This window comes from Myxocyprinus asiaticus, chromosome 38 (genome assembly GCF_019703515.2).
Source record: "Myxocyprinus asiaticus isolate MX2 ecotype Aquarium Trade chromosome 38, UBuf_Myxa_2, whole genome shotgun sequence".
In the NCBI taxonomy this organism is placed as follows: Eukaryota; Metazoa; Chordata; class Actinopteri; order Cypriniformes; family Catostomidae; genus Myxocyprinus; species Myxocyprinus asiaticus.
In genome coordinates this window covers 5,525,868-5,814,225 of record NC_059381.1, presented here as the reverse complement: position 1 = coordinate 5,814,225, position 288,358 = coordinate 5,525,868, and the positions used below count along the sequence as shown (strand labels likewise).

Genomic DNA, 288,358 nt, shown 5'->3' with positions numbered 1-288,358 from the left:
AAGCTAAATCTTTTATCCAGTGGCTTAAGCTTAGCTTAGTCTAAAGGGTTTCATATGACAGATAGAGAGAAATGGGACCTGTGGTGATTCATTGAGATCATTTTCTCCCAGCATTACCATTTCCACATCAGCACACAAAAATAAAACTGTTGAGAGCACACACACACAAAAAAACATGAAACAGAGAGAGAGGAAAAACACTGAAAATGAGAGCAGTAATTGGTTGGAAAGTCAAAACAAATCCATTAGTGTGCTTTTGCCATCTGAAACTACACACATTTCCTGGACTATGTCACTAATCTCATTACCCAAAATGCAATGGTCTCTTATGAGTTTCAAAGTCTACCTGAAAAGAGATAGAGAAGCTCAATAAAACATCAAGTGTGTGTGTGTGTGTGTGTGTGTGCGTGCGTGCGTGTGTGTTTGTAAAGGAGAAATGGGCTGTTAGATTGCAAAAGCGTCTCTGTTAGATTGAGTTAAAGGGAGCCTATTTCAGCCATCATCAACTAATACATGAATGTTAGAGGTAGAGTGTGTATGTATGTGTGGCCTACCGCTTTGCACTGATGCACTACACTAATAGATCACACTTCAGGAGCTCTGGAGAGAGAGAGAGAGAGAGAGAGAGATTTGGCACATTCGCCCATCCCTAATGAGGGCTGTTTCATCACTAGCCTTGTTTAATCAAACCTAGAAAATGAATAAGAGTGATTACAATATTGGCAGCCATGTGTGAAGGAGAAAGATGAAAAAGAGAATATTTCATTATGATTCTCATAATAAAGCTTGCATATTTTATATATTTAAAATATGAAGGCTATAAACAGTAATATATATATAATATACAGTATATGCATATTTTATTTGATATAAAGCCATGAGAATTGTTGTTCTGGTGTATGTCTGTGTTTGTATGTAGTGCAATGTGTGTTATTAAGTGTGTGTACATTCACAGACATACACACAATAAATTGTCTTACCAGTGAGACAGATTATGTAATATGTTGTGTTAGTCTCGTACACATTTTTTCATCCTTGCACACAAACACACATTTTTATGTGTTTGCGATGTCTGTTTTTTATTCTTCTTCTCTACAATTTTCAGCCAGTAATTTAGCTTGAAATGCATAAGGCAATGTCAAGTCATTCTGGTTCCGGCAGACCTAACTAAAGCAACTTAATTGTGAGTTGAAGGATAAATTAGGTGTATGCCTGACTAAATAGATGAGTCTTTAGTCTAGACTTAAACTGAGTGAGTGTGTCTACATCCCGATCAATGTTAGTGAGACTATTCCATAGTTTATGAGCCAAATATGAAAAGAATCTACCTCCTTTTGTGAATTTTGATAATCTTGGAATTATTAACAAGCCGGAATTTTGTGATCGTAACGAACGTGACAGAATATAGCATGTCAGAAGTTCACTTAAGTACTGTGGAGCTAGACCATTCAAAGTTTTGTACGCAGTTAACAGATTTTTAAATGAATACGAAATTTAACAGGTAGCCAATGTAACAATGATAAAATGGGGCTAATACGATCATATTTCTTGGTTCTAGTCAGCACTTTGGCAGCTGCATTTTGAACCAATTAAAGTTTATTTATTAAACTTTCTGGACATCCTCCCAGTAATGCATTACAATAATCTAGTCTTGAGGTCATGAACACATGAATTAATTTTTCGGCATCATCAACAGAGAGCATGTATCGTAATTTAGCAATATTTCTACAAACATTGGAGATTTGATTTTCAAAGGACAGATTGGTATCAAATATAACACCTAAGTTCTTTGCTGTAGAAGATGATGTAACAGAGTTTTTTGTCCAATCATTTGTACCTCTGTTATGTCGGAATTGAGTAGAAGGAAATTTCTGGCCATCCAGTCTTTGATTTCATTGATACACTCTGCTAATGTGGAGAATTGTGAATTTTCATTGGGTTTAGATGAAATATAAAGTTGGGATAACAGTGGAAACTTATTCCATGATTCCTGATCATATCTCCCAGGGGAAGCATATATAAGAAGAAAAGCAGAGGTCCTAAAACTGGTCCCTGTGGCACTCCATACTTAAATTTTGTTTGATTTGACAATTCCTCATTTACGCATCCAAAGTGGTAGCGGTCTGATGAATAGGACCTAAACCGTGCTAATGCAAGTCCGCCAATGCAAACATAATTCTCTAGCCTATTCAAGAAATTGTCGTGATCTATCGTGTCAAAGGCAGCACTAGAAGAGAAATGCAGCCGTGATCAGATGATAAGAGCAAGTCATTTGTAACTCTGATAAGTGAGGTCTCTGTACTGTGATGGGGCATGACTGAAATTGTTCATATATTCTATTTCTCTGTAGAAATGAACATATTTGGGAAGATACTACCTTTTCTAGTATTTTCAACATAAATGGTAGATTTGAAATCGGTCTGTAATTAGCCAATTATCAAGCTGTGGCTTCTTAATAAGCAGTTTGATAACTGCCATTTTAAAGTTTCTTGGGACATGTCCTAAGGATAGCGAGGAGTTCATAATATTAAGAAGAGGTTCTGAGATTACAAGGGATACCTCTTTTGAGAGCTTAGTTGATATTGTATCTAATATACATGTTGTGGTTTTTGATTTTTTTCTAAGTTTTGTTAGCTCTTCATGACCTATGACAGCGAAGGATTGAAGTTGCTCATGAGCAAAATTATGAGACACTGGATTCTGAGGTGCTGTGACAGTTGATTGCAGAGTCCCAATTTTATTTCTGATTATTTCAATTTTATCAGTAAAGAAATTCATGATGTCATTACTATTGTGCTGCTACAGTTAGCCACAGTACTGAATAAACACCTAGGATTGTTGTGGTTATTTTCTATGAGTTTGCTAAAATATGCTGACCTGGCAGCTTTTAGTGCCTGTCTGTAGCTACAGACACTATCCTTCCATGCATCGTGAAATACCTCCAATTTTGTATTCTTCCACTTGCGCTCCATTTTCCGAGCTGCTCTCTTGAGAGCATGAGTGTGATCATTGTACCAAGGTGCAAGGCTTTTTTCTTTCATTTTCTTTAATTGAAGGGAGGCGACACTATCAGGAGTGCTAGAGAAGACTGTATTTATATTTTCTGTTATTTCATCAAGTTCTTATAATCTTTTTGGCTTACTGAGTATGTGAGACAATTCTGGAAGATTATTAGTGAAGCTATCTTTAGTGGTCGAAAGAATAGTTCTAGCTGATTGCAACAAACGGGAGATGAGATAATGATCTGAGATGTCATCGCTCTGCAATAAAATTTCTATAGTATCAACATCAACTCCATATGACAGAATTAAATATAGCATATGATTATGGCAATGAGTTGGTCCTGTCACATTTTGTCTGACTCCAAGAGAGTTGAGAATATTGATAAATGCTAATTCCGGTGTGTCATTTTCATTATCTATGTAAATGTTGAAGTCACCAACAATTAAAGCTCTATCTACATTAACTACTAGATCTGATAGAAAATTAGCAAATTCACCAAGGAAACCAGAGTAAGGCCTGGGTGATCTATATACTGTAGCAAAGGCAAAAGACGACAGAGATATTTTATTTATATCTGACGGTGTCATATTAAGCATTATTAGTTCAACTTCAAAAGACTTAAACTTATATCCTGTCCTCTGAGTAACACTAAAAACTTCACTATAAATTGTAGCAACACCTCCAGGTTTAGTAGGTTAAGATCAATTGACAGCATTTTTGGCATTATGTTGATTAACACAGAAAATATTTTCGACTGGTCCCTTGTTTATTTTTGAAAAAATCAAAAATTGATGGTACAGTAATGCACTTACAATGGAAGTGAATGGGGCCAATCCATAAACATTTAAATACACATAAGTATAGCTATCAAGTATAGTAAACAGTATATGTGTTAACATGATTTTAGTGTGATATAATCTCTTTTCTAGATGCTTTTAGTGTGATAAAAGTGGTTTCCTGGCATTGTGTCTGCATGGCAATGAAGTGATAATATTGGATGTAACTTTACACAGATAAGGTTAGTAAGCAATTTTATCACACTAAAACCATGTTAACACATAAAATGTTTACATCTTTTGGCTATACTTTTGAAACTGTGTGTATTTTTAATGTTTATGGACTGGCCCCATTCATTTCTATTTTAAGTGCCTTACCTGAACCATGATTATTTTCTTCTTCTTCTTTTTTAAAATAAACGAGAGATGAGTTCAGTGTTTTCTGTGGTAATCAACATTATGCTACAAATGCTTTCATTTGAGCTTGTATTGAACCCGGAACATTCCTTTAACATACAGATCTTGTTTCAATTTATGTTTTATAAACTAAACACTTTTTAAGAAATGTTACATTATCCTCCTGAGACTCAAGCGTGACTGCTGTGTGCATTTTCCATTTCCCTTTTTAATTTGAAACTAGTAGCACCTAATAAACATGCAAAAAAATTTAATAAAAATCTAGAGCAAAAAGGTTTCCTAAAAATATATGGCAACCTATGGGGACAGCGGGACTAAGTTGTGAGATTTTAAATAATACCAAGCTTTAGAAAGTCTGATTTTTTTTTATTGTTTATTATGTTTCCAGGAATGTTTTTGAGATGTTACATACATTACATCAGCAATTAGCATCATCAGCATCATCCTATATATATATATATATATATATATATATATACATACACACACACACACACACACACACACACACATTATAAGTTCTGAATCTATGTACTGATTACCATTGTCCCATGTTTGCCAAACATGTTGAGTGATCCAAACATCATCTGCAGCCAGAAACTGAACTTTTGGTCGGATTTTAGGAGTGAATGCACTTAGCTGCATAGAGAAATATACAACGCTCCCTTGCTCCCTGTTTAGTGAATCACTTAACCTCCAGTGTGCTGTCTATCTGCACTGGTCTCAGAACAGTTCAAAATGCACCTACTTTTCATCCTAACTCCAGAGAAAGCCTCTGAAAGCAACATTTTTCAGCTTTTGGATGAACCTATTGATTCTCAATGTGATAATGCACAGTGAATAAAGGATTTCTAAGGAAAAGATGCGCTAAAGTTCACATTTGTGTACATTGTGTTTTGCTGTGTGGCGTTTCGTGAATAAATCCCTAAAAAAATTTAAATAGCATATTGGATGAAACTAGAGACTCTAATCTTTTTACTCAAACAGGCTTCAATGTAAACGCTTACCTAGGTTTCTTACCAGATGTAGTTTTGTTGGCATTTTTTAAAAAGACAAACTCTGCTGTGATCGGCACCATGCTGTTTTGTCACATAACTCAAAATGTCGAAAGTTTAACCCTTTAATTATAGCACAGAGTCTCCTGAACTGAGATCAGTCAGTTTAAATGAGTTTAAATTATGTGTTGCGTATAGAAAATTACACATCCATGCATGTGTACGCGGGGTCACACGAGGTTAAAGTTTGAAAAACTCCCATTGATATTCAAACAAATTGTGCTACAGTAATTATGGTAATTCCACTCTCATTCTGGAAATCTTTGTCTGTTTGTCTAAATACAAATTCCAGCTGCAGTCTCAAATTCTTTCAAGTGACTGCCAAAAACAACCAGCAGCAATCTCATTTTCTCTGTTGAGTGAGGTGAAATGTTACAGATTTGTAGCTGTGTTTTCGAAGTGTGTGTACTGAAGCAATCACACATAGAATAAGCTGTGGTTCATTATGGTTCATTTAATCATAACACAACACCTGCTGGCCAGTATATACTCGAGAGGAAACCACCTGTACAGTATTAAAATTTACTTAGTTTATGTGAAGCCATGGGAGCGTTTAGAATGGCCTGATACCATAGTACCATAACAATTTATACTGGTATACTGTAAGAATGAAATACTCTGATGACCTACTAAATTTGTCAAAATGCACTGTATACAATCCAAGAACACTGTGTTGAATACTGTATCCTACACTGCAGTGCACTCAACTTGATCTTCCTTTTCCAGTGATGAATGAACTGGAAGCTAAATCAGCTGCAGTGTGTTTTATTATTATTATCATTTGATTTGATCTGAAAGCCAAACAACATTTTTGACACATTTGACTGCAGAATGCAGCAACTGACTAATCAAAATCATTTATTTCAGATAGCCATGTTGTATTTATTTGGTGACACTAACAAACACTGCTATTTGAAAAGTTTACCATTAGACAATGCATACTGTTTCACAATTTATTTTGAAATAGTATAGCATAGTAGGCCTATATACTGGTATAGTGTGCACATGTAGCAGTAAGTAGGCTAGCATTCTATTTTGAATATTTTGCCTTTTGATTTTTTTATTTATTTATTTATTTATTTATTTTTAAATTTTAATGTAAAAATAACACATTCCTTCTCTTTTTCCCTTTCCATGTCTATAAAAGTTAATGAAAAGCCAGAGGGAACATACTTTTATGGAATTGGTCTTAGATTAATCTGCTCTCATCTTCTCTCCTCTCCTCCCGACAATTAAGCAGCACGACAGATCTACTTTAATAGTTTCCAGTGTTACAAGCCAGCAATGGCTGTTTAGTCAGTACAATGGTGATTTCCAAACCACGATACAGTGAGTGAGATGCCAATAAACTAAGAGCTCCATTACATCAAACAAAAGAGAAGGGAGAAAAAAGAGGGAGCAAACAAGGGACCAGGGAGGGAGACGAGGGAAGCCAGGGCTCTATATATATATATATATATAAATTTTTTTATTTTATTTTTTTGTTTTATATATATATATATAGTAGTCTTAAACTTCTGGTCCCCACAGTATGTTTGTTTGTTGTATGCTGGTGCACTATGGATTTATATTTGTCCACCGATATCATAAGATCACAAAATAGACCTTATCATTTTGTGTCTTAATTATACATTCATTATAGTAGGCATAAATATTGCACTTAAGTATGTGTGTTGCATAACCCAGAGTTATTACTCTGATGTTCTTAATTAAATTTTGATGGCAGTTTGGAGCATCAGAGCCATTTTTAAATGTCACTGTACACACACACAGTTTCTTCTCATCCCATTAGTCTGCATTAAACAGCGACCTGACTGTAAGTTAAAGAGGTGAGACAGTTATTAGAGCTCAGATTATCTAAACGCTGACAGAAATGCCAAGAAAAGAATGAAGAAGAGTCTGGATGGTTAAAGGGATAGTTTACCTAAAAAATTTAAGTTCTATAAAATATTTTCTCAGCCTCATGCCGCTCCAAATCCATATGACTTTTGTTTCTTGATTGAAATAATTACTATATATATATATATATATATTTGATTTGGGCACTGTGTACGGAAGTTGATCAATGATTTGATTTGAGAGTGAATAGCAACATTCAGTCTGATCGTCACATAGTGATCATATGTCCTCAGAATATAGTGAGTAAGTAATAATGATTACTTTTATTTTGGTTCTATGGTGTTATTTACTTCATTATATGGCAAAAAAGTGTTGGTTTCGACATTAAGATGAGTAAATAATTCCAATATTCATTTTTGGGTGCATTATTCCTTTAAATACAAAAGAGGATACATCAGCCCTAATTAAAGACCAAAATAATATATGGACCCACTTTATATTAGGTGTCTTTAACTACTATGTTTTAACATTAAAATACATACAATACAATGTATTTATTGTGTAACTACATGTTGATCTGAAAAATTCTTACAAGATTCACATTTGCTGCTACTGAGGGTAATTAAATGCAGGTACTTTAGGGTTAGGTTAATGGTTAGGGTTGGGGTAAGGTTAGGTTTAGGGGTTAAGGTTAACAGTGTGACTGCAGATGTAATTAAATGCAGGTACTTTAGGGTTAGGGTTAGTTAGGTTTAGATATTGTAAGTACAATTCAACAAAACGTATGTACGTAATAAGTACGTTGTACCAAATGCTTAACTGCATAGTAGTTAAAGAAACCAAATATAAAGTGGGTCCCAATATGTTTGTTACACTGTTCACTGATTAGTTTCATTTCCCTATCAGATATGTGGCACATATCAGATCTTTTTGCATGTGTGTAAACGGTAAAATCTACAATATTGTGTTGTTATTTTTTTTTTCTTTATTGATTTTTCTATTTATTTTTATGTATCTGATTTAACAGAATATTATAGGATGGGAACTTCATACCAGAATGGCACCAAATCTGAATGCGATATTGCTAAAACAATGCTTAAATAGCTATTTGGGTTTTGGTCCACATTGTCCAATAACCTGCTCAGTCTAAGTGATGTCAGCAGAACAGGGAAGTCATTTTAGAGGAAGAGCAAGTAAAAGATTCAGTTTATTTATTTATTTATTTTTAATATTTGGAATAATGTGCACCAATTAATCGTTCACAACAAGACCTGGAACATACAGTACATCAAGGAGGAAAGAAGGGTTCATGTTGATTTCACGTTGACTGTAAACATCAGACATGTTCTGATCATTTTGTCACTTTGGCTTTTAGTGATGGTAGAAAATGACTTGTCACTTTGTACCTGGTTAGGACTCTTTGTCCTTGTCCGCATTTAAAACTTAGATAGTATATCATATTTCTGTCAGACAGTGCCGGTTCTCCCTATAGGCAAATTAAGCAAGTTACTTAGGGCCCCCGATCTTCCAGGGGGCCCCCACACTATCAAAAACATTATAAGTAGTGTTACAAACATACTGATGGTGGCCCCCAAACAAATTTTTTGCTTAGGGCCCCCAAAAGGCTAGGACTGCTGTCAGATAGCTCTTCTTTTCTCTGCCAGTTGCGTAACAATGTGTTTGTAAAGACATGTCTGAGAGCAAGAGAGAGACCGAGAAAGAGAATAATTATTCAAATCACATTTTTCTAAAGGGCTGACCTGCTACCTCTGACAGCTGCACATTCATGAAACAGAGGGATAAATAAAGAAAGATAGAAATTGATTTATGAAGTTGTTTCATGCCTGAGATGTCCCTGGTGCATCTGTCAAATTAAAACCTTGAGAAATGGCATTAACTCACTCCTTATGCTGTGATTGGGCGACTTCTGACCGTTGAGAGAAAATTAGTTTGATTGAAGTCCACAGTCAATGATTAGAGTGAGAATAAATTCAGCAGGACAGCTAATTTGTTAATTCCACTGATTAAATTTGTATTGGTGGCGTAATGTTTTTGTACAAACCAAATCATAAACATGCCACCTCCCCCCACCCCCCCATATTGGAACCATCAGCAAGGAAAGCATAACATTTGGCAAAATATCCAAGGAAAGGAGACTCCTGATATGAAGAGGGCTGCTGCTTAGAAGATCTGGTCATGACAGCTGTCACTTGGAACATAAAGCAACAAACAGAAGAGTGAACAGAAACTAGGCCGGCTAAAGCTATAAACCACAAACAATGGAGACTAATGCATATGGAAGGTAGCTGCGGAGGAAGTGGGTTGTTGTCAGGTGCTTGGCTAGGCTGGCAAGAATGCTGTGTTGAATATATATAGGCCATCCTTGTTAGATAGACAACTGTGATTGGAGGAAATAGGTCAGCTGGGTGTCAGCTGATGCTGATCTTGCCTCTAGTGGCTTGACTGAACTAATGCTTGCACTCGATTTTTGTTCATTTCTGTTTGTCTCTTGTATTCATTCTAATTTAACACTTATACATCTTCATCCAGCTTTCCTTTTATTTCTCTCTCTCTCACTCTGGTCTTTTGTTATCTTTTATCATCAAAATTCTGTTATCATTTAGTCACCTAAATGTCATTCCAAACCTCCGTATGGCTTTCTTTTTTCTGTGGAACACATTATTTAGCAGAATGTCACATTCTGTAAGTGAAAGTGTAGATTTATAATAAAAAAGGACTTAAATATAGATTTGCTTCTCACCCACACCTATCATATTCTGAAGACATGGATTTAACCACTGGAGTCTTATGGATTACTTTTATGCTGACTTTATGTTCTTTTTGGAGCCTCAAATTTCTGATAACCATTCACATTCATTTTAAGCACATGCAGAGCGGACATATTCTTCTAAAAATCTTTGTTTATGTTCAATAGAAGGAAAAAAGTCATACATATCTGGGATGGCATGAGGGAGAGTAAATGATGAGAGAATTTTCATTTTTGGGTGAACTATCCTTTTAACAGCTGTGGTCACCATTCACTTTCATTGTATGGAAAAGAGCAGCTTGAACTTTCTGCTATAAATAACTCCTTTTGTGTTCCACAGAAGAAAGAAAGTCATGCACTTTTAAAAGACACGAGGGTGCATAAATAATGAGAGAATTTTCAATTTTGAGTGAACTATTGCTTTAAGTTGTGTAAAAATGGCAGAGATATTGTAAATGTATTCAAAAACTTTTAAACATTTGTACGATAAGACATTTTAGGGCTAGTTTTGTTAATACAGACAAAGATTAAGTCAATATATTTAAATTAGGAATAACATACTCTAGCCCTAACATTTCCTCATGGCCTAATCCAAGCTAGATATTTAGCTTTCCTAGAATGTTTTTTATTTTTTTTATTTCAGTGCTATCTGGGGAAGGGTGGGATGCTCGAAACGTCACTTATGAATTAAAATATTCTCCATGGAAGTTTTCCAGGTATGCATTTCCTTTTTTGTACTCAATCATTGGATTGGTATTTTTTGGATTCTGTACTATATTCTCGCTTGTTTTGGATGTGCATGCCTTTTTTGTACTCTTTTGGCTCACAGTGCTTAGCCATAATTCCTTTTTGCCTCCTGATTTCACTGCCTGCTAAAAGATCATGGCTCAGGGCACAATAAAGTGACTTCCTGCTTAAATTCAATTTGTTTTAGCAAAGAGAGAAAGTGAGAGAGCAACTATTAAAAAAATGTCCAACTGTGTATTAGAAAATGCTTTGGTTCCACTGAAGCCTTATCCAGAAGGGAAGGAATTATTGGTTGCACTTTATTTTATAGTACATGTACTTTCAGTAAAACTTACTGTGTGCTTACCTAAGACAGTACTGAGTAATATTAGGTAACTACAAGTAATTAATATGGGTTAAGGATAGGGTTAGGGTTAGGTTAAGGGTAAATTACCTTGTAATTACTATAGTATGTAAATGTACGTACAGCAGTACTGTAAAAATAAAATGCAACCAAATTATTTCTCAAAAGTTGGTTATTTAAATCTCCGGAGACTCAACAGAACTCTTGGTTATGTTGAATTTGAGTATCAACTTTGTCTCAGTTATTTCTGCAATAAAAATATAAACATACAGCAAAAGTGTAGAGCTATAAAAATTTATGTGGACAGTATACTATAGCTTATATTATTTGGTCTTGGAAGAATTTAATGAGAAATGTTTGAGCCCATATTTAAATCTCTGAATTTTGCAGACATTAGTATCTAGGCGAATCTGAACACACTTTGAGACACTGTTGAGATCTCTTCTGAAACTTTAGAGGAGCACATGTGAGATTACTGGGGTCTTTATATAAGAAGAAACATCTGGGAAGCATAAGACTTAAAAAGTCTCAAATCGCTCTCCATTTAATCTCAAATGGTTGAGATATCAAAGAGATCAAATTCCTTTTTTTAAAGGTAGGCATGCAAAATGTCATTAGATGAGCTACATTTACATGGAGCTATTTAGCAGACACTTTTATCCACTTATGAATTACAATACTCTCCATGGGAGATTTCCAGGTGTGCATTTCCTTTATTGTACTCTATTTTTTTTATTTTTTATTTTTTATTTTTATTTTTTTGATTCTGCACCATATTCTCGCTTGTTTCGGATGTGCATGTCTTTTTAATACTCATTTTTTGGCTTTCAGTGCTTAGCCACTGTTCATTATAATATAATGCATGCATCAACTGAGACTTAAGAGTGGGTGACACATGCTGATGTATTGCAGTATATTTTTAGAGTTTACTAATTATAATTGCATATGCAATGCAATGTCAGATATTTTTACAACTCATTAGACAACCAGACAGAGGAGCCGAACATTACGCCTGCCATAATTAAACAACTTACTTAATCAATTAACATGTCTAGTCTCTGCCATTGAACTTGAAACATGTCAGTCATTTAATATTTTTTTTTTTTTCAGTCAAGTGTGACTAAATACACTTCATTTTAGTGTGCATCTGTGATACGGTTGTTATTATTATTTTTTTTTAATCACCCGGAGCACCTTGGCAAATGCATAGCAATGCCCTGGCAACTACTCACTCACCTTAGGCATTGTGGCAGCAAGAGTTTGCACAGGCATGCACATACTCTAGTTGTCTGTGTTGTCAAGGCACTTTCTGTTGTTGATGTATTTTTTTCCTTTGTTAAAGTGATTTTTGATTTGTCAATCAGACTCTTCAACAGGATGTTGAGTGCTGTGCTGGCTCAAGTTTGGCCAGATAAACTCTCTCTCCTGCTCTCGGTCTGAACGAATGAGGGATCAGATTCTGTTTTTCTGTCTCCTCTGAGACTCCATCCATTTGCTAGCCAGAATGCTGCACTTGATGAATTTTTAGTAGCACCTCTGTCCATCTCCACTTATATTCTAGAGCTAAGCTTGCCACTTTAGCTTGCCAGAATCATCTGTCACTGTAAGAAATAGCCAGCAGGAACAACAAATGAATATAAAGTATCAGTTAACACCTGCAAATGCTACATATTCACTATGACATCATACTTCCGTCTTATGCTTTATAAGAAAATTGTAAATTGTCGGAATTACCATGGGCATTTCTTCAACTTTGTGCACTTTTAGCACTGTGGACTTCTAATAAGTTAAGTTTTGTTAAAAAAAAATTCACACACTCACTAATTTTTATAATTGGTCTATTAACAATGTCCAAGAGTGTATGTACTGTACATTTTGGCACACTGACACCTAGCGGCTTGGATGCAGCATCATTTAAAATCAATAGTTTTCAGTTTCAGATGCCATTGTAGAAATGTAGTATTCACAGTCAGCCATGATTACTTTAATCAATGAGTGAAAGTGTCCAATAACAGGATGGTTACTGAGATTAAGCAAGTAGTATTCGGCTGATCATGTGATCCTAACATGGCAGCCCCCATGTGCGAACCCTCGCCATGCAGAATAAAAGAGTTTTTATAAGGTAACTGATATGACTGGAGTCTTCATTTTAATGTGAGTGCTCATGATTTCCTACATATATACCAAAATTACAATTCATGTCTTTAGGAGTTTTTTAATGAGGAAAAAATTACTGAGTGCACCTTTAAATTAGAACAGTGCTAAATAGAAACATTTTCACAAGTGGACGTCTTGCCACAGTCGCCTTTGGCTTGCTCACTAAAGCATTAAAGCATGATTTTTAATCACATTTTTCCATTCAAACTGCTAAATGAAGACTTCAAGACATTACATCATAATTTTCTGTTACAGCATAATTTTCTGTAAAGCTGCTTTGAAACAATGTGTGTTGGGAAAAGTGTTATACAAATAATAAAAAAGAAGAAGAAGAAGAAGAAGAAGAAGTAGAAGAAGAAGAAGAAGAAGAAGAAGAAAAAAGTCTCAGATTTTGAATCTTATTTTTGTTCGATGTTCCATTTTATTATATCTGGAGGGCTTTCTTTGTTCTTAAATATTTTGCAAGTGCATATGTAGTTTAATTTTTTTGTAGCGAGATTAAAATTTTCGCCAAAGTCTTTTTAGCAAGTCAGTCCACTAGCGTCCATCTTTGGAATGCTCTCGGGCAGCTATTTTTCTATGTAAACAAGCGGCATATACGCAGCTCCTATCTACTTGAATGGGGAAAGACAGAAATCTCCAAAGCAGTGGGTCAAGATTACGATCAAAGAACATATTTCAAATCAACCGTAAAATCTGACAACACTGTATCATACATTGTGCTGCTTTACCTGAGAGTATGCTAAAAAACGTGATTTTCCCGGCTTATATAGTTAAAGCGTATGCGCATTCTCAAGTTACTTGACAGGTGAGGTCTGTATCTAAAAGGTGATTAGCTCTTTTACCTGTAAGGCGGGACTTTCTTCATCCATTGACTGTTGGACGTTCCAATTTCTCCCATGGCTCATCTCTGCTAAATACTCTTTGTTTTTTCCTTCAACAGCTAAACCACATATGGATCTGTTTTGGTCTTATGAACATTGCCATAGAAGTTAATGATTTCTGAGGACATGAGAGCTTTGAATCTCTTAAGTACAATAAATCCAACATTACGAGAACCCTGCAGTTGTTCAAAGAGAGTTTTTGCTACTAAATACAGACTAAATCTCTCTTTAATCTGACCCATATTCGTAAATTCTCTCCTGCTGTTATTTCAGCAAGGAGTGACATTCTGAAGCCAATGTGGGTTTTACATCCTTATTGGTTTAGGGATTGTTTATGATTCTCCTGATTGGCTGTTTTAGTGAAATGAGGCCTTTTGACTGGTCCATTGTGGGTTTGGCCCAGGATATACCGGATTATGTACACTCTCCACAAATCTACAATGCCCACCTGGATCTGTTAATTTCATTTGGGAAAAAAGAAAAGCAGTGCTGATCTACATCTACAGTATCCACTAAAGGACCATGATGCCACTGCATCTGAGAGCTTTGATTTTTTCTAGTTGTATCTCATTAAAGAACTGTCTCTGTGCTCCACTGATGCTCCCAGTTTTAACCCATTTTCATGTCTATAACATCCATCATAATTAATGCTAGCTTTCATCACTAGTAGCCTACTATGGCTCATGCGCAGGAGCTTTTCAAAATTCGTCCTGCTTCGTTTGTGCTTTGGACATGAATGATCCCTCAAAATATACAGTTTATTGAGGACAGGTGTGCTTAACATTTTAAAGCAATCACACTTACGATAATCGTCTGATAGACATTAAAACGTGTGAAAAATATCACAGACTTGCATTGAAGGTGGGACCCGACCCATATCTAGAGAACAGAATATCATAGAGACTTGGGCCAGTAAAAAACCACACCCAGACCATCCTAGAAACTATATAGCAACACCTATAAACCACCTAGAACACCTTAGCAACTACACAGAAACACCCTGTCAACACACACAACACCCTTTGTGCCATGTGGAGAAAAGTACCACTCATGTTTTCTTCATAAAATGTAAATGTCTTATTTGAACAAAGCTGTTTGAGTGATGGCAAACTAGACAGACCAATATTATAGCAATGTACAGTATAGATGCTTAGGATTAGGATTACATTCAGTACACATCACTTGCAAACTTGTGGTTTATTCTTCACAACAACAACAAAAAAACTTCTTTCATGGAAAACTTATTTTGATTAATGACTTGTTCTGTCTTGTATTAGTTCAAGAAAAATGTTTAGAAATGTAGTAATGAATGATTTATTGATTTTTCTTGTTTCAAAATGACCAAATGCTGAGTTGGTCATGCAGCAGTTTGTGATTTATTCTTGTAAGTAAGAGTGTTTGCATATTAATGAGGATGCAAATAAATAATTTCATATGCTCCGCCTCACCTTTGATTAGACTTCTAATGGCTTTTCAAGTTCATTGAACAAGCAGAATTAAGAAACATAAGACATTACTTGCACAACATAGCTTTAATTTAGAAGCACAACATAGATAAAAGATCCATTAAAAGATAAAAAAAAAAATAATAATAATTGAATTATCCCACTATTGGTGTCAAGAAAGATTTAAAGTGATATCAAAATTAGTTTAGCTGCATTTTGTCCATATCTACTGTATTAGCTTTAAGGTCTTCTATATGCATACTTCTAAACATTTACAAAAAAATTTCTGCAGTCTTTCTCTTCCTGCAAAAAAAAAAAAAAAAAAACAGGCAAAACCATAATGTCACATAGAACCTGAGAAACTTTGTCCAATCAAACACTTTCTAGAATGAAAATGCACCCTCCCGCTACATCTGTTCAGCACACATGTGTTCTCAACTATGCTGATGATGCCTTCACAGGGCACTTTGAAGGGAGCACAATCCATGCACAATCCACAATCCGAGCACAAACAGTAGACTGTTGCTCAAACTTTTTTTGTCTCCGAGCAAAAAGAAGAAAAACTTCGCCGTGAGTATACAAATTACTTTGGAAGTCAGTTCTGAATGACCGTTATCACCTTTCAGCCCTGTAAAGCTCTCACAGTGGACAGTAATTGTCCTCGAAGGGAATAGGACATAGGGATGATCACTTCTGAGTGGAACGTGCCAACACACAATATTTCTGAGGTTTCTTGGGATGTACAGCATGAGTAAGTGTTCTTTGTTCTTTATGTTTAGTATATTATGATTCAAAACATTTATAAATTGCGATCTTTTACTAGCTTGTTTCTCATGCATCTGTATTGGACTTGTACAACTGCTCCAGCCTTGTCGTAAGCAAAGACTGATGTGCTGTGTTTGTTTGTCAACTGGTTATATAGTAACGTTGTCAGTTAGATCATTGTTCTGTTCTCAGGTCAGTAGAAAAATGGTCGGACTTGCACCAGGTTTGAAGTCACTGATATCAAACATCATTGTTTCTTGCATGTCTTGTGATCAGTTGTCATTGAGGTCAAACCTGGTGTGATGCTGCATAGACAAATACTTTTATGGTGCTTTAGTCATTTTTGGAGCTTGACAGCCCTGGTCCTCATTAATTTTCATTCTATGGAAAGTGCTGCTTGCCTCCTATTGAAAGTGCTGTCTACTGTTGGATGAATAATTCCTATAAATTAGTCCTAGGTTGTGAATTCTGCTACTATTGGTGCCATAACTGTCAACAAAGATGTAATATTTCATGACCAACAAAAACACATGACACCATGTGACACAAAAGCACTAACATATCACTAACAATACAGACAATCCAGTGCAAAGCACTTTATCATGAATAAGATAGAGAGAAATCTAAGAAAAGAGAACAGAGAGAGCTGGGGGAGAGTATGCATCAAATATTGATGCTCTTTTTTATGGTACCATCTGCATGGCGTGTACATTAAATATTAAAATGCAGCGAGAGAGAACCCCCGGAAGGAGAGAAAGAAAGTGAGACAGCAGAAAGACACTTTTACTCAGTTGTGGTGTGTACTGTCTCACCTCCTCACTGTCAAAGATGACATCAAACAGGTCTGACTAAATGGGAACCAGCAAGAACAGCCAAGGAAGGAAGTTCTGGAGATAAAGGTTTCAACACATTGTTGACCGAGGGCCAGAGTTGAAGATCTCAGGAGTGATTTTAAGATGTGGTTTCACACCTGAGATAAGTCACTCTTAACAAAACGTTTGTCAAATACAGTAGACGCCATGGGAACTCTGGGATCACACCATTATCTCTGGCCCCAGTTAAGCATGCTGCTGTTTTTTTGTTTTAGGGAGGCTCTTTGTATTTGCATGGCCTGTCTTTGCAATCTATATTTTTGCCCCAAGAGATTGTGGAATTCAGGTACATAAGGGATGCATGTGGTACAGTACGTACAAGCCCAGACCAAATGAACTTCCTTTGGGAACGAAAAGCAGGAACGCTTTAGTACAACCATCACTGTGAAGAAACAGAGGAACAGCTACAAACAATCTTAGGAAACTTCACACTGGTATATGACCTAGATTTGGTGTCCATGCACACACTAAGTAAAAAGTTAAAGGTTATTTTGTATTTTTGGCTTTATACAAGTGTTGTTGTATTGAAAGCAGATTGTGTTCCCCACAAATCCTAGGAAGGGCTTTACTCAAGGGCTCAGTAGTGTTTTGGTCTGATCAGGGAGAGCAATAATTCCCTAGATCCACATAGATTTAGACCTAAAACCTTTAGGATTATTCTAGATCTTCAGACTTTGCTGGTGGGAAAAGTAGAGATTTGTGAGATTGCTCAACACAACACTGAATATACATCTTTCCAAAATATTTCCAGAGGACAAAACCAAAAAATTAAATGTTACTTAAGACCTTAAGTGCAACATATTGAATTGACTGTAACTCTATCTCTTGGAGCCTCATTTTTATTTGCATAAAAAATTAAATATGCTGTAGCTCTGGTAGAATATGGAGCTAGCAACTCCAAAGGACATGGGTTTGATTCCCAGGGAACATGCATACTGATAAAATATACAGTATAGCTTCAATGCACTATAAGTCGTTTGGGTAAAAGCAGCTGCTATGCATAAATGGAATGTAAATGTCTACCCTAACTATAGTCCATTCCTTACAATCAAATGTATGTTTTTGATTAACATACTGAAGTTTAACTCTACATACGGTGCTAATTAATCCAAGCACAAACTCTCGGGGAGGACAGAGAAATCTGAATTAATCATGTGGAACTCCACTCAACTTCATTAATACAGACGTTCAAACTCTCTGATCACATACTTGCACTATTCCCCTTAGACAGCAGCAGTTCAAAGAGGACAAAAGAAAACATCTTCTAAAACTGGAAGATTTTCCTTCATCTTTCAGTTTCTCTCTCTTTCTGCCTCCAAGTTCCTCCTCTTCATGACACCCACCTTCCCTGCATCTTTCCTTCCTGTTTTCCTCTACTCCTGTCTCTCTGCAATCTCCACGTTCTCCCCCTCTTTTCCACCAGACCAAGAGAGACGTTTCTAATAGAGTCGAGCCTAGACCCACCAAGACCCAGACCGATAGGCAGACACCCAAAGACCCTGACCGAGACTACACCCTCGAGGCTGAGATCCAGATCCAGAGTGCTGTCAAGACCAGCCTCTCCAAGACCCAGACCAATACCAGACCCCCTAAGCCCTACACCAAGATCACAGTCCAGACCACATAAGACCTAATTCCAGACCAAAAGACAGACCCCTACGGACCCAGACCAAGACTAGACCCTTCAGGCTGAGATCTAAAGTAAGAGATCAGTTTCTAGCAAAGTTTTGTCAAAACCAGGCCTCCAAGACCAATACTAGACCCTTTAAGACCCAGACCAAGACCACTTACAGACCAAAAGCCAGACCCCCTGATCAAGACTTAGACCCCTTGATGTTGAGATCCAAACTATGAGATCAGTTTTCAGAAGAGTGGTGTCAAGACCAGACCCCTAAAACCCAGACCAACAGATAGATCTCCTTAAGACTCAGAGCAACAGCTATCCAGACCAAGACTAGACCCCTTGATGCTGAGATCCAAACTAAGAGATTCATTTCAAGCAGAGTCGTGTCAAGACCAGACCCTTCCAGACTAAACCCCTCAAGGCTGAAAATCCAGATTAAGAGAACCCTTTCTAACATAGTTGGAGTCAAATGCAGACCCTCTAAGACTCAGACCTTGACTAGACCTCTCAAGGCTGAGACCCAAACTATGAGAGCTGTGTCCAGCAGAGATGTAGTCAAGACCAGACCCTCCAAGAATGCAGACTAATACCAGACTCCCTAAGACCCGGGTAAATAGTCAAACCCCCAAAGACCCAATCCAAGGCTAGACCCCTTGAGGCTAAAACCATACCAGATCTGTTACCAATACACCCCATTTCCCTCCATCCTTCCTTCCTGTTTGTCTATGCTCCTGTTTCTCCTGTTTCTCCTTATTCTCCCCTCCTTCCCCCTCCCCCTCTCTGCCACTCTGTTCCATCTCCCTAATGATCAGTCGAGTAGTGTCGCTAAATTATTTCATGATCATGGGAGGAATTTTTTATTCTCTCTCACTTCAGTCTTAATCTTGGAACCCTCTCTCTCTCTCTCGCTCTCTCTCTCTCTCGCTCTCTCTTTCTCTCTTAAATATCCTATCATAAATCACTCGACACAAGGAGGAAATATTTTAATGAATAAACCATTTGCTCATTTCGCTCATGTTCGTATTTCATGACAGGGCCAATTTGACGATGTTCTCTTCCCCTCAGTCATTCTGAAACAGAAAGAGAGTGACTGTGAACGTTAATATTTTTCCATGAGCAAGAAAGGAGAGATGGATGAATCCATCATTCCCCCGTGATCTTGTTTGATCTGATTTGGAGATGCACAGGGATAGAGATTGCTCAAGGGATATGTGTGTGTGTGTGCGTGTGTGCGTGGGCGTGCGTGCGTGTGTTAGTCTTTTAATGTGAATTGCATTTGGTTTCTTCTGGTATTCTGTTTACATATTTTCCAAAATGCAAACAGGCAATCATGCAAAGGCTAAGACGTGCAGAACCACATAAACAAAAAGCAACTGAAATGTATTTGATATTTCTTCAAAATGTATTGTTTATTTGTTTCAGAGTGACATTTCTGAGAGAAACCCACGTGACTGAAATGCCTCTTTACTGAAAATCTGGCAAAGATGACATAAGCCTCTCTCTCTCGCACAGACCCAAACAATAGAATGAATATAAATGTTAGTCCTGCAATACCTTTGGCCCATCCATCTCTGAGTGTGTTATACACCAACACACTAAATCTCCTTACAGAAATGTACCATGGTATTACCTTAAAACATCCCAATAATACCATGTTATTAGACAATATTAATGATAGTAATACCATTTTTCAATGTTCCTTGACGTAAGCTATCGTTCTAGCTATCTAGCTGTCATTCTAGCTATCTTTCTATCTATCTAGCTATCGTTCTAGCTATCTATCATTCTGTCTCGCTATTGTTCCAGCTATCAAAGCTAAAACAATAATGTAGCTAGCTAGCTATCATTGTAGCTATCATTTTTGGTATCTAGCTATCATTCTAGCTATCCCACTATTGTTCTAGCTATCTAAGCTAGAACAATAATGTAGCTAGCTAGCTATCATTCTAGATATCATTTTCACTGTCTAGCTATAATTCTAGCTTTGTTTCTATCTATCTTCAGTAGCTATCATTCTAGCTATCTAGCTATCTATCATTCTAGTTATCTCGCAATTGATAGCTATCTACAGTAGCTAGCTAGCTATCATTCTAGCTATCTACTTTGCTGTCTATCATTCTAGCTAGCTTTTGTTCTATCTATTTAACTATGCATCTAGCAATTGTTCTATCTGTCATCCTATTGTTCAAGCTATCATATTATCATTCTCTCTATTCTTCTGTCTGTCATTCTTTCTATCATTCTATCTACCTGTCCTTCTCTTTCTTAAATTTCTTTTCCTCATGCACATAGATTTAGCAAAAGCTGATTATTATTAGATGTAAAGCATATGCCCTGCATTTGGAAACATGACCCACATTAAGATAGTGGGTTTTACTCTTGCAGACTTCAGGAGGATCATTATCAGAGAAAATTAGTTATGGCTTTCACAGAATATAATGTGGAATGGTCTCCATCAATCCTTTCATCTAAATCCAGCTTTATCTTTCCTAGTCTGGGCAAAGAGTCTCATGTAAACGGATCTGAGAAAATGTAATTACTCACGGCTAATTTAGAAACTTATCTGAGTCTCAGAGTTTTGAAAATGAATATACAGTGGGGTAAAGCAGTGGGAGAGAGATAATGAGCTATGTAAAACACAAACACACACACACACACACATACTAATTACACAATCAGCCCATTTCTCACCCTCCTCCCCTGTTATATTCTCCCATCAGGCTTTTTCTTATTTTCTCACAATAACATATCCTGAATGAACCCTGCATGTATGAATCGAGGGTCATTAAAAGCTCATGTGCCAAACCACACAGGAAAAAAGAAAATGAAAGGGCAAAAGCTCTGAACTAAAACTTATTGAGCTGCCTACCTAGACAGCATTTTTAGGATCCATAGGTGTGCTTCCAAAGACTCTATTGGAATAAGGTGTTAGCATATTTTCTTGCACTCTTCATGTTAGAAGTGCTATTTGTGCTGTTAGTGAGGGACTTTTAATGAGTTATTGTGCATAAAGTTTCAAACCAGTCACTTACAAGGTTCCTGTTGAGTTAGGATGCTACCTGAGAAGGTTGCAAGCTATGTAGGTGGCAATGTAGCTCACCTGGTTTTAAAACAGGACTGGATAAAGTTTCTACTCTTAGGCGTCTCCATTTGACTGTCTTCGCCAGCAATACAATTCTCTGAGAACTAGTATAAGCGAGAGATAGATATGTAGAGAGATTTAGAGGTGTATTGGAGCATAGCACAGTAAAAGATGGATGGACTGGAGGTGCTAGCGGAGGAAGACATTTATATTAATTCCATTTTTATGTGTCTGTGTGTGAATTGAAGAGAATGGATATGTGGGCAGTGTCTTTGCATTCTGTGAAGGTTGTTCTTTATGGCTTTCGCAAAATAATGATTAATCTGCTTTATAAGCATGTGTAAAAGCCCTGCATTGTTTAGGGTTGTGTTTACAACTAATGAATGTCATAAATCTGTAATAAACTGCAAAAAAACAAAAAACAAAACAATCTGTGCTTCAACAGGGTGCCCTTCTAAGACCTCTGCTTTGGCTGGAGAGGTCAAGCTGGACTTGGGCCTTATTCACACCTGGTATTAAGATGCATACTAAGGCTTCTAAATGTTTTGTGATCGGATTACTCACACATCTTTTGGAGGTAGTATGACCGACATGCTTATTGTATTTTTATTATAAGGGTGCTGAGACATTAGGATAGGATTGTATATAAAATATAGGAATAGAAAATGAAGACTGCTACTTAGGCTTAAAATGTATCCAAAAAGAATCATGAGGAGAGGTGCTCATTGCCACATGGGGTTATTGTCAAAACATCAAAAGCCAGTTGATGGCAAAAGAGCAAGGCACTTAATGCAGAGTGTTTATTTCATAGGCAACAAAACATTAAAGTCAGCACGTATCAGCACACTAGCTACCTTCATCATACATACATAAGTTCCTTATTTAAGTGATACTCAATTGGCAACAGCCAATGAGCTTCAGTCATTGATCAATCATTACGTGCTGCAATGTTTCCGGGTAAAAATGGTGAATTGGATTTAACTCCCTTTTTATGAGTTATTTAGGATTTACCAAGGTTAACTGAAAATTCAGTGGACTCAATCCCTCTTCATATTGTGCATGTTCTATCATCTGGGGTAATTATCAATTTAGACAAACAAAATTTGAGGTGTGTAAATAGCATAGTTTTTTGGAGTTTTTGTAAATGTATATTGTTGTCGATTGATCATTGCATTATGTGGATATTGATATACTCACTGTTTTTCGACTAATTGTACTAATTTGAATGATTGATCAGTGACTGAAGCTCATTGGCCGTTACCAATTGAGTATCACTTAAATAAGGAACTGGTGTATGTGCATTCTCATGCCCTGATGAAGGTAGCTATGGTGCGTTCCATTTACCTCGGAAGGAGGATGACGGAGCTGGGAATGACGTCACACCCGAGTTGACCGCGTTCCAGTACACAGGTCGGAAAAAACCAATATGGATGCATCCAGGCAAACCTTTGTTGTGCTTGCTCTTCGGATTACAAACAACTACAGAACAAATATGAAGTCCACCTAAAAAACATCATGGAAGATGTATCATGTTCACAGATAGAGGTTGGATAGTACTGTGTGCACCACTGAGTTTATTGAGACACAGACAAACAGAAGTGCTAATAAACAATATATTACTACTGTTTCACTTACTGTTGATGCGCTGAGCAGCCATTTTGGATTCTGAAGTCGGGGTTGTTGCGGTTCCTCCGAGTTTTTGGAACTCCAACTTGAGGGGGCGTTCCAATTAAAAGTTCCTACTGGGAACTCGGAATTTCCAAATTCCGAGTACAAATGGAACGCACCACTAGTCTGCTGATACGCATTGACTTTTTCATGTTTTGTTGCCTATGAAATAAACACTCTGCACTGGAGATTGAGTGCCTTGCTCTTTTGCCATCAACTGGCATTTGATTTTTTCATAAAATCTATTTTGATTTTGTGGAAAGAGCCGCATCTGTTCAAAATCAAGCGGGAATATAGCAATTTGGATTTCCAAATGCAATTTCAAATATAACTGAGATAAAAAGTGTGCCGTATTTTTTGTTCTTAACAGTGATGAGATGTATATAGTCAAAAAATCAGACGCTCTCCTCTCAACAATATCTGATCACAAGTGGTCACAGCAGATGCATTTGAAATGCTTATGAAAACCGTGTATAAACAGAACCTTACAGACTTCAGTTCATGGCAGTTTTCAACAGTCTTGTCTGTTCTTTTCCCCCATTTTCCTTCGGTTTTCTGGACTGTCATTGTGATCTTCCTTTCTGACCCTCTACACTTGTGTCACCGCGACCACGCTTACTGCTCCACAACTTATTAAAAATCTGAGACAGAACAGAAAGCTCAGATTTTATATATCCTTAGTACAGCAGTCATAAGACCTCAGGATCATAGGATTTTCTGCTGACTCATTTTCATTGTCTTTTATTCCTTCTTGCCCTCTCTTATATTTCTATTACTTTTTTTCCAGTGCTAATATTACAAAGCAATACCTTTTGTACTTAAGAATGAGAAAAAGAAAGAAATAGAAACTTTTATTCCGTTATCTCTCAGAGCAAGAACTTTTGTGAAGAGAAGAAGATGGATTGTAGATTTAATAGTGACAGAACACCAACGTTCTGACATTAAGGGCACTAGAGTTATCTCCTGTTGATACAGCAACACAATGAAACAGGTTTAACTAAAATCACTCACTGTCCAGATTGTATTTCAAAAATCCATTTGTTCAGTTTTGTCTTGCATTTAACCAGATTTGAATATGCATTCCAATAGCAATGTGTAAGATGTTTTGGTGTTTATTAATAGTTTGTTATTGCATAATGTGTACTGTTTCACATGCTATTTAAAAAAGATGGCAGGCAGTATTCAGTATGTATACATATTATAGTTGTCGAAATTAACACATGCAATTAATTTAGAATGTTATTGCTCATTTTTCTTAATCGCGATTAATGCATTTACCAATTTTCACATTAGATTCTGGCATTTTACTCAGCTCCGTGTGAGTGCTGAACACTGGTTGGAATAGGGTGGAAATTTTGTGATGTGTCCGGGGTCATTACACTGATGTACACACCACAAACAGACACATAACAGCGATTCCATGTCAATGATCAAGTGATGGAGAAAAGACCTCTTAACCGTATTTTTTTTGTACAAAAAATACCCAGATGGGAGTTGTGATAAGCCGCATTCACATGACCCTCTGGAGTGAAGCATCAGCATTTCCCCGGTGTTGCATTCCAGACAATTATTCGGATGATGTATCATTAGGTGAAAAGTGCCAGCGCTTAAAAACAAAACAAGACTTTTTCTGCAAACGCTTTTCATGTGGAGTTCAAAGCGGCAAATAATGTATATGAGGCTTCACGATTGCTGTAGCAAAGTGGATATACACAATTTATATTGTGGATGTTGAGGGTTTAAGAGATTTAATGCCCATTGCAATAAAAACACAAACTATGCGAACTAGATATTTTAATTAGTTAACCTCCCACCTAGACTTTGGGAAACATTTAATGTTACTTGAATTGGTGATTTATTTATTTTTTTAGTGCATTTCTATCTTTATACTGTGGAATGCTTTGTTTGGAAAATGTTAATTAAACATAATTGTTACATTTTTTTTGTTCTGTTTTCTAAGAATGAACTAAATGCATTTTAACAAGAAAATAAGTATATGTAATGTCAAATTTCATTACTTTCAAAATCTGCGATTAACCACGATTAACTAAACAAAGCATGGGAATAATCATGATTAAATATTTTAATCGACTGACAGTGTGCTTGCTGCGGCAGCTCATATGCTAAAATTGGAATGATAAAGAGAAGATTAGCATGGCCCTGCATATCCGTGAAGCGCTCCATATTTTTTTGGGGCCTGGGTATCTCAGCGAGTATTGACGCTGACTACCACCCTGGAGTCGCGAGTTCGAATCCATGGAGTGCTGAGTGACTCCAGCCAGGTCTCTAAGCAACCAAATTGTCCCGGTTTCTAGGGAGGGTAGAGTCACATGGGGTAACCTCATCATGGTCGCAATTAGTGGTTCTCGCTCTCAATGGGGCGTGTGGTAAGTTGCGCGTGGATCGTGGAGAGTAGCATGAGCCTCCACATGCTGTGAGTCTCGGCAGTGTCATGCACAACGAGCCATGTGATAAGATAAGACTATCTCAGAAGTGGAGGCAACTGAGACTTGTCCTCCGCCACCCGGATTGAGGTGAGTAACTACACCACCACGAGGACCTACTAAGTAGTGGGAATTGGGCATTACAAATTGGGGAGAAAAGGGGAAAAAAATAAAAAAAATCGACTGACAGCAATAATATACAGTATATATACTGTATATATATAATCTGCCAACAACTTTGAAAAACTCTGCACAAGTTTACTTATGTTAAATGGTGCTGTTTTTAAGGCATTGGGTGGTTGGATCAAATATTGATTTCATTTTTTTCTATCTTTCCTGCACTTTATATTAAGCTAATTGATCAAAATAAAAATAAAAATATTCCTGGCATTATTTTTGAAAACATCCTGATTAACATCCTGAAATCTTAACTGACTAAAAATGTGCACAGTACTGTATACTGTATAAATACTGTGCGTGTGTGTATATACTATATTACTGTGCAAATGTTTTAAAAACAAGTGATATTTTAAAAAAAAATTAAGTTTAGAATGCTCCAAAGAGCATCTTGTGTGCAAGGAGATCTGTCACTTCTTTGTATTCTTTTTTATTTAAATATCATTTTAAATTCCTGATTTTCAGTGTAGTCTCAGACTTTCGGACCCCACTGAATTCTTAATACATATTTCAGGGCATACACACAAAGTTATTAAACTTAAGCAATGTTATGATAGAAAAAGAGCAAATAAAAAGACAACAAATTAAACAAGATGTAGAATTAGAAAAAGAGCCATGTATATCACTGAAGAAACTGAAGGTACAAACAAAAGGAGAAAATGAGACTAACAGGTACTAAAGATAACAAAAAGAGAATGAAGAAAATGACAGAATGTGAAGAAAGATGAACTGATAATGGCGTGTAAACCGTTACTTTAGATAGACACCCAGAGGGTTTTATCTAAAACCACAGGTACCTGTGTGCCTGCATGAGGTAAATGCATATGTGTGTGTTTGTGATTTATTTATTTATATATGGCTCATATTTTTGGACTTCCTCTCTCTGGTTCACGTTTGTTAAGACACCTGTCCAGGCAGACAGCCAGACCGCTGCATGCTACGAATTTGCCAGTGCCACAGTGCATGTTGAGCCAGGCATGACCTCCTGCAGTGAGCTCAGGGAGAACAGCAGCTACCTGGAACAGAGCAGACAGAGGTTTAAGGTTATGATGGAATAAATAGACATTGTTGGAAGAGCACAGCAGAGGAAAAGAGGAAGGAGGGGGAGATGGCATTGAACCAGTGTGCGAAAACGTTTTTAGAAATGGAACACTGTAAGTGCTCAAAACACTTAAGGTAGTGCATAACTTGTAAGGTGATACATTTTACCATTTGCTTTATATAATTGCATGGTAGCTCAACAGATAGAGTGTTGCACTTGCAATGCAGAGGATCGGGGTCCAGAGTCCCGAAGAGCACGCAAGTCAACACGTGAGTCGAAACTTTCTTAGAAGCACCACAAAATGACACGGTGGCTTCAGCAATTGCGTTTTTCATCTCACACTCGCTTTTTATGACACTATCGGTAAGATTTAGCTTTAAGATTTAATATTTAACTCGCTTTTAGTGCCACAAATGTCACCACTGTGACCTAACTTTTGTGAGATCAGGCTCTGCAATACAGAATTCCATATTCTGACAGTAAACCAGAAGAGTACCATAGACTAGAAGTGAAATTTGCAACATATAATGATCTGTGAAGGTAGGACTCAAGCCAGCGAAGTGCCAGATACAATAAAGTCTGGTCCAGTTTGCAGCTTATTATGGCCAAATACCACCCACTTAGGATCCTTGCAAGAGACAAGGTTTTCTCTTTGAAATGTCCATTTTTCAGTTTGTATAAATGACTTTTCTGTATGATTACACCCACATGCTCAGGAATCATAATGATCTGTCAGTGTCTTCCAGCTTAAGTGATGTGTGTCTTTATTAACATTGTCTTTGTTGATCAGATCTGTTTAAAGATCACAGTGTATATCAACCCTTCCAGCTTACACACACACATTTTGCTTTCAGCTCTGGTTAGTGTCAAGGAAAACACTACATCATAGACTTAAGTTTTTATTTTAAGCTAATTAGAAATACAACTCAAACCCTGCAAAAACCTTGCTGGAAAAAACAAAAAACAAAAAAACAGTTTAAACCAGCTTAAGGTGGTTTTCTGGTCTTAGCAGGTTTAAGATAGTGAAGCTGGTCTCCCAGCCTGACCAGCTGAAAAGTAAGGTTGGGTATCCATACAGATTTCCCAATTTGATTTGTTTAGATTTCGATTCATTAGCTCTCGATTTGATGTTGATATGATTTAATCTGATTCTGATTCATTTGGGTATATTTTAGTTATATTTTCCATTTTGCTTACATATGAAAGAGATTCTCTCTTAGCTAATGATGTAAATTATTGAGGGAACCTTTTAACTTGGTACATTGCAAAAATATTAATTTAAGAAATTAATCGATGCAAATCGATGCAGTTCTATTGCAATATATTTAACAGATATAACAATGAATACAACCAAACCTTAAGGAAACTTTAAAGTAAAATATTGATCTTTGTATTTGAAAGGAATATTGCTATACAAGTGAACTCATATAACTGAATTTGTGGCATACGATGGAACTGAATGGAGCCAATTTTTTAAAATAATAATAATAATAATAATAATAATAATAATAATAATTTGTATGTTTAAATCGTTTTTCCAATTGAAGATGTCCCTGAATGTCCCCCAAGGGAGGTTTTGTCAGATTTAGCTCACTTCTGGAGACAAATTTTTCCCCAAAGTATAACAATGTAAGCCCTTTCAACACACACACAATCTGTAGGGTTGAGAGTTCACATGCACACACAAACAAACATTATCACACTAGACATGTTGCATATGAAAATAAGGAGAAAATGTTTGCCGCCTCTGAAGCTTAATAAGCCCATTTGCAGGAAATGGAAATTTAGATTCACATCAATTAATGTTGTCAGCTTGTCTTTTTGACTAATAGAGTAGCTTCGACAAGGATATGGCCTACAACACAACCACACACACACGCACCTGTATAGAGAAATGTAGACATTCTCACCTCATTATGTAAGGTGTGTGAGTGTTCGCTCTGTTCCTCAGGTCTCATATGAACAGATGGAGTTCATTGATTATTCATAGCCACGGATGGATGCATCTGTCACATTAAGGGGAGAGAAAAAAATTGTGTGTGTGAAACCATTATTAGAAAGAAAGAAAGAGTGAATTTATAGACACACAGAAAGAAAAAGATGAAGATATATTCTAAATAAGATAAAACGTACATTTTTATTTTTAAAACAATTAAGCTATCAATATGATAAACCAATTCAAAAGATGATTTCTCTGTTGCAATAGGATGTTTTTAATCTATTTTAAATCTAATCTGACTCTTTAAAGTACAATTTAAAGGGATAGTTCACCAAAAAGTTTAACTTCTGTCATCATTAATTTAAACATTCACTCACAGAAGATTTACAAACATTCTAAATCATAAATGTCTCACAGACATCTTCTGAATGTCTTTTTGACATCCGAGAGGAAATGTGTTATAGACATATTGCAGATAAGCAAACAACCTAAAAATATGTCTTCCAGATGTAAACAATCTGTCATTGTAAGTCTATGGGATTTTTTCATGGTCTGTACAGGAAAACCAAAAAAAATTTTAAAAAAATGATATAGCACATGATATAGGATATTGGATTAAACTATCCAACTTAAAATCTGAACAGATTTTAAAATGCTAGGCATCACACACTTACCGACTTTAAAAATCGCTACAGACAAAAACTATGATTACTCATGTATGATGTAAACAAACATGGATACGGGAGCTGCTGTTGTTGTTGCTGTTACTTTGTGTTCCGAGACTGGAAAGACCAAATGCATTTGGGTGCGGTCTTTGGTGGGAAGACGCGGGTAGTATGGCATCTAGAGTCTGCAACACGAGGTGAGTGGCGTTAAAAGTTAAACTCTACTTGCTTGTTCACCATCTCCATTTCTTGAGCTCCGTAGCCCCTTGTGCTTGATCTCCATTGGCTCACCTTATGACTTCAGAGTAGAGTTGTGGAGCATCATACACTAGTGTATCTGTAGTAGTGAATAATCGGCACAAAAATATCAAACATGTTTGATATCCTCCCACTAGATGGAATCATAGTCTGAGGGTAAGTAATCAGAGTTGGTACTCAATATATACTACGTGATTTTCTGGAGCCAACTAGCGTCAACTAGCACTGACGTCCTTGGCATGCCTGAACATCAGTTTAAAGTTGTGTAGTGTCATCCAGCCTTAAAATAAATATTCTGGGTTCAATACAAGTTAAGAATAATTGACAGCATTTGTGGCATAATGTTGATTACCACAAAAATACATTTCAACTTTTTTTTTTTGTGACAGCAAAAATCTGTGTAACAGCGAGTCACTGTGGGACTAATCTGTAAATGTTAAAATTCGCACTGTTTCAAATGTATAGCTACAACATGCAAACAATATGCGTGTTAACATTATTTTAGTGTGATAAAATTGCTTACAAACCTTTTCTGTGTAAAGGTATATTTAATTTTCATTGCCATGATGATGTAACGTCTTAGTCCCTAAAACGACCATAAAATGTTGACTTTACAGTTAAAATAATGCAAGTTTTAACAGATGAATTAAAGTAAGTGCATTTGTGAAATTATAAGCTTCAAATTACTGCTTTTAAACTCTCCAAAAACTGGCCCATTCACTTTCCTTTTTTCTTTTTTTTTCTTTTTTTTTTTTTACAGAAAAGGAGAGACTAGTCAAAATAATTATTTGTGGTTATCAACATTATGCCACAAATGCTGCCGACTGAGCTTAACTTGTTTTAAACTGAAATATTCCTAGAACAGTCTGACGGCTTGAAAGCTGAAGGAGTTTTGTTTAATAATTTTGTTTAGGGATTTTGACAAACCCCTAAAAAGTCAAAAGTGTAAAACAATATGATGGCTGTCCAGCCAACATAATTTGGATAGCGTAGATAGTTTGATCTTGTAAGAATGTGATGAAAAATGTTTGAGTTCATGCTGACATATCTGACTTTTGTTTGCAGACCTTGGCATCTTTGTAAATTTGAGACATTGTTGAGATCTCTTCTGGAACCTTTGACTAACAGAATTTCCATTCAATCTCCACTGAATTTCTTCGCTCTATATATTCAGATGGTATGCAGTAAAGGTTATCGTACAGGGATGACAGGTGTGTGTGTGTGTGTGTGTGTGTGTGTGTGTGTTGTTCAGTGTCATCTCAGGTCATGTCTTTAATCCTGATGTGGCATCAACATCCTCCATATTTCAGCTGCTCTCATCTGCTCACTGCTGTGAGCCAGAAATCCCTCTCAACAGGTGCATGAGGAGACTCAATCTGGAAAGCCGTTGAATAATGAGAAGACCAGGTGTTACTCAGGCAGCAGTCTGGCAAAAATCATCATGCCAAGATTAACATGCCTGACATCACGCTCGGAAATCTGGCGACCTGACTGTTTGTGTGTGTGTGCCACCAGGGCTGAATCCCAGTTCACACCGATCCATAGTACTAGAAAAGTATGTTCTGCACTAGCAATGCTAAAGTATATACAGTACGCTAGGGTGAATAAATGAAGTCACAATTTTCATTTTTGGGTGAACTATCCCTTTAACATAAAGTAAATTCTGGGCAATAAGAGAGATGCAAAGAAGTAAGTACTGTAAGAGAGTAAGTGATTAATAAAGACACTGGAGCTGACAGATGTAAAGAGAGTGACATATGAAGTGGAAAGGAAAAGCAGATTCTTTGCCCTCTTTAGGATGCAGATTAATTCAATCCAAATGACTGCAGCACATTGTTTCACATGCAGAGCGCCTGTTCTTTCACTCTGCATTGTTCAATCTTTCTCTCAGACTGAGTTTCTCTGAATATAGAAACAATCATTTATACATTGATTGAAACATCAAATGAGAGAGAGAAAGGGAGGGGAGAGGAGCAAGAGGAGATGTCAGGATGAACAGCTTGCAGGGGGAAAAAGAGATGGAAAGAGATGGAGAGAGATGGGGGGATGGGGTTTAGGAAACAAGAGGATTTGAAAGAGAAAGGGGAATGGATGAAATTAGCAGATTGAAGATTTATCATTCTTCTTTTGAGATAGACTTAAAAGATCCATATGAGACAGATAAGAGCTATCTAAATAGGAAACGCAGGGCAGAGAGAGAGAGAGAGAGAGAGAGAGAGAGAGAGAGAGAGAGAGAGAGAGACTTGACTTTTCAGAGCCCATTCCTGAAAGAGAGAAAGAGATGAAGGTTTTCATATTCAGAATGCAGAATGCTTTTTGACCAAATCCCATCATATTTTCATCAGGGTAGAGGGGTTATTAGTCTTGTGTAGACAGACTTTTGACTATCCTCAGAAGGGCTGGTCCACTTTACAGCTTATTCTGGCCAAAAATGGCCCACTTAAACATAAAGAGATTGTCTTACTGACATGTTAAATGACCAACCACATGTCGCTTTGTTTTTACATGCTGTTTAGGGGAAGGTGAATATGAAATCTGAGACACAATTATAAAATTAGTGTGGTGAAAAAACGTGTTCAAATAATTGCACAAAAGTGCCAGTATTCAAACGGCTAGAGAGAATGCACCAAAGAAATCGGTGGACTTTTGTAAAAAAAAATTAAAAATTAAAAATTAAATTCTACATTTCTGTCTGTCCAAATGTATTAAATACTGATAATTTCACAGATATAACTAAGAAAATAAAGTGTAACACACAATTACTTTCTGCTCGTGAGGTGCTTGTTAGTGCTGGTTTGATGGTGGTATAGCTGGTATACCAGCAAAACTGGCTGTTGATGCTGGTCAACCAGTATGATTTTGTTTGGTAAAACTGTTTGACCAAAACTGTCTTGCCGGTTTTTTAAACAGCCTGTTGGAGACAAACCTGCACACCAACAACCCACACTAGTGACTACTGTTTGCTGATGACACGACGGTGGTAGGTCTGATCACTGACAATGATGAAACAGCCTACAGAGAGGAGGTGCACACTCTGACACACTAGTGTCAGGAGCACAACCTCTCCCTCAACGTCAGTAAGACCAAGGAGCTTGTGGTGGACTTCAGAAGAAAAGACAGAGAACACAGTCCATCACCATCAATGGAGCACCAGTGGAGAGAGTCAGCAGCTTCAAGTTCCTGGGTGTCCACATCACTGAGGAACTCACATGGTCCATCCACACTGAAGTCGTTGTGAAGAAGGCTCATCAGCGCCTCTGCCTCCTGAGATGGCTGAGGATGTTTGGAATGAACCGCCACATCCTCACACGGTTCTACACCTGCACTGTGGAGAGCATCCTGACTGGCTGCATCTCCGCCTGGTACGGCAATAGCACCGCCCACAACCGCAAAACCCTGCAAAGGGTGGTGCGAACTGCCAGACACATCATCGGAGGTGAGCTTCCCTCCCTCCAGGAAATATATACAAGGCGGTGTGTGAAAAATCTCGGAGGATCATCAGAGACTCCAGCCACCCGAGCCATGGGCTGTTCTCACTGCTACCATCAGGTAGGCGGTATCACAGCATCAGGACCCGCACCAGCCGACTCCATGATAGCTTCTTCCCCCAAGCAATCAGACTTCTGAACTCTTGATCTCTCATGATCAATATACATCAGCACTGCACTTTATTACTCTTACTCTTATATCTCACACCGGACTGTCATAAATTATATTATTATTATATTATGTCTCTCTTAACAACTGACTATCAACCGACAGCCTGAATGTCAATACAGTACAATACTGTACATTCTATATATATATATATATATATATATATATATATATATATATATATATATATATATATACTTTTTATATATATATATATATATATATATATATTAATTTTTAATTTTATTGAATAATGTGTATCTATATAGTAAAAAACAAAAAAACAAAAAACAAAAACAAAAACAGCGTATTGTATACTGTACAGTGTATGTTATTATTTGTATATTGTTGAGTGTAATTATGTGTAGATCAGATGTTTAAATTGTGTTGTGTTAATTTGGTGTTATTGTAAATTGGTATATGTCTCATCACTGTCATGACTGCTATGTTGATCGGAACTGCACCCAAGAATTTCACACACCACTGCACTTGTGTATATGGCTATGTGACAATAAAGTGATTTGATTTGATTTGATTTGATACTGTCCAATTCTGCTGAAAAAACAAAACAAACAACTTTGGCTAGATTTCTGGTCTCTGGTTGTTCTTCAGCCTGGTCAGGATGGTCTGGTTTGTTGGATTTAGATAGATTTGTGGGTTTAGAGGGGTTTTCCAGCATGTTGACCAGCTAAAACAGCTGAAGATCAGTTTGGCCAGACTGGGAGACCAGTTATTAAGACCAACACTGGAGACCAGTGTGCAACTCTGCTGAAAAAAACAAAACAAACAAAAAAAAGAAAACATTTCAAACCATCCTAAGATGGTTTTCTTGTCTCAGCAGGTATCCCAGCCTTGTCAGTCTAGTCTGGTTTGCTGGTTTTAGTGGGGATTTTTTTAGAGAGAGGTTATCTAAACCAGGCTGGGAGATTAGCCAGAGCATCTTAAACCATCTAAGACCAGCAGCCCATACTGGAGACCAGTGCCCAACCTTTCAACAACAACTTCAAAAAACGAGCGTAAGCTGGTTTTCTGGTCTCATCTTGTCTCCAAGCCTGATCAGCTGGTCTGGTTTACTTGGAGACCAGTTTGCCACCCTGCTGAAAAAAAAAAAAAAAAAAAAAAAAAACATTTTAAACCAGTCTAAGATGTTTATCTGGTCTTCGCTGGTATCCCAGCCAGGTCATTGTACTCTGGTTTTAATGGGGATTTTGGGGAGGTTTTAGAGAGGTTTGCCAGCTTGGTGACCAACTAAACCCTCTGAAGACCAATTTGGCCAGGCTGGGAGACCAGCCGGAGCAGCTTAAACCATCTAAGACCAGCAACTCATACTGGAGATCAGTTCCCAACCTTGCAAAAAAAAAAAAAAAAAAAAAACACCAGCCTAAGCTGGCTTTCTGGTCTCATCTCATCTCCAAGCCTGGTCAGTGTGGTCTGGTTTACTGGTTTTAGAGGACTTTGGGGGGTTAAGAGAGGTTTTCAAGCTTGTTGACTGGCTAAACTAGCTGAAGACCTGCTTGGCCAAGCTGGGAGACTAACTGGACCAGCTTGAACCATCTAAGACCAGGAAACAATACTGGAGACCACTGCACAACCCTGCAGAAAAAAACAGCTTAAACCAGCCTAAACTGGTTTTATGGTCTAAGCTTGCCTAAGTGCCTGGTCAGGCTGGTCTGGTTTGCTGCTTTTAGGGGGATTTAGAGGGGTTAACCAGCTTGTTCATCAATTGACCAGCTGAAGACTAATTTGGCCTGGCTGGGTGGCCAGCTAGCTTAAACCATCTAAGACTAGCAACACATAGTGAAGACCAGTGTCCAACCCTGCTTAAACCAGCCTAAACTGCTTTTCTGATCTTAACTTGCCTCAGAGCCTGGTCAGCCTGATCTGATTTGCTGTTTTTAGAGGGGTTTGGGGGATTTAGTGGGGTTTTCCAGCTTGCTTACCAGCTAAACCAGCTGAAAACCAGCTTGGCCAGGCTGGGAGACCACCTGGACCTGCTTAAACCATCTAAGACTAGCAAAGCATCTTAGTCTGATTCAAGATGTTTATGTCTGTTTGTCAGCAGGGATGATTTGTGCAAGAAACCTTTGGGCAGAACATACACTCAAAGACCAATCCCAAGTAATGACATCAGGATATAGATCCCCGTTTTATTGGTAAGAATCAATGTATTGCAGATACAACACACATCCAGCTAAGCGCAAAAAGAATGAAGGCTAATATTAGCTTTATAAGATAGTATGAGCCTTGATATAATGCCTACAATACATATCAGACTTCTCAAGGATCTTTTAATATAGTTTAATATTCATATTTTAGACATATTCTATACTGTCTTGAGACATTTTACATTCTGAAATCGTAAATTTTTTGTGAGAAAAATATGGCTTCCTAACACCATCAAATAAAAACAAAGACACTGAAGCATCACCCAAGCAGATAGTACAATATTACAAAAAAAAAAAAAAAAAAAAAAAAACAAACAAAACTAACTATAAATTTACAAAATCAAGAATGGGAGTTAAGAAACAAGCCACTCAAAACAAAACAAGCATCTTTTTTTTAAATACCCATGTTTAACCACCCAACCCGCAAACTCCTTCCTACGATATGTGCCATATACAACCCCCACCACCCAACCCTGGTCCGATACCTGTCAGATGTACTGCATTGTACAGGTAAACATTCCTTTGAGCACACTTGCACAGGTAGAAACTGTTCATGCAATAAGAAAAAAACATTTCATAAAAAATCACCAGCACAGACACAAATTCAGCGCAAGATTTGACCTGAACCATTTGTTATTAACATCTCGCACATCTGTTGCAGACATGGTGTACCGTAGCAACCATGATGCCGATGTATGTATATTTGCAAACACATTAAGTGTGTATCATTAGCTTGAAGGGTGATATTCTCACCAGAGTATGTTTAAAGTCAACATGAATCAGCATTCACAACCCTTTTTCCATTTTTTAGAGTGAAACCGGATATTAAATGAGAAAAATATAGGGCTGGACTTGATTTTATATATCACAAATTGATTTGATAGAGAAAATGGGAGACATTCCAAAGATGAGATAAGTGGATGAAAAAGTAAAAGGGCCATTTCAGAGTTATTTTAAGAAGACAGAAATTTCTTTCTTTGGAATAGAATACACATATTTGCACACAATAAGACTTGGAATGTACATTGAAAGAAAGTAAAAAGGGGCAATTTTGATTTCATGTTGACTTTAAAGGCTCATTTAAACTGCCCCAACAAACGCCAACTTAATGAACATACTGATCAAACAAAACCCAACAACCATTGGAAGTTGGTGCTTGTTAGGGCAGTGTGGACTATCCAACATAGTCGCATGACAACTCTTAATATTGTTTGGGATTATCCCCTAAAGGGATAGTTCAGTTATCTTTATGTTGCCATATGAATTTCTTCCAGGGAACACATAAGGAGATTTACGGTAGAATGTATGTCTCAGTTCACTTGCAATATATGGAGAAAATATGCAAAGTAAATGGCGATTGAAACGAACATACTGCCTAACATCTCCTTTTGTGTTCCACAGAAGAAAAAATGTCATATGGTTTTAGAACAACATGATGGTAAATAAATGATGAAAGAATTTACATTTTTGGGTAAACTATCCCTTTAATAGCATGCTTTTGTCTGATCTCAGATGCTACAATAATTGATATTAAATATCATGATATGGTGTGACCATGTCTAGAGAAGTTAACTGCAGAGAAGTTCAAGTAAAATCTCACTAGAATTCTTTGAACAACATCAGAGCTTTCAACAGTCAGTGCCTTCAGCCAATCACGTTTTTAAATTTGATTATCATTATCGAAAGAAATTAGCTCTGCAAAGCACACACAAATTGGGCTTATGATATTGCACAGACTGTGGTAGATGTCTGCGTGAGTTTGCCGAGTAAAGCACCAACGATTTTCCTGCACACGCTTGGTTAATGAGGAATGGGTTGAATATTCCTAGTCCATAACTTACAGTATTTCCCATCCCCCACTTCAATACGCAGAAAGCATGTACAAATGTCTTTTTAGTGCTACTGTAAAACATCAGAATGGACAATCATCTACAAAGAAAAGTTCTTATGTATAAAAGAAAGGCGTGGCTTTGTTTATCTGTTTTTTTTTTTTTTTTTTGGCATTCTGTTCATTATTTTGATATTTTTTCTTTCATTCTCATGTCTATAGTTCCAGGAATGATTTAGCTTTTCCATTCAGCATAACATTTTTATAACAATCTGTTGAAGAACATTCCCAAGGATTGTCTTTGTGTTCAGTTTTTCACTCCTCTTTGAGAGACTCCAAACTGCTTTCCAACCCATCTGTCAATGCTAGTTCTTGGACGTTTCCCATCATTTCAGTCCGTTCTCCATGGTTACAGCTGCTCGGAGCGGATGACATGGAAAAGAGTGACGTTGTAGAGCACCTGGTGTCCATTGTTCCAGGCATATAGTGCACGATCTCGTGGATTGTAGTCCAGCATCGAGATATGCGAGTATTTGTTTTGGAGAACAATATCAATGTACTCATACATCGAGGAGTTGGTGTGGTAGGCATAGTAGACTTTTGTCCCTCCTGAGTAGCCGTTAGTCACGTACAATGTCCCGCAAATCATAAACGACTCCCCAGCGCTGCGTCTTGGGTGATTGGTCATCCAGGTCTGAATGATGTGTAGGGTTATCGGGTGGAGTTTGCTGATGACAATGTTACCCGCGTTCTGATTGGTGGCGTACACAGCCCAGAGTCCGCCCTCGTCCACCATGAGGTCGATGTCCGAGTGTCCACCCCAGGCGTAGTGATAGGTGTTGCTGTAGCCGGCGTTGTCCAGACGCTGAGACTTGCTGATGGTGGATGTCTTGAAGTCAAATTTAATGATCATGTTACTCTGGAATTTGTTGAAATAGATGGAGCCGTTGTAGACCACCTGACCGGTTCCAGACCAGGGGTGTGGCAGCCGATGAGACGTGAAATTATCAGACATCATGAAGTCTGCCATGGACTTGTACTCCCTCACAAAGCGGTTGTTATGGTAGCCGTCCATGTACCACACCTAGATAAATGGAGAGGGTAAGCAATTAATTTATATAAATGACTGAAAAAGAAACAAAAAAGAAACATTCCTGATAGCACCTGATGAGGTCTGTTGGACGTTAGTATGGCATTCAGTAAATGTTTTCGAGATGTTTACGATTTCAAATTTACTGTTTGTTAATCTGAAAGTTTTATATGATTATTTTTTGGGTACAATGCTTACTGTATATATATATAGATATATAGATAGATAGATAGATAGATATGTATAGATATACCCTTCATATAGAAATAGCTACCTTCTTAACATGTGACCCATATTTCAACCATTGAAAACTGGTATAATGGAGCCACACTGTGAGCCCTGTATCTCTATGATTTAACCATATAGGGCCTTAAAAATATAAAAAATTAAATTTTGTTCTGATGTCTTTAACACTACTGGAGTTATATGCACTACAACTAGGAAAAAGAACATACACAATTTTTTCCCATTTTTTGGACTCACACCATTGGTATAATGCAACAAGGGGTGCTAAGGTCAACTGATTTTAGTAATAGACCTACCTATCTCTGTGTATATATGAATTAACAATGCCACCACCTTTCCAAGGTAATTGTTTTGACCTGTAATTCTCTAAAATCATAAGCGAAAATTTAAATTCTACAAAATAATGGATTTCTCAGTAAATATTGATCCATAGCATTTAATATTTTGGTTTTCATCATTATTTATGTTTATCTTTCTTCAGAAAAATTCAAAATCAAGTTTCTGAAATTTGGTTGATTTGATATGGAATAACCATATAAGAATACAGAATTGAATGCTCAATCAAAGTAGGTCAAGTTGCTATTTATTTTCCCCATGCTTGCATCTGAAATGTTGTCTTTTGGCATTTATGTTTGGTAAACTGCAGCTCAGAGTCAGTGAGATCTTAATTAAATTTGACTCTGGAGATGCACATCCTGCCCTAACTGTGGCAGAACACAGTCTGTGAAAATTGACTGCTGAGATGTTGCCTTGTGCCAGGCATTATGTACCCTGTAGGGATAATTCCAGATCATTCCGGATAAAAGCCGACTCTCTGTGGAGAATTCCCAGCATGGCTGGGTCTTCTGTCTTTCAATGAGGGAGGGGTAAAGAGAAAATGGAAGGGGAGTAGCCACGCTCACAGAATTTTCCAGAGCGTTTCGTCCCAGTGGGATATCTTTGTGGTCTCTATAGGAGGCACACAGCAGTACACAATATCTACTGTATACCAACATATCCACACTTACACACTTCTACCTCTTCTGCAATTTCGAACATGTTGTACACAATTTAGATCTTTTTGAAGCCCACAATTGTGGCATGTTGGTGTAACCATTTGTTCACAGTACGACTAGAGCAATTAAATGCAATATAATCAGTTTTATAATTTCAGCATTTCTTTAACAATACAAATAGTTCCAAAGCAGCTTCACAGAATACAATGCCATACCCTAGTTAGCCGATTATGCTTAAAAAGCCAACAATGTATAAGGTCATGTAAACACCTTAAACAGTTTTCTTTTTGGGGTAAGATCATAAATGGTTTAAGCTAAAAATGACTGTGTAGATTTTTACCCATTGCGCCGATTTTGTATTGCATGCAAACCTCTTACCTGTTTACATTTTGATGTCAAAAGCAAAAAAAGCAAAAAAAAAAACAAACAAAAAAAAAAAAAAAAAGATTATTTCAAATTTCAAGTAAATGCAATTTACTTGCATTGTCAATTTTTGCCTAACCCTAACCCTCATTTTTGGCAGGTATCAGAGTATTGGTGCACAAGTGAACACAGTCATTGGCAAGGAAGAAGGCCCTGAGATGGTAAGGGTACATGGAGTTGAAACCTTGGAAGGATTCAAGACCCTACTGTGGGAACCCTTTGTCCTCTGGTCAACACTATGACCAAATGGCAAAATAGCACCACAAAAGTAAGATTTTTAAAAGTAATTCAAAATTATATTGTTACATTCTCAGGTATAAGGTGTTCAGGGCAAGCTATAAGGTCTGTCTCTGAACATAGAGGTCAGCTACTCTGGAAACATTCTTAAGGATAAAATCCTTCTTAATTCTATTTAAACTTAAGAAAAAATGTATGAATATTTTGTTTTCCCAAAAAGACTTCTTAACAATATTCTTATCTTTTGTCTGTAGATACCTCCTAACAAACTCCATCTAATTAATCCTAAGATCTCAATTCTTTTTTTTTCCCTTCTCAAGAAGGTTTTAGTGAATCACGCCCCAGATTCTGTTCAGTTTTTTATGTCCAAATTCAGGTTTACGTTGGGTTCAGGTTTGTGATTAAAGTTGATGTGTGTACTTTTTTCAGTGTTAAAATTCTTTCCTTGAATCCCAGCTTAATATGCAGAGTCAAATATAAGTAAATCATTTGTAGGTTGATTTAATCATGTAGTGTAACACTGTGACTCTGTGGCACCAGCAAAACATTGCTTTGTTTGCATGACCCATTCAGACCAAGACAGCAACACTGGCTCAACCAATGGCGTGAGTTTGGGCTGGGACTATCTGTACAACCAGTGTATGATGTGAATTTTCTGGAATCTGTTTAAAAAAACAGTATGTTTACATGCACTTTAATTTTAGTCAGACTAAATCTTGTTTTAAAATGTCATGTAAATGCTTTAGTACAGCTGAAATCGTATCAGTCCAATTTTTGCATAGTCGGACTAACAGACCTAAATAATGAGAACCTCGGTTTCATCCAGCATGTACAGTATAGCCTAAAGACCATAGTATACTTCGGTTTTACATGTTGTTGATTGGAAAGCGCACAGTATTTGTGATGCAAATTTTGTCATCAGCACAGTCTGAGCGGTCTGTCCGCATGCAAGCCAGATTTTCTTGACAAGTGTACAATCCTCGTCTGTGTGCGTCGTCGGCACATGCGCCTGTTGTTGACTGTACTAAAAGGGTATTACAAAACAGTCGTACAGCGTATGCGGCAAACGCGTTCGCATTCACTCGCAGACAAAGGAGTATACTTTGAAAGGCAATGCGGTCGACCAGGCGTGATCCAATACAGAACGGAGAAAAACAAAGTATACCCAGGCCTTAAATGTTAATCGGACCATAACTGACCTTGGTCTCTGCTTTCACCAAATGACAGAGGCGATGTGCAACTTGCATTTGCGTATTTGACATCCTTCCAGGAAATATTCGATTACACATTGTGTCGTATACTTGGACAGACATATGATGACTGCAGCTCGATTACACAAAAACCTGCTGTGGCTTGATTATAACTGCGCATTTAAATGTACTGACTGATTATTTTTGCAAATTTCTGTTTGGTGATGCTAGTGGCACAGAAATTACACACTTCAGCTTTAAAATTGGACAACACTGATTTGGTCAAGTTAGGGCTTCAACTTTACGCTAATGCAGATCTTCAATGAGTTGATGCTCTGACAGTAACACGACACTCTGCCAAAGCTGGTTATCTTTCAGAGCCAAAAACCACTGTGAGATATTTCTCATTGTGCTCTCCCACACATACACAACATACACGCACACACATTCTCTATCTCCACACTCTGTCTGTCTCGCACATACAGCCTACGGTCTCATCAATCTTTTAGAACAAGAGCCTCCAACCCAAAGTGTGAGAAAAACACATCGAGAGGGAGGGGAACTCTGCGTTAAAACTGGGTCTGTGGGTGTGGAGGAACGGTGATATATTCACTAGCTAGATTTATAACTGCTGTATAATTTTTATGGTTTTTTTTGTGTGTTGACTAGCTTGTTGAAGGCATAATTTTAATGGCTAGATTGAGTTGCAGTGTTCGTTTAGTTTGTTTAGTGTGAGTGTTCGTAATGGATTAATTTGTAGTTGTATTGGAGTATTTTTTTCGGTGGTGTTGTTATGTGGTCTTTTCACATTCAAGTAGATAGGAGCTGTACTTGCATAACTGGAAATAGCTGTCCGGGGATGTTGCAAATATGGCCACCGAGCGTCTATACTTGCCTTAAAGGGACTTTGACACACCACCCACTTGGTGAAGCTGCTCTATTTCAACTAAGGAAATTCTGCTTGCTCAGAAACTTCTCGCAGCACTACCGAAAGCATATGCAGCATGCAGGGCTGGGATGCCAACTGCTAATTAGTAATTTGTCATTTAGCAGACACTTAAATCCAAAACAACTTGCAGTACATTTATTACAGGAACATTTCCAAGAACAAAGTGCTATGCTCAAGGGTGCAATGGTGATGAATCAAAATTCATGAATTAATCCTTGTGGGGTTTGAACCTACAACCTTTCAGTTAACAACCTAGATCTTTAACACCACACCACCATATAAAACCATTTCAAGGTCAATAGGCTCAATCCTCTTGGGTATCTTTCGTTAACCTGTTTGTAGGAGACCAAATAACATCATCAAAGACCCTACAACCACAATTCACACTCTTCACACTCTCACAAACTTCTGCTAAATGATACCAGAAAGTGCAATCAACGACTAAACTAAGAAACTGCTTTACCCTCAGGCTATCAGTCCAGGGAACATTACCTCATTACCAACTCTCCCGTTTATCCACTGCCGTCTGCAGAGTTGTAACCTATAACCGTTTATCAGATCGCCTTTCCGCCCTCCATTACGAGCCCCACTGGAGCACTACATGTCTGGAAAAGTGGGAAATTATTTGGTCTTGCTTATTTCTCCCTAGTGCAGGTTTTAACAGCCTTCTGAAGTGGGACCACAGTTCTAGGTGGAGGAACTTCCAGTAATGAATTACCACAGACTGTGTATGACAAGAGGGGTCACTGAAGAAGCCTTTAATTTGGTCACACATCATACATACATTTTTTGCATATATACAGTGAAATTTATTTGTTTTTCACATATCCCTGCTAAGCTGGGGTCAGAGTGCAGGGTCAGCCATGATACAGTGCCCCTGGAACAGATAGGGTCAAGAGCCTTGCTCAAGGGCCCAACAGTGGCATCTTGGCAGTGCTGGGGCTTGAACCCCCAACCTTCTGATCAGTAACCCAGAGCCTTAACCACTGAGCCACCACAACACAGACACATCTTGCTATGCAAGCTCGATTTCACGCGTCGTTGCATTGTGAAATGTATCAGGGCGCAATTCATAACCTAACGCAAGTACGCGCTGTATTCTCAGCGTTGCCGCAAGGGGCGCTAAATCGGATTTTCTTTTTTCAATCAAAACTGTTATGGCGGAGCAGCAATTTGAGGAGAGTCTTGCCGAACAAGTTAGATTATACAAACATATTTTTCTGTCGTCTTTTTAGCAAATACAAAAGCACACTCCTCAACTGTCAACATGTTGACTCTACCACATCCGGTTTTGTGGTGCCAAAAAAAAAATCTTTCAACCCCTTGTGGTTCAAGGTTGTAACCACCAGAGATGTGTGTACAATGGGAACACATGTTGGCCATGCGTTGGCGAAGCGCTTGCATCTGCGTACTGCGTGAAGTATGTTTTGGCCCTAAATATGGCGAGTGTAGGAATGGAAGTGCTGCATTACAGTTAAAACAGCCAATCGTCTTTTTGATAGATGATGATAGTCAGTTTACTACGAATATTTTAGCGTGATCTGAGCTATAAAAAAAAAGCACAATTTATAATACAATTTTAGTCCGATTTTATTGCTGACTTAAAATATGTTAATTGCTTGTAATCTTGACCAGCTGTTTTAAAGATTTCGGTCTTTCCCTATTCAAATAGTCGTTCCAAACCCGTATGACTTTCTGTCTTCTTTAGAGCACAAAGGAGATGTAAGGTAGAATGTTAGCCTCAGTCACCATTCATTGCATTCTTTTCCCATCCAATGAAAGTGAATGGTGACTAAGACTTTCGGCATAAAATCCCCTTTTGTGATTGCCATGTGACGGGTGAAGGTGAGTAAATGAGTTTAAATTTTTTTGGTGAACTATCCTGAATATGTTATTTTTTTAATTTTATTTATTGTTATTATTATTTATTCTAGTATTTGTTTTGTTATGGTGAAAATAACCAAAATATTTCTTTAATATGTAATGTAAGATTCTGTTGACAGATTTGTACTTGTCCCACTTAAACTGCAACATCTACATTTTTGGTATATTTTTAGATCTTTACATCCCTTATTTTCTCAAATGGTATCAGAAGGAAGCGCAAACATTTTCATTTTACAGTGCAATGAAAGTGTGTATATTTTTGCATTTGTTTATGACAGCTCGGCCTTGAGGTTTGTTTTTCAGTGTTATTTGTTTCTTTATTGCAATGTGTTTATAAAGCAGTTGCCTGCAGCTATGTGCTTGCGGGTTTAACTGCAGGCATAAAATGGACTATATTCCTCTTTCTGCATGTAGATGAGCTTCCTGCATATTTGTGTCCTACAGCAGGAAGTTACTCTATAGAGTTTATCCAGAACCAGTATTTTAGAGACCAGACACAACTTAACACAACACATCCACTAATTAAGGAATATTTCAAAAGCAATACATTAATCAGTGGTTGAAATCATGAGAAATCAAAAGAACACTCTTTAAAACTAAGGTTCTTCAGTAGTACTTAGGTTCAACAAAGAACCCTCTACTTATCAAGTACCATTTTTTGCTATATACAGTAGGGTTCTTGAGTTGACTATATGGTTCTTTGGAGATTTAAAAAAGCTCTTGTTACATTATTAGTTCTTCAGGTCAGCATATTGGTTTCTAGGTTCTTTAGAGCACCATTACATTGATGGTTTTCTGAAGAACTAGAGAATAAAAAGATCATTGTGGTACTTAAGAGTGTGCATCAATACAGTGGGATGTACATAGAAATTCTGTTATTCAGAATCAAATCCTGGATATAAGCAGAAAGTGTTAGGATTTTGAAGAAAAAATAATAATAAGAAAAGTTATACCATAACATGAATTAGAAATATTCATGATTCTGCACTATTTCTAAGTCATTAATCAAGTAAGCAAAGTTTAAACTCACCCTAGTGTCTCCCTCAGGAGCGAGTGGATCGGTCATCCAGGATCCGAACCGTGACCCGGATGTTTTAATAGTGATTGCATCACTGATGCCCGTCAGCTTCCCACATGCTGCAGAACACAAAAAACACATTTAAATACACACACACACACACACTGATATGCCTACTGTGTTCCCATAAGCCCATTGTCGTATTCACACACACACACACACACACACAACTTAATAAGTTCAGTGATTTAATGCTGTAATGTTATGATGAGCCTGAATAGTCTTAATTACTATGTTAATTTTATATTTTGTAATGAAGGTTCTGCTTAAATGATTTTAATTGAGTCACACTGAGCTTCATTAATGACGGGGAGAGAGATAATCCGTAACATTGTTTTTGTTATTGTTTCATCAGTCTCTCTTTCTCATCTCCAGTTTTCATCTGTCAAATTCAACACAAAAGGGCGTTCGTTTGAAACCCATATTAGTTAGAAAAATTTAATGTACGATTAAGACTTAATTTTATCCATCAAGAGTTGATGATGAATTGATCACCATAAGACCAGGAATGTGTATTAAGAAAGTAAATAGTTTTGATTTAAATGAATGAATGAATGAATAAATGAATGAATGAATTTGGAATTAATTGGTAACACTTTACAATAATATTCCATTTGTTAACATTAGTTAACAACATTAGTTAACATGAACTAACAATGAACATTTCTTTTACAGCATTTACTAATCTTGGTTAATGTTAGATTTAACATACTGTATACTAATACATTTTTAAAATCAAAAGATGTATTAGTTAACATTAGCTAATGCACTATGAACTAACAATGAACAATTGTATTTGTATTAACTAACATTAACTAAGATTAATAAATGCTGTAAAAAATATATTCTTCATTGTTAGTTCATGATAACTAATACATTAACTAATGTTAACTAATGGAACCTTATTGCAAAGTGTTACCAACTATTTTTACACTTATATTGTGCTTTTCTGACACTGCACTCAAAGCACTTTACATAGAGATTTTATGTTGATTTAACACAAATGGGTCAATCTAGTGAATGTAGCTAGCTTTATTTATAATATATGAACATACAGTATATGAGCTTTACTTAAGAGTGTGAGAGATAGAAAATATGATATACGAATACAGCGTTAAATAAATGTCAGAACTGATGACATTTGACGTTCCAAGGTATTTGATAGCGAGAGCAATAAAACTGTAGTGTGTTGTTTTTTTCTGTGCTTCCCTCCCAAAATAAAACACACACACACACACACACACACACACACACACACACACTAAGATTAACACACTCAGCTATAATCTGGACTCTGGAGGGAGATGCAGGACTAAATTATTACGGTCCTATCTTTAGACTTAAACCCTGTTTCACACATTCTGCAGACACCAGTCACATGTCTGTTGCAAAATACATAACAAAACCATAACAGAAAAAATGACAATTTATCTCATGTGATTAGAGATTATTGTTGTTATACGAAAAAAACAAAAAACACCATGAATTTAACAATGTGAGCATGATGAATACATGGGTTTATTTTTCGTTTAATCTTGCGTGAGCACATGAAAATAGCATTTGAGGCATCACACTTGCACATGTAAAACCATGTCATCACATGTGAAATGTTCCAAAATTTAAATACTTGTTTTGAAGAAAATGTGAGTGGTGCTTGCCCATGCAAAACACTCCCAAAATGCTAGTATGTTCTGGGTGGTTGCCAAAGTGTTGCTATACTGTTGCTAGAGTGTTCTGGGTGGTTGCTAGGGAGTTCTAGTCAAAAGAGTTTGGATCGTCCTGGTTACTTTCGTAACCTCCATTCCCTGATGGAGGGAACGAGACGTTGTGTCGATGTAGTGACACTAGGAGTCACTCTTGGGAGCCCCAATCACCTCTGCTTTTTTTTAAAAAGGCCAATGATAATTGGCGAGTGGAATTTGCATTCCACTCCCCCGGACATACGGATATAAAAGGAGCTGGTATGCAACCACTCATTCAGGTTTTGTGCTGAGGAGCCGAGACCAGGTCCCAGCCATTTCAGCGGGTAGTTCAGCATTGTGGCAAGAGGGACACAACTTCTCGTTCCCTCCATCAGGGAACGGAGGTTACGAAAGTAACCAGGATGTTCCCTATCTGTCACTCACTCGATATTGTGTCGATGTAGTGACACTAGGGGTCCCTATACAAAATGTCACAACTAGCTGAACTGTGTTACGTGAACTGGCATTGTGTGATGGACAGACTGCTGTGTGCCTTGTAGCCAGTGCACAAGGCCGTTACATAACCTCCCCCAACGCTCTTATGGGCGTCAAACGGTCCATCAGGAACAAGTCGACTGCCCAACTACAGGGACATGCTAGCCCAGCCGAGGCCTCTTTTCCCTCTCTTTTCTCCCAAAAAAGAGTGGAATTTGTTAACTGACTGGGAGCCATAATTGTCTGCGTCGTGGGGTGTCCCTCCCAAGGGGAAGACTCCGCGGAGACCACACCCCGCCCAAAAAAAGGAGGGGGGGGGGGAGGTATTTTGAGTGGAATACGTCACATGGTTTTACCGAGCCTTGTCGGAAGTATGTCATGTGGAGAGGTCCCATGTTAGGTCCTACCCAAAGGGGGAGGAGTTTCTACAGAGCATGGCGACCGGGTGCAGAGGGACCTCTGACCAAGGAAGATGCAGTTTGCCGTCAGGGAAACAATTTTGTGGAAGATATCACATGGGGTCGTCTTCGGCGAACCAGCACAGGTTGAGCACCTACCTCAGTACAGGGGCTCATTAGCGCACGTAATGGGCCGGTCAGCGAGTTTCTCTGCAAACTTCACTGCCAGAGGACTAAGGAGGAAAGTCATCCAGGGATCACAGTGGGAGTCAAGAGCGCAGGGAAAGGCGCTATGCGCAAGCGGTACACCCGGCTAGCTGTCCCGGAACTTACCTGCTCGTGCCTGCCAATACACGGGATGAGACTGGCTCAACCCGGAGATTGTAGAACCTCGCAATGGTGTTGGGTGTTGCCCAGCCTGCTGCTCTGCAGATGTCTGCCAAAGAGGCGCCACTGGCCAGGGCCCAGGAGAAAAGCAAGCCGCGACCGCAACGTTGCCATGGTCATGTTCTCGCAATGAGGACATGACTCATCCACGAACGATGTCTCCGCGTGGGCAGTGCCCAGACATGTTAAGACAGTGATCGTGGCCGTCAGAAGCAGAGAGATATCGACTGCAACCAGGAATAACACACAAACGGAAAGGAATCATTAAAAAGACGTTCCGTGTGTGCCGCTCTTTTAGAAAGAAAATATACTTTTTTTAGAATATACTCTTTTAGTTGTTTCTGCTGAAGCGCTCCAGGGGCTTTCTCTGCACTCCACGGATGCAGAGGGGGAGAAGCCGCTGAAATGCGCCGTAGAATCCAGTAGATGTGGTGAATGAACTTCGCGGATGAATTCAGCTACAATGAATAGAACTGCTCGGCTTCGAAGATTAAATCTGAATGAGTGGTTGCATACCAGCTCCTTTTATACCCGTATGTCCGGGAGAGTGGCATGCAAATTCCACTCGCCAATTCTCATTGGCCTTTTTTCAAAAAAGCAGAGGTGTTTGGGGCTCCCAAGAGTGATCCTTAGTGTCACTACATCAACACAATGTCGAGTGAGTGACAGATAGGGAACTCTTTTTTTTTTTTATAAATCTATGGAATTTTTTCACCCATAGGCAAAAATGGTAAATCAGACCAGCTAGAAAAGTAAAAGCACACCTCACTTCAACAAATCGCACAATTTGAGATATAATTCAGTCTTTGAAGTTGATGTTTAATATTTAAGGTTAAGCATGAGCAATAATAATAGTGCCTTAGGTGAAGGTACTTTTCCGTAAATGTAGATTTATATTTATCAGATAAGATACACACGTGTGTATGTGTGTGTGGGCATGTTTAAGTGGTATATGAGGACTTTTTTTAGGGTACAAACTGGTAATTACAAGGGTATTATGCTATAAATGTGGTTTATGAGGACATTTCTAGTGTCCCCATAATTTAAATCGCTTAAAAATTTCATTGAAAATTTAAAAATGCAGAAAGTTTTTTGTGAGGGTTAGGTTTAGGGGTAGGGTTAAGGTTAGGGGATAGAATCTATAGTTCATACAGTATAAAAATCATTATGTCTATGGAGAGTCCTCATAATGATAGCTGCACCAACACGTGTGTGTGTGTGTGTGTGTGTGTGTGTGTGTGTGTGTGTGTGTGTGTGTGTGTGTGTGTTTGAAACAAATAGATAAATCAAGCCATTTTAAAAGCCATATTGATTGTACAGTAAAGCTGGCACAGATTTCTCTTGCAGAAACTCAGGGTGAAGGAGACAGAAAGATGATGCACACGAGAAAAAAAGCTGTGTGTGTGTGTGTGAGAGAGAGAGAGAGAGAGAGTTGGAGGAGCAACAGATAGTCCCAGAAGACATTTTTAATTGCTTAGAGGTTTCTCTTTCACAGCTCAGGAGACTTAAGGTGCTTCTCAGTTATGTCCCATTTAACTGTGACATATGTGTTATTTCTATGTTAAAATACTTTCTTCTATCCCAGCTTAATATGCAGAGAGTAGTAGCCCATTTCCTCAAAGTGTAAACACTGTGACTGTATAAAAAAATTGCTGTTTAAGCTTCCCATCCAGCCCAACATAGTTTGGGGCAAACTGTTTTCTGACCAATGGTAAACGGAACAATAATATTTAAACAAATGAGACCTACATTAAAGGTGCATTCAGTAACTTTTGTCTTTGTGTCCACCACTGACACCTAGTGGCTTGGATGCAGCATAATTTAAAATCAGTAGTTTTCAATTTCAGTCATGATTACTTTAATCAGTAAGAGAAAGTGTCAAATAACAGGACGGTTACTGAGATTAAGTGAGTAGTATTCAGCTGATCGTGTGATCCTAACATGGCAGCCCCCATGTGCGGACCCTCTCCATGTAGAATAAAACAGCTTTTATAAGGTTACCAATATGACTGGAGTCTTCATTTTAATGTGAGTGCTCATGATTTCCTACATACTGTATATTACAAAATTACAGTTTATGTCTTTAGGAGTTATTGGTATCTTGGCAAATCTGAGCACATTTTGAGACATTCTTGAGATCTTTTCTGAAACTTTAGAGGTTATTTGGTCTCCATTAAATCCCACTGCTGTCTAGGAGAAACAATTAAATAGATGATTTAAGAGATGTCAGTTGACAGTGTGTATAAGTAAAACAGAGGGAGAAATCAGAGAGGGTGAGTTTGTTTTGGATTTTTAATACCCATGCACTTATTTGTTCCACCACTTTTGAAATCATTCTTATGCCCATTTTTACTGGAAATAATTAACACTTGATAATTAGAGTGTGTGGATGATGCAGGCCGGCTCATACCTATTGTTTGATGCTGCTGATTTTTAGACAGTCCAGCGTCAGTTTGCATACTTGTATAGTTATCTGGGTGTGTAGCTAAATCTGACAAAGCCTCCTTTTGCCAATGTCCTTTTGTAGACAGAAAAGTGGTCATAAATTAAGTACATAAAGTCTTTTTTTCTTATAACTATTTTAAAAATTAAAATGTTTTCTTTATTGTGCTAGGGTTAGGATTTGTCAATATTAAGCTGTACATTATGCTAAATATTTATTTTATTATTTAAGTAGGGTTTATTTGATGTATTTTCTATTTATTTTTTTGTCTATCCATTTAGTTTTTTGTAGTGTGAACAGGAAAAAAATAAAAACACATGAAATTCGTGGTTTATCTGATTTAAAAATCTGAACAGTCAGATAAGATTTTGTGTTTTTTCATCATTCATTTTGTGATGTGTTGTTATGTCAGGTGTTGCGACAAAACATACTCTATTTCATTGCATATGCCACCCTTTGCCATTTTTTAGCACTATTGTTTGCAATGAATGTGTTCAGATTTTCAAAAACGACTGCAGAAAAGAAATCTGGGGCCGTATTCCCGAAAAAGAAAGTTCTTAGGATAAATTATGAGAATGTTCTTAAATGCAATTAATAAGAACATTCTTAAAGGGACAGTTCACCCAAAAATATTAATTCTCTCATCATTTACTCACCCTCATGCCATCCCAGATGTGTATGACTTTATTTCTTCAACAGAAAACAAACGTAGAATTTTAGAAGAATATCTCAGCTCTACAGGTCCTTACAATGCAAGTGAATGATGATCATACCTTTGTAGCTCCAAAAATCACATAAAGGAAACAAAAAAGTAATCCACATGACTCCAGTTTTTAAATCTGTATCTTAAGTGATATGCTAGATGTGGGTAAGAAACTTTAAGCCCTTTTTTTACGCTAAATCTCCACTTTCACTTTTACATCTAAAAGCCACATGTGGTGCCTGTTTACTTTCACTTTAACATCTGAAAGTGAAAGTGGAGATTCAGAGTAAAAAAAAGGACTTACATTTTAAACAGTTTCTCACCCACATCTAACATACCGCTTCTGAGTCATATGGATTACTTTTATTTATTTATTTATTTATTTGACAAGGACGGTGCTCATTAATCAACAGAAAAATTACTGTAAATGAGCCAGAATTAGCCGTATAGGCTAATTTTCATCTGTTGTCCCTTATGTTTCTTTTATTTGACTTCTGGAACTACAAAGGACTGATCACCATTCACTTGCATTGTTTGGACCTACAGAGCTGACATATTTTTATAAAAAATCTTTGCTTGTGTTCTGCTGAAGAATTCATAGAAGTCGTACAAATCTGGGATGACATGAGGGTGAGTAAATAATGAGAGAATTTTCATTTTTGGGTGAGCTATTCCTCTACCCTATAGAATACAAAATACTAGTAACTTCTTAAGTTTTAATTTTATTCTAAAGAATAATTTGTGAATCTGACCCCAGATCTGGCCAGTGACCACATTACAGTATATCTTGCAGCTTGAACAGTCAGTGCAAATCGGATTTTCCCTGCAGTGTGAACAAAGCCTTTGATAATGGGACAACATTCCAATGAACCAGATTTAAGATTTTAGCAATTGGCTTAGCGATAAGGTTGGGCTAAGTTTGTTTGATAGAAAAGTTGTTCCAAAACCAACAAAGGTTTTTGATCTACTGTAGGAACATGTCCTTTGTGGGTATATCACGTCTTGCATGTGATAGCTAGGATAACGTGTATGTTTACTAATTTACGCTGCACTCTTGATAATCCATCACATTTAGAGTGTGTATGATGCAGGCCAGTTCCTTCACATTGATGTGTTGGCATGTTTAGGAAGTCCAGCGGCAACTGCCATTCTTGGGTAGTGATCTCTGCTATGCATGTTTACTGTGCTTGTATCTAAATCTGACAAAGCCCTCTTTTGGCGATGCCCTCAAAGAGAAAAGTGGTTTGTAATAATTTTTTTTTTTTTATCTAAAAATGCATAAAGTCTTCTTTTAGGTGTCCCTTTTGGGGTTTTAGTTATTTTTTTGAACAAAGTCGATGGTAAATGTGTGTGTGTCGTACCAAGTTTCTGCATGCATGCACGTAGCCTTTCCTCTAGGCTGACCACACGGGAGTGGAGGTCGTCGTAGTCGTACGCTCCCATCTCCTGTTGAAGGAGGCCCAGGCTGGCCGTCAAGTTCTGCACTTCCTCTTTAAACTGCTGAACCAGCCGAGCATCGGCTTTGTACTCTTCGAGAACGGGGATCAGCGGACGCAGCTCCGCCATTTTTGCCTTTATGGCCTGAAAATGCGCAATAAAGTATGCTCAGATGCAAATTAGGCCTCCCGGAATGGTGGAAATGTTGGAATGACAAAGTGCCATCTAGCCTGTCTGAGCCTTGCTGTCTACACTAAATTGTACAGTCTTGGTTTTGTCTACTGTTGTATGTGAGGGTGCATGCATCAGTGTTTGTGTTTGTTGATCTGTACACTCTTTATAATAAAGGTTCTACAAAGGGCTTTAGAGCCTGATGACATTGGATAACATTTTAAAAGGTGTTCATTGGGGTTTAGGTCTAGGCTTTGTGTACAACTGTCAAGTCCATTCACACCAACCTCGGTAAACCATTTCTTTATGGACATGCCTCTGTGCACATTGGCAATGTCATGCTGGAGAAACTTTGTCACATTCTACTGAAAATGTTTGTCTGCTAAGACTGCATGCCTGTATGCTTGATTTTATGCACGTGGTAATAATGGATGTACTTGAAATAGCCAAAGCGGTTAATTAGAAGGTGATGTCCTCATACTTTTGGTCATATTTGGCTGGCGTTTCAAAAAACCCTGTAGGGCTTCACTTTCCCTCTGTTAACAGATGATACCTTAAACAAATACAATACGAAGAACTTTTATTCTTCTATAAGAACTATATAGCCAAATGGAAAATGGTTTGTGATTTGAAGGTTCTTGATTTGCTGAACCAAAGAACCATTGAAGAACCTTTATTTTTAAAGTGTATGTTGAATGTAAGTGCATGGTATGTGTGCTTGTAGAGCCAGTGAGAGACCAGAGGCCAAACTGCAGTAAATCTACTGAGATTCGTATATAAATTATAAATCTACATTCATTTATCGACGAAATGAAGCGCTCTGAACACGGTCAACAATTGGGAAAAGACTTTATTATTATCTTTTAGAATGCAACAGGACACATGCTAAAATTACAAATCACACACAACAATGTGGTATTAAGATTTAATTGTTTCCTTCAAACGCATATATCTCCAATAATCAAAAGATTCATATTGACAAATAATAATAAAAATTTTAAAAACTCAAGCAATGCTGGCAAGGATGATAATATTAATGCTAATAATAAAAATAATAATAGCATTTTCAATGTATAATAATACAACTAAATAATAATGTAGATAATATAAATAAAACGTAACAATTCTTTAAAGTAGCATGCAGGAGGGGATCTGATTGGTGGTTGGATAAGGAAGGGGGAGGAGTGTTTCTTACAGCTAATGTCGAATAGAATATGAGAATCGTGACATAAACAGCGTGACTGACGCCCACTTCAGCCAATCGTGGGTTAGACCTGCATCTTCTGGCCTCTGGTTCTCCTATCATGTCTTTATATTTAGCCCTGCAAGCAAGAAACAACACACTCAGCACAGAGAGCTAACTCACTAACCTATCTAACACATTCACTTTCTGTCACAAACTCACACACACAGTCTTACATGCACACTGAAGTGTTACAAAATGCAAACTATATTACATTCCATGCATGTGTAAGGTAATACGCAAAGTGTGAGCGATGGGGTGTTTCAATAGTGACCAAATTTGTACAATACATTATAGAAACCGAAATGTGCAGATCCTTATTTTATTAGGGGTACTTTTTCAAACTCGTCCAAGACCGTTTGTCCAATTCACACGAAACTTGGCATACATAATCTACAGAGCCTCCTGACAAATGTTATCGAAAGAATTTTGATTTGACAAAGCACTTTGAAGTTACAATCCAATAAATTCTTTGGGCATGGCCCTTATTTACATATTGACCCAAATGTAATAAATTTAAGATGCTAGGGGGCGCTATAACTTAAGAAAATCCTAATTGTGCAACTGCGAGTTGAAAAAAACAACTGTTTCCACAGGATCTATTCTTTCAAATTTGACTATTTTGGTCATGTTTTCTACACGTTCTTGGACCTCAAAATTGCCACTTGCAGTTATTTTTGTATTGTTGTTTGTTTTTTTATTTATTGTTTAGTTTTACCTTTGTTTTAGCTTTAATTTTCATAATATATTTGATGGCAGAGTCCAAAAGAAATGTTTTTTTAATATACTTTTTTTTTTTTCAATATTGCACTCGAACAAATCTTTACATTACATTATTATGATTTAAATAAACATTCAGATTGAATGGAGCAGGTCTGCACATTTCGAAACAGGTATGCATGCATGAAATCTACCGAGTGTGTGAGTTTGCAAGTGAGTGTGTGTTTGTGTCTGGCCACATGAACTGTTTTTGGACTGTTTTTCTGTTGCATCTTTACAAAAATTTTAATTTTGTCAAGAATGCAATCATGCAAAATGTAAGTATGTGTTTAAAATGTGTAGGTATAGTTTGTGGAGGTACCTTGTATTGCTTGGCAATGTTTTGTTTGTGGTTTTCTTCCACCTGCCTGAATTTGGTCTCCAGGCCGCGGAGCTGATCTTCCATCTTCACCACATACTGCAGGTCCCTCTGGGTCCGCTGGTCCAATACTTGGATTGATTGCGTCATGTTCTGCACCTATAAAAGAGACAAAAACACACATATGCCAGAGATATAAACGGGTGTAAATATTCAGTGCACTGAAACTATCTTGAAGTAAAACATGTTGTTAAGTGAATGTAGTGGCTTTTAGAAGACTTGTGAGATTGTGAGATCATCTACAGATATTTCACGTCTACTAATGATTGTTTGCCTTGATGCCAACTATGTTCCAGAGGAACTCATTAATTGTGGTTAGGCTCATCCCTCCAGGTCACTTTGATGTCCTGGAGGAAATCCGTTGTCATAGATTCGGCATCTATGGCAATGTTACATTAAAAGACAATGTGTTGCTCAAGGGCGACCGAGTAGAGTGTGATGAGTCAAGAAATACATGGTCACTGGTTACTATGATTCAGGAGCAGTCATCTCGGTTACCTTCTCCAGTAGCTGGCGGAGTTGTTTGGTGCGGGCGTCTCGCGAGCACATGGTCTGCTGAGGTGCGACGACCGTACACACACACCTGCCCTCGCTGTCCTGAGCTGAGCTGTACACCTGCCAGGACTCCTCTGGGTTAGCGGGTAACACCTGTCGAAGAGGAGAGAGAGAGAATAGAAAGACAAAGAAAGAATAGATCTGGTCAGAGACAGACTATTTGTAGTATGGCTGCACAATTATGACAAAAATCATAATTGACGATTATTTTCCTTGCTATTGTAATAGAGCGCCACGGCCTTCCGGATGTAAAAATCCCATAACTTTTTTCCATAGGCGAATACATTTTTAAAGATAACTTATAAAGCTTTAAAGACAGACCTACAGAGAGCTCCAAGGTTGTTAATTGATTCTGTTGAAGCCATAAGTCCAAGTTATTTCAACGTAATTTTTTAGTAATCATGTTTAATAGCGGAATTCCTGGTGAAGAACTACACTACCCATGAGTCCTAAAGAGAAATGCTCCACGAATCAGAGAAAACCAGTCAACAAAGTGTGCCAAAAGAGCTCTGCAGCGACCGACCACTCCCATGATGCACTATGAATGATGCAATAGAGGTCGATCTACCTACACTCTCAAACTATTTAGATATTTGTACATATCTGAATATTTTGCAATAGAATTAAAATATAGTGTTTCTGTACTAATGATCAATAACTTTAAATTAATAGTTTTATTTTTTCCATTGTTTTTAGACGTTCCGCACAGCCTTGTACCTTTTGTCTTTTTGTCCGATTTTCAAATACTTTTGCTTCAAATCAAAGTTTGTAATGGTGTGATTCACCTCAGAGTTGGTGACTTAGAACTCTTTATGAAGGATTTTATGAACTCCCAAAGGAAGAAATGAATGGGAACATTGAAATTGAAAGGAAAAATACTTCCAGAAACAAAACGGCTGAAAAAGTGGGCTCATACTCATTGACATAACAAACAATGACGCAAGATTAAACCCCATCTGCTTGTGCCTTGTCAGGCCACGCCACACTTCCCACTGGCCAATCAAAATGCAGCACCATTACATCTACTACCATTTTTGACACGAAGACAAATGTCAGTCATCCACACACACTCACACACACACATACGTGAATACAATGAAACACACATGTTGGACAGATTTAATTGTGCAGGTCTGGAAAGTCACGAATCATTTAAACAAAATCAAAATGTCTATATCTATCTATCTATCTAGACATCTAGACATATGCCATAGCCATCAAACCATAATTTCATCTTTCAAAACAATCAGATTCTAATTTAAATCAACAACTATATTACTTGACAAGATTGGTTTATTGCTATCCAAAAAAGAATAAGGTCAGATTTCACCTACTCTTACACATGGTTATTTTGTCCTGCTGTATTTGGCTATTTTTCTGTCTCACAGTGATTATTTCACACTTTTCCACACCGCCCTTTGTGACTTCCTTTTATCAAACGAATTAAAGAGGGTGACACTAAATGATAGCATCTGTGTCATGTTGAGTCAATGTAGCACATAGAAGTAGCTACTATATTTATATGTAAATATAAATATATTTAGTAACAATACAAACAATGCATATTTTCAAGCAGCTCTACAAAACAAGTTATTAATTTTGAACAACACTGTATTTAACACGAGTGACCAAAGAACCTCACATATGTAAGGGGGCGTTCACCCAGGACACGTTTTTGCGTTCCTTTCACGCTATACCCCTCTTTGACGTTGCGTCGCGTCTCTCTTCCTGCGCGTTGCGTTTTCAAGACGGCGTGTCAAAACATTTTAACTTCCCGTCTCATTCTATTTGCGCTCAGTTTTTAAACGCAAAAACGTGTCTTGAGTGAACACTACAAGCGATAAAAAGCTAGACGGAGTGCAACGGAATGGAACAGAACGGGAATTAATGGATCTTCTGCTAAAATCAATTGTATTCCTTTTAGCTCTTTTTGAACGCGTCGTGTGTGAACGCCTCGTTAGGGACTGTTCGGACCAAATGCGTTCTTGCACAAACAAAAAAAAAAAAAAAAAAAAAAAGAAAAAAAAGCTAGATGCAGCGCAAAGAATTAAACTGAACCCAGGTGTCTCGAGACGCATTTAGCGCATGTTTACACTAGGAAACAATTGAAAAAAGGCGTTCTGTGCGAACGACCCCTTATAATGTAGAAAAACGCGTGGAGTTGCATTGCTAAGATACGCACAAAAGGAAAAATAATATTACATATTAAATACTGAATATCTGAACTTTTCATCTGAATTTGAGTTGGTAAATAACCCGACACTTACTCCTATACTCCGGTCCGGATAGCCGCCCTGCGCCGCAGTTAGTTTAGTGGTGTTGAGCCCCACCAGTGATGGCAGAGTCTGGGACATCCAGTTGGTGATCATGGCCATGGTGCTGAGCACCACACCGATCTTCAGCAAAGGCACCGACATCTCTGCTCTCTGCGTTTGACCCCAACTTTCATTATTCTACACGCACCACCGGGGAACCGTAACGGTGGGCATCGCTGCCCGTGAGCGCCTCGTGAATCACTATCATCTTCATTAACATTATCTCCTCTAACGGTCCCGGTTCGGACGGTCTCAAGGTGCTCATCCTGACGTTTGTTGGATGCTGAATACAGAGAGACCTGTGTGGTAACAGTGATTAAAACCAAGCCAGAAACCGAGATTGTCTGCGCGCGCTGGACACGTCTGGCTTTTTTCCCGTTATCCTGCCGCTTTTGTGTGCGTCCACGCCCTTACTGGTCCGCCTTCCACGCGCAAGGGAATTACTCGGGACGGGATACAACCGAGCACACCGACTTCTCCGTGGATGAGAAAGAAGGCGGCGCCACGCGCCCCTATTTAAAGGCACGCGTGATATCAAGACCCCCTCTGCTCACGAGACCCCCCTCACGCGCCATCGGGGACCTGCACTTAGTTAGCAACGAATCGCTTTAACCCTTGTGCGACCTTCGGGACATTTTTGTGTTTTGGAAATGTATTGCCAACGGCATAAATACTGCCAAATATGTGTATTTTGGGGGGAATTTGGATATTTCAACCTCAGTTCCTATAATACATCTATAATACACTGTGTACACAAAATAGTTACACCTAGGACCTTAAGGACAAAAATGTCCCCATTGAAACCCATTAACATGGCAATATTTGATCCCAGTGCCATTAAAGTTTAAAATCATTTATCATCAGAATTATATGATATTATGCTTTCATTATGGAGCCCTGGCTTCAAAATGTAATTTAAAAAAAAAATATTTTCCACCAGATGGCGCCATTTTTCTCATGTTTAGCCTATGGAGCAAATACATGCTTTTTTCCTATTTTGTGTTTGCTGTATTATAGAGGACTGCAGGCCAATGAATAAATGATGCAGCTAAAATTGTGTGGGCATGTTGGTATGAATGTCAGAGTGTGTTTTGTATGTGCGTATTGAGCAATTGTGTGTGTGTGTGTGTGTGTGTGTGTGTGTGAAAAACAACAGTGGCATTATATAAACAAATTGGCATATAAAGGGTAAAATCTTGAAAATTAAGGAATATTTGGTAGTTATGATCAGGACTGATGTTGGTTAAAAAACTTTAACTCGTTGAAATGGAAAATAATATAAATATATAATATTTTTATGGCAGTTTTTTGACACTGACATTTTGGTCCTCTAAGGTCCTGAGTATGTTTTTCTTTTTTTTTTTTTTTTTTTAATCTGACACTACACAAAAAATAATAATGCATCAAAATCAATGTTGTTGCTAATCCTTGACATATCCCAGACTGATAATCCCCCCCAAAAAATATTCCCCTTAGCATTTAGTATATGGAAAATTATTTTGTGTTTTTTTTTTTTTCATAAAAAAACACAACAGTGGAATATTTAAACAAACTGGCTTTTAAAGGGTTAAAATCCTGAAAATGAATGAATATTTGGTAGTTATGATCAGGATTGATGTTGGTTAAAAAAATGTACTCATTGAAAGTGGAAAATAATATTAATATATAATATTATTATGCCAGTTTTTTGATGCGGACATTTGAGTAATTTTTTTTTATTGACCCACAAGGGTTAATGGGCCGATATCATCACAGCCACTCACCCAGGAGGGTTGTAAAACGAAACACACCAATGTCACACCCCACTCCATATCAACAATACCTTAGTGTTAACTTAAGCTCCTTTTCATCATGTTAGGTCACTTTCATTGGAAAAGTACCATTCATGAACTCCGTTAAGACATTAGTGGGCATGCATCACCATGTCATAAAGGGCTGAGGGAAAAAGGACACCATAAAGGTCATATTTAGTATAAAAGATTTTTTAATATTTGCATATATTTAATATATGGGTTATTCCTGTTATGAAGTACCTTCAGAACCATGTAAAATAAAATTGAATTTATGGAAGTATTAGTAAAAGGGTGCAAAGAGGAACTTTATTAATTATAGTTTTTATTTACACAATGGCATAGGGAAATAAATTAACCTAACTGCATAGAAATGAAGGAAAATCTGCATAGATTTTCACCTTATATAGCCATCTTTTGGATTTTGATATAATCATATTGATTTCTGTAATGTTATCTAACAGTGCAGAATGTTTTAGAAGTGAGAAAAACCAATACCACAAAACATAACAAAATTCATAACATATATTTCTGCTTACTGATGTGTCTGCTGTTGTTTCCCACTAAAATGATGTCACTTCCCAGAGGATGATGTCATTGAGGAACTGGTTATCAAAGTAATTTAATATATAGAGAGAGAGAGAGAGAGAGAGAGAGAGAGAGAGAGAGAGAGAGAGAGAGTACCTGGGAACATTATTACAAATTTACTTGTGATAAAATATTAACAATAAACAAACAAAATAAATAAATGAAAAGATTGCGTTAATAAAATAATCAGAGTTTATTTATTTATTTTCAATGTATGAAGACATATGGGGACATACTGCATAGCCTAGTAGAAATGGCACATGAGCTCCGAATATCAAATACAGACTTTTTAAGCAATGTCTATTATATTACTTATATGTTAAGTTTCTTATATGTGCTTTTTAGGGAACAGATATACTTAGTAACAGAAAGGAAACGCCCTGTGTGAGCGCAGACATTCAGAACGTGTCTATGCACAAGTCTGCCATGTTAAGAATGACTCGAGCGCCCCCGTATTGCAGCCAGTGGTACTGTCATGCGTTTACACCGACCACTAAACAGGTTCTGTAACGTAATCCGGCACTGGCAGTATAACAGAATGAGTAGTGTATTGTCTCGTGCATTACTGGTTTACACCTCTTATTCACACACTCAGACAGACGTGTTTGTGGATAGAATCGTGACACAAAAAGAGGTGCAATATTCGTCATGAGTAGACATGCATGCATCAATATAAAAAAATAACCTTGTCAGTTGTCACATATTTACTTTAATTTCTCATAGTAGTAAATCAATTTCAGTACAACCTGGTTCCACTGAAATCTGTTATTGTCCAGGGGGAATGTGTGTGTAAATTTAATATAATAATTTAAATAATTATATGAATATATAATTTTTCAAATAATAATAATAATAATAATAATTATATATATACATATATATATATATATATATATATATATATATATATATATATATATATATATATATATACAATTTAGATAATTATATGAAATAATATTATTAATATTATTATTATTACATTGGTGTAGCAATCAGAGAGGAACATGTCCCTCCACTTCTGTGTTTTTTTAAAAATTATTTATATATATATATATATATATATATATATATATATATATATATATATATATATATATATATATATATATATGTATTATTTTTTTATTTTTATTATTTATTTATTTATTTATTTTTTGTAAATATAGCTAAAAGTGTAACTTGATTAAAGGGCAGAAGCTTTCCGGTTGTTTCATAAATAAACCAATTTAGTCCAAAATAAACTGCTACTTCGAATGAAAACACAAATATGTCAAAGGTATGGTTCTTTACACACACTGACCTTTGAGAGAGGCTGAGAGAGAGACAGAGAGTGAGGCAGACATATAAAGTGCATGTCAGGCATCCAGCTGTGTCTCTGTCAGCATATCTAACCTCACTTTAATAAAACATCATACAGAAAACATCTAAAACACTGAATCTAGGGCATATATTCTTTCCGGCCTGTCACTGCTTATTACACACACAACTGTTGTTTGGTTGTGGAAGTACACACCCACAAAGATCTAATCTTTCTGTACTGGCTTTAAATATCTTGGTAGGAAGTTCTGGATGGGACATAGTCCACCTTATGGGTAACATCAGGCTATCACACTACACTATATGTATCGATGCATTTTGTGTGTAAAGAGAGAAGGGCATAAAAGAGAGAGAGAGTGGATGAATGATAGAGCAATAGACATAGAAGGTCACTTTAGCACAAATCACCCTGGGTTAGAGCGCGTTTGGCCTTGAGATATCTGTTTGTGTATGTGTGCAATGAGCAATGCAACTTGAATCATAAAGGCTGCTTGTTTTTATTTCGAGAGATTAACGAGCATGTCAGAGCAGATTGTAGAATGATGTTTTGCATAAAAATAGCATGTGGTCCATTACAGGTCCATTATAAAATTGTTTGTGTGTGTATGATTTTGTACTGACCTTTAATTACATATTTACTTTAGCTTATCTTAACTCATTGTTCTTGATAAAATCATAAAAAATTTCGTTACGAAACTGAGATTCAGTAAAGCAATGTTTTTGGTCAATGAATAAGCAATCAAGCTTAGTGCCAATTGTGTCAATGCAACACCAGGAATTTATTATTGGGGTTTATTAACTATTTCTCCATTATATGCATAATATAGAGTCAGATTGAGGAGGAGATTTACAGTAAATAATATTTTAAATTCCAGACTGTTCCTCAAACATCTGACTTTAGACAACTTGGAATATAATGCACAGGTCATTTAGACTGTTTAATGGCGCTTTTTGTTTTTGTAATATTTTGAGTTAGACAGCCCGTCACCTCTAACTTTCATAGTATGAAAAAGAGAGCCCAGAAAGGCATACGAGTAATGGAGTAAATAATGACAGTATTTTATTTTTGGGTAAATTATTACTCTATATAATCTATACAGCGTGATCTCATGAAAATTATGTGACGTGGCAACATTTTTTGCAAAATGATATACAGTATACTCGTATCATGGCAATTCCAAGGTGAAATGTTTTTAAGTTTTAAATAAAGAAAACCTACCTCCCTACCCTAAACCTAAACAGGGCTCCAGACAAAAAAATGACTTGAACTGAAACATTAAGGAGCCAAATGTCTGTTTTTAATTGCCAAATCACAGAATTGCTCAATTTAGATTGCTGTTCAGAAACAAAATAGAAAGGGGGCCTGGGTAGCTCAGCAAGTAAAGACGCTGACTACCACACCTGGAGTCGCAATATCAAATGCAGGGCATGCTGAGTGACTCCAGTCATGCTTCCTAAGCAACCAATTGGCCAGGTTGCTAGGGAGGGTAGAGTCACATGGGGTAACCTCCTCGTGGTCTCTATAATGTGGTTCTCGCTCTCAGTGGGGAGTGTGGTGAGTTGTGTGTAGATGCTGTGGAGAATAACGTGAGCCTCCACACGCGCTAAGTCTAACTGTAATGCGCAAAACAAGCCACATGATAAGATGCAAGGATTGACGGTCTCAGATGCGGAGGCAACTGAGATTCGTCCTCTGCCACTTGGATTGAGGTGAGTCACTATGGCACCACGAGGACTTAGAGTGCATTGGGAATTGGGCATGCCAAAAAAAAAAAAAAAAAAAAAAGAAACAAGACAGAAAGCCGAAGAAAAGGAAGACAGCTGAAAACCATTAATAACAAGTTTAATACAGTATATACAGTTGAGAAGATAAGTTTGCATCCCCTTTTGTCTCATAAATGTTCACGCCCCTTTCATATTTTATACAAATATAAGAGATAAAAAAATTTTTTATTTAGTACTGCTCTTCAGAATCTACATTAGCTATTGCCTTAGTCTTTCTTTACTGTGACTAGATGGCCCAGACACAGAGACTACAAGAGTGCAAATTGAATGAAATCCCAGATGCAGTTTATTGTGCTACTCCAATCCCAATCAATAATTACCAGTAGAAGAAAACACTGGTACGTGACTTTTAATTATAAAGAACTCTTATTTTGAAATGTCTGCACTCCCAGTTCACTGATGGCTGATTCACTGAGAAAGTGAATCTGATTCAAACTGCTAACCTGAGCTCTTCAGTTCAAACCCTCTTTTCTTTTCGGGTGATTCATGAAAAAGAACCGGTTCAAAAGATTCATTTGTTCACGACTCTCTCGTGCCGGGTTTTTTGTTGCGTGCGGTACAGCAAGCTCGTCAGATACAGAATGGGTGAAAAGCAGTATGAGACACACTGGTGGTGCATGCTCTAAAGATGTATTCATTAACTCACAAGATGATATCTGACGAAACCGCGTATGAACGCACCCAACCTGACTGTCGCCAATTATTGTCGCAATCAATTATTTTTAGTCACATTTGCGACCATTTTAGTCGCAGTCTGGAGCCCTGCTAAACCACATGAAATTTACGTGACCATTGCAATATTTTTGCAAACCAAAATTACATGCTGTAATACACATTTGGCTGCAGACTCCCATTGAAATGTCCAGCGGGGGGCGCAAAAAAAAACAAGTGAAGTTATGTTGTTATCAGACGAGGTTTGTAAAGTGAATTTTAGATTATAATTTTTTAATAATAATAATTTATAATTATATTTATTTATCACACATTTTGCACATATACAGTGAAATTCTTTTTTTCACATATCCCAGCTAAGCTGGGGTCAGAGTGCAGGGTCAGCCATGATACAGTACCCCTGGAGCAGACAGGGTCAAGGGCCCTGCTCAAGGGCCCAACAGTGGCAACTTGGCAGTGCTGGGGCTTGAACCCCTGACCTTCTGATCAGTAACCTAGAGCCTTAACTGCTGAGCCACCACTGCCCCCAGATGGATGTTTTAATGAGTAAAACATACCTCCCTAACCTAAAAATTTAGCCTAAACCTAACCCATAGTGTTTTAAAAGCAAATTTGACATGAAAAGCAAATTTCTGATGTTTTTGGAGTAACCCCATCATTTCGTGTCACTTTTATGACACTTTCATTTTACTTTCACTTTCAGAGTTTCCTTGGCTGGTCTTGAACCATATGGTCTTCCGAGTCTAAAGTCCAACACTCTATAAAGTGAGCTACCACGGAAGCTAACCATGTTGGAATAAGTGTGTAAATGTAGTTGGTTCTGTAAAACAAGCATTACATTTTATTTTATTTTTTTCAAATAATGCATTAGAGTAAAAGTGTTTTGATATCATAACATAGCAGTGTGTGTGTAATAGAGCAAAAACAAGAATCAGAATCAGAATGAGCTTTATTGCTGTGTTCTCACATACATAAGGAATTTATTTTGGTGATAGGAGAAACAAGTGCACACAGAACATTACAGTGAGTCACAGAATATACAAAAAGGTAAGAGTATAAATAGACATACAAATAATAGGACATAGAATGGCGTATGTACATGTGCAAATGGTAATGTATGTGCAAGGAAGGGATATGTACAGTTATTGAATTAAATATGTGAATTTACATCTGTACATGAGATATGTATTTACATTATTGCACTATGGGGGAGTCCTGAGGCAGTTTAATTGTTCATTAGGAAAATGGCCTAAGGGTAAAAACTGTTCTTGTGCCTGAACTTCCTGGTACTCAGTGCTCTGTAGCACTGGCCAGAGGGCAACAGTTCAAAGAGGGAGTGGGCAGGGTGTGTGGGGTCAGGATTTCTCCTGAAGTCCACTACCATCTCCACTGTTTTGAGCGTGTTCAGCTCAAGGTTGTTGTGACCGAACTAGGCAGCCAGTTGATCAACCTCCCATCTGTATGCAGCCTGGTCACCGTCATGGATCAGGCCGATGAACGTGGTGTCATCTGCAAACTTCAGGAGCTTGACAGTGGGGTCTTTTGCAGTGCAGTCATTCGTGTACAGGGAGAAGAGCAGTGGAGAGAGAACGCATCCCTGAGGAGCACCAGTGCTAATAGTGAGGATCCTGGATGTGAGTTTCCCCAGTCTCACTAGCTGCTGCCAGTCAGAAAGCTGGTGATCCATCGACAGATTGAGGTGGGCATGGAGAACTGAAGTCAACAAATAGGATCCTTGCATAAGTCCCAGGTCTGTCGAAGTGTTGCAGGATATAATGCAGTCCCATATTGACAACATCATCCACAGACCTGTTTGCTCGGTAAGCAAACTGAAGGGGGTCCAGCAGAGGCCCAGTGATGTCCTTCAGGTAGGCCAAAACCAGTCTCTCAAACGACTTCATAGCCACAGTCGTGAGAGCGACAGGTCTGTAGTCATTACGTCCTGTGATTTTGGGTTTTCTGGGGACCGGAATAATGGTGGAGCATTTGAAGCAGCAGGGAACTTCACACTGCTCCAGTGATCTAGTGAAGATCTTTGTGAAGATGGGGTCTAGTTGGTCAGCACAGACTTTCAGACAGGCAGGTGAAACATCATCTGGGCCTGAAGCTTTCCTAGTCTTTTGTTTCTGAAAGTCCTGGCACACATCCTCCTCACAGATCATAAGTGCAGATTGAGTAGCAGGAGGGGGGAGGAGGGAGGTTACAGGAGGTGTTGGTGTGTGTGAAATGAAGATCAGAGTGGGGGAGGGGTGTGAGACTGGACTTTTCAAACCTGCAGTAAAACACATTCAGTTCATCAGCTATTAGTTGACTCCCTGCAGAGTGAGGGGGAGGTGTCTTGTACACCGGTCCTCTGCTTCACAAGAGCAAAACACTATCAGTTGAGCTACCGTGCAATTTGATCCTGCACGAACAAGTTTGACAATGTAGTTGGTTATGTAATGCAAACAATGAACTTACAAGTCATGCGTTATAGTAAAAGTGTTAAGATGTCATAACATAGAAGGAACAGTAAGTGCTTATAAACTGATAATCTGCCATTTTACTTGTGATTTTTGTGAAAGGTAATTATTATACCAGGAAACTGCAAAAATGTAGGTATAGTAACGTGATTCTATGAGACCAGGTTCAATCTACAGTATATGTTCAACACAGATGCACAATCGTTTTACAGACCATCTGTTGTGTCAGGTGCTCACATAGCTTCTGCTATTAATTACAAAGCAAGATTTGCAGTAAATGGCTGATATGAATGTTTTATAGCTTCATTCTCTACGGCAACAGTGATCAATTTTACTTTCATCAATGAGAGTACAGCAAAACTGAAGTCTCAAGCCAGGATCCTTTTAACACTGTTCTTTTTTTTCTTTTTCTTCTTCTTCTTTTTATCATGTTTAATAATTAATTTATAGGCTGTGCAATTCTTGCAGCCCCTAGCAAAATGATAATATCCTGGAGACTACGAGCACTGGATGGTGATGTTTTGTTCAGAATGTACCAGCAGAAACCATCTGAGCTCTCTGACAGAATTGTGGCAGCATTAACTCATCTGTAATGGTCTACAGTAAAGCTTTCAGCTTCAGGCTGTGTATGAAAACCTCCAACACGATATGAGTGATTTATCAAGCACTCTGATAAAGAACACGGAAGACTTCTTGACTAACAGTTCTTCAGTGTGGACGGTCTGTAGAGGAGGAATAGTCCATGTTTTTAGAAGTTTTTTGGCAGAAACTTCAAACGATCTACCTGACTTTGTGCCCTGGTGCTCGTAGTGTGCTGCAATCATGTTTGGAAAAAACCCTGCTGTTCAAACATTTACTCTTGCCTACCCCTGTGTTTCCTCTGTTTTTCACCAGCAGACTGATACCTGCTGTGTTCACTGGTGCACAGCTGAAATATTGCACCATCAAAACAGGGATTTACTAGGCAATTCTGTGGTTTTGGAATTTTGCTTTGTGCCTCAGTAAAAGTATGGTAATGTGAAACTAGATTTTTACACGTTCTGAAGAAAATAGGTGCTTGTCTGCACAAAGATAGCTAGCACGATGCTAGGGGATTTGTATGCATATGAAACTTAAAATATACTATATTGAGTGTGTTTACATGCTCAGCAATATACTTATAACTATAAAAAATCAGCTTTTACAAAAAACGACAACCCGCATTTACATGAAATGTATTATTCTCTGACGTAAACATCCAAATGTAAACAGACATGTGCACACTGGATAAGCCAGTACGAACGCTTGTAACAGTGTTTACATGCAGAGCGAAATCTGGGTAATGGGCAAAAATGTAATGTGTCGATCTGAATTTGCTTAAATAATTAATGACGTTATGCTGATAAAGGAAAGCCATTTAAGGCATTTACATGACCTTACGTGTTGTTGCTTTATTAAGAATAAACAGTGTAAAAACATGGATGTAAATGCCTTTGTAAATGCATGTAAATTGTTTTTATATGTAACCCTTCTATTGCGTACAGAATCTGCATACACCTTTTGCATTTGCGGGTCAATTTTGACCCGGTGGAATTCAAGCTTATAAATTATTCATAACCCAATGGTTTTCATCTAAAACTATATTCTAAGTCATTAATAGGTTCTTAACTAATCATACATGTAAAAAGATTGATATTTTTGGCATGTTAACTGACAAATATAAAAGTTATTAAATAATATGCCTTTCTGTTTAAATAATAAAATGCAGAAATTCTTTGAGATTTCAAAATATACATTAACTACAGCAAAACCAGTGTGATATATGTGAAGACATCTTTTTTTTATCAAGATTTCTGTGAAATTCTATCAAAAAATAACATAATATACAATTTATATTAACATCTAATGTGAGAATTACTAGTAATTTGAATGAATTTCCTATTACTTATAATTGCTAAAAGGTTATGAAACCAATATATTCTTTTTCAACTAAACATCATCAGAACAACTGTACAACTCAAGTTTACAACATTTATACTTCTTTACTATGTTTTTATGAAAAATCCATTCTATTTACTTGCATGAACTGCCGAATGTTGATGCGTGAGTATGTTGTAAGCTGGTTCTGCATCAGATGGCTGCAGAGTAAAATGTGGACAATTTCCTCTTTGAAGCCCTATTATAGACAAATGTGTGCATGAACATTTGCTCTCGCCACACACCCTTTAGACAGTAGTACCTTTGATTTAGTTTATTTGTTATGTTTGCTACATCTGTCATGTCTGTTTTGTACAGGAATGTGTATGACTGTGTGTGACTGTTTGTAATCAAGATGCAGTCGCAGTGAGAGACAAAAAAAGTGAGAGTGTATGGGAGAGGCAAAATGTAAGTGAAGTGTTATTAAGTACAAATTGAATTCATAGATGTACAAAAAAATCTACATAATATTATGTGTAAAGCCACAATTGATGCCCGGATAAAAATTGACCCACAAACACAAAAGACACAATTTTTTCTTCTCTGAAACTTCTCTTCTCTTAAACAATTTTATTAAATAATCTTTAAAAAAAACAATATATATTATATATATTATTTGTATTTTGATAGTCTTGACAAAGTCCCAAAGTTTGGTTCCCATACTAAAAACTATGATGTATTTAAAAATTATTATCTACTGTACCTCTCCCGTGTCAAAAATTACTTGAGCGCAAGGAGGGTTAAAATCCATGCCTAGAAGTGGTTTATATTGTACCACCGTTTTTGAATATTAATTATGTCATTTGCAGTGCTTCATGGGTAGTTTCTCTCCTTAAAGAATTCTAATTGCTTTAATGTGTTCAAGTCATGTCGGAATGATCATATTTACAGTACGAGTTCAGCGCACATGAATGCCATCACAAAGTCATAATTACCAGTGGGAATTTCTGGATTTTCTTTGAGCCCAGACTTTCCAAGTTAGGGCCATGTCGATTTAAGAATCAGGGCAGAAGCAAATTGTTATTGTTATTGGATTTTGACTGTACTGTTTAGTTTGAATGCATTTTTGGTACTGTTAATGAAGAATAACTATGAAGTTTTCCAGAAAATAAGACTCATATAGCAACAGGCTTGTGCAATAAAAGTCAATTTCCCATCATTATAACTTATGTGGCCGCACGAGACTGATAAAATAGATACATAAAGCATTAATTACACACCTAATGTGCAGTTTTGCTTTTCATTTTGTTGCTTTGGTGCTAAATGTTATTCTTTGCCAGGAAATGATAAAGAGAGAAAAAAATATGAAATTGGTCCGTTCTTTCCAACTAAAATCACTTGCATGCACATAGCATTGTATTTACGATCTCCAACCTCATAAGTACAAACTTTCCAGGAGGATTTAAACACACCACTAGATCTGGCTGGAGTCCCTCTTTCAATTCCCCCCCACCCACACGTTTTTTATTGTCTGTCAGGCACAAATTGCAAGTCTGGTTAGAAAAGTAATAACACACCTCTCCTCAACAAGCCACATGATTTAAGTTATAATTTTTAATACAAACTGTCCATGACAATTTACATGCTGAAGTTTAATAAAATCCCTAACCCTAAAGTATGATCAATAGTAATAGAGATGCTTGCTTTAGCAAACACCATTAATGACAGTTTATCTCTGTGTCATCATATGCACCTGTTCTCTATCCCTCTTTCATGCTGTCTCAATCCCAATACAATAAACACACACACGCACTTGCTTTTACACAGTTTAGATGCAGCAGGATAATATGATGGACAACACAAGTATAAAGATTCTGTGTGCGTGCCGATGATAGATCTGTCTTGCAAAATATTGGAGATTTCAAAAAAACGTGTTTGTGTGATTTATGGATTATGTTACAGAAAAACAATAAGTGTAATGGGATGGTAAAATGCCATCATATAAACAACAACTTGTCCCTTATATACACACACACACACACACACACACACAGTCTTTCTCTTTCTTCATCTCCCTGTCATACACAAAATTAGACACCATCGATTAAATGCACAGCATTACTAATATGATAACTCTTTTCCACAGGCTAGATTATTCTCTTGTGCGAGACTCCGTTCATGACCTTTATCTCCATGAAGGTGATAAGACCATAGAAGACATGTATCTGCACTGTGGTAATCAGGAGTAATCTCATTCATTCTGTAGCTTCAGGAGCCAACCATTTAGAATGTTGAAACATTATCTATTTCCCTCTCTCTCCCTCTCTCTTTCTATCTATCTCTCGCTCACTCATTCTCTCATTAATGGATGTTTGAATGGATTCAACATTTGGACTTGGGCTACATTCTGAAATATGATTAGAACATTAACACAATTGAAAAGACAGTAAGCGCACTGCTGGGACCACAAGTGATGATACTCATCTCCTCTTTGAAACAAGGGGCTGTTGTCTGCACATGCCTGAAAATGTCAAACAAACTCACCACCTTCTTTAAATCAATTGTGTTTTGCATTATAATCACAAGTCAGCTCAGGGAAAATTTGTTACTCGATACTTTATATGGTATAATTTTAGATATGAAAGGCCCTCCAGACACAATACTGTTTGGATAGATTTGAATCCAATAGCTGGTTGAAGCATAGCTGGTGTTCTAACTTACATTCTGGCCTAAATTATGTTTCTGCCTTATTAAAATAAGAACAATCTTAGAACGTGAACATTTCAATGCAAGTTTAACTGTGTAGGTGTTCTGAAAGTTCTGTTTATATGTTCTATTTAACAGCTTTTCTGTGTGGTGTGCTGGTGGTGTTTTTATATGACATGTTTTTTATGAGATGTAGTGTGAGTGGTCCTCAGTTAATGGTGTTTAGGAGGTGTTTTGTGGGTGATGTTGAGGTGTAGGTGGTGTTTAGGAAGAGTTCAGTGGGTGGCATTTAGACGTAATGTGAATGGTGTTTAGAAGGTGTTCTGTCAGTAGCATTTGGATATTGGCAGTGCTCAGGGAAATGTGTTTAGATGGTGTTCTGTTAGTGGTGTTTATTTGATGTTTTACAGACTGAGTTTAGGAGGTGTTCTGTAAGTGGTGTTTCAATATCGGAGATGCTCGGTGAAAAGTGTTTAGATGATGTTCTGTAAGTAGTGTTTTTTTTTAACTAAGTTTAGGTAGTGTTCTGTATGTGGTGTATAGGCATAGGAGATATTTGGTAAGTGGTGTTTATGTATAGGAGGTGTTTAGTAAGTGTTTTTAGATGGTGTTCTGTGAACCGAGTTTAGGTGGTGTTCTGTAAGTGGTGTTTTGATATCGCAGGTGTTCAGTAAGTGGTGTTTAGGTATAGGTGTTCAGTAAGCGGTCTTTAGGTGGTGTTTTGTGAATTGAGTTTAGGTGGTGTTCTGTAAGTGCTGTTTATGTAAAGGAGGTGTTTAATAAGTGGTGTTTAGGTAATGTTTTGTGGACTAAGTTTAAGAGGCTTTCTGTGAGTGGTGTTTAGATTATGTTCTGTAAGTAGTGTTTTGTGAACTAAGTTTATGTGGTGTTCTGTAAGTGGTGTATAGATATTGGAGGTGTTCAGAAAGTGCTGTTTAGGTGGTGTTTTGTAAACTGAGTTTAGGTGTTTTTTAAGTGGTGTTTAGATATCAGAGGTGCTCAGTGAAAAATGTTTAGAAGGTGTTTTGGAAATGGTGATTTGTGAACTGAGTTTAGATGTTTTCTGTAAGTGGTGTTCATGTATAGGAGGTGTTTAGTAAGTGGTGTTAAGGTGGTGTTTTGTGAACTGAGTTTAGGTGGTGTTCTGTAAGTGGTGTTTTGGTATTGCAGGTGTTCAGTAAGTGGAGTTTATGTATAGGAGGTGTTCAGTAAGTAGTCTTTAGGTGGTGTTTTGTGAATTGAGTTTAAGTGGTGTTGTGTAAGTGGTGTTTATGTATAGGAGGTGTTTAGTAAGTGGTGTTTAAGAAATGTTTTGTGAACTAAATTTAAGAAGGCTTTCTGTGAGTGGTGTTTAGATGATGTTCTGTAAATAGTGTTTTGTCAACCAAGTTTAGGTGGTGTTCTGTAAGTGGTGTTTAGATTTTGGAGGTGTTCAGTAAGTGGTATTTTGGTGTTTTGTAAACTGAGCTTAGGAGGTGTTTCTTAAGTGGTGTTTAGATATTGGGGGTGCTCAGTGAAAAGTGTTTAGAAGGTGTTTTGGAAGTAGTGCTTTGTGAACTGAGTTTAGATGGTTTTCTAAGTGGTAAGTGGTGTTTAGGTATAGGAGGTGTTTGGTAATTGGTGTTTTGTAAACTGAGTAGGTGGTGTTGTGTAAGTGGTGTTCATGTAAGAAGGTGTTTAATAAGTGTTGTTAAGGTGGTGTTTTGTGAACTGAGTTTAAGTATTCTGTAAGTGATATTTAGATTTCAGAGGTGCTCAGTGAAGTGTTTAGATGGTGTTCTGTAAGTAGAGTTTAAGGCCCCAATATACTTCCGAGGAAGTTCTTCTTTGTTCTTCGTTCAGGGGTAAAAGGAAATTCTAAACAGCTGAGCAGCAGTATAGTATTTGCGAACATTCGGACACCCACCACACCGCTGTGGGAGGCATTTAGAGGAGCATTTAAATATGAGGACGCCATATGTAAAACCTTAAAAATGTGTTTTCGATGACTTCATTCTATGAGTAGAAATCCACATGAGGTCAGTAAAAGAAGCTGCTTTAACCACTCAATGATGATTTAAAGTAATATATATGCAGTAGGAAATGTTTAATTTGTATTGTTTAGATTCTGAATTTATGACGCTAATGTGCTAACATGCTATACGCGGCCATAATATGTGGCGATGACACTCTGTTATTGTAAATTATGATGACACTGGTACTACTGCAAAGATGGATGTATAAAAGTGTGTTAATGTTCATAATACAGACAAAAGAATGGTGACAGAGGCATATATTACTTTGGGCAGATGTGTGAATGGCTTTTGCTGCAGATGGCACATGAGTGAATAAGCACTTGAGAGTATTTGAGTAGATTTGATTCCTTTTGTAGACTAATTAAACAAAAAAGAATCACATGACATGGTGTGGCACGGCGGTGTGTTCATGTTGAATACTGACTGAAAAACTTAAACAAAGTAGTAGGTGGAGTTTCAGGTCACACCTACCAATGACGTGGACCAATGGCAGCAAGAAGGTGTTTAGCAGCCAGTTAGAAGTTTTCCTAAATGTTTGCCCAGGCAAGCTGTTCCAAACCACCAAAACAAACACAAAACACCTTATTTTTTGGCCAGATTTTGTTCTAAATGACGTCATACCCGTTCATTCTTCAGTTTCATAAGAAATATATCAGGGCCTTTAGGTGGTGTTCTGTAAATGGTGTTTAGGTATAAGAAGTGTGCAATAAGTGGTGTTCAGGTGCTGTTTTGTGAACTGAGTATGGGGTGTTCTGTAAGTGGTGTTTAGGAGGTGTTAGTAAGTGTTTAGGTGTAGGACATGTTCCGTAAGTTGTGTTTTGGTAGTGTTCAGCGAATGGTGTTAGGTGTTTTATCTGTGATATGTTCTAGTGAAGCAGGTCTCACCCATGTATCTTTGGTTGAGTGATTGTGGTGGCCATTATGCCCATCTCAAACCATTGCATACACACAAAAAACACACCGCTGCATGCCACAAGTAAACAAATTGAAACCCAACTCAATTTACACACCTGAATTACCAAAAAAATAGCAATTTTCTCAAAGTTTGTGAGGTGGAATCTAGAGTGCTTCATTAGAAACCAGATCACTACATTTTTCAGAGATGTGCTTTTTACTTTGTTTTGGAATGTATTTGAAAAAAAAACTCCTAAGGATTTTCGTGTTTATTTAACTTGATAGAAAAAAAATATGTTTATGCATAATATGCTTTAATAAATTTACAATCACCAATATTTGTATGTGATCATTGTTTATAAGATATGTGTCATTTCACTGAATCTCAGAAGACTTATTCATTATGTGTGTGTGGGAGTGTATGTGTTTTGTGTGCGAGTTTGAAAGCTTTATTGTCTCTTATTGTTATAAAATGGCAGTGTTTATTTTAATGTGTCAGTGTTTACAGCCTCATTATGCAAGTCTTCCTCTAACCCGGGTAAAGTTGAGCAAAATGCCAGATTGTCACAGATTCAATAGGCTGTAAATCTCAGAGATGAGAAGATGAACAGAGCCACACAAAGTAAATTATGTGTTTGGCAGAGTCAGTTTGAGATTTACTTGCGCGCACGTCGAGTAAGCATACTGCCCCACTGCAAGCCTAATGCAACATTTGTACACAGGCTGTACGGTTCAAATGCTCATACTTTCCAATACATGCTACACAGAGATGCTGGTTAAAGTAATAACTGATGCATGAAGAGTGCAGTTTGCATATCTAGCAGCCAAGAACACTGTACTGGGTATTGTTAGTAAGAATGGCCAAACGGTCATGTTTTCTCCAGAGTAAAGCTCCAGTTTGTTCTCAAGATGTTCCTTTTGGTAACACTTTACATTACAGCGGCCTTGTAACCAGGAGCAAAGTAACCCACCCCATTTAGTTTTAGTAATGTGTCTTTTCTCATGTGCAATTGCTGCTCCGCAGAATAATTGCACACAAAGTACATGAGGTGCTTTAGTATTACTTAGCACATAGTGGGCTAGGTGTCACACTTTTTTGTATAGTAAGTAATTCTCACGTGGGATATTTTATGAAAATCCATTTCTGTATAGACACATACTTTACCTTAAAGTCTTGCCTAAAAAAAGCCATTTAAAAATGTCCACTATATGATATAGTTTATTTAACACACTTTGACCTTTGCAGGACTGTCCAGGGATGCAAACTCATGAGCAGTGAAAAAGGTGAGAAAGTCATAGCAGGTGTTCCAGATGTATAATTTCTGTTGATTTGTTGTATTTAAAGCTTTTTTTCAGTGTTTAAGCATAAAGTAACCCTTTCAAGTGATTTTAATAAGGAAAATGTCGAAAATTTCCCCAAGAAAAGGTGACTTTTTGTAGTTTTAACATGTTGTCACACGATATGGGGCAAGTTGTCACATTGGGAATCAGTCATTAAATAACATGTTATAGACTATTTCAGTAAAAAAAAAAAAAAAATTATGAAACAGAATAACTCATGAGATAGTGAAAAAAGGCAACATTTAAAAATAACATTGTTTTGGCAAACATAAATTATAATTAATACATTTGTATAAAATTACAACATAAAAACCACATGTGAAAATTTGCACCTTTTTGTTAAATCTGCCCTTATCGTATAGGTGACCATTGTCTTAATGTATCCCAGTTCAGTTTTATTATGTTCACTTATTCACCCAACAGCTATTCCAAAAATATTATTATATTGGAATTGTAGTTTGAATATATATACAGTGTATATATATACATTTAAGACGGTTTTGAACTAGATGTTTGAAATCATCATACTAAACCACTGCTATAGAAAACAACAATTTGTGTAATGTATTTTACTTCCCTGTGTGACAACCAGCCCCGGTCTTCCTTACTTATGTAATAAACTGTAATGTGAAAGTGATGTGTGACCTGCCTTTTTGAATCTATATATTCAATGCACGGGGTCTGTATTGCTAGGAATATGTAAATCATGGGCTTTGCCTGCAACTTGGGAGCGTACAGATTGTTTCGCTTGTTTTTGCCTGCTGTCATGATGCTTAACAGTGGGCTCTCCATATCACTGAGTTTGTAATCCCATCCATTAATCTCTTTAAAAGAATTTCGCTAATTCACCGCAGCCTAATCTGTGTGTGTGTGTGTGTGTGTGAGAGAGAGAGAGGGAGAGAGAGAGAGAGAGAGAGAGAGAGAGAGAGCGAGAGAAAGATGGCGCTAGACCTACTTGCGTGAGTTCCGTGCCCATCAGCACAAGCACGATGAGACTCAAGAGCTTGTTCACGCGCTGCATCTCGCGCCTACGCTCGCTCGGGCTCGCTCTCGCATGCAGGTCCGGTCCGGTGCCTCGTTAAGACCCGCTCGTTGCTCCTCTCTCTCCTCTGTCCCCGGTCTTCCCGGTTTGTTGCGGTCTCTCGCTTCGCTCGCTCGCTCTCTCTTCTCAGCAACGGAATGACAGAGAAACACAAATCGGTCTCGCGCAGCCGTCTCTGGGCATCTCGCGCGCGGAGCGTCTCGTGCCTCCCGTTTTCTCCGTATTTATGTGTCGTACTGCCTCCTAACGATTCCAGTCTAGAGGCGAGGCGTCACACTGGGAGGTACGATAGCTCAAAACACCCAAAGTTTGTGTGTATCTCTCTCCGTGTGAGGCGGAAATGTTGGGCGAGCGCGAGCTGGAGCTGTCCAAGGTACTGAAACCGGATATGACATGACGCGCGTGGGAAATTCAACACACGGACGGATGCGCGAGAAGAGAAACCTGCGCGAGGCGTGAAAATAACCATGTTTGTGAGGATATTTTATCTTCCTACTACGTTTAAAACACAATATTCAAAAAATTTGTGTCCGCAACCCTAGATTTTTACATTTTCTGAGGAAAAAAAATGCGAGAGGAAAATGTAGGGAGTTTTAGCTCATTGCTATGCGGTTGCTAAGGTGATATGGGTGATTGCTAGGGCTTACTGGCCCAAATCAAAAGAGTCCACTTCTAAGTTTCTTTGATATTCTGGTCTATAGTTATGGATAGGGTCCCTCTTTCAATGTAAGTCTTATTTTTTGCCCATTTTTATCGTCAAACGAGTGAAAATATGTTTTGCTAGATTTATAATTATATAACAATTCATTTACTGTTCAAAATGAAGATGAAAAGTATTTGGGCACTTTTGGGGGGTCAGACATTTGTGGAACATGTCCATAGTGTGAACATGATTAGAACTGACTTTATACATCCACTAAAATGACACCAATTGGTTATGGTAATTGCAAAAAAATAGTTAGGTCTTGCATAATTGATTTGCAGATGCCACTTGGTTAAATGTTTTGTTTTCTAATACATTTACATTCATACATTTTGTAATGTGGCCCAAGCATACAATTATGTTTTAGGCCACTATGTGTGTACATATGGAGAGAGTAAGTTAAGAGTTGGTGCAATTTAATAAATTAATTAAAATGATCAGTAGCAGCATTATTCCCACCCTATGCATTATTAATCAGTGTGTGGGAGCCATTATGGCAAATTTTCACAGCAGAAACCATGAGTAATATTTTCAGCCCTCATCTGAAATTCAGACTAACAGCAGATACATATTATAAGCACAAAGCTCAGTGTAATTATCAGTGGGCTATGTTTTAAGATTTCAGTACAAACAATGAAGATTGGATTTAGAATTTGTGTCACGCCTTTTTAATGCAATCACTGTTTAACAACAATTTATTTTTCTTTAGACAGTTGGTGCGTTTCTAACGGGCTTTGAAGATGGAAGACTTTGTCTGGCTAAATAAACTTATGTCTTTGTGAGCGGAGATCTGCGTAAGGTAAATATTTTATGTGAAGAAAAAACATCTACCTATCTGTCTGTATATCGTATTTACATGCAAAATTCGAAACCACAGCATATTTTGTAGCATAGGATGCTCCATGTTATTTAGCACTCATCAGTTTATTTTGCCACTTCTCAGTGGATGATATATGATAAAATTACATTTCATAAAACTGCATTTGACAGGAAGTGTAATTATTAGATTGTACATTTACAATATAATATGGACCGCTTTCTCAATAAGGGGCAAAACTGTTGGTTTAAAGTTCTCTAAACACTTGAATGATTAGACAAGCCTTGTCATCGATCTTCCCTGAGGTAGCTTGTTTCCTGCCAAAAATGTTGGGTGTTGCCATTTAATCATTTGGCAGTATATTACTTTAATTAATTCTAAATTTATTGCGGGTTCTGTTGCTGAGCAGCACGTCTGCTCAGTGGATCAACTATTGATATTGGTTGTACAAAGATCAACCCAAAGTTAACTTTTAATTAATTCCCAGTGAAGAATCAGTAAATTCAAGGTAAATACAGTATGGCAATGTTTAACATAGTGGTTAATAACAACCTTGTGACCCGTAGAAGACCCTGTAAACTGTAGAGGACCTGCAAGTTACCCTGCTGAAATTTCCTGTGGTGTACTTTAAAGTCATTTTGGTAATGAAATCAGGAAATACCAGCAGGGAAACAGGTCTTCTACAGGTCACAAGATTGTTAATAACCAGTATGTGATGTCAAACATTGACATATTCACCTTGAATTTACTGATTCTTCACTGGGTATGAATTAAAAGTAAATTTTGGGTAGATGTTTGATGGCTATCATTCTTTCACCTGTTTTGACTCGATTTTTTACTCTTATGAGGGGAAACTTTATTGATCTCTTTCTGAGACTCCAAATTATTTACTAAAACCGTTTTTTTTCCCCTGCAGAAATATCAACATGAGCTCTCTTTGTACAAACAATCTCAGATCTTGTTTGTTCTGTTTTGGCCGTGTACTAGACACAGGGAATAGGACTTGTCTCAGTGCTATTATATTTATATGACTCCCTGTATATGTGGCAATCTCCTGGGTGGGGATGTTTCTCGTGGGAACAGAACCTAATTGGTTTCATCTCAGTAGGCTGTTTCATGAACATTAATGATCATAAAGTATCTTTATGTGTTTGTGTTATTGTACTTTGCGTTAGAAGCATTGATCAAGCTGAGAAACTGCAAATAGGATTCTTTAATGTAATGAATAAGGGAGGATGAATTTCACTTCTCTAGTGCACATATGCAGTCTGTTTTTCCTTACATTCATGTGTGTGTATTTATGTGTCCATTGGTCTGTTCTGAAACCTACCTCGCTGCCTGGAGCTTCTAAGACAGCAACCTAACCGTCACTGAAACCTAATAAGTGACTAATTTGAAATGTTCTACACAGGCAGAAACTTGGATATAACACAATACATCTGAGACTCCATTTGCAATTGATTTAATTAGAGTTAAACATAAGCATGTTGCTAAGCAAGAAAATCGATACTTTAATAAGCATAACAACAAACAGCACAAATCAGTGTTGATGTTGAAACTGTAGATTCCCAATCTATAAGCTTCTCATAAGCTATAAGCTACTCATAGTTAAACTACAGTCAAGCTGCTCTTTTAATCAGAATCAGAATGAGCTTTATTGCCAAGGAATTTTTTGGGTGATAGGAGAAACAAGTGCACACTGAACATTACAGTGAGACACAGAATATACAGCAAGGTAAGAGTATAAATAGACATACAAATAATAGGACATATAACAGAATGGCGTATGTACATGTGCAAATGGTAATGTATGGCATTTTTCCTTAAGTCCACTAGTTACACTAGTTAGAAACGGTCTGGCCATTCTCTGTTGACCTCTCTCATCAACAAGGCATTTCCGTCCGCAGAACTGCCGCTCACTGGATGTTTTTGTTTTTGGAAACATTCTGAGTAAATTCTAGAGACTGTTGTGCGTGAAAATCCCAGGAGATCAGCAGTTACAGAAATACTCAAACCAGCCCATCTGGCACCAACAATCATCCATGTGATTACAGCAAATTGTGTGGCATTACACTAAATATTTTGTTTAAAAAAGGCTAAGTCATTTTAAGGATACGTGGGGCTCAAGTGAATCATTTATGTGAATTGTTCATTTACATGAACTGTCTGAAGGAACTGATTCACTTAATTGATTTGCTTTTCACAGTGCTACATGAGAGAGGGAGGACGGTTTAGGTGAGCATGTTTGATTAATCCCTCAGCTCCATTTCTGCATTTACAATGCAATGTGACAAATGAAGCATTTTGTGACGCTACAGCGCTACCCACTGACAAATGTTATGCTACTGAACAATGTTATGTCAGTAGCGTCACGACTTTAAATTAACTACTTCCCAACACTGGCACAAACAAACACTAAATGGGTAAAATGGTCCATTTTAATAACATGGAAAAATTATTCTTTTCTGAATTTAATGAAATGTATGTTTATTTATAATATATTTCTTCTTGCCTCCACCATCTTGGAAACATTTCATCACAGTGCATCCTGGAATTGCCTTTCTGTAAAGAAAACATACAATACTGCCTTAGAATTTGGCCAAAACAATGTATGTTAGGAGGCAACATAATTTGGAACAGCTTTCATGTTGGGAGTATGTCGATGATGCCTAAAAATGCTGCCTCTTTAAGCAGCTCACTAGGTTTTGGAACTGAGCACCAGAGGTGGGTAGAGTAGCCAAAAACATTATTCAAGTAAAAGTCAATTACTTCAAAAAAAATAATTACTCAAGTAGAAGTAAAAGTACTCATGTTAATAATTACTTGAGTAAGAGTAAGAAAGTATCCAATTGAAAGAATACTCAAGTAGCGAGTAACTAGTTACTTCCACAAATAACATAATAGACGTTTACTCTTCAATATTCCATTACATAATAACATTTAACATGTTACATAATAATAATTATTACTATTATAATAATTAAAATAATTATTATTATTATATTGTAAATTCTGTCATCATTCACCATCATGTTGTTCCAAACCATATGGCTTTCTTCCATGCACCACAATTACCCGGGAGATGTTAGACAGAATGTTAGTCTTAGTCACCATTTACTTTCACTGCATGTTTTTTTCTGCATGTTTTTTTCCCTCCATATTTTAAAAGGGAATGGTGATTGAGACTGTCAGTCTCTAACATTCTGTCTAACATCTTCCGGGTTCCACAAAATAAAGAAAGTCACACAGGTTTGGAACAACACAAAGGTGGGAAAATGATGACAGAATATTAATTTATGGCTAAACTATCACTTTAAGAACGCTTGTCAGATTTCAATTAGAAGGAAAGTTTGGAAACCTTTCTAGTATTCATTACGGTGAAAAAACTTGAACAATGTTCCCCTGACCCAATTATTTATAATGCTGAATAAAACGAAGCAAGATCATACTTTATTAATGCCTACTGTTGCTACTTCACAGCTTTTTAAGGTCCTGCATGGATTCTTTGTTCTGGGTAGTTACAGAATTTCGTCGAAATAATTTAGATCATTAGTTCTGTACACTGAGGGTAAACTGCACCTTATCTCTGTGTTTGGAAGTGTTTTTGGCTTATTTAAATTATTTAAGCTGCTTCTGTCAAATGTAGAAATGCTGTGCACCCTCAGAAATGCTGTCTGCATGTGATGAGCAGAGCAAAAGGCATTTACACTTAACGCGAATGTTACATAGATACAGACTCAGATGTATTGCAGCACTGATATAAAAATTTATATTTATAAACTGAGGTCCTAAGAGCCCATAGGTACAGAATCACCCTGAAAATGACCATCACTATGACACAGACAAGCTCATGTTATCACAAAATCACCAAAACGTACCGCAACATGCTTTCTTAAATTGGAGCTGTAAATTTAATCTTGAAATATCCGCTTGTCATGGTGTAAAATAAAGGCATTGCGTGACTAAAGAAAGTGCTTGTTTTGATGACTTGCTGCAGGACTCAGGAGTGATGAGCTTGACACGAGTGGCAGAGTGCCGCTGCAAGTTCCGCTCTCGTAAAAGTCCCATTCAAAAAACTCTCAATAAATTATGCATTTAATAACACTCATTAAATTAAATCCAGTAATGTAATGACAGGAAAGTCACCCATTTTAACAAAGTAAAAGTAATTTTTTTTCTTTAGAAATTTACTTAGAGTAAAAAGTATCCACAATAAAACATACTCATAAAAGTCATTTTTTCCCAAAAAGTTACTCAAGTAAATGTAACAAAGTAAATATATCGCATTACTACCCGCCTCTGCTGAGCACATCTGTGCCAGTAAATGCTTTATGTAACATCATTAAATGACAGTGTGTATGTATGTGTGCATGCATGCGTGCAGGCGTGTTATTGTTAGTGTGTGTGTGTGTGTGTGTGTGTGTGTGTGTTTGTGTGTCCTTGCGGGATGCAGTGTATTCTCTATTTCCCATTTTGTGTTTATACTTTTCTGAAGTCGTCTGTTTCATCTCGCCCTCTCTCCCTTTTCTTATTCTGTCTCTTTAATTTACTTTGACTGTTACTGCCAGACATTATGTAACAAGAAATTCTTTGATGCTGTTATAAAGTGTGTCACTCTCCTTCTTCTAAATGACATTTGAAGATTCATTTTCTTCTGTTTAGCCAGAGTCAAAGAGGGAGAGATTGCATTCAGAACGAGTATTCTCTCTGGAACACTGGTCAAGTATGGAAAGACATTTCAATTTCATTGTGTCGTTAGCAACTAAACTGACAGAGGCCTATTGAAAGTAGAAAACTGTATACATACTCTTGCACTATGTGAATTTTCTAATCAAACAAATTTCAGAAAACTGACCAGTTGAAATTGTTTATTTTGTTAATATTTTTTGTGAAGAAAGATAAACATAAATGATGATGAAAGCCAAAACATTAAATGCCATTGATCCGTATTTACTGAGTAATGTACATTGTTAAATACATTGTTGAATAACAATGTATTCATAGAGCCACATAGAAAGCCCAATATCTCTGGGATTTAATCATACAGGGCCTTTAATATGAAGATACCAAAAGAAAGGTTGTTTTGAACCAAAATATAGAAAATTAAGATATAGAAAATACTTCTGCAGTTATAGACACTATAGAGTTTTTCAAGGTTTTGACTCACACTATTGGCATATAATGCAGCAATGGTGGAGTTTAGTAATAGACCTACTTACCTATTTGTAAAAATTAAATATTGATGCTGCCACCTTTCTGAGGTTATTTTGTTTACCTTTAGTTTTGCTTTAAAATCATAAGTGAAAATTGTCATTTTGACCCCCCTCTACAAAATAATGGATGACTCAGTAAATATTGATCCATAGCATTTATTATTTTAGCTTTGATTATCATTTATGTATTTCTTTCACCAGTAAAAAATGATCAAAAACAAAATTTTGGGGGACATGGTTGAGTTGACACGGAATGTCCCTGAAGCCTGTAGGTTACCAGCTAGCAACCACCTAGCAATGCTCTAAAAACCACCCAGAATACCCTAGCAGCCACATAGCAATATGCTAACAATTACTCATTACTTCTTAGTTACCACTTAGTTAACCTTGGCAACCACTCAAAATACCCTAACATTGTGGCGGCGAGTTTTGCACAGGCAAGCACCATTCACATTTTCTTGAGAAAATCTTGTTACTGAGCATGTTGTTGGTTTCTAGTATGTGTTGATGATTTGAGAGGGTATATATAACTGAGGCATCATTGAGGGAATGGCAGAGGTCCTTGCATAAATACGTCTAGAGATCAAATGATTTTTGCACCTGTGGGAAATGTTTTCCCTGAAGAAATCCATTACAAATTCATATGTGGCTTTCAGGGGCTTAATTTACCACTTTAGGTTTAAAAATATATCTTATTATGGTTTGACAGACATCATGAGACAGGGGTGACCTAGTTAGTGTTAACATAAACTCATTTAAAACAGGCAACAGCAGTTTTGAAGAGCTGGACAGAATGGGGAACAGAAGAAAATGCAGCTGTTGTATATGTCAATTTGTAGGTCATTTGTTCATACCAAAAAAATTCAAATTTTGAAACTGTTTTTGTTAAATAAAAATAAAAAAAATCCTAAATTGCTACAAGGACTACTACGGTTGTTCAATTTGCAAAGCAAGTAAAGTATTTGTGGTCCTAATTTTGAAACTTGTTAGCAACGTACGATTTTTGTTGTCAAATTGTGTAATGTTAACCACAGACCTTATTTTAATCATAATTTGAAAACTGCTATTCTAAAACCCATAGGAAATTCCCAAAGGAACCAATGGCTTGAAAATGCCAATTCTCTTCCTGGTTTTAGAACTTCAAAATGAACAGTTTGGTAGACATTGTGTAAAATAACACAATATTTCATCGCTCTCAAAACTAGAGAGCAAGTCATTAATTTCGCCAGTGCTCTCTGTTTTGAGCCTTGACCTTTTAGAGAGTATCAGTCCTGCCTTTTAAAATATAATCTCAGTGCTCACCTCACTCTACACACACACACACACACACACACACACATACACACACACACTACACATACAAATACAAATACCAACACCAACATAGCATTTCACCCACACACCAGAGCTTATCACTCTCAATAAACAGATCAATAAGGAGATCAATATACAAACATTTGCACACAAGTGCGCAAACACTCACAGGACAAAGTCTGGACAACCAACAAAAACTCAAATATCAGCCAACTCAGGCCTAGTATTAAACAACAAGCACACCCACACACGCTTACTTACCTATCTAAATGAGAACCAGTGTTGCCAAGGTTGCTGTCTTCACATCCAATTGACGCCCAGTTACATCAAGTCAAGTTAAAACTATTAATACTCTACTGTACATTGTCACGTGACCATTCACATGACCTTTCTATGTTGGATGTTTAATTCTGCAAGTGGCCTGTAATACCTTAGTCCAGGAACAGTTCATCCCTCCACCAGAGGGAGCCGTCACCTGAGTTTTAGTGGCACTTCCTGTTGGTATTCTCACTTCCTGTTTGTAGCTTTATAAGCCATGTGCTTCACTGAACACATTGTGAAGTATTGCCAGTTGACACTGTCTCGCCGAGTGTTTTTCCATTGCCATTGTTTCTTGATTCATGTTATGACCATTGCCTGTTTTTCTGGATTTACTGCTTTTTGGATTACCCTTTGTTTTGTTTGCTTGGTTGGACTGTCTATTTGGTTTATTGGATTTATCTACTTGCTTTACGACTACGTCTCTTGCCTGCTATTTTGGATTGTTTGCTTGTGTCTCTTTTAATAAACTTCCTGCACATGGATCCTAACACCGTCTCCATGGCCAGTACGTTACATGGCCCCGCTTATTAGCTCAAATAGTTAGGGTTAATTTTTTGTTGTTTTTTAACCAATTTTGTGTCAAAATGCCTTTCTCTGACACAGTTTGGCAGTTCAGTCAAATAATGAGTTAAGTTAAATTTTAAAAATTACGATATATATAGCCTCCAATTCAATAGTCACACTAAAAATTGAAATTCAAAAAATTGAATATAAGTCATACAGCATTCCATGTAATGTGATATGCTCTATACTGCACATTTTGGCAAATGTAGTAGGTCATATGGGTATTCCATGCATGCAGAAAATTAACATACTGTGCATGTTTAAGTATACATACTGCAAAAATAGTATTAGTAATATGATAGTATGTCATTGTGAACAGTGCTAAAAAACGAGTGATTGGACACTTAAAATTTTGGGCTATTTTTAGCTTTTTTTAAAGTGGGTTTTAAGCTCTAACTTTATAATAAAATTGTATTTATTTTTAGAATTAAAACCATAACAATATTTGTTTTGTTTGAGTCCATTTTCCAATTGAGAATGTCCCCTAAATGTTTCAAAAACTGAGGTTTTGTCACACCTAGCTCACTTTTGTGGACAATTTTCTGTGATTTCAAGTTGTTAAAAAAAAAAAGTGTTTAACAAATTCCCAGGAACTAACTACATTATCACAATCTTTAAGTGAAATCCACCAATCTGAGAAGCTGCTGTTACCACGGAAACAGTTATTGCAACAAAATCCCTGTTCAGTAGTGACATCCGCTCCCATAAAGCATTGCGTATAACCTAATCTTATAAGTATTTCCACTCTCTCAAGCAACTTACTGTATATTATTTTATATATATTTGAATATTTTGCAATAAACTTCATACTGTATACATTTTCAATTTATAACTATTGATAAGTCATTGATTGTACTGTCTTTTGTCTTTTTTGTTTAATTAAAGGAATGTTTAATGTTTTGATTCATTTCAGAACTGGGTGGTTTGGTTCAAGTCTTAGAACCCTTATCGAATGTTTTTTTTTTTCAATGCCTATGAAGATAATTAATTTGGGCCCTTGTCCGTTCAACAGAAAGACTGAAACTGTTCTCACACTTGCAGTACGAGTCCTGATACCCTTCTGCCAAATCCAGTGATAGATGAAGCTGTAGATACTGATTTAAAAGTTGGTTTGCTTTGAACTTAAAAACTACTTAGAAAGCTTTTCAGCTTTACAAGCTGTCAGAGTCCGTTGATCATTTTAATCGTTTAATGCAGGCTTCCTTCTGGCTTCCAAGATACTCGTTATTTTATTGCTACTCAGGTAGGAATGCAGGTGCTGGTGCTTTCAACAAATAGCGTACAATTTCCACAAATTTGGTGTCCATTATCTAAAATAAATTAACATTTATTTATTATGTATGTGAGGGATAATGTACAGTTAGCCAGTTGTTATCGCACAATAAACCCCGATCAGGACCCCAACGAGAAGCAGAATAACAAAATCAAACAAATCAGATTTTTACATTTCCAGACATTTTGGTAAATGGGTTGAAAAAATTAATATAATTTAAATACAAAATTAAACAGCTGATATAATATTTATTTTGACCTCCTGAGGATGATGAACAACATTTTCTGAAGTTTAAGCACCCCCTTGCACTGACCCCTGTTTTATACAATTTGCCCTATTTTGCACTCTATTTGTGTAAAGTGCCTGCTATTAGATCAGACACCTCTGGATCTGTCAAAGACCTAGCCAGTGGGCATAACTGTGTTGTAGGGTGGTCATCAGTGGCCTTCAGAGCTGTCAATCATCGGCAGACATAACATGTTCTGGGCATGGTATACTTGGTGATTACAAGAGGCTTCACCTGCCTCAGGAGAGCATAATACACTGCCTGGCCAAAAAACAATGTCGCCATTTGGATTTAAATAAGCAGATACTGAATAGCCTATGATTGGATCATTATTTCAGTGATTAACATGTTTCAGCTGGCAACAATTCTTTTAACCCTATCTGATGCAGTGTGTAGCTTCTCATTTCTCTTAAAAAAAACCATGTCGGAAGACGTATCTCGTGGTTGTGGAAAAGATGTTACTGTGTTTCAGAAGGGGCAAATTATTGGCCTGCATCAAGCAAATAAAACATCTAAGGAGATTGTGGAAATCACTGGAATCGGGTTAAGAACTGTCCAATGCATTATTAAAACCTGGAAGGATAGTGGTGAACCGTCAGCTTCGCGAAAGTAATGGGGTCGTAAAAATTCTTGAATGATCGTGATCGGAAATCACTAAAACGCACAGTGAAGTCACATCGTAAAAAATCGACAGTAGAACTCATGGCTATGTTTAATAGTGAAAGTAAGAGCATTTCCACACTCACAATCTCATGAGAACTTACAGGATTGGGACTAAACAGCTGTGTGGCCACAAGAAAGCCACTTGTTAGTGAGACTAATCAGAAAAAAAATGACTTCAATTTGCTAGGGAGCATAAAGATTGGACTGTGGAGCAATAAAAAAAGGCCAAGTGGTCTGATGAGTCCAGATTTACCCTATTCCAAAGCGATGGGCGCGTCAGGGTAAGAAGGGAAGTGCATGAAGCGGTGTACCCGTTATGCATAGTGCCCACTGTACAAGCCTCTCGAGGCAGTGTTATGATCTGAGGTTGCTTCAATTGGTCAGGTCTAGGCTCAGCAACATTATGTGGCAATAAAATGAAGTCAGCTGAGTAACTGAATGTACTGATTGACCAGGTTATCCCATCAATGGATTTTTTCTTCCCTGAAGGCACGGGCATATTCCAGGATGACAATGCTAAGATTCATCTGGCTCAAATTGTGAAAGAGTGGTTCAGGGAGCATGAGGAATCATTTTCACACATAAATGGCCACCACAGAGTCCTGACCTTAACCCCATTGAAAGTCTTTGGGATGTGCTAGAGAAGACTTTACGGAGTGGATCAACACTTCCATCATCAATACAAGATCTCGGCCAAAAACGAATACAACTCTGGACGGAAATCAATGTTGTGACGTTGCATAAGGTTGTCGAAACAATGCCACGATGAATGCACGCCATAATCAAAGCTAAAGGCAGTCTAACGAAATATTAGAGTATGCAACTTTTTTTTTGGCCAGGCAGTATATCTTAAAGAGGCCATTCGCCTTGTCAGATTTCTGGTAATATAAACCCTGACAGCACTGAGAATAACACACATTCACACACACACACACACACAGACACACACACACACACACACACACACACACACACACACACACACACACACACACACACACACAACTAGACTCCCAATCAGTAAGATATATTATTTTTTGTAAGAAATGGACTTTGTGCTGATACCAGCACTCTACTGTCATGTGGCCCTCATACACCCGTAGATTAATGTTCTGCGTCTATTTTTGCCACCAGTACCTTCAACTCTCGGTGTCACCCCCTCATCAACTACATATATAGCTGAAGGATTCAGTACAAAATATCCATGCAAAATTATACATCTCAGTTTCTAAACAAAATACAGTAATAAATCTGGTATGCAATAAACAATAAATATAATTTTAAAGCATTTACGACTTACGATATACTCAAAATACGATTTGAATGCACTATATGATTTCAGAATCTGGGATCTGGATTTATCTCTCCGGAATCTCATTTTCATTTGTCAATCTTGCCCTACATACGACACTCTCTTCCTTTGTCTTGCACTATTTTTAGCTGTTCTGTCTCTCTCTCGTGTTACTTCTCTCTCACACTTTCTACACTCCCAGTTTTTCCTCCCCATCTTTCACCGGTTCTCCCTCCTCCAGAATTTCTACTTCATATTTGCTTCCTTCTAGTTATTCTCCTATATTTAGGTTTCTCCTCCATATTTTCTTTCATTTTTTCTTTCTTTTCTTTTCCCTTTCTTTTTTCTTGTTCTTCCTTTTTTCTTTCTTTTCTTTTCCCTTTCTTTTTTCTTGTTCTTTCTTTTTTCTTTTTTTCCTTTTTTTCTTTCTTTTTCCTTTCTTCCTTCCAAAATAAATAAATTGCAAGTTATTTCAGAACAAAAACCATGATTGCGCTTTTTTTTTTGTTTGGGATCTTTAGTGCTTTATATTAGACTGCAGCAACTACAATATAATAACCCTCTGATGACTTCAAATGTATAACTACATAAGCCTTTTATAACTTCAAAAAGCATTGATTTTAAAGTGCTTGACTGCAGTGCGAATGTTCTCACACACTGCAGTTTTCTCTTATGTAACATTTCAAGTTTAATGTCAGAGGCTTTTATTTTAATCTAGATCTTTACATCTGACAAGAAAATGCTGGAATATTGCCACAATGCTGGAATATTGTGAGTGGTAGCCAGGGAGTTGCTTAACGGTTGCTAAGGTGTCCTGAGTGGTTTTTAGCATTGTTATTTGTTGGGTTTCTAGGGTGTACTGTGTGGTTGCTAGGATGTTGCTTGGTGGTTGCTTACTGCCCCAAGTCTCTATGATATTCTTGTCTCTATATATGGCTCGGGTCCCCTCCTGTAATGTTAGTGCATGGGATTTGTTTGCCTATTTTGTCATTCGCCAGATTAAAATTCTGCAGTTCTGATTGCTTAGAAAAGTAATAACATGCCTCTCCTCAACAAGCTACATGATTTGTTTAATATTTAGGGTTATAAACTTGATTTAATCCCTGACCCCAAGTACGAGAAATATTAATGGTGATGATTGCCTAAGCAAACACTACTAAGGCAAAAACAAAAGCGGCTTTGCTGAGGGGCATTAGCCCTGACCCCCTGGTGAACTTATTTGACTTGTTTATTTGTGCTGGAAAGAAGTGGGGATTGCCCTTGGCCATGGCCTAAAATATCCTGTTGAAATTTACTTGGTTTTGGTGTTCAATAGCCATTAAAGAAAACTAATTTAGGGATCTCTAGCAAGTATGGATCTGAGATTGTGGCTGATCTCATCTCTATTTCACAGCACCAGGGGCCGAGAGGGGAGTCTGGAAAAGAGTAAATTGCTAGTTTTTTAGATTAAAACAGAGAAGTGAAGCTGTGATATTTTTTTTCTGTCGCTCAACAGTATGCCTCAATCTCCCATAGGAAAGAAAAATCTAAATCACAGACTGAAATTGAAATGATTTCTCCTGAACAACACTGATATTAAATGGAAAGCAAAAGGAGTATTTTGCTTTTAGGGACAGTTTACCCCAAAAATGAAAATTCAGTCATCATTTACTCTGCTCTAGAGTTCCAGAAGAGATCTAAATAATGTCTTAAACTGTGCTCAAGTTTCCAATCAAAAGTCAGTGATTTAAATGTGAACTCCAACATCTTTCATTATATTCAAGGTCAGATTATATGAGCTAGGCTATATACATTTATTTTATAGCTCAATAAAAAAAATATCTGAGACAAAGTAGATACTTTTTGTAAATTAAACTCCATTAAGTCTCTTGAGCTATAGAGCAGCATCTGAGCAATAAAATTTTCCTCTTGCCTAAACCATATCAGCACTTGCATAACACATTATGTTTGTATGTGTGTGTGTGTGTGTGTGTGTGTGTGTGTGTGTGTGTGTGTGTGTGTGTGTGTGTTTGGGTGGTTTATGAGGACATTTTTTAGGTTACAAACTGGTAATTACAAGGGTATTATGCTATTAATGTGGTTTATGATGACATTTCTAGTGTCCCCATAATTCAAATCACTTAAAAAACATACTAAACAATGTTTTATTGAAAATGTAAAAATGCAGAAAATGTTTTGTGATGGTTAGGGTTAGGGGATAGAATCTATAGTTTGTACAGTATAAAAATCTTTATGTCTATGGAGAGTCCTCATAATGATAGCTGCACCAACATGTGTGTGTGTGTGTGTGTGTTATACATTCAGAATCAGGCTGCTACATGCAGTTTTGATGCCTAGGGTGTATGTAGGTCACTGATGGTTTTCGAGTGATGGAGAGAGTGAGAGATCGTGAAAAAATAAAATACCATAGTGTGAAGCATGATCAAACCTTAAGAACAGGAAGTGGATGGATTGAGGGGAATACTGTGTGCTTATGCTGTGGATATGTGTGTGTGTGTATGTGTGTGTGTACACTGTGTGTGTAGCATGTTTGATTGTAAAGAAAATAAGACACCTTTCTCTGCTCAGGGGGCTTCAGATGCTTGGGTTGCCAGATCTTCACTCATCTCTTAATTACACCCTCAGAGAGCCATGCTGACAGGTTGCCAGATTGTTTTTAGGGTGAAAGCAATCAGGCCCAGGGAGAGTTTGTGTGAATGAGTTGCCATGTTGAGATATCAGAAAGTGTCTGCAGGGATTCTCAGGTACAGAGAGTCTTATGATAAAAGAAACTCGTGAGCACAGTGTGTGTTTGTGTGTGTGTGTCTATAATGCAAGAGATGCAACACGTAACAGTGCGAAAAGACCAGGGCTGCTTTCCCGATAACGATGGATCTTAGCTCTTAATAGTGTTCTCTGTGTGCAAGGTTACAGAGTCCTGCACGGGTCCTGTTTTGTAAACCTGCACCTGCCCCGCACCCACAGTACTTAACAGAACACCCGACCCGTTATCCGACAGCAGCACTGGAATTATGGTAATTTGTAATCAGCATTTACTGTGGAAAAAGTAACTTAGTGCACCTTTAAAAGTGTTTCATATAAATTTGACGTAAATATCAAAGAGATGTGACTAACGAGCCGTTGCAGTCGAAAGTTCCAGAAGTTTCAAAATGTTGGATGGTTGTTTATAATCTCACTGGAGCTGTAAAAATGTGTTTTGTGTCAAATGGAGCGTCGGACAGTTAATCTCTTAGCCATGATGCATTCATACTGCTTTATATTGACTTGTTTTGGACAGTTAGAAACACACACACACACACACACACACACATACACACACACACTAACACACTGAGTGAGTAATGGGTAAACTCGATACTAGTTAATTCATTCTGTCTGCAAGGAAACAGATCAATAAAGCACATAACATATTACACCTGTGGAGCGGGAAACACACGCACACACACACACACACACACACACATCCCTAACTCTGTATGAATTCTTAACTCTTAGTTCCTTTATAAATATCATGGTCAGATCTGGTTTTACTATTCATTAAGGTACATTTTAAAAAAGTAATCCCCATTAGGATTGCAAAAACTGCCCACACTTACCTAGTTTACACCCAGATACCATTATTAATGCAGTTACTAATTTAAAATCAAAATAACTTGATCCCTTTCAATTAGTTTCAGAAGCATTCATAATCTCTCTGTCATTTAATTTATTTATTTTTATAACAGTGGTGACTAATACCGTATTACCACAATAAAATTAACTGTTTCCACTGTGGTATTTTGGCTGAAACTATGGTATTTTATTTATTTATTTTTTTGTGTAAGGGGCCTTGCATATCTCTAAAAAATATGTACCTTTGTTTTTTTATTTGTAACTAGTAGCATCTAATAAACATGCAAAAAACAATCTAGAGCAAATAGTTTTCCTAAACATTTATGTCCACATATGTGGACAGTGGGACTAAATTGTGAAATTCCAGGAGTGTTGGGTATTCATATTTTTGAGATGTTATGGACATTACATCAGAAATGAGCATAATTAATTCTGATTCTAAGTAATGGCCAGAATCATCCAATCACTGCCAACCATGTTAAAATAAAATTATACATTATAAATTCTGAATCTATGTACTAATTACCATTGTCCTGTGTCTGCCAAATACAACCTGGTCTCATAGTGAAAACGTGATTCTATATAAATTTTTGCAAAACTTGTTATACTTGTCTCCAGGTACAATTCCCTGCAGTTTCCAGGTGAAATGAACACTAGAGGCGCTACAACAACTGTGTGTTTTATTCACTTTCACTCATCAATGGCTGATTATGACTTTATAAACACGTATTTCTCTATTACTCAGACCTTGCTATGTTCAAAACCAGACAAGAACTCAAGCTGACACGTGACACGACAGAGACAAAGAAGCAACACAAATTGACATGCTTGCTTCAGAAAATGTGCTTTTCATTTCGCTTCTGCATTTTCAAAAACTATTAGTTAAGGATGTCTGTTTTGTTAAACTCTCATTTCTCTTTTCGGACACTATTGGTTAAGTTTAGGGTAAAGTTTTAGGTTAGGGAGGTACGTTTTATTAAAACCTCCATCTAAAATTCACCTTAAAAACCTTGTCTGATTACAACCTCATTTCGCTCGGTTTTGGCGCACCCTGCTGGACATTTCACTTGAAAAGTGCAGCCAAATGTGTTATGAAGCACGTAATTTCAGTTTTGCGAAAACGTTGCAATGCACACGTAAATTTCATGAGACCAGGTTGGCCAAACATGTTGAGAGGTCCAAACATCATCTGTAGTCTGAAACAACTTTTGATAGGAAGTTTGGATTGAATGCTGCATAGAGAGCTATAGGATGCTCCCCTGCACCCTTGCTCCTTATTTAGTGAATGACTCAACCGCCAGTGTGCTGTCTGTCTGCACTGGTCTCAGATATGTTCGAAATGCACCTTATTTTCATCCTAACTGCATAATAATGCACTAATAATGCAATAATGCACCATAAATATAGGATATTTATGGGAAAAAATGTGCTAAAGTACACATTAGTGTACATTAAATAAATAAATCAAATTTAAAAATTTAAAAAATGGCATATCCGATGAAACTAGAGACTAATCTTTTTACTCAAAAAGGTTTCAATGTAAAAACTTAATGAGGTTTCTTACCAGATATAGTTTTGTTTCTGTTTCTCCCAAAGACATACTGCGCTGTGATCAGCACCATGTTGTTTTGTCACATGACTCTGTAGTCTATACATCGAATTTTAAACCTTTATTGACAGCCCAGAGTCTTCTGAACTGAGATCAGTAAGTTTAAATGAATTTTAATTATGCGTTGCATATAGCGAGCCAAAATACAATGTCCCCACATGTGTACGCGTGGTCGCACAAGGATAGTACATTACCTGCCAAAATACTATAGCATCAACTCAACCAGAGGTCCCGGGTCAAAATGTTGTTTTTGATATATATATATATATATATATATATATATATATATATATATATATATATATTTTTTTTTTTTTTTTTTTTTACTTGTGAAAGAAATACATTTGATTAAAGACAGAATATTCAATGCCATGGATCAATATTTACTGAGTAATCCAATATTTGTAGAGGGGGTCAAAATTATTGCCTATGATTTTCAAGCGAAACTACGGATAAAAAAAAAAAATAACCTTAGGAAAGTGACAGCAAAATTATTTAATTTTTACACAGTGATGGATTGACTTCAGCACCCCTTGTTGTATTATATGCTAATGGTGTGAGTCCAAAAATGGGAAAATGTAAATAAACAAAATGTTTATTACATATTGTTAGAGGGTTTGAAAGTTTCTTACACTGTTTGAAAGAGAACTCATATTATTTCATTATTATTTTACATTAGTAACAATAACTGTAGTACCTATGGTATTTTGATGGCCCGGTGAAGGAATACTGATTGATTTGGAGTAATTAAATCGCTTTGTGCATCTTGTTCAAAAATGTTGAAATTGTTTTAAATATACTGTACATTTGCCCTAATGTATCAAATCTGACTCTGATGCAGCTACAGCGATCCAATACATCACCTCAAAACTGTTGTGTGAAAGGTGTGAACCGTGAATATTCCTTCAGTCTGTTTTCTCTGCGCTCCGCTGGGATTTAACTCTGTTAGGAAATAAGTGTGACACTATCTCTGTCACACACACAGCAGTCCTTAAGAGCTTATAGTGTAACTCTGTGTGATGTGTTGTTCGTCTCCTTAAATGTTTGAAATAATTCAAATCTCTCAGACTAAACATGGGCAGCTTAAAACTCACTGTTATAACACAAACACAGATACTCTAATGAGGCCTGTCTAAAACCAGTTGCAGAACACACAGCCACCTACACACAAACACACAATCTAACAAGCCCTAACATACACACACTCACACATACACAATCTCTAAAGAGTGTCTTAGAACTGTCACCCTGTCCTCTGAGACAGAAACAGAGAAATCGTTGCAAAGAGGCACGAACCATTTTAACTCTGGTTTATTTCATGGCACATTTAGTTTTCTTTTTTGTTTGAGTATAAAGTGTTTCGGTTTCTAGTTTTCTGTCCATGGATCTACATGGCTTTATCCACACAGCTGTGCTGATATTCAGTTCAACGGCACTCTTGCTTGTGTAATATTTCATATTTAAAATACATTGTCATATTTAAAAAACAGAAACTTAATTTTGTTTTTTAAATGGTTTGTGTGGTGGAGGTGGGGGTAGTCTTATGAGTTAAGTTCCCTAAAGGAAAATATTTTGCTCTTTGAGTTTGCTCTTTCATAACTCATGTCAATGAGGTGACACTCATTTTATTTATTTATTTATTTTTTCCTGGATCTATGAAGTTATTCCATAATGCATAAAAAATATAATTCATGCTAAAACAATTACTTGAATACACCTCTACTATGATTTTAAGTTCAAAGTCATTTTGATATTTTTTCTGGGTCTTAAAGTAAAAAATGTCTAAGTGGTGTAACCGTCCAAGACAGTAAAATAAATAAATAAAGTTCTCATTACAATCTAAAAAGGTTTGAAAAACGAAATGTTGGCCAAAGTAGTTTTGAATAATCTTTTATCATTATTGCTTACATTTGTTTTTTTGTTATATAATAAAAATAGACACAAATGAGACAGTTGCTGACTTTAGTTAAGATAGTTTGGTCTTGGATGAATTTGATGTGACATGTTAATTTCATATGCAACCCATATTGAATTCTCAGACTTTTTAGTGTAGACTTTGGTACCTTGGTAAATCTAAGCACAGTTTATGAGAAGCAAGATACTTCAGCAAATGTGTCAGTTTGTTATTTTAAGCTGAAAGCCATCTAAGAGATCTCATTTGTCATCTTTCTTTCTTATGGGTTAAAAGTTCTCGGGGGAATCAGGGTTAAAGTGACTAGTGCATTTAAGGTATACATTTTTTCACGGTGTGTTTCCTGTGAATCAAACCCATGACTTTGGTGTTGCTTGTGCAATTATCTACATTTTTATGGTCCTACAGGGTAGGATCACGGTTTGGGTATCACTCCACAAACCCTTTCAGCTTTAGTCTGTTGGCTTTAAGCATTTCACAGTAATGAGCTGATCTCAGAGCTACATCCTTGTTTTTGTTTACTTCAAAATATACCCCAAAAATATTTATTCTACATTTTTACATGAAACATATGATGCTTTCACAATGTATCTCTTTTTAAAGTACACCAAACAAAGAGAGAGAAACAGAAGTGCAACGGACAAGAGTGTTTCACTTTTAAAGTTTTCTATAGTTTTGTGCCAATTCGGCTGAGACTATTTTCAACAGCATTCTTTTATCATTTCACAGGCTTATATGACTGAACAAACAGCGAGAAGTGATGAAGAGAGGAAACACATAAAAAACTAAAGAAATTACTGAGAGAATGACACTCCGAAAGGTACTGTAAGTATTATATCTGACTGAGGATGAGAGGGGCGTAAAGATTGTGTTAATGAGGTTTTAGAAAGAGAGAGATAGGTGAAGGTGATGGAGAGATTGTTTTTGGAGGAGTGCAGGTGTAATTGCGTTATTGGAAGGGAAAATGCTATGGAGTGTTGATCGTGACTGTCAGGAGGGTTTCGTAAATGCATGAGTGTATGTGTGTGGGGGAGTCGTGCTCATTAGTACTGAGGCTTAAGTTTAAACCTGTCAGTACAGGCACGGTGATGGCAAACTCACCCACCTGCCAACAATCAGACAAAAAGAAAGAGAGAAACTGTCTGTTATATGAAGAGAAATGAACGTATTAAAAGGAGAAGAGAGATGGATGGAAGGAAAAATTTGGAGGATAAAATAGTAGGAGTTTGCATGGAGGAATAATTACTTATGGAGAGAAGAAATAATTTCCATAAAATAAATCTTTTTTTAGAAGATTTTTCTCTTCTGCACTCATACCCTGTATTGACAGGTCCACGTTGATCATTATAATTTTTAAGGGATTTTATAAGCATCTTATACTGTGTATATAATAATCTTTGCACTAGCAAGTAAAGAATTAATACCTGTTTGCAGTATTGTCTTTAGGTTGTCATTACTAGGTGTGCTCAGAATTTTTCATCCACAAAATTCCACAGAATGTTTAGCAGATTTCCACAGAATCCAAATAGCTGTAATTCACAAAGTTTGACAAACTTGCTTATCCCTTGGAGGCTTATTTATTAAATATTTGGGATAATCTGATCATTCATTCAGCTATTGAGTATTTTACGCTCAATTTCTTTTAACATATTTTACATTTAAAGTTAGTATGAAATCAAAATGATCTGATTTACCTTATAAATACACATTTGTTGCATGTTATGCATCAGTGCAATACATTCACAATTATTTTTTAATCAAAAGAATTCAATTGCATGCCCATTAATTAATCAAATTAATTACAGTTAATCACATATATCAATATTTGCTGAGTAAGGCCCTCAAATCAAGATATTTCAATATAAATAATACATAATAATTCAAAGAATTATAAATATAATGCATAATAAATATAATACTTCTTTTCGAAATACACTCACCGACCACTTTATTAGGTACACCTGTACACCTACTTATTCATATGATTATATAATCAGCCAATCATGTGGCAGCAGAGCTTCAGTTAATGTTCACATCAACCATCAGAATGGGGACAAAATGTGGCATGATTGTTGGTGCCAGACGTTCTGGTTTGAGTGTTTCTGTAACTGCTGATCTCCTGGGATTTCCATGCACAACAGTCTCTAGAGTTTACTCAGAACTGTGACAAAAACAAAAATATCCGGTGAGCGGCAGTTCTGAAGACGGATACACCTTGTTGATTATAGAGTTCAACGTAGAATGGCCAGACTGGTTCGAGCTGACAGAAAGGCTATGGTAACTCAGATAACCACTCAATGTACAATTGTAGTGTGCAGAATAGCATTTTAGAATGAACAACATGTCGAACCTTGAGGCGAATGGGCTACAACAGCAGAAGACCACGTTGGGTTCCACCCTACATTCAATCGGAAATACATCACATTACAGAAGTAAAATGGGTTGCAAATGTAATTTTATTTTGACTTTAAATCCATTTAGCAAATGTTCCTCCATAATCATCACTGAATGTGCAGAAATTCAGATTCCATGGTGGTCTCGACATCATTAAAAATAAATAAAGGTCGGTTCTTTCAGTGTCTATTACGGTTTCGGTCACAAAGAAACATGGTTTTCACATTTGGTGACACCAAGCTGTTCAAATCCCTCTAACAATATGTAAACAGTCTGTTTTTACTTTAATCAACAGAGACAGAAAAAGAGAGAGATGTAAAATGAAGGTTTGTATAAGGCACATAACAGGCACATTAAAAGATCGTTTTCTTTGTCTTTCCTCCCTATTATTCTTTCCTTTAAAGCTAGTGTGTCTTATTCCAGGCGCTCAACTGCAATAAAGATCCATTTAATCCCTCTGTCTCTTTCTCTCCATCTTTTCCTCTCCTCGTGTTGAAGTAGAAAACACAGTCAGCATCACCATCTGTGTGTGCTGAAGATCAGGTGGCTGTTTGCTCGATTAAACAACTACTAATCTTCCAGCTTCTCTTCTCAGAGCAAACAAACAGAGAAAGAGAGCAGGAGAGGGAAGGTTCGAATACAAATGGTTATTTTGAATCAGTTCCTTTTGACTGATTGGCTGAACCGATTTGCAAATCAAACTCATGAGCTGTTTAGGTAGGCGCACACAAAATTTGGTTGTGTGGCCATGGCTCCAGATTCTTCAACCTGATTGACCTTTATACTTTCACTCGCTTGTCAGCAGCTTTAGAAAACAAAACCGGGGGCCTGGGTAGCTCAGCGAATATTGACACTGACTACCACCCCTGGAGTCGCAAGTTCGAATCCAGGGTGTGCTGAGTGACTCCAGCCACACCAGCCATGGGGTAACCTCCTCGTGGTCGCGATTAGTGGTTCTTGCTCTCAATGGGGTGCATGGTAAGTTGTGCATGGATCGCGGAGAGTAGCATGAGCCTCCACATGCTGGGAGTCTCCGCGGTGTCATGCACAACGAGCCACGTGATAAGATGCGTGGATTGACTGTCTCAGAAGCAGAGTGAGGTGCGTAACCGCGCCACCACAAGAACCTACTAAGTAGTGGGAATTGGGCATTCCAAATTGGGGAGAAAAGGGGATAAAAATTATAGGGGAAAAAAGAAAAGAAAAAACAAACAAAAAACAAAACCGCTGCACCACCCCACCATTTTTGGTCGAAAGTTTTCCGCTGTGATTAAGAAAACCTTCATCTTTGCTCTTGTCTTTTTATGATGCAGTTTTGCCAAGACACAAAGAGCCTTCGGTTTTCATCATGAGATCTTTCACTCTGTTAAGAGCACTTGTTGGACGACATGGCAGAAACAGGAGAAGGAAGAAAGGTTGACCACAAATAAATTATTAAAAACAGATTGATCAAAGTGGGGCCTAATGCATCCTTCTTTCATTAATGCCATATTTCGCTTCTGTAATAATTAGTCTTTTGTTCTCTGGCTCTGTAACATGGACACTGAGATTGTTGCTCCAGGGCTCATCAGGATGTCGTGTTAGGATCCTTAAAAGCTGCTTGATTCCCATGACAACAGCTAGATCACACACTCCACTTCATCTAAGTTTTTTTTTTTTTTTTGCCTTCGTTGGCTTTGACTTTCAAAGAGTTCAAAACTGCAGCCTCAAGATTATCAGCCCATCAATTTTCTGATTGGTTCAATTACTCCATTGTGGAGTGTATGGAAGCAGTTTGAATAAGTGTGTGGGTCAGTGTACGAGAAGTGGATTGAGAAGTGTGTGTATATGCACATTTAAAGCTGTTTGTGAGTCATAGGGAAGAAATCCTCACAAGCTTGGTAAAACCTGACAAATGGATCTTTTGGGGCGTTTGTCATAATTTGCCACCAAGCAAACAGCTTCATTAAAGCTGTACTAAATAACTTTGTGCTCTCTAGTGACATCTGTGGTTGAAACTTAAAATTGCAAGCAATTTGCAAAAGAACACTTTACATCAATCGTGTTTTGGCACTGCTCTGCTGGCGGATGAATCTCAAGATTTGAGTTTACCTGGACGATATATTCAGAGCCAGAGTCATAACGTACTATTTTCATGTTGACATTATTTTTAAAAGATAAAAAATACACTTATTTACATATTTTGAATGAATGAATATTGCACTTATAGAGCTTTTCTGACACTACACTCAAAGCGCTTTTTCATAGGGAACAGGGGACTCAATCATCTTAATCACCACCAGTTACCAGCAGGGGCATAGATTCCCCCCCACCATTACTTATACCATGATCAATGGAAACATATGATAAATACTTAACACTGCAACCCCTCCAATGTTCAAGCAAAATCTTCACCACCAGTATATTTTAATATGATTATTAAAATGTTTTATCTACTATTAATGTTTTATTGTACTACACTTTTCAGTTTAAGAGGTGAAACTCATGATTTGGCTGATACAAGTTCAAGAAGACTTTATTATTTTTATATTGTACAGCCTCAGTTGTTAATGCAAGTGAACCGTAATATTACAATAGTATGTCTATACAATGCACACAATAAACTAAGAACACAAAACGAAGATTCAATAATTATGGGGATAAAATATACTTTATTAAACATGAAAATAATATGCTTAAATGTGCAATATAACAATTACAATAAGTCAGTTTCAGAAGTCATAAATATTAGTAAACATGTTCAGTAAGTTCCCCCGACAACTTCGCGATTGGATTAAACACGAGCAATGTTCGATTCATGCAAGCATGACAAGCAATATTAGCTTCAACAACCCTACCAGACAACATATACAAGCATTAAAGCAGGTAAACAACTTCGCCAAACGGATAACAGATGAACATCCATCCAGACTGCAGCGATGCTGTCCTGAACTGCATGAGTGTGACTGACTGAACTGAACGTAGTTTCTTCAGATGGTATATGAGACAGCCGGTACTTCTTTCCTGTGTTTACAGACATAATATAATGACACAAAGGTGAACGTCATAAGCCAGCGATTTCGCAACAAATCCGACCTGACAGCTGAAAATACAAATAATAGTGAATAGTGAAGGCTTACCGTAGTGAATCGGTAAGGAAAATTTTTTTTATGTACTCAATCAATAATGGCAATTTGTTCATATTTAACCAAATCTTATATAGTACAGCTTTAAGGTACTAAGTAATGACTTTATACCTTTAGTAACAAAGCTGTTTTTGTTTTTTTGTTTTCGGCGAAGAAAGGTTAGGATTACGCTGTGTTCTGAACAGGTGTGACTAAAGCAACAAATGAAAAAGATTTAAAATAAATTTCTCATGTAAATCTTGAGTTTTTGTTCTAACCACACATGGCCGTGACAAGCATTTCATGGGTGTCGAGCATCTCAAGCATGATCTTCACTGACACTTTTGTCGACACTGTTAAAAAGTACACTAATTAAAAAAATTACAAAAATGATTAAGGGCAAAATTGTTTGGTGTGATGGAAATGACGCCACAACTGTGTGGCAGTCGTAATTTGTAAAAAATTGCTAGAAATTATTTTCACACTATAAATATTGAAATTGAAATTGTTGAAATAGTTTTTTTTTTAGTTTTAAAATGGACTTCCGTAGATTAATATTGAAAGTCTGGGTCTGGGACAAGTCTAAAAAATAAAATCTGTACATAAATAAAAGGTATTTGAAAAGTACCAAAAATAAATGACAATGTCCTGGTAAGAAGTTTTAAATTTAATTTAAATGTGACTTTCAAATAACAAAATGAAAATGAACCCCTGGGACATAAAAGTTCCTGAAGTTTGTTCTGAATGTTCTGATTGGTAGAGACTGTATCACATTGTGCAGAAGTTTCAGGTGAAGTCTGGACTAATAAAGTGTTAGTTGCTTGCTGGAAACTTACATTACGCTTACAATGGGGAAGTCTCCACAAAAATATGAATATAAATAGGGTTAGGGATTAGATTTAGTGTTATAGTTGTAGAGCAAGGAATGGGTTTATTCTCGCTACTTGCAGCCAAAAATACCTCTACCCCGCAGTAATGAAATAACATTACCATATGTTCATCCTTATGGTGCTATAACCAGTGCAGATAATTAAATTATACACCCTATTACATATTACACAAACACACACGTCAGTATTAGTTGAGGTGTGATTAACACATTTTCTGAATCAAACCTGAACTTTGGTTTGCTGTTTGTACAGTATTTGTAAGTCTCACAGCTGACAGTTTAATTATTTCACACTTCTGTCTGTCAGACAGACAGACCGACAGTCAGACAGACAGACAGACAGACAGATAGATAGTAACTGAATGTGGTTTGATTCTACATTAGACTCAGATCAATGTTTATTCACCTAAATCCCCAGAGAGTAACTTCACACGGATGAATTTACACATCAGACACCAATCTCTCCTGTGCATCTTGTCCTCTTTAAGCAGGAGTCAATCCCTCCATCCACAGGCTGTGATAGAGAAATGCTGCTGGCCACTCGTAATAAAAGCATATTTCTCTCAAAGCACTTTCAAATGTACTCCTACATGTAAAATTGTCAAAGGTGCACTTACCATTTCAAAGCTTTTGAAACTCTCTCTAGTCGAGTGATGGCGCCCCAGTGTCTCACCATGTGGGCTTATTTCAAACACTCCTAAAGGCCATGTTTGTTGTTACATCTTTATTCCTTCTCTTATCTGGTACATAAATTATGGCAATCTTTATATCTTCAATCTGGAAACTTCAACAGGTGACACAGTTGTCCTTGATGTTGTCCTCTCTGTTTAGTTGCTACAGTATAGATGTCATTGGTGGGCATCTAATAATTACTGAGAATTAAGTATTTCAGCTGTATACAAGAGAAAATAAAAAGTGTCTTCTATTCGGATGGGATTACTTTTACAAACTATGTGAGAGTTACAGTTATTTACATGGGACGTCCACAGGGACCACCAACTGTTATTTTGCGCCAAAGTAGGCAAAAAGGACTCAATCCATAATGAATTTGTACCTGTGCAACAAAACATTTAGCTTTTTACGAAGTTCAAAACAAAGAAGCAACATTAATAAATAATAGACATCAATCACAGATATTCCTACTGTTTTTGGATGGGATTAGATTTCTTCCTCGAAGTCCCCTGAGTTAGCAAAAAAAGAAAAAAACAGTAGGTAATTTGTGCCATAATTTTTTACTGAGGTTGTGTGAGGAAAACAGACATGTTTGATTCATACGGGAATAAATCGCAAAGTACATCAGTGAAACTACATTTTTTCTAACGTCCTCAGGAAAAACTAGTCCCATCCGAACAGGGCTGATGTTCAAAATTAAATATTTGATTTCTACTTGCTGTATACTGCACAGTAAGCATAATGCCAACTATGTTTATTGTGTATGTGAAACAGCATGCAGTATGCAAACAGTATTTTGCTGTATTCACAACATGGCCTCAATAATTTGCATGTTTAAATTAATGAGGGCTGTCCAGTTGTTATTTTTTATTATATTTAATTAAGGGCCAAGCAACGAAGGTGCTATGGCACTTATTGTATTCGTATTATTATTATTCTTCCTCCACAGTGGGAGTCAATGGCAGCTCATAGAACCGTTTGTAGGAAAATTATATGAAATTTGGCACACTGATAGGGGTGGACATGAATAGTCCCATGAATAGTAAATTTGGGACCTTTAGGACAAACTCCATAGCACCACCACCAGTCCAAAAATTTACTTTTCTTTTGTGTGTATCTTTTAAACCATTTGTCCTAGAGACATCATTATTTTTTTTTGTCTGATTACTCTCTTCTTGATGATTCAAATGGGCCCCTTACATTACAAATCTGCCATTTACAGTGGCCGCCATCTTGGATTATAATGTTTACAGTTTAAAAGCTTCATGTCCTTCAAACTTTATCCTATTTGTCCAACCAATGTCTTGAAATATTCTCCAGACCATGCCGCACAGAAATGATGATTCAGATTTTTTTGTACAGACTTTATTTAATACGGCCTTTGTTTAAAAGTTATGGCGTTGCAAAGTTAACGAGGTCAAAGTGGATACTTTGTCCTATAGAAACTAAACTTGGTTTGCTTCATGGGGACCATAGTCTGAGGGCACATGCAGAGTTTTGAAACAGCGCCACCTATAGGTCAAGAATAGTAAAAAATTACTGTTTTTGCCCTTAACTTTTGAACTATACGCCCTAAAATCACGGGGTTGGTATCTGTGAATTCCTGAGGTCATGTAGTTTTTCCCATATCAACCATACTGTCTCTCTGCCATATTTAATTTTATTAAAAAGTGATATATCTTTTAAAAGGATTTTCAGATTTTAAAAAAATCGGAATGCGTCATCTACATCATGTCCTGAGGATACCTGAGCAGTTTTGAGACAGCACCACCTATAGTTTAAAAGATAATCCACATAATAGAGTGCTGACTCTAACCTTGCCATATCTCTTTCCAATCAGCCAGACATGTCAACTGAGTGGCACTGTTTGAGAATGTCTGGTTAAAGATCTGAGGTCGTGGGTTAAAATCCCCATTTTGACAAATTATGCAGTTCAAATTACTGTTGTAACAGAGATCTTTGCATCGTGCTTATGTAACCAGTCCTGCTCAACCCATTCTGAGTGGGATTCGAACCGGCGTCAGCCGGCACGGGAGGCAGGCATGCTTATGAAGTGGCTAAAGGCTACAGCTAGTTGCTAGTGTGCCTCTTGAGGCCAGGGGAGTGAGGTTTACACATACCGCACAGCTATCACTTACCAGTTGGCTCCCATTACACTCACCCCCCCAAACCTCACTCCCATCCTGGTCATGGCACCACTGTAACTGGTCCTGCTCAACCTGTCCGAGCGGGATTCGAACCGGCGTCAGCCGGCATGGGAGGCGGGTGTGCTAATGAGGATGCTGAAACCCTAGTACATGCAATGATCCCATCACGCTTGGATTATTGAAATGCTCTGCTTGTTGGCTTAACCAAAAAAAGCATTGCTAGGCTACAATATGTTCAAAATTCTGCAGCAAGAGTCCTCACCTTCACATTACACCTCTTCTGCATGATCTCCACTGGCTGCCTGTTGCATCTCGCATTTAAGACAAAATACTCCTTCTAACATTTAAGGCTTTGAATGGTCTTGCCCCAACTTATTTTTCTGATTTACTTTACCCATATCTCCCATCTCGGTCTCTCAGATCCTCTGAACTTGGTCTTTTGTCAGTTCCTAGATTTAAACTGGCCACAGTGGGTGGTAGGTCATTCTGTGTTGTTGCTCCTAAACTGTGAAACTCACTACCTCTTAATCTTTGCAATATCTCCTCTTTAACTGCTTTCAAGTGTCAACTAAAAATATATATTTTTTTCTACTCATTTTGACTTACCATCTCAGATGTAACAGATACTTGATGTTGATGTCTTGATACTTTGTGTGTGTGTGTGTGTGTGTGTGTGTGTATCAATATAATTGTATCAATGAAATATGCTAATTGTAAAGCGACCTTGAGCTTGGGAAAGGAGCTATATAAAATAAACTGCTAATTCTTCTTCTCTAAGCTTGGTATATCCCTTTTTTTTACATATGAATGTCGTGGCAGTGTGGTGCAGTGGATGGCACACTGACCTGTGGAATGGAAAGGTGTAGGTTCTTAAACATCCTGAGGTGTATGAGGTCCATTTGAATCATCAAGAGGAAAGTATATATATCTCTTAAATGCATTGCTGAATTCAATAGAAAATTGTTATGCGTCATCAACATTATGTCTCGAGGATATCTGAGCAGTTTGGAGACAGTGCCTAATAGTGGTTAAAATGCTTATTCAATTCTAACAAAACTTTTTATGTACAGCATCATTGCTTCCTTAGTCTAAGTCTTTAGAAAATGGTGGAGAGAAATTTTTCTCTGTTTTTTATTTATTTATTTTTTTTATGTATAATTTTTGGCAAAGTGGTCAGTGTGCCATGCCTGTGCACTGTGGAGATCAAAAGGTTGCTGGTTCGAAACCAGCTTGGGGCAACTTGAAAAACGTTGAATATTTGCAAAAAATATCATGACCGGTCTGTTCTTTCTTCCTGCTGTGTTTGATATCAGCCATATCGGCAATCCACCATTTTGAATACTTTTTTTATTCAAAACCTACTGATTCTCAGCTTGGTATGTCTCTTTAGCACCTGTGAAACTTTTCTGTTTCTGTCACGTTTTTGGTGATTTGCGAAGCAGTATGGGGTTGCTTTGTGTGTCACATTCGTGCAATGTGTTGTGCATGCTATGATGTAATACTTGCCATTTCAGTGCTTGGCCCCATAATTGCTGCTTGAAGCTATATTTATATTTTTTTATTCTTTCTTTCTTTTTGACAATGACTTCATAAATAATAATACATAAAAAAAGTAGGATGGTGTAATATGCCACTCCAAACATACCCAGTGATTTAAGAATGAAGACCTTGTCTGTGTGTATTTGAGTTATATAATGAAAAAAATAATAATAATAATTAATAATAATAATAATATTTAGTTTTTTGTTCTTTGCTTGTTTCGCTACTAATGTAGTTTGTTTGCCCAGTTTATTTTATTTTATTTCTTTGTTGGCTTGCTTTGCATGTTAGCCTTTAGATATTTCAAAGAATAATTATGTGAGGTATAAACACTTAATCTGCATTTGAATCTTGAATCATGCAATACTACAACAGTATGAAATTTTGTCCCAAAAAATAACACTTTGGACATTTTCATCAAAAATAAAACTGTACACAAGATTCATCTGAGCATAAAATCAGATTAGATTAGATTAGAATTTTCCTTATTTAAAATTCTAGTGATGTTAAACTCTTTACAAGTTCTAAGGGAAGTCTTTCACAGCTGTTCTTTTCCAACTGAGACGGGCGACTCTCTGAATGATATGTTAATACTCCCCGCTCCAGTGCTCGGTACTGCAGTCCGGGGTGTTTTAAATGGATCTAGGCCAGTGACACAGGGCTCTTGTGTAAAAGGCTCCAGTCACTGAGAAGAGTTATTAAAGCTGTCTGTGTGCGCTTTTCCCACCTTTCCTTATTGTGAAAGGTTTTTTGAATTATATTTAATATTGTATTTTAAAGACTGTATAAATCAAATCCCAGGCAAATCTCATTTTCATATTTACGTTTGGACAAGCTGCTTTGTTTACATCAAATCACATATTCATGTGCTTTTTGAATATCTTTAAATATGTTCAATCTTAACCATGCAGTGTAGGTGAAAAATTAATAAAGCAATAAGCTACGAGAGAAAATGCTTTAAAGTGATTTTACCATGGGTAAGGGGTGTTTTTAGGCACGCTGTAAACTCCCATAACTATGGTAAAAATACTTTAATGCAAAGTCTTGAGGGGCTTTTACTTATTAAGATAAGATAACAAAAGTATCATTGACAATAATCTACCACTAATTGATATAGCTCATTACTGTAGGCTGTAACTGTAGGCTGTTTACAGTTGCCATTGCCAAGCATCTTTGCAACTTTCCAATTTAAATCAGATTTATCTTATGTGTGGTCACAGGATATTTTATATCAGCCATTTTATAACTGCTTTATTCCGCGGCCTGATCTCACTTTGGCTGCTATCTGTTTGCATTACAGAAATTGGTCTTTTGTTTTTGGTTGTGTTGGTGCACAGACTACACAACTGGGTGTATCAACTACAGTACACGACCATTCGACCCCAACTGAAGACCTGTTTACACGGTGTATTAAGATGCATTTTGGGTGATCTGATCACAAGTGGACCGCACTTGTGTTCGAATTTTGAGGGGACAGTCTCTGATTTCATGAACACATATATCAATCATTATGTCAGTGTGTATTGCTAAATGATAGTAAAGCATAAAAGAGTAAAAGAAAAAGGAAGCGCTAATGTCTGATGCACTGTAAGCATAAACTGAGCTTCCGACAAGTGTGCGTCTCATCTGTGTCCCTGCATGTTGATATCAGGCATACTGAAGAAGTTCCGTGAAGTTAATTTGCTTGTACATGTATTTGCTTTTTTAAATTTTCTAACTAGACAGTTATTTCCTGTTAAATCTGCACATAACCTGCAAACGGATCAAATTGCCCCCAAAAAATGGATTGCCTAAAATGCATCTTAAAGATAATGTCCCGAAATTAATCCACAAACTCGCAAAAATACTGTAGCACCGGGAGAGTTTATTCCTGATAACATGTCAACAGTGATGTGAAAATATGTATTGTTTTTTCTTTCATACGCCGTAGCCCAGGCGAGCATCAGGGCTATGCCCAGTAAACTGACCAATAAAAATGGATTTTCATATTATGCTACACCGTTTTTTTCTGCCCAAAATGTGACAAAATTAAATAAAGTGCGTCATCATGCCTGGTTGTGGTTAAAGGAATAGTTTACCCAAAAATGGAAATTCTCTCATTATTCACTTACCCTGATGCCATCCCAGATGTGTATGACTGTCTTTCTTCAGCAGAACACAAATGAAGATATTTAGAAGAAGACAGAGCTCTGTCAGTTCCTTCTAATGGAAGTACATGGGTGCCAGCACTTTGACGGTCCAAAAGTCATATTTAGGCAGCATAAAAGTAATCCACACGACTCCAGTAGATCAATGAATGTCTTCTGAAGCAAATTGATATGTTTGTGTAAAAAATTAATAGATAATTAAAACATTATTAACTTTTAAAAAGCGCTTCCTGCCAGCAGCTGACGCGAAGTGTGACATAAGCGTGTCGGCGAGTTCACGTGAGATTTACAACAGAAGAATGAACGTCAGAGTTCGGCCATTTCAAACTACATCAGAGCCCTGGATGGAAGCGCTGATTTTAAAACATTTTAATTACAGTATCTACTTGTTTCTTACATAAACCTATCGATTCGCTTCAGAAGACATTCACTGATCGACTGGAATGCGACCTAAATGCGACTTTTGGACCGTCAAAGTGCTGGCACCCATGTACTTCTATTAGAAGGAACTGACAGAGATCTATCTTCTTCTAAAAATCTTCATTTGTGTTCTACTGAAGAAAGACAGTCATACACATCTGGGATGGCATCAGGGTAAGTGAATAATGAGAGAATTTTCATTTTTGGGTGAACTGTCCCTTTAAGGCAACAGGTGTGAAGAAAGTGACATTTATCCAAATATCAATCAAATCCAAATTACTGAAGGACCTCAGAACTGAAAGACTGAAGGAAATTGAATCTGTTCAATGAAGGAGTGGAGGATGGAGTTGCTCTTCACATGGTAAATTGATTTTAGGTGGAATGGGGCCCAGTCATTTATAACTTCGTCAGTCTGTAGATGGCACTGCATTATTGATTTGCTCGTTTACTATATTGACTAGTGCAGTACATTGGGTTAGTGATCAGAAAGATTAAACACATGGACAATTATAAAAACTATCTTAAGATATCATGAAGAGTTCATCTGTGTAGATGAGCATACTTGTCAGCAAAAAAAGATATAGCAAAACCTGCAATCGTTTGGTTTGATCAATCAATATTGATTTGCATGTCAGCCTCCCCGGGAAAATACCCTCACAGACCGTCACTATTGTATTTCTTTCAATCTCTGTTTCTTACATTTTCCTAACTATCTTTTGCTTGATTTTGTTCCATTTTTTAGCAGGGTAAAAAGGTGTAATATTTGCTGTTTATAGTAGAGGTAGACCGATATATTGGTTTTACAGATTAATCGGTGCCAAAAGTAGCTTTTTGGAACCATCGATTATCGACAAATATCTGTGCCAATAGTTGCCAACAGTTTTTTAATAATTTCAAAATAAGAGTCCCCGGTGTGTTTCAGGGTTGTTTATACTTAAAAGTCCAACGTTATGCACCAAATCTTGCATAATTTGGTTGAACATCTGGGATTTTATTCATTTTTAACTCTTTCTCTTTGCCCGCCATAGTAAAGAAAGAAAAATATATTTTTTTTTACATTTCATAAATTGATTTTAAAAACTGTCGACCGATTAATCTGTTATCGGCCTTTCCCAACACCTTAGTTATCGTATCGGCAAAATCCACTGTCGATCGACTTCTAGTTTATAGGGTCATGCAGATCATTTTGTGCTCCAGACAGTGACAATAGAACACAACCACAATTAGGGTGAAGTGAATGTGTGCCACCCAAGAAATTTTCAATGCCCCCCCTACATACTGTAATTCATCCTGGCGCCAACACTGTGGTAGTATTTTTATATGTTGAATCTATTTGTTTTGTTACAGATTGAATCCACTTGAGGTATTATTTTAAACTATTCCTCATCTGTTGGGAAAACAAGCTTGTTTGGCCAAGCAGTCCTTTATTTCACTGGCTATTCAAAACTAGTGTTTGTACTTCCAAATATGGATGATTGGAACAATTGTTATGTCTTTAATAATTATTTAGAATTTATGAGTTCAAATTAAGGAAAAAAAATAAAAAAATAGGGGGGAGGGATATAATACAACCTTGCAAACAAAATATTGTGGTCACTACATAGAACAGTGCAGTCATCACTGAAACCTGCTGTTTCATCAAAAAATTAAAATGTGATAATAACTGATTAAATTTCTGTTCAATTTCATCAATCATTAACTCTCAAATCACTATGATCCAATGTATGTATTTTACATAGAAAATTTGCATTTAGATTTTGATTCATCTTATTAAACTTTGAAATTGTTAAAATTGTGAGGGGGTATGGAAACAAATTCTTAATAGATAAATATAATCCTTTGTATTATAATGTATTTCTATGTTTCAGTAGTGACATTTTTAAAGTCTAAAAATACAATATGAAAACTGACTGTACTTTTACAAGATATGTTTACCTAAGATATGGTACAATATATATATATATGGACAAAGGAGGAGGAAAAAAAAAACACAAATTTTGTTGAAAAAACAAAGTTTGAACCAGTTTGATAGAAAAGTCCATATATTTTAATGTATAAATTTTTTATTTATATACAGTAAATGTTAGTCTTTGTACTAATATACATATTTTGTTCTAAACACCCAGTCTTAATTTTTTCATTAAAAATTTAGGTTTAGCCTTTTTATAAAATTTATATTCATGAAAAAATATTATATATATATATATATATATATGTGTATATATAATGTTATTGTTTTATACTAATATACCTCTTTTTACCACCTTAAAAATGTTAAATATTTAAAATATTGTAGTTGTTTTTTTTTTCATTTCCTACCTGGCTGTTATAAAGCGCATCAGGTGAGCTGCTACTTTAAGTCATCATTTCTGTATCACTGTATCAAATGACTCTCATGTTAATTATGGCGTGAGTACTGCTGTCCTTCAGCAGAAACACACAATGGAATGATATACCATTTCCTTTTTCTTAAGATATGACATTTTACATGTATATGTTTTTATAGAAAGTCCTGGAAAAAAAGCTTACTCAGACTTGACCTTGTTTACCTCAGACATATACAGTATAACATGAAAAGGTGACTAGTGACATTTCTAAATTTCATCACTTGAGTATATCACATGTGCACATGCATGACCCCCTGCAATGATCAGATATATATATATATATCTGATATCAGATATATATGTATCAGATATATATCAGATATAAAGAACACTACTGGTATCAATTAACATTTATTATTTTTAAATAATACAATAAATATACTACAAAGGAACATCGGCTTTGGTAGAGTTACAACAATCATCGCTCTCTCTCCATTTCACAATGAAGGACAGACCTATTTTCATTGGAGCACTTGAAAAGTAGATTTGAAAACTGGTGATAAAAATGTGGATTGGGAATCAAATTAAACCGGGGGGAAGAAACATCAAGAGAAAGAGCTTAACAATTTCATGCATACAGAAAAGTTTTAATGCTTCAAAAGACATACAAGGGTAGGTGGACACAGTAAACTTGAATTTATTGACACAAACAACCAATATCTCTTCTATCTGCTCGTACACAGGTTTGACAAGACCGCAAAACAAACAAACAAACAATACAAAGACAAAAACAAAACAGAATAAACTTTATTGGCAGCATTACTGCTGGTTTTGAAATGTACAGAAAAAATTGTTGTTGTTGTTTTTATTTTGTATTGATAGAAATGTGTCAACTGGATATTCCATCTGTATTTTGAATCATCTTTAAAGACATAGTTCAAGTCATACTTAAAAATTGGAGAGCAAGATTTTGCAGTATCAGGTGTAGTGGTTTAAAGCTAGATAAAGAGTGCATAAGAAAAAAAATCTAGTGGCAAAAGATGCTGAAAACTAGACAGATGAATAAAGAGATGGCTCTATTGAATTTTGAAAACCTTCAATGTGCAAATGCAATAAAAAAGTATCTAGGAAAATTTTGATCTACAACGTAATTGAATAATCATACAAGGACATTTTGATTCTTGGTCTTAAAGTCATAAATTAAAAACTAAAACTGAGAAATATCTTTCGAAGGACTGCAGAAAATCAGCAGGAAAATTAACTTTTAATTCCTCTGCATAAGCATTTGGTAAGCCTTTGGTTAAATTCCCAGAACCCTCCAAAATATATCTAATTAAAATCCCAAACCAATTTTCAACTGTTAAAAGTTTAAGTATTTTTAAAAGTTTGAGGTGAAACGCTGTTCCACTGCACTCATTTCAGGAAATGTTAAAAAATAAAAATGAAAAATTCAAGCTCTCAGTTCTGTTGTAAATAAACTAGAGTAACACTTTACATTACATAATCCATCTTACACATAATACATGCTATTATGTGTAATTACAATAGCATTAACTATGTAACTATGTGTACAAGCAGCTCCACATAATAATTACAAATTATTCTGTTTATTACAAGTACATTATATAATATGTAATATGAACATTGTAATGTAAAGTGTAAACTAAACACTTTGGCTGACCATTTAAGAACATAAATTATCTCCATATGCAGTATTTACTAATAACATTTAGATTCTGGACAATGTTGAATGTGGTGAAACACTAATCAGAGGAATGATAACAGAAGAAAAAAACATTTTCATCTACAAATGAATATGATTTTACAGCATGCATAAAAATACTTCCCCACTTTGGACATTTTACCCACAGGAAGCAAAGCTAGGACTTTGACAGAAGGTGTGGAATTGCTTAGGCATCACCGCAGAGCCATTTTCAATTAAAACGAACAATAAAAGGAAACAAAGGTATATATTTGTAGCACCACAGACAGAAGGAAATAGCACCTAGTTTACCGATATTGTGTTTCCTCGGTGTGATGTCTCCCATTGTGTTTGTGCTCTCTAGAGGAAAGCAAAGTTTTCATGAATGTAAAAAAAGTCATAATTCCATGATCAGAATCGCCTTGTACACACGGGTCATGTTCACAAGGACCCACGAAAGCCAGCAAATTAATGCTCACATTATGGCTGTGTGCTGTTTTACTTTTATTGTCATTTTGTTGTTTAAATTACAAAAAGACGTTCTTCACATCTGCAGTAAGACACAATTTATTTGTTGCATTTGCGTTTTCTTTGTTCTTTAATAATTTCCTTTATTTTCTTCAGACATGTGGGAAATTTTCTCAGGCTCATCTTTTTAGGGGGAGTTTTTTTTTTTTTATGTTTTTCCAATAACCAGTAGCTCTGTCCTTATCATTCAATGGGTTCACATGCATGTTTTGAAGCCAGAGCCAAAAAAACACTTCACCACAGAAAAATATACAGAAGGTACTTACAAACATAGAAAACATATTTATATATATTTATATATATAATCACCATTCCAGGGAATGGAAGACAAGTATGCACAAACAACAAAGCTTGGAAGTAAGAGTTAAAAGGGGGAGCCACATTAAAAACAAAAAACAAAACAAACAAATGAAACTTTCTCGTACAAGAAATTCTGAACCGTATATTGCGCTACATGAGGAGTCCGTGAACAGGCCTCCCTGCAGAGAGTGGTGGGAAATATAAACATGGATCTAATCTGTCTATACAGCCTGTGGGAGGGGCTTCATGGGGGTGAGGTGAAGAGACAAGCGTTAGGTGTGTGCGGCTGGGAGAAACATAAGCGATGACCTCATCCAGTTTCAAAACTTGCATGTGATGCAGAGGGTACACTGAGGTTAAAAATGTTGCTCTTGTTAAAATAACCCATTGCTTAGACATCCATTCTTTCTTTTCTTCAAATTTTGATATCTGTTGGGTTTTTTTTTTTTTTTTTTGGAAACACAAAACTATACAAATAAGTTGTCCTATTTCTTTCTTGTGTTTTGTTTCTGAGAAAATGAATATGTGTGCTCGGCGAGCAGTCTTAGCCGATGAAGCAGGCCGGTCCGACCTCAAAGCCGAACTTCTGTGTCGCTCCACCAAAATCGTTGAACATAATGTCAACAAATGGTACCTGCTCCACTTTCGGAGTGTTGATCTCAAGAATAGTCTTTTCATAGCCCTTTTTCAACTACAGGAGGAAAAGGTAAAAGAAAGGGTAGGGAGAGAGAAAGAATAGAATAGAAGTTTTACTTGACAGTGTATCGGTGCACAGAAGCAAAAAATAAAGAAATTAAAAAATTACATAAGCAGTCGTTTGTAAATTGCTTAAATTGTTGCAACAATGTGACAATTTACATTGACGTGACAGTTGCAAAAAGTGTAAATTGTTCATAAAAAATATTTGTACCTAAATTGTCACATCAAACTAATTAACACTGTTGCAAAAATTGTTGAATCAGATGCATAAATCCAATTTTTTTTAAATTCTCACAGTATCATATAGAGAATTTACATTGATGTGACAATTGCATAAATTGTAAATCATTAATAAAACCATCAATAGAATTTAAATGAATGTGAAAATTTACGCAAGAATGTTTTTACGAACAATTTATAATGTATGCAATCGATTTGACAATTTATGCAATTATTGCATAGTTTGTTGAATCAAATGTATAAATTGTCACATAAAACCAACTGATGCAAAAATTACATAAATTGTTGAATCAGATGCATAAATTGTAATCATTTGTATAACCAATCTTATTTAAAATCTAAAATTAAGAGAATTCACATGGATATTGATTGCATAATTTCTAAATCATTCATAAAATTATTCTTACGTAAATTGTGACATCAAAAGAATTTACATTGATGTGACAAATGCATTAATATTCTAATTAATTACATAAAATGTAAATTGTCCATAAAAAAATTCTAAAGTAAATTGTCACATCAAACTGATTTACACTGTTGCGACAATTGCATAAATTGTTGAATCAGATGCATATTTGTAAATAAATTATATCAACATTTTTACATAAATTGTCATAGCTAGAGAATTTACAATGATGTGACAACTGATGTGACAAAAACAATAAGAATGTTTTACAAACAATTTACAATTTATTTGACAATTTATGTAGTTATTGCATAATTTGTTGAATTAATTGTATAACTTGTAAATTGTTCGTTAAAAACATACGTAAATTGTCACATTAAACCAATTAACACTGATGTGGCAGTCGCATAAATTGTTGCATCACTGCTTCAGTTGTTGAATCAGATGCATAAATTGTAATCATTCATCTTAAAACTGTAACATCAAAAGAATTTACATGGATATGACACTTGCATAAATTGTACTGTTCGTAAAAACATTCCTACGTAAATTGTTGCATGAAGACAATTTCTATTGATGTAACAATTGCTTAATTTGTTGAACCAATTGCATAAATTGTCATATAAATGCAACTGCAGTATTTACATAAGAATAGATTTACGACGAATTTACACTGAAGTTTGTTCTATGTTTCAGTTAAAAAGCTTACCGCACAGCCGTCAACAGCGGCTCTGATGTACGGGTTGTTATCGTAAGACATCTCTTCATCGTTGGAACCCAGGAAACGAATGGCTTTATCGTGAGAGTCCAGTTCCTGGTCGTGCCAAGCAACGGACTGGTAACAGTTGTAGGTAAGGTTCTGCCGAGCAGTGGCACTGAGTAAACGAAGGAACGTCATCTGGACCACTCCGATCGGGTTGCCCTCTGCATCCACGTATGACAGCTACATTGACAAACAGAAAGCAGTGCGGTCTAGATAGCGGCTAGATAAACTCCCCCTAGAGGATTTGTTGAAAACTACACATCACACCCCTTTGGTCTGGTAGTATTTTATGGTCTGTTTTGGATCTTGATTTGGGCTTATTCATCTATGATAGCTAAAAACATTATTTAGCTTTTTTGGAATTTTTCATATAACATACTTAAAAGTTTTAAATGAAAAATTCAAAGGAAATTTCTCTGTTAAAAACAAGTTACAAGTGCATGCTGTTGATTACCTAATACAAATAATTTTGATTTCTTTCTTCCTGCTGTATATGGCAGAAATAGTTAAAGTAGCATTATACAATACTATACATTTCCGAATTCAGCCTTTCTGTCTTTCTTGTGACCATACCTATATTTCCCATAATTCACCAGTGGCAGCAGTTGTTGTAAACCATGCATCACTGTTTGAGTGCATATGCATATCTATTTGGCTTCTTTGCATATTTGCATATTTATCATTACCAGCTAAAACTCAGAACTTTCATTTCACCCATTACATCAGTGAGCAGTAAGATATGTGTAAAACTGCTTCTCCAAATCAGATCTGCATGTATTTAATACAAAAATTCATTTAACATTCAAACATGGATGATAAACTCATTCTAATCTGTTATCTGCGACTCTAACCACTAAAATATTCAAATCAGATGTATTGTTTTAAATGCAAATTCTCCCCTTGTGGTGTGATGCAACATTTGCATTACGAAAAATATGCAAATGTTTTGTTTTCATTCTTTTATATACCAACCCATGTTTAGAAGAACACTCCACCTCCTCTGATCCACAAACACACACTGATATGACTGACTTGAGAGCACAGCACATGCAGCATGCACACGCATACACCACATTATTACATACTTACGAGTTGCCGCTCCCATCACACACTCATACTGACCTTGCATGCATGCGTTGACCCTTCACACACACACATACATATAAACTTGTATGCAAATACTTGTGAGGACCTCCAACTGACAACTGTTAATTATTCATTAAAGCAGAAAAAAAGAAAACCTTGGCAATACCAACCACAGTATTGTTTGAGATACCTTACAGTACCATTAAAATACCATATATATCTAAACAGTGGTATTACCTTCTGATACCATCACTAAACCATGACACAACATAGTACTTTTTTGTAAGGATAGTGAGGACTGCCCTCATAAGTTGCTTTCAAGAGGTTTTCCTGTATTTGAGGACATTGTCAGAAATGTACCACACAAGTATATAAGCTCTTTTGACATATAATCACATGCAGGATGTGAATGGAAATACTATTATTAAATAGTGCAAATTTTTTATAACAGTTGTTACATTTGCAGTAAAAACATTAATTCTTGGTATAAAAATGTATGTTGTTACTCGCAGAAATACACATTCAAATTCAAAAACGTAATTCTTGATATCTATAACTGCATTTTTACTAGTAGAATTTCACAAAGATCTGCCATCCCTTTCTGTTCAAAACGTGATTTCAGATATCTAAATTAATTTCTTACTAGTTGAAATTCCACATATCAGCAATGTACTTCTTGAATTACAATTTTTCATATCTGTAATTTGGTTTTCTCTAGCGGCAATGGTAATTTCAGATATCTGTAATGTGCTTGTAACTAGTAAGATACTCTTAAGTAGGGCTGTCGATTTATCGTGTTAATTCAGAGTGATTAATTAAAAAAATTAACGCAATTAATCATGTCCCTGGACCATAATAAGGAATATTCCTTATATCTGAGTAATTCAAGCTTGGCGTACCACCTGTTTTCTCCAGGGGGCAGTAAGCGAAACTCATTGTATAGGCAATGCACAGCTTATACAGACAGAGAGCAGACAACTAAAGATGAAAGAACTCGTACTTTTGTTCAAAACATGAAGTTTCAAACTTCATTTAACTTGACACAGTGACCTAAAAACGGTATGTTTATGATGCGACGCAACCGAGATGCTCCAAAAGCGTCAAAATCTGACGCAGGTGTACATTGATGCGTCCTTAAACAAACCCTCATAATAAATGTCAGACTGATTGTCAAATTCAGTTGCAAAATCGATTGCTATGGACTGTAGACCAATGATAGACTTATGTTAAATGATATGGAAATAAACAATATATTGCATTCTAAAGCCACTTTTTATATTGTCTATTTTAATGCTTTACTTGTGTGCCAAAATAATGTAATGCATTTTAATTATCTGTATTATTATTTTTTAATAATATATATATATATATATATATATTTATGTATGTGATTAATTGCGATTAATTCGAGTGATTAATCGGCATATCATTTAATAAATTCGATTAAACAATTTAAACGACTGACAACCCTTTTAAGATATATTTAATTACTCTCCAATTTATTGATATCTGCAATCCATTTCCAGATATCTGAAATACCAAATCTAACATGTTGAAATACATTTACAAATATAAAAAATGTGCATTTTTACTAGTTGTAATTCAGTTGTTGGTATCAGGAATGGACCAATGGCACAGCCATTAACCAGGAAAATAAAAAAAATGGCACTCCATGTTAAAAAGGTTGCCAATCCCTGATATAAAAAAATAAATAAAAAATTTACTAGTAAGAAGTGACATTGCTGACATGTGAAGCTGGAATTTCAATAATTAATTATAGATATCTGTAATTGAGTTTTGAATAAGAATAAATGACATCATTGTGGAATTCTATTAGTAAAAATGCAACTGGAATTGTTTATTACTAGTTGAAATTCCATTTTTGATATAAAGAATATGTATTTCTGCGAGTAATTATGTTATTTGTGCTATCAAGAATTCATGTTTTTACAAGTGCAAATGTAGTAACTGATATAATAAATGAACACTTCTACTAGTAGTAATTCCATTCCTGATATTAAGAATGAGCATTTTTAACGATGAATTATCAACAATTCATATCCTACACATGGTTAAATGTTGAAATTGCTTGCGATACAAGTAAACAGACTGTGTATGTGTGTGCTTTTAACCCACCCACCCCACTTAAACACCTGCCCTCATAATGAACACATTACCTCATGATCACAGCTGCATGTCAAGAGTGGCTGAACCCAGAAGCATAAAAGAGAAGTGACTGAGAGCCAACATGGATACTGAGGGCTTAACACTTCATGCGTCTTAATGTAATGGATTGCTAACCGATTGAGTATGCACATTAATTTACACTTGGCCACATTAATGCGTCTCCGCAAAATATATAAATCTCATCTACAATTCCCACGTTTTATCCAAATCTAACCTCACTTCCGTGATAAGCTAATGCTGGGTTGCAAGTCTTGCTGCATTTTTGGCTCTTAAAAACAACAGGAGGCAGATAAATTTGCATTGACGTTTGACACTTAGTCTTTTCATGATCGGGTAACTATCTGATAAGTGAAAACACATTAAATGACCACTTGTAAATACGCACAAAATTTCCCGTATCTTTCCTGCTCATTATCCAAGGCTGTTTGTGAGTAAATTTAATCTAACCTGGAGGGATATTTAATTTAAAAATGTGAAAAGTTAAACAAATCTAATATCATCTCTATTGAATCTAATATCTGGTCTCAGTCACTTCAAGGTGATTTTCTCAAACATACAGGCACAGAAGACAAGACCGATTCCATCAGTCAGAACTTTGATGATGAGAACTCAAAAAATCTTTCTGAATAGGTAATTTTTTTTATTTGGGTTTACTTGGTGCTACGGCAACAGACTGACTGATGGCTCTGCCTACAGTCCTCAGATAACCAATAAGTCTGAGCAAACACCTTTTGCTGCCATTCTGTTGATGACCATGCTCTGCCACAAAGACATCCAAGAAGCATGCAGAAGCACAGGCCTCCAAGAGACAGAACCGCGGATCCTCTGGACCTGAGAACCACTGAGGAACCATGGAACCACAGAGAACCAGTCCCGTTCTCTCATGCAATCCTACTTACCATTGACCCTCTCTTGTAGCGACTATACCATGTGCCTGGACTGTCTTTGGGCCAGCGAGCCATTTTGCTCTGTAAAATAGGACATGATTTCAGGAGGAGAAGGAAGATGAGTCACTCTTACCAGTTTACCACGTTTGAATTCACTGAACCACGACCCTGGATTCTCCTTCACCCAAGAGGTGAGCCTGGCCTGCATACCACAGCAGGAGAGGGAGAAAGTTAGAGACAATAATGAAGAGAGAGAGAGACAAAGAGATAGAGAGAAAGGCAGACAAAAATTAACAGAGGAAAGAAGAGAAGAGATAAACATTTGCCAGGATATTTCAGCATAGCACAGTTGTTCAAATTAAGATGTGTCTGAGGTTGGGGCCTGGGTAGCTCAGTGGTAAAAAGACGCTGGCTACCACCCCTGGAGTTCACTAGTTCAAATCCCAGAGCGTGCTGAGTGACTCCAGCCAGGTCTCCTAAGCAGCCAAATTGACCTGGTTGCTAGGGAGGGTAGAGTCACATGGGATAACCTCCTCGTGGTCGCTATAATGTGGTTCGTTCAAGGTGGGGCATGTGGTGAGTTGAGCGTGGATGCCACGGTGGATGGCGTGAAGCCTCCATACGCGCTATGCGATAAGATGCGCGAGTTGGCGGTCTCAGACACGGAGGCAACTGGGATTCGTAATCCGCCACCTGGATTGAGGCGAATCACTACGCGACCACGAGGACTTAAAAGCGCATTGGGAATCGGGCATTCCAAATTGGGTGAAAAAGGGAAAAAAAATTCCCCCTCCCAAAAAAAAGATGTGTGTCTGAGGTTAATCTCACAAAAAAAAAATCAAAATCCTTCCCAAAAATCCATGGAAAAAAATATTATTATTAGTATTATTCAGTAATAAAACAGATACTGTCATTATGTATTTTACGATTTCTATAAAACACAGAAGCAATGCAAAAGAGATGCTTTTGCATAATGGTAGAATTTAGAGGGAAAAATGCTTGGTTTTTATATTACATAATAATGTCACATTGCAAAAAATCTAACTATCTCTTAAAAATAGGCTTTATTTTAATTTGACAACTGATAATTATTTAACTGATAACACATTAAAAAATTTAATGCAATTTATTATGCCTCCTGACCCATATGTAAATACAAGCGTCCATCCAACAATTAAAAATAAAATGATATATATATGGTGTGGTAACTGTGTTATAAACGGAATAATTGACTTCGGCTCATTAAAATTATTGAAAAATAATGCACACTCGAGGTGCATTACCACATTCAACAGTCTGTCGTCAATTATCCCATTCATATATACTGTATATACTTATTTGATTTATTATGCATTACTTATATTGAATTATCTTCATTTACGGCCTTTCTAAGCTAATTTTGATATTTGCAATTAGTTGCAATTAATTTGATTAATAAATTGGAATGCCATTTAATTTATTCGATTACAAATTTGTAACTATTGATAGCCCTAATTTTGACAATTCTTTAGATCCACCCAAAGGCTGTTGCACACCAAGAATAATGCAACAAAGTGATGCAAATCGCAGATGAAAATTGGGAGTAAATTTTCAGCTCAACCACCACAAATTCTTATTGCAAATTTAGTGATTAACGACAGTGAAATGCAGTATGGTGATACATATTCTCTAATGCAAAACAACCCATCTGAGAATACACATTTCACTTGCCTTGTTTTGCAGAGAGAAGAATAAAACCTACACGATGAAAAATAAGTACTGTTGCACAGTGAATTCTCTCATTTGGTTTGAAGTAGTACATAAAGATGTATTGTTGTGATTTAAAAGCTAAGATGCAGCTGCTGGTGTGATAGCTGATCCTGGGGAAGGACTGAAATTAGAGCTGTTTCAGATACATAAGGAATTTGAGAATCACCTTCACACCCTGAGTGATTCTCCATCAGTGAAGCTGTCGAGACTAATTAACACTAACACTTGTGTGCAGAATCTATTACAAACTCGGTAAAGAACTATGAAATGAGAACTGTAATTAAATTAAGACTTGATATGACATTTTTTTTATGTTTGTAGTTTTGAGTATAGTTCTGGTTGTTGGTCCAAACTCATAACACATGGTGCAAAGCATTATAGAAGTAGGGTTGTCATGATACTATAATTATACGATACTGTACCAGGTTTTAACAACAAGTAGTATCACAATACCACTTATGTTGTTTGGATAAGTTGTGTTTCATGGAGAGAGAAAAAAGCAAACGGGTTTAGAAGGACAAATGTAAGTAAATAATGACAGAATTTTCATTATTGGGTGAACTTTTCCTTTAAGTCTTGTAATTGCACAATGTGCAAATGCATTGCCATGTAATACTGTGCAAAGATCTCCGTATGTGATTGGCTTGTCTCCTAAACACAGATTAAGCCCAGTTCAGACCTGAAAAGCTCTTTCAATATTCTGGTTTGAAAATCCTTTTTAAACCCAGATCTGGACTTGATGTGTGTCTGGGAAGTCGGCCCAAAGTGTTTTTTGCTGAGTGTCAGGAGAGCATTTCTTACCCCTTCACTCTTTTTATCAGGGAAGATGCAGCTCTCTCCACCAGCTGTGAAGTTACAGTACACTTTAAATGAATCTCTGGAGCAGCCCTGGTTCGGGTCGATCCAGTATTCACCTGAGAGCGAGAGAAAGGAAATCCATAAGAAAATGCATGTTTATGCATTACAGTGATATTTTCAAATGAGATTTGTTTAAAAAAAAAAAAAAAAAAAAAAAGCAGCTCTGTGTGCGAGAGGAAATGTATTTTTCTTATTGGCAATTTTTTGCTTTCTTATATTAAGCATAAACCTCCCTAAACTTTTTCTTGTTTTAAGCATTAATCTATTTGCCAAAAAAACATAATTAAAGATACAGTATATTCTCTGTAAACAAGTCTTAATATCTAGTAAATGTATCTTGTTTAAATGATTTTTGGATATTTTTGTACAAGAAAACAAGACAAAAATGATTAAGAAAGTGTTTTTTTGTCATGTAAATTTTTTAACAAAGAACAAAATCTGGAGCTACTGAGAAGGACATTTATGCATCCACTGCAGAAAAAATAATTTTGAATGGAAAAATCTCACTGAGAAAAAGTCTCAGAAGAAAGTCTCACCAATGTAATGTTGATAGTTTTTATTATTTACTAGATTGTAATTTTTTTTATTTTTTTTTTTATTTGAGTATTATTTATATTATTTTTAATACACTTTTGTACTTTTTCATTTTATTATTATAATGTTTACATCACTAGCACCTTTTGTCTGTCCATGGTTTGTTGTTTTTTTAATAATGCTTTGGCAATATTGTGTGTAATGCTAAAACAACACTTTGAAATGGAAAACTGAAAGACAGAGATTCCCACCATCTGGGAAGTCAGGGTGGCACAGCTGTAGGTCCTTGCAGGTGCGGGCAGGGTTACTCTGTGTGCCCAGCGGGTGTTTCATCTGTTCAATTTCCAGTTTGAGAGAGTTCAGAGAGCCGAAGATCTCTTCCATGCCATCCTCATAGTCTTTATAGTTGGCATCTCCAGCATCGTCCATCAGCTGACTGGCATCAATGTTCCTCTTTGCCCGTTTGGGGCTGGACTGCATGGGCAGTGGGTGGATGACATCACCAGGTGGACCCTAGGAGAGAAAACAAAAGTTCATAAACTCACTGCATCAATATTTGGATGGTTGCTGGTGTAGGGTGATACCTAGTGGTTGTTAGACTGCTAACTACTGTGTCGGAGTTGTGGCCTAGCGGTAAGTACACATGTTCTGACACATAGAGATGTGGTGCTCATGTGGGCAACACAAGTTCAAATCTGGCTAGCAACATTTCCTGATTCCGTTCCCTGCATTGTCTCAATTATCTGTCATTGTTTATATAGTAATTTAAAAAAATAGTGAGTAGACTAAAAATAAAACAGAGTAAATACTCTACTCTACAGTTAAACATCAAAACAATTTGAAACTGTATACTGACATTAACTGAAAACTGGCATTCCTCTCTTTAGCCCTAAACTGTTTTACTCAGGAATTTGTTTAGTTTGTAGATTTGAGAAATCAGTTTTTCTTAAGAAAGCAATATCCACTGAATCTCACAGAGGTATCCCAAAATAGGAACTAGTTTACACCATAATAGACCTAAATTATAGTTACATAACAGCTACTGCAGAATAATCTATTTACACATGCTGTTTTCTCACAGTGGACGTGGGTTTACGTGGTTGGTTTTGTGCTGTTACTTACTGGAGGTCCAGGTGGCCCCGGATGTCCGGCTTCTCCCTTCGGGCCAGTCTGACCCTAAAGAAACAGAAACAGAAACAGAAACAGAACTGGGCTTAGAGTAAGAGTGTAACGTAGATGACAAACACATCAAAGATGATTAACGAATCAGCATAGGGGAAAAAATAATCATCTAGCAAAAGAGAGTATGAAAAGTGCAAGTGAAATGAACAAGAATAACTTACAGATGATCCTTTAGCACCTTTAGGACCAGGGGGACCCTACATAAAATTAAACACACAATATTATTAATCATAATTCTGTAATTATATATATGACAATATACTCTTAACAAAAGTTACAATTAGAATCAAAAAGGGTTGTGCAGTCTGATGCCATACACTGTAAACCCTAAAGTTGTCATTACTGGAAATATCTAGCTGTCTTAAAGGTGCTGTAAGCAATTTTAGCCGTTCTACAATTTCCACTAACTGAGCCATTAGATTAGCCACGGCCCTTATTTCCAAAACCCCACACTCCAAAGATATTAAATTCGCTTTATTGAGACTGACATTGAGCAGAAACAGTTTCAAAGACAACAGCAGCAAAATAGTGCCCTCAACTGACAACTGCTATGAGCAACATGGCATAAAAATGGCATTAAACCTCAATAATAATTCGCTGCAACTACAATACTAAAAGAACGCGCAAAATGATTGACAGGCAGAAAGCGTCAGAGACCGCGCCCCGCAGACACGTTTTTGTTTGCTGTTTACAGAGTCTAGTGCTGAATACCAGTGAGACTAGGGCTGGTATCGCCAGCCACCTCACGATACGATACGTATTGCGATACACATCACGATTCGATATATCACGATATCATGGTTCGATTTCACATTTAATTTCAATTAATTTGGTTATAGTTCAGTTATAATGCCCATTTTGCTTGCATACAGTATAAAAAAAAATTCTCTTTCAGCTAATGCTGTTTTTCATTATACAGGGGACCTTCTAACTTGTGAAATTACTGACATATCAATTTTACAAACAGACTTTTTTTTGTTTTTTGTTTTTGTAGCAAATGGGAACTATTTACGCACATCTGATTGTTGGGGATTGCAGATAGAAAGAAAGATAGAATCTTGGCATTTTAAGAATCGGCATTGGGATTGTACAAATTAAGATTAAGTAGAAAATCAATATTTTTCCCAGACCTAAATTCAAACGCATGAGAGAAGTCCAGCATGTCCGTGAGAGAAACCGTGAATCCATAGAAGTGTCTCTGACTGCACTGAAAATATCACGATATATCACAATACATGGATCTAAGTATTGATACAATATTGTGAGAAAAAGTATTGCGATATATCGATATTTGCTTGTATCAACACAGCCCTAAATGAGACACTCCAAACGCGTCCGTCTGAGGCACCCACATGTAAATATTAAAAATAGCGCAGACAGAACACAAGAACCCATACTGTGAGAACTGGACACATTGAAGAACTCAATGCAAAACAGATTGCTGTCAACTGTAAAGTTGTTCAATGCAGTGAGAATAAAACAAACAATATATTGAGTTCTTAAGCCACTTTTTGTATTGTCTAATCAATGCTTTATTTATCTGCCACAATACTGCAATTCATTTTAAACTGAATTTCAATCCGTGTTATATATTTATTATAGGCCCTACATATTATGTTAATACATATTTGCATTATTTATATGAATTATCTTTATTTGGGGTACTTTCTCAACAAATAATGATGTATGCGATAAATTGCGATTAATTCAATTAATTAATCGGCATGCCATGTAATTAATTAGATTAAAATTTTTAATCGATTGACAGCCCTGTTATTTACATACGTTACTCAATTCAGTTGAGGGAAAGAGTTTATTAAATCAAATGAATAGTCAGCTTATTAGGGTTTTCAGTGTAGAAGAACCATTTTTAGGTTCCATAAATAACTTTGCATATAGCAACTACAGAACCTTACAGAGTGAAAAACTGAACCATTGGAGAAAATTTATTGTTCACAATGTAAAGTATTTAGGAAGAATTGCAAAAATGGTACCGGGAGTCCAGGAGGTCCGATGGGCCCAAGAGGCCCGGATGGTCCAGCAATACCCTAAAGAAAAAGACACAGAGAGAGTTCATAAAGATTGCATTACAAAAAATACAAAATAAATAAGTTTTGAGTGCTCTGGTGTATTCCTTACATTGTCTCCTTTAGGTCCTGAAGATCCTTGTGGACCCGGCAGCCCTCTGTCACCCTTCTCGCCCTGTTCTCCTGGAGGTCCAATCAGTCCAATCAGACCAGGGTGACCCTAAGAAACATCACACATGATTACTAAATTCAGTACAATGACTCATACATAAATTAACTGTCAGATCATATGAATGAATTATTATATCAATACATCAATTAATAATTACTTAGTCCTAACAATCCAAGTCCAGAACAACCCAATTAAGAAATACTTTAGATTAATAAAAAATAACAAACATCCATTTGCTTTCTCACCTTTTCACCTTTAATACCGGTATCTCCCTTCAGACCAGGAAGTCCAGGAGGACCCTGAAAGAAAGAAACAGAGGATTTGTTTAAGCATTTTAAGTCAAAAACAACATTTGCAATCCATTTTACTTTACAATGGATTTGCAATCCATTGGACTTGATTTTATCCATCAGGAACTGGATAGTGAAAAGTGGACGTTCTATAACAAAAATGCAACGCAACTTCACAGTGGATTGTGGAGTATTACTCCCTTCCTGAAATACTGCCACCATTTACTTTTGAGGAGACTTTTTGACATCCAGAGCATCTCCATGTACCCCAATGGTAACATCTCTTTTTCAAATCTAGCGTTTTTTTGCTATTAGTGCAATAACCTTTTACCTGTTAACCGTTAACTATTGGCAAGGCTTTAAAAGGCATTACTTACAAAGGTAGCATTAAACAATGCCTAAATAGCTATCTGGCACATAGTTAACATGACTTCTGGCCTAGGTGATGTCAGCCAAAAAGGAATGGCATTTCATAGCCAGAGCAAATCATTGCATTTCTTTGGAATGCTGTGTTCTGATGAATATTGCACAAGAAGAATTTAATTTAATGTTGACTTTAATACACTTGTTCTGAGATCTGTACCATTGGTCCAGGCGGTCCATCAGGTCCAGGGGTACCAGGCAGTCCTTGTTCTCCCTGTATCAGAAACAAACAGAACCATTAAATCACATAATCAAGGGAATCGCTGCCCAAGACACAACTGTATATAAAACATGGTGTTTTATTTTTGAGACTGATTACATTTAACACATAATATGACTAATCTGGCTCAGATAAAATGATCACTCACAACTGGACCAGGAACTCCTCTCAAACCCTCAGGACCAGGCTTTCCAGGGGCTCCCTGAGGGCCAACTGGACCAGTCTTGCCAGCTGGACCTTCAAGACCAGGTTCACCCTAAGAGAGAGTGAGACAGAGAAACCACTGTGATTAATTCATGAAAGTATTATAACTGTGTGTATATGTTGGTCTGGATTTGACTGCATTGTGGGGATAAATTACCACAGTGAAATCAGAAACACTGGGGACCAGCCAACAGTCCCCAGGAGGAAAACAGCTTAACAGACATAATGAATATGTAAATAATGTCTTAATCTCGTGCGACCCCGCAACCACATGCGTGGAAGATGTATTTTGGCTTCGCTATATGAAACATGTTTTTAAAAATGCATTACTGTTATTACATATTAATAAATAGGTTATAAAATTGTAATAAAAAAATATGTTTTTGTATATTAGGGGCTATTGGTTACAAATCAAAAAGGGAAATGGAAAATGCACACAGCAGTCATGTTTGAGTCTAAGAAGGTTAATGAAAATGTAAAAATGCAGAAAGCTATCTGTGTGGGTTAGGTTTAGGGGTAGGGGATAAAAAAATATATAATTAGGTCAATATAGAATCTATATGGAAAGTCCCCAGCATAAGCAGTGTGCCTGTTTCTATTGGTGTGTAAGTGTGTATGTTACCTTTGCACCCTTCTCTCCCTGTCTTCCTTCAGGTCCAGCAGGTCCATGAGGTCCCTGAAGAAAGAAAATCATAAATCAACAATAATATTGACCTATACATAAATTATGTCTAAAAGTTTTAAATAAATGTTTTCAAGCAAGCATTACTCACTCTCTTTCCTGGAGGACCAGTGGGACCAGTTTCACCAGTAGGCCCAGGGGAACCCTAAAATAATCACGTAAACAAACATACAGCATTATAACATCAGCAATGTATACAGTATACGCAGCTGATACAAGGGATGTTGATTAGTTTGTTTAAAAGTATACATACTGGTTGGCCGGGCTCGCCATCATCGCCCTTGTCACCAGGAGCACCATCTAAACCCTGTGGGAGGAGTAAAAAGTGAGTGATGTCACTTCCTTGACATAACCACCTACTACTAGCTCATTCACTAATTTATTGTTGTAAATAAAATTATACTCACTGTTATTACACATTAATAACCATTATAACATTGTAATAACACTTACCGAAGGCCCAGGCTCACCAGGAGGACCAGGATCACCAGGGAAACCGCTTGGACCCTGAAAATCAAACCAAAACATTTAAACTTCTACATGTTCTCATCAGAAACATGGTCATTTCTTCAAATACTATCTCACATGTGTGTTTTTCCATGATTTAGGCCAAAAATAAATTGGAATTGGCCGATCAGAGTATTGTGTTGTTTAGACAGGACAGATGAACCCGCTTAGAACTTACAGGACTTCCTTTAGGACCATCATCTCCTGGTGGTCCTTTTGGACCAGGAGGACCAGCAGCACCAGCAGGCCCAGCTTCTCCCTTCTCACCTCTCTCTCCTCTTGGACCCTAACACAAAAACACACATATAAGAGTATGGAGACTATAACTTCACAGTGATGTGTTAGAATTCTGAATCTGTGTGTGTTTGTGAGGGTGTGTTTTTGTCTTACAGAAGGGCCGACATCTCCCTGTGGACCTGGTTCTCCTGCTTCACCAGCATCTCCCTACAGAGTGAAAGAGAAAAAGAGAGAGAGAGAGAGAGAATATTAGTAAAACATATTCAGGCTTAGGGCTGGGTGATATCTATAAATCGATTTCTAGAGATGTTTCCCCCTTTCATTGATATCCTTACCCTCATTTATTCTGAAATGACTTAAAGGGTGCTCTCTTTTTTGTTTTGTTTTGTTTTATTAGTGGAACCATAATTTCAACCAAACTGACAATGTAGATTCAACATGTTTAGTAAAATCTTAATCTAGGCATGTTTTCCACCATTTTCTGACTAAATAATGGAAGAATGTTATTTTAATGATATTTACTCATTTTAATTGATGAGTGTTTCTCCAACTTCGGGCAGTTTCATGTCCCTGGGCTTGATTTTTATTCAAACAAACAGATATTTTGGTTATATGAGGATCAAATTTAAACTTTTCATCAGGCCTTAATCATTTATTTTGGGACATTTCAAATGCCTTTTACAGTGGCATGAAAAAGTATGTGAACGCTTTGGAATTAGATGGTTTTCTGACACAAACACAACATGCTTAAGCTAACAACACACAAACAGTTATAATCTTTCCGTATTATAATCGTTTTCCGTATAGTAGACTCATGAACAGAGATATTAACCAGTTCCAATTATCCCTTCAAGTCTTTAGCTGTCACTCTATGGCTCTTTTTTACCACATTGAGCATTCTGCAGTGTGCCCTTTGAGTCATCTTGGCTGGACGGCCACTTCTAGGGAGACTAGCCACAGTACTATACAGTACACAGTAATTCCAAAGGGTTCACATACTTTTTCTTGCCACTGTATATACACTGATCAGCCACAACATTAAAACATCTGACAGGTGAAGTGAATAACATTTATTATCTTGTTATAATGGCGCCTGTCAAGGGGTGGAATATATTAGGCACCATGTGAACAATCAGTTCTTGAATTTCATGTGTTGGAAACAGAAAAAATGGGCAAGCATAAGGATCTGAGCGACTTTGACAAGAGCCAAATTGTGATAGCTAGACGACTGGGTCAGGGCATCTCTAAAATGGCAGGTCTTGTGGGGTGTTCCAGGTATGCAGTGGTTAGCACCAACCAAAAGTGGTCCAAGGAAGGACAACCGGTGAACCGGCAACAGGGTCATGTGCGCCAAAGGCTCACTGATGTGCGTGGGGAGCAAAGGCTAGCCCATCTGGTCCGATCCAACAGAAGAGCTAGTGTAGCAAAAATTGCTGAAAGACTTAATGCTGGCCATGACAGAAAAGTGTCAGACCCCGTCCACCGCTGAAAGTGCCTACAATGGGCACGTGAGCATCAGAACTGGACCATGGAGCAATGGATGAAGGTGGCCTGGTCTGATGAATCACAGGCAGTGGCCTCTTTCAGCACGATAATGCACCCTGACACACTGCACATATTATTCAGGAATGGTTTGAAGAACATGACAAAGAGTTCAAGGTGTTAACTTGGCCTCCAAATTCCCCAGATCTCAATCCAATTGAGCATCTGTGGGATCTGCTGGACCAACAAGTCCGATCCATGGAGGCTCCACCTCGTAACTTACAGGACTTGAAGGATCTGCTGCTAATGTCTTGGTGCCAGATACCACAGGACACCTTCAGAGATCTTGTGGAGTCCATGCCTCGATGGGTCAGAGTGGTTTTGGCAGCACGAGGGGGATCTACATGATATTAGGCAGGTGGTTTTACTGTTGTGGCTGATCAGTGTGTGTGTGTATATATATATTTCTAAAACATACGCAGGGACTTCCTTGAACATTTTTGTGTGATGACAAAAATGAATCGTTCAGTGTCAGTGTTTTGAACCGTTCTCTGAAACTGACAGTTTGAACAAAAAGATTCACAGAAATTAATCTTACTGGCATTTTTGCTGCTGAGGTTTAAATCAGAGACTAAATTATAAGTATATTTCTGTCTAAAAGCTGTGATACTTGAGTCGTGAGAGTAGGAGTGGACTGCAGTCCCCTGATCACATCTCGCTCTCTACATACAGTAGATTTACTGCACTAGATTTACTAAAATGTATGCGTTTTCAAACTAAAACATCAGTGAGGACACCCAAAAAATCATTCTTCTTCCTAAAACATCTAACCAATCTTACTGTCCAATCATGGTGGCTCGTGAATATGTTTACAGGTTATTTTCTGTGCTTTCAAAGAGGTTGTTTAGGAGTTGTGTGTGTGTGCTAGCATAGTGGGTCTGCTGTATTGAGGAATTAACAGATAAACTCAGATGTTCTGGATTGAATCATAATTTGTGTGTTCGTGTCAGGTGGAGGTATCTCTCTCTCTCTCTCTCTCTAGTTGTATAATAGTTGTGACAGAGTGAGTACTGAGGTAAATCCTCCTCAAAAGCCACTAACACCAAACAGCCTCATTTCCAGCTTTCTTTCCATCATGTTTATTTGCTTTCTTTAACTCTCTCCTGGGTTTTTCTGGGTCACTTCTGAGGGCAAAACTCTTCTCTAAGTAAAACTTAAATGGGTCATTGGTTCCGTGACAGAACAAGTGCTGAAGTACACAAACAAACAACACACAATCACACTGAATACACATATAAGGCACACAGTCACTGTGGGATTGTTACCGGCACATTCTCCCTCAGATCATCAAAGCTGTTGGTCTCTAATTAAAATGATGATGAGGAGATAAAGACATGGTGCTTCACCTTCTCGCCCACTGCTCCGGGGTTTCCGATACCTCCTGGTGGGCCCTGTGGTCCATCAGCTCCTGGCGGTCCGGAAGGGCCTCTGGGGCCAGGTGGACCGGGGGGACCCTAAGAACAAGGGAGAAAATTCAGTTTAAATCAAATGTAACAATGAATCAGATTTTACCAACATGATTTAATACATGAACATGTCAAATCATACCATCTGACCAACGTCACCAGTCTCTCCTTTCTCACCGGGAGGTCCAGGCAAGCCCTGCATACAATGACAACCAGTTAAAACCAACCAAACCACATCAACCAGTAATAAGAAAAAGTCAGTATTATAATAAATTTCCATGGCTTTACATTCCTTCCAACATCATATATGTTAACATGATTTGATTGTGATAAAATCACTTACTTAGCTTATCTGTGTAGTTATATCCAATAAACAACTTTGCTGTCATGACTAAAATCATGTTAACATGCATATTGTTTACATCTTGTGGCTATACTTTTGAAACCCTGTGTATTTCACGGATTGGCCCCATTCAATTTCATTGTAAGTGCCTTAATGGAACTCAATTGTTTTGCGTTTTTTGCGGGGGTTTTTTAATAAATGAGAAACGACTCTAAATTATTTTGTTTGTTGTGCCGATTTCTGACTCCCTAGTATGGTTATGGTTAGGGGTAGGTGTAGGTGTAGGGGTGGACTTTAGGAATAGGGACAAATCAGGTAGCTGGAAGTAAAAATCTGGTGGCAAAACAACAGAATATTCCTTTAAGAACCTGTTCAAACCAGCCCAAACTCATGTCAAGGTATCAAAATACAAACAAGCAGACACAAGACCTTGATTTGAAGTCAGCATGTTTGATGTTTCTTAATAAATATTTAATGAATCCCTCTCTATCCATGAATAATTATAGGGTGTCATCTCACCTGAAGGCCGACAGGTCCTGGTGGTCCAGGGAACCCTCGTGACCCCTCATCTCCCTTCTGTCCAAACAACCCCTGCTGACCTCTGGGACCCGGCTCTCCATCTGCACCCTATAAAGGAAGTGACATTACTAACTCTGTTTCCACCACAGGAAGACATAGGACATATGAGAAATGGCACATATAGGAATACTCACAGAAGGACCAGGCTGACCCACGGGACCCTGGGGGCCGTTTGGCCCTGGAGGACCCTGACAAACGACAGAAAGGAAAGCACAGAAGAGAACGAAGAAAGCGCTACATTAGCCACAGCTTTTCATAATAAAGACAATATTTATATTCATAAATCAACAGTGGTAAAAACACAAAATGAATGATAGTCATGAGAGAATCATGTGAGACGAACACAAACAAACAGACAAATCCTAACAGGCATTAATTGAATAAATGTATTCGTTGTGAATTGTAATGTAAATTGCAACATTAAATTCAGAGTGACTCACCTGTTCGCCCTTGTCACCTTTGCTTCCCTTCTGACCTGGCTCGCCAATCTCTCCCTGTCACAATAACACAGCATTTACATATGTAAATATATGCACATGTATAAAATGACAATTTATGTATATATATATATATATATATATATATATATATATATATATATATATATATATATATATTTTACAAAAAGTATTATGGTGGTTCCATGGTACAGTTATGGATCAGAAGGTAAAAACATGGTAATTTGTGAATATCATATTCATATATTCATATTCATGTGGTATTTATAGGGTACTCCACTGAAATTCAAGGAACACCATGGTACTAAAATGGTACATATATGTATTACATGTCCAAAAAAAACAAAACAAGGTATTACATTGGTACATGTCCAAAATCATGGGACTACCATGATAATGGGCAAATTTTCCAAAACTTCCTTTTGTCCTGGCAAATGTAAAAAAAAAAAAAAAAAAAACTTGCTTTTGCCATGGTACATGCCCCCCAAAAAACATGGTATTAACATGGTAAATGTTTAAAAAAAAAACATGGTATTTCTATGGTACATGTCCAAAAAATTTTATTAGCATGGTATATGTAAAAATAAATAAAAAAGCATTGAGATGGTACATGTCCAAATAAAACATCATTTTACCATGGTAAATGTCCAAAAGAAACATTGTATTACCATTGTTAATGTAAAAAAAAAAAAAAAAAGTGGTATTACCATGGTACATTCCCAAAAAAACATGGTACTTCTATGGTACATGTCCAAAAACATGTTATTAGCATGGTATATGTCCCAAAAAAAAAAAAAAAAAAACATGGTAAAAAACCTGTAAACATGGTAAAACATATTTATTTCAGCATACAACCCTCTCTGTGTTAGTCTATCTTTTTCTTTTTATTAAAATAATTTATTTTCCTTCTCTTTCTACCCCTCATGTCTTCTGTACCTTATCACCATCCTCTCCCGGAGGTCCAATGGGTCCAGCCGGGCCTGGAAGTCCAACAGGTCCCTGAATACCATCTCTACCAGCTGGGCCTTGAGGTCCTTTCTCACCCTAAAACAAGAAGGAAGGAGAAACACAGAGGTTCGAGTTAAGCAGGTAGTAGATGTCAATCCAACCTAACAAGGCATGGCGATTTAAAAGTCAACATGAAATAGCATTCAGTCAATTTTGATTTTATGTTGACTTAATTAGGGAAAAGAAGATTGAATGTGTTTGGGTGAGTACTCACAGGTCCACCTTTCTCTCCAGCGGGGCCTGGGGGTCCCTGAGGTCCGGGTCGGCCCGGGAGGCCAGTGGGACCAGCTGGGCCAGCTGCACCCCTTTCACCAGGAGAACCCTGAGAAAGTGAATATAAAACATTAAACATTTCATAACTGATTGTAGCATATCTGATTTACTTGCAACTAACACTTGCAATAATTACTTGACTACCTTTTGTGATTAATCATGTATTCCTTTTGAAAATTCACATGGAGGTGTTGACATCCGGCATGCAAATTAAAAATTTTAACGCAGAAATAAACGTGTTTCGAGCTATTGATTATGTAACTATGCATATCATGACATTATGTAAGATATCTGTAAACCTGAATATTAAAAAACCTGGTGTTAAAACTGCCTGAAGAGAGAGAGAGAGAGAGAGAGAGAGAGAGAGAGAGAGAAGAGAGATCGAATCTTTCAAACATCTATAATAATCAATCATTTTCAGATATACAGTGGAACTAGAAAGCATTTGGACAGTTAAGTCACACTTAAAAAGTCTGAATGTCATTGTATTTAAATGAATATTCTGGTTTCAATACAAGTTAAGCTCAATCGACAGTATTTGTGGTGTAATGTTGATTACCACAAAAAATAACTCATCTTTCCTTTTCTTCACAGCAAAACAGCAATAATCAATGTTACAATGAGGCACTTACAGTTTAAGTGAATGGAGCCAAATTTTGGAGGGTTTAAAGGCAGAAATGTGAAGCTTATAATTTTATAACAGCATTACATTAATTCTTCCATTAAAACTTGTGTATTATTTGAGCTGTAATGTTGTTTAAACCGTCGTTTTAGAGTTTTAGGGTTCACGGCGTTACGTCGTCATGGCAATGAAGTTGTAAAATTGGATATAACTTTACACAGAAAAAGTTAGTAAGAGTTTATCACACTAAAATCATGTTAACATGCACATTGTTTACATCTTAATGCTATACTTTTGAAACAGTGAATATTTTAACGTTTAACGTGACGGGGACACTATACTGTAAAAAGGCACCGTCTTTCGGATGAGATGTTAAACCGAGGTCCTGACTGTCTGTGGTCATTAAAAATCCCAGGACACTCTCGTAAAGAGTAGGGGTGTAACCCCGGTGTCCTGGCCAAATTTCCCCCATTGTCCCTTATCTATCATGGCCTCCTAATAATCCCCAACCATTAATTTGGCTGTATCACTCTACTCTCTCCACTCCACCAATAGCTGGTGTGGCATCGTCCAGGTGGATGCTGCACACTGTTGGTGGTTGAGGAGAGTTCCCCTATACTATGTAAAGCACTTTGAGTGCCTAGAAAAGCGCTATATAAATGCAAGGAATTATTATTATAATGATTATTATTATTATTACAGATTGGCCCCATTCACTTCCAAGTGCCTCACTGACTTTTGCTTTTTTGTTTTTTTAAGAAAAAGAGGGACAAGTCGAAATTCATTTTCGTGGTAATCAACATTCTGACACAATTGCTGTCCATTGAGCTTAACTTGTATTGAACCCGCAATTTTTTATAATAACAAAATATCAAACCAAGTGGCATCTGCCATCAAATGCTGCTTGAACTTTTCTCAGAACTAACTTCACTTTTATGAGCCATTTTTGCGATTACTTTTAATCAAGTGATGTCTAGGTGATTTTTAGTGCATGTATGAAGTCAGTTTTTCACAAGTTCACACATTTGTCCTAGCAGAGTAACCACAGGTGTAGTTCATCGCATTAACAATGAACATGTTCCACTGACATTTGACATCCAGAAATTGTCCAAATATTTTTTTTGTCTTTATTTTAAATAGTATATCTATAACACTTCTATTTGTGAAATGTTTTGCTTGAAAATAGTGCTTTAAAATAAATGCCACTTGGTTTGATATTTTATTATCTAATGCAATGACATTCATACATGTTTAAGGCCACTGTAGTTATAATGTATTTATATCATACATCTTTAAACAGTAAAATCACCATACTCACTGAAAAGCCAGTATGGGGAGCAAAAGGTTAAAAGAGAGAGAAAACAAGATAAAACCAGGTGAATAACACAGCAGTGGGAAGAGAGACATAGACAAAGACAAAGAGAGAGAGAACATGTACTTACAGCAGGCCCTGGTGGTCCAGGAGGCCCTTCATTCCCTTTTAAACCTGCTGAGCCCTGCAAAGAGACACAGAAAACTGCTGAAGTGTACAAACTCACATTCATGTGTTCCTGTACAACACGTTTGATGGTTGAAGGTGACACAGGGGATTTTCTATTTCTATTTAACAACAAAGCAAAAAGCTCAAAGTTAAAGGGATCAATACAATCTCTACCAGCAATGTTTACAACTATTGATAAAATGTTTAACAAAATTTTGGGCAGAAAAACAACCCAGGATTAATCTAACTACATTACAAAATCTATATGAAAGAGGTGGCTTAAATTTACCTCATTTTACATTATACTATCTAGCTTTGTAATATATGGTTTAGGTTCAACTTTCTTGGGTACATATAGAGCAACAAATGATAAAGACTCCTTTAAAAACTATTATTTATATGGAATCCCAAAAAGAAGTAGGCAAATTATTTAATAATCCAATAATTACCCTCTCATATAAGAGTTGGAAGAGATGTAATGAGATGTGTAAATTGGATTCTTTTACAAAAGCTACCCCATTATGGGAAAAAACAAGAATGACACATTTTCCATTAGCTACTATTACAGCCGAATGGCAAAGAAGAGGTGTCTAAAATATATGGTGTTTTAAGTGATGCATTAAGAAGTGATTACTTGCAAAGATCATTTGGGAAAATAAAATACATTGTGAATATACAGAAACTGAATGTTAGTACTAAACATAAATTATTACAGCTCAATATAATAAATTGCACATATTTTACTCCTTATAAAATGTCACTAATTACATCTAATATATCCTCAAAATGCCCTTGATGTCACATGGATAATGCAGAAATATTTCATAAGTTTTGGAAATGGAAATGTGTAAATGTGAAATATTTTGGAAAGGTAGTTCAGCGAGTATTGACGCTGACTACCACCCCTGGAGTTGCGAGTTTGAATCCAGGGCGTGCTGAGTGACTCCATCCAGGTCTCCTAAGCAACCAAATTGGCCCGGTTGCTAGGGAGGGTAGAGTCACATGGGGTAACCTCCTCGCGGTCGCGATTAGTGGTTCTCGCTCTCAATGGGGCATGTGGTAAGTTGCGCGTGGATCGCGGAGAGTAGCATGAGCCTCCACATGCTGTGAGTCTCTGCTGTGTCATGCACAATGAGCCACATGATAAGATGTGCGGATTGACGGTCTCAGAAGCGGAGGCAACTGGGACTTGTCCTCCGCCACCCGGATTGAGGTGAATAACCGCGCCACCAATATATATTTGTAATGGTTTTAAAGAAAAAAATACCAATAGATCCTAGACTAGCATTATTGGGAGATAGATTATTCTGATTTGGAAAAAAGAAGATGGTTTTACTATTTACAACTGCAGCTAAGAAATGTATATTTACAAAACTGGAAAGTGACGAAAGAACCTTCAAATAAACAATGGTGGAATGAGCTATTGTCATATAGTCAACCTGAAAATTCAATGTATAAAGTAAGAGGACAATCTGAGAAATTTGAAAAAATATGGAAGCCAATATTAAGTAAAATATGTCTGGATGATGTTAGTATATGGTGTGTTCTGTTCTTGTAATGCTATGTATATGTAATGTTATTTGATGTGTGTGAATTTGTATAAATAAATTTTTTTTTAGTTATTTATTTTTATCTGTACATTGTATCTGCAAGGTAAATGGATGGGTTTTTTCTGCATGTGATACTACTACTACTAATAATAAAAGTTAAAGGGATAGTTCACCAAAAAATAAAAAACATTTAGTCAAACTTTAGTCACCCTAATGTTGTTCATCAGAGTTTGGAACAATATAAGGGTGAGTAAATGAAGACTGAATTTCACTATATCTTCATGAAAAAATGTTGTTACATCAGTTGTTCTGAACGCATCTTCACTGAATTTGTAACATTCATTTGTTATCCTCACCACAGGGCCTGGTAAACCTCTATCGCCGGGGAAACCTCTCAGTCCTGGGGGTCCGTCTTTACCTGTGGGGCCGGCTGGACCTGGATCTCCCTATGAATATACAGAACCATACATCATGTACACTGCTTCTTCAATATACAAAACAATGGACTAACTAGTGTATTAAATCTCTATCTATATCTGTGCTTATGTACCATTATTGTGTGTAGATATTAAAGTATGTGTGTGCCTGAATTTGTTCACACCTTTGCACCCTCTTTGCCTGCTGCTCCGTTTACTCCCTGATCACCGGGTGGTCCTGGGGGTCCAGGGTGACCTCGCTCTCCCATTGGTCCTGTCTCACCTGTTGGTCCCTGAACAGACAGATGGATTATGGGTATATATAATATATATGGATAGCACTGAAAGGTAAATTTCACAAAAACAATTTAAAAAAACAGAACAAAGAAAATTAAGCTATTTTTTAGACCTATTAATACATTTTTGCATTGCGATATTAATTTCGAGTCCATTTTCACAAAAAATTCTCATTACCATAATGCATTACATTAATTATAATTACAGTAACAATGACTTACTGTAAAAAAATACTGTAACAATGTTTTTTTATTTAAATCAGCATAAATTAAAAACAGTACAAAAAGCAGTGATGTACAAATATATATTTATATATAGAGAGAGAGGGAATTGGGGTGATAATGTGCTTAACTGTCACAAAAAATTATCACATTGCAAAAAAAATAATTTTCTTTAAGCTAAATATAATTTTAATGATGTTTGATGTTTAAATACAGTATATATTTTTTTTAATCATAATAATATCAGATTGCATAAAATAGGCTTCATTTTCTTTAAGCAAAATATAATTCCTATTTTTAAAAATATAAAAATATTTTGGGGGGGGTTGGGGGGGGGGCAACTATGTACCGGACATGTTTTTGACAGGTTTCATGAGATTCACTTTGTAAGCATCTTACATATCACGATTTAATCAATGTTAGCATTTTAAATTGATCACAAAGCAACACAAACAATTCATTATTGATCAGCAGAAATTTCAAACGATACATCGAGAAAACTAATGAAGCAATATACACCTAGTTAGGTCAGAGTGACGAATCATTTAGGCAGTATCAAAGCAATCAAAGTTTGGAACACAGAATGAAAATTCTACAGGTGCTTCAGCAACATTAGTGGATATGTAAATTATGCAACATAAAGAAAAATAATTGCATTATGTTTATCCATTTGCTTCAAACAGGCATTTGTGCTCGAGTATCCATATGTGTGTGTGTGTGTGTTTGTGTGTGGGGGGGGCAGTTTAAACCTGTGCCCATATCAACATTTGCATTAAAAGTAGAATATCATAATTGCTCATGAATTATTCATGACCCACCAAGCGCCAACATCTAACCGCATAAACAAAAGCATGTCAGTAGACAAAGCACTGACAGCTCAACAAACAGCCCTTATGTTGCCTAATGGAACCATTATGATTACCCAATGACAACCTCGGGACACATTTAAGATAATCTAATGAGCGTCTGATGGCTGGTGACTGCCTCATAAATATGCATCATGTGTTTATGGCTTCTGCGGTAGTACTGGTGCAGGAAAAACAGGTGTGTGTTTACTGTGCTGTGCACTGCAACATAAGTGCTTTCAAAGCTTTTATTCCTCTATGGATCATAAATACAGCCCAGAGGCTAGTGCCCCTAATGCCTCTACAGTATTAAAGCTACAACATGGTGTAAAAGCATCTTAAAAATAATTCAATACAGCCAAATTTAGAATAGCAAAGGAAACTAGATTTTTACATTTTCGAAAGTAATTGTGAGTGGTGCATGTCCACGCAAAACTCGCCGCCATGTTGCTACGGCATTGCTAAATGGTTTGAACAAGTCAAAAAAGCTCATCCCCAAGTCTCTGATATGGTGGTCCTTGGGCAAATCTTACTTTGAAATATCTGGATTATTTCACCCCAAAATCATAAGAAAATATTGCATTCTTCATAACAAAAATGAAGGATCACTTAGAATTTTTGCATTGTGACAGTACTTTGATTACAGTTAAGCACCTTTACCCCAAATTCTCACTATAGTAATGTGCAAAAAAAAAATCCTCATTCTCATTACTGTATTACTTAATTTTCCATACAATACTTTTCAGTAATGACAATAAGAAAACAATGTCACAATGTTAAAAAAAAAAAATAAATCTTTATGGTTCTAAAATAGGCTTCATTTTGATTCCAGTTCCTCCTTGAATGTCTTTTTTTTTTCCTTCCTCCGTTTTATAATCCATTTAAAAAAGTATCAGCCTACCTCTTCTTAACAAGCAGCACAATTTGAGATATCATTCAAGTCCGTATAACACAAATGGTGCATACCGAAGTAAATCCTTTATTCAACTCTTGCAATAGCTGTTAATAACACCTATAAGTCAATATTAAATATGGTGACTTACATAACAAGCCTCATAACAAATGACGCGTGTTATTTATCCCGTTAAGCTCGGATGGGCCATGCCGGTGGGTCCGCCGAGAAAAAAATAATTATCAACATATTAATAACTACAGTCTTGACCAACACAAAATAGGTATTGTTTTAAAGCTTAAAAGCTGTACTTTACAATGCATGTAGGCATTATGATCAAAACTGAACAAATGCTTTGAAATTTGCAAAAAAAAGTCAGAAATGTTCCGTTTTGATTTTTTTTAAATGTGCACTGTACATATTTTTGTAATCAGTAAAAACATCAAGCTGATCAAAAAGCCATTCTGTCATATGTCGTTGGAAAGCTCTCAAAGAGTAGAATACAAGCAGCTTATTTGTTTTACTCAAAGACCAAAATATAACGAGTAATAGCTAAATATATGTCTTTGACATACGTTACATATAAACAGGTGATGCTTATAAGCTGCGTTTTCGCTTATAACTTTACAAAAAATAAACAGAACATAAAATATCACATACGATAAAAAAGATGAGGCTATTATCTTTAAAACAAGCCCACACAATGTAATCGGATGCATGAATCATTAGATTATGTGCACACAGCACATAATGTGCTATCCGGCTAAAAACACATTAGCTTTCCTAGATCAGATTATGTTGTATGTTGTAAAGTGTTGGAATGCTAAACCAATCATATTAGAATTCAGATCATTGCAACCAAAGATGGAAGTCATCCAAATATGGGCAGAGAGGATTGTTCACTCTAAAGTACATAGATACACAGACTCAATGATGGCTCAAGTGACACAGAATGGAACTAAATGAGATCTCATACTCATGCCTGCATGCTTTGCAGAGAGAGCATACCTTTAGTCATTGTTGTATTTAAATGTGTAATTAGTTCTTATGTACAATTATTATGTTTTACTTGTTTGGAGAGGCTTTTGGACACTTGGAGACGTTTTTGGACTAGGATAAATTACTTTTGTAATGCTGTAACTTTTGATTGCATTGTCATATCAACACCACATTTTACTCCGTTACTGGTGACATAATTGGAAACAAAACAAAAGCAGTTTTTCGGAACTACCTTATTTAAACCCTGAGATATATAATGTCAAATCAGAAAAATAAGAAAAAAAGTTTATTTTTGTGTGATTTTCAGACGTTTCTTAGGATGAGAGTCTCAGAATGTATCATAATCTATATCATAAATTTTTTTTAAACATTTTCTTTAAAATGATGCCAAACATTTGACGCTGCTTGTTTTTTGTTTTGTTTTTTTGTCGAGTTATAAGCCTTTCATTTTGGGTATGCCACTGAAACAAGAAATCTTAAAAAATAAAAAAAACACCCTCAGAACTTAATATAGCTTTTGAAAATTCCAAACAAATCACAATAAGGGAATGGCATCTGCATCCTGTGTGAAACTCACCTGAGGTCCAACAACACCTGGAGGTCCGGGTGGTCCACTTTTACCTTGGAAACCCTGCGAGAAGACAATATGAGTGAGTTTATTACAGGTGTGAGAATGGAAGTGTGTGTGTGAGGTAATATCAGACAACACTCACAGTGTCTCCTCTCTGTCCAGGGTGTCCAGGCAGTCCATCCTTTCCGGCAGGTCCCTGAAGACCAGAGAGAGAGGGAATCAGGGAAAATTATAGGATGAAGATGATGTAAGTAGGATAGAAATAACTGATTCTGATATGTGAGCTCTCTAGTGTTAATGGCACGTACAGGTGGACCCTTAGGGCCGGGGAATCCAGTTGGTCCCTGGGGTCCCATCAGACCCTGTAAGAAAACACATAAATGTCTGTTTAACATCTTTCTCTGAGCACTATCCAATAATCAATGCTTTGGAAGGATTAAATTATTTTTTATCCGTACCCGTTCACCGGGTGGTCCTGGGGGGCCATCACTTCCTGAGTTACCCTGTGGAGGTGGGGCAGAAAAGCAGTTGGGAGGGGCAAAAGAAAAAGGAAGGAGATCACTTTAATATCGTATTATGTTTGTAATTGCTGTATAAAACATCTCTGTAAATGTGATTCATCATTATTAATAATGTAACAATTATGATGATTGCCCAGGGTAATAGATGCCATTTAAGATTTGTTTTAATGGTTGAGTACAGGCCTATATCAGTAAAATCTCAGATGCATTTGCTCCAGCTGAGTGGTTGTTAAAAATGTTGCTTTTTAAAATGTAATATAGGTAACATTAGCCGCTGTTGAAATGGACGGATGCACTTTTAGTTTTCACAAATGATGACAGAGGTTTAAAATATCCTGAAATTGAAGCTTGAGGTGATTTTCGAGCATTAGTGGAAGGTCTCCTATCTTAGGAGTGGGTGCATTTTTCCTAAATTAATTTTGAAGTGCCAAACCATTGTTCCATGTGTGTGTTATGACAGATTTTTCTTTTTTATTATATGTGTTTATTATTCATATTTTGATTATTATTTTTGTTTATTATGGCAGGGAATCCTTCTCTCATTTATTAGAAGTAAAAAAGCCCTTACAGTGTTTGGAATGGAATACCAGGGCACTGCATACTGCAAAGTATACACTGAATACCGTCTACTAATTTTTTAATAGTATATGAAACTGCAGATTATGCAACATGTAGAAGGTAATCCGTGTATTCAATGCATACAATAAAAAAAATCAAATACTGTGCACAGCATACTGCATACTGCAGAAATACTAAGAGTAGTATGCTAGTATTCAATTGGGAAATGTAGTAGGCCATCCAGATTTTCCATCCATACATAACATTTGCATACTGTCTAAGAATAGTATGGTAGTATGCTATTCTGAACATAGCTACAGTTTTCAAAATAGCTCCCTGAAGAAAAGCACAGGCTCACCTTTGGTCCTGCTTTCCCTGTGGGCCCCCTTGGCCCCCTTTCTCCACGGGGCCCCTACAGAATGAATCACAAGAAGAGAACATCCATGTGAAAGGATCAGAACAAGGGTAGGTATGGTTTGTTTTTGTCAAAATGTTTTCTCCTCTTTGTTTTCTTACCGTCGGTCCTCTCTGTCCCCGAGGGCCGGGCTTCCCTGATGTCCCCTGTGTGTGAGAGAGAATATATGACTTAAATGGAAAATAAAGCATTATTTTTTTAAACTATTTTATTTGCTAGTCACCTGTTGGCAGAGCTTTTTAATATTATTTAAATGCAAACATCTAAGAGAACCCATGAGGTTACTAGTGTGTTCTGGGTGGTTGCTAGGGTGTACCGGGTGGTTGTTTAGTATTAAGTCAAAAGAGTCCAACCCAAAGTCTATATTTTGGTCCTTAGATATGACTAGAGTCACTCCAAGTCAAAGGTGTTCCTTAATGCAGAATAAGGGCTCGTAGCTTTAAAATAACGATGTTTATGTGTACTTCATACACCTTAAGAAGTCATTTATTTATATTTAACTTGGAATCATATAATAAAATACATTCCAGCAGTTAAATTCTATGTCATACTTTCTTTCCTTTTCAAATGTAACTTTTGTAATGATTTTATCCATCAAAAAAATATGCCATTAATTTCTGTGTAATTTAAACAAAACTGTATGCTATATTTCCTTCAGCCTGGTATAAAATGTGATTAATGTAACTATCTGTAGATTAGATGAGCATGAATACTTAATGCAGAGAGTAATGGTGGCACAAATAAAGTTTTGCATCAACAAATGAACTCTGTGTATGTGTCTGTGTGTGTAACGGCCTGATAGACTGAGAGGTTTTTGGCTTATAAAGTGTTTATGGGAGAGTGCATTGTCTGTCTAATGGCAGGCGGCTGATGCTCTCAGCTTAAATGTGATGATATACGGCCCAAAAAGCATCCGGGCAGAGAGCAGTAAGTTTACGGAGAGCCTTTCCAAGCTTTTCTTGGCCATAATGGCTCTGATAACACACACACACACATACACACACATATATATATATAAACTACAGCTCAGAGAGCTGTTAAATTTCCATACAGTAAGACAAAGGCCCTGAACACAGCATTTAAAGGGACAGTTTATCCAAAATTAAAATGTTGTCATTATATACTCACCCTCATATTGTTTCAAACCCACTAGCATACATTCAAATATTGTGCCTCAAGACGCGTTGCACCAGTGAGTGTGAATGAGATTTAAGAGCTATGGCGGAGGGGAAGATTTTCAGTGAATAACAACTTGAATTTCAGTCTTTTCATCACAAAAAACTATCATATGACTTCAGAAGACTTGGAATATAGTGCACAAGTCAAATCAACAACTTTAATAGTGCTTTTTTGTCATTTTTAGAGATTGAACGGCCAAGTCCCCATTCACTTTATTGTATTGAAACATTCTAAGATCTCCATTTTGCATATCGTATGGCTTTGGAATGACATGAGGGTGATTAAATTATGATGGATTTTCATTTTTGGGTTAACTATCTGTTTAATTCTTCTGAATTGCTTTAGAGCATTATATTGTATATCAAGATATCACCTGACTGAACATAAAACTAAATGGCACTGTGCTAAATTGATTATATTGCCCACTTTAACTTAACAATTCAATTTCATTTATTAGAACTGCTTATCTTACATATAATAAATTAGATATATTAAAACAGCTTTATATTTGATATTACGGCATGTTATATGGTCATGTTTCTTTCTCGAAGTACATCAAAGAGAATTTATTCTGATCACAGGAAAAATAAGGAAAGGTAGGAAAGAGAGAGGAATACTCAATTTCGCATGGATTTTAACATACCCTTGTGCCTTTCTCTCCACTGGCTCCTTGGAATCCCTGGAATCCTTGAGAGCCCTACATAGGGAACGACAGAGAGAGCAAGTGAGTGATTAATTCACAGGGCCATGAAAGCGAGGAGGAGAAGAGAAGAAAAGTGCTGTTACAGCAGAGCATGCTGGGTCACGGTCAAAAAGAAAGCTGACACCAGATGGCATTATGGGTAAATCCACTTAGCTTTGATCAAGAAGTTCAAACATGTCTGCCTTCCAATGCCTGCTCTAATGAATGCAAACACACACAACCTTGTCCTAACATAAACACACACACATACACACACACACACACACACTCAAACGCTAAAGTGTTGGATGGTGGGTAATCACAAGCAGATAGGTTGTGTTTACCTTGGGGCCTTGTCTTCCTGGGTAACCTGGCAACCCGGGCACACCAAGCTTACCCTAAAACCAAAGTAAACAAACAGAAACACAACTCATTTGTTTTTTCATGATCATAGCAAAACAGTGATAAAATAAAGTTCAGGGTGCACAGACAAGTAGCACTTCAGTATCACATGATGATGCTAGGGATGCACCTATGCAAAATATGTGTGCTGATAACGATATCCGATTATTTAGAACATCTGCAGATATGGACACGATAGTTCGGTGGTGCTGTTTTTTTTTTTTTTGCAGATGCCTTATGTCTGCTTTGCGATGATATTGATGATATTCTCTGAGTGCACATTGTTGAGGCAAATTCTCCACATCTATAGTCCTATATAAATTATAAATATATATATAAATATATTCTGTAAATGTGTTTCCATTGTAGTTTGTGCGCATGTCTTTTTACCAAATACAAAAATGATCCACCTTAAAGGTAAACTCAGTAATTTTGTCCACATTAAAAAAGTTTAACTCCTAAAGACATGAATTGTAATTTAGCAATATACAGTATGTAGGAAATCATGAGCACTCACATTAAAATGAAGACTACATATCGGTAACCTTATAAAAGCTGTTTTATTCTACATAGAGAGGGTCCGCACATGGGGGCTGCCACGTTAGGATCACATGACCAGCCAAATACTACTTGCTTAATTTCAGTAACTGTCCTGTTATTTGACACTTTCACTCATTGATTAAAGTAATCATGGCTGAAACTGAAAACTACTGATTTTAAATTATGCTGCATCCAAGCCACTAGGTGTCAGTGTAAGTCCAAGATGACACTAAGACAAAAGTTACTTAAGCACCTTTAAGCAAGCTTATAAATTATTTATGCGCTATTCAGAAACTTTTGTGGCATCTTTGAGTTTCCATTCAGCATTTTTTATGCGATATCCCAAAATGTGCATAAACACATGGATGGAAACCCAGCTATATTCACCCAATTCAAAGTAATTCTACAAAAGAGACATTTTCTTTTACACACAGCACGTGTTGTAGGGTGATAGGCCTTTATCACACTTCCGTGTTTGCTGAGCGGAAGCTTCGCTTAGTAGCGTAAAACAACTTCCACTGCAGTCTGTTTCAATGGCAGTGCCCACAGCGTGGAACTGTTATGCCCTATTTTATGTACAATTCATCTCAAATACTTAATCTAAACAGACCTACCTCACCTTACAATCATTACTCAGGGATGATGAAGTATAGGAAAATGATGTCATATTGTTTTATTATTTTAAACAGGATGTATGTGAGCAGGGAACACTTCACTGAGTATAAGTATGTTGGACCCACTTTATATTAGGTGGCCTTAACTACTATGTACTTAACCATTTAATACAATGTACTTATGTACATACATGTTGTTGCATTGTAATTACATTTAAAGCACTTGCATTTAATTACTTTTGTAGTTACACTGTTAACTTTACCCCTAACCCTAACCCAACCCTTACCCCAAACCCATACTGTAACTCCTAATCCTACCCTTACTCCTAAACCTACCCGCACCTCAACCTCAGTAGCAGCACATGTGGGAATTTTGAAGAACAACATGTAGTTATACAGTAAATACATAGTCTTTTATGTATTTAATGTTATTAAATAGTAGTTAAGGCCACCTAATATAACTGTATTATATTCACAAACAGGAGATGAGCATACTGCAATAGTGAAAACAATGACATTAAAACACTTAAACACTGTCTCTTCGGACTTGAGTTGAGTACAATAATCAACTAGTAGTGAGCTGAACAGCGTGTGCAGCTCCTCGTGAACTGGGAAAACTTTGCCCTGATAATTGCCTCGCTCAGATACTATGACACATTAAAGTGCTCGATAACACGGTGAAGTACTGAGTTACTCCAAAGATATGATTAAACGGCTGATGCTTACTGCCAAGTGCATCCAAGTTGGCTAAATTGATTTAGAAAAACTGTGATAGTCCATAGACAGATCGATGGGTGGATGTTTGATTACGCTACTATTCGGAATCGGATGTGACGACACGCAGACTGCGATAAAGGCCTATAGTTTGTTGCATTTCTTCCACCCCTTATGACAGGAAATAATCAGTCCTGATCATAGGATGTTTTAAAACAATCTGATAATAGTGCTGATAATTGCTTTTATCGGTCGATTCCGATGTTTGGCCAATACATCGGTATATCTCTAGTTAATACCGTGGTGTTGAATGATCAGCATATTCATATACTATAGTATTTAAATGGCACTGTACGCTAAGCTACTTAAAAAAAAAAAAAAATACGTTGGTATTATAATTAGGGATGTGCACGAGTAATCCACTAATCGAGTACTACTGTACCAGCTAGTCGACTATTAAAAACACTACTCAAATTTCACTCATTTATTTTCCTCTCTGCATTTGCCTGCGTGGGCAACGCTCAATCCTGTACTTTCCCTGTCCCAAATCTTGCAGTTACAATTGTGCGCTGTGGATGTGTGTCACTGAGGCATTGAATGAGAGAAGGAGATATGATGGCGTCTTTGTGTGCTATCAAGCAAAGCCAAGTTTGGCAATGCTTGTAATATTTTAATTCGTATTGCATTGTAATTCTACGTAGTATTTGGTTCTTGTTGAAGTCATGTAAACCAACAGATGGGGATCCGTTTTTATGGTGGAAAGCAAATGTGAAGCAGTACGAGAAACTCGGAAGCTTATCATACGTTAAACAGTATGTGCATTAAATATCTGAACACTGGATGAGCGCATTTTATAAAAAGCCAACTGTCACCACTTGTTTTTCTGAATAATAACATATGAAATGATTAAAATCTGATAGCCTTTATGTAGACTCAGAGCTTATATATGTGCATTACCCTAATGCTGTCAGTACTGGTTTCTGTGTAAAGTCCAGGTGAGTGCAAATGTTTTTAAATCTTTTTATTGTAATTATTATTATTAATGCATATTGTTCATCTAATTTCTTTTCCCAAAAGAAAAGCAAAGTTTGTTGAAGTTAGCTTATTTTGAAACTGTTCTTGTTAATGTGTTTGATGAAAACTAAATATAAATTTCACAAACACGTCATACTTGACATTTTTAACTTACATTTTAATTTATAAGTAATCGCTTACTCATTTTTTATGGATTACAGTACTCGACTACAATATTACTCGAAATTGCCCATCCCTAATTATCATAGGACATGGTATTTTTTTATGTCTTGTATGCCTCTCACAGAATGAGAGAGAAAATTGATCTTGCATCATACTGAAAATCAAGCGTAACAAAATAAACATTGCTGTTGTCGCTCTAGAATGAAGATAAATGAAGCTCTCCATCTAATAAAGGAAAGTAAACTTCACTTCACTCTCTCTCTCTCTCTCTCTCTCTCTCTCTCTCTCTCGCTCTCTCTCTCTCACACACACACACACACATATAGAGAGAGAGAGAACTCTGCTTAAACTCTCATTCTAACCTTCTCTCCTGTTGACCCGAGTGGTCCAGGGTCTCCAGGGAGACCGGATCGTCCTTTAGGTCCCTCGGGTCCATCCTCACCTCTGGGGCCAGCAGCACCTAGTTCTCCCTGAACACACATAAACACAAACACACACTCCTCAGGAATCTAATGAGATGTTATAGTGTCCAAGCCAGTTGTTCTTATTTACAGGGGCTTTGTAAACAGATCAATAATGTCTGACCTGTGAAATGATTAGTAAAGTCATTTGATTATTACTGTGTCACACATGGTTGTGACACGATAATGTCATCATTATCATGTCACATCCATGACCACATTACATATGACATTTATCAAAAATCAACAGCTTAACCCAACCTGGTGAATGCCAGTGTGTGATACATGTAAGCGCAGCATAGATCTAGCGGGAAGACTAGCAGCTGTACATCATCGCACCATTAGCTAGGTAACTCCTAGCCAATCACATGTAAGCCATTGCTTTTTAAGTCTGCTCACAATCTACCACATTGCTGTTTCAGTGTGCTAACACAGCAACCTCCACCACCCCACCACCACCTGTTGAGTCCCTCCTGCACAGGGGTAGGCTCCTCGCCCCTGCCTCCTATCTCCGGCAGGATACGACGGTTCTGAGTACAACTTCTTCGGACCGCCAGACGGGGCTTACGCCAAAGAGAGACATTACATTTCTGTTTTATATTCATCAAATAAATGTCATCTTAAATTTCACTCAAGTCTGTGAGTCTTCCTGATAGAAATATAGTTATTTATCACATATAGAAGTCTTAAAGGTAGACTAATGAAAACAGCCTGTTTAATTGACCTTTAGCTAAGCTCCACCCCCCTTGGTTACCGTTGCTCGCTTTGACGAGCTTTGGAGAACTTCCCCCATATAAATAAATGGGAGATTACTGTGAACGGTGCAGTTTTCAGCAAAATATTCTCATAAAATGAGTGGAAAAAATTCTTATGTGGGCTGGAATGAAGAGTGATATTGCAAAGCGTATTTATCTGATGGTTTTGTAAGAAAAACAAAAGATAAATGACAAAGTAATTTGATTGAAAACTGTGGAGACTGTGAATCAGAGTCAAGGCAAATGATTATCACAGTCACTTTCAAAGAGAAAAGCGTAAATGATAACGATTACACACCTGACAACATTAGTCTTAGTGAAGAGAACTGCTCATAACATCCCACAACATTCTCACTATGATGCTGTGAAATATTTACTTTTGCCTTTTCAGTACATAAATGAATTAACAATATGTTTTTAGCTTTAATTTAGCAGATTTTACACATGTTCATTTGGGAATGAGGACTGACACATAGTTTAATCCATAGCATGCTCTTCTCAAGATTGTGTGCATCCTCTCTGGGTACCTCATGTTACTTAAATGACCTGGCAACAATGGTGTTTATTTTTTATTTTAGTTAATTTTTTGTGGATAATTTCTATCAAATTCCACTTAATGGGATAGTTCACCCAAAAATGAAAATTCTCTCATCATTTACTCACTTTCATGCCATTCCAGATGTGTATGCCTTTTTTTCTTCTGCAGAACACAAACGAAGATTTTTCAAAGAATATTTCAGCTCTGTTGGTCCATACAATGCAAGTGAATGGTGACCAGAACTTTGAAGCTACAAAAATCACATAAAGGTACATAAAAGTAATCCATACGAATCCAGTGGTTTAATATATGTCTACTGAAGCAATGCAATCACTTTGGGTGAGATACAGATCAATATTTCAATCTTTTTTCAGAATGTGAAAGTGGAGATTTATAGTCAGAAAGGACTTAAATATTGATCTGTTTCTCACCCACACCTATCATATCGCTTCAGAAGACATGGATTTAACCACTGGAGTCTTATAGATTACTTTTAAGCAGCCCTTATGTGATTTTTGGAGCTTCAAATTTCTGGTCACCATTCACTTGCATTGTATGGACCTTCAGAGCAGAAATATTCTTCTAAAAATCTTCGTTTGAGTTCTGCAGAAGAAAGAAAGTCATACACATCTGGAATGGCATTAGGGTGAGAAAATGATGAGAGAATTTTCATTTTTGGGTGAACTATGCATTTAACTAATGTTGTTAACTAATCTTAACAAATGGAACCTTATTGTAAAGTATTGTGTGATTGGTGCTCGCATCTGTCGGGCAACTTTAAAAGATATAATGGGTAAAAATGGGCTTGGCACTTCAGCAGCATGGAAAGAATCAATCATGTGCTGCATTTAACAAGAGTTAAGTGTAATTTAGAGCAGTGTGCACCTTCTTAACGCAGAAGCCTTTGCTTATTCACCCCTAATAACCGAGAACAGTATGTGTTTGTTCATTACCCACTATTGGGATAATGTGGGGCAGTGGTGGCTCAGTGGTTAAAGGCTCTGGGTTACTGATCAGAAGGTCAGGGCTTCAAGCCCCAGCACTGCCAATATGCCACTGTTGGGCCCTCTTCTCCAGGGGCACTGTATCATGGCTGACCCTGCACTCTGACCCCAGCTTAGCTGGGATATGTGAAAACAAAGAAATTTCACTGTATATATGAAGATGTATAATGTGTCACAATAATAAAGGCTTTCTTCTTCTTCTATTACCCAGTGACCCAGCTGACTCAACAAACCCCTACACCCCAAAACTAAACAAAAAAACAGCTGACGATCTAACAGATAAATTAATTAGCTGTGTAAAATGACACCCCTTAAGACCAACTCAGAAAATGTGACTGATGGTGTCCTAAGTGTCTTTAAAATCTCTGTGACTTCAGAACTCAGTTTTGCACTCAGACAGACTGTTGTGGGAGAATAACATGTGTGTTGTAGCAACTAAATGTACAGCGATTTATCTGCTTTTTCCAAAGGCGCTCTGAGAAATTAAAGCAAACATCGACCAAAGTGAAAAGAAACAACAAGCAAAATCAAATCCCATAATTCCCTTGAGATAAACACAAACACAAATAACCTCTCCACCTGAAAATAACTGTGACACGATAAACAGGCGGTAAAAATCTTACCCTGTCACCTTTGATGCCCATATCTCCCTTAAATCCAGGAAATCCATCTTCTCCCTGAGAGAAAAAAGAGAAACTAAGATGAATATTTGACACTGAGACAGTTATATACGTTCTTTCGCACATAATACCCCTTTTTTATAAAAACTGAGGGAACGATCTCCATGGCAACTGCTATTTCTTCTATTTGTCGGGGCCTGACCTTATTTTGCAGCTGCATTCTTACAGAATAAAACTTTTTAATAACCAAAGCACAAGTGTCAAAAAACGTTTTTGAGTATTTTATGGTTTCCATATTGAGACCCAGAAATGAAACATTAATGACACAGGAAGAGTGCATTAGACATCCACACAGATACACACATGATACATCTCACAAACAAAACTTTCGAAAATTACCTTTTCACCTTTGGTTCCTTTAAGCCCACGGACTCCATCAGCACCCTGTGGATAGAGCGATAAACGAAATAGTGAGTGAAAAAAAAACAAAAAAAAACATAGTGAACTGCCTTGCTACCTTCTAAAGGGCCGTTCAGATTGAATGCGTTCTTGCGCTAAAAATAGCTAGATGCAGCGCAACACATACAACAGAATGGGTTTCTCAAAAGTGCTTTTTAACTTGACACGGCATCTAAAAAATGTGAGTGCAATGCTGAAAAAATAGCAAGTCATGGCACAAAGGTCAAAAACGCATTTATATTGAAAAAAAGGTGGAAAAAGTGGGCACACAGAAAAAAAGGTTCTGTGTAGGGCCTGGTATTGCTACAGGTTTCCCGATTCGATTTGCTTCCGCTTCTGATTTGATTAAATATATATTCATATGGGTATAATTCAGTTATAAAGTCTCTTTTGCTAACATGTGAAAGAAATTCTCTCCCAGCTAATGCCGTGAATTATACAGGCAAGCGCGTAGATGGGGGAGGGGGTTTGCAACCTGAAGCATTTACAAGTTTTCATTGATCATGGTATAAATATTGGGGGGGGTGGGGGGCTGTACTTACTTGTTTGGATTATTGGGGTAATGTACCTAGTTAGAAGGGGCAAGATTCCATCCCCCCTGGAATCTTGCCCCTTCTAACTAGGTACATTACGGGGACCTTCTAACTAGGTACATTACGAAAATATAAATTATACTAATGATATTCTATTGATTTTTTTTTTTTTTTCATTTTGGTCACATTTTAGCTTTTAAAAAATTAACAAATCCGTGAATTAAAAAAATAAATATGATATTATATTGCAAATATTATTTTTTGTTACATGTTTTTTGTTTAATTTCATAATTTGTACTATTCACAGGTATTTACTTTGATTTGTTGAACATGTGCAAAAAACAGTACTGTCTCTTTAAGGAAACCCAGCATTTCTGTAAAAAGCGCATATTAAGGAAAGAGACTCAAATGGCATTACCTCGTCCGAGCTATGCATGATTAGAATGAAATATTTATTGTTTGTTGTTTTTGATAAATAACTGACTATAGAGAACAGAAAGAGTATAAAAAGAGACATTATTCAATGACAAATGGTTTGCGTGGATCTCGTCTTTGGACACACATAACACGGAACAACTTTTACTCTCGACACGCAGTGAAAGGATCTCTCTGCTGAATACTCCGTGTGGCGTTTTGCTCTTCTACTGGTCAAGCGTCCTCTCGTCATACGGATTCGTAGGTCAGAGTTTGCTGTACTTGAAGTCTTGTACGCAGCGGAATACGAAATTTCTTCAGATAAGCTTGCATTTCCGGTCTCCCGCATTCGGATGCATTCGAATGGGAGTGAATGAAGCGTGAGGTGTAGTGAGACTGCCCCTTAACTACAATGGAACCTCATACTGTAAGTGACCGTCTGAAGTGCTATACATAGGCAGCAACAACAAAATTGGAAAATTGACTCACAAATGATTCCAAATGAATTTGACATTAGCATGTTGCTCGAATAAGCATAAAAATACGTAGCACACACAAATACTAGGTAAAATTGAACCGGATTAATAATACTTTTCAGTACTGAATCAAATGTATTTGTAATCAACATTTCTCTCAATTCGTCTGCCATCTTGGATAATAAGTCACATGTCACTTTAAAGGGATAGTTCACCCAAAAAGAGGAATTCTTTCTTCTTTTGTGTTCCACATAAGTTTGTAACAACATAAGGGTGAGTAAATGATGACAGAATTTTATGTTGAATTTTGGGTGAACTACCCCTTTAAAAAAACTGTAGAACTTGCACACAAATATCCGCTAACCAATGAAAAATCACAATGAGTGCAACTATTACCAGTGAGATGCAAGAAAGTGTGGTAGTCAAAACCGGTGAGGACAAACACTCCTACCTTTACACCTCTAGGCCCAGGATATCCGATTGGCCCCTGAGCACCTGGAGGCCCCTGTAAAATACAATCACATTTTGCTTATTATGCAATTTTGAGTGAGCTATTACAAATCTTATCATAATAAAGAGAACTTAATGAAATGTTTTGAGGGATAAAGATGTACCAGATTCCCTTTCTCTCCTGCTGGCCCTTCTTTTCCAGGGTGACCCTATATGACAGAAAAAGAGAAGTGATCACTTATGCCATAATAATTAGAGCTACAAAAAGCATGAAACCATTCAGCTGAAAAAAAAAAAAAAAAAAAAAAAGATATATATATATATATTTTGGCATTTGGCATGAATTAATACAATTAATACAAACAATGCAAAAAAAAAAAACAAAAAAAAAATACTGAGGTTTCTTTTTAAAACCAACAAAATTGCTTGTCTGTTAGATTTCTCTTAAAACAAGACACAATCATATGTCAATTTGCTCTTCAAGTAAATGAGGATGTAGATAATCTTACTGGAAAACAAGACAAAAATACTGGGTAAGAAAAATAGTTTTTTTGCAGAGTGTGCGTCTGAAGAAGGCAGTTATACACAAGGAATCGTGCATGAGATGTAAGACGCAATCTGTGTCTGTGTGTATTTCCTGAACTCACCGGGGGTCCGTCAGCTCCTGGCATTCCCGGTAAGCCTGGCTTTCCAGTGGGACCCTAAGGAGAGGAAGCCCAGCATGAGAAGCACTCACAACCCATTAACACACACTGTACACACTTCTTCTTTCAACACACATTCATAGATTAAATTAGCTATTAGAACAATCAATGGGTTTTTGTGGCTCACAACAGACAGACATCCATGTGGCTGTACATAGAAATATCGAATAAATGTGAAAAAATTTTCCACAGTTGTATTTCCATAGAATGAAGACATATAATGATAAGGGTCTGTAAAGGATGTAAAAAAGCACCATAAAAGAAGTTGGGCCAAGTCTTAAGACGCTTAAGTGCGAATGAGATTCAAGAGATATATTTGGAAAGCAAAATTTAAGTGAATAATGGCTTACACAAAGCTATCGTATGAGTTCAGAAGACTTGGAATATAGTTGTAAGTTGTAAGTTGTAAGGACTACTTTTATTATGTTTTTTTTGTCCATTTAGAGCTTGGTCACATATGCTTTTGCTGCATGGAAAAGAACTGTTCTGAAATTCTGCAAAATATCTACATTTTTTTCATGGAAAAAGGTAAGTCATACCGGATTAGAACCACATGACGGTGAATAAATGATGACATAATATTTTTATATTTGAGTTAACTATTCCTCCAGAGATCTTCCAAAATCTATGCAAGCTCACCTTTTCTCCAGGAGGTCCGATCGCTCCCTGAGGACCTGGAAGTCCCTGTGGAAGGAGGACAGAAATACAGTAATTTGATTGGATAATTCAGTAACTGATGGGTGGGTTATATAGTGTCAAAGTGGGAGTCTCTTGATGTTTACCTGAGCTCCGGGGTTGCCTTGTTGTCCAGGAGGGCCTGGCTCACCTTGAGGCCCCTGATAGATGAAAAATAAAACAATAAAATAAAAGAAGTGTGAGTGTAAATGTGTTTTTGTATGCGCAAATGTGTGTGTGAATCTGAGACTTACAATGTTTCCTTTAGCTCCTGGATGTCCGTCCATTCCAGTCACACCCTAGAGATAAGCGATAAAACAAACTTTTAAATAAACAAAAATGAATACGATAGACTGAATTCTCTAAACTGATGACGTTTTTACTCACTGGAGGTCCTGGGGGCCCTTGGGGACCTTTGGGGCCTAGCAAACCACGAGGACCCTAAAAAGAAAAATGAAGGGTGGATAAACAGAATTGCATTTTATATTTAACACTGCCTTAAAGGTGCATATAACTTTTGGTTTGTCTCACTGGTCGATGTAACAGTGGTCTTGCACTTTATACTGACACTTAGTGGCGTAGATGCAGCATGACCCAAAAGCAAAAGCATTGCAGTGATACCCTATTGTCACGCACGATTAATTTATTCTGCAACCAAATGTGTCTGATAATATGGGGGATACCGAGATGAAGTGAGAAGTATTGGGCAGGTCATGTGTTCTCAATATGGAGGTCACTATAAAGGGAAACATCCTTATGTTGAATAAAAACACCTTTTCTATGCCAGTGAAAACACTGCAGTCTTCATCTCTCCTAATGTGGAAATGTACTTATTGCACCAATCTTATCTGATATACATATAACTGAGTTTGCTTATGTGTATAGGCAAGTTTGCATTTCCAGTGGTTGCTCCCAATCTAAATGGTGAACATAAAGCGCCTCCTGCTGGAAAAAGAGTAATACTGCAATACTGTATTGCTAATTGATTCAATGTTCACATCCTTCTAAAGTGTCTCTTCGCTCTGTTTCAGCTTCTCTGCAGCACACATCCTGTCTCTCAATGTTTCCCTCAATTCATATCCCTTAAATACTTATAATAACAACAGAAATCTGCAGCTAATAACCCAAAAGTGACATGGATTCATATTTTGACTCCACAAGATTGTATTTACATTACATTTATGGAGCCCTGTATAACCTGTCTCTCTGACCATTGGTGGTAGGAGTACAAGAGAGCATTCTGGGATACTGAAAAGGTTATTCACTCACCGGTTCTCCGGGCAGACCCCTGGGTCCAACCTCACCATCATCGCCCTGGGATAAGGGAAATGGAATCGTCATTATGACCCATTTTGATGTAGAACATTAACATTAATGATACAGGAAATGACATCATCATTTTGACCCAGTTGGATATATAATGTAGACATGGATGATAAAAAGGAAGAGATTCATATATAGAATGAAAGAAGGGCTCATACTCTTTCTCCATCCTCTCCAGGGGGCCCGGGTGGTCCCTGAGGGCCCGTCTCGCCCTAAAACAATCACAAAGACATGCACATTAATAATCATATAACATTCATTGGCAATTTCAAAGCAGTGTCTTGCATTGGTAAAAGTTCATCTAGGATGGTTCTAGTTATAGGCTTGAATTTTGACATTTTTGGACATAACTGTGCCTGTGTGACAGATTAACAGAAGTATTAGTTCCCCTTTGTTAATTCATTCCCCCATGTTTGGCATTGGCAGTTTAAAATCTCCTTTATACAAAAACAAAAGTGTTAGATTTGTTTCATGTTGCTAATAAACAGGAGTGTTTACCCTGTGGCCCTTTTCACCGGGCAAACCAGCGAGACCATCAAATCCTCTGTCACCCTGTGAAGCAAACAGACAGTAAGGAAACAGTTCAGAACTGAAGGATGTTACATTTTAACAATGTACACTTCTGCTGTGCAAAGGCAAAACACAGAAACTACACATTTAGTCAAAGTTGAGTTTTCAAGACAAGAAATCAGGTCTCTTAGACAATGATCTGTCCTGTGACAGATGTGTTTGGCTTAACTATGCTCAGATCACGCTAAAACCTAGTACATTTGAAGCCATTTTCCTCAGTTTCAGTGGTGTATTAGTTACTACACTTTGCCTTTCCAGGACAGAATTGTTTCCTACTGTTACTTGGTATTGACGAGTACAAATATTCCATGTAGTCTTAAGGTCATAAAAACTGCTATAAAACTGATGAACACTGTTGTCACTGCTTGATAAGAATAAAAATATAAATCACCATCTAAATGCTTTAATTGTCTAATTGTGGCATCACACACACTGATGCAGTTTTATTGCTGTCATTAATGGACGTCACACACTGTTGTTAAGTCAGTCGAGTTTTACCTTTGGTCCAGTCTGTCCAGGCATCCCTCTGGCTCCATCTGATCCAGATCGGCCCTACAGAACCACAGAACAAACATTATCTTCATTTGTTTAATATTCCGACTGTGTTGAAGTCTGAATATTAATTCAGACTTCATTATAAGACTCTGACTTTGTCCTGGTGGTTTTGAACAGAATGTCAACTCACCCTTCTGCCAGGCTTGCCAGAAGGGCCCATGGATCCCATTGGACCACGGGGACCCTGAAAAATACACAAACAAACACATGAAAAAAAATATATATATTTTTAGAACAGCTCTATCCCACCATAGCTAAATCAGTGCTCCACACAGACTCAACTGTTATTACAACATCAGTATTATTATATTGTCTAATAAATATTGTCTACAGGTGGCACAGATTGCTTATTATTGTGTGTAATCTGTGATGGCTCTACCTGAGGTCCTGCCTCTCCAGACTCTCCTTTCAGTCCAGCCACACCAGGAGGACCCTGAAAAATCAAATCAGTGTATGAAGCAATGCCAGATATATCAGAATACCATTAGTGATGCTTCAGACAGACAGACAGATAGATATAACAGAAAGTGAGATAGATAGACAGGCAGACAGACAGACAGACAGACAGACAGACAGACAGACAGACAGATAGATAGATATAACAGAAAGTGAGATAGACAAACAGACAGACAGACAGACATACAAACAAACAGACAGACAGATAGAACAGAAAGTGAGATAGATATACAGGCAGACAGACACAGACAGACGGACGGACGGACGGATGGACAGACAGACAGATAGATAGATAGACAGATAGATAGATAGAACAGAAAGTGAGATAGATAGACAGGCAGACAGACACACAGACAGACAGACAGACAGATAGACAGATAGATAGATAGATAGATAGATAGAACAGAAAGTGAGATAGATATACAGGCAGACAGACACATAGACAGACAGACAGACAGACAGACAGATGATAGATAGATAGAAAGACAGACAGATGATAGATAGACTAACAGACAGACAGACAGACAAACAAACAGACAGACAGATAGAACAGAAAGTGAGATAGATAGACAGGCAGACAGACACACAGACAGACAGATAGACAGATGGATGGATGGATGGATAGATAGATAGATAGATAGATAGATAGATAGATAGATAGATAGATAGATAGAACAGAAAGTGAGATAGATATACAGGCAGACAGACACACAGACAGACAGACAGACAGATGACAGATAGATAGAAAGACAGACAGATGACAGATAGACTGACAGACAGACAAACAGACAAACAAACAGACAGACAGATAGAACAGAAAGTGAGATAGATAGACAGGCAGACAGACACACAGACAGACGGACGGACGGATGGACAGATAGATAGATAGATAGATAGAACAGAAAGTGAGATAGATATACAGGCAGACAGACACATAGACAGACAGACAGACAGACAGATGATAGATAGATAGATAGAAAGACAGACAGATGAAAGATAGACTGACAGACTGACAGACAGACAGACAGACAGATAGATAGACAGATAGATAGATAGATAGATAGATAGATAGAACAGAAAGTAAGATAGATAAAAAAGGCAGACAGACACATAGATAGACAGACAGACAGACAGATGATAGACAGACAGACAGACAGACAGATAGATAGATAGAACAGAAAGTAAGATAGATAAACAGGCAGACAGACACATAGATAGATAGACTGATTGATTGATTGATTTTACAGACGGACAGACACACATACCAGAGGACCAGGACGGCCCGTCAGTCCCATTGGTCCAGTTGGACCTCTCATTGCCAGCTATATAAAAAGACAGAGTTATACATTACTGTATATGTATATGTGTGTGTGTGTGTGTGTGTGTGTGATTTTGTGTGTATATGTCTATAAGTGTGTGTGTCTTACTCTGGCCTGCTGCATGATAGCTTGCATCTGAGCTTCTTGAGCAGAAACAGCAGGACCTTTATGTCCACTGTCTCCTCCAGTACTCATACGGAACTACAGAGAGAGAAATCCACAGGAAATCAGACACAAAATGACAAAACACTTACCCTAAAAGCTTTTGAAATAGTATTTAAATGAACTGTTTTTGTTATTTGAAACCAAGGGATTAAACTGTTATGATTTTTTATGTGCAGAATGAGGTATCAGCATACTGTTTACTGCATACTGTGCAGTACGTACTGTGCCTGCTATTTTAAGAAAGAGGATGTAAAACAGTATGGAGTATGCAACGATAAACATTTCAACCAAAAAGTATGCTAAATTGGCATAAACGCTGTTGCATGTTTAATTCAGCAAGTAATATCCTGTTATCATCTCAGAGAAATTGTCATTTATTAAGCTGACATCGCTGAAACCATGGCTGATATGGCATTTGATTCATTCGTTACATTGTAAATGGTTCCACAAAATGTGCTTTGTTGAATACTGTACATTTTGACAAATGTAATATGTCATCCGGGTATATGCATAGAGAAAATTATAATGTGCACAGTATACAAAAGAAGTATGAGCAGTATGATAATATGCTATTCTGATCTATCTTAGTGTGTTTATGTGACTGTGTCTGTGCGTTTGAATCAAAAAGATCAATGGTGCCATCTGGTGGCTGAATTTAATCATGACACTTTCAAAAGAAAGAGCAGTAGTTCTAAGCAAACCTCACAGTGGTGCTGAGCTGTGCTTTTGGTTGCTTTGATTAAATGATTACTAACGTGACCTGGTATTTTTTTCATGGGTATTTTTGGGGGAGAGGAGAGGTGCTGTATAAGGTGTGGTATAACTACAATCAAATGTTCATTGTAAACACATCCACCATGAATAACACTGTTTTTAATGTGGGGTTCTAGAACATCTGGGGTCGCAATGGAAACATTCCAGAACTCTCAAGTGAAAGACATTGTGATGTTTATACACGTTCCGGAATCAGAATCCTTGCGGTTAAAAACTATTGGAGAAACAGCTGGGACAGAGGAAATTTGGAAAAGCCGACAGTATGTGGAGCGAGGGAAATGTCTCCCTACATTTACCAGTCAATGATTGATGGAAAGGATTAGAGCAGCAATAGGACAATTATGTTTCTGATATCTTTCTGACATGATTATCACTGTTCAACCACTCTGAGCATAAATTAAGGGCAAGAACACTTTTTAAATTAATTACGACACTCTGAATAGCTAGCACACAAGTCTGGAGTGTTAAATTGATTTCTGCAAAGCCATACTGAACTCAACAGCCTCATCTCAATAGTTAAAAAGATCACACCGTAAAAAATCATTTTCTTAATCAGCATTTTTGTCTCCTTTTTCAGTAAAATATCTAATCAAACTTAAAATAATTCACTTGAGAAGCAATATGGCATAATATATCACAGCTTGTTTGAAGAAAAGACATACTGAATCAAATGTATAAATTTTTTCCCCACATTTGCAAACTTTTTTTTTTTTTTTTTTTTAAGCAGTTTGTCTTGTTTTAAGCATAAATCTAAGAATATTTAGTGAGGTTTATGCTTAAAAAAACAAAAAAACAATTAAATGTATCTTGATTTAAGGATGTTTAAACAGCTTTCCTGGAAAACAAGGCAAACATACTAATTCCAGAAATAATATTTTGCAGTGCATCCATTCTCAAGCTAAAAGACGTGTATGCAGGTGTAATTTAGCAATTAATAAATCAATAGAAGTTTTTATTCAAGATGTGTGTGTGCCATTTGACATTAACTGTATTGGTTCTATAGGTGTATATCTGGTAATTGTCTGTAAATTGTTTTGTTGTGCTTAGATTTACATACAGGCAACATAAGGACAGTCCCTGGAGGTCCTGGCAGACCGTCAGCTCCAGGCAGACCAGCGCGACCAGGAGGACCCTGGAAAAAGAGCACAGGATTATGGTTAATTCATTAAACAGCCCTGTACAATATAGATCAATCTGTGAAATCAGGACCTCTATGTTTAAAAATTCTTTTCACACACTGATACTGGAGCCATGTATACACTTTTAAACACATTACACAAACACACTACCAGTCAAAATTATGGACACACTGACTCATTCCTCATTATTATTATTATTTTCCAGATTTTATCATAATAGTAGTTCATCAAAACTATTAAATATCAGAAAAGGAAGTACAGAAATGAAGTAGTGACCAAAGAAATATTATATTTTTTTCAGTTGTAAAGACATTTGTAAAGAAATGTATTCATAGAAACAATTTATCTGTCTATAAAACTAATTTTAAGCAAAAGCCTTTAGATAAAAAGGTTTTAAAGATCACAAGAAACATAAATTAATTCAAGCATTACCAAACTTGGCTGGTATTCGCTTATTATTGTTGTCATGGTTACTTACCCTCTCACCGGGATCTCCGGCGCTTCCTGGGGGTCCCGATGAACCTGGAGGGCCAGGAAGACCCTACAAAAACACAGATATACAGTTAAAAACACACATCAAGGCATCACACACAGGCATGGGTGTCACTTGTTAAGTGAGGTCAGTGAGACTCTAGATCACTGTTGAAGTCTCTCCATCTTTCTCTCTATTTCTCCATCAAATCCATGTTGCAACAGTCCCTACAGAGCATCAATCCAGCAGAGAAAATAGCTGCTTTGCATTTGAAAAAAGTAGGTCAAAAGTGAAACTATACAGACATACAGCTGTACAGCACAGCTGAGTGCGTGACGTCATTACTGATAATTGTGAGCATTACTGTACTTTTGGTTAATTGGAAACTACAACTTCACAATGTTCCAAACACTGTGACTCTTGAATGACTCCTTTAAGCCAGTTCTTTTTAGTGAATCAGTCCAAATGAGTAACCGATTTGAATCTGTCTAATGACTCATTTACTGACCCATTTGTTGGATTACCGATTGTTTCGTGTAGTTAGGACCAATTACTATTCAAGTACAAAAATAATCTTCAACGGAATCGATTAGGAACGGGAATCATTTCATTGAATCAGAATTGGAACCAGAATCGTTGAAGGTGCACTCAGTAGCATTTGTGTACAAATGCAGCCTCACGCAAAAACAGAAGTTCTCCATTACCATTGTCGTTGTTAACATGCGCTATTGACAGTCAACTATGATTGATTCATTCAATGAGTAAAAGCATCCAATCATAGGGGATTATTGAGATAAAGCGAGTAATATTCGGCTGGTCACATGACCTCAACATGTCGTCGCTCATCAATGTCTGCCCTGTTCAATATGTAGAATAATACAGCATTTTAGAATAAAGTAGACTTACTGTGGGACCCTCTGGACCAGGTGGGCCTTCAACCAACATTCCCTAAAGGAAATAGAAACATACACACAAACACATTAAAATGACATTAACATAATCTTCAACACTAATGGGAGCTTGGGAGAGACCCCACAGTTTTAGTGACCTTAGAGCACAATCAAACTTCTTTCATTCTTTTTCTCTGAACATTTTATCATTCTCTTTCTTTTTCCCTCACTTTACTAAGCATTGATATAGTATATGGGCTCTAAAGTGTATAGTGTGTGTGTTTGCACTTGGCTGTGGCTCTCTGTATCGAGCATACCAAACAGCTTCATGAGGAAGTCTGTTAAAGCCAGTGGTGATTACTCAGGGCCAGCGAAACCTTTTTCATCCTTTCATTCTCATTCACCTTTTTGCCTATGTATTTTCAATCGCTTTCCACTCCTAATTTTGCTATCTACAAATGAATAGCAAAACAAAAACGAAAAGTTTATCCAATCAGAATTAATTCCTCGATGCTTATAAGCAAAGCGTGTCGGCTGTTTCACAAATCGCATGCTCCTTAGACGAAGCACCGCGTGAGTCTGAGCTCCACCCTGTTAGGCCTTCAGAATTTCTGCAGAATCCCTAAACAGTGCAAATGAATGGGCATCTAAGGTCAGACTGTCAGATTCATCAGCCAATCTGATTTATTTATTTGTTCTTGGTAGGTGTGGTCTTTAGGATATGTCCCAGTCCAGGCCTTCCAGCTGGCCATGAGTGAGGCATTCACGCCTTAAGTGATGTACGTAATTTGAAACAGTAAACAGTAAGGGTAATTAACTATTTTACCTGGCGGAAGAATTGTTTATTGTGATTATTATTGTTATTATTCAAGTTGACATGCATAATGTTTCTGTCACTGTTCTCATCTCGGAAAATCAAATACAAATGGAATAAAACTGTTTGTGTGGCCCTCACATGTCTCATTAATTAAAAGTTTGCAAAAGCACAAGCTTTGCACATGATGTGTTCACAACACCCAATATACTGTGATCAGTATCAGGACCTACTGTACAAGATATTTTGTCTGGAAGTCATCAGTCATGTGCTTGCTTGAGTTGCATCATTGCCACAACAGAGCTATTATTTCAAATATGACTGCAACAGAGCACAGGTTCTTAAGAAATCTACAGCATAGGTTAATGAGATATCTAGAACACAAAGTATAGGGGTATTAAAGATCTACAGCACAGAAAACAGACATGTGAAAGATCTAGAGCACAAGTTCATGAGAAACCTAGAATGCATGAGAATTTCAGAGTTAAGAGTTCAGGCACAGGCTCGTAAGAGACATAAAGTGTAATGCAAAGACTCAAGGAGATCAAGAGTGCTAAGTACAGGCTCGTGAGATCTAGAATGCAGACCACAGTTTCATGAGAGGTCTAGAGTAAAGAACACACACAGGCTCATGAGAAATCTAGAAAGCAAAACACAGACTCGTGAGAGATCTAGAGTGCAGAGCACAGGCTCATTAAAGATCTAGAGTGCAGAATACAGCATTGTGAGAGATCTAGAGAGCAGAGCACAGGTTTCTGAGAGATCTAGAGTGCAGAGCACAGACATGTGATAGATCTAGAGTGCAGAGCACTGGCTCGTGAGAGCTATAGAGTACAGAGCACTGGCTCAATAGAAATATAGAGTGCAGAGCAAAGGCTTGTGAGAGATCTAGAGTGCAGGGTACAGTCTTGTGAGAGATCTGGAGTGCAGAGCACAGACTCATTAGAGATCTAGTGTGTAGAGCACAGGATTGTGAGAGGTCTATAGTGGAGAGGTCAGACTCATGAGAGATCTAGAGTGGAAAGGACAGGCTCGTAAAAGATCTAGAGTGCAGAGCACAGGCTCGAGAGAAATCTAGAGTGCATAGCAAAGGCTTTTGAGAGATATAGAGTGCAGAGCACAGACTCGTTAGAGATCTAGAGTGTAGAGCACAGGCTCTTGAGAGATCCAGACTGCAGAGCACAGTCTTGTGAGAGGTCTAGAGTGGAGTCCACAGACTCGTGAGAGATCTAGAGTGCAGAGCACAGGCTTGTGAGAGACCTAGAGTGCGGAGCACAGACTCATAACAAATCTAGATTGCAGAGCACAGTCTTGTGATAGATCTATAGTACAGAGCACAGGTTCGTGAGAGATCTAGAGTGCAGAGTACAGGCTGGTGAGATATCTAGAGTGCAGAGCACAGGCTTGTGAGAGATCTAGAGTGCAGAGCACAGACTTGTGATAGATCTAGAGTGCAGAGCACAGGCTCGTGAGAGATCTAGAGTGCGGAGCACAGACTCATAACAAATCTAGAGTGCAGAGCACAGTCTTGTGAGAGATCTAGAGTGCAGAGCACAGGCTCGTGAGAGATCTAGAGTGCAGAGCATAGGGATTTTACTGCTAGCTAAAGAAGAAAACAGCAGAACACTAGTGCAGAAAAACTGTGTGTGCATTTGTGTCTTGCAACAGCTTGGTCCAATTTGATGCTTATTAAAGATGATTTGGTTCCTAGCAATTTCCCTGAGGCACTGTCAGATTGTGTTGTCGTGGCTTGCTTTGTTTTTGTGAAGATGTGCGTTCCATACATGCCAAAAGACAGAGTGGACACGGCAGAATGTGAGAGTTTGCAGAGAGAAGCATGTTATTTGAAATGTATTCTGCCTTTCCAAGTTGTTTTCTATCCAAACCACACGGTCATCCTTCAATAAAAGCAGCTGTCCTGATTTGTATAACTGTCTCTCTCAAACAGTGCTGATCTGGCTTTTCCCTGACTTAAATCATACTGATATCCTCACAGATCTGTTACTGTCAGTTTAATGTTCCATTTTAATGTGCTTTAATGGTATGACAAGTCAATCCATTTGCAGCTTACATATTTACAAATAAAAGCAAAACAAAAACAGTGCAAAACAACATAAATTAGAAAAAACAGAGAAAAAAGAAAATATACAGAGTAATTGACAAATAAAGATAGGGATCATGTTAATGAAAATGAAACGACAAATAACATTAAAAAAGTAAATGGAAAAAAGGACAGAAATAATGGTATTTGCTGTTGTAATAGTTGCTGTGATTAAGTATACTAGTAACTGTTTCTATAACTCAACAATGCTCACTTCTGATCAGCACACATCTCTTCCTCTATCGATGATGTAAACCTAAGCATCATGCGGTCTTTCTCTCTGACATACTATAGTCGTAAAGGTGTTACTGTAGTAAGCTCTGGTCTCTTTCTATAGTCCGGGTTTCAACAATACTCAGCTCATTCACAATAAACCAAGATGTCATCTGCGGCTTGCTTCCATGCTCTCACACTGGTAAGGAAATCAGAAATTCTAGCACACATAAACATACTTAAACACACATGTTGGATCACAGAAACATTTGTTTGAAATCACACAGCTGTTAAGCATCAAGAGCCACGTGAGCAGTTAGATGATCATGAAAGTGGTGACTGTATGCAGGAAAAACATAAAAGAGATTAATAATTTCCATCATGTGAATGCAATCGTTAAGCTTTGCATGTTGAACACAGCTACAATGATGGGTGAATGTGAGATTGTATTAACAGTGTGCAATCTGAAATTGATGTTTCGTGCTACTTTTAAAGTGAAAATTCAAATTAGGAGTGAATCCAGAATACATTAAGAGATGACTGATCCAGGTGCCTGTGGCATGTTCACTTTTAAAACATGTTTTTAAGACGCCTGAACATGAATGCAGAATTGGACGGATATACTGTAAAAGTGAGAAAAAGTTGCAAATAACTTGAAGCATGCAAGGCCGTACTTGGAAATGTCCCTTGGGTTTGTGCCAAAAAGGGTTTGTAAGTGTGCCAATCAAAAAAAATCTAAATGCTATGAACTTTCCCTCACTCTTACAGGTGAGATTAGAGAACTCGATGCTTAGATTTTCCCTTCCGGCATTTAACTTTCACATTGTATAGACTGTGACAGACTACCAATGTTTGTGTTATACGTACAAGTGTCCAATATATTCATGACACAAAACAGAGTCACAAGACATGGAGCAAAACTTACAGGCTCAATGATGGCTGGCTCTCCTTTCTGGCCTTTCTCTCCTCTGAGTCCATCCACCTTCAGAAATACATTAATTCACTTTAATTTAAACAGAATGTTGATTATTATTGGAATTATACTCTAACCTTACAAGCAATGTAACAAACAATTTTGAGAGTTTGTCATGTTGGTTTGTATGCTACATATATTTGACCACAGTGATTGACAGTGGGTGTATAAATGTGGGCAGAGCTGGTATTACCTGGCCATAGATCTCATCTGTCTCTGCAGGCAGTGCTTTGTCACCGTCAGTGTACAGGTCATCATAATCGTACATCTTCTCCAGGTCAGCATCAGTGTAATCCGTGATGGATTCCTCCTTGAACTTGTCAATATCGATGGAATCTGCCTCTCCACCAATTCCACCCTGTCCAGCTCCCGTGGCAACAGACCCTGCACCTGCGCTGGCCCCAGCAGTGGCAGATCCGCCCCCTCCTCCAGCTGAGCCACTTGCTGAAACAGATCCTCCTCCAACGGATACAGATCCACCCCCTACCGATACAGATCCGCCTCCAACGGAAACAGATCCGCCCCCTACAGACACAGAAGTGCTAGTGCTGCCACCTCCACCCACGGTATAATCTCCTTCTCCGTATCCCTCGCCGTATCCCTCACCATAGGTCAGATCATAACCCTCACCGTACTGGTTATCCTCGTAACCATTAACCTGTTCAGACAGACAAATCAGACAAATTGCATGTGTGCACATCTATTTATCTATTTTGACATCAAAATATTTTTTGGTTAATTAATTCCCATTATTCTCAATGGTGATCCACATTAGATTCTCATTACTGTATTACAGTAAGAAATAATTTAATTAAAAACAGCATAAATTATATACTAACAAATACTACCATGACGTATAAATACTTAATGTGTATATATAGTGTGAAAGGTAACCTGGACGTAAAGTATTTTGTGAGATTAACCCAACAGTCTGTTAAGAATATCACTAGTCAAAACATAACACTGTTTTTGCAGTAATTGCAACTATATTCTTTTAAAGGTAAATTGGAAGATATGAAGAGTTACTGCAAACTCTCTGTAATTGGACAAGTAAAGTTCATATGTAGGCTCTCCTTGACATTCTAGATAAATAATTCTGGATCAACCTCAGCAAAATGCGCTCCAGATAAATGTACCTATATGAAAGACCAATTCATTTCTCCGTAAAATGCTTTAAGACCCTGCTTAAAGGAGTAGCACTGCTGGTCAACAGCATTAGTTCTGTTTTGGATGCTGGTATGCAAGTGTCTCCAGATGAGCCAGCTTTACAAGAAAAAACATTCTGGTTGATCAGCATTTTTTGCTAGGCTAGCACCAAACTAACATAATCCAGCAAAGAAAACTGGCCTTTGCATCAAGAGACATTACCTCAGGCAAGCCCAAGTGAAACTGTTCTGGATAACTAGTTCAAACTAAACTCACCGAGGTAGAGGTAGAGCTTGAGCTTGAGCTTGAGCTTGAGCTAGAGCCACTAATGGTCCTAGAACCAGAACCGGAGCTAGAACTAGAACTAGAGCTAGAGCTTGATTCAGATCCAGATCCAGAGGTTCCGTTGCGTGTTATCGTGACGCTTCCTCCTCCGGATGTGATGATTCTCCTGTCCAGTTCTTCTCCCAGTCCGAGATCCACATCACCGCCCCGTCCAATATCTACCTCTTCTTCAGTGCCTGTATTGGTGCTGGTGATTGTGATGGTCTGAGAGCCGTCGGGCCGCGAGGTCGACTCGTCGTAGTATGTATCGTATCCGGTCTCATATCCATCATAGCCTTCGTACGGGTCCTCACCATTTGTCGTAGTTGAAGTGGAAGAGGAAGAAGAAGAAGAAGAAGCAGAAGAAGAAGAGGAAGAAGAAGAGGAGGAGGAGGAGGGATTGGACGAGCTGCTGGAACTTCCGGCTCCACCAGATAAAACCGAGGTAACTATGCGACTGCTATCCGGAACAGACACCTGGAAACCATAAAAAATGTGTTCAAATTACACAGATACTTTTGATGAAAGAAATTGTCTGTGAACTAATGGCTTTGAATTGTGTGGAAACCTCTAACTTGGTTTATTAGTAAAATATTGCACAACGAAATGCACTTTACAAATAATTTTTAGCTTCATTCATCCACTGAAAAATGTATTGACTAAAATATATGATTTTAAGAATAAATATCAAATCAAAATTCAAATGAAGATAACAATTAATTGTAAAATTAGCTCTAATTATTATGGTTTTAATCAACGCAGTACCGTCAGGTCTTCTGTTTCCGTTCCAGTTGCTTCATCGGTTGCCGTGTCCTCTGTCTTGTCTGCATCCACATCCTCATAGTAGGGATATTCATAATAGTAGTTTTCGTCCTCTGTGTTCTGAAGGGAGAATATGAAACATTAATTATAAAACCGATAGTTCTGAATGATGACTGAAAAAACAGCATTACATCCACTGAGTTGCCATTATGAATATTCCAGAACATTTGTAATGAAGTTACCATTATTTTGTGTTTTATAATGTGTTCAAGAACAAGAGCACAATAGTCGTTCATTACTTTTTAAAATTTTACATTCAAATTACTCAAAATATTGGAGCTGTTCATCTAAAGATTAGACAGAGTTATCTTAAATATGCACAATATTCAAAACTTTTATGGGCTTGAGGTTCGACAGCTGATATGAAGGAACATGGAATTCATCGATCAAAAATTTTTTGTTAAAATTAGGGCTGTCAATTTAACGTGTTAATTCAGTGTGATTAATTATACAAAAAATAATGCAATAAAAAAATTAACAAAATTAATCTTGTCCCTGGACTGTAATAAGAAAGATTCCAGAGCTATTCAAGCTTGTAGTACCACTGGTTTTCTCCAGGGGACAGCAAGCGAAACTTCAGCTGTAGAGGCAATGCGCAGCTTATACAGAGAACAAACCAACCCTTCAGCAGACAGCACAACACGAGAACGTTCTTGCATTCAAAACACAGCATGATGGAGCGCAAATCCGAACTTAGAAATCTCAAGACGTGTTTTTCTAAGTATTAAACTACGTTTAGCTTGACACAGAGACCTAAGTATTTTATGTTTATGACGCGATGCAACCAAAGTGAGACGCTCCAATAGCACCCAGCTGACGTATGTGCATATTGACGGGTCCTTAGAAAAGACCTTAGACAAGCCCTCATAATAAATCTCGGACTGATCGACAAATTCAATTGCAGAACGGATTGCTGTGAACTGTAAGCCAATGATTGGCTTATGTTCAATAATATGCAAATAGGGGGCCTGGATAGCTCAGCAAGTAAAGACGCTGACTACCACCCCTGGAGTCATGAGTTCAAATTCAAACTCCAGCCAGGCTTCCTAAGCAACCAAATTGGCCTGGTTGCTAAGGAGGGTAGAGTCACATGGGGTAACCTCCTCGTGGTCCCTATAATGTGGTTCGCTCTCAGTGGGGCAAGTGGTGAGTTGTGTGTGGATGCCGCAGAGAACAGCGTGAAGCCTCCACACGCGCTATGTCTCCGTGGTAACGCGCTAAACAAGCCATGTGATAAGATGCGCGGGTTGATGGTCTCAGACGTGGAGGCAACTGAGATTTGTCCTCCGCCACCCAGAGACCATCAGTACTCATGGAACGTCTCCCGTCCAATCAGATTCGAGGACCGGAACTAACTGTTGTATGTCTATATATAAATATAAATATAAATATATATATATATATATATATATTTATGTGTGTGTGTGTGTATACTGTGTATATATATATATATATATATATAACAATGTCAACATTATAATCATGTATAACTATTTATAATTATTTCATCATTATATATTGAATTATTGTTATTTGAGGGGCTTTCTCAGCAAATATTTATATATGCGATTAATTGGATTAATTAATCGGCACACCATGTAATTAATTTGATTAAATATTTTTGTCAATAGACAGCCCTAGTTAAAATATGTCAAATTAATAGATGTTTGTCTAAGCAGCATTTCATACTCCCATATATGAATGAAACCAGAGACTATTTAGCAGAGACGGGCCACTTCTATTAAAATGAATGGGAGAAATTGGAACCCAGCCAAGAACCTCTAGCGCCCAACTGTCAACGGATGTAGAAAGGAAGTCCCGCCTTACAGGTAAAAGAGCCTTTTAGATACATACATTAGCTATACAAGCTGGGAAAATTGCATGTTTTATCGTAATAAGAGGTAAAGAAGCACAATTTATGATTCCAATATTGTCAAATTTTATTGCTGATTTGAAATATGTTCTTTGATCGTAATCTTGACCAACGCTTTTGAGATTTTGGTCTTTCTCCATTCAAGTAGATAGGAGCTCCACTGGCATTACTGAAAATAGCCTCCTGAGAGCGTTCCAAAGATGGCCAACAGTGGACTGACTTGCTAGAAAGACTTTGGTTAAACTCATCACATGGTAATTGTGGAATTCAAGCACCAAAGTTGATTTAATAGCCTGAAATTCCCTGAGGAATTAAGAGCAAAGGAAAGAATGGATTCCCTCTGATTGAGTCAAGTGAACATCCATGTTCTCTCTTATCTAGAGAAAAAACACGAATTCCAACCGCTCTGTGACCTCTCCCTAACTCCAACAAATCCAAGGAAAAATGAATGACTTCTTCAGCCATAAACAAGGTTTTGATCATATCTAACTGATTAGCTTGGCTTTTAAAAGAATGCACTTCAAAAATTAGTTTTCTTGTTTTCCAGTAAACACCCTTAAAACAAGATAAATTTAATTGAGAAGCAAGACTGCATAATATATCATCTGAAAACATGTATCTTGTTTTAAGGATGATTACATATTTTTACTGGGAAACAAGACAAAGATACTGATTAAGAAAATAATTTTTTGCCATTTTCATTTTGCCGCCTACCAATACCTCACACTCAGATTTACAGCCCCTGACATACACAGATGTGAAAAAGGTGAACATAAGGTCATAAGAGGGTCCTATCAGTGGCAACATGCTGACATCAAAGTCCTAAAAAAAATGCATGGCTTATGCGCCACATGCTTCAAATATATGTCTGTAATTCTTTTTACTGACATAACTTAAAGACAACATTCCCATATGTAATGAAGATTACTGATGTCTGTATATTACTTTTTTGGAGTTTATACAAGTTCCTGTAGCTCAATTAGTACAGAATGACACAAGATCCCAGTACTGACACAAAAAATGAAAACCTTGAATACACTGTAAGTCGCTTTGTATATAAGTGCATGCAAAATGCATAAATGTAAATTAGTATATATATATAAATATATCTTATGGCAAAGTAAAGCAAGTTGGGCTTTACACATGTGGATTAGTACTCGGTTTAAACTATCCTTCATATGTTTCACATGCTAGGCCTAAATCTTTCTGTATTTCATTTAAATCCATCTCTTCCTCTCTTTGCAGCTCTCAAAGGATATTGGTGTCTGAGTGAACCCAGATGGTTGGCAAGATAAATACAGACAAAGAAAAGGAGACACTGAACTTGATTATTGTGTCATATGGGCCCAATGAAATCAAGCAAATTAAGGTAATAACCAAATGCTAGGTGTCTTCAAAGGAATAGTTCACCCAAAAATGAAAATTCTCTCATCATTTACTCACCCTCATGAAATCCCAGTTGTGTATGACTTTCTTTCTTCTGCTGAACACAAATTTTTCTAAGAATATCTAAGCTCTGTAGGTTCATTCAATACAAGTGAATGGTGGCCAGAACTAAAGGCAGCATATAAGTAATCCATAAGACTCCAGTGGTTTAATCCACATCTTCAGAAGCAATATGATATGTGTGGGTGAGAAACAGATCAATATTTACGTCCTTCTTTACTGTAAACCTCCACTTCCACCAGTCCTCCTATACGCGTTTACGAGAGGTCTCATTTGTTTTTTGGAAATTTGCTGGACAAAGTGGAGATTTATAGTAAAAAAGGACTTAAATAATTATCTGTTTCTCACCCACACCTATCATATTGCTTCTAAAGATCTGGATTTAACCACTGGAGTCAATGGAGTATGGATTGCGTTTATGCTGCCTTTATGTGCTTTTTGGAGCTTCAAAGTTTTGGCCACCATTCACTTGCACTGAATGGACCAAGAGAGCTGAGATATTCTTCAAAAAATCTTAATTTGTGTTCTGCAGAAGAAACAGTTATACTCATCTGGGATGGCATGAGGGTGAGTAAATGATGAGAGAATTATAATTTTGGGGTGAACTATTCCTTTAAGAGCAATTTAGCACTTGCTTTGTTGTTATTAGTATTGTTAATTTGGCAAGCACACCAACAGGCTTACAATGCTTTTACAAACAATAATGAAAGTTCAAATACTGTACTGTACACAAACGCTCAACAGGTCAAGACCTGCTTCAGAATACTCATATCCTCTTTCTCACCCTCTCCGACCAATGAGGTCATTTGTTCAAATGTGAATATAAATTCTAAACAGACTGCCTGCAGCTTTTCTTTATTTTTTATTGCTATGTGGTTGCTAATCTGTTCTAAGTGTTTTTTAACACGTTGCTATGTAGTTGCTAAAGCCCAAAGTACACTTCAGTTTTAATGCGAACACTTAGCATCTGCGTAAAGTCAAACGCCAGCCTTTCAAAATATACTTCAATTGACTGTGCACGCATACACAGGCAGTTGGCGCACGTGTGCTACGACTGCTATCAGATACTGGGTTATTTCTCTTCAGGAGTTTAGACCCATAAATATGTCTTTATATTCCTTCAGACTCGAGTTAAGCAGCTGCATGTATCTCCTGACTTGCACATCCAGTGTTGTTGTTTCCACGTTTGTCTCCTGTTGTTTAGCGGCGATTATATCTTCTTCTAGCGCTTCTTCGTGACAGCAATGGCTCAACTGTGAGTGTTTCCCCCTTGTGGACCTCTTAATTAGTAACAATATTTTTGAGAAATTTAAGTCAGGTTTTAGGGAAAACAATAGTATAGAAACTGCCCTTCTTAGGGTGACAAATGACTTACTGATGCCAGAGGACGCTGGAGAGTGCTCCATTTGAGTGTTAATTGATTTAACTGCAGCGTTTGATACAGTTGATCATTCAGTTTTAATTGATACAGTAAAGACATGGGTGGGAATATCCGGGGTGGCTTTAGACTGGTTTGTTTCCTATTTCCTAAATTTGTAGTATCTGTTGAAGATGAGATGTCCTCTTCCTCAACAATAAATTGTGGTGTTCAGCAAGGATCCCTGTTAGGGTCAATTTTGTTTTCACTATATATGTTATCTCTCCGTTCTGTGATTCGAAAATACAACATACATATTTATTGCTATGCAGATGACCTACAGTTATATTTGTCGTTGTATCCCAATGATCTGTCTAGTTTAAATGTTCTTCAAGAGTGTATAGCAGATATAAAAAATTGGATGGCATGACATTTTCTGCAGTTAAATTCTGATAAAACAGAGGCTATTATAATCTGTCATGGTTTTAAAAAAAAAAAAAAGTCAGATTGAATCAGCACTTAATCAAGTTGTCCCGAATATTCAGCAGATTGTGAGAAATTTGGGCATCTATTTTGACCCAAATTAAAATTTTGGATATCACGTCAGGATTTTTATTATATTTTTGACACGTACTAGGTCTTTTAATCATATTACTCTAATTTTAGCTTCCTTGCCTTGGTTAGCAATTCATTTTATGGTTGATTTTAAGACTTTATTAATTACATATAAGGCATTACATGGGTTGGCACTAGAATACTTAGCAGAACTTTTAAGACCTTACAAAACAGTTAAACCTCTTAGATCTTCTTGTTGTGAACTGTTGTTCCAAGATCCAGATGCAAAACAAAAGGTGATAGAGCATTTGTAGTGAAGGCCCACGATTCCTTGGGATATTAGATCTACTGAATCTGTCTATTTTTAAGCCTCGTTTAAAAACTCATCTATATAAACATGCTTTTACTACTTTGTAAATTTTGTGTTTTTATTTTATTTTTTGTGAAGCACTTTATGCTTGTTTTACTAAGTGTGTTTATATTTTGTGAAGCACTTTGTGCTAAATTGCTAAGAGGTCTTTTATTTATTATCGTGTTCGAGCACTTTGCTGATGACAAAATTTGTCATGCATCCTGTACTCAGACGCCTAGCGATCACGTCTAACTGAAGTATACTTTGGGCTTAAGGTGATCTGTGTGGTTGCTATGTGGTTGCTTACTGACCCAAGATAAAAGCGCCTAAGTCTCTACGATATTCTAGTCTCTAGATATAGCTCAACTCCGCCCTTCAATCTAAAGGCCCTTTCACACCAAATATCAATTTTCACCACAATTTCTCGCCGCAATGTAAATTTTCAATAGAAACAATGGATTCCTATGGAGCTTTCACACCGGGAGTTATCATTCACATGCCGTAAAAGCGAGCTTCTTTTATGGTGAGTATGTCCATTTTTTTCCCTTGCCTGGCACTGAATAAAATTTGAGCTTTGGATCTCATGTCAGGAGCCACTACAGTTGCAAAAACTAGTGCAATTGGTGGCACTAAGGCAAAGAAAGCTTTTTTGGCTGCCAAGATTAAACGCTATAGTATCACAAGGAAGTAATAAATATGAAACCCCAATTCCGAAAAAGTTGGGACAGTATGAAAAATGCTAATAAAAACAAAAAGGAGTGATTTGTAAATTATATTCACCCTTTGCTATATTGAAAGCACTACAACTACACATTATATGATGTTTTACGTTGTGAATTTCATTGTTGTTGTTTTTTTTATGTACAGTCATTTCAAATCAATTGATTGCAACACACTCCAAAAAAAGTTGAGACAGGGGCAATTTAAGAATAATAACAATCTGACGAGTTGTGACAATCAAGGCGATGTGAAACAGGAGATGTTAAACAGGTGAGGCAATAGTGTCATAGTACTGTATACTGTATAAGGAGCCTCCAGAAACAGCCTAGTCCTTCAAGAGCAAGGATCATTTGAGACTTGTCAATTTGCCAACAGATGCTTCAGCAAATAATCCAGCACTTTGAGAACAATGTTCCCCAAAGACAAATTGAAAGGATTTGGGGCATTTCACCCTCTACAGTGCACAATATAGTTAAAAGATTCAAGGAATCTGGTCAAATCTCGGTGCGTAAAGGGCAAGACGAAAACCACTTCTGAATGCGCGTGATCGCTGATCCCTCAGACATCACTGTCTTAAAAAACATCATTCATCTGTAATGGATATCATGAACATGGGCTTGGCATAACGTTAGTAAACCTTTGTTAGTCAACACCAGTCGACGCTGCATCCACAGATGCAAGACTTTACTGTGCAAAGCAGAAGCCATACATCAACACTGTCCAGAAGCGCTGCCGACTTCTCTGGGCTTGGTCTCATCTTAGATGGAAAGTAGAACAGTGGAACTGTGTTTGTTGGTCTGAAGTCCACATTAAAAAAAATTTTTTTTAAAACACAGCCGTTGTGTTCTCCGGGCCAAAGAGGAAAAGGACCATCCAAGCTGTTATTAGTGTCAGGTCCAAAAGCCAGTGTCTGTATGGGCCAGGGGTGTGACAGTGCCCATTGCATGGGTAACTCACACATCTGTGAGAGCACCATTAACGCAGACAGATATGTACAAATTTTGGAGCAGCATATACTGCCATCCAGCACCATCTTTTCCAGGGACGTCCCGGAATTTTCAGCAGGACAACTTCAAACCATATACTGGCCGAATAAGCAGAGAGTGCGGGTGCTAGATTGGCCTGCCTGCAGTCCTGACCATCTCCAATTGAGAATGTGTGGCGCATTATGAAACATACCATCCGGCAACGAAGACCCCGTACAATAGTGCAGCTAAAGACCTACATAATGGATGAATGAGGGAAAATTCCACTTTCTAAACTTAACAAACTTGTGTCTTCATTGCCTAAATGCTTAATAATAATGGTGATGTTTCACAGTGGTAAACACTCGACTGTCCCAACTTTTTTGGAGAGTGTTGCAATCATCTGATTTGAAATTACTGTACATAAAAAACAATTAAATTCACACCTATTGTAAAGGCGTGAATGTGCTAAAGGTGAGTATTTGTGTTGATTTTGGTGTGAAGGGGCCATTTGATGGCAATACGTCTTGCTTTTTGGCCTCTTGTTCAGGTTGAAAGGGCCTTAAGTAAGAGCAATAATAATAGCAAGCACTGCTAATAAATGATTTACCCCAAAAATGAAGGTGTTGAAGTTCTTTGTGACCTTAAGCTGACTAACGTTTAACCATTAACACCTCCAGTCAAAACATCTCTTCTACAGAAACGACAGAGGGATTAGCGAAGTATTACTATTAAGCGCTCCATTGATATGACGGTTTTATTTTCGCAGCATTGCATTCATGATGTGTTGTGAAGTCTGGAGCTGTCCAAACACCTGACATGATGTTCTTCACTTCATTAGAGCTAAGCTCTGTAATGGTTACACCAAAGGAGACGAGAAAGTCGCCCCTCAATCTACAGAGAACTCATCTGTGCTGTCTGCTGGAGAATTGGTGTTAAACGGACTGTTCACTCAGAAATGAAAATTCTGTCTTCATTTACTCAACCTCATGTCAATCCAAACCGTATGACTTTCTTTCTTTGTTGACACGAACACTGATGCAATAAAAGTGAATAGTGGCTGAGGAAAACATTCTGCCTAACATCTCCTTTTGTTCCACGGAAGTAACAAAGTCGTGCTGATTTGAACAATATAAGTAAATGATGACAGAATGTTCATATTTGGGACACTTTTTGAAATACCTACATATTCATCAGTGTTTGGGTCTTGGTTCTGGGGCTGTTCTGGAGCAGGAACCTCACAGTCAGGGCTGTAGTGCTCACAGTAGTCAAAAGCAGCTCTGTGGTCGGCTACAATCATCAGCTGCTGGATATCACCCTGAAAACAAAGAAATGAACAGTCAGAACTACTGAGAATAACATAGCACAATCATTAAAAAAAATCTAAATCAAATCATGATTTATTTTATTTATATTTTGCACAATCTTTTGCCTTTTTATTGTTGATCTGGGCAAAATTCAACCTAGTCTCATAGCATGTTTTGTCTCTATAACAACATTTTTGCAAACTGACTTTTACGTGCCCCGTTCAACGTTTCACTGCAGTTTCCTGGTGAAATGGACACTAGAGGCACTACAACAACTGCGAGTTTTATTCACATTCACACAAATTATGACTGCAACGGCTGATTATAACTTTATAAACACTTTTATTCACACTATTACTCACACACTGCTATGTTATAATATCAGAAAACTTTTAAGCATCATTTTAAAAACGATACATTTTATCGCTTGTATTACAGACACAACTACATTTACAAACGTATTCCAATGTGATTCCCTTTCGCGGTAGCTCACCCGATTGGATGACAGAGGCTGGAGCCCAGCAAAACACGCAAGCGAAACACGTGAGACGAAAGTGTCATAGAAAGCGGCACAAAATGACGTGGTTGCTTCAGAACATTAGAATTTTCGCTTTTTCCACACTATCCGTTATGTTATGGTATTGATTTAGGATATGATGTCTGTTTTGTTTACCTCTCATTTGCGTTTATGACACTAACAGTTAGGTTTAGGCATAGGTTAATATTAAGGATGTCTGTTTTCTTCACCTCTCATTTAACTTTTAGGACACTATCGGTTAGGTTTAGGGCTGGGAGATATGGCTTCAAAAATTATATCTCAGTATTTTTCAGCCTGTTGACAATATTCTATATATATCTCAATAATTATGTATTTGCTCCGAAACTGCTCAAAAGTGATTATGATATATTTTTTTTAATCAGAGGAACCATAATTTCATGAAAACAGCCATTGTAGCCATGCAGATTCAATATTTTAAAGGCATTAAATAAAAATTATTTAAAAATAGAAAAGGCCTGTTTCCCTTCAGTTTTACACTAAATTTGTCATTGATATGCACTTTTATATTTATATTTTATATACAATGATATATAGTAGCTTAATAAAAAAGCATTATTTACCTTCATATATATTATATATATATATATTTTATTATTATTTTTCACTTTTTCTCCCAATTTGGAATGCCCAATTCCCAGTGCGCTTTTAAGTCCTCGTGGTCGCGAAGTGACTCGCCTCAATCCGAGTGGCAGAGGACGAATCCCAGTTGCCTCCGCATTTGAGACCGTCAACCCGTGCATCTTATCACATGGCTTGTTGAGCACGTTGCCACGGAGACATAGTGCGTGTGGAGGCTTCACGCCATCCACCGCGGCATCCACGCTCAACTCACCATGCGCCCCACCGAGAACGAACCACATTATAGCGACCACGATGTGGTTACCCCATGTGACTCTACCCTCCCAAGCAACTGGGCCAATTTGGTTGCTCAGGAGACCTGGCTGGAGTCGCCATATATTTTTATTAAAACGTTTGTTTTATTTAAATGAACAAGGTGTGCAAAAATGACTCCACTTACTTTTTGAAAATCCGGTTGAATATTGCATGATACTAAATTATTACTGTGGGACCCAGTCAAGTTTATTATTATAATACTGAATTATGGTTATTATTTTGAGGATTAGATTTGTTTTATTTAAAAGTAATATATTTATTTCCTATTTGCTCTTTCTGCTCTTAAAGAGTCCCACGCATGCACAGAACAGCGCATTACCCATTCATTCTTAAGGGCACACAGACCATGTTTATCTGTCTTTTATCGCAGCCCACTGCAATTTGATATATTACAATTTTATAAGTCGCTTTGGATAAAAGCGTCTGCCAAATGAATAAATGTAAATGTAAATAATCACATATGACCATATTGCCATTTTAGTGTTATTTTGATGTATTTTGCTGCCCAGCAGGATAGTGAAATTAGTCTACTGATGCGCGTTTTATTAAACTTAATGCCAAATAAAAAGCACATTAAAATCATTACGATATTCATGATATTGCTTAATTTTATATCGTCAGTCAAATCATTGCGATTATATCATCAATATTCGATATATCGCCCAGCCCTAGTTAGGTTTAGGTTAAAGTTTTAGTTTAGAGAGGTACATTTCACTCATTAATACATCCATCTAATATTCACCTTAAAAACCTTGTCTGATTACAACGCCATTTCACTTGCTTTTGGCGCCCCCCGCTGGACATTTCACTAGGAAACTGCAGCGAAATATGTAATAAGTCATGCAATTTCATTTTGCAAAAATGTTGACACAGTCATGTAATGCTAATGAGATCAGGCTGTGATCATCAGAAAGTGCACCAGAAGATAGTCACATTTCCAGGCCATTTCAATATCCAAGCTATGCAAATTTCTGCAGAATTCTAATGGCCATCATTCATGAAGTTATACACATCCCTGCCCCTTGTGTATTTTTGTTTAATAGATATTTTGGCTAACTTTTCTCTTTTTTTTTTTTTTCAGATACCAATAAGAGTGTAGTACTTGTCCCTCCATTTAATAATTTCATTGTATATATAGATTTAAATAAATTCCATAGAATTCTGCCAAAAAAAAGTAATAAAATGCACACAAAAAATTCTACAGATTCTGTTTGTCTGCCTTAGTTACATATTATCACATATTACATATTATAACAGCTTGACCAACCAGAAAAATTGCACAGCAACCAACCAGAATTAGACCATCAAATCAGAACACACATAAAGCAGTCAAAACAAATCAGTGCTTTGCAAAACAAGATTTTGAAAACTAAAAAAAAAAAAAATATATATATATATATATATATATATATATATATATATTTTAAATTTTTGTTTTTTTTAAATGTTGTCACCAAATAAGTCTGAAAAATCTGTGCAAAATGTTGGCACTTTTAAAGAAGCTTTAGCTATATTCTATTTTATAAATATATTCTATATTCTATATTCTAAATATATAACTATATTGGTAGCATTTTCCCCTTAAAGTCATAGTTCAGTTTTACAAGATTTTTCACCCTTTCTCTGACCCTTAGAATTAAACAGCCTGTCTGTTCTACTTTCACTTTAAGACTTCTATATGTAAATGTCCTCTGTTAAATTCCATTATTTCATTTTAAAAGAGCATGGATAATGCAGTTTTCCATAAAATGGCCCCTTTAATGGTTCTGACCCAAAAGTTATAAACTGTTTCCTTGCCATGTTCTCTCATTAGTGCTGATCTGTTTGGAGTGGTTGTATAATTATACAGGCTGTTCATCTCTCCAACAGATGAGTAATAGCAATGTACTGTATAGTAACACAATAAAAAGCAATCTTCAAAATTCAAAATGTTCTTAGAGTTTATAAACAGCACAAGCATGACATCTCAACAATAATGAGCAAGTCATAACACCATCATAGGATGACAAATTCATCCAAAAAACACACAGTGAAACAGAAGACAGATGTACCCTTTCATTCAAAAGCTATTATAAAAAAATTGCAAATACAGTGGAAATGGAAAAAGGATGAAACACCTGTTGTAAAAGGACAGGAAACACACACACACACACACACACACACACACACTGTGAAAGTGGGTCAAAGTCTGGGAGGAGAGAAAGAGTTGACTCAGAAACTGAGCAGATGCCAAAACTGTCCAATTGGATTAGGGCAAATGGAACAGCACCTGTACACATTTGGATAAACATACGCAACAGATGTGTGTGACAAACATTCCCTTACAATTTTAAATGGCTATTTTGTGTCCTCGACTTTGTAAAATGTGCTTCGTTGCAAAACAATAATCTACTTATCTATTATTACTATAATTTAAGAGAATTTCTCTCTCTCTCGTTCCCACACACACACACAATCCTTCATGTCTGAAGACTTGCAGTCCCATATGAAAGAAAAATCACAAAGATCTCCTTATAATCTCAGTTGCTTTTTTAGGACAGCAATGAGATTTAATAGGGAGCAAATGGGAGACGTTTGAAGCAAATTAACTCTCTTGGTTCTCAAATGTTTCTCCTGAGATAAAGACTCCAGAGTTCTCAACAATGTCTCAAACTGTGCTCTGTTTTGCCAAATTACCAACGTCTGTGTTCAAATTTCAATGTGAACTCAATAATTTCTCATCAAGTTCTTCCAAGACCAAATTATCTCATCTATGCTATCCACATTAATTTTATACCTATGTTATAATGAACGCCAACTATTTTGATTTTTCCAAAGGCATTTTAGGAGAAACATCTGAGACAGAGTTGGTACTTAAATGAGACACAACCAAGGACTCCTTTAAGTCTCCTGAGCTATGAAAAAGCAACCTCTGAGCAATAAAAAAATTCCTGTAATGGAGTTCTGACCCCTTGATGTTTTTTCTTGTTCCCTTGTTATACATGCACAAACGCAAAAAAAAAAAAAATTTTCACACAGCGATCTGAACATACTTGTACAAGCAAGCGGAGAAAATGTGGGTGAAGGGAGTGTGAACTCCGAGAGGAAGATGAATGTCTGGAACTGACATGAGTTTTAGAGGCAAACATGAAGAGACTAGCACACACACACACACACACACACACACACATTATCTATTGGAGGCCACTTAAATCATCATGGGAATACAAGGCAGAGAAAGAGAGAGAGAGAGAGAGAGAGAGAGCAGTGCAGAAGGCTCTCCAGGCTGTGTGGAGATTTGTCTTGTGAGACCAAACCATACAGAATCTGCATCATAAATAAAAACAGAGTTACAGAGCTCGACCCACAGAAAATTCAAGAGCTCAGAGCAATGAGACCACAGAAAGAAAGAGGAGACAGTAGAGTGGCCTCAAAAAGCCGAACACAAAGTTCTAAAGGACAAATTACATAACAGCAGGGCTGTACGCTTATTTTTATTTATTTTTTTATTTTTTGGGGGGTGTTAGCACTGGTGCTAGTGAATAAACAAATAGCACAAATTAAAATGTATTAGGACACAGAGTGTGGTCAAAATTGTTAATTTTTAGGGGTGCACTCAGTAACTTTTGTCTTTGTGTCATCTTGGACTTACACTGACACCTATTGGCTTGGATGCAGCATCATTTAAAATCAACAGTTTTCAGTTTCAGATGTCATTGCAGAAATTTAGTTTTTACAGTCAGTCATGATTACTTTAATCAATGAGTGAAAGTGTCAAATAACAGGACGGTTACTGAGATTAACTGAGTAGTATTCGGCTGATCATGTGATTCTAACATGGCAGCCCCCATGTGCGGACCCTCATGTAGAATAAAACAGCTTTTATAATGTTACTCATATGACTGCAGTCTTCATTTTAACATCGGAGTTAAACGTTTTTTAAAGTGCACCTTTAAATTATTACTATTTGTATTATTTCCTGCAATTTCCTGCAACAACTACTACAATTTTACACATTGAGCGTGTTTATATGCACGTTCTTACACCTGCCGACAGCGTGTGAGGTCATGTAAACACATTAAACAGTTAGGGGTAATGTCATAAACCGTTTAAGCACACACTGATCGACACAAATAGATTGTTTGCCCATTAATTTAGTTGGATTAGGTCAAATCAGTGTACTAAAGTAGCAACTTAGCTTCATTAGGCTCATCAAACTCAATTTACTAAGGTTTTATTCAATTAATGTTCTTATGTTGGTCCAACTTAATTTATTTGAGTAATCTTTAGTATATGCCTGGTGAGCAAGTGTAAGGAAAGTGAAACTGTTGCACTGTCAATTTAATTGCAACCGCTTATAGAGCTAAGCAGCACTCGAAAGTGAAAGTCCGTCCTCAAGCTAAGCAAAAGTCAAGCATAAAAGACCAATATAACAGAACATTAAACATGAACAAATCTCCTCATATTTTCATCTTACTCAAAAAAGCATAAATAACCCTTCATTTTGACACTTGTTCTCCCTATCCAATCCCATACAAAGCATGCTGGGAAATAGAAATCCACTGCACAGCTTTATCAATGCTACATTATCACCAGAAAAAATGTAGTCCCAAATCAAATGGATTAGGTAAACTTAGGTAAACTGAACAAGCAGCAAAAATCCATTTTTGAGTGCATTTTCCCTGATTTCATGTATTTACTCGCTTATCCATTGTGCACCAATGTTGCACACATAACTGTTAACGGTTTGACAAGAAAAGTGGATAATCCAATGATTTCAAGTCTCATGTAAACACGGTTTTCTGCATTGTCAGATGTTTTTTTTTTTTTTTTTCAGTAGAACATTTTAGAAATGCAATTTGTAAAATCACTCAATTTTTTATGACTTATCTGTTATAAATATATACTTTTATTACTATACATTTTTATCACAAGATAAATCATGGTGCTGCAACACCATTACTTCCTTGACTTGGCATTTGAAACCTACACCAGATCTTATAATAATTTAAAAAAAAAAAACAAACAAAAAAAAAACAATAATACTTATATTTTTTAATCATTTTTTATTAACATATTAATTGGAATGGTTTAAGAATTGACCACTGAAAAACCAATATCTATCGACCACTAATCTGACTGGCCTGTAGAGCACAACACTGCCTGCCCAATTTTTTCAGCTGTATTGGTTCTGGAAGTATTTTTCCCATTGAGGTTTTCCTTAGACATTACAAGGAATCTGATTTGGCATGTGAAAATCAGACCAAATGACAAAGGTGACTGTGAACTTAATGCCTTTCATAGGGAAACGAACTACACTCCCATGAAGCATTGTGAATGACGTAATTTAAACGCTAGAAAAATACAAAACTATTGATTTTAAGTTGTGGATTATAAGTATAAAATGGTATATTTGGTGTGGTATATTTACTTCCAAAATCAGACTGTTGCACTATATTGTTACTGTAGTAGATCCGTGAAATTGCATAAGGAATTTTTTGCAAACTGTACAAGGAGCTTCAATTCACTGTTTCTTGAGCTTCTTGATTTAATTTTCTTTTTGGTTGTGGCAAACTGAGCTAGCCATGTCACTTATAAAAGACATTTCACTATGGTTTTACTGTAGGAACAATGACTGTAGTCATTTCTATTTGGCTGTTGCTTTGGATCGTATGCCAGTATAAACATGTGTTTGGACACACTGGATTTGAATCCAAAATCCAGACTCTGCTTAATCCACACACCAAATTACTGTAGATCCGCTGTCTGCTTTTACCGGTCTAAACAAAGACATAGAATACTTCATATACATTTTTTACAAGCAAATTATAATTACTACAGAACTATATAACCTTATCCCTAACCCCAAAACTTTTGGCAACATTTTCTAGTCCATTATTCTTCAGAAGACATTTTTCTAAATCCATAACATTCCACAAAAACACTACTCTTACTGCAGTAAATGTGAATATCAAAACCTGCTAATACAAGTACAACAAATGAAGATGAGAATCTTATTACCAGTCAAGACCCAGGTCCCATTTGCAGACTTTTTAGCATTTTACATGCTGATGCAGGCTTTTATGGCTTTTTACGTCAAATTCTGCCGAATGGGTTTAAATATTGTAAAATGCATAAACTCATATTAATAACTGAAGGCATAATTAAACCAGCCAAAATATTTAATAAACCAACCTGAAAAGGGTTGGAGGTTTGTATAGCTTTGTGAATGGTGGACTTTCTATTTAAATAATTATTTAAAGGTTAAGAATCTCAACTAGTCACTTATACTAGTTCAAAATGGTCTAAATAAACAATTAATAACAACGACAAACAAATTTAATGAACAGTTGTTAGCAATCAAATACTGCTTGTTTTGTGTTAGCCATTAGCTTAGTATTTTGTTGATGAAATGCTAACAGGATGGTAAAGGATCTGTCACAAACAATTAATTATTGAGCAATAATAGACAGAATTATATCTGAAAATGTAAAAGAATCATCTAGACTATATGTCAGCGTCTGTTACTCATAAGCTGACTCTTGCGCAAACTGAACTGGACATCTTTTGGCATCTGCAAATATGAACATTTTCAGTCTGGCAAGCTCAGGTCAGGCCAGGACTGTAAAACAAACCCTCATACTTTCTGTATTAGACCAAATTCGAAAATACAATATTCTGTTTGCATAGCGCAAGAAGAGAAAAGCAGAAACAAAGAGAGAGAAAGAGAAAAGTGTACAAAGACAACTGATCTATTCTGGGATTTAAGTGGATGTCTGAGAGGACTTCACCACATTAATGTGGGACAGAGAGAGAAAGAGAGAGAGAGAAAATAAAAAACATTGCATTGTCAGCAACTCTGAAATACGACCGCCTCTTTCGCCAAAACTCCCCACGACTCTCTCTGGAGCTCGAGCTAACTGTTCCAGCAGCTGTGGTGACATACACGGCAAAAACACTGTACACACACACACACACACACACGCACACACACACACTTGCACACACAGGGATAGCAAAAAGTTTCAAAACAGAATGACTTTACCAAAAATTGGTTTCACACACTTGCAGTTCCTTTTGTCACCACAGGGGGCTGTTTAATGGCGCTGAAGTAAATTTGTGAAAATGACGCACCGATCCCAAACTCTTCTAGAAGTGCGCCCAGAGTACAACACATTCCCTCCAATGCTCGACAACACTTGCTTTTTTTCTTCTTTATCTCTCATCCTCTCCTGACATTTAATTTCCAGACACGCACGATGTGCTCATACACAAACACAAGCACTTACCGCACACAGGTGAATCTTTCGAAAACATGCCTTCGTCATATTTCACCACAAAAACAAAAGGAACATTTTTTTTAATTTTTTTTTTTTTGCATAAAGAAAAAAAGCCTATTTTTATGATCATAAATATTTTGCCATTCAGACAATATTTTCATGACAATTACACAAATTTGATAAATTCTCAATACAGCAATGCATGTGGATGTCGTACTTAAAATATTCTCGATGGTGATTCTTATTAGATTGTCATTAATATAATACATTAGTGTATTACAGTAAAAAATATTGTAATACAATGATGAATTAAAGGGAGTACAAATACAACCATGATGTATAAATACTTTACAATTTACATAATAAATCGTTATAATTATTTAGGTGATTCTCATGAAACCAGTCAAGAAATCATATTTAAATAATAATAATAATAGTAATAATAATAATTATTATTATTATATTTTATAGATATATTTTAAGAAAATGACACCTACATTTAGGACCATTATGATTTTTTGCATTGTAACATTATTTTCAGGATACTTATGCACATTTTACTCTCCAATTCTCATTACCGTAACGCGCCCAAACGCGTTTCACTATTCCCATTGTTTTCAATGAATACTGTATAAATACATTACATTTTAAATAAAGTAGCATTTTTTTCACATTGCAGTAATAACAATATTTTAACCATCTTTTTTTCTTTTTCTTTTTTTTTTTTTCTGCATTTCGGTAATGAGAATTGAGGCATAAAATGTGCATAACTGTCATAAAAATAATGTCACAATGTAAAAAACCTTAATGGCCATAAAAATACAGTAGGCTTCATCTTCTATATGCAAAATGTCATTTCTTACATGTTTCTTTTGATTTTGGAGTAAAATTGGACCAGCACATTTTCTTGACCGATTTCATGAGAATCACCCATTTTTTCACATTACGGTAATGAGAGTGAAATTTTTTTGGAGCATTTAAGCAATATATTTTATACAACAGCTTCATAAACAAGTATTTAATATTGTGCAACATAGGTGTGATATTGTGTAAAATTGTGTTAGGTTTGACGTGTTTAATTGTCCTGTAAATAATTCCACAAATCTTAATGGACATGGTCTTGACAGGTTTCTTGATATTCATGCACACAGACATAAACACGCACACGTACACACCAGAGTTTCCTCTAAGAAATTTTGGTGCCGGCCAACGTGTCTGGGAATTACAAAAGTTTACCGGACAAATTGGAAAAAATCTAATTTCCGTGTATATTTTGCGCTGTAACACGATGGACTATGCATGATATGATATACCAATGACACAATCAAGTCAAATGGACAATAAACATTAATTCATTATAGCTGCTTTTCCATTTAAAAAAACAGTTGCGTAATTAGCGCCTAATTAAAAAAGAAAAAAATAAACGTTTAAAACAAAATCAGAGGGCCAAGCAAAAAGCTAAACTGCCATTTGCCACATACCTTTTCATTCACAAAGAAATATTAAAATAACAAAAATCGTTCGCTTATTATGTCATATAATTTTTCACCTTGGCTAATTTCTTTCTCATTATTTTGATGACTATTTTCTTTCGATTTTACACAGCTGACGACGTAAAGTCGAATGTGTGCAGCGTTTCTCTTCAGCTTGAGATGCCGGTGTCCTTCTCCTCCAAAAGACGGCAACACAAGACTGTTTTAATGTGATTCTAAAGTGAGTAGCTTCTCACTGCGGGCATGTGAGATGGGAATAACGCAGGCTGCTTTTGCCAGTGTGCGGGATACAACCCGCTGTATTCGTGGATTAGGACTTCGCAAGTTGTCGGGAATGTTTAAAACTCTATGGCAGCAAAGCGCTGTCATCATTGGGATGGCGTCATGCTGTACAATTGTGGCATCAACTAAAGGGGCTGCTGGTGCTTCGTGTTAATATTTTCTTAGGACACTCTGTAAGACAATTTTGAAATTTGTCGGACATTGTGACATTTTAACGGTCAAAACGGAAACCCTGGTACACACACGCTATCCAGCCTAATTAGAGCTTCAGGGCTTGAGGTCTTGTACTTATTAGGTTTGTTTTACAATGACATCATCACAGATGCTTATGACCTCATCAGCCCGAGACACAAAAATCAGAACACATGTGATCCACATTAGAACATGGACTTTCGCCGTAGGAGAGGTTGCCAAAAGAAGTTTCAAGAAACCATGAAAGCATGACACAAACACATGAAAAACCTAAATACCTGGCTAAACTCAAGACCAAATACGCCACGCACAGACACAAACGCACACACATGTAGGCAGTGTCTGGACATTCTCAAGAGTGAAAAACCAAACCACTGAAACCAAGTCATCCACTGACATGCACACACACACACACACACACAGCGGTGCTGTCTGGAGACCTTTAAGATCTCTGCACAAAGCAACCGCCATGTCTACCAGTGCACTTGGCCACAAACTCCTCCTCTCTTGTTCTCTCACTCCTCCCTCTCTATCCATCCATCAGCCCCTTTCTCCTTCATTTCTCCATTTCTTCCATCACTCACTTCTAATTTCACATCTCTATTTCATTTCAACAGCATTGAAATAGGGGTTATTTAGACTGAATTATTTAGATTGAAAATTTGATTATTTAGACTGGCATTTCGCTTGGAACCCTTTCAGAGTTTAATTTGGAATGCTGGGTAACTCCTGAAACAAAATGTTTATGAATTGTTTCTTTCCGTTTCTCCCTCATTTGTGCAGGGATAGTTTATTCATCCTAATGTTCTTTCACATATCACCTATCCACCATGCCGGAGAGAGCTGTGTGTGTTTGAACTGTATTATTGTAGTGTATGGATCCAACAACATACTGATTATGAGCTTGTGCTTGGCACATATTTAGTAATTATCATTTAAAGCAAAGCTTAAAAGAATATAGTACATTAATAAGCTACACCCCCTAGAAATTATCCACATAGTCCAGAAAAAACACTTTCAGATAATCCTTAAAAACAACATGAATTCAAAATGGACCATGGACTGAAAACATTTTGGTTTTCTGCTGACATAACCAAGGCTGAGTGGGTGGGAAAAAAATTATTAACCAATAATATCACAGCCTCACATGTCTCACCCAATCAAAACCTGATGCATAAAATCAAGTCCCGCCCTCCTTTATTTCCCACTGAATATTCTGGACAGATTGTTTTCTGTATATGTCATATAGTTTGTATACTTCCACCAAATGTGGATAATATTCCACAGCAATATATTAACAAATTGAAAAGTTCTCCAGAGAGATAAATGTCTCTCCATAATTTTCTCTCCCTTTCTCATTTTCTACTCTCAGTCAATCAGGTGAGTGAGATGGAAAGAATGATGAAGCAAGGGAATACAACGAGTGATGTGTGAATACCTGACAGCTATGTCATCATCTTAAAGGGCTGATTTTAAACGTCTGACTTTTTCCAATCAGAGGGGGAGATTCTCCCACCACACACACATACAGACTTGTGCTGACCTGTGTGGGCTCTATGGAAACCCCCTAATGACATCATGAGACATAAACCTTGAAGTCCTCATTCTGCCCAGAACTTTCCACAAAACATCACCGTCGCCTCTCTCTCTATCCGCATAATTTGAGAATCATTCATGTCTGTAGCACAAATAGTATGGAACCAGTAACATGCCAAAAATGTAATACTTAGAGTTAGAAGTTAGAGATCCCTGAAATAATATTTTTTAAACTGGTGAAAGAAATATATAAATGGTGATGAAAGGCAAAATATAAAATGCATAACTTTAGAAAGGTGGCAGTATCAGTATTTTATTTTTACACAGAGATTGGTAGGTCTATTACTAAAATCAGCTGACTTAATTGCATTCTATGCCAGTGGTGATGTCCAAAAATTGAGAAAAAAACATATTTGGCTTTTGACAATTGAAAATGAGTAAAACTGAACAATTTACAGATGGCGTCACATTGAGAGCCCTGTTTCTCTGTGATTTAACCATCTAACTTCATTTTAACTTCATCTTAAAAATGAAGATAGAAAAAAGAAAGTTTGTTCTGAACCAGAATCTAAAAGGATCTTAAGATATCCTTTTTTTATGTATTTTTTATCCCCTTTTCTCCCCAATTTGGCATGCCCAATTCCCACTACTTCTAGGTCCTCGTGGTGGCGCGGTTACTCACCTCAATCCGGTTGGCCGAGGACAAGTCTCAGTTGCCTCCGCTTTTGAGATAGTCAATCCGCGCATCTTATCACGTGGCTCGTTGTGTATGACACCGTGGAGACTTACAGCATGTGGAGGCTCATGCTACTCTCCGTGATCCATGCACAACTTACCACACGCCCCACTGAGAGCGAGAACCACTAATAGCGACCACGAGGAGGTTACTCCATGTGACTCTACCCTCCCTAGCAACAGGGCCAATTTGGTTGCTTAGGAGACCTGGCTGGAGTCACTCAGCACACCCTGGATTCGAGCTCGTGACTCCAGGGGTGGTAGTCACCGTCAATACTCGATGAGCTACCCAGGCCCCCTATTAAGGTATCTTTAATACTTCTAGAGTTATAAACACTCCAACTTTGGAAAAACAACACAGAAAGTGGCATATAATGCAACAAAGGTTGCTGAAGTCAACAGATTGTAGTAATAGATCTACATATCTCAGTGTAAATATAAAATAATGATGCTAAAAACCTTTCTGAGGTTATTTTTTTGACCTGTAGTTTTGCTCCAAAATCATAAGCAATAATTATCATTGATTTGACATGGAATAACCCTATAGTAATATGCTTGCATTTGCAAACACCACTAATACACGGAACATCCGTATACATACAGTATATAATAAACAGAGGAAATGGAGTTCAATGTAAGCACTTCAACCTAAATAAAGCCATAATTTAAACCACATGCCTGAGCAGACCTGCTTCATGTTAAAAACTCTTAAGGCCGAAACATACTCTATGCAAGTACATGAATGCAGATGTGATAGCTTAGCCACGCGCCATCCAGTTGAACAGGCGTAATGTGCGTTCTTGCTTTACCATGGCGGGAACAAACCTCAGTACTCAAGGGGGCGATAGAGTAACCTTCAGATGTCTGTGCCATTAAGCTGGATGTGTCATTATTTAGGTAAGTTGCTATAAAAATATTGACCTTAACTTACTTGCTCAGCAAAATTCTCTTCAACCTGTTGCTCCGCCATGACTGTTGTTGACTTGAAAGAGAAACCTCACCATAGAAGCGGACAGTCAAAGAGGGGTCTGTCTGCGTACTGAAAGACTACTACAAGACACGCCCCCTCCAAATAACCAGCAAAATCCTGAAGTCTTGGAACAGTTTGATGCTACATTCATACACTGTTTGTTGTGTTTATTTGGAGTCCCGCAGCAACCATAAACCTACACCTATCCATAACTCCTATCCAAAAGAAGTGTTTCTCATCTTCTATTTGGTTTGTATCACACTGTCTGCATATCCTCTGCTCTCTCAGTAACCAGGACCTGTGATGTCTTCCTCGCTCTATCTCTAGATCATGGTCACTTAGCCTATATTTAGACAGAACCTTTCTTTCTTTAAATTGTTTAACTGATAAGTAATTTGCAAATTTGGTAGTTCTGTTTAGGGCCGAATAGCATTGAAGTTTGATGTGGAGCTCAAATTCAGTTTTATCGTGATCATGTTTTAGGTTTTTGTCAATTTCTATAACAATAAATTTAGATTTGTAATTGGAGTGGATATCAAATTTGCTTTCATTAATAGAGCGAGAATATTCTGAGGGTGTGATATAGCAGGGGTTTAATTGGCGAGGAGGGCTTTATATTTGATAGATTCTGGATCAGACTGTTTGAGGTGATGCCAGAATTGTAAGAATCTTTTCTGAATTTCAATGCTTAAGGGGTATGGACCTAAATCAGCTCTACAGGCACTATTTGAGGTGCTTTTACGTACACCTAAAATGATTTTTTTGTACTTTCCAGTTGCATTTTTTCTATTGAAGTTTTATCCCAATGGTAAAAATTTGTCATGGGTCCCCATATTTCACATCCATATAGTAGTATTGGTTTTATTATAGAATTCTATAATTTTGTCCAAATTGTAATTGGTAATCTTACTTGGCCGAATCGCAATTTGATGGCATAAAATGCCCTCTGAGCCTTTTCACCCAATGTTTTTACAGCCAGGTTAAATCCTCCAGATGCACTTATTTCAACGCAGAGATAACTGTAAGTGGAGCTGTGTTGTAGGACCTCTCCTCTGTAAGTGAACTGGAATCAGTTTCCCTGAGATCTGACCTTCTTCTGGAACAAAATGACTCTGGTTTTATCAAGGTTGACTGAGAGTGCCCAGTCATGACAATATTGTTCCAGCAGGGTGAGGCACTGCTGAAGCCCCTCCACTGTAGGTGACAGCAGCAGAAGATTATCTGCATACAGCAGACACTTCAATTCAGTGTCATGTAGAGTAAGGCCAGGGATGCTGGACCACTCCAGAGCTTCTGCAAGATCATTTACAGTATACAGATGTTGAAAAGAGTCGGACTTAGATTGCATTCCCGTGGTTGAGGTCTGTTGGTTCATTTTTTTATATAGATTTTTAAAGTAAGATTTGCACATTTTGGCATTTTGGAGTGGTGTTTCAGATTTGGGTCTTTCACATTTTTATATACAGCCTCCAAAATGTGTTTTGGTCTATTGATTGATCAATTTCATTCATTTTAACTTTAAAATGGGTCTCTCTTTTGTTGCATATGTGTCTTTTGTCATTTTTCAGGCCGTTTGAGTAAGTGAGCCTTGTCATCTGATTGGCTGGTTCTTTATGTTGTTGTTTTTTTGTTGTTGTTGGCAAGTTGTCTTAGTTCTTTTCTAAGACATTTACATTCATTATCGAACCAGACATCATTTTTTATTTTTCGTTGATTTGTTTTATGTTTGTTTAGTATTAGATAAATGGCCAATGTTTCAAATATGTAATTAATTTGGTCTGTTGCTGAATTTATTCCATTTACCTCTGGGGGAAATTAGTAGACATGAAATCACCTAACATATGTAATATTATAACGTTGTTCATGTTATCTTTGAGTTTTTCAATGTTTGATTGGTTCCATTTGAGTTTGATTTTCAAAGGAAACAATTGTTCAGATTCTTGAGGAGAGGTCTTGGTCCATTGGTTTGATTGTTTTAAGAAGAGCACTGTTTGACAGTGCTCAGAAATTGGGAGTTGAGGTCTGACTGTGAATGCATTGATGAAGTTTGGATCCATGTCTGTAATTGAATAATCAACCACAATAGCCCCCAGTGTGGAGCAGTACGTAAATCTACCGAGCGAATCTCCTCTGATTCTACCATTTATGAAGTAAAGCCCCAAAACTTTACACAGCTTTAACATCTGCTTTCCATTTGAATTGACTAAACTGTCATGGCTGTTTCATGGACTGATAATTGATATTGAATGAGATATGGTGTCATCATATACTGAATATGAATATCATCTACTATATATATATATATATATATATATATATATATATATATATATATATATATATATATATAAAATTCTCCCCTTTTTCCTCCCCAATTTTGGAATGCCCAATTCCCAATGCACTCTAAGTCCTCTTGGTGGCGTAGTGACTCACCTCAATCTGGGTGGCGGAGGATAAATATCAGTTGCCTCTGAGACCATCAATCTGCGCATCTTATCACGTGGCTTGTTGAGCGCGTTACCGTGGAGACATAGCACGTGTGGAGGCTTCACGCTATTCTCCGCGGCATCCACGCACAACTCACCACACGCCCCACCAAGAGTGAACCACATTATAGCGATCACGAGGAGGTTAACCCATGTGACTCTACCCTCCCTAGCAACTGGGCTAATTTGGTTGCTTAGGAGACCTGGCTGGAGTCACTCAGCACGCCCTGGATTCGAACTCGCGATTCCAGGGGTGGTAGTCAGCATCATCTACTATATTTATATAATACATTTCTCTCCCAGTTCTTGCATCTTGCATTCGTCCCTGTGTGAATAATGATGTGCTGGTAGGTTTCATACAGATATTTATCAGAAAGAATTTCAAAGGCATGTCTTGTGCTTGGGCACCAGATTTTCTGGACCTTCATTTTTGGAATTAACAGTTTCTCATTTATATATTTGCCATTTCAGTCCATTAGAATAAGAGCATGTGCTTCTCTGTGGTTGTCTGGAGCCATACTGTGGGTTTGGTCTCGTGGATCTGTTGAGGAGTGAAGCTCTTCCATCGCTGGTGATTTTTCTAGCTGCAGATTTTCAATGAGTGTCTCTGGAGATAAGACGTTGCTGCTGATGTCGTGTTTTGGATGTCTTTTATGTGAGAAGAGCTGGTATATAGATCTTGGTGGTCATCTTGTATGGGAGTTGCATTAAACAGTTCCTGTTTTTTAATTGTTACAACATCTCCCACAATGCTTTGAGAGCAGCCTCTGATCCCTGGACTATGACAGTGCCATTCTGGTATAAGTTCAAAGTTAAAAATCTTGTTTCATTATTCCTTTCAATGTCTTCAAATACCAGGATATGTCTGCCTTTGCAGATGCCTCTCTTGGTGATGAAGTTGAAGCGTTGGCAGAAAGCTGTGTGCCATAAAGTGCTGTTTTCAGTGTAAAATAACAGGTTGGTCATGACACTTTCATTATAGTCAGCAACGAGGGTGTCAAGGTTTTCCTTCATCTGCTTCTGCTTGTGAAGCTGTTTGGAATGTTCCGAGCACTTCTGAGGGTAAGCAAAGGGGCGGGCAAGCATGCTGCAGTGGCCATAGCTGATTTTAGAATGTAAACAATCAGCTGAAAAATTTTTGTTTTAGATATTTCCTCTAGGAAATATATTACAAATGAAAAACTTAAAAAAACTTATTAAATTAACCCCAAAACAAGCAAATGTCCACTTCCACTGGCACTGTACCTAATTATGTCCAAAATGTTTTCTTTCTGTTCTTCTTTTTGGAGAAATATGATTTAATACTGTCTGCTCCTTTTGAAATGAAGATCTTTGACTGTTTCTTTACCTCTCTTTTCTTCTTAATTTTTCTTCTCAGAGGGTATCAGTGAAAACAAAAACGGTTTTCTGTGTAAAATCAGCAAAAACTTTGTCTCAAATGTTGTTTGGATTTGTTTGGATTTCCTTGTTTGTAAATTATATCTTGATTATTTATCTGGAGCTTATGTAAAGTACAAATTTACAGTACTGCTGGACCTCTCTCTCTCTCTCTCTCTCTCTCTCTCTCTCTCTCTCTCTCTCTCTCTCTCTCTCTCTCTCACTCTCTCTCTCTCTCTCTCTCTCTCTCTCTCTCTCTCTCTATCTCTCTAACTCTAGCTTAGAAGTACATTGAGGAATTTGTAAGCTTTCAAGAGAATTTAATTACATTGCCAGACTTTAAATTGAAATATGTTTTCTATGTGTGTGCAGCAGTGGTTTAGTTTATGATCTGTGTTAGTTCTCCAAACATTTCAACTTCAAACATTCATGTAGACCAAACCTTAAAGGCACATCGTCATTCCATGAACTCTTTGTGTGTCTGCGGTCAAAGCCCTCAGGGTCAACACAAACATTTCCTCAAGTCTTCCTAATGTCTCAAATATCATCAAGACACTTTGAAATCACAAAATACAGCAATAGATTTCAAACCAGATTTTTATATTTTCTGAATGCGGGTAAAAAACATCTGTAATAATGTTAATTGACTACTTTCATCTATGGTTTGTCTGTTGAATTACATAAATCATGTTTCTTTATGTCTGTTGAATAAAGTGTGTGAAGTGAAATATGTATTGCTTAGAGTGCTGTTATGTTCCAACCCATCATTATTTACACAAGGAAGCATTCGTTTATCAAATCTCTCTTTCTTTTCTTTTTTGCATTTGGCTATGTTCAGAATAGAACACTAGCATACTGCATGCACAGTATATACTGTATACTACCTACTTAAAACATATATGTGTAACAGAACACGGTATGCAATGATAAACATTTCAAACTGTTGCATGCTACACTGTCGCCATATGACCTCATTACGTTACATGTTTAATACAGCTAGTAGCATTCAGTTCAATGCTATTATTTTGCATTTTTAATCCAACTTTCTCTAGAAATGTCTTAACTTTCAGCAGTCCAATCAAATAATGAGTCAAGAAAGATGTTAAAAATTGTGTTTGATATTACTTCCGGTTCATTCATCAACTTGAGCACATTGCATACAGTACTCCACGCAAAGTGTTCGGGACGTGTACTGCACATTTTGGCAAAATGTAGTAAGTCATTCAAGTATTTCTTGCATGCAGAAATCCTGCATGCTATGCACAGCATACATACTACACACTGCAGAAATTGTCTGAGTAGTATGCTAATAAATAGCATTTTTGTGTCTTTTTTACTGACCAAATAAAGACATAATCACACTTTAATGTGCTATGTACTTATTCTAAAACCTTTATGGTCAACCTGACTATTACACACATACATACAGTACATACACAGCACAGTCTATAAATCCTTGTGGCATAGGGTAACCCTACAATCTTCAGTTGACCCAACATAAATGCAACTAGGTGCTAAACAAACATGTTCACGTTCCTCGAGTTCACATTTGCTTGAGTTAGTCACAGGGAGTCCATGAAACGTTTTAACACTCAGTAAAGACCACAGACACACGTTCACAGACCCCTGCAAAAGACCCCGAGCACACTGACCAACAAGACCAAAGAAACACACAACCCGCAGGAAAGAAAAATCACACAAGATCTCTTTAATATCTCAAATATTTCTCCTAAAGTGCAAAAGGAGACTTCCAGCTTCTAAGGTTTCTCTCCTGCGAACAAGACCCCACTAATTTCACGTGTCTATGTTAGTAAGAGATGTCAACAATGTCTCAGGCTGTGTTCAGATTTGTCAAGATACCAAAGACTGCAATCAAATGATAGATCTGAAAGCAATGAAAAATAGATACATAACAGTAACATTTCTGAGAACTCACTAAGTTCTAACAATGTTATCAAGAATATTCTGGATCATCTGAAAATGTTCTTTACCTCAAACACCTCCTCATCCAGGATACGCGTTCCGAACACCACAATCCCTTTAGTGTCGATGATGGGGTGAGGGCTTCTGGATAGCGTCCGTGTGATCTTCTTCTTACAGTCCAAAATCAGAGTGATGCTCTGCTTGTGAACGCTGATCGCCACACGGTGCCACCTGAATCACACGGAAACAAGTGAGTGTGTCTGTCTCTCTGTCTGTGTCTGACTGTCTGTCTATCTCACTTTCTGTTCTATCTATCTATCTATCTATATATCTATCTATCTGTCTGTTCTATCTATCTATCTATCTATCTATCTGTCTGTTCTATCTATCTATCTATCTATCTATCTGTCTGTCTGTCTGTCTGTCTGACTGTCTATCTCACTTTCTGTTCTATCTGTCTATCTATCTATCTATCTATCTATCTATCTGTCTGTCTGTTCTATCTATCTATCCATCTTTCTGTCCGTCCGTCTGTCTGTCTATCTCACTTTCTGTTCAATCTGTCTATTTGTCTGTCTGTCTGTCTATCTATCTCACTTTCTGTTCTATCTATCTATCTATCTATCTATCTATCTATCTATCTATCTATCTATCTGTCTGTCTGTCTGACTTTCTGTTCTATCTATCTATCTATCTATCTGTCTGTCTGTCTGTCTGTCTGACTTTCTGTTCTATCTATAAATCTATCTGTCTGTCTGTCTGTCTATCTCACATTCTGTTCAATCTATCTATCTATCTATCTATCTATCTATCTATCTATCTATCTATCTATCTGTCTGTCTGTCTGTCTGTCTAACTCTCTCACATTCTGTTCAATCTATCTATCTATCTATCTGTCTGTCTGTCTGTCTAACTCTCTCACTTTCTGTTCTATCTATCTATCTATCTATCTATCTCTCACTTTCTGTTCAGTCTATCTATCTATCTATCTATCTATCTGTCTGTCTGTCTATCTCACTTTCTGCTCTATCTATCTGTCTGTCTATCTATCTATCTATCTATCTATCTATCTATCTATCTATCTATCTATCTATCTGTCTGTCTGTCTGTCTAACTCTCTCACATTCTGTTCAATCTATCTATCTATCTGTCTGTCTGTCTGTCTAACTCTCTCACTTTCTGTTCTATCTATCTATCTATCTATCTATCTATCTATCTCTCACTTTCTGTTCAGTCTATCTATCTATCTATCTATCTGTCTGTCTGTCTATCTCACTTTCTGCTCTATCTATCTATCTATCTATCTATCTGTCTGTCTGTCTGTTCTATCTATCTATCTATCTATCTATCTATCATCTATCTTTCTGTCCATCCGTCCGTCCGTCTGTGTGTCTATCTATCTATCTGTCTGTCTGTCTGTCTGTCTGTCTATGTGTCTGTCTGTCTATCTCACTTTCTGCTCTATCTATCTATCTATCTATCTATCTATCTGTGTATCTGTGTATCTGTCTGTCTGTTAACATATGCATCTGTACTATATATTTTTGTAGCATTGTTTATATAGTTAGTCAGTATAGTTAGGAGTGGGTATAAATAAATGTTTAATGTGTCAGGGCGTTACACCTGGGTCTGTTCACCTGTACAGGTGTTGTTTTGCACTAGCATGACAAATTAAATCTGACGTACATCAAAGCTAACAGTGAAAACCAAACACAGTGTCCTGACCAGGCACAGCATGACAAGCTTCCAGTGTCAAGCTATACTTCTGTTCTTATTGAAAGCGAAAATGCTGCATGAAGCAACAAACTCAGCCAATCAGAACATATTTGATGTTTAATATAAGGCTATAAGGAGCAGAGTCAGATCATGAAACTAGTTAAAATCTAACACTTGTGTGTGGTCAGTAACACTCTGTGTGTACTTACTTTCCATCAGCCAGGTTGACCCCTCTGAAGAGTGGGTAGTCCTCTGGACCAGGTTTTCCCTGGTGGTCTTCATACAGGAAGACAGGGGAGCGTCCCACCTCCAGACCGAGCTGCTGAATGCCCTGTTCATTATACACTGACAGCAGGAATGACTGACTGTTTTTCTTAGGCCTCATCGTCACCAGGATGGAGAAGTCCTCAGGAAACATGGATGCTACAAAAAGAGAGAGCAGGTTATTAGTTATTATATGAAATTACACTGTTTGGGGGTCATTATATAAGAGCAATAGAATTTTCAAATGAAAATAGAACTTTGAAATCTGAACATTTTAAAACTGAAACTCATCAATCATACATTAAACCTACCGTGCTACATTAGTAACCTTATCCTCTTTCTCAGTTCATTCATGGTGACACTAAATCATTGTAGAATTAAAAAACTGTATTATAATAATAATAATTTTCTATTGGCTGCCATGATCTTTTGTCAGTAGTGTTACTCCTAATTAAAAGTTATTCAAATTAAAATTATGGTTAAGTTGATTGTCAAGATGAGAAAGGGTTTTACAAATCAAAACAAAACAAAAAGCTGTCATTGATATTAAAGGGACAAAAATAAAAATTCTCTCATCATTTACTCAACCTCATGCCAACCCAAATGTGTATGACTTTCTCTTTTCTGCAGAACGCAAATGAAGATTTTTAGAAGAATATCTCAGCTCTGTAGGTCCATACAATGCAAGTCAGTGGTGGTCAGAACTTTCAAGCTCCAAAAATCACATAAAGGTAACATAAAAGTAATCCTTACAACTTTAATATATGTCTTCTGAAGCGAATCAATGTTTTAATCCTTTTTTACTATAAATCTCCACTTTCACTTTCAGAATGTGAAAGTGAAAGTAAAAGTGGAGATTTATAGTAAAAAAAAGGATTAAAACTTTGATCTGTTTCTCACCCACACCTATCATATCACTTCTGACAACATGGATTAAACCACTGAAGACGTATGTATTACTTTTATGCTGCCTTTATGTGATTTTTGGAGTTTAAAAGTTCTGGCCACCATTCACTTGCATTGTATGGACCGACACAGCTGACATATTCTTCTAAAAACCTTTGTTTGTGTTCAGCAGAAGAAAGAAAATCATACACATCTGGGATTGCATGAGGGTGAGTAAATGATGTGAGAATTTTCATTTTTGAGTGAACTATCCCTTTAATACAAATAATTACCAATATTTTTAAACAAATTTTGATTAACAATCTATTAAAATTTAAAAAATAGGGTAATACCACTGACAATTCAAACGGTCCTTCAAAATGTCTGATAATTGTCATGGGCTATAACAAAACAAATATAGCATTTAGAAATTCTGCCTCAGGAAGAACTTCTTAAGTGTTCTTCATAAAAGCCCTTTTTTGTGTTTTTATTTATTTATTCATTTATTTATTTTTAATTGTTATTATTTATTTTGGTGTTTGCAGTAACTCCACTGCATTAACTTAATAAAAAAAAAAAAAAAAAGTTTGATTTAAATGATAAGTAAAAAGTAAACAAAAATAAATAAATAAATAAGTATACAATTATATGTCCAATAGACTATAGTTTAGAAAGATATATTTTGATACTTTTATTATCTTCTTGTTTTTTATTATTTACTGAAAAACTGTTAAACATATTTTAACATATTTTCATGCTCTAAGAGATTTTTAAAGTGTTTTAAAACAGATTGGCCTCAAAAAGCAATTGGGCCACTGAAGCCACACATAAAAATATACAGTATGAATGTAATTTGAATGTCGTTATATAATAAATCAACATAATATCGTGTGAACTTGAAGGGAACTGACTTCATACGTCCATTAAATATCAGTGTGACACCAGATGGTTAAAATGCATGGAAAAGTGAAGTTAGTTCTGAGAAAAGCTTGAGTATAATTTGCATATAGATGACAATTGGTTTGATATTTAGCATCCAAAGCAATGACCTTTATACATTTTTAAACATGACTTATGTGTCCACAAATGTTTAAATACTACTTGAGGCCATTGCATTTGGTTTTCTATAGTAATTGTCCACATTAAATGTTGACTTTTTGCCATTTGAAAATGAGTGACAGCATCTGACAATGCAACTGTAGAATGACCCTTTTCCTGTAAGCTTTTCTGGGAGCAGAGAACAGTTAAAAGACTAGAAAGAAAAAGAGAGTGTGTTACAAGAGTACTGCATCACATCTGTGAGCAGAGAGATACTGTCAGGTAACACAGATAAAGTATTTGACAAGGATAACAGCACAATGGAAAATAGTCAGATTATCTGAAAGAGTTCTGGGGACTGGGCACATCTTTGGGAAACTCTGTTACAGTGTCTAAGCGCATGTGTGCAGGAGTCTTACTGGTGATAAAAGCTTTGGATCTACTGAGGTGGAGGGAAGGAAGAGAGAGTGAGAGAGAGAGAGAGAGAGAGAGAGAGAGAGAGAGAGAGAGAGAGAGTAATGAGGTGAACAGCTGTTACCAAATTATTGCACTTAATTATCTAGAAGAAAGAGGAGAGAACAGAGAGAAAGAAAGAGAGAACGAGAGAGAGAGAGAGAGTAATGAGGAGAACAGCTGTTACCAAATTATTGCACTTAATTATCTAGCAGAAAGAGGAGAGATCAGAGAGAAAGAATGAAAGAATGAGAGAGAGAGAGAGAGAGAGAGAGAGAGAGAGAGAGAGAGAGAGAGAATTAAAGACAAAGAAAAAGGGAGACAAATATAAGCACAACACTCTTGAAAGGACAATTCACCCATAAATGAAAGTTCTTTCATCATTTACTCACACTAATTTTCTTCAGAAACACATATGACTTTCTTCCATGTAACATAAATGTTGTTGTTGTTTTTTCTGTACATTTTTTTTTTCATATAGTGTTCAACAGAGTAATTCAAGCACACAAATTCTTAATGTTTTACATTAGTTAAACTACTGTAAAAATTACATTAAATCCGACCTGGCTGTTCACACTGAAGGCACATTGAAACAATCAGAATACGTGTTAGATTTACTTCCACATATAAGAGTGGTCCAGATCAGATTTGAAAACTGTTCACTGTTCAAACTGTCATCCAATTAACAGATCTGTGTCACATGTGAGTGGGGGGAAAAAAATCAGATTTGGGTCAAAATCAGCATGATGTGATCTAGTGTTGTCACCATCGGCGTCGCCAGGTCATTTGTTCCGGGGCTTCAGCCCCGAATGTTTTGACTGTAGCCCCGAATGTAGTTTTAAATAATATTGCTACCCCCCCCCCCCCTCCACACTCCTGCTAAGCCCCGAACCTCCTCAAGTCCTAGAAACGCCCCTGGTTGTCATGGTACCAAAATTCCAGTAGTCGGTACCAATTCCAGTGAAATTTCACAATACCAATTTCGATACCACAGAAAATGTGCTATTGAACACACTCCTTTAGCCTGTTTAAAGTTACAAAGTTACAAGATATTTCCTTCAAGTGTTTCTAACACTTGTGTGTTTTTAAGCAGGGCCCTACTTAAATCAGTTTTATTTTTTCCCCAAATCCTTTTTTTTTTATTGTATTTTTTAAATTATTTTTCCAGAATTCCATGTCTTAAAGTTTAATTTAATTTCATTATCAAAATGGTGTCTAATCAAACATTTTTCCTTAAACTTTTACAAACTTTTAACAAGTAAAACAAAAAGAACAATTACTTAGCAGCATACCATTGCATTTTTAACAAACTTTTATTCAGTACAAAAGCACTCTTGTTTGTGATACACTGCTTAATTTGTATTATTATTACAATCATTATACATTAATAATTATTTATTATTATTATTATTATTATTTATCCAGTATTACATTTTACTATACAATTATAATATATTTCTGTTGCCATTTCTTCAATTTCAGGCGTTTAGCTTTTATTATGAATCGTAAAAGGAGTAACCTAGCACACGCTCAAATAAGCGCGTGAGCATTTGAAAGCAGTCGTGTGTCAGTAAGACAGTGTGCGGGTACCGAATTAAGTCGGTGATCGGTAATACCGGTACTGTAGAATCACTGGTATCAGTACCGGTACTTTTGACAACACTAATGTGAATGTAGCCCATTGTGATTTGTCTTATGAAATTTGAAAGCTCCTTAAAATAGATTTGTGTAACAATAATATCACATGGATTTGTCTTTATTCACTGATACATTTTCCTCAGCTGAAGCGCTGAAATTGACTTTAATGATACTTTTCTGGTGCTTTTTTGTCATTTTGAAGCTTGATAGCACATTCACTTTTATTATTTGGAAAATAGCGGTCTAGGATATGCTTTAGAAATGACCCTTTTGTGTTTCACAGAAGACAGAAAATCATACAGGTTTGGAACAACTTAAGGATCAGTAAAAAAAGTACAGAATTTACATTTTTGGTGAAGTATTCCTCTAAGTTGGCTATATGGCTCTTTGGACGTAAAAAAATAAAAAAATCTTTATTTTACATGAATTTTAAATGTATTGCATTCTGGGTTCTTTAAAGCACCAGTACATAGATCATTTTCTAAAGAACTAAGCAATTAAAAGTTTACTTTGTGGAACTAGATAAATTCTTCTATGACATCAGACTGTGAAACCCTTATTCATTCTAAATTAGAACCCTTATTTTTAAAAATGAACATTCAGCCACAGAACTTTACAAAGAAACACAAACAGAATGAGAAAAACATGAGAAAAGGGAAAGAGAAAAAGGTTAAATTAACAGTCCGGTCTTCATCTTACACACACAGACATGTGCCAGACAGATGCCCGCCGCTGGGACCTCAGGGAAAATCTGGGCTTGTCAGGCAGGAAGTGAATTTTCCAGTCATCCAACAGACAAAGCATCCATACATCTGTTCAACAAATACACACACACACAAACACACACACATTCCAAACAACCTGTCCTGCTTTTGGTGAAGTTTATGCCATTGTGTGGAATTCATTTAATGGCTAAATCTACTGCACTTCCCACAGAACAGGCTGAGAGTCATTACAACACTTAATAAACATTCTAATGGTTCTAACGGTTGGAGAGGAACATGTTCATGTAACCCCACCTCACCGCTTTCAGATGGGTCTTCCAGAATGCCTTCTCTACCTCTAATTTCCCTCTTCTTCTCAACTGTTTATGTCTGAGTCAAAGTCTGCTTAAAGTCACACTATAACAGACAGTAAGACACCTTTCTACCTTTCCACTCTCATCATTCTCTATATGTCACAATATATAAGTAAAATCCAAGCTAAAGCAACTCTTTTGCTGCATTTCTTTGTTCAAACTTAAGTGGATTGGGTTATTTGAGGTCTGATGTGATCAAGGAAAGGTTTGTAGCACATCCTAAAATGTTAATATTCTGAGCTGTTCACTAAAATAGTTTAATTTCTTAATTTATTTAAAGAATAGGCTTTATTTTACACACTGGGTATATAAATGTCAAGAGATGAAGAGATGGCACAAGCAACCAGACAAAACTAACAAAGTCTGACTGAAATGGAAATTCATTACATCTAAAGGAGTTGCTGTTCTGAACACAAGCTGTGCAGAGAGAACTGTCAGAGCTACAACAGCAGAGAGAAATGCACATTCTCCTTCACATTAAAAAAAGATCTATCTGAATTAAGTCACTTTATGGCTTTATAAGAGACAATGACTTTGTTATGTTGAATGGCTTTATTCTAAATCGCTTAACTCTTAAGAGATATTAAAGGTCGCTTTACAGCTATGTAGGAGATATTCTGTGTCACTTAAATGTTCTGTCTGAGAGATTCCAGATCATTTTACAGCTTCATACAAGTTTTTAGATCACTTTGCGACTTCATAGGAGATATTTTAGATCACTTTACTGCTTTGCGAGTGATATTCTTGATCATTTTATGACTTCAAAAGTTAAATTCTAGATCACTTTAGGCTTAGTTACAAATATTTTAGATCACTTTACAATTTCGTAAGAGATATTCTAGATCATTTTACTGATTTATAAAATACATTCTAGAATGCTATATTGCTTTGTAAGAGACATTCTAGATCACTTTACAGCTTCATAAGAGACATTGTATATCACTTCTCAGCTTCATAAGAGATATTCTAGATTTTTTTTCATGTTCATAAGAGATATTCTAAATCACTTTACAGCTTTTTAAGAAATATTCCTGATCACTTTACAGTTTCATAAGATTACTTTATGGCTTTGTATGAGATATTCTAGATCGCTTTAAAGCTTTTTAAGAGATATTCTAGATTTGTTTTCAGGTTCGTAAGAGATATTCCTGATCACTTTATAGCTTAGTAAGAAATATTCCTGATCACTTTACAGTTTCATAAGAGATATTCTAGATTATTTTATGGCTTCGTAAGAGATATTTTAGATTTCTTTTCAGGTTCGTAAGAGATATTCTAGATTTATTTTCAGGTTCGTAAGAGATATTCCTGATCACTTTATAGTTTCGTAAGAAATATTCCTGATCACTTTACAGTTTCATAAGAGATATTCTAGATTACTTTACGGCTCTGTAAGAGATATTCTACATCACTTTACAGCTTCATAAGAGATATTCTAGATCACTTTATGGCTTCGTAAGAGATATTTTAGATATCTTTTCAGGTTCGTAAGAGATATTCCTGATCACTTTATAGTTTCGTAAGAAATATTCCTGATCACTTTACAGTTTCATAAGAGATATTCTAGATTATTTTATGGCTTCGTAAGAGATATTTTAGATATCTTTTCAGGTTCGTAAGAGATATTCCTGATCACTTTACAGTTTCATAAGAGATATTCTAGATTACTTTACAGCTCTGTAAAATTATTCTACATCACTTTACAGCTTTGTAAGCGATATTCTAGATCACTTTACAGCTTCGAAAGAGATATTCTAGATCACTTTACAGCTTCGAAAGAGATATTCTAGATCACTTTACAGTTTCATAAGAGATATTCTAGATTACTTTACGGCTCTGTAAGAGATATTCTACATCACTTTACAGCTTCGTAAGAGATATTCTAGATCACTTTATGGCTTCGTAAGAGATATTCTAGATCGCTTTACAGTTTCATAAGAAATATTCTAGATCACTTTATGGCTTCGTAAGAGATATTCCTGATCACTTTACGGTTTTGTAAAATATATTCTAGATCACTTTATAGTTTCATAAGAGATATTCCTGATCACTTTATGGTTTCGTAAGAAATATTCCTGATCACTTTACAGTTTTATAAGAGATATTCTAGATTACTTCAAGGCTTTGTGTGAGATATTCTAGATCACTTTACAGCTTTGTAAGAGATATTCTAGATCACTTCACAGCTTTGTAAGAGATATTCTAGATTTTTTCTCAGGATTGTAAGAGATATTCTAGATCACTTTACAGCTTTGTAAGCGATATTCTAGATCACTTCACAGCTTTGTAAGAGATATTCTAGATTTTTTCTCAGGATTGTAAGAGATATTCTAGATCACTTTACAGCTTAGTAAGAGATATTCTAGATCACTTTTTTAGCTTCGTAAGAGATATTATAGATCACTTTATAGCTTAGTAAGAGATATTCATGATCAATTTATGGTTTCATAAGAAATATTCCTGATCACTTTATAGTTTCATAAGAGATAATCTAGATTAATTTATGGCTTTGTAAGAGATATTCTAGATCACTTTACAGCTTCGTAAGAGATATTCCTGATCACTTTACGGTTTTGTAAAAGATATTCTAGATCACATTATGGTTTCGTAAAAGATATTCTAGATCATTTTACAGTTGCATAAGAGATATTCCTGATCACTTTATGGTTTCGTAAGAGATATTCTAGATTACGGCTTCATTAGACATATTCTAGATCACTTCGATGTGTTATTGTTTTGTAAAAGATATTCTAGATCTCTTTACAGCTTCATAAGAGATATTCTAGATCACTTTAAAGCTTAGTAAGAAATATTCCTGATCACTTTAAGGTTTCGTAAGAGATATTCTAGATCACTTACGGTTTTGTAAAAGCTATTCCTAATGACTTTATGGTTTAGTAAGAGATATTCTAGATTATTTTACAGTTTCATAAGAGATCATCTAAATTACTTTACTGCTATGCGAGAGATATTCTTGATCATATTACGTCTTAATAAGACATATTCCAGATCACTTCAATGTGTTACTGTTTTGCAAAAGGTATTCTAGATTGCTTTACAGCTTCATAAGAAATATTCTAAATCACTTTATGGCTTCATAAGAGATATGCTAAATCACTTTATGGCTTTGTAAAACATATTCTAGACCACTTTAATGCTTTACTGTTTTTCAAAAGATATTGAGGGAACAGAAATGGAGGGAGGAAGAGAAGCACAAGCTCTGTACAGCATGTGTTAAGGGGGGGGGGGGGGGTGTAACATGCAGTGGAATTCTCTTGTGTTTAATCAAAAGCAGAAATACAAACCCATCCATCACATTTCTCCATTCATCTCCACAAATCATCAGATAATCCTGTGACATGTGTATATGTGGGGATTAGCTCTCAGGTGTGTTTTGTGAGGTGCACATGCTTGCACCAGTTGTATATGCACACACACACACACACACGTCGGTGCAGCTATCATTATGAGGACTCTCTATAGACATAATGATTTTTATACTGTACAAACTATAGATTCTATTCCATATCCCTACCCCTAAACCTAACCCTCACAAAAAACCTTTTTTGAAAAAAAACATTGTTTAGTATGTTTTTTAATTGATTTGAATTATGGGGACACTAGAAATGTCCTCATAAACCACATTTATAGCATAATACCCTTGTAATTACCAGTTTGCAACCTAAAAAAAAGTCCTCGTAAACCACTTAAACCTGCCTACACACACACACACACACACACACACACACAAGCCAACAAGAGATGCTCTGTGCTTTTGTTTCCTGTGTGTGTGTGTGTGTGTGTGTGTGTGTGTGTGTGTGTGTGTGTGTGTGTGTGTGTGATAGTGTTATAGCGAGAGACTGAAGTGAGTCTAGGGGTCAAAGTGTAAGAACTAAGGGCCATCACTCTGGAGACGAGGTCTGCCAGTTTCCAGGGTAACATGAAACAAAAACTGAATTCAGAGAGGAAGTCATTTCTATGGGCCCATAGAAATTACCCAAAATAACTATGCCTTTATCCAGAGGATTTCAATATTGGAGTTAACTGGCACACAATACATTATATCGCTGACCATATCGGTATTTTGCCATAATAAGCTTCTTTCCAAAAACTGGCCAATATTACAGTTGAAGCAGATAATAAGTAAGGGATAATTTACTGTCAGACAGTCATTATTGCAAAATAAACCCCCAGAGAGTGATCAGTATCACTGTGCAAATTAGGCAAATAACAAAACAGATATATAAATGAATAATTTAATATGAAATATGGATGATTTGTTAAAATGGACCGTGGAGTGATAAGTTTAGTGGTCACTATACAAAAACTATTTGACTACAGAATTTAAGTTTCACACTAACTGTGCTTCAATCATGTCTGCAGCTAGTCAAGAGGAGACATTTTAACCCTGCTCTGTTCTTCATCAGGTCTGTCTATATGTAGATCTGACTCTCCAGAACTCCAGTGACCTATGACCCCTCTATCTGTTACTATGAAGACACAGCAGAATGGAAGACAATGGTCATATGGGTATGCATAAGGAGGAGTGAAAGAAGAAAAAAGGCGAAACAGAACAAGTTAGCTTCCCTCTGTGAGTTTTTCTTATCTGGCTATATATTAATATTTAGGAGCATGTTTGTTTGAGAGATTTAGAGAGATTAGGATCTACACCAGAGATGCAGAATGGAAGACATTCTCTGTGTGTGTAGGTGTATAATTTTAAAATAGAGAGAAAGATCGAGGTCAGAGAGATTCAGTAGATACAAGTCAGTGCAAGAGACATGATCTCATTCTTCCTTTAGAGAATGTTGAACTGATTCTGGGTCAGACGCATTGAGATATCAGCTTTGATCCAAACACTAGCTGGCTTTCTGTCTACTGTCTACACTCTAAGGCACCATCCTAACTGACAGAGAACCTTGTAACTGACTGATTTGGAATACTCTACATTGGCAGCATCTCTGTATGCCGCATGAATAGTGCTTCACACATGAAGCATACAGGAAATCTGACTCAGAATTAATTACAAACATTTAATGTTTGCATGTCAAACTAGCACTTTTAATTAAAATTTACTGTTGATACTTTTCAGTACTGAATAAAATATATTTTAGTGTTTCTTCAAACTTTGCCAATTTCATTTCACAAGGGTTGATTTTTATTCAAACAAACAGACTGAAACTTTTTTCTTTTTGTTGTATGAAAGTCACATTAAAACTGACTGAAACTTTTCACTAGGCCTTCATCTTTTATTTTTGGTACTTTTCAAATGACTTTCATGCATATATTTGATTCTTTTAGCCTTTTCCCAGGCCCAGATATTCACTATTAAACACACACACAAATCCATTTTTAAAATTCAAATAACTACAAGCTTAAAACTATGATAATCTAAACAAAGAGTGAAATAAACATAAACCATTTCAATATTTAATGTGTAAAAATTAATTCTATAATTTTTTTAAATAATTGCGTTTGTCAACTGTGGTGGGAATTTTCATGAATTTCTGAAAAAGTCACAGAAATGTCACATATCTCTTGTGGTGCATGTACACAGCTGGACAATGTTAGCAGACAAATAAAAAAAAGTGAGTGTAAAAAATGTCTTAACAAGACTTTGGGCTAAATTTTATTGACCGTGCTAGGTGCAACGCTATGCACTACGACTGTGCGCAACATCTTATGCAATTTTCATGAGAGCACTAATTGCAAGTGCAATTTCGTGCCATCGCAAAGCGCAAGTGGGCATGGGTGGGAGTGTTTGCGCTGTCTGAGGGTGTATGCGTGCAAACTGTGGGTGTATTGTATGTTAATGAAGTGGCGCAAAGTGCAATTTGCTATTTTCCTAAGAAATAGGCGCTAAGTCATTGCGCTAAGACGTTTCAATACCACGTCTGTTTTCAGCGCAATGTGAATTTAAACTCAGTTCCTTGCAGTTTGGAGATTTCAACAGCAGGTGGTAATAAAGTTAATGTCCAATGAAGCAAATATAGAAAAACAAATATTTATGAGATTTGTGTTAAACTGTCTTTAGGTCATGGTTTATTTTTCAATTATTATTATTATTATGTTTATAGAATTATGTTTTATTTATGATCTAATTTGAATTGGCATTTTTTTCACCTGTTGTCGTAAAGTGATTTTTAAGTCACTGCAAAAGGGGCCGGCGGAAGAAGTTGGAGAGAGTAAAATGTTTGGATTTGGTATGATTTTTTTTAAACCCACTTGCGCCAAGACTAATTGCATGCTTGCACGAAAATACCAAAACTTCATGGCCATGCCCATTGACTTTGCGTGTATGACTTATGGCATAGTGCCTTAGCGCTAGGCTAGTGCTATAAAAATAGGGCCCTTAACCTTCTAGAAGTCCACAGTACTAAAAGTGCATGAAGTTTAGGAAGAAACACTCATTTAGATTTATAAGCGATATGTCTCTTGACTTTGTCCGTCATCTTTGATAGCAATTTTAACTTAAGTTGCAATTTGTTGTTGATTTTGGACAAAAGGAGTTATTTTATAAAGCAGCACAATTTTCTTGGCTACAGTTTGAAACAGCCTTCGCCTATGATGCCTAAAAATGCTGCATAGTTAGACAGCTCACTAGAATTTGGACCAGAGCCAATGGTAAGCTGGGGTAAGAAACTGGCTTGTAGTCTTATTAATGCATGGTGGCAATCTCTCTCTCTCTCTCTCTCTCTCTCTCTCTCTCTCTCTCTCTCTCTCTCTCTCTCTCTCTCTCTCTCTCTCTCTCTCTCTCTCCCCCTCCCTCCCTCCTTCTCTCAAATTCTCAAGATTTTCTGCATTCCTGCCAAAAGGAGAGTCTAGGGCACAGTGACACTTCAGCCAGTTATTCAATAATGAGTTTATTATTGAAGGTCTGGGACATAAAATGCATTTGAAAATGACTAAAAATAAAGGATGAAGGCCTGGTTAAAGGTTTTAAAGAAAAAGTTTAAAAAGTCAGTTTTAAAGTGACCTTCATATAACAAAAAGAAAAAATTTCAAATCTGTTCGTTTGAATAAAAATCAACCCCTGTGACATGAAATTGGCCAAAGATGAAAAAACACCCATTTACAGTAGACAGATATAGAAGGATATAATTTGAAACATTTCTGCATGGAAAACCATGAAAATGGTTGAACCAGAAAAATGTGTTTAATTCATGCATTGATAATCGCTCATTTTGATGCATTTCAACCTTCTGCAATTTAAATACACTTTCGCTGCAGAATGTTTATATTTGGTGGCAAAACGTTGATTCATTGTCAAAATGGAACGACATTTAATCAGCATTGACTAGATTGTCTAGCAGCAGTTGGAATGCTTACTAGCAACAAAATAGTACAGCGGCTGGTGACCTGCATCTTTCTCTCTCTGTCTCTTGTCTGTCTAAATGGGGAAAATGAGGAAAAAAGGTTTCTAAAAAGAGTTATTTAGGGCAAAAGGACTTAAGCATGATAAACACACTGTCATAAGATAGAGATGGAAAGCAGAGTGTCTGAGAAAGAGAGAGATGTGTGTGTGTGTGTGTGTGTGTGTGTGTGTGTGTGTGTGTGTGTGTGTGTGTGTGTGGGCAGTTTTCTGGCCCGCCTATGAAAGACACTGACAGACCAAACACACACCGCAGAGACAGAGAACTCATTTAAACAAGACACACACACACACACTGCCCTGGTGTGCACCTGTGTGTATGTGTATGTGTATGTGTATGCATGTGTGTACTCACAGGGGTAGAGTTGTTTAGTAGGAGCGCTAAGCTGTGCATCTTTTGAGACTCTATAGGCGACGTCGGGCACTTTCGACGACTTCCTGTGTGAGCAGAATCCTGTAGTTTTTGTAACACCATCTGGCAAACTGTGAAAATCTAATATCTTTAAGAGATCGGCAGGCTCAGCTGTGGAAAAAAAGAGAAAGAGAGACTAAATTAGTTACAGCCATTTCAGGTCACGCATATGGATGCTGATTGGTCAATTCAGTATTAAAATACACAATATTGTAACAGCAATGATCAGAAACACCTGATACCTGCAACTGTGTATATCACTACACAGCACTCATTTAAACAGCAACTATTAACTTTAGTTCACACACAATTTTTTTTTTTTTATCTTTGGCTGAACTTGATTCAATGGTGGACAGTGGTTCCACATTTTTGAAATGAGTTTTCCTAACTTAAAATTTTCTATGTGATCTCAAATACGGTTGCCATCCGTCCCGTAAAATATGGGATCGTCACGTATTTAAAGATAAAATGATGCAATTTCTCCAATATTTAAGCTGATCAGATGGCGTCATGGTGAAATTGTTCTGGATCACCAATTTAACATTGATATAAGTTGGAAAATTTGCCTACGGTGTGTAAGGAACCGTCTGAAAAGTCCACACATTGTGCTAAAACTAGCTAATACTGTAGAGGGTGTGGTAAGGGACCATCTGAAAAGTCCACACATTGTGCTAAAACGAGCTAATACTGTGGAGGGTGTGGTAAGGGACCGTCTGAAAAGTCCACACATTGTGCTAAAACGAGCTAATACTGTGGAGGGTGTGGTAAGGGACCGTCTGAAAAGTCCACACATTGTGCTAAAACGAGCGAATACTGTGGAGGGTGTGGTAAGGGACCGTCTGAAAAGTCCACACATTGTGCTAAAACGAGCGAATTCTGTGGAGGTTGTGGTAAGGGACCATCTGAAAAGTCCACACATTGTCCTAAAACGAGCTAATACTGTGGAGGGTGTGGTAAGGGACTGTCTGAAAGTCCACACATTGTGCTAAAACAAGCTAATACTGTGGAGGGTGTGGTAAGGGACTGTCTGAAAGTCCACACATTGTGCTAAAACAAGCTAATACTGTGGAGGGTGTGGTAAGGGACCATCTGAAAAGTCCACACATTGTGCTAAAATGAGCTAATTCTGTGGAGGGTGTGGTAAGGGACCGTTTGAAAAATCCACACATTGTGCTAAAACGAGCTAATACTGTGGAGGGTGTGGTAAAGGCTTAATAAATTTTTTCTCATTTCTTTTAATGTTTGTATTTGTATTTAATTGCATTTCACAATTGCTTGACACCTCATGCCTCCAGAATAATATTGCTATACTTGCACACTGCACATAAACTTAAACATACTGTATATTTGCACATTGCAGATATAAACCAAAATTCAGCAAATGTAAAAAATACCAGGAGAAACCAAACCTAAAAACACATTCCACAGTTAACACAGCCTACATATCCAGCTTCATCTGGTGAGAAAAAATGGAGAATATATCAATAATATAATTAAATAATAATAATTATTATTACTAATAATAATAATAATAATAATAATAATAATAATAATTAAACAGGCTTATCCGAGGCATATTTTATATACAGAATCTATAAATGTAAGAGAGTTACATTTTAAAATAAGTTTTGAGACACTTCCGGTTTAAGCCACGCCCACATCTGGTTCTGTCCAAATACAGAGACAGATACAGATCATTTTGTCATAGAACAGATACAGATAATGGCTTTGCTGCACACCCTTAGTTAGCACAGCACTTGCTCAATGAACTGAGCCTTTAATTTAATGTGCGACCTGTCCTTATCATTGGATCAAGCTTCAATCTTCACCATAATGGTAACCCCCAAAATGCCAACACAACAGAAACTCATCTAAATCTCAAAATAACAAAACATTAAACACTAACAAGTTATCCTCTTTTATTAAGTTATTTTATGTATGTATCTTGCTCAAAAACACATACAAATAATACGTTTTGCAGAGTTTCATTAATGCTACATTAATACCACAAAAAGAATTAATGTAGTCCTAACTTAAATGGATTAAGTAAATGTCCACTTTACCAATGTAAATGGATAGAAGGCAAATTTTGTGTGTGTGTGTGTGTGTATGTTCCAGCAGAAAAATCCATCTTCCAAACCATGTCTTTACCCAAATACACTTTGATAAACCTATAATAATGATATTATATTATAAATAATTTAGAGCTGTCAGGACGGATTTTGCGGGAAATTGCATACAAACGTCATTCGCCCATGCGTGTTGACGTCATATCCGTACACAGAAAAAATAAGCTCTGGGTTCTGTAGCATGTATGGTGTGGGAGTAGCTGAAGCTGAAAATTAGTTGTCACAACGAACGAGAATTGACCATGGATCATTCAAAAAGGCAAACCTCCGGGGAATCACCGGTTGTAAAAACAAAGAAACCCTGAACAGAGCAGAGTCTACAAGCAAAAAGGGAAAGCAACAGAGTCTGTAATAATACCCGAATCAACATCGGCTTGGCTTTTCAGAGGTGGCGACAACTGCGAGATCTGAAAGGATTTAAAAGCGACCCAGAGACGGCTTTTTCCTTAGTCAACAGGTAAGATATTTTATTGATATGGTTTATTTATAATTGTGTAATCACACAAACACATCTGTATGTGTGTAGTGAAATACAATAATTATACTGTAATCTGTGCAGAACATTTAACTTGCTAGCACACGTTTGTATTTTCTTTATAACGGCAATAATTTATATAAATAAATCCTTTAGTCCTTGGCTTGCCAAGGACATGTGAGTCTTGAAATGATGTTGACCACTGTTTGGTAACAATGACAATCTATATATTAGTTACTATTGTGGTCTATTTGGCCAGAATATCCTGCAGTTATAAAAACTTTACAACGTTTGACCTTATCAGATTAGCAATCGTTATGTCTAATGCCTAACTTTTGTAACGTCATTTATTTCAACACATCAATGTTTCCAATAAGTCAAAAGAACAGCATAAGATATGGCACTTATCTGCTCAGCAGACATAATATCCGTCTTTTCCAACACACTCTCACGGTGAAATCGTCAGGATTTGTACGACTTTTCTAAATTTTGCTAATTCGTATGATATCGTGCAACTACACTAGTTTGAATTCCTACGACTTTCACTACAGCCAGTGACATCGCTGGACATCATTTCCATCTCTGTCACACACAACAGCTTCCTATCATGTTTACACACTCTACTGATTGGTTAGGTTTAGATAAGGGGTTTGGGTAAGGGCATAATATTAATAAGAGTTTATGCAAACAACATCGTGCGAGACCATTCGAAATAGCCAACTTGTAAATTATGTACGATTTTCCATGAGATCGGTTTGGTCTTTTTCTTTCTTTCGTTATTTATTTGTCTATTCGCTCTGATAAGATGTCCTGTATTCATGTGTACACTGGTGCCTCAAACCACATTGATCTGAGCAGAGGGGCAGAGCCGAAGCACAACCAAAACAATGTTCTTCCGCAAGACACATGCAGTTTTATTTTTTAACCGCTAGAGGGCCAAAAGTTACATAGTATAACTTTAAATAAATGCCAAAACAGAAGACAACAACTGTAAAGGGGAAACTCTTTATGCAGTTTACAGCAGAGAATTGTAACATTCGGGCAAGACATGAAGACTTATGACAAAAAACAGGGACTGGGAAACAATAATGTACTTTTCAAAATAAAATACATGAAATAACAAATGAACAAAAACACAAAAACTTTACAAGAATACTGTGGGAATTTTTTTTTTTAAACAAAACTGATTTCTTGTTTTATTTCTGATGTAATTTGCTAAATTAAGCATGCAATCTAGTGGGGTCACCAATTAAGCATACAACTGTTTGAAATGTTTTATCATTGCATACTCACATACTATCTTTTAATAAATAGTAGACAGTATGCAGTGTATACTGCACAGTATGCAGTAAATAATATGCTAGTATTCCAGTCTGAACACAGCCTTTATGCCCAGAGAACCACAAATGTGTCATTAGCGACCTAAAAGCACCAAAAGAGCAACAACTACATTGGTAAAAAACAAAAACGTATACTTTTTCAAAAAAGGCTGTCCTCATGTCCTCAAATGTCCCCAAAGGGTGGTTTTCTCCAATTTCCCTCAAATCTGGCAACAATTATTTCCATAAACTATAGTTAAGTAAATCTTTCTAGACAACTTAACACAGATAGAGACAGAAGGAATCAGACAGACACAGAGACACTGTTTATCCATTGCTAGCTCAGTTTGGTGTGATTTTGATCCATTCAGTCTGATTTAGTCTGAGAGAGGACACTTCAAAAGAGAGATGTTTCAAAGAATTTACATTTTTCCTTGAGATATTTATATGAAAGTCTGTCTAGTCATTCCATTGCTACTCACTAAGAATAACCGAAGAAGAATTTTTGGATCCAATGCCTACACTGGTCAAAAACTGATCTGAGACCAACAAAAAGAAGAAAACAATGTTAATAAACTTTATAACTTTTATTTATATGAACATTATTACATTATACTTTATAAAGCAAAACTGATCATAAGTTAATAGGCAAATGTTGAAATTATAATGGCATGGATTCATATATATAGTCATATCTGAATGTTCATTAATCATCATATAATATTTATCTGTTTTATGTAATGTTTATGCAAGGGATAATCACATAATAGTCACATAAAAAGTGGATTAACTGCTTTACAGAAACATGGGTGGAACTCATATAATGAGTAATATACAGTAGACACATAATACAATATGATAGCACAGACCAGTGTAGTCTGATTCCCGAACAAATGACTCTAATAAGCTGGTTCTTTTGAATCTACAGCACAAATCATACAGCACAATCAGTGTTGTCTGATTCCCAAACAAATTTCTCTAATGAGCCGGTTCTTTTGAATCTACAACGTGAAACACACAGCATGACCAGTGTAGTCCGATACCCGAACTAATGACTCTAATGAACCGGTTCTTCTGAATCAACAGTGTGAAAAGCACAGCACATCCTGTGTAGTCCGATTCCTGAACGAATGACTCTTATGAGTCAGTTCTTTGTAGTGAATCAAAATCACCTCAGCCAAAGGGCAGTGCAGTTACTGGTTGGTTGTTTATATGACAATGTATAGTTAAAGACAGGCCTACACATTACGAGTTGTGTATCTAATTTAAAAAATAATGAATTAAAAATATGTAACGGCATTTTTGTTTGTTTAGAATTTTTTGTTTAATATTTAGTTACAGTAGGACCAATTATTATATTGCATTTTTGCCTGAAGTCTTTAAAAAGTCTTGTACTGAATTTATCTCTAATTTGTTATATCTGCTCTGTTCAGATCTGAAATTATCTCATCACTTGGAAACAGACTTCCAGAGGGCAGTAAATGCAATAAAAGTTGCATTTCTTATTTCCAAATGTTTTTCTTCCAAGGAACAGTTAATGAAATGTTAATGAATCAAAATCATTATAAGGAATCAGAACCAGAATCGTTAAATTACTAATGATTCCCATCCCTGTTGACAAGTGTTATGAAATATCTGATATAACATCAACACACAAGACCATGTACACACACACATTGGTGCATTACACACATTTTCACTCTCTGAAGAATTTGTCAGTACACATCATCACAAACAGAACACTATAATCAGCTGTATGCTTGTCTTTGGCATATATGCTAAAATTACACAGTACCTACATGATAATTAAATGTTAATTACACTGTAATAACATTCTCCTTAGTTTTCTGTCAACGAGAGTGGTGATAAGCACCGGTGGGAACTGCTGAGACGGTTAGAGGCGTCAGTTCACCTCACACTGCGGACAAATACGAGAACTTCAGAGCCACACTGAGGTTCTTTGGTTAGCCAAAACTATTCATCAGTCCCTATCAAATAGCCATGAGGTTTGCCAAGGTAAAAATATATCGCTATGATTTAACTAAAAAAAGTAAAGCTAAAACGCAAACGCAGTAAGAGTTCCAAGGGCTTCCCCTAAATAAGCTGTTTTATATATAGATCTTAAAATGACACGCTTTAACAGCTTGATGATAAGTTTAAAGAGTCAGTCTAAATGTACGGGAAAAAAAAAGATTCTGACAGCTATCCACTGCCATTTGGAATAAATCTTCATATATACTCAGCAGATAACATATCGTTATTATTTATGAATGAATGAATGAACGTTACATTTATACAGCGCTTTTCTGACACTACACTCAAAATGCTTTACACAGTGAACAGGGGACTCTCCTCAACCACCACCAGTGTGCAGCATTCACCTGGATGCCAGAACGCTCACCACACACCAGCTATTGGTGGAGAGGAGAGAGTGGAGAGAGTGGAGTGACAGAGCCAATTAATGCATGGGGATTATTAGGAGGCCATGATTGAGAAGGGCCAATGTGGGGAATTTAGCAAACTTTTGTGACAGAAAAGCAAACCAAACTAGCATTTTGGTTGGTTTGATACATACAGTATAAATGTGCTCATTATTGGTAAATATGAAAGGTTTGTCGCACATTTCCGGCATAAAAAAGACTAAATGCTTCAATACAGTGTGTATATAATAAACAATCTCTCAAATAAACAGATCCAGATGTGCTAGCATCAACATTTGGCTCCAACGTCTGCTCTGGGGGTGAAAACGTGTGCGCTAGCAGGCAGAGCTATATTTACTTCAGTGAGGATAAGCTATGGATGAAATGCTAACAAACACATATATATATTTTCTTAAGGCTGTTTAGGAAAAAAGCCATAAATGGAGACGATGCTGCAGCCGTTTTCCACCACACAAGCACCGCCGTGCGCCAAATCTTAACTCACAGTTGGGAACTAAAATCTGCAAACGTAGTTTGACCCAGTAACCCACTTACAACAGTACAGCATTCAAACATAGACATTAGACCTGCTTCAGATATTAGACAGTGCCTACCAGTCCCAAAACTTCGATGGTTCTTAGGTTCAGCAAAGTAGCTTCATCTTAGCAAGTACCATTTTTGGCTGTATTGGATTCCTGAGTTGGCTATATGTTGTTTTTTTGTTGTTTTTTTAGATTAAAATTTTTTATTCATTTAAAATCATTTACTCACCCTCATGGCATGCCAGATGTGTATGACTTTCTTTTTCCTGCTAAACACAAATGAAGATTTTTAGAAGAATATTTCAGCTCTGTAGGTCCAAACAATGCAAGTTAATGGTGGTCAGAACTTTGAAGGTCCAAAAAGCAAATAAAGGCAGCATAAAAATAAACAATAATATTCCAGTGGCTAAATATATAGCTTCTGAAGTGATATTTTAGGTGTGAGTGAGAAACAGATCAATATTTAAGTCCTTTTGTACTATAAATTCTCCTCCCTGCCCAGTAGGTGGCAATATGCACAAAGAATGTAAATGGCTGAAAACAAAATAAGGAAAATGTGTGAGTGAAAGTGAAAGTGGAGATTTATTGTGGATTACATGGATTAAACCACTGGAGTCATATTAATTACTTTTGCTGCCTTTATGTGCTTTTAGGAACTTCAAAGTTCTGGCCACCATTAACTTGCATTGTTTGGACCTACAGAGCTGAGATATTCTTCTAAAAATCTTCGTTTGTGTTCAGCAGAAGAAAGAAAGTCATACACATCTGGGATGAGTAAATGATGAGAGAATTTTCATTTTTGGATGAACTATTCCTTTAAACATGATTTTTTTAAAGAATGAAGATGAATTAAGTTGGACTAATGGCTTCAAAAGAAGTTCTGAAAGTTATTACATTTTGACAAAAGATTACAAAGACAAACATGATTAATTGTTTACAATAAGATCAAGAATGTGCACAAAGAAAGTAAATAAGGTCAATTTTGATTTCATGATGACTTTAGAAAAATGTTTCTTCTGTTTTTTTTTTTTGTTTTTTTTTCTCAATGTTCTTCTCTCTTTGCACTAACTGGTGTTATGTGACAGGTGTGAGTGCTCTGTCAGTATTTTACCTTTCCAAGTGTGTATGTGTGTAAATACTTTTAAACATGAGTTATTTGATCTTTTACAACTTACTTTACAGCTCTGGTTAAGTAGAATCTATCAACAACATCCTGTAAAATGACATGTTAAAACCACACACACACACACACACACACACACACACATATCCACTCACAAAAACCTGTTCAGGTGAAGCACTCTGGTTTACCTTATACCCTAAGAGGTGTCCCAGAGGAACAGAAATATTGCCTGTACAGACTTACTCAAACATCCTTCAGTCAACACAACATTTCCCTCTATAAACAACTTAACAGTCCACCACTCAGGTGTGTGTGTATGTGTGTGTGAACTGAAGTTGAGCTTTCAGCAATAGTGTGAATCACACAAAACTGAAAACCAAAGTCACATTTCACCACAAAATCAAAAGAAAATGAATCAAAATAAGAGATTATATTTTGCATAAAGAAACTGAAGACTGTATTACTCTAAAACGTTTTGCATTATGACATTATTTAAATGTCAATTAACCACATTTTTCACCAAATTCTCATTACCGTAATATACCTGGATGTGATTAGTTTTTTTTTTTATTGCTTTAATTCTTAATAGTGATTCTCATTAGATTCTCATTACTGTAATACAATTACATTTATATGATTACTGTTATATGATTATATTTTTTATATAAATTAAGGGTAGCACAACAAATAATTTTTTGATGTATAAAAACTTTAATATTTAAAGTATATATATATATATATATATATATATATATATATATATATATATATATATATATATACATACATACACTACCGGTCAAAAGTTTTGAAACACTTGACTGAAATGTTTCTCATGATTTTAAAAATCTTTTGATCTGAAGGCGTATGCTTAAATGTTTGATATGAGTTTTGTAGACGAAAATATAGTTGTGCCACTATATTAATTTATTTCATTATAAAACTAAAATTTAATATAAAAAAAAGTTTTTGAAATTGATGACTTGGACCGAATAATAAAGAAAAGCAGCCAATAAGTGCCCAACATAGATGGGAACTCCTTCAATAGTGTTTAAAAAGCATCCCAGGGTGATACCTCAAGAAGTTGGTTGAGAAAATGTCAAGAGTACATGTCTGCAAATTCTAGGCAAAGGGTGACTACTTTGAAGATGCTCAAATATAACACAGTTTTGATTTATTTTGGATTTTGTTTAGTCACAACATAATTCCCATAGTTCCATTTATGTTATTCCATAGTTTTGAGTTTCCAAATTTTTAGGCACTTATGAAAAATGTTGCAGAGTGAGGATGTCTTCAAAAATAATGACATAAATAGTTTTCATTTATCACTTAATGTCATACAAAGTCCAGTAAACATAAAAAAGCTACATCAATATTTGGTGTGACCACCTTTGCCTTTAAAACAGCACCAATTCTACTAGTTACACCTGGACACAGTTTTTCTTGGTTGTTGGCAGATAGGATGTTCCAAGCTTCTTGGAGAATTTGCCACAGTTCTTCTATCTATTTAGGCTGTCTCAATTGATTCTGTCTCTTCATGTAATCTCAGACAGACACGATGTTCAGTGGGGGGCTTTGTGGGGGTCATGACATCTCTTGCAGGGCTCCCTGTTCTTCTATTCTAATCTTTTCTATTTGCAAAAGTAATGTTTGGGAGTCTAAAATGTATTTTTCCTATTGACACACTAAAGCTGAAGATATAAATAACCATCTTAAGACTTAGCCTATTGCACAGTACTGTGTGTATATATATATAATACTGAAGTAGTTACTGACAATTCATTTTCCTTGGTATTATGGTAATGAGAACTAGGGGAGGAATTATGGGGGAAGAATTCACTTCCTAAACATCACCTGCCATACACACATTTTCTGAGATTGTTATAATCAGACAAAAAAAAAAAGTCTGCAATTACAATATTCAGGAAATACCCATAAATTCTGCACAAATCTCTCTCTCTCTCTCTCTCTCTCTCTCTCTCTCTCTCTCTCTCGCTCTCTCTCTCTCTCTCTGTGTGTGTGTGTGTGTGAGCAGTAAACATGTTGGGTTTCAGTGCCAACATATAATAATATATTGACAACAAAACAGATGCCACGCATGCACACACATACACACACACACACACACACACACACACACACACAAACACACACATACTCAGAGTCACAAACATAAACACAAGGATTCCATCAAAACAACCACATCCAAACCAGATACTGCAGCACACAAAAGTGCACACTGCTAAACTGCAATAAAGCACAACTTCAAATCATACATAAAATGCAACTCCTGTTCTCAGAGATCTAAAACCATGTTGCGTTCATACAAGTTCGTACAAACTTCGTACTGGTTTTAGAAAGAACATGTTTGAGTATGTATGTATGTGTGCCACAACCCAAGAAACAGCAGAGATCACCTGAAAATCTGCTCTTAAACTTCTGACACTGTTTAACACTAAACATTTCAATTCACTTCAGGTTGTAACTTGACTACTTGATCTCATAATAAATGTATAAGCTTCTCAAAACTCATTAAATCAGTTCATGCTGAATTAAAGAGCTTTGCTGTAATGCTAATGCAAGATTTTGCATATCCGATAAGCTGGGATAGGAGGAAGTATTATAGCAATGAAAAATATCCAAATATTTCAATACGAATGGCCATCATACCAGGGCTGTGTCATAAGATACATTTTTTTTTTTTTAATTATTAGAACAAAATCACGTTGAGTTTCAGTAGAGGGCGGCCGACCAGTGTATGTATGGGGTCATCATTTTTGACTCCCCACTTTTGCATAACATGCTAATACATGTGCAAATACATGCACACTGAGATGGGAAAAGTTTGGATCTTCCTCAATAGAGTCAAGTTTCAAGATTGAACACAAAATCTGATGTGACGGACTTTTGGGAAACACACACACAGGAAAAGGAAGGTAAAAGGAGGAGCCAGAGGAAGCCAGTTGGCAAGACAATTCTTTCTCTCTCTCTTTTTCCATTATGTGACCAACCTAACATTCATATTTTTATTCACAAAACGACAGGAAACAGACAAGATAAGAGCACGGCACACACACACCAGCACTTATTTGCTAGACACAGACTCACACAGTCACAACACACTTAGGCTACGTGGTATTACGATGCGTTTTTGGGTGATCCGATCACAAGTGTACAAGCGAATCACCTTTTGACCACTTGTGTTCGGATTTTGAGAGTAAGGTCTCTGATTTCATGATGATATACATTAATTACTATGTCAGTGAGCTACTAAAAATAATTACCCTATTAATTGCATCTTTTAAATGGTTTAATGGCGATGAATATATTTAGTTTGTTCATTAAATACATTTACTGCTCCCTTACTGGTGTATTTTACATGTAATATAGAATGAATTATTGTGTTGCTGTAAATGTTCAATTATGTTTACCAGTCATGTTGGATATGTTTCATCTATTCCGATCAATAAAATATTTATATTTTTCATTCAATCAAAAAGTAGGCTTGATTGGAACATCCATGGGCTTGACTTTTCACATAATTCATGAAATATTTTCATTTGATATTTTAGAAATTGTTGGAATTGACATATAAAACTTCAAATGAGAGATGAATTGTTCATTTTATTCAAGTTTTTTCCATGTAAACCAAGAAAATATAAATAAAAAGTGTGTGAAAATAAATCTTGGTGGGCTTATCAGGTACGCTTACTAATTATCATACTAGTAAATATCAACAATGTTAACAAACCCCAATAGCGCGCACACACACACACACACACACACACACACACACACACACACAAACACACACAAACAAACACATGTTTGCTCAGCTATCAAAATGAGGACATACCCTAGATTTCTATTGTTTTTATATAGATAGATATTATATAATAGATATTATATTATGCTATAAATGTGGTTTATTAGGACATTTCTAGTGTCCCCATAATTCAAATCGCTTAAAAAAAAAAAACATACTAAATGATATTTTATTGAAAATGTAAAAATGCAGAAAATGTTTTGTGAGGGTTAGGTTTAGGGGTAGGGTTAGGGTTAGGGGATATAATCTACAGTTCGTACAGTATAAAAATCATTATGTCTATGGAGAGTCCTCATAAGGATAGCTGCACCAACATGTCTGTGTGTGTGTGTGTGTGTGTGTGTGTGTGAGTGAGTGTGAGTGTGCCTTTCATCCCCTGCATGTCCAAAGGAATTCCTCTTTCTCTCGGAAACACACACACAGAGATAAATCAGTGTCTTAAAGTCTGTGAGGTGGAAAAACTGACTCAACACAAATTCAACACTCATAACACATCTATACTTCTCTTGTTTCTCGAACAAACATGGTCACAGATACAAAAAGTGCAAAGCACACCCACACACACATGCATAGACACACTTTATTTTTCTCAGTCTCAATGTTGTACAGCTAGTAACTTTATCTGTACTAAGACACGTTGTTCACCTAGCCGACTGGTGAACCTCATTATTCATCTCTAATGTTTCATTCCAATCAACTCAGAACATCCGACTTGGAAAAGCGCAATGGAACGACTCTTGAATTTGAACAGCTAAATTGGAAACGCGTACAGAAATCTACAACTCCAACATGGTGGTACAAAGAGCAAGTTATGCAGTTTATGGTAAACAATCACTCAAAAACAAGCAAATAAAATGCATCACTAAGTGAATAAGTTCCAACATTACACGAATGAAAAAAAAACGGTTTAGAAAACAAGTGTGTAAAGCACAGTGCCCATTGAGCCGGAATGTGTTTTTACACTTAACAAAGCTTGATGCAGTGCAACGAACATTCTTTTAAAAGGTGTCTAAAAAATGCAGTGCTCCTGTGCTAGATTGAAATAACAATCGTGATGATCAAAGGCGTCTGTCTAAAGCATGTTAACATGGAAAAACAGATGGACAGAAAAACATGTTCGGTGCGAACAACCCCAAAATCTACTCTTTTGATAATCTTACACCTGCAAAACAAATGCTAACAGTGCCATTTTGTTTCTTTGAACATCATCGTCCGAGCATCCTACAATAGAACGCATTTATGGTCGAAGTAAGAGATAACAGAAAGGCCACGTCCACGTTTAAGCCTCTCGTCCACAATGGAACAGCATTTTCCTCCACCGAAAACGGAGCATTTCAAAAACGGTTTCCATTACCGCATACTCTGGGAAACAACGATGTTACGAAACTTAAAGTTGCACTCAGTAATTTGCATTTAGAGAAAGTGTCCAATAACAGGGCGGTTACTGAGATTAAGCGAATAGTATTCGGCTGGTCATGTGATTCTAACATGGCAGCCCCAATAAGAAGACCCTCTCCATGTAGAATAAAACAGCTTTTACTACGAACGCCAATCAGCCACAACATTAAAATCACCTGCCTAATATTGTGTAGGTCCCCCTCGTGCTGCCAAAACAGCGCCAACCCGCATCTCAGAATAGCATTCTGAGATTATATTCTTCTCACCACAATTGTACAGAGTGGCTATCTGAGTTACCGTAGACTTTGTCTGTTCGAACCAGTCTGGCTATTCTCTGTTGACCTCTCTCAACAACAAGGCATTTCCGTCCACAGAACTGCCGCTCACTGGTTTTTTGTTTTTGGCACCATTCGGAGTAAATTCTAGAGATTGTTGTGTGTGAAAATCCCAGGAGATCAGCAGTTACAGAAATACTCATACCAGCCCATCTGGCACCAACAATCATGCCACAGTTCAAATCACTGAGATCACATTTTTCCCCCATTCTGATGATTGGTGTGAACATTAACTGAAGCTCCTGACCCGTATCTGCATGATTTTATGCACTGCACTGCTGCCATACGATTGGCTGACTAGATAATCGCATGGATGATTGTTGGTGCCAGATAGGCTGGTTTGAGTAATGCTATTCTGAGATGCGGGTTGGCACTGTTTTGGCGGCACGAGGGGGACCAATATTTGGCAGGTGGTTTTAATGTTGTGGCTGATCGTGTATATGGTTACTCATATGACTGGAGTCTTATCTTACTGAAAAGCACTAAGTGCACCTTTAACGAAGTGTAGTTGTGGCCTAAAAATATTCCTACTGTGAAAGGAACACAACATTACACTCTGGACAATCCAAACTACAACACACAACTCTTAAACTCAATTTCCCACAATGAAGCATTCTCAAAAGAAATTAGTTTACATTCATTTAAGACACCTCAGCGATATTACATGCACATCTTTTTTTTTTTTTTTTCACCCAATTTGGAATGCCCAATGCGCTTTTAAGTCCTCGTGGTCACGTAGTGATTCGCCTCAATCTGGGTGGCTTAGGACGAATCCCAGCTGCCTCCACGTCTGAGACCGCCAACCCGTGCATCTTATCACGTAGCTTGTTGAGTGTGTTACCATGGAGACATAGCGCGTGTGGAGGTTTCACGCCATCCACCGCGGCATCCACGCTCAACTCACCACGTGCCCCTCCGAGAACTAACCACATTATAGCGACCACGAGGAGGTTACCCCATGTGACTCTACCCTCCCTAGCAACCGGGCCAGTTTGTTTGCTTAGGAGACCTGGCTGGAGTCACTCAGCACACCCTGGGATTTGAACTAGCGAACTCCAGTGGTGGTAGCCAGCGTCTTTTACCACTGAGCTACCCAGGCCCCCCATTACATGCACATCTAAAAAAATGTGTCACCAGAACAAATCTTGACTAAATGTTCTGTGGAATGGATTTTGACCAACAACATGTTTTGAATGTTCTAGTTGAACACAAGATTTGAAGAGGACCCCTAGAATGTTTCATATAGCTCTCAGAAACATATGCTCCATATTTAACTTCAGCCGCGCTACAAAACCACATCAGACCACAATGATGGGGAAATGACTCTTATGTGTGACTAATTTGAGTAGAATCCATGAGAGAATTTACACATTAAAGTGAACGCTAAAAAAGGTGTAAATCACTGATTTAAAGAGTCTATGATGAAGTCGTTTTTAATCTGAGCATTTGAGCACAGTGGCATTGGTTTCAGACCCATTTCAGTGGTTTGGAAACATTTCAGGAAAATGTAAGATCTATGAAGCAATAACTTCAGAGAGAGAGAGAGAGACAGAGAGAGAGAGAGAGAGAGAGAGAGAGAGAGAGAGAGAGGCTTCAATTCATAACGCAACAGTTTAAAATTTTAAAGGCTCTTTCTAAAATACATCCCTCATCAAAGGCATATTTTGTTCAAAGCCGGAGGGAGACACTGCATGTGTGTGTTTGAGAGAACAGTGAATCTGGTAACTTAATTATTGATACAATCTCTGTTCTACAATGCAGTTCATGTCTCTTGATACAAATAGAGATAACACACACACACAAAAAAAAAAAAAAAAGAAAGCATAAGAAATTACTAAAAGAACAGCTGTAATTTCTAGTCTGAGCTAGACCCGTGTGTGGGGGCGGGACTAAAGCTCATGCTGACAGTTTAAAGATAGGTCAAACTGAGTGATTGACAGCTCCTCAACCAACATTAGCCAATCAAGTAGGAGGAGAGCCCTGTGGGTAAATGAGGTAACAGGTAGTGGTGCAGGTCTATATTACGAACTCTACGAACTCTGTTCTTCCACAGCAGGGGTTCACTGTCCACCATTTGACCTTTGACCTAGACATGACAGGGCAGAGTTCAAATGGCAAACGGGTTATAACACAGGTATTTTGATGCTGAATATGTTCCTTCCCGACTCCATGCTCAATTAACAGTGCTGTTCAAAAGTTTTTTCAAAAGAAATTTTCAGAATTTCTTAGTATTTATGTCCCCCTTTTGCTTTAATGACAGTAAGGAAATCTGACCTTTTGTACAAAGTTAACATTTCCCCAAATGTACTTACAGTATTTAATTAGACCTAGATATAGTGCAGAATCGTGATATGCTTTCATTTCAGTCCATAACGTTTCTGTTTTATTTTTTAAATCATAAAACTTTATTTCCAGGCTTAAACTAGATTTTGAATCCCAGATTTTCAATGTGGACTTTTGAACAGAACTGTACATCTTGTCTTTCTTCACCATGCTATTAGCCTTATAAAGCCTTTCTTCTTTTTCATCTCTCTCTCTCTCTCTCTCTCTGTGGGTTATTTGAAGTGCAGTATAATGGTATGGTTTGGTGGTTGTGTAGCAGTAGTGGTGTGCAGGCTTGGTGGTTTGGTTAGACTATGTGTGTGTGTGTGTGTGTGTGTGTGTGTGTGTGTGCTCACTTGTTTCCACTGACTTGAACAGAAATCAACAGCCTGATTCAGCAAAAAAAAATAAATAAATAAATAAAAAATAAAACCATTCCATCTCTGTCTAAAAAACATTCACAAATTTCTCAAAGGTTGCTTTTTCAAAGCTCATAAGACACAATGGAGTTCCAAGGTTTACTGAAGTATCAACTTTGACACTTATAGGCATACAGTAAGAATATAAAACTATAAAATTAAAGGAACAGTTCATCCAAAAAAATGATAGGTCTCTCATTATTAACTCACCATTAAGCTGTCTCAAACTCGCATGACTTTCTTTCTTCTGCAGAACACAAACGAAGACATTTTGATGAAGACGGATGTAAATATAGCTCTATAATGAAAGTCAATGGGGATTGCGTACAGCGTGAGGAAGTGTAAACAAGCTTCAAATCACTATCACGACAAGGAGTCTGCAGATGTCAAGATTTATAGTGAAAAAGGAGTTACGTATCACTTCAGAAGACATGGATTTAACCACTCTAGTTGTATGGACTACCTTTATTCTGCCTTAATGTCCTTTTTGGTGCTTGGAAGTGTTGGACCACATTGGCTTGCAATGTATGGTTATCACATCATATCTCCATTAAAATATCTTTGTTTGTGTTCCGGAGAAAAAAGAAAGCCATACGAGTTTAAGATTCTTAAACTCTTAATTGTGCGTAAATCATGAGAGACTTATCATTTTTGGGTGAACTATTCCTTTAAAGTGAATAACATAGGTCAGATAATTAGATTTTGGGTGAAGTTGATCAAAAATGTTGAGATTTCTGACTTTTGACTGCAGACTGGTATCTTGGAAAATATTTTTCTTATTTAAAGGAACATTCCAGGTTCAAAACAAGCTAAGTTCAATTGATAGCATTTGTAGTAAAACGATGATTACCACAGAAAATAATTTCAACTCGCCATTCGCCCCTTGTTTATTATTTATTACTCACAATGGAAGTCAATTGGGCCATTCCATAAATGTTAAAATACATACTGTTCCATAAGTACTGTAGAGCCACATGATGAAAGCACTATACATGTTAACATTATGTTAGTGTGATAATATACTTTTGAACAGTGTGTATTACATTGTTTATAGATTGGCCAGTTTCACTTCCATTGTAAGTGCATTACTCTAACTGCATTTTTTTATTTAATTTTTTTATAATCGAGGAACGAGTCAAAAGTTTATGCTTTGTATTAAATCAATATTATGCGTGTGTGTTTGTGGAAAAGCATTGTGGGAGAGTTTTCCATGTTAAACAGCTCACGTTTAATGACTGAATCATTGGCTGAAGTTCAGTGTGTGTTAGATGCTGGAAACGGTGACTCATGTGGTGCTGTACCACAACTCAATCACACACAGCAAAGCTGTACACTTTGAACGGAGAAGTATACATCCCTGACACACACACACACGTTAAAAGCATGTAAGATCAATCAAACTAAACTATAATTTCATAAAACCCCAAATCAAAGCAACTCATGCTAAGATCAAAGCAGGTCGACCAGAGGTTTCCTACAAAGAAACTGTAACAAAACTCCAACACAAACCATTACAAAGAAGATCTGTGGAGGTACCATGGTACCGTGATTATCTCAGATGGTAATACCATTGTGCTTTAAGATATACAATGGTACTAAATGATTACCATATTCATGTACTATGGTATTTACATGGTACTCCATACTTCAAAGAATATTACATTATCACAAAACTTAGTATTACCATACTACATGTCCAAAACATGATATAACCATGTTAAAAAGTAAAAAAATAAAATAAAATAAAAAAAAAACATGGTATTACATATGGCTAAAAAATGATATATATACAATATATATATATAGAGAGAGAGAGAGAGCGAGAGAGAGAGAGAGAGATAGATAGATAGATAGATAGATAGATATCATCATCATATACTTCATCTAAAAAAAAAAAAACATATATATTACCATGTTACTTGTCCAAAAAAAAAAACATAGTACACACATGGTACTTGTCCAAAAGAACTGTATTATTTTGGTACAATGTCCAAAAAACATAATATTGCCATGGTACATACCCCCCAAAAAAATGTATTACCAAGGTACAATGTCCAAAAAAACACAATAGTTTTTGCTACTTTTTCATAAGTGAATTCTAATATAATCTTTAGAAGATATATGAACACTGTTAAAATCATAAATCCCAAAAAATAATTAAAATCATGCATCTTATAACACTTAATCATAAATATGTTCACTGATTCATCTATATTAAAGCCAGATAATTACAGGTAATGACTACAATCATGTGTGACATAACATATTTTTACACAATAAATAGTATTGCCAGATTATAATGACTCTGGAACAAAAGCCTCTCTGTCCTGCAACCGTGAACCAAGAGTGTGTGCACGTGTGTGTTTAATTCATTCTGGAGAGAGCTGAACGTTTCTGTGGTTTTTGTGGCCAGTTCATAATGTGCCATTGCGGAGAGAGACAGACGGAGAAAGAGAGAGAGACTATTTTATATTCTCAGTATGAGGCCAGTGGAAGGAATGTCAGCTTTCCACACGCCGCTCCGGAATCCCAAAGTTGTTCTCGCATGTCTAGACCTGCAGGGTTCCCTGAACATTCAGTTATTAATTGCTCATCACCGATTTCACTTTACATGAAATCCAGGGAATCCTGCAGGTAACTTTACAACACAAATGAGTTTGCAAGCATTAGCGTTTGCAGGAGTGCACGGTTAAAATCAAGCGATGATGTCACTACTTGAACATCTTCTCGTGGATCTACACAATGCACAGCTTAAAGTCTCAAAATCTTGCAGAAATTTATCAAGAGGGTATGATGTTTACAGTATTGATATGTGATGTGTCCTAACCAGGTATGATGCAACATGTTTCTAAAGACATAATTGTTAACTGTCCACACTGAAAGTGAAAATTCTGTGCTTATCAAAAAAGTCACAGCCAATCAGAACATATTTGATGTTTTAACCTCGTGCGACCCGGAGACACATGCGTCAACGTTGTATTTTTGGCTTCGCTACACGCAACGCATAATTTCATTTCATTTAAACGGACTGATCTCAGTTTAGAAGACTCTGGGCTGTCAGTAAAGTGTTAAACTTTTGACGTACAGAGTCACGAGACAAAACAACATGGCGCCGATCACAGCGGAGTTTGTCTTTAGGAGAAATGCCAACAAAACTACATCTGGTAAGAAATCGAATGAAATTTTTACACTGAAGCCTGTTTGAGTCAAAAGACTACAGTCACTAGTTTCATCCGATATGCTATTTTTTAAACTTGAGCGATTTATCGCGAAACGCCACATTGCTAAACACAATGTACACTAATGTGTACATTAGCGCATTTGTTCCTTAGAAATCCTATATTTACTGTGCATTATCATATTAAGAATCAATGGGTTCATCCAAAAGCTAAAACAAATTTGCTTTCAGAGATTTTTTAAATGGAGTTAGGATGAAAATAAGGTTTATTTCAAACTGTTCTGAGACCAGTGCAGACAGACAGCACACTGGAGGATAAGTGATTCAATAAATAGGGAGCAAGGGAGCACCCTATAGCTCTCTATGCAGCTAAGTGCATTCACTCCTAAAATCCAACCAAAAGTTCAGTTTCAGGCTGCAGATGATGTTTGGATCATTCAACATGTTTGTCAAACATGGGACAATAGTAATCAGTACATAGACTCAGAATTTATAATGTATAATTTTATTTTATGGCAGTGAATGGATGATGCTGGCCATTACTTAGAATCAGAATTAATTATGATAATTTCTGATGTAACGTCTCAAAAACATGAATAACCAACAATCCTGGAAACATAAACAATTTGATTAAAAAAAATCTTAATTTCTATAATTTGGTATTATTTAAAATTTCACAACTTAATCCCACTGTCCACATACAGCATGTGGACATCAATTTTTAGGAAAACTTTTTCGCTCTAGAGATTTATTTTATTTATTTTTTTGCATGCTGATTAGGTGCTACCAGATTCAAATCAAGAAGGGAAATGGAAAATGCACACAGCAGTCACACTTGGGTCTCAGGAGGTTGATATACAGCTATGTGGAGCACAACTTTGGATTACAACGTTGGACCTTTTTTGTTTGATTTTACATTTTGTTGCATTGGACCAACTTCCCACTCCACACAGCTGAAAATTATGCATCAAATATGTTCTGATGGGCTGTGTACAGTTAAGTGAATCTATGTAAGAGGCTCACAGACACACACACACCCACACACACACCAGAGAGTCAAGCATGTTACCTTTATCATACTGCTAAAATGAACTATTACAGCACCAACTGCTGCCCTCCAGTGATTCCTCATTCACAGGATAATAAAAACCTTACAAAAGCTCAAGGAGTCTTCAAAAGCTTACGTGTACTGACCCTTCACAGAAATTTACCATGGTAGCCAAAAACTGTCATAAAATTGCGGAAAGATTCTGAAAGTTCTTAAACTGTTTCAAGGAGATTCAATATAAATTTAATATGTACAATAACTGTATTAATAATAGCTTTTTCTCCTATCTCTCATTCTCAGTCTAATCACTACCAGGTGAGAGCACTAATGAGGAGTTCTCCTGATTGGTCTGTCTGTGAGCTGATGGAGGATAAAAGCTGCTGGAAAGCTTCATTCCCCGTCTCTCCTCTCCTGGCTTAGATGTGTTGTTATAGGTGCTTGTGAGTTTGTTGCGTCTTGCTTGAGATTGCATTCATGCCTATTGAGTGTACTGATGTTAAAAGGTGATAAAATGTGTTGTTTTAAGTCAAATGTGCCTTGGACTGATTATGTTGGGAGCATTTGTAGGGAGGTGGGTGCCATTTTGTTTCAATCTGTTTTCTCTTGTTTATGGATAGAAAGGGAGTTGGAGTACATTTATGATGTTTATTTAAATGTTCTTTTCTAGTTAGTTGACTCCCCTTTAGGAACTTAACTTATTGTTTGTTATTTTGGCCTTTGCCCCTTCCTGAAGCCTTTTTGCCTCTGTTCTCATTTAATATTAAATGCCTTATTTTTGCTTTCCAAAAACTTGACTATTTTTGAGTGCTGGGACAGAAGAGGGGAACCAAAACATTGTTGCGGTTTTCCCAACCTAGACTGGGACAAATCATAACATGGAGAGATACATTAGTAGTCACTTCCATAAGCCATAAAACACACTTAAACGCTGGGCAAGGAGACATATTGGTCATAACCCCTGGTATAGCCATAATGCCTTGTTTCAGGATCATGAATGTGGCATGTAAGGTGTGAGGTCATCACACACACATGCAGGAAAAGTACCCTGATACAGAACTGTCTCGGACAGATTCCTGCCTCAGTGGCTCCACTTTTCACACAGCACATTATCAGATGCAGACCCCCACAGTCTGGTTTAAAACACACACACACACACTCGCAAATTCACACCAAAAATTGTTTCACTGTTAGAACAACATCTGAAATAAAATAAAGCAAAAAAAAAAAAAAAAAACTCAAAGCAAGAATGGAAATGTGCCACCTTTCCAAACAACGTGTCCTAAACCAGGGGTTTTCAAAAGACCTCAACACAAAATCCATTGAGAAATAAAGGCATGCTAACACCCTTGACAGTACCTGACATACCATTTAAATAAAATAACTAAGGTTATGCATGCTCTGCATACCGATACATAAATATATTGACCTTCGCTTACAGTATTCAGCGTGACGTTTGAATCTGTTTCTGAAAACACATCATATCAGTCTGTGGTTCAATACCGACAAGCTAGTTGTAAATCATCCACCACTGTCAATAAACGTGAGCGGTGCTTGTTTTGATGCAAGTATGAAAAACAGCTTTGCACTGTGGTTTGGCTGGTCATTGTTAGTTTTAGGTTTGTCAACCCTGACTCTTTACATTACGACGGAAAAAGTAAACCGGATTAACTTTGAACATCAGGCGATTGGTTAAGGAGTGTCTTATTAGTTTCACAGATTTTAGCTTTCCTATTCTGTTCAGTAATTTTTGATCTAAATACATTTTTCAGATGTAATAAAAATGGTTTTGTTTATCTAACAAATTGGAATTGATTCAATAAGTCTAAGTTGTCGTAAAAAAAAAAAAGGGACACCTTTGCTGTTGCCAGTCAAAATTGCAAATGCGCAAACCATAGAAAATGAATGGGAAAGACTAAAAAACAGAGCTTTATTTTATTATTTGTCAAATACAATATATGAATCAGCAACAATGGGAAAAAACACACAGAGAAGGTCTAAAAAACATAAAATCTAGTGCTGTAATTCGATTATTTTTTTTAATCGCAATTAATCGCATACTTTTTTTGTAGTTAATCGTGATTAATCACAGATTTTGATAGTGCTGAAATTTGACAATATATATACTTATTTTCTTGTCAAAATGCATTTATTTCCATCTTAGGAAAGAAAACAAAACAATATGTAACAATGTAATGCTTTATTAACATTTTCTGAACAAAGCATTCCACAAAAAATGCACTAAAATAGCACCAATTCTAGTTATTAAACATTTCCCAAAGTCTAAGTGTGAGTTTGACTAATTGAAAGAACTAGTCCCCACATAGGTTGCATATTCATTACAATGTGCATTCAATCTCTTAAACTCTCATCCTCCACAATATTAATCTGCTGGTAGACTGTGGCTATCCGCTTTGTTACAGCAATCGTGAAGCTGCGTTCATGATTCGTGTCAGAGCGTCAACGGCAGCATCAAGCTTTGAACTCACCATGAAAAGCGCTTCCAGACAAAAACGTCTCATTCTGGTTTACACTATTAGAACAACATCTGAAAAACAATAATAAAGCAAAAACCTAACCAGGTGCAGCACAGCCAATGAGCGTAAAACTAACAGCACATACCTTGAATTTCACTGACTCATGTGATACTACTTCAGACGGCATCCTTTTATATGAGCTTGCAGTCTGAATTGAATGTGATAAAATGAGATAAAAGATTAAGAAAGAGCGTGCACCGTAAAGTACCCCGAAATACGTCTTTTCTATTGTGTTGTGTCTGCTGGCTGTGCTCAAAAACATGAAGCATGACTATTGTGATACGATTAAAAAACAAATGAATCTTATGAGCCAGTTCTTTAAATGAATTGCTCGAAACGACCATCTCATCAGGTCAGTCTGATGAATATTTCACTGAATGAACTCACTGAATCAAACAGAGCAGTTCTGACGTTAACTAAACCGCAAGTCATGTCCTACTTGAAATAAATAAATTTTTTGTTTACTTAAATGTTCGTAAATATGTACAGTAATCAAAGATACACATTTGCAACAGTTTTTGGTCCCACTTTATACAGTATTAGGTGTCTTTAACTACTATGTAATTACATTAAAATATACACAATACAATGTATTTATTGAGTAACTACTTGTTATTTTTCTGCAAAATTCTCACAAGATTTATATTTGCTGCTACTAAGGTTGAGGTACAAGTAGGTTTAGGAGTAGGGTTAGGGTTTAAGCCCAAAGTATGCTTCGGTCTGACGCGAACACCGAGTGTCCATGTACAGGATGCATGACGCAAATCTCATCATCAGCAGAGTGCGTGAGCACTAAACGCGCACTGCCCGATTTTTCTAACCGCGCATCTTAGAACACGCAGAATGTGCATGCTCCTGGAGTTATTTGCACTAATTAGTGTCAATAATTAAAATAAATAAATTAAATAAATAAAATGAAAACATTAAACATTAAAATATGTTACCAAATTATTTATCTCCTATACACACATAAGGGGCTCCCTCTACCTTTTTTTTTTTTTTTCAAAACGCAAACTTTCTAAAAGAAGAGATAAACAGAGAGTGGTGGATTATGGTAGTCAGAAGAGAGAAAAGTGACACATTTTCAGTCATTACCTCACCAGCTACTGTATATTTGAACCCCATTAAACTAATGTAAACTTTGTTTTTATTAATACCAGAGTAATAGAAGGCAAAGTATAGTGGTATAAATTAACATTAATAGTTTTAATTAATAATTAAAATTATAAAAGCATGATGCTGCAGAAATAGACACCAAGTAATCAACAAAATGTAGTGTGCAGTTAGATTGTTAGGACAGAAACAGAATGAACTTAGAAGACCTTTTATCATTTTTCACTTTATCACATCTCGTCTAGTTAGGACATCGTGTTACAGTTCTACAATCTCACACAATAACACCCATTTTCATAAACACACAGATTAACCCACATTTATATGCTTAAACCTGTACAAAACTGACGGTAAAGGCCAGTGCTGCGTTTCCCAAAAGCATCGCAAGCTTAAGGATTAGTTCACCCAAAAATGAAAATTCACAAAATCAGTTACTCACACTTATGCCAACCCAGATGTGTATGACTTTCTTTCTTCAGCAGAACACAAATGAAGTTTTTTAGAAAAATATCTCAGCTCTTTTGGTCCAAACAATGCAAGTGAATGGGTGGCAAAATTCTGAATCTCCAAAAATCACATAGGTCAGCATAAAAGTAATCCATAAAACTCCAGTGGTTAAATCAATGTCTTCAGAAATTATATGATAGGTGTGGGTGAGAAACAGATCAATATTTAAGTTCATTTTCACTCTACAATCTCCTCCATGCTCAGTCAATCACTTTATCTTTCACTTTCACATTCTTCTTCTTGTGTTTTTGGTGATTCACATTCACATTCTTCATGCATACGCCCCTACTGCCTTTATGTGCTTTTTTGAGCGTCAAAATTTTGGCACCCATTCACTTGCATTGTGAGGACCTACAGAGCTGAAATAATCTTTTTAAAATCTTAATTTGTGTTCTGCAGAAGAAAGAAAGTCGTACACATCTGGGATGGCATGAGGGTGAGTAAATGATGAGAGAATTTTCATTTTGGGGTGAACTATTCCTTTAAGTTGATCGTAGAGACCACTGTCGCCAATGATTTATACAATCTACTTAGGCTTAAGATGCTTTTGGGAAACGCTCAGGTCAGTTGATATGTGTGTGGATATAACTGCTTTGAGAGCGAGATACTTACAGTATACACACACACACACACACAAACTTAAACACTTAACTCAAGCCGTTCCCACACCAAATCAGCGTTTTTGTGATAAATGTTAAATTTGGACCACGTTTTTAAAGCTACGTGTTTTTCATACGGAAACTCGCTTGCGTATATTTTTCTTCTCTCTTAATGAAACAGTATTTTATTCCTCTGCTGTTCCACAGCAAGGGGAGGAAAAACATCTGGAACACATTTTTCCTTTTTTCTCCTCTCTTTTTTCTTTCTATTTCTCTGGGATCAGCAGACAGCACAATGACGGCTATAGCTTCCAGATGTGAGAACACAAGCTCTCTCTCTTTCTCTCTCTTTCTATCTATCTACAGTATATTGTATCTCTATGCACCCTCCAAAATGCTAACAATTTATAGAAAACCATTAATGCTGCCCCATCTGTGGCTATTCTTTCCAAACACACACATATCCCATGATGCAGGGTCCTCTGGATTTGCTCTTGTCATGCTGACACTGAGTTTGCGGCACTAGTACAGGTATGTAGGGAATGTTATTTTAAAGGAAGTGAGTGCACATGTGTGTGAGGTTTGTGACAGCCCAGGGGAACCTTAGGCCATTGCAGGGGTGCTTAACTTGAGAGAGCCCCCCCCAATTAATCACAACAAAGCCTTAACAGAGCCAAAACATGGCATCCATTTAAAAGCGCCGTGAAAGAATCCATTCATACTGAACAGAGCAGACAGAAACGCTATACTCGAAAACTTTTCATCTCTGGGAACCAGAGATCTAAACACACACACACGCATGCATGGCAGAAAACAATGCAGTGTATGTGAGCAGCAGGGGGTGGTGGGCTGTATCAGGATCAGGTGTTATCCGAAAGAATAACAGTATGTGTGCCCCCTTACAAAAGTGATACAACTAAATTTTTTGACAAAAATGTGAATAATGTTAAATTCCCCAAGCAAAACGCGCCGCCAAAACCGTTGCTACACGGTTGCTAAGATGTTCTGAATGGTTGTAAGTGTGTTGCTATGTAGATGTTAGGGTGTTCTGGATGGTTGCTAGGGTGTTCTGGGTGGTTGCTTATCAGTGTTGGGGAGTAGTTTTTCAGCATTTATCAGTAGTGTGACAGTTTTGTAACATTGTAGCTTTTCCAGTAACAACCTACATTTTCCAACGAATAGCGGTGTATTGTCACAAAATGCTACATTTCTCACACTGTGTTGTGAAGGCAGCAATGGAGCTCTGGGAGTAATCAAACGCGCTCACCTAAACAGTCCTCTCTCTCTCTCATACTGTTTGTAGCGCTGGGAAACCCAAATAATTTAAGTAAATCGGTTCTTTCGGACTGTTCATGTAAATGAGCCGGTTATACTGAACGATTCACTTATATTTAGCGTTGAGAACTCCAATTCATTTTAGTGAGTTGGTTCGTTCGGACGGTTCCCTCGCAATAGTTTGCGTTCCATCGCAATAAGTTTTGCATTCCCTCACAATAGTCTGCATCCCCTCGCAAATCGTTTTGCGTTCCCTCACAATAGTTTGTGTTCAATTGCAATTGATTTTTAATGCCCTCTCAATAGTTTGCATTCCTTCACAATAGTTTTGCATTCCATCGCAATAGTCTGCAATCCCTCGCAATAGTTTGCATCCCCTCGCAAATCATTTTGCGTTCCCTCACAGTAGTTCACGTTCCCTCAGAATAAGTTTTGGGTTCCCTTGCAATAAGCACTGCGTTCCATCTTATTAAGTTTTGTGTTCCCTCGCAATAAGTTTTGTGTTCCCTTGCAATAGTTTACATTCCCTAATAATACGTTTTGCGTTCCCTTGCAATAGGTTTTATGTTCCCTCGCAATGGTTTGTGTTCCCTTGCAATAAGTTTTGCGTTCCTTCACAATAGTTTTGCGTTCCCTCGCAATAGTTTGCATGGCCTCGCAATTAGTTTTGCATTCCCTCACAACAGTTGTGTTCCCTCGCAATTAGTTTTGTTCCCTCGCAATCGTTTTGCGTTGCCTCACAATAGTTTATGTTCCATTGCAATTGGTTTTGCGTGCCCTCGCAATAGACTGCATTCCCTCGCAATAAGTTTTGCGTTCCCTCGCAATATTTTGTGTTCCCTCGCAATAAGTTTTGTGTTCCCTTGCAATAAGCACTGCGTTCCATCTCATTAAGTTTTGTGTTCCCTCGCAATAAGTTTTGTGTTCCCTTGCAATAGTTTACATTCCCTCACAATATGTTTTGTGTTCCCTCGCAACAGTTTACATTCCCTCACAATACGTTTTGTGTTCCCTTGCAATAGTTTACATTCCCTCACAATAAGTTTTGTGTTCCCTCGCAATAGTTTACATTCCCTCACAATAAGTTTTGTGTTCCCTCGCAATAGTTTACATTCCCTCACAATAAGTTTTGTGTTCCCTCGCAATAGTTTACATTCCCTCTCAATAAGTTTTGCGTTCCCTCGCAATAGTTTGTGCTTCCTCGCAATAAGTTTTGCATTCCCTCGCAATAGTTTACATTCCCTCGCAATAAGTTTTACATTCCCTCACAATAGTTTACGTTCCCTCACAATAAGTTTTGTATTCCCTCGCAATAGTGTACGTTCCCTCGCAATACGTTTTGCATTCCCTCGCACTAGTTTACATTCCCTCGCAATAAGTTTTGTGTTCCCTCGCAATAGTTTGTGTTCCCTCGCAATACATTTTGTGTTCCCTCACAATAGTTTGTGTTCCCTCGCAATAAGTTTTGCATTTCCTTGCAATAGTTTACATTCCCTCGCAATAAGTTTTGCGTTCCCTCGCAATAGTTTGTGTTCCCTCGCAATAAGTTTTGCATTCCCTCGCAATAGTTTACGTTCCCTCGCGATAAGTTTTGTATTCCCTCGCAATAGTTTACGTTCCCTCGCAATAAGTTTTGCATTCCCTCGCAATAGTTTACATTCCCTCGCAATAAGTTTTGTGTTCCCTCGCAATAGTTTGTGTTCCCTCACAATAGTTTACATTCCCTCGCAATAAGTTTTGCGTTCCCTCGCAATAGTTTGTGTTCCCTCGCAATAAGTTTTGCATTCCCTCGCAATAGTTTACGTTCCCTCGCAATAAGTTTTGCGTTCCCTCGCAACAGTTTGTGTTCCCTCGCAATAAATTTACCATATTTTTACTACAGTGACCATATTTTAACCATGAAGCTATTTAAAGAGGAAAATATTTGAAAATATATAGCAATCAGATGATATTATTTCATTGTGTGATCAAAAGTTCTGATTGCAGGATTAAATAAAACAACCTGGTAGTTATAGGGTGACATTAAACAATTAGTCTGATACATTTTACTTACTTTGGTTTCACAGTGAAATAATCTGCCTTATTGTTTAATGTCCCCCTATAACTACCAGGTTATTTTATTTAATCTTGCAATCAGAACTTTTGATCGCACAATTAAAAAATATAATCTGATTGCTATATATTTTAAAATATTTTCCTCTTTAAATGGTTTCAGTGTAGTTAACTACTTTTTGTTAGTAACTTGTTGTGTTGCTAACTTCTTTTTTAAAAGAGCAGCTTGACTGTAGTTTAACTACTTTAGATTATAAATCACTTGTAACTTGTGAAGCTACAGTTTCAAAGTAGCTTCCTCAACAATGCTAGAATGTTCTGGATGGTTTCTAGGGTGTTCTGAGTAGTTGCTAGGTGGTTACTATGATATTATGGGTGGTTGCCAGGGTGCTTCTGTGCCATTGCTATGGTGTTCCGAGTGGTTGCTAGGGTGTTCACTTGTGTAAAGAGCCGACTCCCAATTCTCTATGATATTCTGTGCCCATCTGCAACAAACTCCCTAAGTTAAGAAAACCTTTATTCGTTATAATTGCATGGTTTTTGTAACTAAAGGGGTTTCTTGCAACCAGTCACTTGTCCCTAAATATGGCTCAGGAAAATCTTAATATCACTTCAAAATTAATAGTACATTTAAATAATAGCACAATAGTATGTGATGCAACTCAAGTTCTTGAGTGTAAGATTGATACCCAGTAAGTCACTTTTCAAGTCAAACCGTTGTGAAATGGATCCCACTTTTATTTAGTCTTTCTCTCTGCTCCAAGTGATGTGTTTTCCAGACGCTGAGTCTCGAGGAGGGGCACTGTAAACCTCTGGGGTGGTCATAATCTGAAGGTTACCACCCACAGTATGTCACCTTTAACCTCTGCCTTGCTGACCTCATCTCCTGTAGGTCTGCTGTCATTAGCTACTATAACTCACCCCCCTTCTACCCTCATTCTCTCACTTTTACACTTTCCCTTGCTTCCTCTGTTTTTTTGCTGCCTTCAAACAAGTCCTGAACTTCTCAACCTCCTTTCTCACTACCGCAAAAAATCGTTTCATTCGGATAATTCACTTCAAAGAGCGGGTTCAAAAAACAATTCACCGATTCATGCAAATCAGTGATATGCATGAAAAAATAACACACACATACACTGGCGGCCAGAAGTTTGGAATAATTTACAGATTTTGCTCTTATGGAAAGATATTGGTACTTTTATTCACCAAAGTGGCATTCAGCTGATCACAATGTATAGTCAGGACAATAATAACGTGAAAAATTACTATTAAAATTTGAAAAAAAAATTCAGAACTTCTTAAACTATTTCAAAGAGTTCTCATCAAAAAATCCTCCATGTGCAGCAATGACAGCTTTGCAGATTCTTGGCATTCTAGCTGTCAGTTTGTCCAGATACTCAGGTGACATTTCACACCACGCTTCCTGTAGCACTTGCCATAGATGTGGCTGTCTTGTCGGGCACTTCTCACACACCTTACAGTCTAGCTGATCCCACAAAAGCTCAATGGGGTTAAGATCCATAACACTCATTTCGACTTATCTGTTGTCCAATGTCTGTGTTTCTTTGCCCACTCTAACCTTTTCTTTTTGTTTTTCTGTTTCAAAAGTGGCTTTTTCTTTGCAATTCTTCCCATAAGGCCTGCACCCCTGAGTCTTCTCTTTACTGTTGTACATGAAACTGGTGTTGAGCAGGTAGAATTCAATGAAGCTGTCAGCTGAGGACATGTGAGGCATATATTTCTCAAACTAGAGACTCTGATGTACTTATCCTCTTGTTTAGTTGTACATCTGGCCTTCCACATCTCTTTCTGTCCTTGTTAGAGCCAGTTGTCCTTTGTCTTTGAAGACTGTAGTGTACACCTTTGTATGAAGTCTTCAGTTTTTTTAGCAATTTCAAGCATTGCTTAGCCTTCATTCCTCAAAACAATGATTGACTGATGAGTTTCTAGAGAATGCTGTTTCTTTTTTGCCATTTTTTACCTAATATTGACCTTAAGACATGCCAGTCTATTGCATACTGTGGCAACTCAAACACAAACACAAAGACAATGTTAAACTTCATTTAACGAACCAAATAGCTTTCAACTGTGTTTGATATAATGGCAAGTTATTTTCTAGTATCAAATCAGCAATTTAGCACAATTACTCAAGGATAAGGTGTTGGATAAAGTGATGGCTGCTGGAAATGGGGTCTGTCTAAATTTGATCAAAAACGAATTTTTTCAAATAGTGATGGTGCTGTTTTTTACATCAGTAATGTCTTGACTATACTTTGTGTTCAGCTGAAAGTCACTTTGGTGAATAAAAGAACCAAAGTTTTTAACTGTCACTTTTTGCTTTTCTACAAATAAAAGGGAAAAAAGGACAATAAAAAGTTCTCATGTTCCTACATCATAAAGGCTCTTTTCCGTTTGGCAGCAAGCATGACGCGATTTATATTCACATACAGTAAATGACAGTTATACTGAAGTGGAAAATTATATATACTGCATAAATACAATGAAATGAACTGAACTAATATTGGCCACAATTAAACAGATCGTATGGTTAAAGTCAGGGTAACTGTGTTAAGATCTTCATTAATAAATGTGAAATATCTTCGCATTTGACCTAAAGCTGGATCGTCAATCTTCATTTTATACTAACTTATAATATGACAGTAGCATACTTTATCTAGCAAGATTAAACAAAACAATTATAAGTAGGCTATATACAGTAAAGTCAGAAACGGGGACCTTTCTAATCCAGTGCTGGTCAGCTGTAGCTTGTGCATTTTCACACTCATTGTGGTCGATATATCTTGAAATGCACGTCGTTAAACCCCTTCTCTTTTTTACTGGATGAAGTAATAGCTCCGTGTCTTCATGTATGATGGAAATTGTCCACTGTCATCCACAGAAACTCCTGTAAATAACACGTGTAAAAAGTAATTCCCCCTGAGTCATCTAGAAGCGAGATTCAATCACCAATCAGAGAAGTCGCTGCGGCTGTTACCATGGCAATAAGCGATTTCCCCAATTTGCATTCCAGAATCTACATCTTTTTTATATAGGCTGTTTGAATAAATTGTTCTAAACTTCTGTTATGTCATATTTTTAAACTAGTCAATTGCTTTAGATTAAGTAATTTTTTATTGCTTTTTTTTATTACTTTTTTGATTAGAACATTGCAACACAATGTTCACAGTTAAGGAATTTTCCACAGACCCATTTTAGAAACACTGACTTAAAGGCATAGTTCACGCCAAAATGAAAATACTTTCTTTATTTAGTCACGCTCATGTTGTTTCAAAACCGTATGACTTTCTTTCTTCCGTGGAATAAAAAAAAGAGACTAAAACTAAAGTTTTGGTAAAATACTCAAACCCTTTAGAACAGTGAAATCAATATTTAGTTAAAAACTGCTTTGTAAGTTAAAAATGTATGCTTTCACCTCACAGTTTAACTCACCAGTTTAAGTACTTCAACTAATTCAACTGAATCATTCAAATTAACCAGTTCAAAATGATTCGTTTGCAAATCTGACATCACTGTTTCTCACAAAACAATCCAGTTTTTGCAACATTCTATACAGCAGAAATAATACTGTGAACTTTATGTCTGTTTTAGCACTACAGACATGTCGGTCAGGGTTTGTTCCTTATGTCTGAAAGACGCAATATTTCGTTTTTATAGTGTGTGAACTGAACCCTTTAAGGTTTCTGAACTATCACCCTCCCAAATGTGGGTTTAGATTGAAGGGAGAAATAAAATGGCTTTCAATCATAAAACAATGCAATTCTGAAACACACTATAAACTCCAAACCACACAAACAAAAGGAGCGTTTTTTTTTTCTGAAAAAGTGTTAGTTCTGCAGTTGGCCACAGGAATAGAGCTGTCTAATGTAGTACAAAATGTACAACATTTGTGTTCTGTGATCCAAGAGCTGGACCTCCTACATGTTGATGGCAAGAACAGGGCTGACGCTGGCCTTATGTAACACCCACACATTCATAACTGCTGACATTGTAACTATTAGACTAGCTTTAGCATCTTCACTTCACTTTCACCATTCCTCGATGGTGGAACGACCTTCCAGTCTCCACCCGAGCAGCTGATTCTCTAACTTCTTTCAAGAAACATCTAAAGATGCATCTCTTTCGTGAGCACTTGACTCAATCCAACTAATGCACAAACTGTCTTCTTTCTTCCTAACAAAAATAAGTTCTCAATCCAGTCTCTCACCTTCCTCCCTACATGTACTCAGCACTTCTCATTTTATTGCCATCTTATGACGAATCGCCTTTACTGCATCCCTCATTTGTAAGTCACTTTGAAAAAAAAAAAAAGTCTGCTGAATGAATAAATGTAAATTAGCAACTAAACAAAACTTGACACATGACTGCAGATAATGAGTATTAATGAGTATTATGAGCTTGAGTTTGTGTAAATAGTTTGTAAAACCATTCTTATGTAAATTGTTGCATTGAACTGAATGAAATAATTTACGTACAGTAAGAATGGCTTTATAAATGATTTACAAAAAAATAAATAGTTTTGCTTCCAAAATTGTGATTTCATGAATAAGGCTTGCTGGGTCTGAATCCCAATCCATCGCAAACCTAGCGCAAAAGTGTGTGGGCAATATTTGCCAAAAAAAAAAACATGCCTAATTGGAAAATACCACCAGAGAACTAATCTTCTTGCATTGTGCAAAGGTTTTTGAACAATATTACCCAGTGCCGGCCCTACCTATTAAGCGACATATGTGGCTGCATAGGGTCCCCGTGGCCACCAGGGGCCCCCCTACCAAGGGTTTAGTATAGCCAAATAATTATTTGCAATAAGTGTAAACAGAACTGAGCACACAGCCCGGCTCTATGCACGCTAATAGTCCGATGGAACCTATTAAAACTATTTAAAATATCACATACGCTTTGAAGAAAAGACATGCAGAGATAAGTATGTGAATTTGACCTTCCTTGGCTTGACATCTGATGTGGCAACATTAATAAGACAGTTGGTTAGTTGCATGGGCGAACCAGGTTCAAGTCCACCTTTTGCCAATTTCACTATTTTCCCCTTATCGTTACATATAAGCAAAGACAGACAGTGGCTATACATGCCATCAGAAAATCATTTATTTTAAATAAAAATGAACAAGAAAAATGTAATAAAGTGTCTAAGGAGAGTGATATCACTGAAAGTTAACGCGGTGTTCTCATCATGATCGGGGGGCTCACTAAATGTTGGGCAGTGCAGAGAAGGGGGTGGTGGGCGCATGCACGCCTTTCCCATTCTGAAATGCGTGGTTGCCGGCTTTACCCAGCGGCTCGGCATCTCACAGGCCGGCAGAAAGCGAGGGTCATGGCGGCGACTCGGTTACCTGTTTCCTGGACCTGAAGAGACAGCTCTAAATCCGTGTTCGGCATTTAAAGAGAGCAGAGACGAGGTACCATTACGTGACACATCAGACTATAACCTATTTTATTATACACCAGGGTGTAAATAGCATATACCACTATTTACAGCAAGTGTAAATATCATCTACTGTAGCCTACATCATTGTATCATTTGGTAATTTAATTCTTTCATATTCATTAAATATAACTATTCATTTGCGCATGTGATATGTGTTTGTTTGTAAAAAATTATGTTCTTTCTTTTTTGTATTTCTGAAGTAGATATACCTGTGCTCATAAACTACAGTTGATAGTTATGCATTTTTAAGCTTTATGCTTTTGTATAAATAGACTTGTTCATTTGCACAATTTAAACTTGCTTAGGGGGCTTTACTCTGTATTCCTTAGTGAATTTGCACATTTTCTATCAGATCTAGTAGTTAATGTAGATAGAGCTTTAACTATTGGTGACTTCAACATTCACATAGATAACAAAATGACACACTGGGATTAGCATTTATCAATATTCTCAACTCTCTTGGAGTCAGACAAAATGTGACAGGACCAACTCATCGCCATAATCATACGCTATATTTAATTCTGTCATATGGAATTGATGCTGATACTATAGAAATTCTACCGCAGAGCAATGACATCTCAGATCATGACCTCATCTCTTGTTTGTTGCGATCAGCTAATGTCACTACACCATGCTATCGTTCAGGTTGAACTAATCTTTCGACCACTAAAGATAGCTTCACTAATAATCTTCCAGAATTGTGTCACATACTAGTAAGCCAAAAAGTCTAGAAGAACTTGATGTAATAACAGAAAGCATAAATACAGTCTTCACTAGCACTTTTGATAGTGTTGCAATCAACTGTCACAGCACCTCAGAAAACAGTCTCATAATTTTGCTCACGAGCAACTTCAATGTTTCGCTGTCATAGGTCATGAAGAGCTAACATATAAAAAAATTAAAAGCCACAACATGTATGTTAGATACAATACCAACTAAGCTCTCAAAAGAGGTATTCGCAGAACCTCTTCTTAATATTATTAACTCCTCGCTATCCTTAGGACATGTCCCAAGAAACTTTAAAATGGCAGATATCAAACCGCTTATTAAGAAGCCACAGCTTCATCCTAGATAATTGGTTAGTTACAGACGATTTCAAATCTACCATTTATGTCGAAAATACTAGAAAAGGTAGTGTCCTCCCAACTATGTTCATTTCTACAGATAAATGGTATATATGAACAATGTCAGGATTTAGGCCCCATCATAGTACAGAGACTGCACTTATCAGAATTACAAATGACTTGCTCTTATCATCTGATCTGCATTTCTCTTCTAGTGCTGCCTTCGACATGATAGATCACAATAATCTCTTGAATAGGCTAGAGAATTATGTTTGCATTAGTGGACTTGCATTAGCATGGTTTAGGTCCTATTTATCAGACCACTACCACTTTGGATGCGTAAATGAGGAATTGTCAAATCAAACAAAATTTAAATATGGAGTGCCACAGGGATCAGTTTTAGGACCTCTGCTTTTCTCCTTATATATGCTTCCCCTGGGAGATATTATCAGGAATCATGGAATAAGTTTCCACTGTTATGCCGTCGATACCCAACTTTATATTTCTACTAAACCCAACAAAAATTCACAATTCTCCAAATTAGCAGAGTGTATCAATGAAATCAAAGATTGAATGGCCAGAAATTTCCTTCAACTCAATTCCGACAAAGCAGAAGATTGGACTAAAAACCTCTAAAAATAAGCAGCTAAAATATAATTTGACTCTCGATGGATGTACTGTTACATCGTCTTCTACAGCAAAGAACTTAGGTGTTATATTTGATACCAATCTGTCTTTTGAAAATCAAATTTCCAATGTTTGTAGAACAGCATTATTCCACCTGAGAAATATTGCTAAATTACGACACATGCTTCCTGTTGCCGATGCCAAAAAATTAATCCATGTGTTCATGACCTCAAGACTAGATTATTGTAATGCATTACTGGGAGGCTGTCCAGTAAGTTCAATAAATAAACTTCAATTGGTTCAAAATGCAGCTGCCAGATTGCTGACTAGAACCAAGAAATATGATCGTATTAGCCCCATTTTATCATCGTTACATTGGCTACCTGTTAAATTTCGTATTAATTTAAAATTCTGTTAACTGCATACAAAGCTTTGAATGGTCTAGCTCCACAGTACTTAAATGAACTTCTGACATGCTATATTCTGTCACGTTCATTACTATCACAAAATTCTGGCTTGTTAATTATTCAAAGAATATGTAAATCCACAAAAGGAGGTAGATTCATTTTATACTTGGCTCAAAAACTATGGAATAGTCTCACTGACACTGATCGGGATGTAGACACACTCACTCAGTTTAAGTCTAGACTAAAGACTCATCTATTTAGTCAGGCATACACCTAATTTATCCTTCAACTCACAATTAGGCAGCTTTAGTTAGGTCTGCCGGAACCAGAAACATCCATCATGATCTATAACTCTGCATAAAATGTAATGGCATCTACGCTAATATTAATTATTTTGTTTCTATGTCTCAACCTTGGGTTTCTTATCCCGAGGTTACCAGAGCCTGCCAGATCCAGCTCCATTCCTGCTTGGTGCCGGACTCCACTGCTACGTGTCGCTGAGAGATGACGACAAACTACAGCCGGTGCCAGCCAGATATCAATTCGGTCTTTTGACTTCAGAGGATGAACTGATGCCAACTCCAACTGTAAGACATGGGATACTTCATATGCCACTGCTTGAACCTTGGACTTAGGATGGACCCCACCGAACCTCTCTGAAATGACCTGCAGGTTGAACTGCGACGCACCTCATTATTCTCTGCCTGCATTACCTTTGTCTATTGATGGACTACACTCTTGAAATGGAATACATAGACTATAATTTAATTTCCAACAAAAGCCTTCATTCGCCAACTAACAAAGGACAATGCATCTCTGTGAACTTTTGCAGTTAATCCAGGATGGACTTCAAAGACATTAGTCTTTATATATATATATATATATATATATTATTATTATTATTTTTTTATTTTTTTTTTTTTTTTTTTTTTTTTACAATGGACCTTAGTCGCCTTCAGCTTGCTCACAGCGGTTCTAAATACAATTATTATTTAATTTCTATACACAATTTACAATCATATTTAATCAAACTACACAATGACGACTCTAAGTCTTAATAGATATTACAGTTTTATTTTCTGTTAATGCCTGATTTTCTGGAAAGCTGCTTTGAAACGATGTGTGTTGTGAAAGCGCTATACAAATAAAAATGACTTGACTTACTGATGTTGGGTGTGTTTGGATAGGTGTACTTGTAAGTAGGGGGCCCCATTTTGAAAAAAAAAATAAAACATCTGAGAATCATCGCAAACTAATCTTCTTGTGTCGCACAAAGGTTTTTGGACAATATTACCATAAAAAACATGAATACTTGAAAAATAACGCATCAGAGAACCATCGCAAACCAATCTTGAGCAATCAAACTTTGAATGCGGAGCAACTAGACAAAGACACACAGTTTGTTCTCATTACAAGAGAAACATTTTTGAAAGGCTCCAAGGGTGTGAATGTTTGGCTCCTTAGTTGGGTTTAGGTATGTCCAGCACACAACAACAAGAGTTACCAAAAATAGAGAAAAACACGTGGGCCATAAACAATCGTTACAACATGCCATTTGTTAAAAAGCATCCATTTACTCCTGAAAGTGCAGCACACCCAACAGCCTGAATGGGCAAGGCTGGTCCACCAAAGAGTGTTCGTAAAAACTCGTAAAACAGCCTTAGTGTGAGTAATAAAGTGCAATAACCCTACACAGGAAGTGTAACTGCATTCCCGTCGGCCATTTATACTTTACGAGCTTCTGTCTGCGCTGCTGTAATCAGTGCCGCCTGTATCCCACAATGCACTGCTCAGATCTTATTCACTTATGCCCCACCGACTGCATTACGTCATTGTAAGACGACACATTCTGGAAACATTGAGAGTAGCTGACTTGGTTAATCCTTGAAAATGTGCAAGCATAGCTGCGAATCAATTCCACCATCTTTTTTTCCCCAGGAGCATTCAGAATTGAAGCGCACTACATAGTGATCACAGCAGTATTAGGACAGAGCCCACAGCATTCTGTTTGAGTTATTGTGAAACCAAATAACTAAATCAATGTGACTCTAATAAACATTATTATTGTGAAGTTTATGCTAATGAGTTTGTAACAAATGTGGGAATGAATCACTCCAATCAATTCAATGAGATTTTTGATGAGATACTCTATAACTCTTCACTACCCAAAATATTAAAGGGATATTCTGGGTTTAATACAAGAGAAGCTCAATTTACAGCATTTATTGCATAATGTAAATAACAAAATTCCAGATTCAGTCTACTGTGCAATTAAATCCCAATAATAGCCAGAAAAAAATGAAGGACATTTAACTATAAACAAACACGGAATACAGGCTCAGTTTGAAATGGCATACTACCCATACTACTCTTACTACTTCAACCATATGTGTCTATGGCAGAAATAGTATGAGTAATATGGTAGTATGTAATTCCGAAATCAGCCTCACTGACTCTTATTTAGAAATGACGGAGAATTTGCTTAGTTAGAATGAAAGTATTTACCCGATTAAGCTTTTATACCCTATACTGACCAGACTGAGGATTTTATATATCACCAGGTGAGGTTTTTTATTATTATTCATAAGAAAGTTGGAGACACGATGTATGTGCTGTCGGGGCATGTTTCTATATAGGTGCATTTTTCTTTACATGCTCTCACTTCAATTTAGAGCATTTGTTGATTTATCAAATCAAAATAACAAAATATGCATTGAAGTGAGGAAAAAAAATATCAATGATTAAAGATTTAGATATAACAAAGAATTTTTGCTTTATCTTAAAGCAACTATCGGCACCGATTAATCTGTAAAACCGATGCATCGGCCTACCTCAAGTATATGGTTCTTGAGTTGGCTATATGGTTCTTTGGAGATTCAAAAAGGTTCATTGAAGGTTTTTTCAAGCATCAGAGAGAATGTAACTTAAAAAGGTTCTCCTATATGACAAAAGGTTGTAAAGCCCTTTGTTTTTGTTTTGTATTTTTTGCTATTTTGAGTGTATCTGCAAAAAGACATTAACTCTCTTTCCCAAATTAACTCTTTATTGAATATTTTAGACAAGCAAGTTCTTGAAAACTTCTTGAACCAAAAGTTATTGTTTTTACTGAAACAGCTAAATAATTCATTCACTGTAACGAGCGGCCAAGAAGCCATGAACAGACATGAATCTAATCACACATGCAGAGCATAATTTCCACACCCTGCCCCCTTCCCTTCTCTCTCGCCCTCCCTCCAGCCTGGGCAAAAAGAGAGAGAGAGAGAGAGAAAGAGAGAGGGGTACTCCCTGGGACAGGCTGGAGAATCGAGGAGGATGAGAATGAGATATCATATCCTGTCTGCTCTGGCTTCATCATTACTGTACAAACCACAGGTTCACATTCACAACTAATAACCTTCACACTCAAATCTGTGCACAATGCACAGTCTTGTAATGATGGAACACAAAAAATCACGTCAAACAACCGGTGCAAAACAACAACTTTAGAAATTTGGCTTTTATTTGCTTAATTACTTAATACTTCTTTAATAGATTGCATGCAAAAGGGGATACGTGATGCAAACAATAAGCATACACTCACTTGAGTTGTAATACATGTAAAATTGCTGATCAGTATGATTTGATAAATGCATTAACTTTGCTAAAATAGCTGTACTACTGTTCTACACAGTCTACTGGAACATTCCTTTAATATATAACTGCTTTGCAAGATAATTACTTGTTTCACCTCGAGCATCTCTGATCTTCATAAGACATGCTGTGACTCCACCCTGACCCACTGATGTTCTTCATTAGAAACCATATACCAAATGCCAAGGCATTTCACAGAGAGAAATTTACATTTATTTTTGCATTTATTTACATTTATGTGTTATTTACATCTTTCATTCACCGAACAAATGGGACTTGAGAGAGGAGAGTTAGTTTGATGAGTGCACTTTTATGAGCCAATGGAAAAAGGAACATAAACCTCTCTCTCTCGCTCTCTCTCTCTCTCTCTCTCTCTCTCTCTCTCCTCGTGTGTTTCTCATCTTTGTGAGTCCTGCATATTTTTCCAATTACGTTCTCCGCTCAGCACGCCTCCTGCAGAAAAACTACTTTCTGCCAGATCCCCTAAAAAGAACACCTAAAACACATAAAACATCTCAAAAGTCTACAATTCCATCCTTGATGTAGGCTATCTAAGTTAAGCCTGGTGTTCTCACATTTCACACACTGCATTGATCACAGACCACTATTAAAAACCAAAAGTGGTCCTGATGCCATTGGAGAATCCTCAAAGAACTTTTGAATCTCTAGTTCTTTGTTGTCTGTTTGTTTTTGTGCTTCAAAGAACCAAGAAACCAATACGCTTATCTGAAGCATCTCTCATGTAGCATCTCTCAGAAGAACCCTATGTGAAGAAGGTTATTTGCAACATCTGCAAAAACTATTGAAGTACTTTGATTTAAAGTCTACATTCAATTGGTCCAAAACCTGGAATGCATATTTCTATTCTTTCCTTTGTTTTTACCATTTGCATAACTGTTGAGTATGCGCCAATTGGTTCTTACAACAGATGGTGCATTACTATGATTTCATCATATCCACCTCATGCAACTATGGATTTCTTTCGCTTTGCATGGGAGACTCCTACAAATTAATGGATACAGTTATTCGCTGCTTGTCTAACGCTATCCCTCGATTTGCTACATTCAAAACAATAGTCACTACCAGTCCCGTATGGAACTTTGAGGGCGTCCGTAGTTGAAAATCCCCCTCTAGGCCCCCCTCGTCGCCTTCCTCCGGTCATTCCAGTCCCGGGACACCGGACAGACCGTGGAATTCATTCGCAAAAAATAACCGCAGCGCCGGTTTGACCGCGGCTCGCGGTCGCGGCCAATAGAATATTCAGAGTTATAATTTTACGAACAGATGATCGCCGCTTACCTGCGCTGGCTTGGGAGGTGAAAAAGAATATTAGGAGAAGCGACAGCCGCAACTCCTTAAACCTCCGCTTTACTTTCCATCTGATAGGTGTATCCATGACCACCTGCGCCCGTCCACACCGCGCGTGGATCGATAAAAGAGTCTGATATGTTTGTCAACTGCGTTATATCAGGACAGAACCAGTGACCCAAAAGTCCCGGAGAAAGGAAGCACGAGAGAGACGGGAGCTGAGGGAACGGAGCCACTCATGCAGCCATAATTTCATAAAGTCCTGCAGGAAAGTTCAGTTGGATGGATGGATGGATGGGGCACCCTCTCTCCCGTCTTTTCCCTTTCTGTTCTTTCCTTTCTTCAGAGCGCTGGTTCTCTCTCTCTCTCCCAGCTGCAGTGATGCCCCCGTCACTGAAACTTCGCGGAGCCAAAGTGGGGAAAAACTTCATTCACTGGGGCTGTCAATCACGATGCGGGAAGCCAATCAGAGGGGAGCCCCCAAAAGGCATGGCTTCTGATTGGTTGGCGCCACAAGAGGGAGGGACGTTTATAGAGTATGGCTTTTTATTTTTTTGACATTATTTCTTTTTTTAATTCGCAACTTTTGAGCGCATTGCAGACTTTCTTTTTTTCTTTTTGATATTTTATCAGACTTTTTCTCAAAGACCGAGCGTGTAAGCATAAAACTTAACATACAGTTAAAGGGATAGTTCAACAAACAATGAAAATTCTGTCATCATTTATTCACCCTCATGTCGTGAACGCAGTAGCGGATCCTGGCATAGGCAATATAGGCAAACGCCTAGGGCGGCAACGCTCTCTGGGGCAGCACAACAGGTTACCTGCTGGGCCGCCCTGCGCAGAGCTCGCAAGCTCGCCATAAGAGAAAGGTGCCCCGAATTGTGCAGCCCCTCCCCTGGCTCCATCATCATGGGAGAAAGGTGCCCCAAATCATGCCACCCTGCCCCCACCCCGAACTCGCAAGATCGCGATGGGAGAAAGGTGCCCCAAATCATGCCACCCTGCCCCCACCCCGAACTCGCAAGATCGCAATGGGAGAAATGTGCCCTGAGTTGTTCCTGACTCAAAGGCTCTATATGGTTAGGATTATGGATGTTCATAATGCATTCTCACATTCTGAAGAAACATACTGTAAGATAACCATGATAAACAGTATAGGTACACCATGACACAGGATCGCCTCAGTGGTCCTGAGAATTTTAGTATCAACCATGTGATTGCTGAGCAGAAATGACAAAGTCATTGATGATTATGCATCAGTGAAAACTAGGAGGGGAAGGTTAAATTTTAAATTAGGGATTAAGTGTAATGGCACAAGCAGCAAACTGTAAGTATTCTGCCATTTCTTTATTTACTGACTCTGTAGTTTAATTGTGCAATTTAAGTTATGTAAATATAATGTAAATGTCGCTAGGGCACCAAGTAATCCAGAACGGAACCATAGACAATTTAGCAGAGATGGACCACTTCTCTTAAAATGAATGGGAGAAATAGAGCTCTTCAGCCGTGACATCAATTTGTAGGCAAACCAGAAGAGAATTCGGCATGGGTTCCCTCTGGATTTTCCTATGGATTTTTATAATGGGGTTTTTGAACTTATGCGTTAAATAAGGTCTGTGGTAAACATTACTTGACAATACGTGGATGTTTTGTTCTACAATATAAATTACACACTTTCACACCTCAAACGTGAATGTTTTTTTTTAAAGTCTGTAATTCAATACAGCTTTAAATTTCACGTTTGAGGTATGAAAGTGTGTAATTTATATTGTAGAACAAAACATCCACGTATCGTCAAGTAATGTTTACCACAGACCTTATTTAACGCATAAGTTCAAAAACCCCATTATAAAAATCCATAGGAAAATCCAGAGGGAACCCATGGCGAATTCTCTTCTGGGTTTTTGGACTACAATCTGAACAGTTCTATTGGAACGATCAACAGTCAGTGAATTTGGAAAGGAAGTCCTGTCTTACAGCTAAAAGAGCCAATCACCTTTTAGATACAGACATCGCCTATCAATCAACTCGAGAACATGCATTAGCTATACAAGCTGGGAAAATTGCGTTTTTTAGCATAATCTGAAGTATAGAAGCAACATTTATGATACCAGTGTTGTCAGAATTTACTACTGATTTGAAATACTGTATGTTCTTTGATCGTAATATTGACCAATCGTTTTGGAGATTTCGGTCTTTACCCATTCAAGTAAGTAGGAGGTGTATTTGTATGTCGCTTGTTTACAAGTATTCCAAAGATGGCCCCAAGTGGACTGACTTGCTAAAAAGATTTTGATGGAACACAAGAGGACGAATTATTTAAAAAAGACATTTAATTACCTTTTTTATGTAATGTCCCAAATATTGCTGCAACTAACAGTTTGTTAGTTAATTAGTTGCTGGATACATTTGCTTAGTTTCATTAAGACACTGTAATACAAAAAAAAGTTTAATATTTATTATAAAGTGTGAGTATTTTCCTAAAGTTTTATGTTCTTAAATTATTTTAAATCTGAATAAATGTTTATTTCTCGTTCACTTTATTATGCCTATGTTAAGCACTTTGAATTGCCGTTGTGAATGAAATATCCTATATAAATAAACTTGCATTGCCTTGTCTGTACATCCAGCATATTACCAGTTAAACAGAAACAGTGCTGTGTATGGGAGCCAAGGGTTATTCTGAGTTGTTCCTAAAATTAAAGTTTGTGCACTATTTAAAGGGTGACACGATTCAGGACTCCCTGACGCTCACGACAGCTGGAGTGAACAAGGCCACAGGGGTAATGACCTTTTGACATGTGTCCAAATGTACAGAGTCAAAGGAATTATATGAGTTACATGTAAAACAATATGAAGCCAGTCACTTCGTTCCTAAAGGCGCGATCACATTTACCTTTGCATGTCGAAATTCCGTTAGCAAAAAAGGTGTGGCCAGATATTGAGCGAATGTGAAACCAGCAAAAAAATTATTGCAATTGTCCATTATAAATATTTAGTGTAGCTTGTATGAAGCACCGCCCACACAGAAGGCACTGCCAAACCAAGCAACTTCCTATTGGTCAGCACGCGGCGAATTCGCCTATCAAAGTTCACCAAACTTGAACTCCACGTGAAATCCATGATGACTTTTTGTTTGAGCATCCCGACACAGCAACATTAGCTGAACCAATGTCATGAGTTTGGGGTGGTACTGTTTGATCTGTTTGATCGACCAATGGAAGACAAGTGTAGTGTTTAAGAAACTTGTTTTTGTAATTCTATTTTGTAAAACTAGATGCCTAGAATTTACATACTTCAGCTTTAAGTAAGTAAACAGAGTCAGTTTTGATTTCATATTGACTTTAAGTGTGTCAGAAAGCTGAGAACATATTATGGTTCACCTTAGGTTTACAGTTACAGTTAGAGTGACATCCTGACATCTTGAAGGATATTTCCCTTTAGTCCAGGATACACATGTAGTGAGCGCTGGTGTCTCACTCCACCTCAGGTTACAGAAGCTCTTCTTAGAGGGAATTTGAAGAATGTAGCTTCTTTTGTGCAGGGTATCCCTGAACCGGTGGGGGGCAGCTCCTCCTGTACAAGACTTTAAAACAGACTAACGCCACACCAAAATAAAGACTCATCATGCATCGAGTGGCATTTTAAGTGGCTTTAAGCAAATAAAACCGAGTTACTGGTCAGTTTTAGGAAGTGCATTTTTTAAAAAGAATGAGTGGAAATCAAAGACAGATGAAAAATCGTTATTGTAACAGTATAAGGACGGGCAAGGAGGAGGAAGGAACCGGCTGAACAGTAAATGTAAACTGAATGTCAAAACTCAAACTTAAAACAACATAAAACAAATACAAACACAGACACACACGCAACATGGCTGCGTGCGTCTCTCTCTCTCTCTCGAACTGGCATCTCCGGCTCCCCTTTATCTCGCTCTCCCGCTGATCAGCTGATTCATTGCCGACAATGCACCGTGAACCGCGCACGGCCATGCCCTCCTTGTCACACTCCTCCTCCACCGGATTCAAGCCAGGGCGCCACCGGTCTGACTAAATCCCTCCCTAACTCTGATGGGGAGACGCTGCCCTTCCGGCTGTTCTATCAGCCGTTGGCCCACCCTGCCTCCTGTGAACCTGGGGGAGAGACAAGGGGAGGGGTGAGGAGAGGGAAAGGGCGAGCAGAGACACACACAGAGAGAGAGAGAGAGAGAGAGAGAGAGAGAGAGAGAGTAAAGAACTTGCTTGCCGGCTCCTGGATGCACTGTCACCCAGTCCTCAACCACTCCTCCGCCCTCTGGCGGACACCAGCTCGCTCCTCCCGCGGCGGACGGCAACGAGTCCTCCGGCCGCTGGTGGACGGAACCACTCCTACCCTTCTTCGGCGGCCGGCAGCAGTTCCTCTGGCTCTAGGCGGCTGGCAGCGACCCCTCCGTCCCCAGGCAGATGTCCGCGGCTGCTCCCCTGGTGAATGGCAGCATCAAGGACTCCACGACAGCGCATCTCTCCTCCCTCCTGAGTTTCGGCACCACTGTAACAGTATAAGGACAGGCAAGGAGGTGGCGGGAACCAGCTGAACAGTAAAGGTAAGTTTAATGTCAAAATTCAAACTTAAAACAACATAAGACAAACACAAACACGGCGTGTTTGCGTGCGTGCATCTCTCTCTCTTTCTCGAACTGGTGTCTCCGGCTCCCCTATATCTCGCTCTCCCGCTGATCAGCTGATTCAGAACCGGCCGTGCACAGCCCGGCCACACCCTCCTCATCACAGTTATCATTTATAACAGAATTTGTCTTGAGTGCAACGCTTGTTATGCTAAATTGTTAAGTCAGAATGTTTGTAATGTTGGGTGACTGAGTTAAAACCAGTACTGTCTAAACATATACACATGTTAGATATGACTGTTTGCTTAGTGTCTCAGATATACAGCTTATATGAATCGACTCTGTCCAGTAGTCAAGACATCCACTATCTGTCTCTCTGTTACAAGCCGTACTGTACACATTCCTTGGCTCTCTCATGTTCTTCAAACCCTGGATTATTCAGCAAGATCATATATCTTCACACATGCATTGACACATACATAAACCAAACACACACATGCTTGAAATGCACAATGCTCACACATTCTAACACACACACACACACACACACACACACACACAAACACTCATCCCTACGGCAGAGATTTTCAGCGTTTTACATTCCATGTTCCGTCTATCATAACGCTTAAAATAAAAGATTGATGAAGAGCCATCAACTGACTGTCCAAACATGCACAGACACACATAATGAAGCTCAAACATCAAACATATACACTCATAAACACATCTATCTATCTATCTATCTATCTATCTATCTATCTATCTATAATTTTTCTTTATTTTCTTTCTTTCACTTTCTTCTATTTTATCTTTTATTTTATTTTCCTTTCTTTCCTTTTTCTTTCTTTTAGCTCTTTATCTGTTATTGTCTTTCATCATTCCTTCTTTATCTATCTGTCTATCTATCTGTCTATCTATCTATCTATCTATCTGTCTATCTATCTATCTATCTATCTATCTATCTATCTATCTATCTATTTTTTTTTATTTTCTTTATTTAATTTTCTTCTATTTTATCTATTCTCTTTCTTTCTTTCTTTCTTTAAGCTTTTTATCTATTATTGTCATTCATCATTCCTTCCTTCTTTATCATCTATCTGTCTATCTATCTGTCTGTCTGTCTGTCTGTCTGTTTGTCTGTCTGTCTGTCTGTCTGCCTGCCTGCCTGTCTGTCTATTTATCTGTCTATATGTATTTGTATTTTATTTAAATGTATTTTGGTGCAGTTCTAATCTCTTCACACTTTCTGTTTTCCCTTTTTAGAGTATTTTGACCCCTCGTTAATTCTAATCAATGCAAAGACGTCTGTGTTTTGAAAAGAAAATGACATTCTGCTTTTCTGAAAAATTCAGACACAAATTATTAACGTGATTTGAACATGTGAAACACAGTCATATTACAGATATGTTTGCTAGCTATACTTGTATACTTGACACTAACCTCCAACCCAACACAGATTTATTCTAACATTTGTTATGATGTCACACTTCACGGGACAATTGCTGCACTCTGATTGGTGGGATTAATCAAAAAGCACATTATCTATCACTTCTGTGGTTGCGGTTTAATAACGGATGCATGAAAGAGAGGAAAACAAAAAATGTATTAAAACTTGGAGGGTTGAGACTGAGAGACAGATGAAAAATGAACATGTAACGGTAGAGAGAACTCTAAAAAAACATTTGTATATGGAAAGAAACATTGTCCAGAGAGCAGTTGTTTCAAAAATTAGTTTGTCATCAGTGTATATGATTGATGCACAGAGATTTCTGCCAAAGTATAATTTCACTTTTTCCATCATTCATAAATATCAGCTGCACGCACATGTTCTTTTCTCCAACAATTATCAATTATGAAAACAAAAGACAGTTACTTTCAATAAACATGGCTGAAGGCCAGCACACAAGCCATAAATGAGGACAGTAATCAGAACTAGATTTACTGTAAAAATCCAACTGTGTTTAGCAAAATTTTGTTACTAATTCAGTGCCTATAGAAAAGAAACATCATGAATGAGAACTCTTTGAGAACAAATGAAGACTTTTTCACCTTCTTCTTAGATGTTTCTCCTCAGAAAAAACCCCAGTAATCTCACGTGTCTCTACAGTTTCATTTGTGACATTTAGACCACACTATGTAAAACCTGATGCACAAACAAACACTTCAATATTACTACACTTTGATATACTCACCTGTTATATTGTGCTTGTACTCTCAGAGAAAAAAAATAGTGAAGGACAAATTGGCAAACTGAGCTTTCTCTTCACCCAGAACAACAGTGGATCATCACTGATGTTCCCTCAGGTGCCATCAGTCAATATAAAGGAATTATCAATCTGTGCTTATTATCAAATCTGAGTCTGCCTATCAAGAAGTGCAAAGAAATCAAGAATTACTTACCATTGGATCTGTATCACAGTTTTCACACATTTTCAAACCTGCAAGCATGTTTCTGAGATGAGAATTTGATTTGGACCCAAAATCTGTTCAGACATGCACCTAATCTTAAAGTATTAATGCAAGGTCTTTTCAGAACAAACTGGAGAGTAACATGCTACACAAATGCAGTGTTAGGGAATGCTATTACACACATACAGTATATTACTCCTAAGAAAGGCAACTATTGTTATTTTGTAAAGAAGGTTTTGCATTACTTTTTTCCACTGTCAATTAAAAAATAGTAAATAAATTATTAAAGCTTGTCATTTTTTATTTTGGCAATTTTTTTTTTTAATATTTTTTTGTAAAAGTCAAGTCCAGCATTTAACAAAATTGGAGGAAAAAATTATTAGTCTATTTTGGGTCATCTGTGGAGAAAAAGCTTATGATGCTTACTTAAATCTCTTAAAGGAATATTTCGGGTTCAATACAAGTTCAGATCAATTGTCAGCATCTATTGCATAATGTTGTTTACCACAAAAAATGGAGTGGTGGTGGTGTAGTGGGCTAAAGCACATAACTGGTAATTAGAAGGTTGCTGGTTCAATCCCCACAGCCACCACCATTGTGTCCTTGAGGAAGGCACTTAACTCCAGGTTCCTCCAGGGGGATTGTCCCTGTAATAAGTGCACTGTAAGTTGCTTTGGATAAAAGCATCTGCCAAATGCATAAATGTAAAAAATAATTTCAACTTACCCCTCCTTTTCAAAAATAAAAGTTACTTTGAGGCATTTACAATGGAAGTGAATGAGGCCAATGTTTGGAGGGTTAAAAGGCAGAAATATGAAGCTTACAATTACATAAAAACACTTACATTACTTCTTCTGGTAAAAATGGTGTATTATTTGAGCTGTGACATTGTTTAAATCGTCGTTTTTACGGTCATTTTAGGGTTTTAGGGGTTATGGCGTTAGGTTGTCATGGCAACAAAGTAGTAAAATTGAAAAGTAAGCAATTTTATCACACTAAAATTGTGTTAATACGCATTTTGTTTACGTCTTGTGGCTATAGTTTTGAAACAGTGATTATTTTAACATTTACGGATTGTCCCCCATTCATTTCCATTGTAAGTGCCTCACTGTAACCTAGATTTTTGCTTTTTTTAAAGAGAAGGATGGACATGTCGAATTAATTTTTGGGGTAATTTGCATTATGCCACGAATGCTTACGACTGAGCTTAACTTGTATTGAACCCGGAATATGCCTTTAATAGATCTGTAGACACGCACATTTTAATACAGGATTATAATAAGACTTCAAATGCGTTTTTGAACATATCTGTTGGGTGAATGATTTAATAACTGACTTTTAACACACAAGAAGACACTCACCAGTCATCACCACCTACTGGTGTAACAATGAAACAGAAGAGTGACTAAACGAAGCAGTGAACGGAACTGAACTAATCTTTTTGGAGAAATGATTTAAAAGATTACTGTGGGACACAGTGGGTAAAAGTAACCGATTCTTCAAAAACTGCAAGTTGAGTTTTAAATGTTATGGTTTGGTAATATCAAGTAACGTTAAATTTCTAAAGAATAAAATGCAAGAAGCATTCAGTTTTCAAAACACGTTTAAAGAATCACTCATGCAGATTCAACATAAAATGTAGCTTCATGTCAATAAGAGAAAAGTATCTCTTGCCCTTTAGCTGTCTCTTTCTCTCTCGCTACATGTGGAAGCCATCTGTGTCTTCCTCCATCAAAACACACTCCTTTCATTTCTGCTGAATGCTATTCATCACGGGCCTTTCGAGGGAATCTCCGGTGTGTTTGGCTGAGTTTGGTTGAGCTGAACTCATCTCTAGATGACCTAATCTCTTGGCAATAATGATCAATTTCTGTTTGCAGATGACTGGGGGATGCAGATAGAACTCAGAAAGATAGAATTTTGTACAGATAATCCTTCTATAAAGACGAGTTAAGGTGCACAGATCCAAATGCAAACATCTTAGAAATTCTTCATGGTCAAGTGTATGTGATGTTCTTTTTTTTTTTTTTTTTGCACGGTGGTGCAAACATCACTAAAATGGTGATGTTTGGCATCTTACATTAAAGCAGAGAAAACTGTCGCTTGTCATCTGTGATGTTAATTAAACAAGTCTCACAGTTTGGCACTCCACTCCGTGTGTTTGTAGTGCTGGAATTAAAGATCTTATAAAGCCTACAGCAATGATCTGATTTCAGTTGGTTTGAGTCTGTCCCAAGAGCGTCGATTTGTCTTGAACATTGGGGTGGGGGGGGCGGGGGGTTTGCAGCGTGAAGCATTTACATGTTTCCATTGATCATGGTATAAATATTGGGGGGGTTGTACTTGCTTGTTTTAATTATTGGGGGATTACCTCCCCCCATCCTCCCCAGAATCTACGCCCCTGGTCTGTCCTAATGTACTTGGCTGACTGTGGCAAGATAAAACTGATCTGACACATCAAGTCAGATCCAGTGTTTGGTTGTAATTGTGCATGGCTGCAGTAAGCGTGTTTTGCAGGGCAGATCTGTCGTGTTGGGTGAGGCTGTGTGTCTTGTATTTGTGACGATTCTGAGTGGCTGTATATTTCACAAAGACTTGATGTTTTTGAATAATGAGAGGTAACTCAAACGAGAGGAAAACATGACTTGGGTAACCATAAGACTGTTAAAGTACTAATTTATTTTGGACAAACAGTCCAAAAAGCATGCTTTCAAATTAGTGCATAATGTGACCATCGCCATTTATTCTGTTTGTCTGTGGTGTCTCCATGACATGTCTACCCAAGACATGAACGATGTCTTAAAACATGTTGTGCATGGACAATCAGCTGTGTTTGTGTCTATAGCACCAAGCACTGAGGAAAAAGTACTGAGGGGAAAAAAAATTCGGAAAAATTCAAAAAACTTTGGAAGATATCGCCAAAAGTTCATTTTAAAGTAGCAAAAGTAAAAATTCACATGAAAAAAAATCCATCTCTGTTTTTACTGTTTATTTAAAATGAGGCAAACTTGGTATCATTTTAATCTCCAATCTTTTAGCTAGCATCATACATAGTCTTTTAATTCTCAGATTGCCAGCAGATGTGACCAGCCAGGTTTAAATCCCAGTTGCGCCGATGGGGCATGTTTTGACACTGCGTTACAATGTGCCCCAATTCCAAAAACTATATGCAATTCCATGCAGTCAGATATGTAATTTACATCATTCCCCTTAATGCATGTGTGTGTGTTTTGTCATCAATCCATGCATTATTTCAGTCAGTGCTGTGGTTTGTTGTGTATTTATTGTCAAGTGTCAAAATTATTGCTATTTTATATATGACAGAGTTAATAAATGGCTTTTATTGACATTTTTTGTTTATCTTCTAGGCTTTTTAATTAGATCAGATACAGTTGTTAGAGGGGGGTTTTAAGCGGTTATATGGTCTTGTTACAATGTGCCCCGACTATGGGGCACGTTGTAACATTTCACTTTCTTTTTTTTTAGGTAGATGGCAAAAAAAGTATATGCAGTATTCATAAAACAAGACCACATATGTGTAATAGACACATGTGAAATTAATGTGAAAAAAAGAAAAATACATCGAACCCCAAGTACATTTACACAATCGTAAGAAAACCAAAAAGTGTTAATTTTTTACTCTCCCCTATACTAGACAGGGTTTCTCGAAAGTCTCTATTTTCGCTGAAGGAAAATGCCATTCTAGTGTGGATGAGGGGCATAAATATAGTCAAATTGATGTGTTTTTAACTGAAAATATTTTAGTTTGGACGTGGCCTAAATCACAATTCTAAATTGTAATCTTTTGGCAGAAAGCTCCAATTTCTATTTCCTAACGTCTTCTTTTTCCAAAGTATGGAGTACTAGACAGTGTTTTTCAAAAATATCTGTTTTCGGTTGAGGAAGACTCTTCTAGTGTGGATGAAAGGCATAAATTCAGTCAAATCTATGAGTTTTCAACTGCAAATGTAGTGTGGACGTGGCCTAAGTTGTCATTCTAAATTGTAAACTTTTGGCAGAAAACTGCATTTTCCATTTCCTAACGTCATAGTTTTCCAAAGTAAGCTGTACTAGACAGTGTTTTTCGAAAATCTCTATTTTGGTTGAGGAAAATGCTGTTCTAGTGTGGATGGGAGAAATAAATGTTGTAAAATCGATGCGCTTCAACTGTAAACATAGTGTGGACATGGACTAAAATGTCATTCTAAATTCTAATCTTTTGGGAAAAAAATATTTTTTTCGTTATGTCAACAATACTCAAAACTCTGTTTTCAATTTCCTTTCGTAATCCTTAAGGAGTACTTTTTCAAAAGTCTAATTTTTCAGTGCCGTTCCAGGATGAGAGCCTTAAAAGTAGCTAAATTCATGCGTTTTAAATTTAAAACATATTAGTCTGGATGTGACCTTAGTCTTTTGGCCTAAAAGCAAAGCACTATGTTTGGCACAAACTAGTCTAATATCAAAAGTCAGAGAGCTCAATATGAACTCATATTTCTCATAAAATTTTCCCAAGACCAAAATGTTCTGAGCCATGCTATTCACATTCAAATTATCGCACTTGCTGTACGTCAACAATTGTCTCATTTGTGCCTATTTTTATTTCTCCTAATGAATAGAACTATCGGAGACAAAAGTTGAAACTTTAAAACATAAAAAGAACTCAATTTAGTCTTAAAAGCTAAGAAAGGGCAACAGCTGAGCAATAAACTTTCTGGTGAAGCTAGTTGACCAAGGTAGTCTTCACCGCTTAAGAAAGTTAAGAATCCTGGGCCTAAGATTTTTATCTTACCATTAGGAGTTCTCCAAAGAGTTCCTAGCTAGGAGTTTTTGTTTAAAACCTATTCACAAAACTGCTTTAGTAAGGAAATCTTAAGATAAGAGTAAGGCGCAGTTGATGAAAATGTCTTCATCCTGTGTTGATGTAATGAAACGTGCGTGCCTCCCATCAACAGCATCAAAACACCTGGTAGCCCCGCGATTGCCGTGATTGCAGTGAGCGCACATCCACAGGAAAAAATATGCTATGAATTGTTGGATGACAAGCGGTTTGGAGAGGGCATATATAGTTTGATAAATTATTCTGCTGATGGATGACAGGAATTCCCAATTTATCCATGCTACACAGTTTTATTTTGAAGTGGCCAGGGAGCGCAGAGTTGTCAAAACCTTTATCTCCGGTGTAATTGGGCTGATTTAGTTTTTGGGAGAGGTACCTGCATCTTTAACTAAGTTTACAATGTTTTTATGTGGACTGACGACAGCGGCTATGCTTTGGATCATCACTTAGGGATTTAGAAGTCCTCAGGAGGACTTTTAAGCTGTTGTGGGTTTAGGAGCTACTTTCAGTGTTAAAATGCTTCATGAATTACTCTTAGATGAAAATTTTACGAGTCTTAAAATTAGGAATGACACGCCCCAAATGTTTAAGAGTTGCTCCTAAATTTTCTCGTTAGGAGCTACTTTTAACCTTAAGATTTTTTGTGAATACTGACCCTGGTGACCAGCATCCAACACATAACATTTACCAGTGACTATCAATGTTGAACTTTTCAGCAAGGGGAATAGCTTGAAAAACAAGAGTATTAGTATTCAGGAATGGCTCAGCTAGAGAGCAGACTTGAATCCAATCGAAAATCTGTACTCCACATCTAAGAGCTAGACTCGGTAGCAATTGTTCTTGGTGGAGCTTGGTTAACAGCCAGACTATACACTAGACCCGTAAGTTCTCTTTTTGAAAAAGTACTCAGAGTTTCTGTGCAATGAAAGTGATTCCAGCTATAATATTCTGAGGAGTCTGAGAGATTTCTCCAGACGTTATGGTTAGAAAGTGACACGTGTTCTCTTCAACAGTAAGCAGTATGGAATTCTTACTGTGTTCTCCTGTGGTAGATGAACCTCAGGGGAAGTGTCCATATGAAACAAAGCCACACAATGACTGAGTCAGCATTATTTCATGCCGACGCATTCCAGAAGCATATGAGATACTCCACAGTGGCTTTCGGTTCTTCTGAAGGTTTCCAGCAAAACAGTACTTACCAATAATTTAAGAAAAATAAACTTGAAATGAACTATAAAATATAAATTATTTTCCTTACCCCATTGGCAAATAGTTTTAATTAAATTTTGTGAGATTTCTCTGAAAGCAAGACTTAATATATTTTGTCATTTTGCTTCTCAAGTACATATTATCTCGTTTAAAGGATGTTTAGATGTCTTTGCTGGAAAACAAGACAAAAATAATGAGTAGGAAAAATATTTTGCAGTGTCATTAAAAGTGTTTTCGTTATAATCTGATTACAAAGTACTTAGCTACTGTAATCTAATTAGTCAAAAAGTAGTGTAACGCATTACATTTTAAATCCTTGTAGCCAGATTATATTGTAGTTAACGGTACTGACTTTCAGTTAAGTTAATTACTTTAAGTACATTACTTTGGTCACAGACATCTCTAAAATAATATGTATGTAGAATACATTTCAAATACATTTAATTTTAGAGAAGTAATTAATCATTTGCAGTGGATTACTGTTTGAGTAACTTACCCAACACTGGTCTTTTAAATAGAAAAATGAATGAACCAGATACTAACTAAAATGGCTGTTACTCAAATCCTCCACAGTATGTTCTTCATAACAGCACCAGACTGCGGTCAGGTAAACTGTGAGCACATGCTGTTTCAAAGAAAGCTTAGCAGGATTAGCTGTGACTCACAGAACATACAGAACCCTTATATCGTTTAGTCCAGACAGTCCTTTACAAACAATTACCCATGAGTCTCCATGTCAGTCAAACCCAGTTCAAAGCTTTAGATCACAATGGATGGATTTCTTCTGTCATCATTTACTTTTATAATGTTCCAAACATGAATGAATTTATGGGCAGGAAATTCAATATTAATAGCAATGTCACTAAGAATCAGCATTATGAATTCTGAATGCAGGTCACCTGGAAACAAAAAATAACACATGAGTATTTGGAACACAAGTCCTGGTACACAGAGAGTTTAAACCCTTCAACTGAACACCAAAGGTAGGTCTGTATGTAGGTCATACTGACTGTTAAGATACAGTGAAGAGTGAAAGCAGACAAATTAACAGATTTAGAGCTGAAAGTATACACAGATTCCAACTTTTGGCCATTTCAAAGGCCAAGAAGACACAAGCCTATGACCCCACTGATGTATGATGAGTGTGCACATGTTCAGCATTGTGAGCATTTAGCAGTCAGTGAACTCAGCACATGTGCCCCACAGATGCTCTCTGTGTCTCTCAGAAACTCCAAACAGTTCCCATTATCCTACTGGAGAAATAACTACCTGGACGTGCATGGCTTCCTTTTGGAAATGGGCTTCAGAATGGTCCTCTGAGGGTTGAGTGAATTTATGAAATAATTGCACATATGAAACTGATAAATAAGCTACTCTCCTTCGTTCTTTTGTGCATTCCCTCCATGCTGCAACAGAACCACTATGCAGAACAGATAATGTAATAGTCAAAAGTTTGGACACACTTGACTGAATTTATGTTTCTCCTGATCTTAGAAACCTTTTGATATAAGGGCTTATGCTAAAATACTTGAAATTAGTTGTATACAAATATAAATTGTGTATGTGTATGCATTTCTTGACAAAAATGAAATTTGAATTATCAAAGCTTTTTGAAATGGATGAACTGAGTGGATAGTGAAGGAAAAGTAGTCAAAAAGTGTCCAGCATACATGGGAACTCTTTCAATACTGTTTTAAAAGCATCTCAGGATGCACCTCATAAAATTAGCTAAGATAATGAATAGAGTGTGCAGAAGTGTGGGTCCTTTTAAGAAACTAAACAGACAGACAGACAGACATACACTATGTATGGATGGATGGATGGATGGATGGATGGATGGATAGTTTGTAAAATCAGAAGTCTTTAAACTTGACAAACTTTAACCCACATTTCTTTCTCTTTGATAGTGTAATGTAATGTGGGTTGTTTAGGAAGAATGTGGTATGATGCATGGTAAATGTCTTGTTAACTTTTGGCAGCATACCCTCGGAAATTCTGAATACAGCAGCCTCAAGCGAACACACTGTGTACTCTGAACACACACACAAACACACACACACACACACACACACACACACACATACAGACACACTCTCATCATTTCCCTCTCCCCACTAAACGGACATATAATAATGTGGCAAAAGAGACATTCACACAGTAATTTTCCCCCAATACACACAAAAAGACTCACTTATGATGACGTTATTCCCACAAAGTTAAGCTGGGCAAAGCTGGACAGTACAGCAGCTCAGATTGCTCATATATGGATCCTACGAGAGAGGGACGGAGTGTTCTCCTTCTGTACAGAGGAGTGAAGGTACAGAAAGGGAAAAGCCATATGATTTGGAATCTTTTCTAACACAAACACACACACTGACAAAAGGAAGGAGTACAATGTTGTTCCGTACTTTTGCCTATATTGTACTTGCTTTAAATCTGTAAAGATTGTACTTGTGTGTGTGTGTCTGTTGGCTAAATGTCATTTGGTGACAAAATGATGGCAAAATTATTCGGAAGTGTGTTAAATCTGTCAAAACCTCTGTCTGGGGGCATCCATTATGTCTTCAATTAAAGAAATAGTTATATTTTAATAAAGTAAAGTATGGACACATCTACTCATTTTTAATTATTAACATTCTTCATATGATGATGTAAATGTTTTACCTTAGATTTAAGACTTACTCATTTATTTTGTCTGGGTTTGTGGATGGAAGATTTGTCATACACACAAAAGCTCTTTCACGATCACTCATAGACTCATGTACACATGCACAAACACAGCATGCCCTGTCTGTGATGATGAAAGTTCTGGAGGAGACATATAAATCATTTCACAGAGCTAAATCACACACACACACACACACACACACACACAACTATGTTTTTATATCATTGTGGGGACTCTCCATAGACTTCCATGTATTTTATGGATTTTATACAGATCTAAGGATAATTTCTATCCCCTAACCCTAACCCTACCCCTAAACCTAACCCTCACAGAAACCTTTTTGCATTTTTACATTTTCAAAAAAACATCGTTTAGTATGTTTAATAAGCCATTTCCCTCATGGGGACCGCTGGCTGGTCCCCACAATGTAGGTGATCTCAGGTTTTACTATCCTTGTGGGGACATTTGGTCCCCACAATGTAGTATAAACATATACACACACACACACACACAAACATCATCTACATAAATCCACAATACCATTCACACTTAAACAAACTCACACACATATACCACTCTTAAAACTTCCATATTCAATGTGTAACAGGGTCTTGGTAAAACACACTAACACACACTAACACACACACACACACACACACACACACAAATACTTGTTTGAGGTAGGTAGCAGTTTACATTATGCACCCAGTGATTACTGTATTAATCAGACTATATAAAAAAAGGAATAAGTGAGAAATGGATAGAAAGACCCATATGACAGGAAGAGTCACACATCTCAATCATTCACGATTTAAATTTTTCTCTTGAAAAAAATATAATATATAACAAAACATATTTCTCATCTAGTGTTTCAGAAGAGATCTCAACAATGTCTCAAACTGTGCCCGGATTGGTCAAGATACCAAAACCTGCTAGCAAAATTCAGAGATTCTCATTATGAACTCAGAAATGAACATTACACCACTTAGTCATGGTTAAACCCACATCATATAAACTTAAAGAGACTCATGACGCAGCTCTGCGATGGGCCCAGTGGGGCCAGTTATGGAGTTGCATGAGGGGGACCACACCTGTAACTTAATGTACTGGCTAAAAAACCACATCAGCAATTTCTGCTTGGAAAAACCAGGTCATACCAGCTTATGGTGGTCAAATATGGTAGCTGGTTTGTTGCCTGTCCAAGTTGGTCTAATGGCTCCAACCAGCTGGTATACCAAACGATGAACCATCTAGACCAGCTTAGACAAGCTGTAGTCAGGCAAAACCAGTTACCACCTTAAGCTGGTTTTAGCTGTATTTTCCTTCAAAAATAGGCAATATTTTTTACATACTCAGGCATTTATTGTAGTCTGTTGCTGATCGAAGGTGGTCTACCAGCTCTAACCAGCTTGACCAAGATGGTTTACCAGGTCCAAATCAGGTCCACACGATTATAGACCAGTTGACCAACCATCTAGACTAGCTTGGACTGGATAAAAACCATGTTAAACCAATTGCCACCTTAAGTTGTTTTTGCTAGATTTTCCAGCAAGGATAAATAACATTTCTAACCTAAATTTAGACTGAAATGGGAGAGAAAAAAATGTAACTCTTTAAAATATTTGCAATTCTATGCAATATGCAAAAATAATTGTTGAATTGTCTTTACCCTGGTGTTATAGCAAATACAGGCATCTTTCACACAGATTGGGTTTGTAAACATGCCATTCCTGTGTCTTGTCACCCATGTGTTTGTGTACATGTGGAGGAAAAAGGAAATTAATGTTTTTAACAGAATGTCAGCAATGAATGCAGGCCAGATGCATTTATATAAGTGATCTATTTTCATATGGGACTATGACCTCATAACATGATGTCACAATGAGATAGCAGCAGGTTGTCGCATCTTTATATCCAAAAATAGAGTCCTGCAAACGTGACTATGTTACAAAGTGACAGAGCCGCTGGCTCCCAATAAGAATTTATGTATTTTATTTTTGGCCTTTATATTATTTAGAGGAGTGAAGACAGAGCAGGAAACTGAGATGTAGCCATTAAATCTCATGAGCTATACCTCTGAGCAATAACATTTTCCTCTGTGAAGGTCTATGTGACATGACCTTACACATATGTAAGCACAGGCACATAGACTACACATTGTTTCACCACTTTCATTTGAACTCTCTTTAGGAAAGTTGCCCTGGGTCTTTGAAATCTAAACTGGAAGCTTCAAGTAACTATTTCAAATCTGTCAGTGCTGGCTAACATTCCATCATTTCATCCTGCAATCCAAGTAACTCTAAGCATGTAAATGAGACCACAGCATGCACAAACTTGACCTAAGCAGCATGTGATCTCAATGTGATAGTGAAAATCGTTAGATTATTCAACTCGACAATTAATGACAAACTTCAGACGTCTGTGATCCCATTTCATCGCCATAAATAAAAAAGGCTCAGTGTAACTAATTACTGTAGCATAGTGTAGCACATTGAACGTTATGCGACTTTTCCATGTGGTGAATAACGACAAGACGACATGAATAAGTCACTGAACTTCAAATCATTATCATAGCAAATTCCAAAATCATAATAACCACGAACAGTCAGATGCACCGTAAATCTCTGCCATAAAAAACAGCTGCTACTCTCTTGTTCCCAATGAACAGTCCTAAAGAGCCATTTACAAACTGACTACATTTCTGAAACTTTCTCATGGGCAGGAAGGGAAGGGGTTGGTTTGAACAAGGACAGCAGGGTATAAAGGGACATTTTTGAAGAATGCATAAGGGACTTATATTGGGGAACAACTAACTAAAATAACTGACACTAATTTAAAAGAATTAGTGCACCATTTGCTCACCCTCATGTTGTCCCAAACCCATAAGACTTTGTTTCCTTTGCAAAACACAAAAGGATATATTCTGAACAAGGTCAGACCACATTGGTAATGTTTGATGTTATAGACATGTTGCCATATTTAATTTGGGCTTTGTGTACTTGAATCGATCAATGATTTGATTTCACTTGAGAATGAATAACGACTTAAATTTTGGTCTGTTCATCATGCAAAGTGATCGTATGGCTCCAAAAGACTGGACGTGGAGCAGTCAGTTTTGGGTGAGAACAGACCAAAACATAACACCTTTTTCACTATAATTTTTGACATCTGCAGAATCCTTGGCAATCATGATTTTCAGCACAATTACACTTCTTAGTGCCATCTAGCGATCTGCTCATGCATCAAGCTCTAGGAAGCGTAAACGAGCTTGAAACAATGATTGTGCCTAAAGACTACAATGGCAAGATGTACAGTAAAAAAGGAGTTACATTTTGGTCTCTTTTCACCCAAAACCAATTAGATTGCTTCAGAAGACATGTATTAAACCACTGGAGTCATATGGATTACTTTTATGCTGCCTTTATGTGCTTTTTGTAGCTTGAAAGTGTTGGACCTCATTCACTTGCATTGTATGGACCTACAGAGCTGAAATATTCTTCTATAAAACTCTTTGTTTGTGTTCTGCAGAAGAAAGAAAGTCATACACAGCCAGGATGGAATGGGGGTGAGTAAATGATGAGAGAATTTTCATTTCAACTATTCCTTTAACTACTTTTTTTTTTTTTTTTTTTTTTATCCGTCAAGTGGCGTGAATGTTGTTTGCCTACTACTAATTATAAGTAGCTTGTATCTTGGGAAGCTACAATTTCAAAGCTTCCCCAACACTGAAAGGAACAGAGAGAAAAATATAATTTCCTTCCTCTCACATCCAGTGCAGTATGAAACAGGGTGTGGCTTATCAACAGTGGGTGTGGCTTATTTTGCACAGTACCCACCCAGCAGTTCACTCAGCCCCTGCTGTCTCTGATAACTCTTTTTCTTCTCTCTCTCCTTTCTTTTTTCCCTCCCTTCCCTTTTTCTTTCTCTCCATACAGTTGCTGTAACAGCAGAAACATATGCGCTTTCTCTCTGACATCATCTGAGACTTTTGCATGGTCCGTCAGGAGGGTGGGGGATACATGGAGAAAGCAAAGAACAATCTTCATTCTTTCTTTCAAACTTTCTCACCCTTTTTTTTAACTCTCTCTTTGCGCCATTTGTGCCTTTGTCACTCTAGTATCTTGTTATTGTTGGGCTAGTTTTTGTGCTTTAATTGTGTCTCTTTTTGTGTGTGATTTGCTCTCCTGTGTCTCTTGGTTTTTGTGATTTGTGTGTGTGTGACTTTGCCTGCTTTAAGCATAACTGGATCCCTGCTATTTCACCTGGGGCAATGTGTTAAACCGAGCCAGTGAGAGCACACCTGAGCCTTCCATGTTAGCCAATCACAACGCAAGGGAGGGAAACTGATAATGGGCAACAGTGAGTGAGAATTCTTTCAAATGAAATGTGTCACGTGGCAATGAATTTGTGTCAGGGACTTGAGCAAATTATTTACACGTTTAATATGTTCCATTTCTGTGGATTTCGGTCCATCAAGGAGACTCCTCTGAGGGGGCTGGGTTTTCTTCGGGAAGAAAGAGTGAGAGACAGAATTGGGGCGGGTGATGGTGAGAATGTAAAGAGTTTCTCTGGAATTATCGAGTATTTCCAACCCCTATTTTCCGCAAGACAAATGGAAACTAGTTTAAAACAGAGAGAAATGGAGAATTAGACAGGCAGAAAAGAAAAATAAGAGGAGGCTGAGAGGAGAGAAGGAAACAGGATTACTGTAGATTTCGAAAGAAACTGCTTACATTTCCTACATTTGATCCAATCTTGATCTCGCTGATTCTGAGGTCTATGATTGGATGGTCCATTCATCACATGATAACTATAAGTGTCAATACTGTAAATACTAGTAGTAATCTCAAATTGTTAAAAAAAAAAAAAAAAAAATGTACGTTTTTGCTATTCTTACTAGTTTTAATTAAGTTACTGTTACTCTCTTAACCCTAAAGTTGTCATTAATAAAAACATTTAAGTGTTCGTAATTAAACAGTACTTGAAATATCACATTTTGGAATCATATCTCAAATATATACGTTCTTTAAACTTTGGCTTTAAGTACTACTAACTGAAAATGAAAGCACAAAATTGCAGCTGTGTGGAATACCCATAAGCCCTTGCGCTTGAATAAATTATGAATGTTTGGACAAAACAAGGGAACTTATGTAGAAAAACAATAATTCTTATTTGAAAATGTATTTAGTTTGAATTCTTATGACTATTGTTGTTGTTTTGTTGTATCTGGTTGATAGTTGTGATTTGTGTGAAGTCACCATGAGGGTGATTAATGTTACCTCTGGTGAACTTGGAGCCTGTTAAATTTAAAGCATTCTTCTTTACTTAATTGAACTTTACAAAAGTGCTGATTTATGTGCACTAAGAAGTACTGAGTATATCCAATGTGCCATATGGCTGACCAAGCGTCCAATCATAATGTCCCCCTTACTGTTAGATGTGATAACACTATTTAAATCTAATCAACAATACTTTAATCACAGTTGAGTGAAGTTTAATTGTAACTAGCTAACATTACTTAGAAAAACTAATTCAGTTTACTGGAGCCAAATAAGTACATTTACTTCCAAAAAAAAAAAAAAAAAAAAAAGCATCCAAACCGATTGCCTTGAAATATCTAAGTAAGATCAACTAATTCCATTTTACAGTGAATTTTAAAATAGATTGTCAATATCTGGGTCATTTTTCACCCAAAATCAAAAGAAAGACGTAATTACATTTCAAAGCATATTTTAAGGACAATTCAGACTTTTTGCATTGTAACATTACTTTCATGACAATAAACACATTTTCCCCCAATTCTCATTATAATGCCATAATGCAAAATAAATAAATAAATAAATAAATAATACTTAAATTGTAGAGGATTAAAAGATCATGGTAGTCTTCACTGTCCTGCCCTTATCTGTTTATGAAGATTTAAATAATAATAATTAAATAAATTGTATTACAGTGGATATAAAAGTATACACACCACTGTTAAATTCCAGGTTTTGGAGAAAATGAATACAAGGTAAATCAAGTCGGATCTTTTTCCACCTTTAATGTGATAAACGCAATCAACCAAATTCAAGTCAACAACAAACAGAAACTTTTTAGGGGAGAAAAAAAAAAACAGATTTTAAAAAACCTGGTTGCATAAGTGTGCACACCTGCTTATAACGGGGCATGTGACTCTTTTTGGAATTGACCAATCACATTCAGACTCTTACTCAGAAGTAATTATAATCCTCCAGTCATCAATTAAGTGATGCAGATTAACCCTAAATCAAAAATTGCCTGTTTCTGTAGGATTTTCTTGGCATCTTCTGTAAAAGTATTACTGTACACTACAGTCATTTTTACACCAATGACAGTCTAATGAGAATAACCATTGACGATAAAAACTCTTTAGAATAAGGTTGTATTTTTTAACATCAGTTATAGATTTACAATAAACAATACTAAATCTTGGTTAATGTTAGTTTCTATATAATTATATATTTCTATATAGTTGTGTATGTTAACATTAATTAATGCAATTTGAACTAACATAAATGCATAAAAGTGTCTGGATGCATTACGGTAACCAGTAAAATGTGCCTAATTGTTATGAAATAATGCCCCAATGATCTTTAAAGGCTTCATTTCTTGTATGCAAAATATAATCTCTTTTTTTTTATTTCTTTTTATATTTTGGGTCAAATGTGACACATTTTCATGAGATTCACCCCAACACCAAATCTCACATAAACTTTGTAACATCCGGCACAAAAAGCGAATGTAAGCTCTGACTGAAAAATAAAGAAAATAGACATGTTTAAACACACACACTATGTCTATGCCTCACAACTCTTTACAATATAACCAACATCCCAACTCATTCTGATGGAAATTTCACAGCCGTCTGTAAAGAAAACAGCGTGCTTGCGGTCCAAACCTGTAATCAACTCACTTCTCTCCATTTCGACCGCGGTGCGGTTGGAGCGTGTGCGGTAGTTTAGGCTTCAGTAATGGCCACCGTCAGCTCTCCCGCTCTGAGAAATAACACAACAGTGGTGTAAATCACAGACAATATGAAGAGCAGGTTGGTTTTGAACGCCACCTTTAAAAGTTTGAACAGATTCCTTTGGATTACAGTAACATACACTCTCACAAAAAGCACTGTTGTATTTTAAAAGTCCTAGCCTGGGGACGTCTGTGTCATTTGGATGTCAGCAGGTGTGACATTAATCCTGATTTACGAGGAGTGTATTTCTGACTACAACTTTCCTCTGGTTTTTTTTTGCCCCATTTTCGGTGAGACCTGACTACACAGGAGAGAACATTCCAGACTAACATCACTACAGACGGCCCCTTAACATTCCCTGAGAAAATGACCATACAAAAAGAATGAAAGCAGAGAATTATAGGAGCATTCAGCATTCATCTCATGATGGAACCAGTGAGGATGCAGCATACTTGATTATAACAGTTCTGCCCTTACCATGGTTTTTGGACACAGCTCAAAGTTTGTAGAGTACTAAACAGTTTGAGTACCAAAAATGATCATTCTCTCATCTTTTACCTTCATGCCATGCCAGATTTGTTTAACTGTTTTCTTCTGCTGAACACAAACAAATATTTTTAGAAGAATATTTCAGCTCTGTAGGTCCATACAATGCAAGTCAACAGGGTACAAAACTTTGAAGCTTAAAAAAAAAGACATAAAGGTAGCATATAATTGATCCACACGACTCCAGTGGTTAAATCCATGTCTTCAGAAGTGATATGATAGATGTGTGTGAGAAACAGATCGATATTTAAGTACTTAGGAGAGAAGAGCATAGGAGGGCTGTTTGAAAGTGGAGAATTTATAGTAAAAAAGACATAAATATTGATCTGTTTCTCACCCACCCCTATCCTATCACTTCTAAAGACATGGATTTATCCACTGGAGTCATATGAATTACTTATATGCTGCCTTTATGTGCTTTATGATCTTCAATGTTTTGGTCACCATTTACTTACATTGCATGGACGTACAAAGCTGTTTATAAACTGATAATTTTTGTAAAAATGGAATAAATGTCATTGTTGTGATAGTGCTTATAATGTTTATTTCACCAGGAAACTGCAGCGATATGTACAACGAGCCACATAAAAATTATTTTGCAAAAATGTAGATATAGTAATGTGATTCTATAAGACCTCAATGCAAAAAACATGGTACTTTTTTGTAATTTTTTTTTTTTTTTCTTTCTTTCTTCAGTTGCTTGGTTGTCCTTCTGTTCCATATACATCTTAAACTCAGTCTCACTCCACACCAATCCTTAGGTCTGAGAACCAGAGGAGCCAAAAAATCCATGGAGAACATCCAGCACATAGAGGGAGAAGCAGAGTGAGAAACAGTAAGAGAGAACATTTAAGTTCAATGGGAGGAGAAACAATAGATAGAGTGAGCGAGGGAGAGAATGAAACAACAGGTCCCTTCATGTTTTCTCCTACTGTAAAAAGACAAGTGGCCTCTTTTTTCTTTTCTCACTTTTTCCTTTATTTGTGTCCTATTTCTCTCTCTCTCTCTCTCTCTCTCTCTCTCTCTCTCTCTCTCTTTCAGCAGACAGCCTGACTCACTCCATAAAATCACTGAGTGCTCTGGGGTTTTGAGAGCTGGAAAATATTCTCTGACTTTTTTTCCGTTATTAAGTGAGTCCTAAAACCCCAGGAAGAACAGTGAGGAAAGAGAGAGAGAGAATATGAAGCATATGGAAAGGTGGAGGTGAACTGTGTAATGTGTTATGTGTTAAGCACAATTTTGACTTCTTTCTTCTGTGGAACACAAAAGGTGAATTTTTAAGAAGTTATCACAGGGTTAATTTGCCATATTATGAAAGTGAATAGTGACTCTGGTCTGTCAAGCTAAAAAAAACAACAAAAAAAACACCATAAAACCACAGTTAAAGAATTATGCACTATATTCCAAGTCTTCTGAAGTGATACCATCACATTGTGCGATGAACGGAATGAAATTTAACTCGTTATTTACTCTCAAATCAAATCAAATAATTAATAAAGCAACAAATATGGTGGCTACATCGATAATATCAAATGTCACTGGTTCTCGTCTCGTCACCAAACTTCTGGACATCATGACGAAATTTAGCTTGAGTTTCAGTTCTATATAAATGAGAAGTGTTTAGGAAAAAATATATATATACCCCAATCACACACATCCCTATCTGAATGGGAACTATCTGAACAGTAGATCATTTGAAGTTTGTGTGAGAAAAAAAACGAAGATTCAGACAGGATTTTAAAGGATTTAAAAGGTGCATGTGTGAAACATAAATTTACCTAAGCTTTACAAAGAAGAAGAGTCCAGTTTAAATTGATGTGTCTGTGTCTGGATACATGCTGATTTACTGCCAAACATTATTTCATAGTTCAATTCTACTAAATTGGTTCGTTTAGCTGGTTGATGTGTTACAAACGGATAAAGATCTCTCTGTTCTTTGGGTTAGTGTGTCTATAGTGTGTTCCTCTCTCTGAACTGGATGGTTTGTGTGTGTGTTTAGTTGTTGTAGTGATGAATGACAGTTGCAGAGTGGTAATTCCTTTTCCAGAAAGATTATTCTATAAACACTAACAAACACACACACTGACCTCTTAGAAATCACCCATGAATGTTGTAGAGGGGGGCTGCTGATGTGGAACTCTCTGGAGGGATGTTTTCCTGTTGAGTCATCCCAGACAGAGGATCATGCCCTGGGACATGGACTTCCAGCCTCCCCCTACCAGCCTCTGCTGCCTCATAATCTTATACTTCTCTCTCCTAGTGTGTGTAGGTTGTGCAAGAAAGAAGTGGGACACAATTCCAGAGGTTAGAAGAATTCATGATGGAGGTGTTTTAGGACTATGTGATTGGCTAGTCTGTTCTGGAAATGACTGTACGAAGCATTGACAAGCATCTAATACACTGATATCTGTGAGTGGCTAAAAATGGTCTATTTTTTACATTTAAGAGACTTATTAACTTCTCAGTCCATGTTTATGAGACTCCTGCAGGATGTTTCCAAACTTTACATCATTAGAGACCAGCAGAACAAAATGTAACCCTCACTTATATATACCCACTACTATAAATGCATCTGAAAAATCTACTTTTCACACAAAAACACACAAAAGTTCTTGAATGGACAGCAAAGAATGTGAGGATTCAAGAAGTTACAGTGTGTAGGTTCTAAAAACTAGAGCAAGCTCCCGGCCTCCAATAAAACTAGCAGCTTTCTGAAAGTTTTAAAAGAACCAACAGTCAACCATCTGTAATTATTGAATTGACAGTAAGAAGTGTGCAGGCTCTAGATCCAACATTATCCCTCTAGAAATGTTTAAACCAATAGTGAGCCATGTGAATATTCTAGAACTCAGACACCCAGCCATCTGCAAGCTCAACAACACACTTTTAAAAAATGCACAAAAAAACAAACAAAAAAAAGTACTTTAACCCAAATGATCCATCCCTCTAAATTTTAAAACTGACAGGAAACCATGTGAATGTTCTAGAACCTATATACACATTAAGAAAGTTCTAGAACTGAAAGAGAGAAGTATGTGAGTTCTAGAACCAACATACATCCCTCTGAAAGTTTTAGAACTGATGGGGAACCATGTAAATATTCCAGAACTCAAAAACCCTATTGGTATATTGGTATGAATTTGTTGCTGCATTACATGAGCGATATGTCTTTCAAAGCTTGTCGTGCGTGAGTGACCCTTGATGATACCTAACAAATAAATGCAGATCGAATGTACGCCTAACTAAAATGATGGACAGGAGTATGCTGACCATGCAAATAAAGTCATCATATCAACAGGATCTTATGAAATCAGGATCTGATGAGCCTCAAGATCTTTCAAATTATTTAGTTAAGGAAGATTATTATGATTTAAATATTGATTACATTATATAACTTACTGAAAATGCTAAAAAATTAATACTCCCTTCAACATATTGCTTTTAATGAAGAATATACAGTTCTGGATGTTTTAGAGTACAAATTATAATGATTAATAGTTTAATCTATTGTCGATAGTAGTTTTTTTCATTAAAACTTGAAAACAGGCTTTGTCATCATTACAGTAGAAATAGAGGAAATATTTTATAATAATAACAATACCCTACATGGAAGGCCTTCAAATATTTTCTCTGACAGTGGGGGGCCTTGAAGTCAAAGGGTAGAGAACCACTGACCAAAATACATTCAGGTAAATTTTCAAACAGATTAATGGTATTCAGTGGGCATGCATTCATTTATACATCAATTACATTGCAACAACTGAGATGGCCATAATGCTTTAAAATATAAAATCAAATACAGTTGAAGTCAGACGTTTACATACACTTAGGTTGAAGTCATTAAAACTCATTTTTTAACCACTCCACAGATTTAATATTAGCAAACTATAGTTTTGGCAAGTCATTTAGGACCTCTACTTTGTGCATGACATGAGTAATTTTTCCAACAATTGTTTACAGACAGATTGTTTCACTTTTAATTGACTATATCACAATTCCAGTGGGTCAGAAGTTTACATACACTAAGTTAACTGTGCCTTTATGCAGCTTGGAAAATTCCAGAAACTTGTCAGAAACTGTCAAGCCTTTAGACAATTAGTCAATTAGCTTCTGATAGGAAGTGTACTGAATTGGAGGTGTACCTGTGGATGTATTTTAAGGCCTACCTTCAAACTCCGTGCCTCTTTGCTTGACATCATGGGAAAATCAATAGAAATCAGCCAAGACCAGAAAAAGGAAGGTACCACATTCATCTGTATAAATATTAGTACGCAAGTATAAACACCATGGGACCATGCAGCTATCATACCACTCAGGAAGGAGATGCATTCTGTCTCCTAGAGATGAACGTAGTTTGGTGCGAAAAGTGCAAATCAACCCCAGAACAACAGCAAAGAACCTTGTGAAGATGCTGGAGGAAACAAGTAGGCAAGTATCTATATCTACAGTAAAACGTGTCCTATATCGACATAACCCGAAAGGCTGCTAAGCAAGGAAGAAGCCACTGCTCCAAAACCACCAAAAAAGCCAGACTACAGTTTGCAAGTGCACATGGGACAAAGATCTTACTTCTTGGAGAAATGTCCTCTGGTCTGATGAAATTTTTTTTGAATTGTTTGGCCATAATGTAGACTCAAGATGGCGCCGAGTATGGCTGCTGCATTGCGAGCTCTGACTCAACATAGTAGTGTTTTGTTTGTTTTGTTCACAATTCTTATGTTTTTTGTCTTGGATGTTGTCTGCCTTATTGTCTACGACAGACAAACACTTTTGGACATTGGTTCAGCAATTTCACACCGTAAACCGGACTTCACATTCCTCAATGCCGACCCGCTGTTTACAAACACGCCAGCGGAGCCCTTTGTCTGGGCAGCACGGCCACGGAAAAGCAAAAGGAAAAGGGGAAACAGAGCCGGCGTTCTCATCAGGGTAAGACGGCGTGCAAATCGACTCCCACTACCCACTATTCTACTGGCAAATGTTCAGTCTCAGGATAACAAGCTCTGTGAGCTGAAAGCGCAGATCTCTTTCCAATGAGATACAAGGGACTGCTGCATTATCTGCCTTACGGAAACTTGGATGTCTGTGGAGATTCCAGACTGAGCCATTGAACCTGTGGGGTTCTCCGTGCATCGAGCGGACAGAGCGAAAGACCTCTCAGGTAAAAGTAGAGGAGGTGGTGTATGTTTTATCAAAAAATCCTGGTGTGATTAGAGGAACGTACATTCTATCAAGTCTTTCTGCTCTCCTGATCTGGAATTTCTTATGCTTCTGTGTCGACCATTCTGGCTACCGAGGGAATTCACAGCGGTCATTATCACAGCTGTGTACATCCCGCCACAAGCCGATACAGACCGGGCACTCAAGGAACTGTATGGGAGTATAAGTGAGCAGGAAACCGCGCACCCTGAGGCCGCGTTCATTATGACCGGGGACTTTAATAAAGCCAGTTTCAAATCAGTCACACCAAAATACCACCAGCACATTAGTTTCAACACATGAGGGGACCGGGTTTTGGACAATTGCTACTCTCCCTTCTGGGATGGCTACAAATCCTTCCCCCGCCCACCATTTGGCAAATCGGACCACTCTTCCATTCTGCTTCTGCCCGCTTACAGGCAGAAATTGAAACAAGAAGCACCCACCCTCAGAACGATCCAGTGCTGGTCGGACCAATCAGATTCTACGCTACAAGACTGTTTTGATCACACGGACTGGGAGATGTTCCGGTCCGCCTCTGATGACGACATCAAGCTTTACGCTGATAGCGTAAATCAGAACGTGCGTAGAGGATGTGGTTCCGACCAGAACAATACGGATCTATCCGAATCAGAAACCTTGGATTAATAGCGATGTTCGCGTGGCACTTAATGTGCGGACCTCCGCTTTTAATTCCGGGAACTCGGAGTAGCATAAACAAGCCAGTTATGCCCTCTGAAAAACTATCAGAACCGCAAAACGCCAGTACAGGAGCAAGATTGAAGGACAGTTTAACACCACCAACTCTAGAAGCATGTGGCAGGGAATTAACATCATCACAGACTTTAAAGGGAATAAAAACTCCGCCATGAACACCGCTGCCTCTCTCCCAGATGAGCTAAATATTTTTATGCTCGTTTTGAGGGGAATAACACCGCCCTCATGGAGAGAGCTCTCGCGGCTGAAGCTACAGCTCTCCGTCTCTGTAGCGGATGTAACCCGATCCTTCTGACGGGTGAATATCCGCAAAGCCGTGGGCCCCAACAGCATTCCGGGCCACGTCATCAGAGCGTGCGCGAACCAGCTGGCTGGTGTTTTTACGGATATTTTCAACCTTTCCCTCTCTTTGTCTGTAGTCCCCACATGCTTTAAAACATCCACCATTGTGCCTGTTCCAAAACAATCAAAAATAACTTGTTTAAATGACTGGCGTCCTGTTGCTCTGACCCCCATCATCAGCAAATGCTTTGAGAGACTAATCAGAGATTACATCTGCTCTGTATTGCCTCTCTCTCTTGACCCACTGCAGTTTGCTTACCGCAACAACCGCTCCACTGATGATGCCATTGCATCTACAATACACACTGCTCTCTCCCACCTGGAAAAAAAGAACACTTATGTGAGAATGCTGTTTGTAGACTACAGCTCAGTATTCAACACCATAGTGCCCTCCAAGCTAGATGAGAAACTCTGGGCTCTGGGCTTAAACAGCTCGCTGTGCAGCTGGATCCTGGACGCCAGGTGGTTAGAATAGGCAGCAACATCTCCTCCTCACTGACCCTCAACACTGGAGCCCCACAGGGCTGTGTTCTCAGCCCACTCCTGTATTCCCTGTACACACATGACTGTGTGGCAACACATAGCTCCAATGCCATCAATAAGTTTGCTGATGACACGACGGTGGTAGGTCTGATCACTGACAATGATGAAACAGCCTACAGAGAGGAGGTGCACACTCTGACACACTAGTGTCAGGAGCACAACCTCTCCCTCAACGTCAGTAAGACCAAGGAGCTTGTGGTGGACTTCAGAAGAAAAGACAGAGAACACAGTCCCATCACCATCAATGGAGCACCAGTGGAGAGAGTCAGCAGCTTCAAGTTCCTGGGTGTCCACATCACTGAGGAACTCACATGGTCCATCCACACTGAAGTCTTTGTGAAGAAGGCTCATCAGCACCTCTTCTTCCTAAGACAGCTGAGGAAGTTTGGAATGAACCGCCACATCCTCACACGGTTCTACACCTGCACTGTAGAGAGCATCCTGACTGGCTGCATCTCCGCCTGGTACGGCAATAGCACCGCCCACAACTGCAAAGCACTGCAAAGGGTGGTGCGAACTGCCAGACAAATCATCGGAGGTGAGCTTCCCTCCCTCCAGGAAATATATACAAGGCGGTGTGTGAAAAAAGCTCGGAGGATCATCAGAGACTCCAGCCACCCGAGCCATGGGCTGTTCTCACTGCTACCATCAGGAAGCGGTATCGCAGCATCAGGACCCGCACCAGCCGTCTCCATGACAGCTTCTTCCCCCAAGCAATCAGACTTCTGAACTCTTGATCTCCCACGATCAAATACATCAGCACTGCACTTTATTACCCTTACTCTATATCTCACACCGGACTGTCATAAATTATATTATTATTATATTATATTCTCTCTTAACAACTGACTATCAACCGACAGCCTGAATGTCAATACAGTACAATACTGTACATTCTATATATATATATATACTTTTTTTTATATATTTTTATTTTTTATTTTTATTGAATAATGTGTATCTATATAGTGCGTATTGTATACTGTACAGTGTATGTTATTATTTGTATATTGTTGTGTGTAATTATGTGTACATCAGATGTTTAAATTGTGCTGTGTTAATTTGATGTTATTGTAAATTGGTATATGTCTCATCACTGTCACGACTGCTATATTGATCGGAACTGCACCCAAGAATTTCACACACCACTGCACTTGTGTATATGGCTGTGTGACAATAAAGTGATTTGATTTGAATGATTTGATTTGATTTGATAATGACCATCACCAAAAAGGGTGAGTCTTGCAAGCCGAAGAGCACCATTCCAACCGTGAAGCATGGGGGTGGCAGCATCATGTTATGGGGGTGCTTTGCTGCAGGAGGGACTGGTGCACTTCACAAAATAGATGGCATAATGAGGAAGGAAATTTATGTGGATATATTGAAGCAACATCTCAAAACATCAGCCAGGAAGTTAAAGCTCGGTTGCAAATGGGTCTTCCAAATGGACAATGACCCCAAGCATACCTCCAAAGTTGTGGCAAAATGGCTTAAGGACAACAAAGTCAAGGTATTGGATTGGCCATCACAAAGCCCTGACCTCAATTCGATAGAAAAAAAAAGTGTGTGCTAGCAAGGAGGCCTACAAACCTGACTCAGTTACACCAGTTCTGTCTGGAGGAATGGGCCAAAATTCCAGCAACTTAATGTGAGAAGCGTGTGGAAGGTTACCCAAAATGTTTGACCCAAAATAAACAATTTAAAGGCAATGCTACCAAGTACTAACAAAGTGTATGTAAACTTCTGACCCACTGGGAATGTGAAGAAAGAAATAAAAGCTGAAATAAATCATTCTCTCTACTATTATTCTGATATTTCACATTCTTAAAATAAAGTAGTGATCCTAACTGACCTAAGACAGGGAATGTTTTCTACTATTAAATGTCAGGAATTGTGGAAAAACTGAGTTTAAATGTATCTGGCTAAGGTGTACACATCTGACTTCAACTGTATGCTTATATGACAAGTTTAAAGTTGCTCTGAAGCTGCCATCATTTATGCAAACCAGCCTACAAAACTTACACCGAGGCTGAGTTTGTAGAGTAGGGAGATTTTTGCAGAGCTCGGAATGGCACACCACCCCCCACTACCTCTGCTGCGTGTGTCAATGGCAGGTTTCAATGCGGCATAGACAATGATTAGCAAAGTCTGGTTTCAATGCGGAACTGCTTTCAAGATAGACAAATAACTTTCTGCTGAAATACTATTCCAAAGTGTTTTAAAACAAATGATTAAAAGCAATTCTGTTCGCTTAAAACTGAATTGTGCAGGTACACAGCTACGTAAAGATA

The 288,358-nt window shown here is 37.0% G+C and overlaps 2 protein-coding genes and 1 pseudogene across 6 annotated transcripts; 1 reads left to right on the top strand and 2 right to left on the bottom strand.

Moving 5' to 3' along the window:
* Positions 1-25,543: 25,543 nt before the first annotated feature.
* Positions 25,544-25,634, top strand: LOC127429413 (uncharacterized; annotated as a pseudogene).
* An 11,968-nt stretch (positions 25,635-37,602) lies between these two features.
* Positions 37,603-77,556, bottom strand: LOC127429081 (noelin-like). Of its 4 annotated transcripts, none has more exons than XM_051677867.1 (7): positions 77,103-77,556; positions 56,307-56,456; positions 55,752-55,907; positions 53,181-53,400; positions 51,084-51,191; positions 45,664-45,770; positions 37,603-38,703 (listed from the first exon to the last, which is right to left on the bottom strand). In XM_051677867.1, the coding sequence occupies exons 1-7, from the start codon at positions 77,166-77,168 to the stop codon at positions 38,029-38,031; spliced, it is 1,482 nt and encodes a 493-aa protein (XP_051533827.1). In that variant the 5' UTR covers positions 77,169-77,556; the 3' UTR covers positions 37,603-38,028. The 4 variants fall into 4 exon arrangements, with proteins under 4 accessions (XP_051533827.1, XP_051533826.1, XP_051533829.1 ...); XM_051677866.1 differs by lacking the exon at positions 77,103-77,556 and adding an exon at positions 58,631-59,174; XM_051677869.1 differs by lacking the exon at positions 51,084-51,191.
* A 35,248-nt stretch (positions 77,557-112,804) lies between these two features.
* On the bottom strand, positions 112,805-256,405 carry LOC127428460 (collagen alpha-1(V) chain-like). Of its 2 annotated transcripts, none has more exons than XM_051676845.1 (66): positions 255,998-256,405; positions 214,839-215,006; positions 201,965-202,178; positions 200,108-200,270; positions 180,213-180,344; positions 171,702-171,818; positions 170,889-171,413; positions 169,660-170,124; positions 169,419-169,475; positions 165,382-165,423; positions 164,482-164,544; positions 163,922-163,996; positions 162,034-162,126; positions 161,872-161,928; positions 160,530-160,583; positions 160,281-160,334; positions 160,094-160,147; positions 159,524-159,577; positions 159,184-159,237; positions 158,972-159,016; positions 158,090-158,143; positions 157,957-158,001; positions 157,810-157,863; positions 157,667-157,711; positions 156,971-157,024; positions 156,488-156,532; positions 156,325-156,378; positions 154,391-154,435; positions 153,995-154,048; positions 150,976-151,083; positions 147,491-147,544; positions 147,108-147,161; positions 145,387-145,431; positions 145,229-145,282; positions 144,250-144,294; positions 144,100-144,153; positions 143,934-143,987; positions 143,798-143,851; positions 140,152-140,259; positions 139,907-139,996; positions 137,963-138,016; positions 135,840-135,947; positions 135,554-135,661; positions 134,600-134,653; positions 134,294-134,347; positions 134,100-134,207; positions 133,380-133,433; positions 133,178-133,285; positions 130,443-130,496; positions 130,231-130,338; positions 129,999-130,052; positions 129,799-129,852; positions 129,637-129,690; positions 129,486-129,539; positions 128,808-128,915; positions 128,600-128,653; positions 127,972-128,025; positions 127,667-127,774; positions 127,522-127,575; positions 125,689-125,724; positions 125,468-125,521; positions 124,597-124,858; positions 123,755-123,867; positions 121,338-121,406; positions 116,991-117,224; positions 112,805-115,627 (listed from the first exon to the last, which is right to left on the bottom strand). In XM_051676845.1, exons 1-66 carry the CDS (start codon positions 256,092-256,094, stop codon positions 115,481-115,483), a joined length of 6,072 nt encoding a protein of 2,023 aa, XP_051532805.1. In that variant the 5' UTR covers positions 256,095-256,405; the 3' UTR covers positions 112,805-115,480. The 2 variants fall into 2 exon arrangements, with proteins under 2 accessions (XP_051532805.1, XP_051532806.1); XM_051676846.1 differs by lacking the exon at positions 121,338-121,406 and adding an exon at positions 121,217-121,285.
* Positions 256,406-288,358: the final 31,953 nt, after the last annotated feature.

Bases quoted from the DNA above. Each gene is read 5' to 3' on its own strand.
- LOC127428460 (XM_051676845.1), bottom strand. From the start codon at position 256,094: ATGGATACACCTATCAGATGGAAAGTAAAGCGGAGGTTTAAGGAGTTG. The intron at 156,533-156,970 runs GTGAGTTCAGGA...TCTGTCATATAG, and splicing joins CAGGAGCTGACGGACCCCCG to GGTCACCCTGGAAAAGAAGG. The intron at 123,868-124,596 runs GTGGGAATCTCT...TCTCGCTCTCAG, and splicing joins CCACCCTGACTTCCCAGATG to GTGAATACTGGATCGACCCG.
- LOC127429081 (XM_051677866.1), bottom strand. From the start codon at position 58,780: ATGTCGGTGCCTTTGCTGAAGATCGGTGTGGTGCTCAGCACCATGGCC. The intron at 53,401-55,751 runs GTACCTCCACAA...GCGCATTTTCAG, and splicing joins ACATTGCCAAGCAATACAAG to GCCATAAAGGCAAAAATGGC. The intron at 45,771-51,083 runs GTATGAGCCGGC...TGTGTTCTGCAG, and splicing joins TCAGCAGCATCAAACAATAG to CATGTGGGAAGCTGACGGGC.